Here is a 266,101-nt window from a genome sequence, read left to right on the forward strand (position 1 = left end):
CCCCCAGGCAGGACTACACTGTGAGCTGGGCCTCCGTCTCACCCTAACTGGGGCTGTTCCTGGGACCCAGGCAGAGCTGATGACCATGACCTCGAGGCCCTGCCGGCTTAGGGGAAAATCAATGTGTGTGAAGAAGGTTTCTTCCGAGACTGTCTGACAGGAGGGATGGTGAGATGCTGTGGCCCAAACCAACACCCAGACCTATTTAAAGCTCTAATGTTATAAAAGGTCTAGGGGTGCGATGGGGAAAGAGGGATAAATAATTCAGAAAGCGAATGGAGACGTCGCCAGTACCGACCGAGGTTCGTGCTGGCTGAGCTCGCAGCTGCACCCAGTCTCCTGGGAGAAAGCGCCAGCGGTGACATGGGCTGAAGGAGACAGGAGCGTGAAGCCCGTTTTGTACAACTTGGCTGGCTTTGCTTTTCAAAGCGCTTCTACAAGCCTCACCACTCCTGCCTCCCTCCCCAGGGCCCTGGGAGGTGAGGTGTTTCCCTTTGCCCATGCTAACCTGCTTGGGGCATGAAGCCCAGGACCCCTCGGACCACCAGCCAGGCCGGAACCCTTGCCTCTGCGTAGCCTTGTTCACACCTCACTAGTCTCCTCTCCCCGCCATCCTGTGTGATCCCGCGAGGGTCACAAAACGCTGTTGAATCTGGAGTAACAACAACAACAACAAAAAAAAAACCTTAGGTTTTTGTTTTGTTTTTTGTATGTATGATGTATATGTGAGTGTGTGAGTGTGTGTGCACACAGATGCCACAGCACACTTATGGAGGTCAGAGGACAATCTCCAGTGTCAGTCCTTGTCTTCTACCTTGTTTGAAACAGGGTGTCTGCTGTCCCTCACTGGGTATGCCAGCCTTGCTTGTCCAGTAGCTTCTGAGGATCCACCTGTCTCCTTTCATCTTGCCATAGGAGCCCCGGGATTTCAGATCCACGCTACTATGTCCAGGTTTTAAAATATGGGTTCTGGGGATTTGAACTCAGGTCATCATGCTTGCACAGCAAGTATATTACCCATTGAACCAAGACCTGTTTTTTCAAGGGTAGCTTTGTACAAATGTGTTGTCCTGGGGAAGTTCTATCCTCTCTCTGATCCCTCAAAGGCTTCACTTTTCTTTAGGATAAAGATGTGAGCATCAGTAGCTGGAGTGAGCCAGGTGCGATGGCACATGGCCACAATGCCAACTCCTGGGAGGCGGAGACAGCAGGATCAGGTGTTTATAGTCATCCTTGGCTACATAGTAAGTTCAAGTCCAGCCTGGGCTAAGCAAAACCACCTCTCTCTCTCTCTCTCTCTCTCTCTCTCTCTCTCTCTCTCTCTCTCTCCCTCTCTTCTTCTCTCCCTCTCTCCTCTCTTTGTCAGGGACAGGGTTTCTCTGTGTAGCCCTGGCTGTCCTGGAACTCTGTAGACCAGGGTAGCCTCAGACTCACAGAGATCCACCTACCTCTGCCTCCCGAGTGCTGGGATTAAAGGCATGCTCCACCACCACCTGGCATCCTGTCTCTTATATATACACAAAATAACAAAAATTGAAAAAAATTTAACTTATATAGCCTGATAATATCTGTTTCTAGTCTCTGATTAGGAGATAAGAAAATCAAGATTTGCCTTGTAAACGGTTTGAGTGGCAAGAAGTCCACTTCCGTGTGTTCCCTGAGGATCTGTCTTCTGCTTCCTGTCTCTTTCTTCTTTCAACTCAACCTGGGGAGCATGAGAGGGAAGTTACCCCTTGTCCTCTCTGAGTCTTAAAAACTCATTTAGAAAAGAATTCATTTTTTTCTAGCTCTTTCTCTTGTCTGGACCCAGAAGCCAGATGCTTATCGGTGTTTAATGAATCTAAGGCCTAATTATCGAATGTACTCGTGTTAAAAAGGCCTTTCAAGTCATGCAGAAAGCTAACACAGTCTGAATAAAAAGGAAAGAAACGCCTGGGCTCCTACCTGAACCGAGCCCTGTAAAGTCATCATGGGTGGTTAGGGGCTGTCTTCCAGCATAGTATACAGTCCCAATCCTGTACAGGTCATCAGAAAGGACAACTTTCAACTTTCTGCATTTAGTTCTCTTCCATCCTGCTTTTTGGGGACATCCCTGGCTGCCCCTCTGTGCCCCCACCAGTTACGGTTATCTCAGCTTCCCTTTGGTTTAGCCAGAAAAGCCACTGTGGTCTGAGTCTGCAGCTGGTTTTTCTAGAAGTCTTACTTAAAGGCTTTTCCTGCTTTCTCATTCAACTTACTCTAAGCCGATGGCTGCTTCTCTAGGATAAAATGGAGATGGGAGAATGTCAGGTTAGATTTGCTCAGGGGTGAATGGGGAAGGGGATAACGAGGAGGCCGAAGACTCTAGGATGATCCAAGGGATTTTAGCTGAGCAGCTGGGTGGACGGTGGTAACATTTATTAAGATAAAGAAGATAGGTAGGCATGGTGGCCCACACCTGCAGTCTCAGCACTTGGGAGTCAGAGGCAGGGGGATTGCTGCAAAATCAGACCAGCCAGGACTACATAGGAAGACCGTGCCTCAAACAGAAGAGGGCTGGAGAGATGGCTGAGAAGAACACTGACTGCTCTTTCAGAGAGCCCAATACCCACGTGATGGTTCACAACCGTCTGTAAGTCCAGGTGCAAGGGATCTGACATCCTTTTCTGGCCTTCTACCAGGCCTGCAGCAGAGCACAGACATACATGCATGTAGGCAAGACAATTATACACAGAAGACAGAAATAAATCACACACACACACACACACACACACAGAGAGAGAGAGAAAGGGAGAGAAGGGGAGAGAAGGGGAGAGAAGGGGAGAGAAGGGGACAAAAGAAGTCCGTTTCGAAGAAGAAAAAACATTTAGGAAATTACACATTTGTCATGGTAAGTTCCAGATAACTTGGCAGACCCAAACACCTAACACTTCAGGTCAGGAACTCAGGGATTGGTCAGCTCTAGAGGCGTATACAACTGCCCGGAAGCACTTCTGGAGACTGTGCACAGAGGAACGACAGGTCTGAAGACCTAAGCCCTGGTCCAGAGCTATCACCAACTGCTGGACTGACCTGCTGTGCCCTGTGTGGGACGATCTTCCAGGAGCCGGAAACAAAGAGGAGACCTGAATTGGCTCTTCCCTCTCCAGCCTTCTGGTCTTCCCGTATTGGTAAAACCTAACAGACTGCTAATAACAGAAATGTGTCTGTGGAAGTCGTTTCCCAGCATCACTGGCCTAGCGGAGAAGGATGGGCTGGGAGTTGAGAGACACCAGTTGAGCAATAGGCACATATACTGAGGTGTCTGCGTAGTGCCTAAGGCCAGTCAGAGTGCTGAGGCTTTCTCCCATACTCCTCCTGGGCTTTGGACTGCTAAGGGGCTACATATGGCAAACCTCAGGGGGCTCGGACTGGCATCCGCAGAGAGAGGTGCATGGTGAGGAAGCAGATCAACCCACCAGGTCTGAAACTGAAATGGAGCTGGTATTGTCAGGGAAAGAAGCTCACAGGGCAGACGCTGAATAATCTCAGTGGACCAAAGGATGATGAGAGGGAGTGAGGTCAGCGCTCCCCAGGAGGAGGCAGAGAAAGAGCTGGGATTCTGCAGGGCTCAGAGGGCTAATTCTCCTTCAAGCCTCTTGTTTTCAGTGTCTGGCTCAGTAAAGAGGGAACGTGGGGAAGTCTTTGTGCAATTAAATAACCCTGCCCTTGTTCTCAAGTCCGGTCAGGTTAGGTCTTAGTGAACCCCATCTGCGGTAAGGGAGGGTGGGAGGCAAGATCAAGGAAGTGTGTGGGCAGGGACAAGGGAAGCAAGGCAGCTCTTCATACCGATGCTCCCTTGTTAATGCAACAGTCTAAAAAGATCAGCACATCCCAAGGGCAGGGAAGCAGTTCTCCCCTGGTGGGCACAGTGTCACCTGCTTCTGCTAGCTCACCCTTCAGATTCTGTTCACCCTCAGTGCCTCCCAGTCAAGACTACAGCTCCCAAGCATGACTTCTAGACTGTCTGTTATTTCTCTATCAACAGGCTATCTAAACTCAGCTTTCTTCCCTGCATTGACAGAAGTTTCTGGCTAAGTCACACTTGCTTAGTCATTTGAGAATTGCTTTCCGTCTCTACGGTCTGAGATCCCTTTCTTTGCAAGGTTCCAAACACTTTAAATTCTCACCATTGGGGAAGGCATCCCATTATATCCAAACCTGCTCTTTTGTGACAAGATGAGCCCAGTGTACTGGGAACAGGACCCAGGGATCCTTGACCCTAAGCCAGGACTGGCCGCTCAGCTCACCGTTTATCCCCACATGGCATAACCCCCCACCTGGTCCGTCTTCCTGGAACTTCCAGCCTGCACTCTGCCTCTGATATAAACAAGGAAACAAAGATAACAGAACCAACACTCACCACAGATTTGGACAAAAGCTGTGATGACAGCTTAAGGCAAAATGCATTAACGTCTCTGAATATTTCATGCCAGGTACATTAGAGCAGGGACATGATTTATTCAAGGCTGATCCCCCATCATGGGTATTTAGTCAGTGGGAAGCTGGCTTCAAGGGTGCAGTGTGGGAAGGTTTTGGTTTCCTAGGTACTTTTCCCTAGGAGTTATAAATAAATCTTGTGTGGATGGAGGGTGTGGCCCAATGTCATCATCCTGTCTCACTCGGACCTCTTCAAACGTCATCCCTTTCTATGTGCAAGTGGCAGGGCTGGGGGAGGGGAGACCCATCCAACTTGAGTGTGTGGAGGGCAGAAGACAACTTTGGGCAGCCAGTTCTCTCCTTCGACCGGGTGGGTCCTGGGGTTGAACTCAGGCAAGTGTCCTTACCAGTTAAACCATCTTGCTGGCTTGTACTTTGGCATCTAACAAACCCGCTCATGACCATCAAGTTCTCGGAGTCCCACTGTCTCGTACCCTAACACAACAGGCCAGATGTGGCAGTCTTCTCCAGCAGCCAGTAATCCTCCAGCTTCTGTTGGAGGAGACTGCTTGTTGGTTCCCAGCTGCTCAGCCCTGAAATAATCACACAGAAACTGTATTAATTAAATCACTGCTTGGCCTATTAGGTCCAACTTCTTATTGGTCAGCTCTTACATTTTAATTTAACCTATTTCTAGTAATCTGTGTATTGCCACGTGGCTGTGGCTTACCCGGTACAGTTCCGTCTGGCTCTGGTGAGGCTACATGGCTTCTCTCTGCCTCTGCCTCCTCTTTCCCAGCATTCAGTTTAGTTTTTCCTGCCTACCTGAGTTCTGCCCTATCAACAGGCCAAGGCAATTTCTTTATTAACCAATGGTATTTACAGCATACAGAGGGAAATCCCACATGAAGCTTCTGCGGAGGGGGTGACAGAGTGAGCTGGCTTACTGGACAAGGAGAGGACTTGATTGACAGGAAAGAGAAATTCACAGCGGTGAGCAGCCCCGTGTCTCTTGCTAGCATGATGTGCTCATCACTGAGAGTCTGACATTGTTTATTCCCTTTGGCCAAGGTGTGCAAATTCATTTATCAGACACTGTATGTTCAGGAAACAAATGCCCCTACACAGGGACATGGGGGGATAGCTCAGTGATGGAGCACCTGACTAATACATGCAAAGACCTTGGTTCAATTCCCAGCATAAAAAAGCCCAAACAAAAGCCTGAGAGAGGTTACAACTGGTAAAGGTGCTTGCCCTCAGGCCTGATGGCCTGAGTTTGATTCCTGAGACCCACATGGTGAAGAGGGAGAACTGACCCCCACAAACTGTCTCTTTTTTTTTCAATATTTATTTATTTATTATGCATACAATATTCTGTCTGTGTGTATGTCTGCAGGCCAGAAGAGGGCACCAGACCTCATTACAGATGGTTGTGAGCCACCATGTGGTTGCTGGGAATTGAACTCAGGACCTTTGGAAGAGCAGGCAGTGCTCTTAACCGCTGAGCCATCTCTCCAGCCCCAAACTGTCTCTTTGTTTCCACACATAAGCCATGACTTATATCATCTACCTGTAAAAAGAGAAGGAAGGAAAGAAGGAAAGAAGGAAGGAAGGAAAGAAGGAAGAAGAACATCTTGAAATACCCAAATAATAAAAATAATCAAAGACAAAATTCACAAGAGGATTGAGCCCTTAAAAACCATTTGGCAGGGTTGGAGTTGGAGGAGTCACTTCTTGGTAATTCATGGTACTTTGTAGAACTGATTCAGCAAAGCTATGGGTCTACTTTTTAGTTTTAATTGCTGGTGTTAATTTACTATGAAGGGGGCTGGAGAGATGGCTCAGCGATTAAGAGCATTGACTGCTCTTCCAAAGGTCCCGAGTTAAATTCCCGGCAACCACATGGTGGCTCACAACCATCTGTAATGAGGTCTGGTGCCCTCTTCTGGCCTGCAGACATACACACAGACAGAATATTGTATACATAATAAATAAATAAATATTTTTAAAAAATTTACTATGAAGGATATTAGGAATCTACTTAAGGAGGAAGGCAAGATGGCTCAGTGGATAAAGGTGTGGCTAGCAAGTCTGTCAGGGTCCTGTGCTAGCCCAGACCATAAATTATTTCTCTGGACCAGACCCCAACATAAACTATCTCTCTCCGGACTGGCATGAAAGCACAGGAATAAAAACACAACTCACATGGTTTTATTGGGAGGGAGATTCTCAGTGATGCCTCATGAAGTCCTGAGTTCACATCCTGAAGAATTCCTCTCGCTTTATTCTCTAAACAGCTTTTATACCAAAACATAAACTGAGGGGTAAATACATTAGCATTCTGTCTCCTAGGTAACTAGGTGAATGGCTTTTATCACGTCCACAACTACCTGTGTGCTCTGTATGCTAGCTGTCATGTAGGCTTGAATTAGCATCTCTATCAGGCATCCTCCAAATTACAAAGAAAGGAACAAAACAACATCCTGACCTTTTGTTAGGTTAGCAACAGCCTGTCTGGAAGGTTACATGACCACCTCAGGTATGGCCTATGGCTTGAGAGCCTGGCTGCCACACCATATAGAAATATGAGCCTACACAAGTCCAATGACCTGAGTTACACAACTCAGGGATAGCCCTGGAACCCACATGACAGGAAGAAAGAACTGGCTCTGAAAAGTTGTCATCTGACCTCCACACTCTTATGGAACATGCCCTGCCCCTCACTTTGACCTCTACACACATGCTGTGATGTGCACTTGCTAACACTCATACAACAAACAAATTAACATAATAATAAATGTTAACCAAAACCCCCAAACCAACTCTAAGTAGAAAACAGGCAGGGAGCTGGGACTATAGTTCAGTTGGTAGAGTTCTTCTCTTCCGAGTCTGAAGCTCTGGTTCAATCCTAAGCACCATAAATCAGATGTAATGGCAAGTTCAGAAGTCATTTCTCTGTGGGTCCTGCATGCCCAATTCACACAACATACCATCAAACAGTCCAGGCAAGAGCAGTTTCTTGCCCAAATGGCTAGCAAACTCCATGAGGAGCCTCTTTGATGCCCACCATTCTTTTGAAGTAGCTTGGTGCTGCCAGGAACAGATGTGTCTCACTGTCATGAAAAGTCCTAAGTTCTTAAAACGTTTTAAAGGCCATATTCTGAAGGTCTCTGTAAGATTTGAAGAATACCTATCTAACTGAAATATATATCTATATATCTAGAAAACCTAACTAACATGGCTAGAAGCTTGACTATTACAGATGACTCTCTATTAACTTATATTTCATTATACATTACATTTTAAAATGAGCTAGACAATCACATTACCTTAATCAAGATCAGAAATACATATGCACAGTGTTAGGAATATTTCCTAACAAAAGCTCCCTGCCAACACAAAATTCTCAATCAAGCCAAATCAAAACAAGCCGAATTAAGAACTATCCAGGTTTGGGTTGGAGAGATGGCTCAGCAGTTAAGAGCACTGGCTGTTCTTCCAGAGGACCTGAGTTCAATTCCCAGCAACCACATGGTGACTCACAACCATCTGTAATGAGATCTGGTGCCCTCTTCTGCCTGCAGGTATACATGCAGACGGAACACTGTGTAGATAATAAAAAATCTTAAAAAAAAAAAAAAAAGAAAGAAAGAAATATTCAGGTTTAATGGAAGTTCTGCATTCTTGGGTGGCCCAGAGGGGGAAACCGGGAAGCCCTGCAAACGCAACTCCCCGGAGGAAGGAAAAGGAACCACATGTTCCTCTTTTGGGAACTTTGGAGTCCAGACCAGGCCTGAGGGTTGGGATAGATATGAGGGGCTGGGGCCTATGCTCCCAACTTGACACACAGTATAACAAAATTGACCTTAAATTTGTATCAATAAACCAAGATCCATACCAATGCAAACGATTCATATCAATATCATATCCCCCTTTAAATGTAAACAAACATTTATAAACAATCATTTAGGGAATTTGGGCATAGTTCTCTCTAAACTGCTTCCTGATTTTTATTAGGAGAAGTAATTTTTTGAGGGGTGTTCAAGGAAACCTTTCAGGGGGTCTTGGTCCTTCAAACCACATTAACTGGAAGGATTCCACAGGCTCCCATCTTCTGTGGAAACAAAAGTAGAATCTCTTTTTCAAAGCAACATAAATTCTTAGACTCAAATTCTGAAGTCAAGATACCTTTATGTTGGTTTAACTTAGCAGCCCATACAATAAAATATCACTCTGTATTTAGTTCCTTCACAGTCAAAAAATTCAAAGAAAACACAATAATATACATAATCCAGATGCTCTTTGCATATTCCATCTTTATGTGGCTTATTTGCTTTTATTCTATTACATTTTAATATTTATTTTATTATCTTTATCCCTTTACTCTCTTTAAAGATTTTGGTTTTTTTTAACCAATTTATTTTTATAACTCTCTATACTTTTTCTTCTCTCTCCCAAGCCTATCTACATTTATCCAACACTGTGACTCATTTAGAGGTCTTTTCCATCCGGATTTGTCTTTATTGCATATCTGTAATCTTTTCTGACTAGAACGGCTTCTTAAAATGCTAAACACTTTTTAAAAAACTAAGTGACAGTCTTGTTGGGCAAACAAGGCCCTGCATGCTTGTTCCTCCCAGTTCAGCATGGCAGAACTCTTTGCTGCCTCTGAGAGCCATGCTCACAGTCCTATTTTTAGGCATACAGTCATTCTATGTTGTCATTAAGCAAGTTGTAGCACTCTGTTCACAAACCCCATTTAAATGCTCCATAGCCAGACCTCCAAAAAAATGCAGCTAAACTTTTTTTTTTGTGTGTGTGTGTGTGTGTGTGTGTGTGTGTCTAGAGTTCCCTTCTAAGCTTTCTCAGCTTCAATGTGGATATAGTCGACCATGTTGGGTGCCAATTTGTTGTAAGGAGGCTGTTTGTTCATTTCCCAGCTGCCCACACTCCCAAAATAACCACACAGAAATTGTATTAATTAAGTCACTGCTTGGCCAGTTTCTTAAGTGTATTGCTAGCTAGCTCTTACATATAGAATTAACCCATCTCCATTATTTTACATTTTATCATGAGGCTCATGGCCTACTGGCAAGGTTTCAACATGTCTGTCTCTGGCTGCAGCTCCATGGCTTCTCTCCGACTCTCCCTCCTTTCTCCCAGCATTCAGTTTAGTTTTCCCTGCCTAGCTCTGTTCTACCTATCAGGCCAAGCCAGTTTCTTTATTAACCAATGATATTCACAGCATTCAGAGGTAAATCCCACCCACATCAGTAAGAGATGTTTTTTTGCATTGATAGTCGAAAGCAGGAAGGTCTCTGTTCACAAAGACAGATGTCCTGCACCACAGGGAAGAATGTCACAGAAGGATGCCAAAATACAAAACCACTAGAATTTAAATCCCTAGTGCCGTGGTTCTCTCAGTGGTCATGACCCCTTGGGGTGTCAAATGACCCTTTTACAGGGGTCCCCTAAGACCATCTGCATATCAGATATTTACATTATGACTTACAACAGTAGCAAAATTATAGTTATAAAGTAGTAACAAAAATAATTTTATGGTTGGGGGTCACTACAACATGAAAAGCTGTGTTAATAAGTCACAGCATTAGGGTGTTGGGGGTTGCAGACCCCTGGCCCCTTGACCTTCTTTGCCTGCCTCAGACCCTTTGCCTGCAGGAGTGAGACAACCTGCTTTCCTGTGCCTGCAGCTGCTCTGAGCATGAGACCCTCATGGGTTCCTGGTGGCAGGGGAGTGGTTTCTGGTGGGTTTTATAGCTGAAAATCCCAGGAGCTGGGGTGTGGCTATCAGTTAAGGATAAGCTTCCCTGGAGCACAATAAGGTTGGCATTCTTGTTTCAAGGATGATCCATGTTCCTGTGTCTCCTGTGTCTGTCTGTCTGTGTGTGTTTTTAAATCTCCAGCCTAGTTCCCGACTTGCATACTGTCCTGTAGAACAGGCTCTACATTAGGGAGGCTGAGAACCACTGCCCCAGTGTGTCACTTCTATTTCTCATTTTGTCCTCACACACACAGCAACTGGCCCTGAAGACACAGTTCCCTCTGGGACTCTGGGGTTTCGCTTTTCTTAGTTCGACCAGGTCACCCAGAGAAACTCAACCTCTGCTTTTTCTTTCAACACCACTGAAGGAAGTTGACTTTCCCTCAGAAGAAGTTGATTTACCTGCTCTGTATGCCCCAGTGCAACCCGTGGCATCACCTGGTAAGGGGGAAATAGTTCCTCCACAGGTCTGGGTGTATGTGGTGGTTTTGAAGGGAGAAGGCAAAAGCACTTTGGCCTGAGAACTGCCATTTTGACTGCAGACTCCATTTTACCTGTAGTGTGAAATGAAGTTACAGTTCCCAAGCCCTAGGGAAGCTGAGAACTTTCCAATGGCTGACCAACCTACTCCCTAAACCATAGAAACCGTCATTATGCGTCTTTAATTCTCTAGAAACATTATGTCTGTTTTTAACAACAGAAAGAACAAATAAGTCTGACTGGTTGAACTGGAAAGTTTGCATTGTATGTCGGTTGACAGTGATGGAACACACAAGGAAAGTTCCTAATCTTTGATTCCTGATTGGTGAAAAATTTTAACCATGACTTAGAAACAAATGTTTATGATTTTTGTGCTTTTTTTATTTTATTTTTGAGACAGGTTTTCTCTGTAGCTTTTGGTTCCTGTCCTGGAACTAGCTCTTCTAGACCAGGTTGGCCTCGAACTCACAGAGATCCACCTGCCTCTGCCTCCCGAGTGCCCGGCAATTTTTGTGCTTATTAACCCCACTTCTGCCCCTGCTTGGGGCTGTCAGGAGAGTCAAGGTTCCTGAGTCCTTGTCCTGCAGCCCTGATCCATCAGGGCTTATGCAGTGATTTATTAGAATCTTTGGAACCCATAAGTGTTGTCTCTCTCCTTCCTAGCGGTCATAACAGGCTACATGTAACACTTAGAGTAAGAATGATCCCCACAGGTGCATATATATGAGTGCTTAGTCACCAGGGAGTGGAACTTTTTGATAGGACAAGAAAGATTAGAAGGTGTGGCTCTGTTGAGGAATTGTCACTAGCAGTGGGCTTTAGGGTTTCAAGGCCACCCCAAGGCCCAGTCTCTCCCTCTGCCCACTGTCTGTGAATCTGAATGTAAGATTTGCTGTAGTGGAATATCTAACTGCTTCCTGCCATAACAATCATAAACTAACCCCCTAAGACTGTAAGCAGTCCCCCAATTAAATGTCTTCTTTTATAAGGCAGGAGAAAATCAACTCCAAAAAGTTATTCTATGATCTCCACACAAACACTGTGGCTCTTGCATTCTCTCTCTCTCTCTCTCTCTCTCTCTCTCTCTCTCTCTCTCTCTCTCTCTCTCTCTCTTTCTCTCTAATAAATAGCATTAGTTTTAAAAATGGTGACTGGGGATGTAGTTTAGTGGTAGACTGTTTACCCAGAGTGTTTGGGGCCCTACACTGAACTGTGTAACATTACATTACACATAAACAGATTAATGTCATGGGGCTGAGAGAGCCCCAAGACTTTAGGATCCTGTACAGGCAAAATGAAACCTAACCCAGTATAAAAGGAAAACCAAAAATTTGATTTTTTTTTCTTTTTATTATGTATACAATATTCTATCTATATGTATGCCTGAAGAGGCCACCAGATCTCATTACAGATGGTTGTGAGCCACCATGTGGTTGCTGGGAATTGAACTCAGGACCTTTGGAGGAGCAGGCAATGCTCTCAACCACTGAGCCATCTCTCCAACCCCTAAATTTTTTAATTTTTTTCTTTTTATTATGTATACAATATTCTATCTATATGTATGCCTGAAGAGGCCACCAGATCTCATTACAGATCCAAAAATTTGTTTAACTTATTAGGCACTGTTCTCAAACACTCATTAGACACTTCCTTCCCATTTAGCCAATCAAATGCTTCCTTTTTTCTGGCTTCCTGGGCCTTTAGCAAAGGCATCCTCTGGCACCTCTCCATCTCTGTACTGCTGGTGGTTTGATGTTGCCTGACCGATGAATTGTTTTGCTCAAACAAACTCCCTAAAATTTTACTATACTTAATTAACTTTATTATAATTGCTGGTATTATTGTTGTTATTGTTGTTGTTATTTAATTTGAGACAGGCTCTTGTATAGCCCAGGCTAGCCTTGAACTTGCTATGTAGGTGAGGATGACTGAACTCTTGATTCTCCTTCCTGTACAGCTCAAGAACTGGGATTATAAGCATCATGTCTTGCTTTTAACAACTTTTATGTATCCTTTGAATAATAATCCTTAAACTTGCCTTTCTCCTACATCTCAGATAGGCCTTGAACCTGATCTTTATGCCTCTGCTTCTTGAGAGGCTGGGATTACAGGTATGTGCCACAAGGCTGCGAAAAATTATCGTTCTTGTAGACCAATTATGAGCCAGATCAATCAGAAAGGATGTGGAGTAACTACCTTAAGAGATTCTTTCTTGCCAGCTCAGGCTACTCTCAGGCCTGTATACCACAGAGACCCCATTGGAGGCCTGAAGTAAGGCCTCAGGGAAGACCCACAAGCCAGTGCACCTCTTTATGCATAAAACCATACCTTTCTCCAGCCCCTTGCAGCTCCTTCTCGTCCTAAGAGGCTGTCTGTCAAGATGTAGGAAGCATCTACAGACTATGTTGAAATTACATGTAAGCCTGGTTATCCTCACGGTGAACTAAATGACAGTCCATTCTTTCTCCGAGATGAGAATTAGGTAATTTACTGAACTTCTTGTAGGTTGTCATGGCTGGTAAGGGGGAAACAAAATAGAATGTTCCTCCTTCTTAATCCTGTCCCATTCCACTCTGAAATTTGTAGATCTCCAAGAGAGAGAGTCTGAAATTGCACATGCCACCATTCAACCGTCCACCCCTCATGGGACACAGCTTCACCTGTCACTGACTACAGTGTGCCTGGACATCCTTCTTACGGAGTGATAAACAGCCCTTCACGACCCCAGCAGCTTAGCTTCCTGGGCAGTTCCGGTCCACTGCAGAGAAATAATTGAATCTAAAATTGGAGCTAGCAGGAAAGTGACGTCTCCTTTCCTGTGGTCTAGGCATGAATTCAGTATGAGCTGACCTGTAATTGGTTCAGCTTGAGGCAGTAGTGCCTCCAGCATTACCCAACTTAATCAAGATCTAAATGTAATCAAGATCAAAATCTAAAGCCCTCTCCCCTTGGAGTCAACCTGTCTGACTTCTTCTTTGGTGCCTGATCTCTAAACCTCCCTCTAACATGCCAGGACATGGAGATGTCATTAGCCCACCATGCCAGGACATGGAGATGTCATTAGCCCACCATGCCAGGACATGGAGTTAGTTGTCCCTAGTCCTAATTGTTAATGGCCATCACCCCCTGGACTTTGCCATATGTATTAGCAATTTTTCTTGTTGCTGTCAGAAAGTCCCTGAAGAGAGGCAGCCTAAGGCAAAAGGCTTATTGTGACCCAAAGTTTGAGAGGTTGCAGCCTGCCATGGCCGGGAAAGCATGGAAGCAGGAGCTAGAGGCTGCTGATCCCATTGCATCTGCAGTCAGGAATCAGAGAGAATGAATAGGAAAGGGGGGCAGCTATAAAATTTCAAATCCCCACCTCCAACCTACCCACCCACTGACCCACTTCCTCCAATGAGGTTCCACCTGTTGAGGACAAGTGTCCAAATACATGAGCCTATGGGGGACATTTCACACTAAAAAAGAACACTCCCCTCCCAAATCTATCTCTTTAGAATCATGTGCTAAAATAAACCTTTTCTTTTTAAGCAGCTTTTGGTCATGGTATTTTATTGCAACAGAAAGCTAATGAATACTCTCTGCTACCATGTGGAATATTCTGTTACACTGTGTAAATGATGATGTGATTGGTTTAATAAAGAAGATGACTGACCAATAGCTGGACAGGATAAGGTTAGTCAGAAAAACCAGACTAAGGACACTAGGAAGAAGGACAGAGTCAGAGGATCGCCAGCCAGACACGGAGAGGAACCAGGAGATGCAAGGTGAAAGGGAGGTAATACCACATGACAGAATGTAGAGTAATATAAATGAGTTCATTTAAGTTGTAAGAGTTAGATAGTAATAAGCCTGAGCTGTTGGCTGACCATTTATAACTAATGTTGAGTCTCCGTGTAGATTATTTGGGAACTGGCAGGTAGAAAAGAAAAGTCTGCCTGCACTACCATAAATACCATTACAGATGTCGAATTCATAAACATTCATCTTTTTGACCACACCAGGGACCAGATGGGGAGATAGATGGTTAGCAAGATGAAGACAAACTCAAAAGTAACACACCAGTCTGGTGAGACCTCAGGGCCCCTGCCTAACACAACTCAGTGGGACTATAGGTTGAGGGTTCTCAAATACTATTAATATTAATTTCAAATGTTTTTAGTGTAAAAAAATACAGCTGCTCAAATGTCACCTGATAGAGCCTATTTATTTATTTATTTATTTATTTATTTATTTATTTATTTATTATGTATACAATATTCTGTTTGTGTGTATCCCTGCAGGCCAGAAGAGGGCACCAGAGCTCATTACAGATGGTTGTGAGCCACCATGTGGTTGCTGGGAATTGAACTCATAACCTTTGGAAGAGCAGGCAATGCTCTTAACCACTGAGCCATCTCTCCAGCCCCTAGACCCTTCATTTTTGCCTCCCTGTCTGCCAAGCAGCCCCTTCTTCAATAACCACCCAGCTGTTTTGAACGCTCAGTGGTCACACAAAGGAAACTCTGCTCCAGTAGAAAGGACACCTGAACTCATAGCTGCTACTGATGCTATAGCTCCTACATCAGGAGGCCTCACTCCAGTCAGAACCTCTCTCGGCAGCTTGTAGCAGCTTAGGAAGACTCTTCCAGGCAAGAACTCACTGCTCCGCAGCTATTCTTACTTAAGGCTGGAGGAAAATGCTTCCCCAGAGACTCAGCAAAAAGCCTGTGATTTATGCAATGCAAGGCGATGGTTGGTTCATATGTTTCTGGTTGTTGCATAAGTGACACTTGTTGACTGATGAAAACCGTGAACACTCAAGACTGATCTGGTAGAGTTACAATCAGAGCAGGAGCGTACAATTCCCCTCCTTCCAGGCTGCTTCTCAGTCTCATCAGGTCGGTGGTCTTTATCATGGACACAGCGAGTAAGCTCGTTGTCCAAAGAACAAAGGGTTCTATGGATACTGGCGCAGGCCCACCCAGCAGCACTGAGAAAGCAGCCTTGTGGCACAGACCTGTAATCCCAGCCCCTCAAGAGGCTGAGGCATGAAGATCAGGTTGAAGGGCGATCTGAGCTGTAGGAGAAAGGCAATTCCAAGGGTTATTATTCAAAAGGATGCATAGATGTTGTCAAAAGCTAAGCATGATGGTGCAAACCTATAATCTCAGTGTTGTTTCCCAAGACATTGACATCGCAGTCAAGTTTATTGGTGCCGGAGCTGCCACAGTTGGGGTGGCTGCATCAGGGTCTGGCATTAGAACAGTGTTTGGTCATCTGATTACTAGCTGTGCCAGGAACCTGCCTCTCAAGCAACAGCTCTTCTATGCCATTCTGGGCTTTGTCTTCTATCTTAGTTGGGGTTATTATTGCTGTAAAGAGACACCATGGCCACAGCAGCTCTTCACAATGGGGGCGGGCATAGTGGCACACAGGCAGATGTGGAACTACATCTTGCAGGCAACAGGAAGTTGACTGAGACACTGGGTGGTATCCTAAGCATTGGAAATCTCAAAGCTTGCCCCACAATGGCTTTCTTCCTTCAAGAAGGCCATATGCTCTCCAATAAAGCTATATCTCCTAATAGAGTTACTCCCTATGAGATTATGGAGGTCAATTACATTCAAGCTACTACATTCCACTCCGGCAAAGCTAAACCTCCTAATGTGTCATTCCCTATGAGATTATGGGGGTCAATTACATTCAAACTACCACATTCCACTCCCTGGCCCCCATAAGCCTGTAACAATATCATAGTGCAAAATTTATTTGGTACAACTTCAAAAGTCCCCACAGTCTCAACAATGTTTTAAAGCCCAAAGTTCAAAGTCTCTTCTGAAATTCATGCAATCTCTAAATTGTAAATCCCTACAAAATAATTTAAAAATATATCAGATACATCCAACATATGATGGCATGGGATGTACATTACCATTATAAAACATGAAGAAAGGAGGAATAATGAGAAAATACCTGACCACAGCAAGACCAAAAACCAGCTGGGCAAACTCCAAACTCTGCATCTTCATATCTGATGCCAAAATATTCTTCAGATCTCCAACTGTGTTCAGCTTTGTTGACTGCAACACCCTTCTTTCTCTTGGGTTGGTTCCACTCCCTGTTAGTAGCTCTCTTCACCAGGTAATCATGACTCAAGCCTTTTTGAAATCTCAGGTTCTCCAAGGCAACCCAGGCTTCAACTTGGTATTCAAAATTTTAATATTTATAAAGAAAGGCTACTAGAAGATGTTGGTCCTGAGTTACACAGCCGTGATTTTTCACCCATCTTGTATTCTGTTTGCATTGCATTATAAACAATAAACCAAATTAGTTGATATGTGTTAATAAAATGTGATTAAAATAAAACTTCACAGCTTCACGCACTGGCCTCTCTACAAGGCCTCCATTCAGAGACACTTGTGACAAATACCTGGCCTCAGTGGCTTTATTCCATAATTCCTTTCTTCTATCCTTAACTCTAAACCCAGAACCACATGGCTTAAGCCAAGTTCTGCTGCTTTCTGGGACTAGAGAGGACTCTTTTGTTCAATTACATCTTTATCAGCTTTCTGTCTTTCACTGCCTAAGCTTAGATGTCCTGAAACTTGCTCTATAAAACAGGGTAGTCTCGGGCTCAGAGATGCACCAGCCTTTGCCTTCCCACTGCTGAAATTAAAGGTACACCCTACCACACCCAGTTCTAAGCTTTTCTTTAGTTTCTTTCCAAGGGTTGGAAATTTAGTTAGGTGGAATCTTGCCCTGAGGTCACTGTTCCCTTTATTCTATTTCTTAATCTGTTTATTTCCTTGAACACATTTATGATCTGTGTAAAGGAGGGCTACTGATTTTTTTTGAGTTAATCTTGTATCCTGCTACATTACTGAAAGTGTTTATGAGTTGTAGAAGTTCTTTGGTAGAATTTTTGGGATCACTTATATAAACTATCATATCATCAGCAAATAGTGAGAGTTTGACTTCTTCTTTTCCAATTTGTCTCCCCTTGATCTCCTTTTGTTGTCTTATTGCTCTAGCTAGGATCTCAAGTACTATATTGGATAGATATGAAGAGTGCAGATAACCTTGTCTTGTTCCTGATTTCAGTGGGATTGCTTTGAGTTTTTCTCTGTTTAGTTTGATGTTGCTTGTTGACTTGCTGTATATTGCCTTTACTATGTTTAGGTATGTTGCTTGTATCCCTACTCTCTCCAAGACCTTTATCATGAAGGGATGTTGTATTTTGTTGAAGGCTTTTTCAGAATCTAATGAGATGTTCATGTAGTTTTTTTTTTCAGTTTGTTTTTATAGTGGATTACATTGGTAGATTTTTTTTTCTGTATGTTGAACCATCCCTGCACCTCTGGGATGAAGCCTACTTGGTCACGGTGGATGATTTTTCTGATGTGTTCTTGTATTAGGTTTGCCAGTATTTTATTGAGTATTTTTGCATCATTGTTAATGAGTGAGATTGGTCTATAATTCTCTTTACTAGTAAGATCTTTGTGTGGTTTGGGTATCGGGGTAATTGTAGCCTCATAGAAAGAGTTTGGCAACATTCCTTCTGTTTCTATTGTGTGGAACAATTTGAGGAGTATTGGTATTAGTTCTTCTTTGAAAATCTTGTAGAATTCTGCGCTGAAAACATCTGGTCCTGGGCTGTTTTGGTTGGGAGACTTTTGATGACTGTTTCTATTTCTTTAGCAGTTATAGGTCTACTTAATTTGCTTATCTGGTGTTGATTTAATTTTGGTAACTGATTTAGTTAGGGTTTTTATTGCTGTGAAAAGACACCATGACCGCAGCAACTCTTAAAAAGAAAACTCTTACAGCTTCAGAGGTTCTGTCTGCTATCATCATAATGGGGAGCATGCTCCCCTCCATGGCCTCTGCATCCGTTCCTGCCTCCAGGTTCCAGCCCTGCTTGAGTTCCTGTTTGAAGACCTCCAATGATGGACTATGACCTGGAAGTGAAAGCCAAATAAACCTTTCCTCCACAGCATATCTCACAGTGTCTTAGAAAATTGCTCAGCACGATGACGCTCCAGTTGCTCACAGTGGAGGGTTAATTGCATCCTGGGAGAAAGCTCAGTCGGTAAAATGCCTACCACATGGGCATGAGGACTGGAGTTAAATCCCCACCCCAGGACCCATGTTAAAAAAAAAAATCTGAATTAGTGATCGTCCTTGGCTGAAAACATGAGGTGGATGGTGTCCGAGGAACACCTGAGCTTCACTAAAGTAAGGCCTCCTTAGGATTACTTCCCCCAAATCCTCTTTGTAATCACACTCATCTCTCTGTCTTTCTCTCTGATCTGTTCAGGGAACACAAACCAAGACAAGATACCTTTATTTCTGGTATTCCAACTTCTCACCCTGCAGTGGGCTGCCAGCTGGATCCACACAGTGGTTTCAGAGCTAACACTGTTCCCTCACCATGGAGTGCCACTCTTGCCCTGGGCAAAGTCTCGGATCACAGAGGCCCTTACCGAGCCTTGCTGAGGATTTGAGAAGCTGAGCAGTCAAACGCCACAGCCCACAGCTGGCACTCCCACTATTTGCCTGGGGAGGCAGGGATTCTTCAGTGCAGGGGGGGTGACACACTCCCCCTCAGCAACAAGGCTGAAGGAAATCTTACTGGGGTAGGAATTGCTCTGGCTGGAAATGACAGGTCTGGAGGCTGAAGGACCAGCAGTTCCATTCTGCAATGGGCACTCATGAGACAACGATGCGGCAGACCCTTGTTGATGGTACTCAGAGAAAACCTGAACCCACGGGCATTTATTCAACTTTTTTCACGATTCTTTCTGTTGACGATCCTGATGAGTGATGGTAGACAAACCATTTAGGTGCAGGCTTTCTCTCTCTCTCTCTCTCTCTCTCTCTCTCTCTCTCTCTCTCTCTCTCTCCATCTCCTTTCTCTCTTCTCCTCCTCCTCTTCCTCCTCCTTTCTCTCCCCACCTCTTGTGGTACTGGTGATTGAAACAGGATCTTGTGTATTTCAGGCGAGTGCTCTACCATTGGCCTACACTGCCAGGCCTTATCAGACATCTTACTTGTTTGCTTGCTTGCTTATTATTCAGCATGTGTATTCCACGGTCCACATGCAGAGGTCAGAGGATAAGTTGCAGGAGTCAGTTCTCTCCATCCACCGGGTGGATCCTGGGACTCATACTCAGGTCATCAGACTCAGTGGCATGTGCTTTTATCGCTGGACTGTCTTGCTGGCTCCCAGGCATTTATACTCTCAAAGCTGAGAAAGCCGGGAAAGGGTTCATGGGTATTTGCCAGCCAAGATGAGTCTTGAATTGCCAGTTGGCAAAGGGAACACATCTTCAGCAGCAGGAACAATATATGAATAGGTAGGGATGGAAGAGAGCCCACGGCTGGGTCTGCGGCTTCTTCTACACTGGGGCTCTCTGAGCAGCTTGTTGCTCTGTGCTGGCCCTTGACTCCTGCACTTGCCTTGCCTTCTGCAGCGACTGGCACTAAACTAGATGAGATAGTAAACCTGAGTGTGTGGTGGATGAAACGCTAGAAATAGGAGAACTTAGAGAGTGAGCAAGGCAACCGTACCCCACCCATCCCTAGGGAAGAAGACGGTGCAGGAGAGAGGTGCATGGAGCTGGTCTTCATTTTTACTGAAGCAGCCAGTGTGGTTGGAAAGATTCTATTAGACTAAACAGTGGTAAACACGGGGTTGGGTTATGGGACAGTTGATGAGACTTTATGTTTGCTTTTTTCTTTTTTAGACAGGGTTTTACTGTGTAGCCCTGACTGTCCTGGAACTCAGCTATGTAGATCATACTGGCCTTGAACTGACAAAGATCCAGCTGCCTCTGCCTCCTGAAGGCTGGGATTAAAGATGTGTGTCACCATACCTGGCCCTGACGAAATATCTTTAAAGTTGTTTTGAGACAGGACATTATGTATTGCAGCAGCCTGGCCTTGAACTTGATTCCTACTCCTGATCCTTTGGCCTCTGCCTCTTGGTGGTTCATTTGACAGACGTAGGAAGAGGGAACCTCAATTAAGGAGTCGCCTCCATCAGATTGACTTGTGGACATGTCTGTGGGGCATTTTCTTTATTGCTAATTGATGCAGGAAGGCCCTAGACCACTGTGGATGTGCCGTCCCTGGGCAGGTGGGCCTTGACCATATAAGAAAGGGGGCTGAGCAAGCCAGAGAAAGCAGGCCAGTAGGCAGTGTTCCTTCATGGCCTGTTTCACTTCCTGTCCTGACTTCCTTCAACGATTGTGAGGGAAGTGTAAAATTGTGACCTAAAGGTGTAAAATGAAATAAACCTTCCCTTCTCCGAGTTGCTTTCGGTCACGGTGTGCATCGCACTAACAGAAGCCAAAGCAGAGCAGCCTCCTGCCTCCTGATTGCCCTGCCACACCCAGCTTTCCTGAGTGGCTTGTTCAGCATGGCTTTAGGAGGTCCCTTCGTACCAGGCACTTTCTTTGGTCCTGGGAACACAGTGCAGAGTGGGAAAGGCAGCCTGGGCAGGGCTAATGGGACTAGCCCGTCTCTATCATCCCATGCCTCATTCACAGCAGCCGCAGGGAGTGGACCGACACAAGATCCCCACCTTCTGATTTATTAATTAAGGAAACTGAGGCCCAGAGATGGGAAGACTCTTAGTTGGGTACAAAGTCACAACTACGTAATAATAGAACGAGGATCCATGCTAAAGCTCACTCTGACTCCCTTCCTGTCATGGTCTGTCTAAATTTTTTTTTATTATTTATTTAACTTGTGTAGGTATTTTGTCTGCATGTGTGTGCACTACTTGCATGCCTGATGCCTGAAGAAGGCATTGGATTCCCCTGGAGCTGGAGTTACAGGAAGTTATGATCCACCATGTGGGTGCTAAGAATGTAAGCCAGGTCATCTGGAAAAACTACCAGTACTCTTAACCACTGAGCTACCTCTCCAGTCATGGTCCTTCTAATACATACATACACATATGTATATATATATATATATATATATATATATATATACACACACACATACATATGCACACATATACATATGTATTTATGCACATATATACATACATGCATGCATACATAAACACATATATGTTAGGTAGGGTTTTTATTGCTGTGACAAAATACTATGACTAAAAAGCAGGTTGGGGAGGGAAGGGTTTATTTGGTATACACTTCCACATTGCTGTTCACCACTGAAGGAAGTCAGGACAGGATCTCAAACAGGGCGGGATCTCGGAAGAAGGAGCTAATGCAAGCCATGGAGGGTGCTGCTTACTGACTTGCTTCCCTTGGCTTGCTCAGCCAACCTTCTTATAGAACCCAGGACCAACAGCCCAGGGATGGCCCCATCCACCATGGGCTGGGCCCTCCCCCATTAATCACTAATTGAGAAAATGTCTTCCAGCTGGATCTCATCGAGGCATTTCCTCGACTGAGGCTCCTTCCTCTGATGACTTTAAGTTATGTCAAGTTGACACACAAAACCAGTCAGCACAGTAAACACATACATATTGTTTTTCACATATGCGTCTGGCGGTCAGAGGGCAACTTTCAGGAGGTGGTCCTCTCCTTCCACTGTGGGATCCAGGAATCAAACTCAGATCATCTGGCTTGAGCACCAAGCACTTTTAACCTCTCACCAAGAACCGCCAAAGTCTTTCTGTAGAGACCAACGGTATGCAAATCCCCAGGTTCCCCAGGGTCAGAGTAAAGGACATCAGTGGCCCTCTGAAGGTTTAGATGGAGGAGAACAGTGGTCCTCTGCCTACCCCTGTGGCAGTCTCAAGCCGCAGAGGCAGGAGGGACAGAGAGCTAGGCTGAGATGTTTGCAATGATTTGCCACGTCAGCTCCCACCTCCTGTGTCGTGGTCCAGCTTCATTGTCAACTTGAATAAATTAAACAAATCACCATGGAAACATACCTCTACCTGTGTCTGTGAGGCTGTTTCTGTAAAGGTTTTACTGAGGAGGGAAGACACCTTGAATGCTCCAGACATAGAAATAGAAATAGATACAAATAGAAAGAGGGTTGCGAAGCAGCGTTCATCTTTCTCTCTGCTTCCTGACTGTGGTGGATGCAATGTGATCAGCTGCCTCAAGCACCTGGTGCCATGCTGTTCCCTCAAACTGTAGGACCCTGAAACCGTGAGCCAAAGCCGCCCCTTTCTTCCTTAAGATATTTTGTTATATATTTCATCTCAGTGATGAAAACAGCAACTCATACGTATCACCTCCATGAAATCCAGCTTTTTCTCAGACACTAATAATTTATTCCAAAAGGAGAGAATGCATCTGTGGGGTCCTAGGCTGCCTAATTCCCTTCATGGCTCTCATCTACTTCCTCCGTGCCTGGAAATTAGAAGATGGTTGGACAAACAGAAGTTCCAGACAGACTGCTGCTGGTCTGAAAGTTGTTCCTTGAAATCCTCCTTCTAGCTGTGGGCTTTGGGGGCTGGGGAGAAAGGTTGCCAAGGGCTCTGATGAAATTCAAACAGCTGTGGGCAGTGGCTTTAACGGGCACTGAAGGGAATCAGTAATCCATCGTTTCATCAGACCGAGCCAGATGTTGGGTCATGGGGTAGAGGCTTTGCTAGGCGGGTGGACTGGCAAGAGATTAGCAGCCCCTTTTCCAGGGGTGGGAAGCATAAGAGTCCATGCACTGTGGGAGGAGTCTATGCCAGGACCCGGGTGATGGCTGTGGTATACTGGATACCCTGTCTGAATATCCAGACCCTTTTTTAGGAACCTTGCTACCTTGCTTATTCACTAGCTAAGCCCTGACCAAGAGCTAGATGCTGTATGTACTCTGTGCTAAGAAACAGAGTCAGTGAGACAGTATTTGGGATCCGGGGTCTTCAGGACCCCAGGAGGAGAAAGACAGACAGGTGACTAAGGAGCTGACTCTTCCCCAAAAGGCTGTGTTATGCATGTAGAAACAATGGTCTATTCTAATCTAGGATGTCTGGAGAGACTTGATGGTAGGAAGGTGAGATGCCTAGCCCTGATAGATGCCTGGGGTTTGCTAGGTGAAGAAAGGGAAGCCCATCCCCACCTCAGTTACAGTGAGACTGTCAGTTTTCCAGAATGTGTCAACACTGCAGGTGTTGTCACAAGGCTTTGCAGAAGCATCCTTTCATTTGCTGCTTGCATGGCCCTATGTAGAAAGGTTTCATTTACAAACGAGGAATTATGGGGTCCAGGGTAGTTAAGCCTTGGGGAACTGAAGTGATTTGGAGGTGGGGTGGGCCTGGATGATGAGGACAGAAAGGCAGGCAGGTGCTGAGACCTGAGGGAGGCCTAAACACTGAGCAGTGTGGAGTTCATGTCATGGTGCAGAGTGGTTTGATTGACTTCTGCTTCTGAAGATCACTATGGTAGTGATAAAGAGGTGGGGCTGGAGGCAGCAAGGCAAGGAGGCCGTTACCAGGAAAACTTTGCCATCCGGGGAAGGGTAATGCCTTATGACATTAGCAGTGGAGGAAACCTGACCATGGGAAGAGAAAATGGGCAGGAACTTCTGGCCACCCAAAGGGGAAAACTACGCAGTCTCACAGCCTTGAATTGGAACCCTAGTCATATCATTTATCATGGTCTCGACAGGACAGAGAGAGTGAGGCAAGAAGCGGCCTGTCCCATTGTGTTGCTCAACTTACAACTTTTTACTTGAATATGAGCTCCTGGGGGGTAGCATGAACGGGAGGGTTCCCTGCCTAGGTGACAGCAGGCAGTCCTTCCCTGGATGGCCTTTGCTGCTACTTCACGTAGAGGTGAGCTTCGGGATAGGACTCAGTGGGAAAGATGAAGCACCGTACCATGTGTGGGCAGTGTCCCACGGCTCGCTGCTGAGGTCAGAGGGCAACCTTAAGTGTCGGTCCTTGCCATTCATTTTGTTTTGAGCCAGGCCTCTCCTGCAGTTCACTTCTGCCTAGCCAGTATAGCCCGTGCATGAGCTTCTGGTGATGCTCGTCTCTCCCTCTGATGCACCAGTACGTCACTGGAACGAACTGGGATTGTAGACACTCATGCACTGTGTCCAGCTTTTAAAAATTACTACTGTTAAATGTATTTCTTCCACCACGTGGATTCTGGGGCTTGAACTCTGGTCCTCGGGCTCAGCAGCAAATGCTTCACCCTTAGCCTTCTTGCCGGCCCCACTTCCAGCTTTTTACATGTTTCTGTGGGTCCAAGCACAGATGCTCAGGCTCACACAGCAAGTGCTTTGTGCACCGAACCCTCTCCTTGGCCCACAATTATGCTTCTTTAAAGAAGGAAAACGCCTCGGTTTTTCAGTTTTGGAAGTTTCTGGGATAAGAAACCGTTTTTCTAAAAATTAGAAGAAAAATAAAAGACTACCACGATGCATTTATGCGGTTGTGTGTGAGGACATTTCCTCCTCATTTCTGATTTGTCCAGAGTACAGGTGCGTATGATTCACAGCAAGAGAAAAAATTAAAAAGCCCCCTGGCAGCAAAAGCCACATTTGGTATATAGAGTTGAGGGCCAAGAGGATGGGAGAGGCACCAGCAGGTCTAACCAACCGGATGCAATAGAATAAATGTTGGCTACACCAGGAGGCTCTCACCTGGCGAAGCCAGACTGAGACATACAACCTGACAGGTGAGTGCGTCGCCTTCACGGGGTAATAGCTGAGACTAAAGGTGCTCTGTAAGGATGCTGTACAGGGGTGGGACGACAGAGATTTCTCAGCCACAGGCAGGATGTGAACTTCTGAGCTTTGATTTAACTATAAGAACTGTGTTCTAGCCGGGCGCTGGTGGCACACACATTTAATCCCAGCACTCGGGAGGTAGAGGCAAGCGGATCTATGAGTTCTAGGCCAGCCTGGTCTACACAGTGAGTTCTGGAACAGCCGGGGTTACACAGTGAAAGCCTGTCTCAGAAAAATCAAAAACAAAAGCAAAATAAATAAAAATAAAATAAAATAAAAATAAGCATGTATATTGTATGATGTTTTACACTTTTGGCTTTTCGGGGGGCCCGCCACCCAGCTCCCAAATAAATCACACATGAAAGCTTATTCTTAGTTATGAATGCCCGGCCTTAGCTTGGCATGCTTCTAGCCAGCTGTTCTTAGGTTACATTATCCTGACTACCTTTTGCCTTTGGGTTTTTATCTTTCTCTATCTCTGTACACCTTTCTTTACTTCTTTCTCCGTGATAGCTGAGTGGCTGGCCCCTGACGTCCTCCTCTCCTTGTTCTCTTGCTCCTCGTTCTCTCTCCTCCCAGAGTTCTCCTTCTATTTATCCTCTCTGCCTGCCAGCCCCACCTATCCTTGCTCCTGACTCACTATTGGCTGTTTATCTCTTTATTAGGACCATCAGGCGTTTTAGACAGGCACAGTAACACAGCTGCTCAGAGTTAAACAAATGCCGCGTAAACAAAAGTCACACACCTGAAAATATTTCCCAACACACGGACTGGGTGTAGATGCGCTGGTTTCCATCCCCAGGGTTCATGTTTTGAATGCATAGTCCCCAGCTGTGGTGCTAGTTGGACGACTTGGAGGAAGTCTTTAGGAGGAAGAATCTGGTTAGTGGGAGGTAGGCCACTCTGTGTGGCCTTTGAAGGTTCTAGTCACTAATTCTGATCTAGTTTTCTCTGCTTCCTGGTCACACTGAGTGAAGAAACTCCTGCAGATAGGTTGTCTCCTGCCCACATACCTTCACTCCACAACCAATCAAAATTCTTCAGAAACCAGGCATGGTGGCACATGTCTTTAGTCCCCCAGCACTGGGGAGGCAGAGGCAGAAGCAGGCAGATCTCTGTGAGTTCAAGGCCAGCCTGGTCTACAGAGAAAGTTCCAGGACAGTCAGAGTTACTGTCCTGAAAAAACCAAAGGAAGGAAGGAAGGAAAGAAAAAATATCAAAATCCTTTTGAGACCATGGGTCAAAATAAACCCTCTTCCCCTTATATATATTCATTTCTGCCAAAGATTTTGGTCACAGCTATGCAAAAATAGCTAACATAGAAAACTGGCACCAGAGAGTCAGGCGGTTGGTGTAGCAGACCTGGTTGAAGAGTTCTTTGGCCTCTGGAGCTGGTTTCTAGAAGGAATGAGGAAGTGATTACAGATGGGGGCCAGAGAAGCCCTGGGATACTATAAGCTCTACTTGATAGGTGATTCTGGGGGGAGATGGGAAGGACAGAACTCAGGCGGGAAAGACTGTGTGTCCCAGGTGTGAGGCTGCACAGCTGCCATGCTAGCACATCGGAAGCTGAGGTCGAAGGGCTTCTGGGAACTGAAAGTCAATTTGGACTGTATAATGGATGCCAGGCCAGTCAGGACTACGAAGCAAAGATGCTGTTTCAGAAGAAAAAGACATGCGGTGAGGGAAGGGGCCTGCTTGTGAGGTTTCAGATGGAAGCAAGGACCCTAGGGAGCAAGGGAATCGGGTTACGGGCCATTGGGGGTACATTCTGGCAAAGAAACTGATTACAGTTGCCCATGTTTTGAAATCTGAAGCGAGGCTGAAAAATCAAGGACTCATTTGTTTGGCAGAGGATATTAATCGACACCACAGCATCCGCGCTGTTGGGTGGCTGTCGCTTGCTGCTTTTAGAAAGATTTACAGTGAGAATCAGGAGACAAAAAGCCGAGCTGTCTTGTATTTGTTAAAGTCGTTCTCATCACTAAGGAGAAGCTGCACACCTCGCAGTGTGCTGGCAACACTACACCCACACACTGGAGAAACAGTTAAGCTGTTAGGAACACTTGCTGCTCTTCCAAAGGACCCCAGTTCGAGTCTCAGCATTCGCTGGCGGCTCCAGTTCCGGGGAATCCAATAACCTCTTCTGACCTCCAAGAGGAAGTGGTGTTCGCAAGTGGTCAACAGAATACATGCATATACAATAAAATAAAAAATAAATGACTTCAAAGAGTGATTCAGGCACCCCACAAGAGGTGGGGACAGGTGGAGCAGGAGAGGGTGACCGGGAGCCAGCCTGAGAGTTATCAGTGACGAAGCGGGTGTGTGACTGTGGATATGTTCTTGAGCTCTTTCTGACACACGGGCTCCAAAGCTCTGTGCCAGGGAGCATCGTGGGTAGTGCACACGCACTTCTCAGTGACCCTCTAATGGGCACTGCCCGCGACTAGATGAAGCAAATATCTGTAAATGGACCGACCTGGCATCTAATGGCTCTCTCCTGGAAGAAGGATCGCGTGTGAATTCCAAAGAGCTCCGAGGACTGACGATAGAACTTCCTGTCTCAATCCCCTAAAGTAAGGGACGCATTAATGCCCCACCCTGGAAAAGAGGCTTCGCTTCATTTGCTCTTCAGCAACCCCCAGACACTTAGCAAAGCCAGGCTAGGCTGTGTTCACAGGGCCCCTTTAGGAGTATTTCCAAGTCCTTTTCCTCTCTGGTCCCGGCAGGGTGGAACTCCCTAAGGATTCGCGCATCCTGAGTAGGGTACGGACCCTCAGTTTATATTCCCTAAACAGCTGCTGGGCCTCCAGGCTCACAAAGCTGCCTCTGTCACTGATGTTTTGGCGGCTCTTACTGTCCACCTGAAGGGACCATCTTTGTTCCTGGCTTGTCTGCTCTTAGAGTGGGAGTCAGCGCTGGCATGCACACTCCCAGGAGTTCAAAGGACGGGAATGCATAGCAGCCTGGTACATCAAATACATTTTGTAAGTTAGTATTTCTAATAGTAACATCTTAAGGGCAATAGTTGCAATATAAAGAAGTAGTTTTCATGGAGCTAGGTGTGGTGATGTATTCCTGAAATCCCCATACTTGGGAGGTGAAGATAAGAGTAGAAGCTGAGGCTGGAGAGATGGCTCAGTGGTTTGCCTCTGACTACCCCAGCCAGCTATGGGGTTTTCTGGGACGTGGTTTCTCAAAGACTAGGTGGGTAAGGATTCTGCAGTGACAAACAGAAACAAACACAGAGGCAGTTTGAATCTGAGTGTATTTTGCTGCTCTCAAGCAGGGATTTTTGTACAAGAAAAACCGGTATTACAATTCTAAAAGATGTGTCCAGTGAAGCAGACACAAAAAACAATTATCATAATCATCTGGCACAAGAAAACACAAAATCAGTCAGGTATTATATTTCCTAAACAGAGAATTTAAAGAACCAATTGCGAATGAAACAGATAACATCATAATCACTAAACAGAACAAAATACAAAAAAAAAAAAAAACTTATAGTTAATGGCAAACTTTTAGGAGCGAGCTTAAAAAGTCTTTAAGGGTACTTAGTTATGACTCCTAGGTCATAACTTGATCAAGTTAATAAATTTCCATGAATAATTCTTATCTAACATCTAGCTTCTGTCTTATTAAAAATCCTCAAAGTTCAACTTTAAACTATACTTAAACAATGTTTTCTATTCCACAATGTCAGAGCCAACCTCACCTATACACACACAGTCATACAAATTCATATATAGTACGAGGATATTCTATCAAAGTATTATTTTGTAATTATGTAAATGATTATGAAGCAAAGCATTAAATCTCTCAGAAAAGAAGTCATGGCCAGTGACCCCATTTCTAGGGGTGGCTTCTTATCCAATTTTCTCGCTTAAAATCTCGGCCCAGGCTATCAGGAACATCTTGTAAATATAGAAGAGGAATAGAAGAAGATAAAGCAGACAAACTGTCATGAGAACTACGGCTCAATATTTTTCTCCGGCTAGAGCGTTCCATAACCAGTTCCAGGAGACCTCCTCCCTTCGGAGTCTAGCCCCTCAGTCTGTGAAACTTGTCACACAAAATCTTCTAGGGTTGGTGTGACAGTGGTCAAGAGCACTAACTGCTCTTCCAGAGGACCCAGTTAGATTCCCAGCACCTACTTGGCAGTTCACAACTGTGTGCAATTCCAGCTCTGGGGGATTAGATACCCTTTCCAACCTCCTTGGACACACTTGAGCATGTGGTGCACATACATACACACAGACAACGCACTCGTACACATAAACTAAACTAAAATATTTTAAAAGTAATATCGGGAGTTCCTGGCTGGAGAGATGGCTCTGGAGTTAAGAGCAGTCCTTGTTCCTGCAGAGGACAAGGGGTTCAGGTCCCAAAACCCATGGCTGGCCAACCCATTCTTAACTTCAATTCTAAGGGATCTAAGATCCGTTCTGGCCTCTGTGGAACTGCACGCATGTGGTGCATATAAGCAAAACAGTCATACACATAAAATAAGAATAAATCTCAGATTTTCAGGGGGCTGTGGAGATGGCTCAGCAGTTAAGAGAACTGCTTTGCAAAATGACCAGGATTCCACTCCCAGCATCCACATGGTGGCTCACAACCATCTCTTAACTCCTGTTCCATGTGGTCCAACTCCCCCTTCTGGTCTCTGGAGGCACTGCACACACATGGTACACAGACAGACATGTAGGCCGGCAAAGCACTCATATGCATAAAATAAGAACAAATATAAAAAATTTCAAAAATAGCTCAAATTCTCTCTTACAAGGTTACAGCACTGTGACCAAAATATCTGGCAAACAAAGGAGGAATGGTTTGTTTGGCTCAGTGTTGTAATGGATTAAAAATTGCTGCAGATCCCTGAGTAGCTGCAGTAGCAGAAACACTGCAGGTCTCTGGAGCAGCAGAGGCAGGCAGCGGGTCATGTGGTGGCAGGCAGGAGGCAGCAGGTCCCGAGAGCAGGAACTGCACACAAGACCAGGTCTCTGAAGGCGGCTGGCTGGTCTTGGCCAGAGAGCCTCGTGGTGGCAGAGGGTGCGAGACATATGGATAGGCATGTCATGCAGAGTGAGGTTGGATATTTATTTAGTGGTTATGGAAGGGAGGGGAGAAGGGGAGAAGAGCAGAGAGGGAGAGGGAGGAAGAGAGAGAGAGGAGAGAGAAGGGAGAGAGTGAGATAGAAAAGAGAACTCAGGCTGGGAGCTGAAGATCTGCCTGTCTCAGCAGATGGGGGAGGGAGTGGGCATGACTTGTCTCTTAAAGAGACAGAACAATCATTACAAGAGGCTCTCAGTGTGTGGCCAGCATGGTGGAATCATGTGACTGGAGGCGTTTCCTAACACAGCTGGCCAGGAAGCAGACCATTCCAGAACTAGAGGCCTTGCTTTAATCTTCAAAGACCTGCCTGCAGAGCCATTAATGTGGCTCAGGGGATAAATGTGTTTGCAGAACTCTGCCAACCTTAGTGCAAACCTAGGACCTATGCTAAGGAAGGAGAGAATCAGTTCTTTCAAGTTGTCCTTTGACCTCCAAATTGTGGGCCTAACTATGCTGTCTGGACTGGGGGTGGGGGTGGAGATTGTTGTGTTGGGGGACACTTTCCAACCCTTTACAGTAGTGGTTCTCAACCTGTGGGTAGCAACCCCCATAGGAGTCACAGATCAGATGTTACATTATGATTCAGCACACACCTTTAATTCCAGCCCTCAGAAAACAGAGGCAGGTGGATCGTTGAGTTTGAGGCCAGCCTGGTCTGTAGAGTGAGTTCCAGGACAGACAGTGCTAGACAGAGAAACCCTGTCTCAAAAAAGCAGAAAAATGGGAGGAGGGGGGCTCTTATTTTGCTGTCCACATCAGTGTTGAACTTTTAGCTCAAGGCATCCTTTTCCCTTAGTGTTCCATAACTGAGACTGTAGGCACACACCGCATTCAGCTTGAGAATCCAGATCTGTGAACCCACAGAGAAACCATATCTCATAGACCCTCAGAGCTCCATTTACACAGTCACTCCATACATTTGTCCTCCCACACCAGGCACCTGTCCTTTCCTTGTGATGTGGGGTTCCCCTCTGTACGCTGTGAATATGTTTTACTACCAATGGTGAATAAAGAAGCTGCTTTGGGCCTATGGCAGTGCAGAATAGAACACAGAGGGATTCTAAGAGAGATAAAGGAGGAAAGAAGGCAGAATCAGAAAGACGCCATGTAGCTGCCAAAGGAGTAACATGCCAGCATCCCTAATCCACAGCCTAGTGGAGATACACAGAATAACAGAAATGGGTTAATTTAGGATGTAAGAGTTAGTTAACAAGAAGCCTGAGCTAATAAAATGAGCAGTGTTTCATTAATCCAGTTACCCTGTGACTATTTCTGGTCTGGGTGGTCGGGAAACAAAAGAGCAGTCTCCTCCTACACCCTCATACACAGATATAATTCTGCTCCTCACACTCAGAAACAAGTTCATTTCACAAACCAGAGCAGCGAGAACCTAATCCAGAAAAAGATCTGCTGTGTGAGGAATGGGAGGAGACCAGCTGCAATCTGAGACACCAAACTGACAAAAGAGGTGAGGGGACTGGAGCTAGCCCCCAGAATGACCAGCCACGAGCCACGGGAGAAGCTAGCCCCCAGAATGACCAGCCACGAGCCACGGGAGAAGCTAGACCCCAGAATGACCAGCCACGAGCCACGGGAGAAGCTAGACCCCAGAATGACCAGGAGGAGCTAGCCCCCAGAATGACCAGGAGGAGCTAGCCCCCAGAATGACCAGCCACGAGCCACGGGAGAAGCTAGACCCCAGAATGACCAGCCACGAGCCACGGGAGAAGCTAGCCCCCAGAATGATCAGGAGAAGCTAGCCCCCAGAATGACCAGCCATGGGCTGCAGGAGGAGCTAGCCCCAAGAATGACCAGCCACAAGCTGTGGGAGGAGCTAGCTCTCAGAATGACCAGGAGGAGCTAGCCCCAAGAATGACCAGCCATGAGCCACGGGAGGAGCTAGCACCCAGGGGACTCTAGAAACTGGGATCAGAGAAAGAGCCACATGGGGATATCTGAAATTCCCCATCAGTGGGGACCCCATGATCAGGTCTGTGGTTCTCCTGGATTCAAGTCTGAGCTCTCCTGAGGCTCCCTAGCTCAGCAGCAGACACTTCATAGTGTCTCCGTTGTTAGAACAGCACAAAGACCACAAAGGAAGTCATGTCCTGACACATCTGGCAACACACTAACTTGGCAGGTCTCTTGGCCTCCTTCCAGGTCAGGCCCCTCTTGTCCTCTTTATTCTACTTGTCCATCAGCTAAGACTCAGAGGTCATTCTTCCCCAGCCCGTCCTCCCTCCTACTCACTGTAGAGGCTGCAGGAGACAAAATGTACAGAGGTGCTCCATCAATGGCCTGGTGTGGAAGTCCTTCTGTATATGTGTTGCTTTTATTGGTTAATAAAGAAACTGCTTTCAGCCAATGGTTTAACAGAATATAGCCAGGCTGAAAGAGATATATATAGAGAGAAAGTAGGCAGAGTCAGGGAGCAGCCATGTAGCTGCCTGCAGGAGACAGACCGTGAGCCCGCTGAATCTTTGCCAGTCGGTCATGACCTCCTGGTGATGCACAGATAAATGGAGATGGGTTACTTTAGGATATAAGAGCTAGCTAGAAAATATGCTTAAGCTATTGGCCAAAGAGTATTTCAAATAATATAGTTTCTGCATGATTACTTCAGGTCTGAGCAGCTGGGAACAAATGAACAACCTCCACCAACAACGGCCAAATGTTTTACTAGTGTTAAACACACACTAGAGACCTGTACAAAGCCGTTTCTTCAGGCAGTGTCAGAACATCAGAGTTCTCAAGTCTTGTTGCAACAGGTAGAGTCAGGACGTCAAAGAGTTCGCAAGCCTTTGCCAGAGGCAGACAGAGTTTCCCTGGAGACAATCAACCTGACCCAGGCTGTTTGGTGCGCCATTCACTCCAGACTCTACCTGTTAACCCATCAGAATAAAGAAGTCCCCAGTCCCCTGCCCTGGATGAGCTGGTCATCTTAGACCCAGTTAGTAATTAATGCGTGAAACAATTAGACCCAGTTAGTAATTAATGCGCAAAACAATCCCACACCAGTTTGGATTTAAAGGGATATTTATTTTAGGGGTAAAACTTACAAAACACCAACCGTCAGGAAAGGAGTCTCTAGTCGCTGGAGCAAGAGCCGGAACCAAGAGCCGGAACCAAGAGAGCGGGCCGAGACTTGCCGCTCTTTTTTAAAGAGAAATACACCACGTCCCAGTGGGCTGGTATTTCAGTGGCTATTGGCTGAAGGAGTGGAAGGTGCTCCCACAGCAAGTAATAGAGCACAGACTTCTGCTTCCTCCATGAAGGATTAACTGCTATGGCCATTACCCCCATGCTAAAAATAACCGGAAGAACAGACACAATAAATGAAAGAACGTATTTTCAGACCCTGGGCAATAGTCAGTGCAGGGCACCTGTGCAGAGCTTGGTGCATCTTTTGCTCTTTGACTGCGGACAGCTTCAGGCCATCCCTACCTGACTAATGTTGATAGTGAGCTTATGAAATGGTGGATTTCACCGTTTCCTTTCACACGTGAATATCAGTGCACTTTACTCTTACTCACCCCCACTACCTCTCAGATCTCCCCAATAGTCTTCCTTCTGTTTTCATGCCATACAAACACGTATATTTCATGTCACATAAATATATAGATTTCAGGGGGCTGGAGAGATGGCTCAGCGGTTAAAAGCATTGCCCGCTCTTTCAAAGGTCTTGAGTTTAATTCCCAGCAACCACATGGTGGCTCACAACCATCTGTAATGAGGTCTGGTACCCTCTTCTGGCTAACTGTATAAATATTAAATATATATATATATATATTTCATCTAGAATTTGCATATGAGAAAAAATGTGACAAATGACTGAGATACCTCATTTAACATATCAGATTGTACCTGGCCCCCAGGTTCTCCCAGCATCCCTCAGTCCCTACCTGTTACAGGATCCTTCCTGCTGGCCTGGGCTGCCCATTCTCCAGATGCTCTTTCCCAATCATTGCTGTTACCTCTCCTCCTCTGGGCCTCTCAGTCTCCAGGGCCAGTCTCTAACCTGTCTGTCTCCCTCACATGGCCAGGCCCAGGGTCATGACCACTGTGCACTCTTCCAGATACTCCTGTTTTTGGCTACGCTCTTCCTTCTCCACCACCATACCTAGGAGCAAGCATATCCTTTCCTTTTTATTTCTTTTTTTCCATTCATTTGCTGTTGAACCAGTCATGTCGTTCCTTTTTTATCTCTTTTTTTCACTCAGTATTTATTTAACGTGTTTTGTTGTGCTGTGGCGGGAGCAGCAATCCTGTAACACAGCAGCCTGTGGAGGCCCAAGGACACCTGCAGGAATCAGCTCCATCTGCCCACCATGTGGATTCTGGGAAATCAGGTTGTCAGGTCTGGTGGCAGCAAGCACCCTTACCTGCTGAGGCATCTCCCTGCCTCCACCCTTACAATTACAAGTGGAACATTAGTGATAGAAATCAGGTTTTGCTGTTTTTCTATCTTCATGTGTATCTGAATTTTTAATATAAATGCAGGGAGGTAAAGCTTCAGCACAAACCAAAGCTCCGATGAACGAGTTGGAGCGGTTCAGCTTTGTAACAATTAAACGTTAATCTGGGGTCTGGAGAGACGGCTCAGCGGTTAAGAGCTCCGGTGCCCTTCTGGAGGACCAAGCTAGATTCTCAGGACCCACGGGGCGGCTCACAACATCTGTAACTCCAGTTCCAGGAGGATCGGATGCCTTCTCCAGATGTGCATATGACACACAGACACTTGTGCAGGCAAACAAACAAATAAAAAAAACAAAACAAACCATATACATAAAATATATGATAAAAATCTTAAAAGAAAACATGGGACTGGAGAGATAGCCCAGTGGTATTTACTGCTCTCCAAGAGGGTCGTTGTTTGACTGACAGCACCCACGTGGAGGCTCACAGTCATCTGATTCCAAGGGATTCTACACACTCTTGTCCTACAAGGGTACCGGCTATGCATGTGGTGTGTTTAGACGCGCACGCACACACACACAAATATTTTTGTAAAAAATTAAGGACATAAAAGTCAGATGGCATCAAAAGTTAATTCTACCACAACTGAACAACCGAAGAAAGAAACAGTACACTTTACACATCCCTTCCAGCGCACAGAAATGGAGTAAACGCTTTTCTACTTTTCCTTAGGCCAACATTATCCTAAACAAACACAGACGTTTGTGATAGTGTTAATGTCGACTTAACGTAACCTAGCATCATCTAGGAGACAGCCTCTGGGCATGCCTGTGGACAGTTATCTTGACTGCCTTCCTAGGCATGAGAAGAGCATCATTCTAATGGTTGCCTGGTAACCAGGTAGGCAAGGCTGGTAATTCTTGAGGAGATGGAGAAAACTTTTTAAAAATTTTTTTGAGACAAGATCACAACATAGCGGAGGATGACCCTGAACTTCTGATCTTCAAATCTCTGCCTCCCGATCGCTGGGCTGGCAAACATTCACCAATATACCAGCTAGGCTTCTGCTGTGGAATTGAACTCGCAGCTTCATGCCTGGTAAGCAAGCACTCTCTCCGCCATCAGAGTAAAGTCCCCAGCTCCAACATGAAATCCCAATCACGCAAGTACTGCACAAGCGTGTGCAAACTCAACTAAATATCCACTTCAAATAAGGGTATTTTGTTGCACGCAAGATGCGCTTCAACATTGGTTAGAATGAAAATAAAATCAAGGAGGTAAAAATCTTTCCACTGTGCATCAACAGACATTATCCGTACCCTTATATCTCTCCATTTTGCCCACAGAGGCCTACGCCTTCCCTCCTGAAGACTTTCTCTTCAACCCCAAGACTCTGCATTGAGAGGAGACAAAGGTTAACCTCTTCCGCAGGGAGAACTCGGAGCTGCGGGTTGAGCGCTACCCTCACCCCTCGTACTCCTCCTGCCGCAGGATTTTTGTGATCGCAGCACCAGGTCGGTCTCGCCGCCAGGGGGCGCTGTGCGCCCAGATGCCAGGGTCGGGAGCCCCCTCACAGAACCACATAGGGACGCTCGCTCAGCCAAAGTCTGTGCTCCCACAGCAACCCTCCACCATCCATTCCCCATAGGTTACCCAGCCCGTCCTATGGGAAAACAAAGTGAGAGGGTCCCAGGGAGTAAATGTCTAACCCCACAGGCTAGGGGGAAGGAGGGCACTGAAGGCTTCACAAAACTTGTCCTGAGACAGATGTGCCCTCTTAACCAGAGGCTAATCTCGCTCTCCAAATCTTCCGCACATATCTCAACCACCCATCCTGCTTCTTTATCCATCCCATCCTAGGCCCTGCTTCTTCTCTGACATCTGTAATTGACTAAAGTCTACAACTGCAACCAATTGTTTCTGTGTAAACGTAATTAAAAGACTTTCTCTCTCTCTCTGGAAAGATTATTGATGGGCAATCAGCTTAGCAGCAGCTTATTCTTCAACAATCACAACTAAAGCAGATCCCACTGGCAAGTCGATGGCTAACCAGACGGCAGTGTTCTTTAGGGGAGGAGGCAAGGACACCCCCGCCCCCAGGACCAATGGAGTAAAACCTCGACCCTCTAGCCTTGAAGACTGTCCTGGGTCACTCCAGCGATTATAACTCAGTTCACAGGCTGGGGGAGATGGTCCAGTAGCTAACGTGCTCATCGCACAACCATGGGAACCTAAATTTGAATCTCCAGCACACACATTAAAAAAACAAACGAACAAACAAACCAGACTGCCCCTGTCATCCTAGTGATGGAGAGGCAGAGAGAGATCCCTGGAACTCAGAGGCCATATAATCTTGAGGTGTCCATGAGCTCCTGACTGAGCAAGAGAGCCCCTGTCACTAAAAAATAGGGCGGAGAGCTGATAGAAGACTCTTGACATAGTGCACACAGGAACATGTACAAAAGCATAAACCACACATATCCCCCGGCTCCTCACCTCAAAACAACGGTAAAACCCCTCAGTATGCTCATCCTCTTGGTAACTGATGCCTGTCCTTGGTAAGCCCTGTGGCACTCTGTGTGGTGGGATTTAGGGGTTTAGGAGCCCACCCACCTCAGTATCCCTGAGTCTAGGATAGGTTCCACTGTCTAAGTGGCCACCTTCTGAACATCTGGCTCTCCATTCTTGTGGAGATCCCAGAAGAGATTCTCTGTGTAGCACAGTCTCCAGCTCGGCTGGCTTTGGCTGGAGCGAAGCTACATGGCTTGGGAATCCACGTGCACAGTTGAAGTTAAAGAGAAACTCAGTACCGCACCCGAAGGAAAATGATCCCCAAATTCCTGGAAACCGAAGGATTGAAATTGTGACCAAGGACCCTCTGTCAACTATAGCAACCCAGTGCCCCTCAGCAGGATGTCTCCCTTCCTGCCTCAGAAATTCCAGATCATCGAAGGCCTCTAGAACTGATGGCCCACCAGTATACTCTTCTTCCGGTCTAAGGTGTGAATTACGGCTTCTGCAAAAGTTGCTAACCAAAGCATCTGCCTACTCAATTTTCTTTAGTGTGCAGACCGCTGTGCAAGGGGCTTTAGTGGGAAGGCTACGCGATCTGGGGAAGGCTGTTGGAACATTGACCTCCAGTGTTGCTCAGACGGAGCACAGACCTAGTGCACAGGGTCAAGGTGCCTCTGCAGTTGTGGGAGAAGATAAGGGCTGCCTTGACTAGCAATGAAAAGAAAGCCGGAAACTGGGAAGTACTGTCATTTCCTTCCTCCTCACCTGCCACACCCCAGGCAGCCAAGCACTCCTTTAGGTCGGAGAGCTTATGTCTTACCTGGATTATTGCCAGTTCTTCCTCCTTCGCTCACTTCTTCTCTTCACCCCCTCCCTTCTCTTTCCTTCCTCCCTCCTCCTCTTCTCCCTTCTTTTCCATCTCTCTCTCCCTCCTCCTTTTCTCCCTCCTCCTCTTCTCCCTTCTTTCCCTCTCCCTCCTTCCCCCTCCTCTTTTTCTTCCTCCTTCTTTTTTGACAAGGGTCCCAACACGGCATCCTGCCAAGTCCTAGATCATAGCTATGTAATCACACCTAGCTTATGTCAGAACTTTCGAATGGAAGACTGCCCACCTCCCCTGTTCTCTCTCTACACGCATTACCGTGTTCTAGATGCCCAGGCAGGGTGGCAGCCAGGGAAGGAAGGCCCATGGCTTCTTTTTCCTCTCTGAGCAGAAGTGCCTGTAAGAGGGTGTTAATAACTCTTGCTTCACAGGTTCCCATGGGGGCAAAATGACCAAGGGACGTGCAGCTGGCTCACAATTACCGTGACTCTTCAGGGCTCAAGGGGGTGGCACTGCTGTTCTTAGCCCCCTTCGCTTTATGCCTGATTGTTGCTCATTTTTGTGGTTCTGAGTGAAATTCTGTGTAGTTTTGTTTGTTTGTCTGTCATTGTTGTTTTCAGGTAAGAAAATGCTCTGGTTGCTTTCATGAGTGGAAAAGAGGAAGACAAAAAAAACCAAAAAAACTCTGTGTGTGTGCATGTGGTTTTTTTTTTGTTTTGTTTTGTTTTTTGTTTTTTGTTTTTTTCGAGACAGGGTTTCTCTGTGGCTTTGGAGCCTGTCCTGGAACTAGCTCTTGTAGACCAGGCTGGTCTCGAACTCACAGAGATCTGCCTGCCTCTGCCTCCCAAGTGCTGGGATTAAAGGTGTGCGCCACCACCGCCCGGCCTGTGCATGTGTATTTTTAAAAGTGTATGTATAGAGGCGGTCAGGGGAGATGGCTCATCAGCAGAGTTTGTACTGGAGCAGCTCTCTCCAGTTTAGACTCTGAATTTAGTTCCCAGCACCCACACTGGGAGGCTCACAACTGCCTATAACTTCAGCTCCTGGGGACCTGATGTTTCTGGCCTCCTTACACACACACACACACACACACACACACACACACACAAACACAAATAATAAAAGAAAAAAGTAAAAATATTTTTAAGACGTACATGTAAGTACTTAAGGGAAGCTGGGGAGGTGACTCGGTGGTGAAATGCTTCCTGTGTAGACAGGAAGGCTGAGTTTGTATCTCTAGCCACTACTTAGGTTTTTTTTAAAAAAAGGTCATAGTGGCACCCTCATAATCCCATCACAGAAGACGGAGACAGGAGGATCCTAGAGACTCCCCGGCCAGGCAGTCTAGACAGTTTGTATGCCCTGGGTTCAGAGACCCTGCCTCAAGCAAACAAAGGAGAAGACCAGCAGAGAAAGATATTCAATGTCGACCTGTGGCCTGCATATGCGCACATTCCACACACAAAACAATGAACTGGGAAATGCAGTCAAATAAAGCACGTGTAGGTATCTCCAGCCTCTCCTTCCAGGCAAAACTGGCAATAGGTGTCTCATCCTCACTTTGATACAGCTGAGGTTATCCTTTAGGAATCCACCTGAGACAGCAGTGATGCAGCTGTTTCCCTTCAGGTAATACAAAAAAAAAAAAAAAAAAATCAAACTATGCAGAAACATTCAGCAACTAGATCGAGATTATTATATTGTTTTTAACTTAAAAAGGTTTACTTTTTAGATTTTATTTATTTTATGTGTATGAGTGCTTTGCCTCGATGTATGTGTGTGCACCACCCGCGTACCTCGTTAGAGGACAGAAGAGGGCATCAGATCCCCTGGAACTAGAGTTATAGATGTTCGTGGACTCCTTGTCAGCGCTGAGAATTGAACCTCCGCAAGAGCCACTCGTACTCTCCATTCCTGCGCCAGCTCTTCCGCTTTGCTTTGCTTGTTTTGTTTTGTTCTGAGACAAGCTGGATTGAAACTCGATACATAACCCAGGCTAGTCTTCAATTTGTAGAAATCGTTCTGCCCGACCCTTTCCCTGTGCCCAGCCCCACTGTTAGGCTCACAGTGGTAAACCAGCACACTCATCTTAGGTCAGAGTTCTCTCATTTCTCAGTCAACTGGTTGTAGAATAGTGGTGGATATTGTAACTATGGAGGGAAAGCACAGGGAAATGGAGCAGGAATAGGAAACACAGGAATCGGAGCATTCCCTCTAAGAGTCTCTTCTGCTCTCAGGAGCTCAGCCAGTTCTACTGTGTGTGTGGAGACCTCGTGCATCTGATGAGAAGAAGCTTCTGGAAATGTCCACCGTTAGGGATTCATGACTAAATATCATTGACCTGGGGTTTCTGAGGCAGGAGGATTGCCACGAGTTCAAGGTCAGCCTGGGCTACGTAATAAGATCCTGTCTCTAAAAAATAAACAGAATAAGCAGGTTGGTGGTGGCTCACAGCTTTAATCCCAGCACTTGGGAGTTCGAGGCCAGCCCTGTCTATAGCACGGGTTCCAGGACAGCTAGGGCTACACAGAGAAACCTGTCTCAAGAAACAACAAAAGAAAAGAAAAGAAACAAAAACCCAGGATCAGTAACAACAAATGAACAACTCAGAGTTGGACTGTCTGCCAGTCTGTGCTTAAGACAGACCAGGATGCTTGGCTGGTGTGTTGTGTGTGTCATGTCAGACAACAAGAGCAGTTTTCATGGTAACGGCTTTGATGCTGTGCGGGAGGATAAAGGGAATCTCTGCCCTCAGGAGTGGTCCTCTGTGTGCTCAGCTCACGTATCTCTTCCAACTACATTTACAGCCACACGAGTCCCATAGCTGCTGGCCTGTGCCCATCCCACACTCACACTTGGTGACAAATCACATCCCAAGGACTGACTTCAAGGACCAGCTAGCTACTCACACTCGCCCATCTCAGCCACACGGGTGGAGTGGGAGTGTACACTGTGTGCTGGGCTGTGAACAGCCTGTGTGCCCTAGCCCAGTCACCTGCCTCCGTCAGTGTTGAGGCTGAGCTCGTTTCTATACATTCTGAGCATCATGCTCAATTGAAGGCATGGAGATGCCAAACTTCACAGATGTAGAAATGCCATCTGCACACATGTCTGCACAACCCCATCTTTACACAAGGGTGCATGTGCAGTTATCTTGCTGAAGTTCAAATATAGTAGTTGCATGAACTGGGGAAGGAGCAACTGAACTGATGTGGGCCGTGATGCATCTGAGTGACGTATTCTGCCCCAGGCCTCTCCCTTAGACTGCCTTAGGCTTTATGTCTCTGGGTTTTGTTGTTGTTAGATATCACAAGAGACACTGAAAAGGATTGAAGGGTATGTGGGCACAGGATCAAAAGAGAAAACAAAGCTCCCTGATGTGGGAGTCCCCTCTGTGTGCTGTGATTAGCATTAATGAATAAAGAAACTGCCTTGGCCTGTTGATAGGGCAGAACCTAGGTAGGCAGAGAAGACGAACTGAATGCTGGGAGGAAGAAGGGTGGAGTCAGGGAGATGCCATGGAAACTCTGCCTGAGACAGACGCCAATTAGAATCTTTGCCGGTAAGCCACTGCCATGTTGCAATACACAAATTAATAGAAATGGGTTAAGTTAATATAAGAGTTAGCCAATAAGAAGCTAGAGCTAATGGGCCAAGCCGTGATTTAATTAATACAGTATCTGTGTGGTTTTTTTGGTTCTGGGCAGCCGTACTGAACAAGCGGCCCCCTCCTACAGCTCCCCAAATACAGTACTCAAATGCAGTCATCAGTTTCTAGATTGCAAGGGTGCACTTTCAGAAGGCTACAGTAAAACACATTGCAAAGATGACAAAAATTTTCCATGGAATTTATTTTCATTTTGAGAGTCATGTGGTCTCTTCCCAATGACTCAAATATGCTGTCATAGCACAAAGATAGTCATAGCCAGTAGTAAGCAAATAAACCTAGCCTGTAGCCTATGTTTCAATAACATTTATTTGCAAAAAAAAAAAAAAAAAACAAAACAAAAAACCCCGTGTGTTTAGTTTGCACAAGACATAAAGAACCTGGGGGCGAGCCGGGCGGTGGTGGCGCACGCCTTTAATCCCAGCACTTGGGAGGCAGAGGCAGGCGGATCTCTGTGAGTTCGAGGCCAGCCTGGTCTACAAGAGCTAGTTCCAGGACAGGCACCAAAGCTACAGAGAAACCAAAAAAAAAAAAAAAAAAAAAAAAAAAAAGAACCTGGGGGCGCCAAGATGGCGTCACAGTTCCGCAGGCTTTCCATTCTTTTTCTGTTATTGTTGTTTTTCTTTTGACAGGGTCCCTGTGTGGTCCAGACTGGCCTCTATCTCCCCATCCTCCTGTTTCGGCTTCCTAAGTGCTAGGGTTGTAGGTATGCACCACCATGCCCAGTTTGCCAAGGACTGACGGGGCTGCATGCTGCCTCAACCAGAAAGAACAAAGTTCTCCAGGCAACATCAGTCTTGTCCAGTTTTGTTCTGTGGTTTGAAGTCCTGAAGTGGTGATGCTCACCCCGCCCCCTTCCTTCCCTCTGTGAATGTCCTCTACCAGCTCCCATTCCTCTTCCCTTTCCTCTCCCCTCTATTGCTTGCCCTTACAGCTTTGGGTGATTCTAGAGAGGGACTCTCACCCTGTCTTCCTTCTGAGTCCCCATCTATTCCAGGGTACAAAATGAGATACATAATGGTGGAAAGAATTCCGTGTTGCTTCACTGGGCAGGGCATGCCATCAGCTTGTTGTGTGACTGCGTGTGACCGAATTACTTAACCTTTCTGAACTACTCTCTCCTCGGCTGGCAAATGAAAGGGTTGGCTAGCTGGCTTCTCAAACGCCTTGCAACTGTAATTCTGCGGTTTTAGGGAGCTGTAGTCTCAGTGCTGTGGAGCCGTCTGGGGTTATTAAGCAGAATGTCACTCACAGACTTTAATGAAACTGCCAGGAGGCCAGCAGTCATCAGTCACGTGATTTAAAGTTGTCAACTTCCCTAAGGCCTGTGGAGCTGAGGGTCTGGGGGTTCCCGGCGAACTTCAGAGGTTCTGAGGTGCCCTCACCAAAGAGGGAGAAAATTGACTCTAGGAACCTCATGGGTCGAGAACACTCATTTATTTCTAGACTGTCATTTGGATAGCTACAAGACACAGACAGATTTGGACTTGGTTGGATACAGAATTCTGGGAAGCTCGAGGTGGGGGTGGGCAGAACAGTTTCTCTTTTTTGCCAGACCTTCTTATGGGGTGCTCTCCTGGCACCCCTCAGGGTTTACCCAATAAACTCAACCTCATGGCCAGGTCAGGAGCGGGGAAGGCCTGGAGGACTTTACACAATGAATTGGGGGGCCAAGGGAGGTACAGAATTGGGACACTGAGGCAGGTGGGGGCTGTGGGAGGCTGGTAGCTCTCAGGAGTTTGTGGGCATCACCTCCATGCTTCCCACTCCAACCCCAGCTCACGTGGATGGCACAGCTGGTGTTGAGGGGGGAGCTGAAGCAAGACCGTGACAGTGTCCAGGAAGGAGGGAGAAAAGAGCCCCCCTTTTCTTCCAGCGTTCCTTCACTGGGCTTCACAGCAGCCTGCAGAACCTGCCTTCCGACCTCCAGGAAAGCAGGCTTTCCTGTCTGCTCCGCCAAAGCTGTCTCATTTGTAACCTGAATAATTCACTCACCCATCTCTCCCTGAGCATTAGGAGAAAAACAAAGCCAGCCCTCGCCCTGTGCTCAGGTTTCCAGGGCCCAGAGGGCAAGCCAGGAGGCTGAGAGGCTGTCCCAGGCCTTCAGCTGTCCCTTGGGTGTCAGGGGTGACAAACACTTGAAATGGGTCACAAGATGTTTCTTCTACTCTAGAGCTAAAGGTGGCATTGACAGTTCTGAAATGTTTTTAAAACACAACGAGACAAAACAAAGGCTATGTCACAGAGACTCAATGTGGTCCGCAGAATATAGCAGATTCATTTTCTGGCTCTTTCCAGAAAATATTTGCCAACCCCTCCACCTATCCTCTGACCTCCATTCTTCAGTGTGGAAGAAGGCCGTGACAGCCTTTGGCCTCTCCATGGGCACCGTAGCCTATGGCCCTGCTGTATGCAGAGACTGTTAGAGGCCTGCCTTACTGCTCATCACATTTAGCAAAAACAAAAATAAGGCCCGAGATGGGGTGATATCAGAGTCTTAGTCAAATGCTTAGGGAGATAGGGGAAGCTAAGACTCCATCCTAAACTATCCCTCATTTGCCTTCTCAGGGATGGGGCATCGTCCAGGCTGGTCTCTAACACACCCTACTCCCTAAGGCCTTGATGAGGAGTGTAAGCCAGGATGCTACTCCCAAGCCATCTATCAGGCCAACCTGAAGACCTTCAACTTTGAGCTGTACTCTGCCTAACTCTCTGCCTTCCAGGTACCTATCTAGGGAGATGGCTGAGGCTCTCAGAAGAGAAATGCCAGAGGGGCAACGGGGTGCCAGCTCACAGTGGTCCAGCTGCAACTGGGCCGAGTGACCTCTGGGCTATCGTGGGAACTTTTTGGATCTGGGGGACTGAGATGTAACCCCACTCTGCAGTGTGTAGGGGTTCTGGATTTTTGTAGATGGGAGATCAGTGGCCTCACTCAAAGTTCCATCTCCCAGGAAACATGCTGCTGCTGTCTAGACAGTGTTTGCAGGGTTCTGCTCTCTACATTAAATTACCATGAAGACAGCCTGGAATCTCAGCATCTGAGTTTTGGAAGCTCAAACTGTGAGATCTTGGACAAACCATCACATCCCTCTGTGACTCAGTTTCCTCATCCACTAAAACAAGCAAAAACAAAAACCACATGAAGTTCAGGTCCCGAGGACCTGTCCATCCCTTGGACAGCAAAGGGTGTGAGCCACACACCCTGCCTCACAGAGCTGGGCTAAGGAGTTGTTGGACCTCATCTCTACTTTCCAGCACTGTCAAAAGAGATTTCCTTGGCTTGGCATCAGAGGACAATGTCTCCTTTAACATCTTAGCATCTTGCCGGGCATGCAAGACTTTGTGACTTTGTGTCTTGTGATCAGGAGACAGTCAAAAATCAATGAGACTCTCATCCACCCATCCCCACCACACCCCTGGCAGGTAGCTCAGAGGCCATGGTACCACACACTTTAAACTGCTTGATGTCTGTCATCCACTCCCGAACTTGACAAGATATTCCTTAAGGACAGGATTACGGGTGTCGACCTTTGTTCATAAGAGAGCACATATCTCAAGTATGTGACTGAAGATACAGCATTTCTGCTAAGCAGCATGACTAACTTGCCAGTCTGATGTTGCATTTGACATGGGCACATGGGACTACATGTCTGGGTAAGTGAGTCCTCACATCTGCTGGCTGGTGTGACCAGAAGCCATTCTTCAATCCAGACAATCAAGACAATCCAGACTGTCCTGTCTAAGCCATGACCCCGAGGGTTATCGTGTGACCTAGAAAGCAAGTGGTTAGAAGGTTAGAGAAATCAACAGGGAGTCAGCCTTTGTAGCATGCCAGAGAGCACTGGGTCATGCAAATCACTTAGAGGTCACTGCTGCTGGTCTCCTAAAGCCATCCAAGCTGGACACGGTGGCCTGGTGGTCCATGCTGACGTCAGTCAGACAAGCGTCACCACTGTTTGCTTCTGAGCCACTACACAAATTGCAAAGGTTGTGATCTACCTTTTAGGCCACAAACCCTACCCTGTAACAGTATGGCAAATGTCCCAAGCTCTGTGATGGGTCCCACTTTGCAAGTCTTGATAAACATCTCAGAATGTCTGTCTCCCTTTGCTGCCTACAGACAGGCTTTCCAGCCTTCTAATCAACCAAACCCTCTTCTTTCCTTTCTTTCTTTCTTTCTTTCTTTCTTTCTTTCTTTCTTTCTTTCTTTCTTTCTTTCTTTCTTTCCTTCTTCCTTCCTTCCTTCCTTTCTTTCTCTCTTTATTTATTCATTTACTTTTAATTAAAAAAATCTTTTTTTGTATGCCAGTGCTCTGTCTGCTTGTATGTCAGAAGAGGGCATCAGACACAACTTTATAGATGGCCGTGAGTCATCATGTGGTTGCTGGGAACTGAACTTAGAAACTGTGGAAGAATAACCAGTTCTTTTAACCACTGAGCCAGCTCTCCAGCCCCCCTTTCTTTTTTTTTTTTTTTAAGTTTTGTGTTATGGGTATTGTATCTGAATGAATGTCTGTGCACCACATGTGTGCCTGGTGCCTAGGGAGGCCACATAAGGGTATTGGATCCTTTAGAATTGAGTTATAGATAGTTGTGAGCTGCTGTGTGGGTGCTAGGAATTAACTTTGGTCCGCTGCAAGAGTGTTCTTAACCACTGAGCCATCTCTCCAGCCCCCAAACTATCTCCTGCTGTAGCTAGCTACCAGTGTTGTGTGTTCTATGATAACCCCCACTTTTCTTAGGATCCTAGAACCTGTGTTTGCTCCTGTTTGTTAACCTTCTTACTGTGCGCAATGGGGGCCGGGTCAGAGACATCGCCTTGGCCTGTCAGTCATTTGCACAGACAACGATGACAACGGCATGCAGCTGATTAGCCAAGGCACACACGGAACTGCTAAAGAGTTTGATTAAATTTTTAATTGCCCCCTGTTTTGTGGGGCAGGCAGCGAGCCATGGTGATAATAATCTTCTTGGGTGCTGTCACTGAGGACAGATCAATTTGACTAGAGGAGGGCAGGCAGGAACTGCAGGGAGTTAATGGCTGTAAGAGTAGAGTAAGTAACAGGGGACAGTCTGTGGCAGAGGTGGTAGGCAGAGTGGTTACTGGGTCTGGAATTCAGATATTAGGAAAACTTCCTCCCTGAGTGGCCTAGGTAATTTCCTAGTTCTCTACTTTTTCCTCCCTTAGGCTTTCTTTTTTCCTTTCTTCCTTCCTTCCTTCCTTCCTTCCTTCCTTCCTTCCTTCCTTCCTTCCTTCCTTCCTTCCTTCCTTCCTTTCTTTGTTTTTTAAGACAGGTATATGTAGCCCAGGCTAGCCTTGAACCCCTGACCTTCCTGCTGAGTGCTAAGATTACAGATGTGTGCCACTAGGGCCTGCTCTACTTTCTTTTTAAAGGCCTGATATTTTCTAGTAGTAAACCCATGCTAAGCAAAGAGGAGAAAACCAAGGCAGGCAGAACGTCAGCTTTGCCAATAAGGGCAAACCACACCCTTGGTAGCAGTGCCTAGAGTGGAGATAGACTCAGGAGACTGTCTGGGGCGCGTTCTTATGGGTCACATGCCCATCTTATGGTGCTGCCGTCCTGGCCCTCCAGGGCTTGGCCCCGTGCTACCCCGGGTGAAAGGGGAACAAGAGGAGAGGATGAAGCACCCACTTCAATACCTTGGTGGTTTTGACCTTGTGTCCACTGCTGCAGCTCCACCCTGACAGGTCCGGGAGCACCTTGCACTCCTCCCCCAGCAGGCAGGGCTCCATCTGACACCACCACTTCTGCAAGACGATGGCGGCTGTGGGGTGGGAGGCAGGTGAGGCTCTAAGCTTTGGGAGCACAGCACAGCTGGCCCGGGAATGGGGCGTACCTGACCACATAGCTTGAGCTTTGATGGCCACCTTTCCTTCTCTTCTCCCTAATCTGGACTGTCCAAGGGGACAGCATTGTTCTTAGGCTGAGGGCCGGGGACTATCCCAATCAACTTCATCACTGCCTCATACCCAAAAGGCAGAAGGACACCATGCTGGGAGGCAGGTGATGCTGACTCTGAGGCAGCTGTCCTTAGCAGAGAGGTACCCCCGTCAGTGCTTTCCTTAGTATATACAAACTGCTGTCCAAGCCACATCCAGGAGTGTAGAAGCTGGCATGCGGGCTAGCGAGGGTAAGCATGGTGATCCAGATGCTGCCAGAGCGTGGGAACGCAGGTGTGGGCAGAAAGGAGGGAACATGGGTGTACAATGTGAGGGATCACATGTGACCCCAAGGAGAAGGCAAAGGTAGGCTAGGAATAAGAGGGGGCTTGTAGAAGAGGGCCTCTCTGGAGGAAGATGTGGGCCAAGGAACTAGTGTGCGGGAATGCATCCCTGTGCGTGTGAACCAGGTGGCAGGTGTGTGTGGCCTGTAACCAGAGCTTTCTTCCTCTAGGACACAGGGCGGGTCACGTCTGCCCTCTCCTCCAAGATGATCTCCATTACTTGAGACTGATAAGGTAAACCCCAAGATGGCTATGAAACTGGATCCTCAGCAGATGGGGAGGCCTAAACAGACATTCTTATCTCTGCTCTGGGCCTCCTTACCCACCTGGCTGCGCAGGGCCTGGCCATTCACTCACCGTCCACACAGGAGGGCTTTGCCCTTGTAGTGCCCGCCACCTGGCCAGAGAGGCAGGCACACTTGACGGTCTGGGAGCGCTCCTCGATGCGGTTCCGGTTGCAGCAGCGATGCGCGGAGATCACCTCACAGGTGCCCTGCTTTACTAGGACTGAATGGGCCAGCAGGGGAAGAAAGGTCAGGAGATCCAGGCCTCCAACCTGCTCTCCTCCCTCCCACCAGGCTGCAGGTTCCCAATTCCTCTTCCTAGGTCATTTAAGAGATACCCAGAGCTGGGGCTGCCACTCAGTGGTAGTGTTTCCTAGCATAGAGGCACGGGCTCAGTTCATAAATTCAACATGCACACATACATAGCGACAGAGAGAGACAGACGAGAGAGAGAGAGAGAGAGAGAGAGAGAGAGAGAGAGAGAGAGTTATCTAAAGGTAAGGGAGAGAAGAGAAGATGAAACCTTCCTGTTACCTCCCTACCCCACCCCACCCCGCTGAGGTCACACTCAGTACTCTTTGAAAGCTGGAGTTACACGCCAGCCCCCACCTTCCACTTTCTCAGGGTGAGGGCAAGGGCCCCAGGGCTTACAATGCGTGGGGGAGGATCATCCGCTTACAGAGGCTTTAGCCATCCCAGAAGGAAAACCCCAGAATTAGGCCAGGAGACTAGACTTAAGCCTCCACCGAGGGCCTCTCACTGTAGAGCACCTTCCGTCTGGAAAGGATAGTACCAATGTGTCTACCCAGGCCTTCTCTGGACCGGGCCATAGAAGAGGGCAGTTTCCTGGGCGATGGCCAGAGGAGTCACCTCTGCAAAGTTTACTCTGCCCCAGAGATCTGCCTGCTTTGTGGGGTGGGTTGGAGTGCCTTCTAGCTCTCCAGATGTCCTAGCAAAATCCTCTCTAGTCTCTCACCACCTTCCCCAAACCTGTGGCTGTGGGAGGCTGCAAGGAAGCAGAGGCCAGCCATGTCCACAGCCAGGCCAGGTAAAGTGCTAGCACCCAGCTGCCTGGGCTCCAGTTGCTCGTGGTCCGCTCACTCATCCTGTGGAGAGAAATACATACTCCGCTTAGCTCAGGGCAGACGGTCCCCTGTACTCAGGTTCAGCCCCTTCTCTGTGCTGTGCTCTAGAAGCCCCAAGGTTAAACAGAATGCATACCTTGTCCCCAGGCAACTTGCAGCCAAGCACGATGCCACTGTCAGAAGCAATGAGTCATACAGAAGGACCAGGGGATAGGAAGGCAGAGCCTGTGGAGGAGACATTTAAGAGATTTTGCAGAGCGAACTAAAAGGCTGTGCCATGTGGGAGACAATGATGCTGACTCCCACTTTTTGAGCTCTCCATCCAGACACCTCACTTGTGTGCTCTTGACTGCATTCCACTGCACAAAGGATTACCATTGCCCGTTTTACAAATAAAGCTCAAAAAGTTTGGCTATAATTCCCACAGGCATCAACAGAGGAGCAGAGGACACTGTGGAGAATCTGAAAATGTGTTCCCTCCAAATTTCTGGGACTACAGAACAGAACACAACACAACCAAAACCATCCAAGAACTTTGCAATGATGTGTACAGTAGACTCCAGTGAGAATCCAGTCTTATGGGGGGGAGGGAGCAACAAGCAGGAGGTGTGTACACACAAGACAGGGCGTGTTTTACTTAATACGTACACACCATGTCCGGAAAGTGTACATTCTTTGCCATTAAAAAGGGAAATTTGTTTCTTGTCTAGAAGATGGAAGTAGGAGGAAGAATTATTTTTTCCCACCGATTTCTTTCTTTTTATGTATTTGAGTTTCAAATCGTGCGACTGTAGCAGCAGTGCAATTCAATCTGAACATAATTTAAATTTTTTTTTAAATATTTATTTATTGTGTATACAATATTCTGTCTGCGTGTATGCCCGAAGGCCAGAAGAGGGCACCAGACCCCATTACAGATGGTTGTGAGCCATCATGTGGTTGCTGGGAATTGAACTCAGGACCTTTGGAAGAACAGGCAGTGCTCTTAACCTCTGAGCCATCTCTCCAGCCCCCATAATTTAAATTTTTGAGAGAGAGAGATGCTTGTAATCTTAGCACTTCAGAGGTAGCAGCAAAGGGGGATCATTGGTACTGTGAGGCCAGCCTGCTTTACACAGTGAGCTCCAAGCTAGCCAGGGCTAAATAGGAAGATCCCATCTCAAACAAACAAAAGCAAAACACAGGGCTGAGGGGGGTGGCTCAGTGAGTAAGAGGACTTGCTGAGCAAATATGAGAATAACAACACAGATGTAAAAATCTAGACGATGTAAAAAGATCCCTGGATCACCGGACAGCCTAGTGATGGATTCAGGGAAAGACCCTGTCTGAAGGGAGTAAGGTGGAGAGTAACAGGGCAGGAGGTTTCTGCTAGACGGCTTCCCCTGGCCTTCCCATGGGTACACCATGTACACACACTAAACTAAATAAAGGAAAGAAGGAAGAGACAAACCTAGGCTAGAAGTTAAATGTCTTGCCCAAGGTTGATGGCATGAGAACTCAGGACCCAGAAGTCTACCCTAGGCCCACTGCTCTCTTCCTCCTTTCTCCTGTGAACCAAACAGGGCCTCAGACATCTATACCAGAGGGTGGGTAAGAACCAGAGAGAAACCAGCGAAACGGAAGCACAAAGGCGCTGGGAGAAACTAGCCACAGATGAGGCAGGAAGAACCCCAGGAGGAGGTCAGGGTTGGCCTAGATCACTGGCCCCAGCAAGTGCCAGCTCAGACGAGGAATACCAGGAGCCAGACCAAGAGATACAGCTGCTCCCTTGGAGGGGATGTCCTCTCCTCGAGTCCCATCTCCAGCTGTCTCACTTACCGTTCCTGGAGTCTTCAGGCTTCTGTCTGTGCATCTGCTGGTCTCAGACTCATTTCACCTGGATAAGTAGGGAGCAATTTGGAGGTAAATTCAGAACAGAGAGAGGCCAGGCCACTGCAGAAGCTAAGAGAAAGCTTGGACTTAGATGAGAATAAGGGAATGGGATGGACAGCTTTGGCTGTTCCTGTGACAAAGGCGGTCATTTCTGCTCTGGGGATCTGTCCCTAGTCCCCTGCCCTCCTCCCCCAGACTATGGGAACCTGAGGGGGAGGTGACCCTGAAACGAGAGGCTGGGTTTTCTTTTTCCCAGGAGTGAAGCAGACAGAGGTGAGAGGCTATAAGGATCAGGGCTGTAGTCTCTCTGGTCTTGGGACAGAGATAGGTCAGAAATGCATACAGACTCTGACAGCTTTGTTCCCCCTGGGGGAGAATCCCGAGGTCTCCAAATTCCCCTTGCCTCCACCTCCAACCCATCATGAGCCTGGCTTCCTGGACTCTTCTGGAGCTGGCTTAATTCTACAGCTGTCCTTTCAGAGAGCTAGCCTCGCGGCGCGACAGGTCTCAGCGTCAGTGCACAGCCCACACGAGCTTCTCCATTCTCCCCCAAGGCCCTGCCTTCACTCAGTCTCCACTGAGAAGTAATACTGAAACACACAAGCTGCGGAGCTCTGGAAAGGCCTAGAGAGGGGAACGAGGGTGGTGGAGGGGGTGGGTGTGTTTCCACCCTTCTAGATTTGCTTCTTTTCCGAGTGGGTCTCCTCTTACAGTCTGTGCCAGGTGGCAGGGAGGGGGCTCATTTTGACCATTGCAAACGCCATTCTTCTCTTGGCGACATCCTATTTCTGTCTGAGCGTTCCCAGAGTCCCATCCAACTCAGGCATTTCTCCTAGGTACTCCAATGCTCAGAGAACTTAGGGGAGATGGGGACTCAGGATTTCAGGCATTCTATTCTCTCTTCCTTCAGTGCTGGAGGAGGAGGCTTCTGGGATTTGTTCTTCAGCGGCTACCTCAGTTTCCTGGGGCTGTTTTCCTCATTCTCCAATTCAGGCTAAGGTGATGCTGAAAGAGCAGCCTGCAAGGGGTCAACAACAACCTTTGACCTTGCTTTGCTTGCTCCTGTCCCCTTTCAGCGCCCATTCTTAATACTGGTACCCACCTGCTCCAGAGCAGTGGTCCCGGTTCAACCTTCTGGCCTGAGGTCCTTGATGCCTCTGAGCTTGTGATCGAGACTCACAAAGGCGGGCTCTCCCCCGGAGTTGCCAGGTCGGGTGTTGTCTAGTCCCGAGCTCTGTCTGTGATGGATCAATCGTTATCAAGTTGCTGTGCCCCGAGGAGAGCAGGGCAATGGCTAAGTCGGCATCCCAGTAAACTCGGCCCTGAGCACCGGGATGCTCCGGGCCTGGACCCACCAGCCCTGGGGGTGGGGTGGTCAGCCGGGTCCTCCAGAGCTTGCGGCCTTCAGGCTGGGGAGCGCGCGGCCGCTTGGCTTGGGAGTCGTCCCTGCTGCCTCAACCCTTGCGGGTACCGCCGCCTCCTTCGAGACAGCGTGGGGCGCTCTGAGGGGGGGATGAGAGCAACTGGTACGCAGCGGCCTCTGGTGGCGCAGGGCGAGATCAGGGGTAGAAGCCCACCGGCTCTGTATTCATGGACGCGACAATTAGAAACAGGTCCCTGAAACCTCCATTCAGGAATGCGGCCCCCAGCCCTGTTGTTCAAGAGAGTTAGGTGGTGTTCTGGTAGGGATGTGGGTGGGCGTTGGGGCTAGGAGTCGTCTTCACCTACAGCATCTGTAGGTTAACATTTAAATCTGAGCTCCTTAAATCTTAAAATCCAGTTCTTCAGACCTCGCAGAGCAGCTCACACATATAATCCGAGAACTTGGGAGACTGAGGCAGAAGAATTGTCACGAATTCTGGCCCAGCCTGGGCTGTAGTGTGTGAGACCCTATCCAAAGGGAGAAAAAAAGCAGAGATAGGGACAGAGGAGGGGCAGGAGGTTGCCTGTAAGTTTAAGGACAGCTTTGTCTATACGGTTTACACAGGGTTCCGTTCCAGCTAGGGCTGCTTAGTCAGACCATATCTCAAAATGAAGGAAAGAGAGAGTGAAGGGGAGCAAATCCATTTCTTTGTTAGGACATTGGGGTGTTTTTTGAGGTGTTTTCCAGGCTAGGAAGCTAGGACCACTGTTTTGGAAGATTCCGATTTTGCACCAAGTTCTTTACCACAGGGTTTCCCATCTGATATCAAAGGGAATTACAGTAAATTCTTCCAGCACAGAAGTTCTGCCCTTCTACCCAGGAGGACTAGGGGCAGTACCAGGATGGAGAACCAGACTGGAGGGCATCAAGAGGCTGGCAAATGGCCCTGTGAATACCAAATATGACTTTCATCTTGGGAACCACATCCGAGGTTCCTAGTGCCTTCATCAGAAGAATGGTAAGTAATCCTAATTACAAAATTTTAATAGGTTCATATTTTGGGTTCATTAAACACTTGAGGGCAGAGGTGTTTTGTGAATCTGTCTCCTTACAGGAAGGAGGTGTTCACCTGTTATTGTAAGGAAGATTTGGGGAGGTGGTAAAGTGTCAGTGAGAAACAAAGAATAAGCCTGGTTCCGGGTCCTGAGCACACAGGCTGGGACAGGGGGTGGGATCTCCCCTCTCTTTCACTCTCTCTCTTTCCACTGTGATCGATGCTGGTGATCGAACCGGGGTCATCAGGCTTGGCACCGTTACCTGCTATATCATTGCCCTCACCTCTTTAAGACAAAGTCTCATTATGTAGCCGTGGCTGGCCTTGAATTTACCATGTAGCCCGGGCTAGCTATTAACTTCTGATCCTCCTGCCTCTGCCTCCTGGGATTGCAGATGTATGCTACCATGCCTGACTAAGAGGGCTTGTTCTGAGAATGCTCTGTTCCCCTCTGTGGCTCAGGCCTGGTTCTCCTCTGCCACTGAGGGATGTCTCTCAGCTCCCAGGAGAGAACACAACTCATAAATGTGCGTATCCTGCTCTGCTCCCCCCACACACACCCCCCTTTCCTCTCACCCTCTACTGCCTCAGGGAGAGGACCTCTCACCAGGTGTGGAGAAGTCAGGATGGAAGAGGTGTGATGGCCCAGGAATAGTGGAAACTTCAGAGGTCTGAGAACCCTCTAATTTGATTATGGGTGGGAGCCAGAATGGTTCCAGGGAACAGAGGAGCAACTGACCTCAGGGGTCAAAAGGCCCTAGCTCTATGGCCCATTTTGGTGGCCATATCACGGATGCTGTGAAGAGCCAGGAAGCTGGATGGTACTGGAAAGTGATAGGTAAGCTGTCCCAGAAACACTGAATAATAAAACCAAAGGTTATTTTTTCTTCCTCCAGTCTTTGGCTTCCCACCGAGACTATGGAATTTATCAAACAGTTGGCTTCAGTTTTTCTCAGACACGAAGAAAACACCCATAGTGGCAGTCTGTTCTTTGTCCCTGGATGCCTTTGCTGCTGGTTTTGAGTTCGGATTGTAACCAGTGCACCCCAGCTCCACCCCGGTGACCTCATCTTTCTCCCCAAAACTCGGGCATAATTTCAGCAGGTCTGTGTACTTCGTTTGAATGACCACTGCGGAATTTTTATTTAGAAGTGGTCAAGACGACCACCTCTTTGGGGGAGGTGCAGGCTATCCCAGGGTATGATCAGGAAGCGCCAACTGGGAGCCTGCGGGTCGAATCACAGCTATGAATTGTGGTTCCTTCCCTCAAGGGCCTTGACTCCTGTGGAGCATATGTTGGGGATAGACGGGGACGTGATCGACTCTCTAATCCAAAGTGTAAGGGCAGACCGCTTTCCGAGGCAGGACAGTAATCCTCTCCCACCGGGAAGGCAGAAAAACAGCCCACCTGAGCTGGGTCCAGCTCTGTTCTAACAGTGGGCTTGCCTGCAACCCAGACAAGCTTTAAAACTGGCTTTTGTCTCCCCCTGGCGGTAGCCAGAGACCTTGCTCAGCGCCCGGGTTCTGCTGGAGCCTCTGAGGGTGGGAATTTAGGATTCCCGCTCCCTTCTGCGCCTTTCTTCCTAATCTAGAGAAACCAGCATCAGAAACAGGTTTTGACATGTGCATGGCTCTCTAAGTGGCGGTGTGATTCTTGGGCAAGTCTAATAAAATAACAGGAGATTGTCCACTCCCGCCTCATCTGTAAAATGGGTGTAACCCACATTGTGGTGTTTGTGCAGCAAGTCCTCAATAATTGCAGTTATTTATTATGCCGTTAGCCTTTGAACTAACTGGCCAGCAGAAGTCTAAATATGGAGGAAACGTTCTAGGAAAGTGGGATGGGGATGACAATCCTTCTCTAGAATGTGAAGGTGACCTTTGACAGAACAGTGCCCAGGATTTTGTCCAAGGACTCCCGATCTGGAGAGGTCAGCCGCCGGGCTTGTATTTGTATAGCGCTCTCTCTCTCTCTCTCTCTCTCTCTCTCTCTCTCTCTCTCTCTCTCTCTCTCTCTCTCTCTCTCCTCTCTCTCCCTCCCCTCCCTACCCCCTCTCTCTCTCCCCTCCTCTCCCTCCCTCCCTTACCCTCCCATCTTCTCCTCTCCTCTCCTCACCTCTCCTCTCCTCTCCCCTCCCCTCCCTAACCCTCCCCTTCCTTCCCCTCCCATCCTCTCCTCTCCTCTCCCTCTCCTCGATTCATCAGCTACAGCCTGAGGTGTTGTCACAGCAAGTGCTTCACACCCAAGTGGATGTTTCGCTCTGAAGTCATCAGCTTCAAAGCTTTCCATGCTGGCTGGCCACCCCAAACGGAACGCGAGGAGGCTGCCTTGCCCACCCCTGTCACAATGGGTAAATTCTAACGGATTAGATTTAGCGGGTGTCTAACCTACAGAACGACTGAAATATTTCCTTCTCTCCGCTTCCTTCCCACAACAGACCCCTTCCCCTGTGACACTCTGGCCGAACGACTGCGGGATGCGGATAAGAGGCGGGGAGTTGGTGGGGGCAGTTCCCGCAAGATTTAGAGCCTGGGGAAGTTTGGCCTGAATCAAGAGAGGGCACCACCCACTTGGAGTCTTAGGGGCGGGGCCTCTTAGGGGGCGGGGCCAAGGCCAAGGGCGGGGCAGGGAGGCAGCATGCTAAACCGGGTGCGCTCGGCTGTGGCGCACCTGGTGAGCTCGGGTGGCACTCCGTCCCAGCGCCCTAAGTCTCCCGATCTGCCCAACGAGAGCTCCACGCCGCCTGCCGCCTCAGAAAAGCCTAAGAGCCCCCCGGCGAGGCCTGGGAGCGAGGTCAGGGCACCCCTGAAGACCGCAGAGACTCGGGCGAGCTTCTCCAGACCCACCTTTCTTCAGCTGAGCCCCGGGGGGCTGCGACGCGCGGACGACCACACAGGCCGGGCTGTGCAAAGCCCCCCGGACACCGGTCGCCGCCTGCCCTGGAGCACAGGCTATGCCGAGTGAGCACCCCTGGGCTCCCAGCTGAGGATGGGACTCCCACCCTCCCAGGAGACGCGTCCCGGCCACTGGGATGCGTCCCCCGCACGACTTTCCGGGGACCTTCCCAGGAGTCTTCACCCTTCCAGCCCTCTCTCGGACGGGGTGCAACCTCAATAGGCTTCTTCAGGACCTTGCCCACCCTCCTCGCCGGTTCAGGACAGTCCCCTCCTAGGGAGAAGGCATGGCGCACCGAGGATGAGTTGGCCGGTTCACAGTCGCCACTTGCGGTTCACAGGCTAAGGGAGGGGAGGTTCGAGAAGGAGCAGTTCCTTTTCCCAGGGAGATCACGGGTGGAAAGACTAGTTCACTCGCTTCCTGGCCCCAACGCCCCAGTTCCCTGTCCTTCTTACCGGTCCCCTCCCCCTCCACACCCAGAAATAGCCCGCGACACCAGAAGGCCGCGGGCTTCCCGGGGCGGGGGAGGGGTCCGCCTTCGGCCCGTGATGGTTCCCTTTGGATGCCGGTCTGCAGACAGACAGATGCTGGTAGAGCAAGGAAATAGACCCATTTGGTTCGCACCGGCCGAGCGTCAGCGTGCACCCAAAACATGTATATTTTCATCTTCGGGGAAAAAACGAGCCAAGCCACCAGGGACATGGGGGCACTGAGGTTGTGGAGGGAAATAGTGGGTGGCCCCTTACCCTCACCTCCTCACTCGGCTTCCCACGTGGAAGGAGTCTATAGCTAAGAGACTCTTGCCCAGTCCAGGTAGACCTTCTTTTCCTCTTAACCTCACTTGGGCTGGAGCGCTTCCACACTACAAAAGAGACCGGAACTTTCACTGGGTGGTTTTAGGGTGAGGGTGGATGTGCTCAAGAATCATTGGCAGAGTTGGTTGAGACTAGAGGTAGGAATGTAAATTTTTGATTGGTAGGGAAGTAAAACTTACTGCTTCTGTCTGGCCACACCCCCCAGCACCACCTTCCAGAAAGCCTCCTTTGCCCAAGGATGAAGGAACTGAGACAGGCAGTTTCTATGAGGTGGTACATTCTGCCACCCAGACATTACTTCTTGCTGGCCCTGCCTTCTCCTCTTCCCTCTGGCTTGAAGCCCAGGCAGCTGTGACCTTTTTCAGCTTGGCCAGCAGGCAGGAGAGGATGTGTGTGTGTCTAAGGTGGGGTTATTCCAGGACCTAGGCTGATGTCTAACCTGATGTGGGACCCTCTCTGGCCTGCCAGGGTTATCAATGCTGGCAAGAGCAGGCACAATGAGGACCAGGCGTGCTGTGAAGTCGTGTATGTGGAAAGCCGGAGGGGCGTTTCCGGGGCCCCCAGGGAGCCTCCCCGGAACCAGGTAATATTTTATCCTCTTTCCTAACCTCCAGGGATTTCCGGCCCTGGTTCTAAATCCAAGAGGTGCAGAGGTTCTATCTCTACCACAGAAGCTCTAAGTGGCTTCAGTTAGATTAGTTCCGCATGAATGTTTGCTATTCCATTTAAAACATAGCTGCTCATGTATTTATGGATGATTTAACTAATCATCAGTGCTGATCTTTGGATCCTTCATATTTTAAATTTGCCTTTTCTTTCTCTTGACACAGTAGGCCTTGCATGAATAAGTGAATAAATCTTTTACCTTAACTATTTCACTCAGATCTCCTATGTGATTTTTATATGGGTGCTTACTGGTTTGTTCTGCCCTGTCACCCTCCTCCCCGACTGACTTCCGACTTTTCCTTCATCAGGGACTCTGCTTCTACTACTGGGGCCTGTTTGACGGGCATGCTGGTGGCGGAGCCGCTGAAATGGCTTCCCGGCTCCTGCATCGCCACATCCGGGAGCAGCTGAAGGATCTAGTAGAAATACTTCAGGACCCCTTGCCACCTCCCCTCTGTCTCCCATCCACTCCAGGAACCCCAGGTTTCTCAGATCCGTCACACGTGGTCAGCTCTCAGTCCTGCTGGTCTCCACAGAAGGAAGTAACCCACGAGAGCCTGGTAGTAGGGGCCATCGAGAATGCCTTCCAGCTCATGGTGAGTGGGTGGGTGGCCTGTGCCCATCACTTACTGTCAACACTGTGGGGGGGGATGTCAGTGAATGGGTGGCCCCCAGAATCCACACCACCTTTGAAAGCCTGAGCAGAACCTGGTCCTGTTACCCTCTGTGGTTCTTCTCTCGCCCACTCTGACCTACAGAGGCAGGTAGGGCAGGTGACCCCTTTGACCCTTCCTCACCTGGCAGGATGAGCAGATGGCTCGGGAGCGGCGTGGCCACCAAGTGGAGGGGGGCTGCTGCGCGCTGGTCGTGATGTACCTGCTAGGCAAGATGTATGTGGCCAATGCAGGTGACAGCAGGTGAGTGGGGAGAGGGGTTTGGCAGTGGCCATGTCAGGGGCTCTCCAGGATGATGGGAAAGCAGACAGTCAGGTGGCAGAGGGTCAGGTATAAAAAATTCGAGGGGTGGGGTGGGGGTGGGGCGGTGACAGCACTAAGGCAAGGTTGGAACTATCTACAAGGGAAGAAAAGGTGAGGGCCCGAGTGAAGCCCCATCAGGTTCATTATGGGGAGGGTCTGATCCTTCTGGAATTCTCCACGAAGGGGTCTGAGAAAGTCAGATCCAAACTTTGTCTGTCTCTGGGCAGGGCCATCATTATCCGGAATGGTGAAATCATTCCAATGTCCCGGGAGTTCACACCAGAGACGGAGCGCCAGCGTCTTCAGCTGCTTGTAAGTAGGGGCCAGGCTTTATTCTTACACCTCTCCCTATCAGAAAGCTTCCTACTGGGACTGTCCCGGGAAGGGAGTGGGCTGTGAGTGCTGGGTGAGCTGGAGGGGTGATGCAACAGGAAGAGGCCTGAGCTGCCATTGCTGGCTCTGCTGAGGAAGGAAGTAGAGCCAGAGGTGGAGGGTGAGAACAACAAAGGCTCCAGCAAGGGCATTATCTTCTAGCGTCCTCTTGTGGGCTCTATCTGCATTGCCTGGGTCTGAATCCTGCTTTGTGTACTTTGCTAATTGTGTGACAATGGTTCCCGCCTCACAGGCCTTTGTGAGGGGTGAATGGGTTACCTTATTTAATATTAGAGGAGCGGGTAGTATGCAGTACAATGGAAGGATCGGCTATAGTTTAACAGCTCTGTCTTGTATCAGAGTGTGATATGAGTGTAATGCCCTCTCTCCTGTCTGGCCCCTCCTAACCTCAGGGCTTCCTGAAGCCAGAACTGCTAGGCAGTGAGTTCACCCACCTGGAGTTCCCCCGAAGAGTTCAGCCCAAGGAGCTGGGGCAGAGGATGTTGTACAGAGATCAGAATATGACTGGCTGGTAACACTTCCCTCAGGGCTGGGGCCGTTCCCATGGCAATGCAGCCAGTCCTTCACCAGCAGCTAGGTGGAAGCTGCAGGCTGGGGCAGGCTGGGAGTCGGGGACGGCCATTCCTTGGAAGGCCTTGTGTGTGTGGGGGGATGCTGTTCAGAGGGGTTAGGGGCTTTGCCACCTGGGTGATGCCTCCTCTGCTCCTCCCTTCCCAGGGCCTACAAAAAGATTGAGCTGGAGGATCTCAGGTTTCCTCTGGTCTGTGGGGAGGGCAAAAAGGTAAACTCTGTGGTGGAGGTGGGAGAGGGCAGGAAGCCCCACCACAGCTTGTCCAGGGAGGTGGAGGTTTCACCGAAGAGTAGGTGTGGGAGGGGTCTATGGTTTCAGTGAGTCCGAGAGAGGAACTAAAGAGCAGCCATCTTTCTCATTTCCCTCAGGCCCGGGTCATGGCCACCATCGGGGTGACCCGAGGCCTGGGAGACCACAACCTTAAGGTCTGCAGCTCCACTCTGCCCATCAAGCCTTTTCTCTCCTGCTTCCCCGAGGTGAGCACACCTTCCCTTCAGGAGGCCCAGGCTGGCTTTGTCTCCGACCTCCCCGTGGAGCAATCCTCACACCTCACACATCTCCCCCCTCCCCTCCAGGTACGCGTGTACGACCTGACGCAGTATGAGCACTGTCCAGATGATGTGTTAGTGCTGGGCACGGATGGCCTATGGGATGTGACCAGTGACTGTGAGGTAGCCGCCACTGTGGACAGGGTGCTGTCGGCCTATGAGCCCAATGATCCCAGCAGGTAGGGGGTTGCCTGGAAGGGACAAAGGGGAACAGAGCCTGGAGACCCACATATGGGCCTGTCTCTGTCTTCTCGTACACGTGTCGGTACATGAATGTGCACATGTGCTCCTGGCAGGTATACAGCTCTGGCCCAAGCTCTGGTCCTGGGGGCCCGGGGTATCCCCCGGGACCGTGGCTGGCGTCTCCCCAACAACAAGCTGGGTTCCGGGGATGACATCTCGGTCTTCGTCATCCCCCTGGGGGGGCCAGGCAGTTACTCCTGATGGGCTCAGCCCCATCCTTCTCTCACTGCTACCCCAGCCTTTCCATACGTCTCCCAGCCCCAGAAATGAAGTTGTGTTCCTGCCCCTCGAGTGGTCATTTAATTGACAAAGGAACGCCCACTAGGTCCAGAATTCTAGCAACTGAAAAATAAACCGGATGGATAAAGGTGTGTGTCATTATTTGCTTTGACTGGAACCTGCAAAGTGAGTGATGGAAAGAACCAACAGCCCATTCCTAAAAATGTGACTACCCAGATTCTCCTACTGCTCTCTTTGCCCACTCGGTGTGCTTGCCGCGAGTGGCTGCATTTGCCTCATCCAGCTGCGGCTTCTTCCATCGGCCGATACCCACCAAGTCCGTGTGTCTGGCCCAAACCTTTGCCGAGCTTTAAGACCCATGCATCCAGCCATCTTCTAACCACCTCCTCTGTGGTACTCTGGTGCTTCCGAGCAGTGCACCTCAAACTGAAGTCACCATTTCCCTCATAAATAACGGTTCTCCTGCTTCATCCTTTTATGGCCACCCGTCATGGCTGCTCAAGTTAGTAATCCCCCAGTTGGCCATACCTGGCTTGTGTATCTTCATTACAATTCTCAACTGCTTCAATCATGCGGGCCATGTAACGTTTCAGGAAATCAGCTGCCTGTATGATGGTATATGCAGTGTAGCCCAGCTGTGTCCTAGGCTGCGCCAGCTCAGTTTGTGTAAGTGTACTTACTGCTCTTCACACAGGATGGAATTCCTCAGCAACACTTTCTCATAACATGTCTAATATTAAGGGATGTGTGACTCTGCTGTTGACTATTTTAAAAATCTTTCATATTTGCCTTTATTCCTGCCTCCCTCGTCACATTAGCTCTTTATGACACCAACTCCCTAACTTCAGAGGCTCCCTATTGTGCCCAGAACAGACTTGAAGTTGGTTCTGAGCAGGATTGGGTTGCTATTTCCTTCTCTGGCTGCACTGTCTTCCTCCAAACTCTGTGGGCTTGTCAGAGCTCCAACTTGCTTTAAATCTCACATTACCATTCTTGCCTATTTCACCTGTCCTCCCGGTCTGCATATCCCCCATCCCCTGCACGCTGCAAAGGCAGTTCACCCTCCAGGATTATAACTGCCCATAGGGGGAGCCAAGTCCGACTGTTTTGCCCCAACACCCCTGTAACTTCTGTGAGCCTCCATGTCTCAGTAAAGTGTAGATAACAGTACTACCTCATAAGAACTGTGCGTAGTGTGGGCAGGGTGAGCAAGGTTCATGTAATGACGCTACAATAAATGTTAGCTACGTTAGGTTGTCTGTGTTCTTCATTTAGGCTGTATGTTATGTGAAGGCAGAAACGTGTGGTTAGTAACAGCTCTCTGTTCACAGCCAACCAGTGCTTACTGAATGAATTAAAAGGCTCAGGCGCCAAACTGCCTTTCACCACCTCAGTTACCTGATTTGCCAAGCGTGTGGTTTGTGCTTTGGATCCCGAGCAAGTGACTGTGTATGTATCTGCCTGTGTTTGAGACAGCTTTGGCAACCCTGCTCCCTCAGGAGTTCTGGGTTACAGGTGTAAGCCCCAAGCCCAGCTGCACCTGCAGTAGACGCCATGTGACTTCTAACATGCGTTTATTCGGCAAGTCTTTGTTGAAAGCTGTGATGAGCAGAAGATTAGTTAGACGGTGCAGAGGGCAGGTTGGAGGAGGAGCATGGGGGGCAGCAGGGAGCCAGCACCTAGGTCTAGGTGCCCTGTAGGCCTGACTGTAAATATGATTTTTTAAAAAAGATTTATTATGTATAGTGTTCTCTCTGCATGCATGCCTGCAGGCCAGCAGAGAGCATCAGATCTCATTCTAGATGGTTGTGAGCCACCATGTGGTTGCTGGGAATTGAACTCAGGACCTCTGGAAGTCTTGACCAGTGTCCTTAAGCCCTGAGCCCTATTGATTGATTTTTGAGACAGGGTCTCATGTAACCAAGGTTGTCTGGAACTAACTCATAGAGATCCACCTGCCTCTGCTCCCTAGGACCTATCATGGTCCACCTCACTGTAAATTCTTGCTCTCACAAATCGTTTGCCAAACCACTTCCCTGGGCCTCAGTTTCTTTACAGGCAAAACAGAATGGGTGAGCTTATTCCTGAGACCTTAGTGTTTAAAGTATCCAGCATTTGCAAATAAAATACTGATAGACTTCCTCTAACACCCACCTCCTGGGCCCTTTATAAGGAAGGGCATACAGGGTCAGGTAAGTAACTGTGAAACACATCAGACTGGGCTCAACAGCACAATACAATAGGAGTATGAGCTCAGTTCCTAGTTGGTGATGCGGAAGCACTTCCAGGAGTGTGCTCTTAACAGGATATAGGGAAATTCCCGGCGAAGGAAGGAAGGGCCTTGTAAGGCGACAACGGTAGCTGGGGACTGCACATCGCAAAAGGCCTCCAAAGCTCAGGATAGCGTCGTGTTTCACTTAGCGCAGTGATTCCTGGAGCAGAGAGTGGGCAGTTTCGGCATAGCCGGTCCCCTCGGTCACGGCTAGGGCGAAGGAGGGCTGCTTGGCCACGCGAGGGCAGCAGCGGCCCTGGCTGACCCCACCCTGGGAGCCGCTCAACTTTCCCGACTCGGGTCCGCCCCCCACGGTAGGAGGGTTGGAAGTAAAAGGGCCGAGGCCGAGTCCTCCGGGGTCCCACCGCCCAACAATTCAGACGTCTCCCCGGCACGGTCCCTCTAGCTCCAGCCCCACGCCCGATCCTCGGTCAGCAGCGGGGGTGACCTGCGGCGGCCCGGGGCGGGGAGCAGAGGCGGGCCGAGCCAAGGGCCGCCCCCGTCGACCCCCCCCCACTGGCCCGCCCCGGAGCGGTGTTGGAGAGTGGGGCGGGGTTCGGGTCAGTCTCAGCCTCCGGCACCGGCCGCGCAGCTGGAGGCGGCGGAGCGGAAGGTACCCGGGCCCAAGCTGGGGGGTGGCAAGGCGTCGTGGGAACTCGGTTCCGAGGAAAGCACTTTCCCGGTTTTCGGATCACTCGGGAAACGGCCCGGGAGGGGGCTCCGGGCTGGCCATGGAGCAGGGCAGGCGCTCTAGCCTCCTGGGTTAGAGCGTTCTCGAACCAGAGCCTCTTTCCTTTCTGAGCCTCCCTAGCCGGGCCAGGGATCCACTTGGATCTCTGTGAGCGACACTGCCCAGACGCTCTAGTTCCAGGAGGGGCGTAAGGAACAGGGCCTTGGGCCGACTAGGGGAGTTCTGGCCTGGGAAGGGGAATGGCGGGAATAGGGGCGGGGTGTTACTATTGGGGGCTGCCACTGCCTGGCGGGTCTGGACGCCGCCCTAGATGGTTTTTGGAGCTAATCTGAACTAAGAGGTTGAGACGACAAGAAAAGATTCCACTCCCGTGTTGTGTATGAGCGTCTGAGAATGAGAAAAAACCAGAACACCAAATCCCAGACTCTGCCTCCTACCCTGTTGGGAGGTTTGGGAGTGTTAGGGGATTGGGCTGAAAGCTGGGATCCATTTCTTCCTTCTCTTCTGGCTTTAAAGTTAAGGAAGAGGTATCGCCTGAAGAGTGGTTCTTTGCCTAGATCTCAATAGAGCAGAGTACAAAGGCCTGTTGGATCACCTGGGAAACCAAGAGAACAAGAAGAGCTAGTGTTTTGACCCGGGGAAGGCCCCACAAGTTCTAGACGCCTCTTCAGGCCCTGCCTGAGGTTTCCTGGTCTCTTAGGGTCAGTGGGGCAGTTCCTCTGGGACCGCGCTTCACAGGAGTGTGTTAGTTAGCCTTGCCGGTTTGGCCTTGGGCCTCAGGTCCTGACTTGGCCTGGGTCTCCAACTCTTCTGGGCCAAGAAGAGGCTGGATGCAAACATTTCTGAGCTGGGGGCTCTAAAGCTCGTGCCCTGAAGTTCTGGCCTCTGCCTCCTACCGTGTGGTGCCAACCATGTTGCCGTGGGACAGCAAGTGGCGCATGCATGCGGAAGTGACTAGCGTGTAGTAGTCATCACCGACCGTCAGCACTGCCCACCTTAGGCTGGGGCTGTCTCATCCAGCCTGTAGACAGCTGGACTTGGTTGAATTAAATGGGAGTGGGTGGGGGAGTTGGAAGAAGTCCTGTGGGTTACCTGGATATACTTCTCAGACCTCGCCTTTAAAGGAGATAGCAGCCGCAGAGTGAATGCCTTCTCCGTCTTTTGGGGGTATCAGGGAGAACAATCCCCTGTGGTAGGGGATGCTAAGTGGGGCTGTGCGTACTCAAGTCCTATAAATTCCCTGTGACTCATGTCCTCTTCCCTCGCATCCCAGTTGTGTGTGTGTGTGTGTGTGTGTGTGTGTGTGTGTGTGTGTCTAGGTCTAGGAGGTAGGAGGAGGAACCACCCAGAAGCCTGATACTGAAAAGATTCAGCCTGGGGCTAGAGTATTCTGCTTCCGAAAAGGCAGGCACAGGCCAGGGTCTGAGCTGGTGGTGTGTAAAGGAGCCCAGCTGAGCCAGACAGGATATGGGATTGAAAGGAAAAGCCAAGTTTGGGGCTGGGATCGGGTTACTGTCCCCTACTTAACTGCTCCCTGCCTGGTCCAAGTTTAGGCTGATCCTCATTAGTCTTTTCTTTTGGGCTCCTCCCAGCCTGGGCTCTAGCTCCCTCCCTCTCACCAACAGCCTGGACTCCATCTCTAGCCCCAAGCTGGCTGGTACTCTACCTCCCTGTCTGTCTGGTAGGCCTGGGGACCTCAGTAGCCTGGTCAGCCCCCTTCAGCTGAGAAGAAAGAAGCTGTGAAGGTGTGAACTGCTTGTTCATGTGTGCTGGGGTGCGGGACACATGCAGACCGAGAAGTCACAGGGAGGTGTCTGCCGGCCTAAGGGTCAGCTGGTCTCCAGGAGGAAGGGGCTGTTCCAGAGAGTGGGTGGAGGTGATTCCCAAGTGAATTAGCTCCATACCGGCAGTGCTGTGGTAGATGTGTGGCTCCTCACAGTGTGGTCATTGTCCCCTGTCAGGGGCTGAGTGACCCAATGTTGCTGCCAGGCCTGGGGAGTGGGGGGGCAGCCTGCCTGACCGTGAGCTGCCAGGACTGAGCCTTCTTTGTGTGACTTGAGATTTTGGGGAAGGGGTGGGGTGGGCCAGGGAGCCAGCTGGCTGCTTCTACTGTCCCGGGGCTGTTCCCACTGTACCCCGGCTTACTTCCTCTGCTTCTGTTCTCACTTATGGGGTGCTGTGTAGGCCAGACAGACTGGATCACTCGCCTTGCTTTGAGAGCCAGCCATGCACCCACCGTATGTGTCAGACTCGAAATAACGTGCCCAAACCTCGCTGAACCTCAGTTTCTCACTTTTGTCAAAGTAGGATGGCCTGGGGTCAGATGGCTCAGCAGGCAGAGGGGCCTGCCAAGCAAGCATGATCTCCCGAGTTCGAGCCCAGGAACCTACTGGGAGGGAGAAGGCGAGAACTGGCTCTGGGTTGTCCTTTGACTTCCACATCCACCTACTAGGCAACTGGAGACCTGAAGATTCTTCTCAAAATACCCAACAAAACGTGTGTGTCCAGGAGATAGGAACGCCTAGAGGCTCTACCTGTGTTCCTTGCTCACCCCTACCACCTGTAGCTGATGTCTTTGTGACCAGGCATGCATGATTTCTATGGAGGGACAGTCTATTCTAGCTTGCATTTTAGTGGTTATTAATGAGTCAAAATCCTGGCCAAAAAAAAAAAAAAAAAAAAAGCTGATAGGCAAGGCAGATAAATCTAGGTCTCTTGGGAGCATTTGCATGTGGACAGGATTTAAGCCAGTATTCCTGGCTCCCAAGTGTCCTCTTCTTCCTTCTCCTGATCAGTTCTAACCCACCCAGAAAGACCTATCGTGACCAGCATTTCAAGGTCTTTTGCCTGCAGGATTGGTTCTTGGTGAGAACAGACCTTGGCAAGCCCCCTTCTCTTCCTTTGCTGGATGCTGTGGTTTTCATGGAAGCTTGGGGGCCTCAGAGCAGTGCTAGTGGCCTCACTGGGTTCTCTTTTTTCTCCCAAATCCCCTGCCTCTTGACTGCCAGTTTAAACCATGGCTGCAATACGGAAGAAGCTGGTGATCGTGGGCGACGGGGCCTGTGGGAAGACCTGCCTTCTCATTGTCTTCAGCAAGGATCAGTTCCCGGAGGTCTATGTCCCTACAGTCTTCGAGAACTACATCGCAGACATTGAAGTGGATGGCAAGCAGGTGAAGGCCAAGACTTTCCTGCCTGGGAACCCTGCCCCCATTCCTATAGGGCCCTAGTGTGTCCTTTCTTAGCACCCACGTACGTCTTTGCTTCATTTCCCTGCTGGAAGTTAGGAAGTGAAACTGGAGCCCCAGAAAACCTGGATGTACTATCTGGTTCGACCACATACTGGCTCTGGAATCTGAGCCAAGCCCCTTTGCCTCTGGGCTCAACCTAACTCCACTGCAAAATGTGAATGAGGGCAAGACCTACCCCCAAAGGGTTGCCGTAAGAATTACATTGTACTTCCAATGGCAGCTCATACTACACAAAGATCAAGCCCGCCTTAGATTGTTGGTTTTGTGACTGGTCAGTACGGCTCAGCACATACTGAGTGCTGCAAAGATGATCCCTAAATTTATGGGACCAGTGACTTCAGAGGACCTTGGGGTGTTAGGTTTGGGATCCCTGGGCTAGCTACTCAGTAGTCCTATGTGTCAGGTGGAGCTGGCTCTGTGGGACACAGCAGGGCAAGAAGACTACGATCGCCTCCGGCCTCTGTCCTACCCGGACACTGACGTCATCCTCATGTGTTTCTCCATTGACAGTCCTGACAGCCTGGGTAAGGCTTCGGAGAGGGAGTGTTGGGCCCTGCAGGTCTCCTTTGCGATGGAGACAGTAGCCCTTGGGGTGGGGGTGAGGGCTGTGCAAGGGTACCCTGTTTAGTAGTCCTGGTGACAGCTGTGGAAGGCTGGGCTTCTGCTGCTCTGTGCCCACGCCTACATCTTTTGGGGTATCTCTGCAGAAAACATTCCAGAGAAGTGGACCCCGGAGGTGAAGCACTTTTGCCCCAATGTGCCCATCATCCTGGTGGGGAATAAGAAGGATCTGAGGCAAGATGAGCACACCAGAAGGGAGCTGGCCAAGATGAAACAGGTGGGTGAGGCAGCGGCGCGGTGAGGAAGGGTCCTCGGGGGTCAAAAACTGGGATGGAAACAGCTGAGAGCCAGCCTTAGCAGGAACTGTGATGTTCACCTCCTGCCGTCCCAGGCCTGTGTGCTGGAGAAGTCACCTGTCCAAGGCGTTTTTTTTTTTTTTTTTTTTTTTTTTTTAAACTTATTCCAGCTTAAGGTCTGTCTCTTTGGCGTTGGGGCTAAGATGAAGAGCCATCCTCATCCTCAGGGGGCAGCTGTGTCAGATGAGGGTTTGGAGGCTGTGCCACTGCAGTGCCCCGAGAGGGAGGGCATTATGAATGGGGTGTGCACTCAGAGACTTGCTGAGGGACTCTAGCCAGAGCACTGTTTTATTTAGAGCAAGGTAAGGAAGGTAGGCTCTCCTGGGAGGATAATTAAGGTTTTAATTGGGCAGATGTCCAGTCTGTATGTTAGTAAAAAACATTCTGGTAGCTATGGAGGATGGACTCAAAAGAGTGGTTGTCTCAACCTTTGGGGGTTGTGTGTCAGTCACATCATGACTCATAAAAGGAACAAAATAACTTTATGTTTGGGGGTCACCAAACAGGGGGAGCTATATGAAAGTTGAGAACCAGTGGACTAGAGGAAAATGAGAACGCAGGTCAGTTGCTCAGAGTTGAAATGGGCACTGTAGGAATCAGGCTGGGCGGGAAGAGAGAATAGACAGAATTCTGAAATGGCAAACTTGGGTCTTATGGCCCCAGCCTGGAAGCTGCCTGTGGTAGCTGGGTGTTCTGCAGGGCGTATAGAGGATATTTATTTGCCTCTTCTTGTGACCCCACATCTTGTCTTTGCAGGAACCTGTTCGATCTGAGGAAGGCCGGGACATGGCAAACAGGATCAGTGCCTTTGGCTACCTTGAGTGCTCAGCCAAGACTAAGGAAGGGGTGCGGGAGGTATTTGAGATGGCCACTCGGGCTGGCCTACAGGTCCGCAAGAATAAGCGCCGGAGGGGCTGTCCCATTCTCTGAGTTTCCCAAGGTCTCTCCAATTTTCCCTCCCTCCCTCCTCATGGGTTCAAAATACCCCTACCCCTTTTCCACCCTTGTAGGGCTCCATGCTGCCAGTTTCTTTTTTGGTTCGTTCCTGCCCAGGACTGCATAAGTTTTCCCAGCCCACCTGGGGGCTGGTAGGCCCTTTCCTCCCTGCCTCTGGGAACCAGGCTCGTGCCCTGCCCTGCCTGAGCAGGGCCCCTCCGCCTGCCGCGTTGGTCCAGGGGTTGGGCCCGGGCTCCTAGTCCCTTCGGCCTTCCCTCTCTCACACACCAGCACTTTATGTATTTCTGGCTCACAGGAGGAGTCTGGGGTGGCATTTCTGCTTTGGGTAGTAGCCTCACCTCTGACTTGACTCAGTGGGAGGGCAGGACATGAATAAAGGTCAAAGGTTGCACCATGTGCGGGCAGCTTCCTGTCTTTACTGGCCTACCTTGGCTGTGAGCCTGGAGTCCCATCTTTTTCTCGAGTTGCTGGCTAGGCTGGGCCCGTCTGCCGAGGCGGGGCTGGGGGCGGAGGCAGCAGGGGACAGGGTGGAGTCTAAAGGATGAGGTCATGTTTGGCTGACTGCCTGGGTGGGTGAGGGGAGTGGTCCGTACCTTTGGCTAAACATAGAAGCCTGTGGGTGGCTTCCCTGTCCACTGGGTTTCCTGTCTTCCACGTAGTTTTAAAGGGGTGTGGCTCTGGACAGATACCCTCCTGGAGGGTCAGCTAGGGGGCACAGGAAGCAAGCAAGGCGTAAGCAAGAGGCTTTTGCATAGAACGGCATTTTGTTTTTCTTGAAGCAGCTCAGCGATAGACTGCTTGCCTAGCATATTCGCGGCTGTGGGTTCAATCCCCAGTACTGCGAAGGAGATGGAAAAAAGAAAAAGCTTTTCTTCCTCCCCCTTCCTCCAAATATTAGCAGCTTGGGTTAATTTTCCCTAGCAGAGGAAGGGGTGGAAGGGTTGGGGATGTAAACGTCCCAGCCTTCCTGTCTCTCGTGGGGACAGGTGAACTGGGTTCTGAGGAATAGGCAGCAATAAGGCTTGGCTGGTCTGAGAAGGCGGCAGCTGTGTCTTCAGAGCTCATTTCTCCACTCTGGCTCCACTTGGAAGGACAGGCCTCCTTCACCCTCCCGCTCCTGAGGGAGATTTTGGTGGCGGTGGGGCCCTAGGAAGAGAAGGAGACATACTTGGTTTTCTCTGCCGCTTCTTTCCACAGCAGCGCCTCCCCCGCCCCTCGGAACACCACGGCCCATCCATACCTGAGGTAGAGGGGCTGAGTTTGCTCAGACCTTGGAGTAAGTCCTGGCCCTGCTGCAAGTCCAGTTTAGCAGGGAAGGGGCATCCAGTATACCCCCCGTTTTCTTTACAGAACTCCAGGAATCTGTGGGGTACAGGGACATTGGCATGGGCAGCTGTGCAGGACTGACTGAAGAACAGAGGCAGAAGGCAGAGTGGCTCAACTTCACTTAACAACTCAGGGTGGGCATCGTGAACACCAAGAGATCTGAGACACACCTGTCCTAGGCTGGGACTCATGATCACCAAGAGCAATTATGGGATGGGAATGCTTACGTTTTCCAGTCCGGGTCATGGCCTAGGAGGAGGGGGTTGCCCACTACGATGAGCAAAGCCTTGGCCCGGGTCACAGCCACGTTGAACCTCTGGAAGGAAGAAGTGATGTCATGGAAGGGACAGGCCCTGAGGACACGTTCGTGCCACCCACAAGCCTGCAAACCTTGGGGTTCTTAAGGAAACCGAGGTTAAAGTCCAGATCCAGCTGCACAAAGCTCTGGCTGCTCCGGACGGTGGAGATGAGGATGACGCTTCGTTCTTGCCCTTGGAATTCTTCCACGGAGCCCACCTAGAGGGCAGAGGCAGGCCTTAAGACCTAAGAGGAGCCATGGCGACAAACCCACTCTAGGGAGCAAAGCTGCCAGGAAGGTACAGACAGGCCACTGGTTACTTGTAGATCATCTGAGGGGAGTGAGGGGCCAGGTCTGCCTGCTGTGGAGGCCTGAAGGACAGAGCCAGTTAGAGAGTGGGGCCTGGAAAGGATTCAAATCCAATCAAGTGGCAGGCACCACAAAGAAAGCCCCGAGCAGAGTTCTCTTCTCTGGAGACACAGCCACTAATTTGGTCAGAATTTCTGAGGGAGAGGCCTATACACCCTAAAGCAGTGGTTTTTCAACCCTGGCTCCACACGTCAGGATCACCTGTGGAGCTACAAAACAAAACAAAAAGCCAGGTGGTGATGGTGCTTATAATCCCAGCACTCAGGAGGCAGAGACAGGAGGATCTCTTGAGTTTGAGGTCAACCTGGTCTGCAGAGCAAGTTCCAAAACAGCCAGGGGTACCTACACTGAGAAGCCCTGTCTTGAAAGTCAACAATAAATAACAAATAACAAACAAAACAATAGCAAAAACCCATGCAGGCTTTTCCTCCAGACAGCTAATTGGCTGGGTGGGACCCAGGCAGTGGCATTATTAAAGTTCTCCATGTGATTTTTATCTGACTCAGTGTTGAGCTGCCCCTTCAGACCAAGAGTTAAGCGACAGAGGGAGCGAGGAGACATCACATGACAGGCAGGGCTGGTCTAGAGAGTTTGGACTTCATCCTTAGGGCAGAGGCCACACACCTGACTGATAAGAAAAGACGTGGTGCTTGCTCTCAGAACTACCTGGGGAAACAGGGTGGGACGGGACACAATACAGTCTGACGTCAGAGGCACATGGAAGGCTGGGAGAGAACACAGGACGCATGTCACCTTTAACTCCTTGATGTCATCCAGTCCTCGAAGCTCCCGGTCAAGTTTGGTGATGCAGTAACGGATTTTTTCTACCTGGAGGGAGGGGAGAGCTGCCTTTCTCTCAGGCCCTCACCCTCACAGAGAGGGAGGCAGAGGCCAGCAGTTGGCTAGGGTGCCTGCGGGCAAAGAGAGTCCTAGTCTTGGACTGAGGGCCTAACCTGCTTCCGGTATGGGGAGATGACGCCCACGCTCCGGGGGCTCAGGCGGGCTTTCCCCTTCTTGGAGGAAGGGGCCAGCAGCTGTTTCAGGTATGACGTCACTGTGGCGGCCTCTTCGGGGTTGAAGAAGGATGGGCTATTGCCCTCTCGCTCATCTTTGCCCATTACACCGTGGAAGATGATGGGAAAGCCCTGGACATGACGAAGCGAGAGGAAACCCCTCAGGCTGATCTCCCTCCTCCCCAGCTAGGGACTCAAGGGTTCCAGGCTAGAGTAACAAACAAAGGGAGGGTTCGGTGCCTTCCGGAGGAGGGCGACAGAGGTCCAGGGTCGGAGCCCTGCCCTGTTAGGCCTCACCTGCCGAGGCAGCCCCTCCCAGCGGCAGAACCTTTCTCGATCCAACACGTCTGCACAGGCCTGCAGCTCCCCATCGTAGTACAGCTGGTTAGGGATGTCCAGGATGGTGGGGTGAGACCTAGGACGCAGGAGGGGAAAGAACAAGATCCAGGCCCCTCGGGGGAGCCCTGCTCCACCTGCTCCCCTCCCCTAGTCTCTGGTCCACCAGCCATGCCCAGGACACATTCATCGGTGTCGGCTGTAAGGACCAGCCAGGGCTCCCACTGACCAGTCAAATTCCAAGAATTTAGTACCCATTCTCAAGTTTTAGTTTGCCAAACGAGGACAGTCCAAAATCAAATGATCAACACTATTAGGTTAAAGCCCCCAAATGAAAGCATGGTCACAAAAGCGTTTACAGATGTTTCCAGTCATCACTGTGTGGTGTGGGCCACGCCATGCCATACGTGTGGAGGTCAGAGGACCTTGAGGAGTCAGTTTGCTCCTTCCACCCATAAGTAGGATCACGGGGTTCGGGAAATTCCACTTGGCTTGCTAGGTATGTGTACAGCAAGTACTTTTACCCACTGAGCCATCTCAACCCTGCCGTTTTGAGACTATGTCTGACTGTAGCCAAGACTAGCCTGTAAACTCTGAATCCTCTGTCTCACCCAACCTCCAAATGCTGGGAATTAAGGCGTTTACGATGGCCCATCTTATTTTTACTCAACCCCATTTTTTTTGTGTTTTTTTGTTTTGTTGTTTTTCGAGACAGGGTTTCTCTATGTAACAGCACTAGCTATCCTGGATCTAGCTCTCGTAGACCAGGCTGGCCCCCTGGAGTTACAGTTAGAGGTGGCTATGAGCCACTTGACATGGGTGCTGAACACAGGTCCTCTGCAGCACTTAACTGCTGAGGCAATTGTCCAGTCCCAGACTTATCAAGCTCTTATTGACAGTCTAGAACTCACCTAAGCACTGGCGTTACATAAAGAAGTACATAAAATTGTGAGGGTGGTGTGCACCTAAAATCCTAACTACTCAGGAAGTTGAGGCAGCATTGCTCAAGCCAAGGGTTAAGATCAGCCTAGGCAACACTGGCAGACCTCGTCTCAAAGGGGAGAGGAGAGCTAGGGATGCGCATTAGTGGTAAAAACACTTGAAAGCAATGTGCCAGGTCCTGGGCTCAAGTCCCAGGACCCAACAAAAAAGAAAAACCACAAGTATATAGGCCTGAGTTGAATATGCAATTCAACTAACAATGGTTCTATGGAAAAACTTATGCTCCCTGCCTTTCTTTTTTTCTTGCTGGGTTGCCTAGAAACTTAGACCCATCCAGACACATTCTGGTCTGGCGACCTCCGGTATGCAGATAAACCATTGGTCCAAGAAGCAGTGGGCTTGATCAGTCACAAGGCAGGTAGCTGTAAGAGGGCTGCCAAAGGGCCGGGCGATGGTGGCGCACGCCTTTAATCCCAGCACTCGGGAGGCAGAGGCAGGCGGATCTCTGTGAGTTCGAGACCAGCCTGGTCTACAACAGGGCTGCCAAAGAGAGCCCCTTTCACCTGACAAGCAGCAGAGGCGCGGGCAGGGATACCTGTAGTTGCGGAGCAGTTTGGTGATGAACTGGGGGTCATAGCCGTTGGGGCCCTTCTTGTACAAGGAGTTGTAGGTGAGCAGGCGCTCTAGCAGAGAGTAGCCAAGTCCGTGCTTCTGTGCCAGCGGCGAACGGAGCACAGGCCCCAGCTGCCGAGGGTCTCCTGCCAGCACCAGCTGCCCTCCTGGATTGCCCGTTTCCTTGACATCCATCAGCCCTGAGAGGCCCGGGAGAAAGGTTAAATGGTGGGACTCACCCAGCTGGTGTGGGGTGGTGTACCTACTGCCCATGCTGAGCCCCCTCACCTGCTATGGCCACCAGACTCTCAGGCTCCATGCAGTGGCCAGCCTCATCGATGAAGATGTGTGTGAAGTGATCGATGGGAAACTGAGCTGACACCAACCTGGGAGTGTCAGGCCAAGCAGGGGTCATTCCCAGGCACCCAGCTACCAATCCTGAACCCTGGCCCTTCATTTCACCCTGCCCTCAGGAACCCTTCCTCTTTCCCTAGCCCTATATACCCTTTTACTTTTTACTAACAAGTGAGAAACAGATCCTGTCCATCCCTTACCTGCTGGCCGTGATGAGGGTGGTGATTAAGACCCGATATTGTTGGAGATGCTTCTTGGCGGGATATACATACTCCCCTTTCTTAGCATCCCAGTTACAGCAGGTCTGTGGGGTATGGAAGGACGGGACATCATCAGCTTGGCTCTTTCCTTTCTCACCCTCACCCTGGCTCTGGACCTCCAATACTTATGACCTGCCTCCCTCCCTATGCAAAAAAGGAAACTTAAGTCCCCAGAGGAGCCCTGACCAACCCGAAGCCACGCAGCAAGTCTTAGGTGCTCTGAGAACCTCCCAGGCATCCACTGTCCCTTGGCCCTCTTCTTTCTATATACCTTAATGTCCTCAGGTACCATTCGGATGTCCCTGCTGGGGGCCAGGAGACGGTAGATGGAGCTGGGCAGGTGGAGCCGGAGGCGCTGACAGAGGAGGTCAGCCCCTGAGTTGGATGGCGTACAGGCCAGGATGTGGGCTTTGGGCAGGAGCTTCACTACCTGAGACGAAGAAAAGGATAGTATGGGCAGAAGCTTCCTAGGCCACGAGACTTGGGCTGCATCTGCCTCCTAGATGCCTGCTTGTCTAAATGACACTTTGGTATTGGAGATTGGTAGATTCACATCTGTATGTTTACAAGTCAACACTCAACAGTCATGATGACCCTAAGTCCCTACCTCCTCTTTGGGTGACTGTTGAGGTGTGGGAACATTCAGGGTGACTGGAGGGAATCAAAACTGCAGACAAATGTTGGGGGGGAGGGATGCATAATTCAGTATAGGCCTTGGATTATGCTTCAGCCTCACCTGCTTGATGGCCTCCACTAACGTGACAGTCTTGCCGGTACCTGGAGGCCCAAAGATGATGTAGGGGGCAGGCCGGGTGGTGCCCCTCACAATGTGCTTCATGGCCTGAAGCTGCTCCGGGTTCGACTCCAGACTCCGGTCATACAGCCTGCACAGGGGTCCAGGAATATGAGCTTGAAGTCATCCAGTATCCCAGAGGCTTCTGGGCCCCCACTCCCGATATCCATATCCCAAAGAGCCCCCAGAACCCCTGCCCACAGTCTCACTTGAATTTCACATCTGAGGGCAGCAGCGAGACCCCACGGGAGGCCACGGGAAAAAGCATGGGCCATAGTAGCCATCGCTCTGTCAACTCCAAGGCCCGGTGCTGGACCCGAAGGGGCTGCCGGTTGAAGGTAAAGTTCACCTTGAAGGTCAGCCCATCCACAAATCGGCTCAGGAGGCTTTGGGCAGAGAATTAGGTGGGAGAATTCTCGTTAGGTGGAGTGGGCAGTAAAAAGCTAGGACCCTGTCCAACTCCTACCATTCTGCTCCCAAGAGGTCCTTACAAAGCTCTCTGGGAGGTGAAGTCACACAGCCTGGGGTCTCCCTGCCCTGTGTTCAGGGTCCTAGTCATCTCTGGAGGCAAGACCTCCTAACTCCAGGCCTTAGAAGTCTGAAGGTTGCTTTTGGTTATGTGGTCCTCCCAACACTCACCTTGTGGAAAAGCTCAGCTTGACACGGTCCAGTTCTACCTTGTGTACAAAACCCTTGTAGGTGACAGGGTCCTCCTGGTGGGTCTCAGAGGACAAGAGGGCAAAGAGGTGGTCACCCCGTAGCACTGAGGGACGGCTCTCGGTCACACCAGGAACCTATAGGATATGAACATAAGCAAGTTTTCTTTCTTTCTTTCTTTCTTTCTTTCTTTCTTTCTTTCTTTCTTTCTTTCTTTCTTTCTTTCCTTCCTTCCTTCCTTCATTCCTTCCTTCCTTCCTTCCTTCCTTTTCCTTTCTCTTCTCTCTCTCTCTCTCTCTCTCTCTCTTTCTTTTTTTCTTCAGTTTTTGGGACGGTTTCTCTGTGTATAGCACTGGCTGTCCTGGAACTCTCTGTAGATAGACCAGGCTAGCCTCGAACTCACAGCAATCTGCCTGTCTACGTTTCTATCCCATGGATGACCATGGGAGGGTCTTAGCCCAGGTTCTGGCTTCATAGCTGCCACTCACGCAGCTTTTCTCTCCTACAAGACAAAGCAAGAAGCAGGCAGGAGAGAAAGGACCACAGGCTGCTAGAGGTGCCTAGCCTGGGAATCCCAAAAACGCCACGGTAGATTTTAAGATGTGGTGGCCAATATCCCCAGTCTGGCTAGCTGCCTTCTTGGCCAACCCAGCTCCAGCTTTGCCTTTGGCACCGTGGTTCAACCTCGCTTCCTGTAACAACCTTTCCCTGATCATCTTACGTCTCTCCCTTCCCACCTGCATGTTCTTTTGTGCATTAATCCATTCTCATGGGCACGTCTGAGTTTGTGTGTATACACTCAAAGTGTGAGGGCTGGTGAGATGGCTCAGCGGGTAAAGGTGCCCGCAGCTATGCCTGACAATCTGAATTCAATCCCTGGCACCTACATGGTGGAAAGAGAAAATAGATTCCTGCCAATTGTCCTCTGACCTCCACATGGATGCTACTCATGTTGCATACACACAAAATAACACATATTATATATACATATATACCACGCACACATACATATCTAATTTTAAAAACCAAAATATGAACATTTGAAAGAGCTCTCAGAATCATCCATAAAGCTGAGAAAACAAAGGACTCACCAATACCACATAGCTGGCGGCAAAACTTATATTAAAATCCCACTACCCATGTGAACTAGCTGTGGTGGGCCATGCCTATAATCCCAGCTACTGGGACAGCAGACACAGGAGGATTAGAAATTCAAGATCACCCTTAGCTACACAGTAAGTCTGAAGCTAGCCTGGGCTGCATGGGACCCTGCCTAAAATAAATAAAGTAGAAACAAAATCACGGTCCTGTTTTGGCACATTTTGGGAGACAGGAAGCTCACCTTGCTTTGTCCATACCCTCAGAAACAGGAACCATTTCATCCTTTTGGTATGTTTGCCCTGCTGTCAGGGATCACGGCCTGTTAACCTCCCTCAAGCTGACTGTCATGGGCCCCCTTTCCCCACGAGGTTAGATCTGAGCCCTAACCTCCAGTGTGAGCAGCCTGGGATTCTGGTCCGCAGGGTCCCAGGTCATGGGTACCGACTCTAGGTCATAGTGCCGGATGTCATGCTCCATCTGCAGCTCCTCCAGGTGTAGCAGCAGCCGGAACTTCACCTCATAGTTCCTGGATTTCAGGGTTGTCTCCAACTGGGCCCTGGTAGGGATGGTTGAGTCGGGGCAGGAACAGGGAGGGTCGGACGATGACCCCTGTACTGGGGCTCTACCCTTCCCGTTCACTCATGCCCCACACTGAACATGCTGTGGGCACCGAGCACTGCTGAGCTGAACCAGTGCAATGAACACAGAGAGGAAGAAGCCAGTAGAGAGAAGACGACAAGGGAGCACCTGGCGCATAGTGCCGGGGCTTACTTGATCTCAGCAACCTCCTTTGGAGACGTGAAGATACTTGGTCCCTGAAGAAGGGTAGGGAGCAGTTGCCTGAGGCGAAGGGGTGGGTAGTAGGTCCCCAGGGCCAAACTTAGCTCCAGTTCATAGCCCCTGGCACTGTGGGAGGGCAGAAAACTCGTCACAAACACAGAAACCCCTTACCTTCAAAGACTGGAAAAGTCCCTGTGGAGCGCGCAGGAAACACTCCTCTGTAATTCCACTCTTTTGGTATATGTGCTGCTGAATCGCGCACACGGAAGACATTTCTACAGTGACTCCTGTGGTGTGATTCAGTGCACCCTAGCTCATGCAGCTGCTTGGTCCAAGGTTAGACCATTCTCATTTCTGTAAAACCTAATATTCGAACTATTCAAAAACACGTATTTTGTGAACTGGGTGTGGTGGTACAGGCCTATGATCCCAGCACTTAGCACTGGAAATGAGTATAACTGATTTATGAATTACAGGCTAGCCTGGGCTATACGGCCTAGCTCTTCCAAAAATAAACAACAAATACAAACAATATATGCTCTTTTGAAGAAACAACAACAAAGCAATATGTTTTAAATAATAACCAAGTAACATTCCTATCATTCAGGAACAGTCAATCTTATTTTTTTCATTTTTTGAGATAGGGGCTTCTCTGTGTAACAGCCCTAGCTGTCCTGGAATTCCCTTTGTAGACCAGGCTGGCCTTGAACTCACAGAAATCCATCTACCTGTCTTTGCCTCCCAAATTCTAGAATTAAAGGCATGCCTGGTGGAACAGTCAATCTTAATACTGTTTTTCCTCCTTCCCTCCCTTCCTCTCTCTATTCTCCTTTGGTGTTCCAAGACAAGGTTTCTCAATATAAATAACAGTTCTGACTGTCCTAGAGCTCACTCTGTAGACCAGGCTGGCCTCAAATCGACAGAGATCCACCTGCCTCTGCCTCCCGAGTGTTAGGATTAAAGGCCTGCTCACCACGGTCCAGCTACATATATATTGTTAATAAGAGGAATATATAACTATAAAGATCTAATTGCATGGTTTGCATTTATTACTGATTATTTTAAAATGTTTATCTTTCTACGGATTTGTGTGTGTGAAGAGAGCACCAGGTCCCCTGGAGCTGGAGTTAGACAGTTGTGAGCCACCCAACCTGGGTGATGGGAACTGAATTCAGGTGCTCTTAAGCAGAGCCAGCCCTCCAGCCCCTACACTTTGTTTTTAGACAGTCTTCCTCTGAAGTCCAGGCTAGCCTAAAACTAGAGCACAGGCTGAACCGAAACTCACAGCAGTTCTGCCTCAGGCTCCAAGGTGTTAGGATTACAATGTTTCGAGCCACCATGCCTTGCTCTCAGACTTGTTTATTAGACAAGGTTTCACTATGTATCCCTGGATGCGTAGACCACACTGGTCTTAAGCTTATAGAGACCTGCCTGCCTTTGCCTCTTGCCTCCTGAGTGCTGGGATGAAAGGCATGGGCCACCACAATTTCACATACGGTTCTGTGATTTGTTTAATGGATACACACATATGCGTGGCCATCATTATTGCCAGTATTTGAATACTTTCGACAAGCTTAGCTGCTGCCCTTCTGTTCTGCCACCTCCCTCAGAAATGTAGATATGCAACAGTGAGTGTCAGGCGTGGTAGTACAATGGTGGTACACGCCTTTAATCCCAGCACTTGGGAGGCAGAGGGAGGCCATCTCTCTGCATAGTGAGCTCCAGGTCAGGTTGGGTGGCTCACAACTGTCTTTAACTCTAGCTCTAGGGAACCTGGGGCGCCCTCTTCACACACGCAAATCTATAGAAAGAGAAACATTTTAAAATAATCAGTAATAGGCCGGGCGGTGGTGGCGCACGCCTTTAATCCCAGCACTTGGGAGGCAGAGGCAGGCGGATCTCTGTGAGTTCGAGACCAGCCTGGTCTACAAGAGCTAGTTCCAGGACAGGCTCCAAAGCCACAGAGAAACCCTGTCTCGAAAAACCAAAAAAAAAAAAAAAAAAAAAAAAAAAATCAGTAATAAATACAAACCATGTAATAAGATCTTTATAGTTATAACATATGTTCCTCTTATTAACAATATATATGTAACCAGACAGTGGTGGTGCACACCTTTAATCCTCAGGAGGCAGAGGCAGGTCTACATAGAGAGTTCCAGGACAGCCAGAGCTGCTACACAGAGAAACCCTGTCTCGAAAAATCAAAATAAGTAAATAAACAAACAAATAAATAAAATAAAAATAATGAAAAGATAGCTCAGCACTCACTATTCTTTTTTTTAAACAAAGGTTTTAAATATTTATTTATTTATTTATTTATTTATTTATTTATTTATTATGTATGCAATATTATGTCTGCAGGCCAGAAGAGGGCACCAGACCTCATTATAGATGGTTGTGAGCCACCATGTGGTTGCTGGGATTTGAACTCAGGACCTTTGGAAGAACAGGCAATGCTCTTAACCGCTGAGCCATCTCTCCAGCCCCAGCACTCACTATTCTTGCATAGGACCAGAGTTTAGTTCCCACCACAGATCAGGTGGCTCACAACAGACTGTAACTCCAGCCCCAGGTGATCTGGCGCCCTGTTCCGGCCTCCTCTGACATCTCTCTCTCTCTCCCTCTCCTTCTCACCCCCCCCCCCCAATTAAAAATAACATAGAATCTTTAAGAACAAATGGAGTGGGATTAGGTGATGTAGTTTGGGGGTAAACCATTACCTGGCATGCACCAAGGCCTGAGTTCAATCCCCAGCACGGTGAAAAAAAGATGGGGTACATGGGGAAGTGGGAAAGTGGAGGGAGGAAGGGAAAAGAAAGGTCTACAGCACACTGCCATTTCTCTACACAGTGTAAACACTTCAGAATTTCCATACTGCCCTTAGATCTGCTAATCTCCTGCAGCTCGCATCTCTGATGCAAAAGGGATCTGAAACCCAGGGGAGAGAATTAACTGCAGTTCAGGAAGGGGGCTCTGTCTCCTAGGTCAGGGGTCTCCCCAAGTGCCCACACTGTTATTATCCAGTTACCGGTCAGGTCTCTCTCCTTCCTCTATCCGGTTGGTCAACACAGGGTTTCTAGTGAGCCGAGGGGTGCGCTTGAAGGGGGTTGTGGGCTTCAGCTGTGCGGCCAGGGGGCTGTGGGCGACGGCAGCCAAGAAGCGAGCAATGTAGAAAGTTTCTGCTCCTTCTGCCCCTGAATCCCCAGGTCCCAGCAGCTCCCAGAGGACGGTGGCTGGGAAGTAGCCCACTATGCTGGTCTTACAGTAGACATGCAGCTCATAGCTTTCACCTGCAAGAAGGTGAGCTGAGTGAGGCTCAGCTAGCCTAGCCACGACACCCCCATCCCAAGGCAGGAGCCCACTGGACGGAGAAGCTCAGACCACCCGAGGGCTACTTCACCTTACAAGGCCACTCACCTGGGCCCAGGGGGCAGGGCAGGTCCTGTTCACCATGGTAGAAGGCAAACTGGGGTGTCCAGCAGAGTGGAAAGAGATGAGTGAGGGTAACAGGCTTGGTCCCTCCGTTTCGGAGCCTTAGGGTCAGCACCTCCTTGCGGTTCAAATCCAGGCGGATAAGGAGCTGCCCATCTCGGATTTCATGGGGCCCCTGGACTTCCACGTCCACCCCATGCTTCCCATGAAGATACTCATCCCTGGGGAGAGTGGGGAGTCAAGGGGCTATGGGGTGTGAGGACCCTGGACTGGGAACTGCCCAGGGGAAGGTTTCAGGCTTGCTTGGGAACCCACCTCCTCCCAGGATTAATTCCCTGCCTCTCTTCTTTGGGGGTGGGTAGGGTGGGAGGTGGAGCTTACCAGAGCTCAAGGAAAGCCAGATAGCCTTTGCTCTTGCCCTCCCCGGCCCACTCACAGGGCATGCACTCACACACCTATCATGAAAGATCCTGGCCAACAGTGATCTGTGTTGTTTGCTGATATTCGAGCCTGGTTTTATTCGCCTCTTTTCTGGTAGCTGCACATCAGCCCAGCGGTCTAGTTTGAAGAACCTGACCCGAGTCTTGGTGACGAAGGCCAGATTTGCAATCTTCATTCCATACAGCATGGAGGAGAAGCCAGGGGCAGGGGTCCCATAGCTGCCAGAAGCAGAGGACACTGGGAAGTGAGGGAAGGCAGGCTGGCTATGAAGAGAGGGTGCTGGGGAAGGTCCAAGGGCTGGCTGTTTATTCTCTGCAGGGATACACCAACCCTGCTCAAGGCAGGACGGGGCTCAGAGGCAGAGATTCCGGCTAGGGATGGTAGGAATTTTCAACAACGTAAAAGCAAGGCATTTGGGCTTTCCAACACAAAAGAACTGCCTTAAACAGCACTGTGGAGAAAAGTCCAATATTGGGCTGTTGGCTGGGAAGACAAAGAGAGAGAGAAACAGATTTTTTCAAAAGGGGAACTATTTGGGAACATTTTTTAAAAAAGGGCAGAGGGAAGAGCTAAGGTTAAGGGGAAGTTCAAAAAGATGGTTCATAGGAGTGGACAGGTCCCAGGCTATAGGGAGGGCTGAGAAAGGGGTCATAGAGAGCAGAGATGTCCAGAGTGTGGGCAAGGTGGCGGATCGGACAGCAGTTTCCACCGGAAGTCAAAGGGTGCAGGTGGAACCCAAGCAGGAAGGGAAAGGATCCTTCTCCCGAGATCAAATAGCCTGGCTTTGTGCCTAGAGAGGTGAAGACAGGAAAGTGGTCAGCAGTGCGGCCTCGGGCTCAGTGCCCGGTGTTGAGCGCAGTCTACTCCACATATACACTCACAGAGGCATGGTAGGTGCCAGGCACTGCACCTGAGGCTGGTTCCGAACTGCCAGACTTAGATCCAGCCTTGAGGACCACTCAGAGAGAACCCATGCATGCCAGCGTGGTGTGATAGGGCAAAGTCGCTGAGACTGTCCAGAGCAGCTCACGGGACCAAGCCAGGCCTCTAAGGACTGTCTGGGGCAGGGGCGGGTGAGGGAGAGGAAGCACTAGACGAGCAAACTGATGGGTATGGGTGACGGGGCTGTCCATTTCAGCTGTTTCAGCTGGGCTACCCTATCCTACCAGCATCTTGCTTTCCTCCTCTTTTGAACGACTGGGGTCTATGGAGCTCAGAGGTTAAGAATGCTACCTAGCATTTGTGAGGCCTGAGGTTCAATGCCTAGCACCAAAAAACAAAAACGACCCCCCCCCAAATATCCCAAAAACAAAAAAATAAGGTGGGGATTGAAGTCCTGCCTTAAAAAGTCACCATAGGGCTTACTTGAGATACTGACATTGTAGGGAACCATTAGCCCAGTGCTTGGCACGAAGCAGACCTCAGTAAGGGAGCGTGATGGTTAGTGTCACATACAGCTGGTTTGTAGTACAGTGAAAGGTTCAAAGAAAGGGATGACAGGAGATGGCAGAGACGGGTAGATCCAGGAGTCTGGACTTGACCCTGACTTTCAGCAGTCCTTCACTTCCCTTTTCTGGTACCCAGGAGCCTGAGGATGCTCCCAAACACATGACATATTTGATGAACAAAGTCAAGATCTGGAGGAGTGCTATCCTCCCTCAGGGCTTGCTGGGACCGTTGGTGTTATTACAGCATATTCTAGCAACTGTTTGGTGATTTTTAGGAACCCATGACTAGGGATAAATCAGAGTGGTTGCTTAAAAGAGCACACAGTAAAGTCCTTTGTGCCTCTGAACATCTCCCCGTGTCCCACACCTGTAACTCTGCCTCTCTCCTTCATCCCAAGAAAGGAGAGCAGTATGATTCAGACAACATTGAAGAGGCTGTGATCTCTTTTAAAAGGATGGTTAAGTCATTTGAAAGCATAGTGAGAAACGCCTGGTCGACATTAGCTGCTAGCGTTAGTATTTGTATTAGTAGGAAGCGGTCTAATCACAGCAGGGGTAGGAGTAGTAACGAGACTTACTTTCAGCCCTCGTCAGAGGCTACCCTGTAGTTACAGAACCACTGCAGTTGGTGGGTTTTAAGCAGGGGAGTGGCAAGATCATATTTGCATTTCAGATCACTCTGGCATCAGGATTGGAAGATGGATTTGCTGGAGGCAAGACTGTAGGCAGGGAGACCAGTTAGAAGAAGGCCACTGCAGTTGTTTGGTTAAAAGATACCGAAGGCCTGAATGAGGCAGTGGGAGAAACAGAGCAGGGGTCAGATCTGATCACATTTAGAATGCAAATGAGCAGAATCCGGTGACAGACAGGAAGGAGAATAAAGAGTGGCAAGGGAAGTATCCGGAATACCCAAAGGACTTTGGTTCTGGGACTGTCCCAGAGGAAGGAGAAGACAAGTAGCTAGAAGGATCATCACGTTTGCATTGACCATGCTGGGTTTGAGATGTCTGAGGTCCAAAGGCAGCCCTGGCTATGTGAGGCAGGAGCTGGGAGCTCGAACCAAGGTCAAGGCCAGAATCTAATAATATTGTTAACTGTGGTAGTTAACAAAAGACTCGTGCTTGGGACCTCCCTAGAACAGTCAAGGCCAACACAGGCCAGGGAGGAAGAGAAAACAGACGAAACAGAGAGAGAGAGAGAGACAGAGACAGAGACAGAGAGAGGAATCAGAAGAGAACATGGTAGGACCAGGCAAGCTGACTCACACCCAGCACTTGGAAGGCAGAGGCTGAAGACCACCCCGAATCCAATGTTAACCTAGTCTACATAGTAGGGTGCAGATTTTCCAGGGCTACACAGTAAGACACTGTCTCTAAAACAAACCGAGCTGAGCATGGTGGCACACACCTTTAATCCCAGCACTCAGGAGGCAGAGGCAGGTGGATCTCTGTGAGTTTGAAGCCAGCCTGGGCTACCTAGTGAGTTCCATGCCAGCTAAAGCTACACGTTAAGACTCTGCCTCAAAAACAAACAACAAACAAAAACCCCCAAAGGAATAGAAGGCTGGTGAGATAACGGGTAAAGGAGTTTGCCACCCTTCCTGACAACCTGAGCTCACCCCTGAGGGCTACATATATATGGTGGGAAGAGCTGACTCCCAAATTTGTCCTCTGACTTTTATACAAGCACACATTAAATAAATACAATTTTAAAAGGAACAAAATTGGGATGTGGATATGGAGGAGTCTACAGTAGAAAGAACAATAGAAAATGACAGTTGGGCGGTGGTGGTGCACGCCTTTAATCCCAGCAGTCAGGAGGTAGAGGAAGGGGGATATCTGAGTTGGAGGTCAGCCTGGTGTACTGAGGGAGTTTCAGGACAGCCAGGACTACACAGGGAAACCCTGTCTCAAAAAACAAACAAACAAATAAACAACAACAAAAAACCCAACAAGGAAAAAAAGGACAGAAGCTATGTAGGTAAACTTACCTAGGTTTAAGTACGCATGCATAAGGAGAAATGAGAAAGGTATTCAATGAGAGAGTTAAGCATGTAAGTCAGACAGCACTGCACATGCAGTGTAAAGGGCCTTTATTCCAAACCCGTGCTGAAGGGGGTACACACCAACCTGTTACTTGAGAAGCACCCCTCTTGACTATACACACACAAACACAGTTCTGGGACAATGTTTTACGGTGCCATCTTTCTCCTCTGAACAGTAGCAGAAAGTACCACACCTTTAATTTAAACGGGGAAGTCAATTCTTCAAGGACAGAGGCAGGCTGCCCACATCTTTGGGTGGTATAATAATCGCAGGCATGGACAAACCTGTCCTTTAAACAATTCCAGTGAGACACAGTCTCGGAAGTAGGATTTCTGGGCGGGCCAAAGAGAAAGAACGAACTTTCACAACTTTAGTAGGAAGGTAATTTTCTTTTGGTGCTAGAAGCTGGTCTCCAGCTCAAGCTCCCACCGTCTCAGCCTTTGAAATGCTGGGTTTATAGGCTTCTGCCACCACACCCAGCACAACTGGTCATTTCTACAAAATTGCCTCCTAGACCAGCATTACACATTTATGTTCTCATTAGTAAGAGCTTCAGAATGTCCGCTTTCCAGTCCCCAATAGCAGAAAGTTTCAATTGTTTAATTTTTTTTTTTTTTTTTAAAGTTTTTCAAGATAGGGTTTCTCTGTGTAACAGTCCTAGCTGGAAAGATCCGCAGACCAGGCTGGCCTTAAACTCACAGAGATCCGCCTTCCTCGGCCTCCTCAGTGCTGGATCAAAGGTCTGTGTCAAGTGCCCCCGCCACCCAGCTAATTGTTGACATTTTTTACATTCTTTTTTTAAAACATTATTTTGAGACAAGGTCTCTTGTAGCTCAGGCTGGCCTCAACTCCCGATCCTCCTGCCTCCACGAGGCACATGACACTTGCCTAGCTAGCTTTTGCCACCATCTGTTAAATATTTTTTAAAGTATCTTATTTAAATCCTTACCTTCTTGGTCAGTCACACAGCTGATGGGGTCTCACTATGTAGCTCTGACTCACCTCCAGCTTGCATAGACTGTCCTGCCGCTACCTCCCAAGAGACGAAATTACATCTTCCACGGACCTTGCATAACACGTCTTTTGTGTTGCCTCTGAAAGTGGCCTCGTCCTATCTGTCGTCATTTTATCTAGGCTCTGTTAACTGCTTCTGACCTTGCCATCTTTCCTCCCATGCCTGGTCTATCCCGTACATAGGCAGGGGCACCGAACACAGACCCAGGCACATGCCCACTAACAACTCCACAGCACACAAACCCACTTCCCCCTTTGGTACGCCACACTGATCATAGTTACAATGACATGCAGCAGAACACTTTGCTGAGTCCTTACTGGGTGGTGTGCTAAGTACCCAAATGCACGACTTCGCTGTTTCTCACAACTCTTTCCAACACAGAAGCCATTATTGCAGGGAAAAGGGGCCAGCCAAAGAAACCCACCCTGGCCTTTAAACCAGAGCTAGTGAAAGAAACACTTTTAGCCCTGAACCGAGAACCTAAGAAACATGCCCTGACCCTGAAACCTGACTTCTCCTTCCTCAATAAATCTCTCTCCCTCTCTTGATAGGGTTTCTCTGTGTAGCCCTTGCTGCTCTTGAACTTGCCCTGTAGACCAGGCTGGCCTTGACTTCAGAGATCCAGCTGCCTCTGCCTCCCAAGTGCTGGGATTAAAGGCTTGTGACACCATCACCAGGCATAAATATAAATCTCTTTCTCCAAAGAGTCTTGGGTGAAGATCTTCATTTGTTGGCACAGAATAGAAGAACCTTGCTAAGACGTTCCCTTGGGAGAAGGAGCAAGGCAAAGGAGAAAAAGTAACAACTTTTGGCCGAGAGAGACTGCTACACTTCCGCAAGGGCTTCCCCTGTAGCAGGGTGTAGCAGAAGGAACTTCTTGGGCCTCAGGAGATAGCTGTGCTAGGATGTTGCCTTAGGGGCTCTCTCCAGAACCATCCAGGGCACCCCGGAGTTAGGAATCACCTGACTTCCCCACAAATCAGGATACTTCTTGCTCCAGGGCTCTGTCCCACAGCGACTCTAGGTCGCCGGGAACACGTCAGGACATGTCTCCCTCCAGGGCTGAGCTGTGGTCCTCCGGCAGCTCCAGCCTCCAGAGCTGTCCTGTTGTGGCTCTAGGTATATCCTGGCTTCCTGACAGGCCAGGACATCTTTGCAGCTCCAGGGCTGTAACACTCACACTCTTAGGATTATCACCACCTGTGCTGACTCTAGTCACTTACCCATAGGCACTTTAGCCACTCCCAGCCACTGTCACTGCTCCTCAGCAGGCTTTCCTGTCTTTACAGAGGTCCTTAGAGCCCGCTGCCCCACTACTGGCCTCTGTTGTTTGTTGCTCAAATGGCGGCCAATCAAAAACAAACAAGCAAAACAACAAACAGCAACAACAATAAAACCAAATCAGAATCTAATGTCAGATTTGGAAGTGATCTTAAAGCGACGTCGAGTCTTACAAACTCAGGGCGCAGTTCTCATTAGTGGGTCAAAATCAGGTTTGGATTTATTTTGGGAGGATTTTTGAGACAAATCCTAGCTATGTAGCCAAGGCTAGCCTTAAACCTGTGGTGTGCTCTCTCTGCCTCTACCTCTCTATCACTGCAATTACAGACATGAGCCATCATGCCTGCCATCCCAGTACTTAGGAAGTCGAGGCAGGAGGATTGTGGCCAGTTTGAACCCAACCTAGTTAACACAGACCTAGTCTCTCTCCCTCTCTCCCCACCCCCAACACAGAGTCAAGAGTCAACAAGTCAACAGTAGGACAGAATGTACGGCTATTGCTGTTGCAGGCAGACACAGTTTTACGAAGGCTGTGTAAACTACTGGGCTACTAAGAACAGTGCAGTTTTCACCGAGGATGACAGGGAAAAGACACCAAAACACCCTCAATGTAAAAAGCCAAGAATATTTCTAAAACCTTGACTACATCAGTCTATTTTATCTTATTGGTTTGCTTTTGATTTTTTTTTAAAAATAGATTTTTATTTTATATGAAGAAGTGTTTTTGCTATATGTACATCTGTACACTGCCTGTGGTGTGTTTGGTACCTGCAGAGGCCAGAAGGTGTCATAATGTCCTGGAACTGAAGTGACAGACAGCTGTGAGCTGCCACGTGGGCTCTGGGAATCGAAACCTGGCCTTCTGTGACAGCATCAAGTGCTCTTAAACCCTGAGCCATCGCTCCAGCTCCTATTTTTGGTTAACATTTTATTTATTTTTTGAGAACTTCAAACATACCATATGTTTTGATCATATTCACCTTCCATCCAACCTCCAACTCCCTGACTTTTTTATCCTCACATCTATCTTCCTTTTAATTTCATGTCCTCTGTACTTAAAACTTTTTTTTTTTTTTGAGACAGGGTTTCTCTGTGGTTTTGGAGCCTGTCCTGGAACTAGCTCTTGTAGACCACGCTGGTCTCGAACTCACAGAGATCCGCCTGTCTCTGCCTCCCGAGTGCTGGGATTAAAGGCGTGCGCCACCACCGCCCGGCTTAAAACTTTTTAAACATTCACTTTTCTTTACTGTGTGTGTGTGTGGGGGGGGGGGGGCGGCGAGGAGACAACTTGTGGGAGCTGGTTCTCTCTTGAGACCAAATAGGTCCTGGGGCTTGAAGTCAAGCTGTCCTATCATGCTAGGCAGGAAGTACCTTTACCAGCTGAGCCATCTCCTCAGACCGCTCCCCGCCTTAAAAGCAGAACCCACTGAATCCCGTATTGTCACAACCGTGGTGCCACCCACCGGAGCATGGGCAACCGACCAGATGCCATTGCCCCAAAGAGAAGAATGATCCTCCCCTCTCCCTCTCCAGAGGTCCTCAGCTAAGGGTGGGGTCTTGTGAACTCCTTCCCCGCCAACGCTGAAATTCTGTGGTGACCACAGCCTCTGTGAGTTCAAGGTCTCGTCACGTCCCGGTGACAGCTCCTCACACAGCAGCCCCCCTTTCTGCTCTCATACTTTCTTCACCCTTCTTCTAAGATGCTCCCTGTACGTTGGGTAGGAGGTGCTTTTGATTTTGGGGGGTTTTGTTGTTATTGTTGTTTTCTGAGACAGGGTTTCTCTATATAACCACCCTAGCAGTCCTGGAACTAGCTCTGTAGACCAGGCTGGCCTATATCTCACAGAGATCCGCCTGCTTCTGCCTCCCGAGTGCTGGGATTAAAGGTGTGCGCCACCACCGCCTAGCACTTTTGATTTTTCTGTGACATTGTATTACTTAGCCCAGGATGACTTCAAACTTGCTATATGCCAAGGGCACCACTGTTAAGCTTCTGATCGTTCTGCCCCCTACCTGTCAAATGCTGGTATTACAGGCATGTGCCACTAAGATTTTGGCCAGCCTAGCAGGATCCTGCTTCACTGCTCTCCCCCACCAAAAAAGGTTGATAACAAAACAGCTGGAATAAGTAGCTCAATTGGAGAGCTTACTTACCTGCCCTATGCAAGGTCCTGGGTTTCATCCCCAAGTACCAAAAAAAAAAAAAAAAAAAAGTAAGACTAACAAAGCGAAACTACCTCCTTTCATTACCTCCTGTGGGCTCCAGCTCCTGCCTCTTTCTTGTTCACTCAATATAAAGTCACCTCCCTGGGAAGCAGCTATTCCTCTGAGTGTGAGGTCCCCAGAACTCCTGGGAAGGCTGACTTGCTATGTTCATGAGAGCCCATTCTCTTGGTCAACTGGAATCCAATTGGACTCTGCAAGCATTTTCTGGGCGTCTACTACATACAAACGCTATGTTGAGGACTGAGGGCTGAGACACAGAAGTAAAGGCAGGGGACTTGTAAGCGTGCCGGGGAAGGCAGCAAGGAGCTCTAACGAGAAGCAGTGCAATCCGGTTGTGAATAGACTATGGGCAGTGTGGAAAGAGTAAGCCGTGAGACTCTAGAGGAAGAAGCCATCAATCACGGTCTGGTGTTAAAGAACACATAGCAGGGCTGACGAGATGGCTGAAGGGGAGTGGTGCTTTGCCATCAAATCTGACGACCCAAGTTCAATCCACACACACATACTCACTGCATAGGAGGGGCTGGGGATGGAATTCAACTGGTAGTGGAGTGTTTGCCTAGCTCACGCAAAGCCCTCTGAGGTAGACTCCCCAGTACAGAAGGGAAAGCAGCTCAAAGCCATCAAGAAGACACTATTAAAAAGGGGTGGGGGATACACAGAAAGCTTAGCCTCTATCCACGTAGAACTCTTCACCAGCTGGGAGAGAGGGGCATTCAATAAAACCCACTGCGACTTCTGCTTTCTCGAGTGACTTGGGGAACATACTACGCACCACGAGCGTCTCTAAAATACCCAAGTCAAACATTCCTGTTTTGTTGAGTAGGTCTCATGACAGGATATAAACCCACATTCAGGGCTTTCTTCCTCCTCTGCTGCACTAAAACTTTATCTTTCCTTCAAGGCCAAGGTCAGTCTCCCAGTTTTATTTGGGTGAAACACAAGTGCATACAGTAAAAATTACCTTAGGGCTACAGATGCCGTTCAGTGGTGGAGGGTTTGCTTGCCTAGCAAATGCAAAGGCCCTGGGTTCAATCTCCAGCACTGCAAAATAAATCGGAAAAAAAAAATAGGAGCAAACCCCAGCTATGGTGGGGCGTGCCTATAGTTCTAGCACACAAGAGGTGGAGAAAGGAGAAATCAGAAAGTCAAGGTCAGCCTTGGCTACATAATAATTTAGAGTCTAGCCTGGGGTACATGAAATTCTGTCTCAAAAGCCAAACAGGGGATTGGAGAGATGGCTCAGTGACTGAAGTTAGAGTCTCAAGCACCCGCGGTGAACAGCTCATAACTGCCTATATATATATATATACCCAGCTCCAGGGAATCTGATGCCCTCTTTAGGCCTCCTGGGCATTTGAATACATATAGTGTGCACATGCACACATAAGTAAAAAAAAAAAAATCTTAAAACAAAACATCAAACCCCAACAACAAAAGATTTAAAATTCAACACATTATAGCATCCAGAAATGGCGCTTTAAGTCAAATCTGCTATTTCAGGATTTGGGAACCTGAGGCTGGAGAAGTTCAAAAGTTTGAGGCTAGTCTAGGTGGTAATAAACTTGACTGAAATAAACAGATCAATCCCTCTATCTATTGCACATAGCTTTTTTTTGTCTTTTTTTTTTTTTTTTTTGTTTTTTGAGACAGGGTTTCTCTGTGGTTTTGGAGCCTGTCCTGGAACTAGCTCTTGTAGACCAGGCTGGTCTCGAACTCACAGAGATCCGCCTGCCTCTGCCTCCCGAGTGCTGGGATTAAAGGCGTGCGCCACCACCGCCCGGCTTTTTTTTTTTTTTTTGGTATGCAACCCACCGTAGTCGCCTTCTGCCAGGAACTGAAAAGTTTATCAGTTTTGGAGTTGACAAAGACTGCCAGGTTAAACTTAAAGTCTGAGCCTTCTTGACTGGGCCTTGAATTTGGCTCCCTCCACCCTTAGCTTTAGGTCTGTCCATCTCTGTTGTACTAAGAAGCCTAAATTAGTCTAGTGAGAAACTCCCCTGCTCTGGTGACCCGATCAATTCTCATCCTCGTCTGCCTATAGCAAGAATTGCTCTTGGTGTGCAATGTTTTCATTCAGTAAACAAGGCACTGATGTCTCCAACTGCTACTGCTACGGATCCCTAGCAATCCGGTGTGTTTGGAGTTATGCTCTCTCTCCCCTCCTGCCAGAGTACCTGACTTGTGTTCAGAGCCCCTGCGCTTAACAGGCACAGGCGAACCTACACGGGCGGGTGTTGACTATCCCGTGGCAAGGGCTCTTTCCTTCCAACGTTGTCCTTACTGTCTCTACCACCACCACTTTACCCTGTCGTACAGTACAGGGTACACTACAGACTACACGCTGTATGCCTATCATAGCCTTCGATGTTCACTGAAGTGTTCATCTGTGTGTTCCCACAGTGCCCAGCAGAATGTGGAGCATAAAACAGGTCAGCATTATCTCTTCGCCTCTTTTTCAGAAGCTGCTCAACCCTCTTAATACTCCTTCAAGACATACGTTCATTAGTAACTAATATTCTGGTCAACATAGACAATCCCTATGTTCTCCCTAGCCTCAAGCCACGCTGCCATTACTAATTCCGTCTAAGTCTTGCCCCCAAATACAGAGTCCATATCTCGCCCATTCAAGCATTTTAGTTAGTTGCAACTCAAAGTCTCTCAAAAATCTGTTAAGTCCCAATCCCATTTCCCTATTTTTTAGTGCAACTCTTTATACCCATCCCAGTTAAATTGCTTCTTCGTCCTCCATCCAAGACAGCAGCCTGTTGATAGAGGTGTTTCGAAGCACGCGTCTACGGTTTGACAGAAGTCTCTTTGATTTTTCATTTGGGTGGTAACAGGAAAAGGAAACCAAATATCTTCAGCCATGGGGAAAAGGGGCCTCCAGGAGGCTGTCCCTGGCCCTGGGTCTCCATGGAGAAGCCACAGGTGCTAATGGAGGTTTGACTGCCTACGCAGTTTGTGCTCTTTTTCTCCCAGAGGCTCCCGGAGAGTCTCCCGCCTACCATGGGCCTCTTCAGCTCTCCCGTAGCGTGGACCCTGGGGGCAGTGGCCCCTCAACGAGGGGGCGGGGGATCCATCCCCGCTTAGCCCGCGCCTGCAGCGCCTTCCCTGTGGGGCTCCCCTCCCCCACCACTGAGCCCCGGTTGCTGCGAGCCACGCGTGGGCACCGACCCCTCCCCGCCCGGCCGGGCTGTGCAGAGCGGGCGGGCTCGGGGTGGCGCTGGCTGGGCGTGGGCAGGCGCGGAAGGAGGTCTGCCAGGACCGGACCGGCCCGATCGGCCCGGGGCTGCATCCCTGTGCACCCGCGGCGGGAAGGTGGCCCCACCACCCCGGCGCTGGCCCGGAGCCTTGGGGCCCATAGTGGGCCGGTCCGTACCTGGGCTTGAAGTCGCGGTTGTAAATCGCCCGCAGCCGCTCGCGATCTGTCTCCAGGTCCAGTCCCCGTTCGGCCAGGAAACTCTCGAACCTCTGGCCAGCCTCCCGGAGCTTTCGGCAGCTGAACTTGCTGGGCATCGCGGCGGCGGCTGCGGCCCAGGCAGGAGGGTCCGTGGAAATGAAACTGAAAGTCGCCGCCGCGGTTTAGAGTTGGCTGCTCTGGGGTGAGGGTGCAAAGGGGAAAAGCCCCCTACCTCTGACGTCTGCTCCTGCCAGCCACAGTTTCCCCGCCAGCCACCCCTCCTCCGTCCTTCTCCTACCTGAGCCTTCCTTTCGGGCTCTTCGTCCTATCCCCTCCCCCTCTTCGCATTAACTCTTTCCTAAGGAGTCTGACCCCTCCCTCAGGGCCCTCCCCTTACCCCAAGCTCCCTCCCCTGGCTGGTAGCCAGGATCCGAACGTGGCTATCGCCTGGGGCCCCCTAAACAGCCGGGAGGACCTTGGAGTCTTAACTAGGGCTACTCCCACGCCCACTCTCCAGAGCCTCGGAACTTAGTGAAGAGCAGCAGAGCAAAGGGCAGGGCCCCGGACACGGGTCGGCTGCAGCTGGACTGGGGCCGCTCGTCCAGCACCTCCCCCAGACTGCCAGGGACATAAGCCAGTGAGGAAGCGAGCGGCACGCCCCCTCCCCCATTTCCCTGCTCTGGCTTTCCGACACAGAGAGGAAGGCTGGAGTCAAAGTTGAGGGGTGAAGGGCGAGCAAGTGTCTCTCTAGATAAAGGTGTGTGCGTGTGGGAGAGAAGGACAAGAGCTGCTGCCAAGAACTAGTCCTTACTTTTCTGGGCCACACAGGCTTCAATATTTCAAGGCTGGAGATTCATGCCCTTGAGCCATGTATTTGGGCTCCTAATTGCACTTCGGTTAGTGTTACTCATTGCTACTTGTTAGCGGTAAATCAGGGTTGTTCAGTAGTCAAAATATAATTAGCACCCCGAGAACAAGGTACAGTTATGTTTGGCAAAAAATGGTTAACAGCGGCTGCATTAGAAAAAAGAATTAAGACCAATGTGCTTAGACAAACTAAAGGGGGTGGGGCTACCACAAAACAACAAGCCTCTGCACCTATTTATCCCGGGAATGAAATAGATAGCAAGAAAGATTGAATGTACCAGAGTTCCAGACGTACCAAAGCTTCTGCTGTTCTCCAAAGTGGTTCCCCACAGGAGGCCACACAGTCTAACTTACTGTAGGGAATGCCCCAAACAGGGTCAAGCTCCTGCTGGGTTAACTCTGTACCTCCCGGCCAACCACCAAGAAGGCCAGGAAAAACAGGCCTTAGCAACAGGAAGTGCCATGTGAGCAAGAATCAAGGCTACAGGGGTGGGGAAATGGAGCAAGGGAAAATTTCACGTCCTAGAAATCGATTATGTGAACTAGAGAAAAAAACCAGGAGAGTAGCCAGACGATGCCACTGTCACACCTCCCCTGTCCCTTTTTACTTAGGAAGCCCCAGAGGAAGAAAGATAACAGACTCCTAAAAATTGTTGCTAGTTGAGGGGGGAGGGGAGCATGGTGGCCCAAGCCTGTAAGCCTACTTCTTGGGAGGCTGACGCAGGGCAGCTATGAATTTTCACAACTTTGGGCTACATAGGAGGATGCTCTCAAAAACAAAATCCAAACTGCAGTTGCTTACTAATTCAAAATCCTAGTGTCTATCCTTGATGACTACAATAAATATGCCTTTTAGGCATATAGAAATAGCTTAGGAAAAAGCTGTCTGGCTATTTTCTTACAATAGCTTAAGTAGTTAGGAACTCCAATTCATCCAAGGTTCCACCTGATAACCAGAATCCCGTGGCATCATTTACTCAAGATAACCAGACCCAGGCTCCAGAGAGATAGTTCAGCGGTTAAGAGCACTGGCTGCTCTTCTAGAGGTACTAAGTTCAATTCCTAGCAACCATATGGTGGCTCACAACCATCTCATAATGAGATCTGGTGCCCTCTTCTGGCCTGCAGAACACTGTATACATAATATATAATAAATAAATCTTAAAAAAAAAAGACAACCAGACACATGACTGAGTAAGCAGATACCCCCACAATTCCTAACTAAGTCATTTCTCTACCAACGTCTTAAAACTGTGCTCATCACATTACCAAGTCTGACTGGCCAATTTGGCCACCCGAGGATCTCAGCCCTTTCTCTGCTCAGGCCCATCTCCTGAACACAGGTAGTTGTCTATGTAAAAAACGCGGGTAAGCATTTGATGGGGAGTGGCTCTGGTTTCAATGGGGCCACTCTACACGTCTCTGGAAGGCTCTGCTTTGAAAGTTGCTGTTTTCATGGGCACAGTTCTAGATGTCTTGAATGGCTCGTCCGCACCCATCGAAAATCAGCTCAGCAATTTCCAGAAGCTTTCATTGCATCTCATCTCAGCTTCCAAGTAGGAAGGTTGATTGCACAGAGTCAGACCCACAACAGCAGCATGCTGGAAGTCACAGCTTCTCAGGGCAGCTTTGTATTTTCTTAACTTTTTTTTTTGTAGATCAGACTGGCCTTGAACTCAGAGATCCTGCCTGCCTCTGTTGGGACTAAAGGCTTGCACCACCATTGTAAGCTGTTTGCTTAATACTCAGTTCTTTAGGTTCTAGAAATCATCATTTGAATAGTCTCTATCCTTTGTGTTCAAATTAGATTATACTCCCTAAGGCTACTGGAAACTTGTCTGAAACTAAAGTACTGAAATTGATTAGTCTACCACAGACCAAGGGAAAGGCCATACCAGATGCAGTTGGTCTTCATAAGAGCATAGGTTTGCAAGTTTAAAGGGAATCCACAGAGCAGCAGGAAAGAGGTGTCTGTGTCCATGTCCCCAGCTGAGACAAAGCACTGTGACACTGCCTCCTTGCTTTAGCATGTCACGGCTTTTGCCCTTCTGTGCTTTTTTTCACCATTTTACTGCTTAAAAATGGCTCCCATGGGTAACGTTGAAATGTGGTTTAATATTCTTAAGCACAGAAAGCTTTATAGAGAATGTTGTTACATAGCTTCATTCATCTCAACTATGACAGGATTGTTAAGTTAGATTGTCTCAAAAGAAACAAAAGTTTCATTGACTAATTCAACGTTCACAGTGACTTTATACCAACAGCACTGCCCTGAATGGTGAGAGGTGCATATTTTTACGCGTAACTCCCCCATCCACCCCCCAGGACGGGGCGACAGTGATGTTATGCTCCAGGACCACCAGTCTCGGAATGCTTTGTGATACCTTGGATTTGAAGAGGTATGCAACTGGTTCCTGTCCTCGGAAGGGATGTGCTATTATATACACCATGTTAATAGGTGGATTTAACAACAGCTACCGTCCAGTTTTATTCTGTATTTACTAATCTTTTCTTTCTTTGCTTTTCATTGGTGGACTGTTGAGAAACAAGAAGCTGGTCATAGGCAGGCGGTGGTGGCGTACGCCTTTAAACTCGGGAGGCAGAGGCAGGCAGATCTCTGTGAGTTCGAGGCCAGCCTGGTCTACAAGGGCTAATTCCGGGATAGGAACCAAAAAGCTATGGAGAAATCCTGTCTCGAAAAAAAAAAAAAAAAAAAGAAGCTGGTCATGGTCATCAGGTCTACTAGGACTGGGCTTGGTGATATAAACAGAAGAGCGAAACAGATGTCAAGCTGAAGGCAGCCTAGGCTACACAGCAAGACCGTCTCTTACAAACACAACACAAGGCCCCATCTGTAAATTATAAGATGGCACTCAGATGTATAAATCTGGAGAGAATATGTCAAATATCCCATGAATAAATAAGTCTAGCACCAAAATTCCAGAAACAAGGCACTAGGTTCGGGCAATGAAGGGAGGGACAACCAGAGGTTCGGGGCCAAACAGGAGAGGTTTCACAGAAAACCCGTCCTCTGTCTACAACAGCACAGGCTGATCTCTACAGCACGATAAAATGAAGCAACTACCCTGTTGGAAGTCAGGTTTACTGAGGACCTGGCAAGGTGTTGACTTCCTCTTGTTTATCAAGTAACAGAACTGTTAAGTATAAAGACCAGAGGACAACTTTTGGAAGTTGGCTCTTTTCTTCAATCATGTGGGTCCTGGGAACAAACTCGGGCCATGGACTCACGGCAGGGACGACTTGCTGAACCAAGGTGGTAACCTTGCCAACTCCCAAGCTCTGTTTCCTAAGTCTTCCTGGAATAAAGAAATCAATGGAAAGAACTTGGGAAGGCTAATAGGGGCAACACATTAAGGTCAAGAATATTTTAATGTTCACAACAATAGAGCACAGTTAAATGCCCCCCACGGAAGGGATCTCAGTGGGTGCAGCGGAATGAATCAAGATAAAAATCAGCAGCTAAGACAGACTTGGAGGAGAGGAAAACATTTAAGGTGAAGCCAATGTAAAAGAGTACTCAGGCTTAAGCTGCAGGAATCCTTCTAATCTGACCTCCTGCCTAGTGACTGCAATCATATTCAGGCCCTGTTCTTTCATAACCAGATTTTTTTTGACATTGATGGAAGTCCCAAACAAAATCTTTGAGTCATTGGTAGCTTCTGAGTGGAGAGTGGTAAAACTTAGACTTTTGTTTTTTTAATACAACTCCTAGCATTTATTTTCATTTGTGCTTTTTCCTTTTTCTGTGTTTTTTTTTTTTTTCTTTTTTTTGGACAGGGTTTTTCCGTGTAGTCCTGGGACTCAGTCTTAGACCAGGCTGGCTTTGAACTCAGAAATCTGCCTGTCTCTGCATCCCAAATGCTGGGATCAAAGGTATGTACCACCAAGCCCGGACTCCCTAGGAGCTATTTTTATTTTATTTTTTTTTAAATTTACTTATTATGTATATAGTGTTCTGGGCACCAGATCTTATTACAGACGGCTGTGAGCCACCATGTGGTTGCTGGGAATTGAACTCAGGACCTCCGGAACAGCAGTCAGTTCTCTTAACCTCTGAGCCATCTCTCCAGCCCTAAGAGCTATTTTAAAAAAATGTTTGTGTATATGCACATGTGTGCGATTGCCCAGAAGCCAGAAAAGGGTGTTACAAGTGGTTGAGTGCTGGAAACAGGACTTGGGTCTTCTGGAGGTCAGAATTGTAACAGCTGAGTCCTCTCTCTGCAACCCCTCCATGCTCCACCCCCACCTTTTTTCTTGGAAATGGCCCTGTCCAGTCGTTTAGACTGACCTGAAACTCACTGTGTAGCCCTGTCTGGCTTCAAGCTCCCAGCAGTCTTCCTGTCTCAGAGACTTTACTCACACCTAAAAAGGCTGCTCTTTACAAGTCTTTGCATATTTACTGAGTCCATAGTAGTTGGAAATAGGACACAATTTAAGAAACCCTGAAGATTCTCAACAAATTAATTGATTATAGTTGAATATCTTACTTTGAGAACAAAGCCTTGATAGGACAGAAAGGACAAACACAATTTTAGAATAAAACAGGTGTATTTCTATTGGACTACCTGATACAGAAGATAGTGTGGCATGGATGGATAGTATCAATGACAAATAATACAAATATATTTTATTTGAAATAAACAAAAATGCTTACACAGCTTTCATCCGCAAACAAACTCCTGCTTGACTGTATTACTAAGCAAAAAACAAAGCTGAAGCAAACACCCTTCTGTTTTGACTTGTGTTTGGAGACAGGTAGGAAGACACTACTTGGTTTTTTAAAAAATTGACCTTCCCCTAAGGCATGGTCATAGAAATGTAAACAATGTAAATGAGTCCACCATTACCAGTTGTCATAGGTCACATCACATTACCTGTGTGTTCTGAAATCACACATGCATACCTCCAACATACCTGGGAAGATAGCTATATCACAGTTACAGGATGATGGAGAAAGAGTAATTTGGAATGAGTTTTACATCTCGTTTAGTAGGAGAAAGCACTAGCATTCTCTGAAATCCAGGTGATGGCAGACAGACACTGCCTAGGAGTTCACTTTGACTTTGGTTCATTCCAGCTTTGTGGGTAACATAGCCGTTTGATCCTCTGCTTACAGAACAAGCCTGCCAGAGAACATTGAAATACAGCTACCCACTATCCCTTCAGCACCTGTGGTTTTCAAGTTTTATACTCTACTACATCCACAGTATGTCACCAGTTCTTGAATATTAAACAGAAATACAAATGGGCAAAACTCGTCTAAAAAAGCTGACATCTGTTGAGGCATTCCTGCAGGTATTGCCACTGACAGGAAAGTGGACCGAGGAGAGACAGAATGAAAACTTGGTGCAGCCAGACTTGGTCAGACAGAATCAAGACTTCTACAATCTGATCCTGTGTTTTAATTTTTTCACACATTTAAACATAGTAGAACTTTGGAAAAAAAGTCTCCACATGACAATTCTCAAAACAATGCTTCAGGGCTTGCTACATCAAAATTCCCTTGCCAAATAGTAAAGCACCTGTGTCTTTACAATAAGAATGAGTTTTAGTGACTGACAAACATAGGGCTGAGGCCTAGAAAGGAAGGATATGTAATAGACATAAGTTCTACTCACTGAGAGACAAGCCCAGGACTAGGGCCTAAACAATGTTCAGACTATTGTGTGTGGGAAGGGGTGGGGCTTCAGTTGGAGGTTGGTCCCTAATAGAATAGCAAAGGATCACCAGGTTGTTTGATCCTGTCATTCCATCATTCCAGGTGATCAGGCATTTCTTTCCATTAAAGAAAATAGGCCCATGTGATTGACTGACAATCCTGGTTTTCGCCAATGCATTCTCTAAGCTGCACTTCCCGCAGACATCTATGGCTACAATGGGAGTATATGGGAGGAGACGAGAGAATGAAAATTAACGTTCATGTGCAGGGGATGTGGTTCAAGTCTTTGGATTTAAAAATAAGTTCCCAGAGAAGCTGCTGCCATGGAATATTCAAGAAACTTCCTTTGCCTCCCAACATGGATCCAAAAAGCCCCAATCCAAATGTATGAAAACTATAATTGTGAGATGCTATAAACAATCAAAGCAGTCAGACAGAGGAGTGTGTCGTCCACTTAGTTACAGTTCATAACATAGCCTCTTTAGCAACTGGTGGATCAGTAAAAGCCACCGAAGCACTGGAATTGCTTTAAAGCATGGGGTAAAAAGTACTGACCAAATACTCTGTAAAAACCAGCAACAGGACGTCATGGCTGGGAAATTTTCTAAACAGTAAAATGACTTCAGGATAGATCTCTTTGACATTAAATGTAGCAGAATTAAAAAAAAAAAGATTTACAAGTAGATATAGTGATAACAGAAAATTACAAGGCAGAGAACACACACACACACAAAAGAATCAAGACAGTGCTGTAGGCTCAACAGTATTCCATGAGGCTAGAAGATCTGTTAACTTTGTTAACTAGCAAAATATCACTCTTGTTTGTTTATAAATCACTTATTGATCATATAACCACACCATGTTGAATCCTTTTCTTTCTTTGTACTGGAGACTCCTACAGTTGGCCTTTAAGCATTTTGCATTTCTTTGCCAATCTTGTAACTGAGTATCTTGTTCCAGTCGATTTTGGTGCGGGTAACTGGAAGCTGCCGGCGCAAGGCCTTGAACGTGGTGTCTGACATTGTCTGATAGTTTTCACTAATTGCTGTCTGCAATAGATAATTGATGATGAGTTGTTTGTAAACAGGAAGGTAATCAGACAAAGGGCATGCTAGAAAGGACACAGGAAAACATGTATGCTGAGCTCCACTTCAATCTTTTTATTTTTTATTTTTTGGTTTTTCGAGACAGGGTTTCTCTGTGGTTTTGGAGCCTATCCTGGAACTAGCTCTTGTAGACCAGGCTGGTCTCGAACTCACAGAGATCCGCCTGCCTCTGCCTCCCAAGTACTGGGATTTCCACTTCAATCTTAAAAGCAAATCAAACTCATCTGTAGTCCTGGTACATGGCTGCAGTCTCCTAATTGTAAGCAGAATGACAAACTGCAGGGTCTGTAGTCTCACACGTAGCAGTGCCCAACAGTGCATGTTCTTACGTTAAAGGATACAAAGGATTGAACAAAATCACAGAAAAAAATCACTTCCAAATCTTCTTACCTGATACTCATTTTCTGCACTCTCTATGATTTTAATAAACTCCTTGGCAGTTTGGACTTCATTCTAATGAAATAAAAGAGGGGAATAATATTTTCTAAAAATGGGTAAGCGATAAAAAGACACAGAAAAGCCCACCCCATGAACTGACACTTGTACAATGATCCTAGCTTGTGCACATTCTCTCTTCTTAATCCTAAGACAACACTGTGAAGTGGATATGCTATTATCAGCATGTTCATTTGGCAGATGACAAAACAGAACCTTAAGTGACCTGACCAAAATTAGACAGCTTATGAATAATAATGAAAGGACCTAGGGTTTGGTGGCTCAGCAGGAAAAGATGCTTGCCCTCAAGTCTGACAACCCGAGTTCAACAACTAGAACCTTCACAGTGGTAGAAAAACTCTGACTTCCAAAGGCTGACCTCTGTATAAATGGCATGGCACACCACCCTCAAAGAAATTACTGTATCAATAATAGAAAAAAGGACATGACTAAATCTAGGACTTTGCCATAAGAATCAATGTTCTCTCCATTTTACTATTAAATAATCCCCAAACATAGCATCCTATCTTGAAATTATTTGCATGTGCAGTACTTCAGACTGAACCTTATGCATATTAGGCAAACACTCTACTGCTGAGCTGTATCCTCAGCCTTCTTTTCCTGTTTTGTCTCACCCCTCCCCGAGACAGGGTTTCACTGTATAGCCTTGACTGGCCTGGCTGTCCTGGAACTCACTCTGTAGATCACGCTAGCCACCAACTCATAGAGATCCTCTTGCCTCTGCCTCCTGGGTGCTGGGATTAAACGTGTGTACCACCACAACCCGGGATGTTTTCTTTTTTTGACATAAGGTCTTTTGTATTGCAACAGGCACTGACTTGCTGTGTGGCCGAGGATAACTTTAATGTCCAATTCTCTTGCCTTCGTCTTTCAAGTACTAACTAGTACTACAGGTATACACCACCACACTCAGCTTCTCAGCCCCCTTTCCAGATTTATTTTTTTATTTATGTGTATATGCGTGTGTGCATATTTGCTCTCAGAGGCCAAATGAAGAGGTCTCTGGAGCTGGAGTTACAGGTGGCTGCAAACCACTACTATGGATGCTGGGAACTAAACTGTGATCCTCTTTTAGAGTCATCTTTCCCTACCCCATCTCCTCTCAGAAAGTCCTTTAAAAAGTTTAAGACAGGACCTCATTGCAAACTTCTACGCTGAGGCAGGCCTTGAACTTATTTTTTTCTAAAGACTTATTTTATTTTTAATTATGTACAGATGTCTGTATCTGTATGTAGGCTTATACATAGCTGAGTGCAGGTTCCTGCAGAATCGTGTTGGGTCCCTTGGAGCCAGAATTACAGGGACCCTAACCATTGAACTATCTATCCAGCCTGGCCTTGAACTTTTCTGTCTTCTTGCTTTAGGTTTATTAATAGCTGGGCTTACAGGTACAGATATGGCTAACATACCTGGCTTCTGCCTTGAAACCTTTTTCTTTTGTTACAAGGACAGTCTCACATATCTTGGGCTAGCCTCGAACTCGAGTTATATTTTGAGAGATCCTCACTAAGTTGCCAAGGCTGACCTTGAAGTTCTTCTATAGTTCAGGATGACCTGTTAAAATGTTTTGAGACAAGGTCTCCTATTGCCAAGGCTAGCCTTGAACTTCTGATATTCCTGCTTCTACTTCCCAAATGCTGAAATTATAGAACTGTGCCAACATGCCAGACAGCTGTTGCGCACGCTTTAATCCCAGCACCTGGGAGGCAGAGGCAGGTGGACCTTTGTGAGTTTGAGGCCAGCTTGGTCTACAGAGCTAGCTCCAGGGCAGCTAGGGCTGTTACACTGAAAAACCCTGTCTTGAAAAACCAAAAAAGTAAGAACTATGTCAAGATGATTTTTAATTAAATATTTTAACTTTACTGAATTTTCATTATTTTATCAGAGATAATATCTCATGTTGTAGTCTGTACCAGTCTTGAACTAACAACAATCTTTCTGCCTCAGTCTTTGAGTGTGAAGATTACAGGTATTCCCTGCCATGCCGACTAGCTTTTTATCTCTCCATCCATCCATCCATCCATCCATCCATCCATCCATCCATCCATCCATCCATCCATCCACCCACCCACCCACCCACACACCTATCCACCTATTGGGTTTTCAAGGCAGGGTTTCTCTGTAGCTTTGGAGCCTGTCCTGGAGTTTGCTCTGATCCACCTATAAATGCGGTTAACTCAGCAGTAGAGAGGTAGAGGCAGGAGAAATAGAAGTTAAGGTCATCAATGGCTACAAACAAGTTCAGAGACAAACTAGGATACACAAGAACCTGTCTCAAACAAAACATCCCCCCAAAACAAAAAGGTTGTTTGAGAACATGACAACTATGTTTTTAGTCAAAGACTTTAACCAGTAAAGATCCCTGGTAATAAGAGGCACTGACATAAATTGTTCAAATCTGCACAGATGTCTGTCAGGTGCAAAGCCAGTTTTCTAAAAAAGACAAGCAAGGTTGATATCCCAGACTGCATACTCACAGAAACAGTGACTGAATCCTGTACATCTTTATGACTGACCAACTGAACATTGCCATCTTCATAGTAATGAACCTGTGAGAGATAATATTTGAGAAGGGTTATGCATAGTTCATGCAGAAATGTATGTAGTGCTGAGGGAACAATTTTTAACAACTCCGAATAAATAATATGATCAATGACAATTCACAATGGTATGAAAATTCATGAAAATAGTATCAAAAATATTTTGAAGAGATTTCTAAGTTTAACAAACATGCTTGCTCCATTATAGGCACTGGACTATACATGACGATACAAATGCAACACTGACATTCTATTTCTTTTGAAACAGAGTCCGGCTGGTCTGGAATTTGAGGCAATCATACAAATCACACAGCATCTCCCAAGTGCTGGGATTATAAGTGGTGAGCCACAAGTGACAAGATCCCATTCTAACAGTATCAAAATAATTAAAATGAAAATCACTGAGCACCAGATTTTATCCATGAAAATCAAGAACTCGTAATGAACCCTAGTACCTAACTGAGATATTTTCCCTTTTGCATAATTACTAATATTGGCAAGTAAACCACACTGTGTTCAGGAAAAGCTTAAAGGCTAAAGAGAGGACTGAAAACCAAAAGTTTATTCGTAAGTCACAAAAATGAGGAGCTGAGGAGATGGTGCAGTGGCTAAGAACATTTGCTGCTCTTGTAGACGACCCAGGTTCCATTCCCAGCATCCACATGGCAGGTCAGAACCACTCATAAATTTATTTATAGGCAATCTGATATCCTCTTCTGACCTCCTTGGACACCAGGAACACAACAAGGTACAGAGACACACATGCTGGTAAAATACCCATACACACAAAGTAAAAATAATATTTTATTTTATTTTTTTTTGGTTTTTCGAGACAGGGTTTCTCTGTGGTTTTGGAGCCTGTCCTGGAACTAGCTCTTGTAGACCAGGCTGGTCTCGAACTCACAGAGATCCACCTGCCTCTGCCTCCCAAGTGCTGGGATTAAAGGTGTGCGCCACCACCGCCCGGCCCTAAAAATAATATTTTAAAAATTACAAAAATAAGTGTTGGGTTATTGAGATGGTTCAGTGGGTAAAAACTCTTGCTTTAAGCCTGATGACTTGAGGTCAATCCCTGGAACTACATGGTGGAAGGAGAGAACCAGCTCCCTCGTGTTGTTCTCTGGCTTCCTTGGATGCACTATGACACATCTCCCACCCCTTCCCTATAAATACATGTAAAAAGTTGTATGATGGAAGCATTTTTGTAGCTACAGATGTAGCTTAGTGGTAGAGCGTTTGCCTCCCAGATTTGCTCTCTAGCCCCACAACACAAAACAGCAACACAGTCTGAATATGTAAGGTAAAGTGATAAGCTACAATCAAAAATCAGTTTTCAAGAGGGAAGAATATAAGTCATACCAGTAGATCTAAGACTTGCAAGGCTCGGAGATTTGGGCAAGTTACAAGATTCATTTAACTCTCTTAAAAGGACTACAAACTGGCCATGCAGAACAGGATTAGGGAACCTACTTGTAAAATGGAAAACAAAACCCCAAAACTGAAGAAGGTCTTGAACATAAGAGTGGTGCCCTCAGTAGACAAGATGGAGTCACCCAGCAAGGGGCTAAGCATCAGAATGGAGCATACTGGTTTAGTTGAGGGAAGGACAAAGACCTCACTATATGAACAGATGTGAAACAAATGTATCAACAGACTCAACTACCAAGTTGAAGCTAAATGGTAAAGAGGGCAAAGACCTTAAGAGCCAAATCAAGAATTCAAACTTTATCTTATTAGAGGTGATGAGAAGTGTCCAGATGTCTTTTTCTTCACTTAGTGCTATGGACTGAATGCTGGAGTCCTCCCCAAATCCAACAATAGCATTAGATAGAAAACACATCATCAGGGGTGGGCGGGCTCTGAGTTCAGTCTCATCCTACTTTCAGTTTGCTCTTTTGCTTTTTGCCTGAGGTTGAGAATGTGATCTCTAAGCTTCCTGCTCCAGCGGCCATGTCACTTGCTACTCTGCCTCTCTGTTATGACTCTTCCCCCTCAGGACCATAGGCTTTCTTCTGTAAACTGCCTATGGTCATAGTGTTTTACTGTGTCAAAAGAAAAACACCTTATACAAGTGGGAACTATTAACTTGCTGTTTATAAATTACCCAATCAGAAGGATTTTGTTACAGCTATCTAAATAGAATCTTTACTCCTGCACACACTTGAGCAAAAAGGCATCTTTGCTTATTTCCTTTTCAAGCCCATCATTGCTGCTTCTGCCTGCCTTGGTCTGCCTGCAGCTGAAGATCAACAATTGTTTTTTTCTTATCTAGTCCTAAGGATTAAACATAGGACTTCCCACATGTTAAGTAAGCACCCTGTCAAAGACCTACAATGCAAGGTCAGACATGTTTTCAGAGCTAAAGTAGAAAAGGCAGGTATGGTGGTAACGTGTATGAATGAGCTGAAGCAAAAGGACTGCTGCCAAGACGGACTAGACAGTGAATTCGGGGTCAACATGGGCTACAGAGTGAAATTCTACCCCAAAACAACAACAAAAAAGAATATGTAAGCCGGGCGGTGGTGGCGCACGCCTTTAATCCCAGCACTCGGGAGGCAGAGGCAGGCGGATCTCTGTGAGTTCGAGACCAGCCTGGTCTACAAGAGCTAGTTCCAGGACAGGCTCCAAAACCACAGAGAAACCCTGTCTCGAAAAACCAAAAAAAAAAAAAAAAAAGAATATGTAACTAGTTTGAACTTCTGTCACAGTTCTTTTAAATTTTAATTTCTTTTTTCTTTTGACAAAGTCTCACTCTATACTTCCTACCTCAGCCTCCTAAATAGGTAGAATTATAGGTCTGGGCCATGATAATCTGTTATGCTTCTTAAGAATTACAACATGGGGGGCTGGAGAGATGGCTAGCCTGGTCTACAGAGCAAGTTCTAAAATGGCCAGGGACACATAGGGAAACCCTGTCTTGAAAAACAAAAACAGAAACAACAACAAGAATGGAAAAGAAGGGCAGTGAGCTTCAATGTTACAAACTCAAATGAAAATCTGAAAAACACCAATTTTATGAACATGTTATACCATGTTATACCAACGACATGACTTTAGATTCAACTTAAAGTCTACTTGCTCTAAAGCCGAACCATCTCCACAATTCAGTTACTAACGAAACAAAACTAAAACACAACAAAGTCACACTGACTATATAAACTTCAATGTGCCTGCTATTAATTTAAGTCTTTAAAAATGATTACTTCTCAGAATGACACTTTTATCTATAGAATAACAAATTTGACAATGGAAAATATAAAAGGTAAGTATCCAGATAACTTTTCCAAATAATGTTCAACATATATGACTTTCACCTTATTTTAAATCAAATCATTTATTGAGTGCATATGTGTTCATGTATGGAGGTCAAAGGACAGCTTGCAGTAGTCAGTTCTCGTTCCCATCATCTGGGAACTGGGTAGTAAATGCAGGCCATCAGACTGGAGAGCAGATGCCTTTATCTGCGGACCATCTTGCTAGTCCTTATTTTGACTATTGAGAGGAAAGTAAATGGCAGGCCCAGCTCCTAGAACTTGGGAGGACAAGGCAGGAGATTGGGTATATGTGACACTCTGTCTCAAGTTAGAAAGAAAAACAAGCCATGTAGTGGCACAGGCCAGTTATTCTCAGCATTTTGGAAGTGGAAGCAGGAGGACAGGTATTCAAGGCTCACAATTGCTCTTAGAAGAAAACAAGACACTTGGGAGGCAGAGGCAGGCGGATCTCTGTGAGTTCGAGACCAGCCTGGTCTACAAGAGCTAGTTCCAGGACAGGCTCCAAAACCACAGAGAAACCCTGTCTCGAAAAACCAAAAAAAAAAAAAAAAAAAAAAAAAAAAAAAAAAAAAAAAAAAAAAAAAAAGAAAAGAAAGAAAACAAGAGACCCTGTCTTAAAACCAAAACAATCCCAAAACTCAGTGCTGAAAATTTTGCTTAGTGGCAGAGAGCTTTTTTAGCACCCAGAGTTTCATCCCAAGCATACAAATAAATCCTAGTTGGTGGTCAATGCCTACATCCCAAGAGGATGAGGCAGGAGGATCACTTCAAAGTTATCTTAAGCTATAAAAGAGCAAGTTCGGTGGTGGCGCACGCCTTTAATCCCAGCACTTGGGAGGCAGAGGCAGGCGGATCTCTGTGAGTTTGAGACCAGCCTGGTCTACAAGAGCTAGTTCCAGGACAGGCTCCAAAACCACAGAGAAACCCTGTCTCGAAAAACCAAAAAAGAGCAAGTTCAAGGCCAGCCCGGGTGCTACAAGTAACCCTGTCTCAAAAAGACAGCAAACAAAAACATAAGCATAAACAAAGAGGTGTTAGACCTTTATATAAAATTTTGTCAGGAATCGTCACTCTGTGCATGTTCTAACTATAGGTTTGCACTGGAAAAGACAGACCACAAATTACTATTTCTGTCTGAAAAAGAAATATATTTACATAAATATATAGCAATTTGCCTGGTTAAAGATAGTTATAAAAAGTCTGAAGTATTAGGCCACATTGTGGATTTGATTGTCAAAACCAGAAAGATAGCTTTGTTATTTTTAGTTGGGCTCTCCATGAAGAAGGCCCCAGGAAAAAGATGTGAGGGGAAGTAGCTAGCATATTTGTGAGGTAATCTCTTAGGAAGCACTAGCAAGAAACTAGTGAAACTAGAGGAAGTTTTGCAAGGATACTGCTGGGCCGGCTGCAGCTGTGGGCACCAATCTCTGCTGCCAGAACATGCCCAGTATTATTCTATTGTAGGGTACAGATTACCATATTTATCTATCAGCTCATAGAGTTCACTGAAGGTTATTCTCAGAGAAAAGACTCAGCATTTCTATCCTGTCTGTTTGAGCTGGAGTATGTTCCTGAGGTCAGAAAAGTAAAAATGTAGATAATAACATACATGTAGTAAAGATGAATGTCGTCAGCAACTGCATGTATGTAGTAGGCTTTACATGCTCCTTTTTTTGGTGCTGGGGACAGATCCTTGGCTAGTCCATGTTAGGTTAGCCCTCTACCAGTAGACTATGTACCTCTCCCGCAGGCATGCTTTTGTTTAAATCATACTTTGAAAATGTAACTCTTGCTAGTTTTTTTTATTAAAGGCAACACCAATATAGGTATGGTTAGATACTGATAGTATAATTTATCAGACTTATTTAGTCTGACCTCAGTTAGCAGGACTGAAAATAAACAACCTGAATTAGAGTGTCACATCTCTTCAAAGATACCAGGATAACCCACACAAATAGCAACCATCCAGCTTCCTCTGTCCTGACATCAGCATTAAAAATCTGCTCCACTTGACTACTGATACTCCAGGAGATGACAGGATCAGGATGTTCTCTAGAACCTCTCTGCTTTAGTTTAAATTTAATCAAAACCTTTTCTGTTCTCTGTAAGTTCAAGGTCAGCCTGGACTACAGAACAAGTTCCAGGACAGCCAGGGCCACACACAGAGAAACCCTGTCTCAAACAAAACAAAACAAAACAAAACAATCTACTTTTTGTGTCAAAAAATAAAAGTTCAATAATAAAACTTTTTTTTTAATTATTTAACTTTATTTTATATGCATTGGTGTGAAGGTGTCAGATCCCCTGCAACTGGATTTTCAAACAGTTGTGAGCTGCCATGTGGGTGCTGGGAATTGAACCTGGGTCCTCTGGAAGAGCAGTCAGTGCTCTTAACCACCGAGCCATCACTCCAGCCCCAAAACTCTTTTTTTTTTTAAATATTTATTTATTTATTATGTATACAATATTCTGTCTGTGTGTATGCCTGCAGGCCAGAAGAGGGCACCAGACCCCATTACAGATGGTTGTGAGCCACCATGTGGTTGCTGGGAATTGAACTCAGGACCTTTGGAAGAGCAGACAATGCTCTTAACCTCTGAGCCATCTCTCCAGCCCCAAAACTCTTTTTTTTTTTTTGAAGATTTATTTATTATGTATACAGTGTTCTGCCTGCATGTATGCCTGCAGGCCTAAAAATCTTCTTAATTAAAAAAAAAAAAAAGGCCGGGCAGTGGTGGCGCACGCCTTTAATCCCAGGCAGAGGCAGGCGGATCTCTGTGAGTTCGAGACCAGCCTGGTCTACAAGAGCTAGTTCCAGGACAGGCTCCAAAACCACAGAGAAACTCTGTCTCGAAAAACCAAAAAAAAAAAAAAAAAAGGTAGTCTCTCTACATAGCCCTGGCTGGATGTCCTAGAACTCACTATGTAGACCAGGCTGGTCTGGAACTCACTGAGCACCACCACCCACCCAAACCCCTGATTAAAGGTGTGTGCCACCATGCCCGGTACCCAGTTCCCTCCTAACGTCTTAATACTCACTTACTTTATTCATTCCAAAAACTACTGTTTGATTATTCCTAAAAGACCTTGTTGTCCGTGAAGGAAAACAGTAACCCAGCAGTATGTGCTATACAGTCCTCCTCTGTCAACCCAGAAGAGCTCTCTTCTCAAGTAGCTCCCGGGAAGGAGGCTCCTACTTCCATTCCCTGCTACTGGCCTCTTTTTCACATCAATATATACTTTAGCGCTCTCTCCCCTCCTTGTGGTACTGGAATCAAACCCAGGGCCTTGCTCATCGTATGGAAGTGCTCTATTAGTCTTTATTTCTAATACCAGAATGAAGAGCAAATGACACCTTTATTTTAACCATCATCTATACATACATTGCCCTCTTACCTGAATCTTGAGCACTCCAACCACCTGGGCTGTAGGTGGTGTGATGGTGAACTTCCACTCTGACCTCCAACGACCATTCCTATAAAACACAGCATACACATGATGCTGCAGGATTAGCAGCAGGCACAAGAAAGAGGTGCTCTGACACAGAAGTTTGTGTGGTGGAGCTATTTTCAATGTGACAGACTCAATATTGTCAACAGAGGCAGAAACACCTGTTCTGATCATAGAAGGGTCTTCTCAAGTCAGGAGAGCCTGCTTCAGGTGCACTAAGTTGTACAATCAGCCCCGGGTATGGACAACCCCAACTCAAGGAAAACCGAACACTTTCAACTGCATACTTTGTGAATTACATACTTGCTGTGGGAATTAATTCAGCTAATAGCGTTTGGGGTACTGGCCCTTAGGGCATGGTGCTATGTGTGGACTGATACGCAGGGTAAAGAAATGTGCTTGCTTTCTTGGGAGGTCAAAGCAGAAGCAAGTTTATGTTGTTGTTTATATTTCCCTGGGGAGAGCGGCAACACACAGGAGCTGGTCCAGTGTTCTGTGTGTTTGTGGTTTTCCTTTGAATCCCATTTCCTTTGTATCTCCATAATAAAGGCAATTTGTAACTCTTGCAATAGCACTCATATTATCAGGCACCCAACATTTAACATTCCCTGTGGGAGGAATATCTCTTGACTGGCTGAGAATTATTCTAAGTAGGCACTGTGAAGGCAAATTTTTCCCTATCATTTTCTTATAAAGGTATAGTGAAGTCAGGCGGTGGTGGCGCATGCCTTTAATCCCAGCACTCGGGAGGCAGAGGCAGGCGGATCTCTGTGAGTTCGAGACCAGCCTGGTCTACAAGAGCTAGTTCTAGGACAGGCTCCAAAACCACAGAGAAACCCTGTCTCGAAAAACCAATAAATAAATAAATAAATAAATAAACAAATAAATAAAACAGCAACAATAAAGGTATAGTGAAGAAATTGTCTTTTAAGTCAATAACTATAATAGCCCATTCTTTAGATAACTGAGAAGGCAAAGGTATTCCAGGCTGTAGAGAGCCTGCAGGCTGAAATACTTTATTTATGGCTCTTAGGTCTGTCAGCATTCTCCATTTTCCAGATTTCTTTTTAATAACAAAAATAGAAGAATTACAAGGGCTAGTAGATTCTTTAATATGCCCAGCATTTAGCTGCTCCTGAACCAGCTGTTCTAAAGCCTGTAGCCACTTGAATTACATATTCTCACTCAGTATAATAAACAGTATTTTTCTTTTGTTTTTTTTTGTTTTGTTTTGTTTTTTGTTTTTTCAAGACAGGGTTTCTCTGGAACTCTGGTGCCTGTCCTGGAACTAGCTCTTGTAGATCAGGGTGACCTCAAACTCATAGTGATCTGCCTGCCTCTGCCTCCCAAGTGCTGGGATTAAAGGTATGCGTCAATACCACCCAGCTAGCAAACAGCATTTTTCAAAAAGAAACAATTATAAAAGTCTTAGAAATGAAGCCAGGACTGTTTGTTACAAAGAGAAACCCTGTCTTGAAAAAAAAAAAAAAAGTAAATAAAACTAAAACAACACACACACACACACACACACACACACACACACACGAGAAAAACAGTCTTAGAAATGGAAGGATTAAATCCTTAATTTTAAAGATGGAGAAATAAAGACTCTAAATCAAATAATCTATCCCAAGATAGTTTGAAAATAAAACCTCAGTCACTATTTTTTTTCCAATATAAATTATATACAAAAAGAACAGAACATCTATTTCTTACCAGAAGTTTTTGGGCTGAAACTGGTGGCTTTCAATACATGCAATAATGGTCTGTTGCCCATCTATAGTTTTAGCATAAACCTATTGGTGGGGGAAAAAAAGTTAAAAATGAAAAACATATTCACTCTATAATAAACTGTACAAAAGCAGAATGCTAAACTGAAATCTTTGAAGGGAGCAGAGTGAGAACATGCTTATAACACAGGCCTTCCTGGGATATGAACACAGTAAATCCTAGGAGGCTACTGCTTCTGACTTATCACTCTGTAAGATACCATTTAGGCTGGGCCTCACAAAATATGTGCATTTCTGACAGGCAGAGAACAAGGCTAAAGACAAGTCAACAGTTCAGTCAGGAAACCAAGAACATGCAAACTGGCAACCGGTCCTGCAGGTTAGCAGAGCTGTGTGAGATGTACTAGCGGGAGAAGAAAACAGAAAAAGGGAGATTAAATAGAAGGTAAAAAGTTTACACTGTATTCTACAAACAAGAGACAACAAAACAAGACCAGAATCATTATTTTGGGAGAAATATCAATACTGGTGCAGAAGATAAAAAGCTTAAGGTCAGTTAGGAAGCCACAAATTAACCTAGGCAATAAATAATCTAGGACACTGTGGATGAGAAGGGAAAGAAAGGGTATTACACAGAATGCAAATGCAATGATACAGTCAGAAGTTGTGCCGGCTAGTTTTATGTCAACTTGACACAAGCTGAAGTCATCTGTGAGGATAGAACTCCAATAAAGAAAATGTCTCCAGCCAGGCGGTGGTGGCGCACGCCTTTAATCCCAGCACTCGGGGGGCAGAGGCAGGCGGATCTCTGTGAGTTCGAGGTCAGCCTGGTCTGCAAGAGCTAGTTCCAGGACAGGAACCAAAAGCTACGGAGAAACCCTGTCTCGAAAAATCTGGAAAAAAAAAAAGTCTCCATAAGATTGGGCTGTAGGCAGGCTTTAGGGCATTTTCTTAATTAGTGATTGATGGAAGAGGGCCCTACCCATTGTGGGTGTTGCCATCCCTGAGCGGGTGGTTCTGATTTCTACAAGAAAGCCGGCTGAGCAAGTCATGGGAACAAGCAAGTAAGCAGCGCCCCTCCATGGCCTTTGTATCAGCTCCTTCCTCCAGGTTCTTGCCCTGCAGAGTTCCTGCCTTGACTTCCTCCAATGACAGACTATGATGCGGAAGGATAAACCAAACAAAGCCTTCCCTACTAAACTTGCTTTTAGTCATTGTGTTTCATCATAGCAGTGCTAATCCTAACTAAAACAGAAGTCTAGCTGTATGTTGTAATCAAAGGGCAAAGGGAAAAAGAAGTATTTCTACATCTCAATGATGTGGACCAATGTGGTGCCATCAGCAGATTGGGAAACCCAGATGAGAGTTTTAACTAGCATTTAGAAATATCAACTCTTAGAGTGGAAGTGATAGGGATGTGAATAGAAATGCAACCAACTATAATATGCAGATATTTTATATTATTGTGTACTGAGGTTTTTAAAATTTTTTTTCTACAGCTGGAGAAATGGTTCATGAGAGCATGTACTACTTCAGTAGAGGACCCAGGTTCAGTCTCCAGTATCCATATCAGGTGGCTCACAAACACTTGTAACTACAGGGGGTCAAATGCTTCAGGCTTGGGCTGGAGAGATGGCTCAGCAGTTAAGAACACTGACTGCTCTTCCGGAAGTCCTGAGTTCAATTCCCAGCAACCACATGGTGGCTCACCACCACCTGTAATGAGATCTGGTGCCCTCTTCTGGCCTGCAGGCATACATGCAGACAGAACACTGTATATATAATAAATAAATAATTTAAAAAAATACCTCTGGCTTCCAAGGGCACTTGTACTCACATACAACCTCTACCCTCATTTACATATATAATTAGAAATAATAAAAGGAAATCTTTTTAAAAGAACTTTTCATAAACTTATATTCCTTTAGAAATGATTTAGGGAAGTGACCATTACCACAAGAAAAGAAGTGATGTCTGGTGGCCAAAGCTTCAGAAGGATAAGATAAATGTAAGAAAAATGAGTCCCCAAAGCCGGGGAGGACCAGGTAGATACTTAACAGTAGAGAAGCCGTTGGAATAATGCTCTTTCACATAGGCTCTTAAAGCACTGTCACAGGATTCTCTCCAAGACTTCAAGCCTCCGTCCACATCTTCTGGCTGGGGGTCACTCGCTTCTTTCCGTAAATGATCAAACTTAAAGGAAATTTTGTGTCTTGGATCTAAAAATCTGCTATTACCAAGGTCACCGTGCTCTGTAATTAAGACCTTTCAGAGAAGAATTAAAATATGAGTAACTATAAAAAAAAGACAATTCTTGTCATGTTTTGCAAAAATATCCTAGGAAAGTTAACTTTTCATTTCTTTTCTTTTCCACATTGACTTTTAAATTATCATTTTTATTCTCATAAAAACACATTTATAGACAAACTTCTCCTCCTCCCAACAATACTCTATTTTTTTATTTCTATCTAATGTATTTTCCATGTGTTTATTTATTCCTAGCTACAATACCAACTTTAACGTATTCATTTTCACATATTTATGAAACTTTTCAGGGCCACTGTATTATTGTGAGCACTTAAGAAATACAGCTACATAGTTCATAAATGTATTAAATGAAATCTTTTTCTCATACCTATCTCCTAACTAGCAAATTCCTCAAATAACTTAAACTAGTACAAATTTAATGTCTCCTGGTATTTTTGCTAGATTTTCTTTCTTGGTAGCTCTCTGGAACCCAGGGGTTGTATATGCACAGCTTATAACTGAGTTACATATCAAGTCAATGGCATTCTTTTCTCTATTAAAAAACTACCTAGTTGTACCAGAAAGAGAAAGAATCTCTTAATATACAGACTACTTTAAAATCTAAGACATAAATATATTTGGCACCCAGTTTACTATCTGTTGATGATGTCTACATCTCTATCACCTGCCAACCACAGACTATCAGATTATTTAACTGTCTTAAGGAGCAGTTATTATTACCTGGTCATCATAGCCTTCTATCTTCACAGGTGTGAACTGATCCATGTTATACTGAGCAAATGCACTATTTAAAAAAAAAAGAATAGAAAAATTAAATAATATCTCCTGTTTATCAGTTTCTTAATCCAAAAACTTTGGATTTATCCTTAGCTTTTCTTGCTCTGACACTTGACATTCAATCCATCAGTTCTATGGTAAGTATGATCAAAGTCTGACCCCCCCATGTCTACTGTTTCTGCTCTAAATTACATCTATCTCTCAACTATTGTCTTGCTTCATCAGCCTCTACCCTTGCAGTTATCAGAATACATAGCTGGTGATCACTGTAAACCTTAAGTCTTACCATGTCGTTCTCTGCTTGATACTCTTAACAGTGCCATCTCACTCAAATGAAATTCCCTCTTCAATGTGATCTATAACACCCTACTTATACCAGAAAAGCTGGGCACCATCAGGGAATGGTTCTGTGGTTAGAAGCATTGGCGTCAAAATAATAGGAAAGAAGGTAAATCCTAGGCCAATCTAATGCATTATCTATGCATTATCTATATATTATGCATTATCTATTATATATGTATTTGGTTTTTCGAGACAGGGTTTCTCTGTAGCTTTGGTGCCCGTCCCAGAACTAGCTCTTGTAGACCAGGCAGGCCGCGAACTCCCAGAGATCCACCTGCCTCTGCCTCCCGAGTGCTGGGATTAAAGGCGTGCGCCACCACCGCCTGGCTATTTATGTATATTTTATACCCAGCTATAATAAGTCTCCTTCACTTTATAAAGGAAGCAATAATGATGGAGAGGATTACTGAAACACCATGTACTAGACACCAGAAAGAGTCTGACAAAAAGACTATAGCATTTCATTCCAGAAATAAGGTGAACTTTTCTTACCCATAAGAAAAAAAAATCAAATTATTTGGGCACAGGAAAATTCTCCTTTAACAAGTAGGTTCTCCAAAACCCTGAAATCTCTAAGAATTTGAACACACACACACACACACACACACACACACACACACACACACACACACACAGCTTTAGTGTCTGTCAGTATAATTAAACCAGCAGACACATCTGAACTATGTATCGATATAACTAGTACTGATTAGAAATAAGGACAACTACTGTGTTTGTTTTGAGTTAGAGCACCGTTCCTCGACCTATAGGAGGGGTGGGAGGAGGATCACCTTTGCACAAGGGTCACCTAAGACTATCTGCATATCAGATACACTATGTTTCATAATAGCAGCAAAATTAAAGTTATGAAGGAGTAATGAAAATAATTTTATGGTTGGGGACCACAACGTGAAGAACTGTATTAAAAGGTCACAGCATTAGGAAGGTTGAGAACCACTGAGTTAAGAGTTTCAATCTGTAGCCCAGGCTAGCCTTGAACACATGTCAATCCTCCTTTTCTCACCTACCAAATTCTGAAATTGCTTGCACTAGCATGGTTGCCTTCAAGCACTTCTGAGTGACATTCTACCCTAGTATCAGAAGTAACATGTTGAGAGTTATACGGAGTTTCTTCAATGTGGACCTTAGTTTCCTAAGTAAACTATATCTAGGGTATCAGCCATGAAGAGAATTACAGTGATGGTCTTGAAATCCTAGATCATCAGAATCTAGTCCCAAAAGCATCATGGACAGGGCAAACGATTGTTTACTAGGTAACAAATTCAAACAGATTATATAGCATACCCAAATAACTTTGTGATAGTTGTATGCTTTGCATCAACATGTTCTTGTACGCCTCCCCCTTCCCCAGTCTACCTCTTTCCAGCAATATTCAATTCAGGTTTCCTCTTTACAAAGAGACTTTGGGCCAGTTGGGTAGACAGTAACTGAAAGGGAATTTTGGGAAGAACAGAGCAGAGTATTGATAAAGCCAGATAACATGGGCCCTTGAAAGTCATTGTTTGTATATGACTCCAAAAGAAGAATCAACAAGCAAAACAAAAATCCCAAACCAAACAAGCCCTACCACTATGTTTTTGAAGACAAAGAAGACTGAAAATACTATTCTTTTGTGCATGACATCTCACTTGCTTGTCTAGAACTTGCTGTGTAGCTGAGGTTGGTCTTGAGTTCCTAACTCTCTTGCCTCTGCCTTCTAAGTGTGGGGATTACAGACATGCACCATTCAACCTGGCTGGAACTGGTATTTCAGTAAGATTAGTTCACCTGTCAGCAATTGGGATTCAGTGACCAGGGAGAAAAATCATGACTTTATCCTGTAATTAGTTATTATTTGTGAAGCTTTATCAATATTTATTAGCAGGCTAACTTTTCTATAAGTAGCAGTTTAAAAAGATTCCACATTATGTCTAGGCATGGTAGCACATACCTGCAATCTCAGCATTACAGAGGCAGAGGGGCACAGAGTCAGAGAGACAGAGGGGCAGGGGCAGAAGGGCAGAGAGGCAGAGGGGCAAAGAGACAGGGGGCAGAGGCACGACTGCTTTGAGGCCAAGTATTAGGCCGGTCTGGTCTATATAGCAAGTTCAGATCAGCCTCAGCTACATAGTGAAACCTTGCCTCCCAAAACTAAAAACACAAACAAAACAAAACAAAACCCGTATGAACTAGGAAAATTTTGCTTCAGTGAGAAAAATCTAGGCAAAACCAAAAATTAGCAATTTCATACAGTAAGTTTTAAGAAAACAAAAGTTTTAGGGGGAACATGTTTCCTCTACCAATTTGAGAGAGAGAGAAAGAAAAGTAAACAAGACATGGTTTGGCTATGAAGCATTATCACATGGTTCTCAATTGTTTCCTAGGTAATAGCTCTTAGAACAGTTTTCTATAGTGAAAGAGACTGTTTTGGCTTGGTTTGGAAGGTCTAGTCCCCGTCAGAAATAATTTTAGGAGGTTCCAGAAACACAAGGAGGTAGGCCCTAGCTGAAAAAGATGGGATGATGTCCTCGGGGTTGTATCTTGTGCCTGTCTGTGCTTTCTGTCTGCCATTAAGTAAGAAATCTCTCTCACATGTTTGCGACATCATGATGGTCTATCTAACCCTGGGCCAGAATCAATAAGGCCATAGACTATGGACTAATAAAACTTGTTAGTCTAAACAAACAAACAAATAAGAAGATAGTGAACTTCATTTAGGACTCACACAAAGATTAACTGCTTTAGTTTGAAGTGTCTCAAACTAGGTTTGCAAAGTACTAGTTTACTGTCACCACAGATCATCCAGTGGATGAACGAGATTGTTGGTTTGCAGTGCTGACCTGTACTGAGGGCCACACACACACACAGGCTGGTCAAGCTCTCTGTCAGAGCTGCACTCCCAATCGTGGGCTTAAGAGGTACTTACTATGCTGCCCCTTCCCTGAGGAGATTGTCATTATTAAGTAGTAGCCGGACATCTGAGGAAGAAAGCATTGGAATACATTGAGTACAGAACAAACTAAAGAAATTTTGGTCCATTTCTAGAATATATTTTTAAAATTCAGGGAGTCTTTTGTATACTCCACGTATGGAAATGTTAAACATGCTAATGAGTAATGGACACTAATGTCCATAGGTCCCTATGGAATTATGCCTAAGGTTGAGTCTGAACTCTTTTTTTTTTTGTCGTCCTTGCGCAGAGGCCGTGCTAATCTTCTCTGTAGCGTTCCAATTTTAGTGTACGCGCTGCCGCAGCAAGCACAAGTCTGAACTCTCAATCCTCCTGCCTCCATCTCCAGAGTGCTAGGATTACAGGTGTACACAACCATACCTAGCAAAGAACTATGGGAAACCAAGACCTCTTTTTATGTTTTGAGTTTGGTCTCACGCTGTAGTTCGGGTTTCCCTGAATTTGTAATCATCCTCTGTCTGCATCCTAAGGGGCTGGGGTTACAGGTGTGCACCACCACATCCACCTAGTGTCTAATAGATGCAAATCTGGATGAGATGATAAAGGCGGATCTATAAATTTATTTAATAATTTTTCTGGTTTTTGTTCTGGAAACAAAGGCTCATTCTGTACCTTAAGCTAGCCTGAAACCAAAGTAATTCTCCTGCTTTAGCCTCTTGGGTATTGGAATTACAAGCAGGGGTCATCATTTCTGGCTGAATCTGATCTTTTTCTTTTTTCTTTCTTTTTTTGTTTTTGAAACAGGGTTTCTTTCTGTAGCCCTGACCATAGTAGAACTTGCTCTGTAGATCAGGCTGGCCGTGAACTCAGAGCTCTGCCTGATTCTATTCCAAAGTGTTGGAATTAAAGTGTGCCACCACTGCCTGGATGAATCTGAAATGTTAATAAACTTCAGATAGAATCCGTACAGGCACAATAGCACTGAGAAATGCCCTTTAGTATGGGACTTTGTGAGGAAAGGCAGTGAGAATTGAAGTTTTCACTTATGATAAAACTAAAGGCATAGGAGGAATCAAAAAGTAAAAATTTAAAAAGTCAATTTACTGTCATTTTTTAAAAACATGAAGCTATTTAAAAATTCTATTCACTTATTTTTAGTTTTAAGACAGTCTTTAGTCCAGGTTGTACTGGAACTTGCAGCAATCCTTCAGCATCCTTAGTGCTGGGATTGCAGGTGCGAGGCACTAAGACAGTCAGTTTCCTTAAGTCTTTGCTTATTTGGGACTGGCATCCTAATTAATGGAGGAGGCAAATTAAGTATTTGATTCAAAGCTAGAGCTAAATCCTAACTTTTATATTTAGTAGCTGAGTGGCCTTGAACAAATTATTTCAATGTTTCTAAATGCTGATTTCTAGCAAAGCTGTAACAGGTCATTAAGAATCAGGAGACAACAAGCACTCACAGCTAGGCATATTGGTGTACACCCATGTTCTAGCACTCAAGAGTTCAAGGCCAGTCTGGGCCACAAAAGACCAAAATTTAAAAGGAGAAAGGGCTGGTGAGATGCCTCGGCAAATAAAGGAGTTTGCTTCTAGGCTTGAGGACTTGAGTTCAGTCCTCAGGACCCACGTGGTAGAAGAAGAGACCAACTCTCACAATTTGTCTCCCCGCCCCCCACCAAAACAAATAAATGGAATAAAACTTTAAAAAGAAAAGGGGGAAAGCTAAATAATGACAATAATTAAGGAAGGCTTAGAACACCCCAATATTAATCTTTACTTACCATTGAATACTTCATTAAACTCCCCAGGGGGTGCATGAGTGATAAATTTAGTGGCTATGCGTACCTAAAAAAAATAAAATTTATTGTAAGTTTATTGTGAAGAGAAACAAACAGCTGGGTATAGCTGGGCACTGTCTAATCCTCGCACTTAAAGAGATACAACTCGGAGGATCTTGGGTTGAAGGTCAGCGGGACGATATAGATATAGTAATACTGTATTTACCTCCCCCAATCTCCCCCACAAAAGTCCAACGAGACAAACAATTTAAAAAAAAAACAAACAAACCAGAAACATGTAAATTCCCTTAACAAATCATAAGAATTTTGTGTTATTTTAAAAAAAAAATCCCCTTCACACACACGTAGTGTCCATAGAGGCCAGAATAGGATGTCATATCCCCTAGAACTGGAGTTATAGACAGCTGTGAGCTGGCATGTGGGTGCTTGGAATAAAATCCCAGTCCTCTGGAAGAGCAGCCAGTGTTCCTAACCACTGATCCATCTTTCCAGCACCATTGTTTGTTTAAAGATTTATTTATTTAGCCGGGCGGTGCTGGCGCACGCCTTTAATCCCAGCACTTGGGAGGCAGAGGCAGGTGAATCTCTATGAGTTCGAGACCAGCCTGGTCTACAAGAGCTAGTTCCAGGACAGGCTCCAAAGCCACAGAGAAACCCTGTCTCGAAAAACCAAAAAAAAAAAAAAAAAAAGAGAGAGAGAGAGATTTATTTATTTTTATTAATATGTTCATGTGTCTGTATATGTGCCTGTATGTTCTGGTGGTACCCAGAAGCCAGAACACTGGAGCTGGAGTTACAGGCAACTATAAGTCATCCATTACCAGCAATGCATCTCGACCATCTGCAAGAGCAGCAAAGACTTCCCTGCTGGACCATCTCTCCAGCTGCTCTCTAGTTGCTTTTTGCAACAAGATATCTTGTAGCTCAGGCTGGCTCAAACTTGCTGCATAGTTGCTCTGACTATCCTTCCCTCTACAAGGATTATAGGTGTGCACAGCCAGTTCTATGTGATGCTAAGATATAATTCAGGGCTTTATGCATACTAAGCAAATACTCTACCAACTGAGCTACTTTCCCTGCCTACAATATCTCTTGAAATAAAAATTTATTTAAAGCTTTACTGTTTAGAAGCCTTTAAATTTTCTTTCTACAAAACACCCTAAAGCTGTTTCTATCAATATAGATATACGTTTTAATATATGTACTATATTTTTTAAAACATTTATTTTTAAATGTGTGTGTTTGTGTGTGTGTGTGTGTGTGTGTGTGTGAGAGAGAGAGAGAGAGAGAGAGAGAGAGAGAGAGAGAGAGAGAGAGAGAGAGAGAGAGAGGATTATGGGAACCACATATGTGCAGGAGGCTGAAGAGTCCAGAAGAAGGCAACCGATCTGACAGGGGGTTGTGAATAGCCTTATGGGTGCTGAAAAATGAATCCCCAAGTGGGTCTTCTGTAAGAACAGTAAACACTCTTAACCACTGAGCTATATCTCCAACTCTTTGAATTTTTGTTTAAATATTAATAATCAGCTTTGGTCAAAATCTTAAAAGAATTACAAATAAATCAAGCTATAATCTCTCAGAAACATTTTAAGCAAAATTAAACATTCCAAACAAAGTAAATACCAATATCAAATTGCAATTATCTAAATGCAAGGTTTAGTACTAAGGATGTGATTTATAAATTAAAAGGAGGGAAGTCATATGATCATCCCAAATCTTATTGGAAAAAAAAAAAAACCAAAACATAGTATCTTAGAATCCAACAAATTACTCGTTTTGGAAACAACACAGGAAGTTTCCTTGACCTGGTAACTGGCTAGAATTCTAAGGTAACCTACATATTAAAGAAAATTAGCACTGTCACCAATTTTGAAATCTAGACAAAGCTGACTTCTATCACTTTTACTACTCAGCTCTATATAACAGGCATAAAGCATTACGGGGAAACTTTCTTCTATTACTCATGTGGCCTCCCTCTTCTGTCCTCTATCTAAGGCTATCCTCCCCATTGTGATCAGTTACTAGAAATGGATGTTAGAATGGTAGGATCTATTCTGCAGCTCATTTCTTCTTCAATACTTAACTTTCATTTTATGCTCTGGGCAGTTCCATTTCTCAGTTCACTAACATGCTTTTCAGCTATGCCCAGTTTGCTATTCAGATAACTACTTTAACTCTCCAAGTTTCCACTGTTCTGATTTTTAGTAATTTCCCTTTATGTATACAATTATCCCCATGAGGGCATTAGTCATTCTTGTTTGGTGCTCCTTTAGCTTTCCTGTTCATTTTACCTAGAGCCTGTCTCTAGTTCTTTGAAGGGCAAGGCTAGGCGTGTTGCTTCCGATCAAGGTACAAACACTTTACCTTTTCTGGGGGGGGGGAGAGGGGAGCAGGGTTTCTCTTGGTACAGGACTGGCTGTCCTAGAATTCACTCTGTAGCCCCGGCTGGTCTCGCTCACAGAAATCCATCTGCCCCTACCCCTCAAGTGCTGGGATAAAATACAGGTATGAGTCACAATATCTAGCATGAACACCTTATCTTTTGAGTAAGCCTAAAGGTTACCTTTAGTGCTGCAGGCCTCTCTTTTTTTTTGGAGATTTGGAAGGGGTTGAGATGGGACCTCAGATAGCCCAGTCTAAACTCAAACTCGGTATGTAGCTCAGGCTGGCCTTGAGTTCCTGCTTCAGCCAGTTCTGGAATTGCAGGTGTTAGACACTGTGACTAGCTCATTGTTCATTCTCAATGCTATATTCTGAGAATAAACACTGGTTTTGGTATAGCGTACCCTAAATGGAAGAAAGCTCAGCTAGTATGTTTTAAGACTGTCTGGGTCCTTTCCTCCTTATTCTGGAGTTCCTCTAGATGTGTTTCTATTTGCCATTTGACAATATCTTCATATAGATATCCAATAGTTATAAAATCAGCTCTCTCTGACTCTCCTGGAACTAGCTTTTTAGACCAGGCTGGCCTTGAACTCACAGAGATCCACCTGCCTCTGCCTCCAGAGTACTGGGATTAAAGGCATATGCCAAGGCTGCCCGGCTGTTCCCCAATGCTTAATGTGCCAGACAGAAAGATGTTAAAATCACAGAGGTAGAGCAAAAAACAATTATCTAATAGATAAGGCAGTTCCTATTTCTAGATTAGCACACTTCATACAATTTTAAGTTCTTTATGGTCACATCAAAATCCAGCCATTTTCTGTGTGTATATACACAGGTATGCATCTGCCATGGTAGATATGTGGAGGGAGGTCAGAAGACAACTCTTCAAAGTTGGTTCTTTCCTCCACCTTGTGGCATCCAGGGAAGAACTCAAGTTCTCAGGCCTGTACACAAGTACAAGATGATCCACTGGGTCATCTCACAGGCCTCTAAGCCATTCTTAAGCAGAGAAACCTGTCTCACAAGCCCCTTGAAAACGAGCTGGACACTGGTACACTAAAGCCTAAATGGGAGGCAGCAAGATGGTTCAGTGAGTAGAAGCACTTGATGCCAATCTGTGCTTTATGCATTCAGAATCTACACAGTGGAAGCTGAGAACTGACTCTCTCAAACTGTCTGCTAACTTCTACATGTGCAAGTAAACATTCATGCAAATCCACCCTGAACAAGTAAATGTTTAAAATTATAGCATCAACATGAAAACTTAAAAAAAAAAAAGACAAAACAAAGTCTAAATGTAGCTGTGAATGTAGTGGCTCACTCATGATTGTCCTATAATCCCAGGACAGACAGGGCTATGTAAAGAAACTGTATCTTGAAAAACAAACAAAACAAAAACAAAGACCATAAAATAAAAACAAATAAATCTAAAATAAAAAATTCAAGGATGGAAAAAGAACGAATTGAGGCATTGTCAAATTGCTGACGGCAGCAAGGAAGGATCTTAACAGTCATTCCTCTAAAGAGAGGAGCTCAAGTATGTAACAGTGAGGGAAGAACACCAAGCAGCAGTATTACATTCTGGTTCAAGTGCTAGAAAAAAAGCAACCTCCCTGCATTTGAGACCATCAAGAACATTGACAGCCTTTCAAGTGCTAAACTGATTTTTCACTCGTTGAACACAATGCCTAAAACCAGGTCAAAGTAGTAAAAACTTATATACCCAGTCTAAATTAAATACTAAAGTCAGATCCATAGCCCACCAGGCTCCCCCATCTCAACTCTCTTTCCTACTACTTAGCTTCTGGATCTGTGTGCCTTAGAACTACTGAAGTTTTTCCTACTTTTTGTCAAAAATAAGCTACTAGAGCAGTGGTTCTCAACCTGGAGGTGGACTGGTCTTTTCACAGGGGTCGCCTAAGACCATCTGCATGTCAGATATTTACATTATGATTCACAACAATAGCAAAATTACATCTCATTTCTAGGCTTTACTTGTGTTTCTTCTTCAAGGAAATTGTCATTACTAAATATTTAACTGTTTATTGCCCAGTTCCTTCAAAAGAATTTGCAGAGCACAGAGCAGGGATCAGCAAACAGCTAACGCAGAGGGCAGAGGTAAGCCACATGTTTTCTGTTCCATAAAATAAACTAATATGATGGTGACCAAGAAACCTTTGCATGCTAAAACTTATATTTCATGAAAATTTTACACCACCAGATATTCTTTTGGTATCGTTCAGGCTTTGTAAAAGCAAATAGAGAACTGGATTTGTCCCATGGGGTAACAATATACAAACCTCGCTGGGTGGTGGTGGCGCACACCTTAAATCCCAGCACTCGGGAGTCAGAGGCAGGCACATCTCTGTGAGTTTGAGGCCAGCCTGATGTACAGAGCTAGTTCCAGGACTGGTAGGGCTGTTACAGAGAGAAACCTGGTCTCGAAAAAACCAACCAACCAACCAACCAAACAAACAAACAAACACAAACAAAAACAAAACCACGAACCTTTAGCACAAAGCTTAAGAACCTGTCGTATTGGTTCACTGTTGTGATGGAGGAGTTAATTTTATTGGTTAAATAAAGAAACTGTCTTAGCCCTTTAATAGGACAGAAAATTAGGTAGGCGGGGTAGACAGAACAGGATGCTGGGAGAAAGAAGCCGAGTCAGTGAGTCGCCATGATTCTCCCACTCCAGACGCAGGTTAAGATCTTTTCTGGTAAGCCAACTCATGGGCTACACAGAATATTAAAAATGGGTTAGATCAATATGTAAGAGCTAGCCAATAAGAGGCTGGAACTAATGGGCCAGGCAGTGATTAAAAAAATACAGTTTCCGTGTAATTATTTCGGGTGTAAAGCTAGCCGGGTGGTGGGACACAGCCCGCTGCTCCTATTACAACAGAGTGGCGCCTTTACATTGGTGTGGATTTAAAGGTCAATTTTGTTATATGTATATGCATATTTCTAATCTTGATTAAGGTATTGTAATTGTATAGTTCATTTAAAAATGTAATGTATATAGGTTGTTAATGGATAATCATCGATAATTGTCAAGCTTTTAGTCATGTTAGTTAGATTTTCTAGATGTACATAGATATATTTCAGATAGGCATTCTTCATATCTTTCAAAGGCTACAAAATATGGCATTTAAGTGTTTTAATAATTTAGGGCTTTTAATGACAATGAGACACATCTGCTCCTGACAACACCAATCTACTTCAAGAGAAAGATGGGCACCAAAGAGGCTCCTTAAGGAGTTTGATAGCCATTTGGGCAAAAAACTGCTCTTGCCTGGACCATTACATAAACTGGACACAGAGAACCTGCAAAAAGAGGACTGCTGAACTTGCCTAAAGGTGAGATGGTTTTTCGGGGTTCCTGATTCATAAAAGAGTCTGCAAGACATTCTACAGGACACAGCAGAAAGTGACTAAACTGTCTTTGAAATTTCCTGCTTAATAAAAATGTCTGCTAGATATTATGGGCCTGAAGGCCAAAGATGGATGCCCCAACGGTACAGAGGAACTTTGGGTGACTGTACAGGCAGCGAGATGTCTCTGTCATTTCTAGAGTTTTCTTATTTCTTGTTTACTTAGGTAATATTATATCCTTCTGGAGTCTTTAATGAAGTTAAAAAATAAATAGATAGTTATAGTTTTCCTTAGTTATGATAAAAAATAGATATAAATATTGTAACTGTAATTCTTGCTTGAAAACTGTTTTGTTATATGTAATCTTACTATGTTAAAGTGAAAGCCTTTCTTTTTTGTTTAAACAGAAAAAGGGGAAATGATGGAGGAGTTAATTTCATTGGTTAAATAAAGAAACTGTCTTAGCCCTTTAATAGGACAGAAAATTAGGTAGGCGGGGTAGACAGAACAGGATGCTGGGAGAAAGAAGCCGAGTCAGTGAGTCGCCATGATTCTCCCACTCCAGACGCAGGTTAAGATCTTTTCTGGTAAGCCAACTCATGGGCTACACAGAATATTAAAAATGGGTTAGATCAATATGTAAGAGCTAGCCAATAAGAGGCTGGAACTAATGGGCCAGGCAGTGATTAAAAAAATACAGTTTCCGTGTAATTATTTCGGGTGTAAAGCTAGCCAGGTGGTGGGACGCAGCCCGCCACTCCTATTACAACACTGTTGTACAACCCAAACTACGACCTGGTGAGTGCCTTATACTAACTTTAAAGCAATGAGCACTACTCTACTGTGCACAACTTTCATTCAAGCTTCTCTTTTGATCTTTATTAAGGTAAGCAGAAAAGTCACCATGACCCAAGAGTAGCCTAACCTGAGGGGTGGAGAGGAAACTACAATCTAGGCAATTTACTATAATAAGTATCAACAGAGAGTAAAATTCCAGAGTATTTGGTGTCAAAGATTTAGCTTTATCATTTTAATTTTTCATGTGGTATGTGTGAAAGAGGGAGGGAGAGAAAGGTAGAAGTGGGGGGGGGGGGAGAAAAGGAGATTTTAAATTGCTTTTTGGTTGTTTTGTTGAGACAAGCTCTTGCTCCGCAGCACAGGGTGAATCTGTGGCAATCTTCCGGGATTAGAGTGGATGTGCCAGTCCTGGCTCTAGATTTTTTTTTTTTTAAAAAGCAAGAATTGACTCAAAGCTTTGCTTTTGAAATCTGTATCTCTAACAAAATTGAGAAACAGGAATAGGTAAAATAATAAAGAGAAAATTTTAAAGTCAAAACATTATCTTTTTTCAAAACTTGAGTGGTAGATGGCTCAGTGGATAAGAATTCTTTTTTTTTTTTTTTTTTTTTTTGATTTTTCGAGACAGGGTTTCTCCGTAGCTTTTGGTTCCTGTCCTGGAACTAGCTCTTGTAGACCAGGCTGGCCTCGAACTCACAGAGATCCACCTGTCTCTGCCTCCCGAGTGCTGGGATTAAAGGCGTGCGCCACCACCGCCCGGCAAGAATTCTTTTTCCAAGCCTGATGATCAAAGTTCAATATCCAGGACACACATAGTGGGAGAAGCGATTCCTACAAGTTGTCTTCTATTAAACTTCATCCTTGTTTAGACCTACTTAAAAAAATTATTTATGTGGCTGGTGTAGTGGCACACAGCTTTAATCCCAGCACTTGGGAGGCAGAGGCAGGGTATCTTTGTGAGTTCGAGGCCAGCCTGATCTACAAAATGAGGTCCAGGACAGCCAGGATTGTCACACAAAGAAAACCCATCCTGAAAAACAAACAAACAAATAAATAATATAATTTATTATTACTGCCTATTAAGTACTGAGCTTTCAAAATTTATTATCACTGCCTATTAAGTACTGGGCTTTCAATTTATTTATTTTTGTGTACGTATGTTTGCCACTGGCTATAAATCCCAGCTGTCCTTACTGTATTAGTATTTGAGTATAATCTCATCTTTATCACAACAATCTTGCATAGTATCTTACCATTTTAACACATACCAAATAATTTTTCCTTACTAGGAGTTACCATTGTATTTTATAACAACTTATATCATGCTGTCTAAAAATGGTGTACTTAAGCAGAAAGTTTACTACACGGGGAAAAAAGAAACTGGGCTTGGTGGCACATGCCTTTAATCCTAGCTCTCGGGAGGCAAAGACTGAGGGATCTCCAAGTTTGAGGCTAGCCTACATATCGACCACACAGTAAGCTCCAGAGGCTAGGACTTCAAATAAGAATCCTTCTCAAAGCCGGGCGGTGGTGGCGCATGCCTCTAATCCCAGCACTTGGGAGGCAGAGGCAGGCGGATCTCTGTGAGTTCGAGACCAGCCTGGTCTACAAGAGCTAGTTCCAGGACAGGCTCCAAAACCTGTCTCGAAAAACCAAAAAAAAAAAAAAAAAAAAAAAAAAAATCCTTCTCAAACAAAACAGTTTTTTTTATAGTTTTATAGTTATTTTATAGTTACCATTTCCATGTAATTCCATGCAATTTAAGCACCAAGTTAGAAGGAAATTATCCCTTAATTCTCATTTTGGGTTCTAAACCATGCAGAATTTTGATAAGGTTTCTGAACATGTATCCTAAGTGTTCATTTAGTCATTTAAAGTGAATGCTATGACTTGTTTGAGTAAATAAAATTTAAAGTATTTGGTCAATCTCAGTAGAGATTAAGCCAAGTCTTATCATAAATGCAGCATGTATGTAGAAAGGGATGGAAAGGACCCTAGTGTTTTACTTAGAAGATCTATCTGAATATTTAAGAACTAAGACAGGACAGAAAGACAAGAAAACTGTGGGAACATGAAGGCAAAATACTCACATACATAAAATTAAATAAATCTTCATAAAACATTTTAACTATTAAAAATGTTAGAGAGAGAGAGAAGGGTCTGACCTAGACAGAATCAGTATTTTCCGAGAAACATAACTAAGTTAACAAGAGCAAAAGCACAGCAACACCTGAGATTAAAGTGTCCTAGAGTAATGGTGTGGTTTCCAAATTCAGAGGGTAGAGCTAGCAGTACAGGCTTGTGCTGGATGGTAACAAAACAGTGGGAAGCAGCATTTGCCTTCAGGATCTGGTGCGTATGTTTATGACATTCTAACAGAAAGGTATATCCTCCTCCCCGTAAACCAATTTTACTTTTTCTTTTTTAGTTACTGGGAATCAAACTATTTCCCAAGACATCTTTCCCATTCAACCGCTTGAATTTAGTTTCTTCATTTTTAAGTATAATTCCTGTGTACATTGAGGACTACTTTAACTATCCAATTGATGTAACATAAAATACACTTAGACACAGTACTTAATTTTTTCTCTTAAGCAAATGGCCAAGCATTATCAAAATTTGAGTGATGTGTCCTCTTTAAAGGTCCAAACCTTTGTGTTTAGTAATGTGTTAATTTACAAAGAAAACAAATAAACAAAAACAATTCTTAGATCCCAGGCACTGAGGTGATACTAAAGAAGAGGTTAAAAAAGAACATGAAAAGAAACACTCCATTTGCTTCTAACATTGAAATCACTGGGGGATTTAAATGAGCAGATGCCTGGGTTCGACCTGCAGAGATTTTGATGTGACAGCTCTCTTGACAGGCAGCAGTGTAAGAATTAGTAGGGGTTGGCTTTTACAAAACTTCCTCAGCAGCCAAGGCTGTATGTCAAGTCACTACCTTCAGCTAATATGAAGTGCAAATAATGGTGGATACAAATAACACAAGATAAACCACATTAAGTACTTCACCCTTCCAATCTTTGTATATTTTATCAGGTTAGCAAATAAATTTACATGAGCAATAATAGCCTTTAATAAGGGACGTTTAAAAACAACTACTTATTTATCTTCAAAGATGCATTTTAACTTTTGTGTAAATGTGTGTGGCCATGTGCTCATGGGTGCTTGTGTCCACACAGTCCAGAAAAAAAGACACTCTGTAGCTAGAATTATAGGCAGTTGTGAGCAACTCAACGTGAGTGCTGGAACACACACTCAGGTCCTTTGTAATAAATAGTACATGCTCTTAACCACTGAGTTGTCTCTCCAACTCTAAAAAGGTCTAAAATAACTACAAATCAGAACTGGCAAATCAAAAGTATAAAGATTATAGGGCATAGATCTTAAGAGGAAGGAGATGGATATATGGGTTAGGTTGGTAAAAAAAAAAATCTACAAGGAAGAGAAAGGTGGGATTTTAAAGTTGGACTCTGCAAAAATACTTCAGATACTTTTACAGGGAAATTACAAGCGGAAGGATAGAGGAGGGTGTGTTGATACACGCCTACAATCAGAAGAAAGGAGAGAAACAGGAATCTGAGGCCAGTCTGGGCTACTAGTGAGTGTGTCTTCAAAAAAAATTTAAAAAGGTATGAATTACTGAAGAAGGAACTATAAGGTTCACAATTTTGAGATATAGGGGCTTCCTTGGAGCCCTGTAAAAGCTCCCCTAGTAATGTAATAACAAATTAGCCTAAAAAGAAAAAAAAATTCCCACTCATTTCTATTACACAAAACTTCACCTGATCTTAGTGGTGTACCTTACTGTATATATACCTGTTATGGAAGAAGATGCCATCAAAATTTCTGGATCACATAGATAATGTCCCTGGTTCCAACTTCAGATTCAAAAAGTACCGAGAGGCCAGGTTCAATACTAGCTACTTAGGAGGTAGACAGAAAGACCATAAATTCAGGTCATCCTGGACAATTCTTAGTTTTGCACTGAGGTAACATATTAAATGCTTAATGATGTCTCAAAAAAAAAAAAAAAGTAAAGAATAAGAGCTGGAGTGATGGCTCAGTGGGTGAGAGAACTTGCCAAAACCCGCATGGTAGTGCACGACCTCTACTCGCAGGAGACTGCTTGTTCCTTTATGACCTCTGCAGGTACTAGGCACTCATGTGGTGCACATACATACATGCAGGCAAACCACACAAAGTCAAAATAAAATTTAAAAAAAGGGTTGCATGGGCTGGAGAGATGGCTCAGAGGTTGAGAGCACTGACTGCTCTTCCAGATGTCCTGAGTTCAATTCATGGTGGCTCACAACCATCTGTAATGGGGTCTGGTGCCCTCTCCTGGCCTACAGGGATACACACAGAATATTGCATAGATAATAAATAAATAAATCTTTAAAAAAAAAAAAAGGGTTGCACCAGGCAGTGGTGGCGCACACCTTTAATCCCAGCACTCGGGAGGCAGAGGCAGGCGGATCTCTGTGAGTTCAAGGCCAGCCTGGTCTACAAAGGGAGTTCCAGGACAGGCTCCAAAGCTACAGAGAAACCCTGTCTCGAAAAACAAAAAACAAAACAAAACAAAAAAAGGGTTGCATATACAGGCCAGTGGCAGAGCACTTCTACAGCATGGACATGGGTCTAGGTTTAATACTAAGTACTACAGGGATGGATGGAATATATGTATATATTATATAATAAATATAAAAATGTGCTAAAATTATAATTTCCATGTGACTACAATAGCTAGAAAAAATAGCCTCTTTTGTATCTATTAAATTGTGTTATTCCATTTTTACAATTTGTTTGTTCAACTTAGTCAATATAAGTCCCTGAAAGAGATAGATTTAGTATCCTGATAAATCAAACTATTTAGCATATTAGGCAGAGAATTTAGATTTTGAAACATTGCAAGTTCAGTTTTTGGATGCTATAAAAAATTATCAGAATACTTACTAAGAATAAATTCCTGACCACTGATTCCAGAAATTCTGATTCGGTAGGTCTAGGACAGAACCTAGAAATTTGCTTTTAAAAGAAACTCACCAGAAATGATACTGTAGGCAAGAACTGTTCTAATCAAACCCACGATTCTCAAAGTGCTTTTTAGCACATTTTATGCAAGAATTTCTGGTGGCATACTTAAAGAAGCTGAAAAGACCACTACCTTGATTTAACAACAATTATGATGCCATCAGAGCATCTGGATATCTCAACAGCTATGAAGGTATTTATGTTGCCATGGTACCAACCTGTTCTGTTGTTTAGGGTTATGCTCAGCATCTCTACTCACTTTCTACCACCCGTGCAAAGGAGTCAAGGTCCTAAGGAGGAAACAAGCTCAAAGGCAGATTGCCAACTGTAGTGGCATTCAATTATACTTTAATAAAGACTGCCTGAAAATCTGAAAGTAAAAAAGTCCCACTGGTCAGCCTTATAAATCAGATTATGATAACACAAACCTTTAATCTCAGTAGCCACAATGTCACACACCTCTAATCCCAGTAGCCACTCTCGCTGCCATAAAAATTGGGTGGTGCATGCCTTTGATCCCATCCCTAGAGAGGAATATAAAACGGGGCGAGACAGCTTTCAGATACACTCTCATTCTGAGATTCTAGGAGACAGAATAGCCATTTCAGACTGAGGTTGAGTTAAGTGCCAGTGACTGGCTGTTTTACTTTTCAGATCTTCAGGTTGAATCCGTTTCTGACCCTGAGTTTTTATTAATCGTAAACCAGACAACATTGTATGAACTCTACTAATTATTAGTTCTGGACACTTGGTCCTTTGTTGTTGTTGTTGTTCTTTGTCTTTTTAAGCTTCACTTTATTCCTAGGGATGTTTTGACAGGAATGCATATTTATAAAGAACCTAACACATAGTAAGTACTTAAAAGGTTATCTTAATGCAAAAACAATTCACAAGGAAAAGTCCCTCCATTTCAAAAGCCCACCACCTATCTCTGATGCAGCCTTCTTGCTATTATGCTACACCATGTCTGACATAGCAACACATGGTTCACTCAGATGAATATTTCACCTCACAATGACTTAGAACATGCAATAAATTTTACATACTGCTCAAAACTGAGTAACAGAGCTGTGAAGAATTTCTAGTAACCCTGGAAAGGAAGGAAAGGCTAGTGGCAGAGAGAACAATTACACATGCTTAAGCATAGTGTGAAAGGAGTCTGGAGAAATGTCTCAGAGCTGAGAGTACATGCTGCTCTTGCAGATCTGAGTTTAGTTCCCAGCTCCCACGGGAACTGGGGCAGGCCTCCAGCTACATGGAATCATGGGATCCAACTCCTGGACTTTCAGGGCACCTACACTCATGACGACATATCTCCCCTCCCAAGCCCTCGCATATACCACAATTTGAAAAAAACAATAATGAAAATATCCAAAAATCTTGTTAAAGAGTCAGGAGTGGGGATGTATTCCTTTTTTCCCAGCAATTGTGAGGCAGGCAGAGGCAGGAGGATCTCTGAATTTGAGGCCAGCCTGGTTTATGTAGCAAGTTCCAGGACACATAACAGAGGGAACCTGTCTCAAAAAAACAAAATAAACAAGTAGCTCTCTTGGAGGCAGATAGATTTTTTTTGAGTTCAAAGACAGCCTGGGCTACAACATACAAACAAAAGGGCACGTGGGGAGGGGGGTGGCTCAGTGGGGAAAGGGCACTTGAGCAAAGAACTACAAAAAAAAAAAAAAAAAGAGGGGATATAGCTCAGTGGTGGAGTGTTTACCAAACATACAGGGATATACAAACAATGAAAAGTAAAAGCTCCCACCCCCAAAGAAAACAATGGTAGAAGGAATGTGGACAGATCAAGTGGAAATTAGAGACAGGATGTGGCAGTAAATGTTTACAATCGCAGCATTTGTGAAGTGGAGGCAGGAGGATCATCCTTTTATACAAGTTCCAAGCCAGCCTGGGCTACATGAGACCTCAGTGGTTAAGAACACTGGGTGTTCTTCCAGAGGACCTGGATTCAATTCCCGGCACCCACATGGCAGCTTACAACTGTGCGTAACTCCAGTTCTAGTGGATTCAACACCAATGCATATTAAACAAACAAACAAACAAAAACAAAACAAACAAGACAAAAAACAACAAAGGAAAAAGGGTCTTTTGGGCTGGAGATAGAGTTCGGTGGAAAGATGCTTCCTTAGCACTAACAGGGCACCATGTTCAATCTCCAGCACCGAAAAGTAGAAAAATGGAGGGATGAATAGAAAGGTGAAGTTGCAGAGCTTTGACGAAGATGAAACAGTCAAACATAAGGAATAGCTCTGCAACCTGGAACTCCATTTGGCTTGAACTATACAAGTGTGTGTGTGTTGTTTTATTTGAAAGAGGGTCTCACTATGTAGCCATTGGGGCCAACTGGTTTGGTCTTGAACTTTCAAAGATCTCCCTGCCTCTGCCTCAAAAGTGCTGGGATTAAAGGCATACCTGGCCTACATACAATCCTTTTGTATCAATGTACTTGACAACCTAAGGCCCTCAACCAGAATTTACTAGGTACACACACACATATCCCTCTTCTAACAGCCCACCTAGCAACCTGTTGGCCAACTAGGATTTCCACTCATTCCAAATAAGTTTCTTCTCCCCTAGACAAATCAGCAAAAACTCCTCTTTCAGAACATCTCGGGAAGGGAAGACATGAAGCTGACTGATATCCAACCTAATTAGTTTTGGATGCACGTTTCCAATAAGGTAAACTGTGACTTCTAAGTGAACTTTTGGGGAAAATCTACCACCTTATGACTATGAATAATTGGGGATGTGAATAAAATCAAATCAAACATATCATGGGATGGGACAAACACACTGATGTGCAAAGACTAATATAACCCAACATTGTCAATCAAAAAAGGGAACCAATTAGATCCATCCTCTAGTACCCAAACTCCTTCCTACTTTAGAAACCATAAAAGCAGCCCTAGGGCCCCTGAGTATTCTCACTCATGTGGCAGCTCTAAGATTGACCGTATTTCTTTCTGATTTGTGTGATGGCTTCATTCTTCAATTACATTTTCTTCCATTGCAAATCTTCATGTGTTTATTTTAATTCCTGGAAAATAAGATGCCAAGAACCTGGAAACACCAGGTGCAGACACTGACCACATGCAGTAGGTAACGAAAGGAGAAAAGGCATAGTACATGGATATTGAAATCTAGTTAAAAAAAATACCCAAAAGCCGGGCGATGGTGGTGCACGCCTTTAATCCCAGCACTCGGGAGGCAGAGGCAGGCGGATCTCTGTGAGTTCGAGGCCAGCCTGGTCTACAAGAGCTAGTTCCAGGACAGGCTCCAAAACCACAGAGAAACCCTGTCTCGAAAAACCAAAAAAAAAAAAAAAAAAACAAACAAACAAAAAAAAAAAACCAAGTAGTCTTTTGTCTTTGCTATTATGACTAATTTCCTCTATCTACAGTTTTTAATTTCACGATCCATATAAGGACTTTATTTATTTTTGGCTAGGAGATGTAAGAAATTTGTACATGGGACATAGGAAAGCACAAATAATGCTTACTTGTATGAACTCTTTTCTTTCTTTCTTTTTTAACCTCTAAAGGAGAGGACTAATAGTCAACAAAGGAAATACTTCTCTCAGGGTCTCCGCAAGGCTCCTTGCAGGTACACCTACATAGCCACAGTGGCATCTACAAGGTGTTGCAGCTTTACAGAGATCTACTAGGAAAATGTTGCCCGGCTGTGTATAGAGAGGGGGTGTGAACGTTCCCAGCAGTGGCATGGCAGAGCACCGTAATGGCAGCAAATGCTCAGACATAACGACACACAAAAAGGCACTCAAACCATAGAGACATTTTTGGAGGTGACATTGGAGACTGTCAGAAATACTTAGGGAAAAGTGTACTTCATAAGAGGAAAGGGAGAAATTAACGAAGCTGGATTCTTCATACAATCAAGACTATAACTGCACTGTGTTCTTGGTGCTGTGCTAAGCACTAGATAAAAAGGCACGATTCCAGTTACCAAGGAACTAACTCTGCCATTATCAGAGCAAACAAAGGAATGCAGACAATCTAAGAACCTCTGGAACACTTTAATGTTTCAATTTTTTCAAGAGAACTTTCTTTATTAGACTGAGAAAGCTCAGGAAACCTTGTTGGAGAACTCTGACCTAATTCTCCCCAGTTTAGAAGGAAACATGCGCACCAACAGTCTCCTAACACTTGGAATCACTCTGTTCCGCCATACCACAATACTTTATTTATAGTTCCTTAAGTGGTCCCCTCTGGGTTTTCACTCACACTTCATGGAAAACAGTGTAGTACAAAAGGGATGGCCAAGACACAGACAAACGCGGGGTCTACATTTTATGACTAATTATACTACCCCATTTAGCACCAAGGCTGGCTCCAATAAAAGAGTTAAATGTTCTAGAAGAAATCATAATACACCTATAGTCACATGAATTATAGCTGTTTAGGTTTTGTTTTCTGGTTCAGGATTTTGTAATGAACTATAAGATTACTACTAACAGCAGAGCTAAGGGGAAAGAAGGATGAAAGTGATAAAATGAATGTTAACTGATGAGTTCTCAGAGACTCCTGGCAAATAAGGCTCAGAGCTTACTTCATCCTACAAAGATTTAGCTCATCCTGAAAAGTATATAATTGAGGATATCCAGCTTAAAAGTAGATTTTCCTGAGCTCTAACAAAGCTCTTAAATCCTAGTTTCTATTTACAAGATTTAAAAACTGTTGCTATTATTAAAGTAGGGGGTGTGTGTGCATGTGTCAAAGCCTATGAGTGGATGTCAGGGGACAACTCTGTGAGGTCATTTCTTTCCCTTCACCTTTACATGTGTTCCGGATACTGAACTTAGGTTGCCAAGTTTGCCCAACAAGCACCTTTACCCACTGAGCCATCTCTCACTGGCCCTCTTTATGCTTTTTTACATCTCTACTAAACAGTTGATAAAACTGTTTCTAGAGGAGAGGAGGAGGAAGCAGCAGCAGATAGTTGGGCACAATGGTTTATGCTTTTAATCCCAGCATTCTGGAGGCTGAGACAGTTCAAGGCCAGCCTTGGTCACATATCCAATTCCAGGCTAGCATGAGCTACATACTAATATCTTGCTTTAAAAGCAAAACAAAGCAAATGGACAAAAAGCTTTAAAAAACAAATGCCTTAAACCAGATGTGATGCGCAATAATCTTGGGCCTGTAATCCCAGCACCCCAGAAAGCTGAAAGAGGAGTACCCAGAGAATGTGAGGACAACCTGAGCTACAGAATGAGACTATTTCAAAACCCAAACATCCAATGGAACAAACAAAAACCAAACAAATTCTTACAAAGGACACCAAAGTCTAGATTAAAAGCACACAGATGCCCTTCTGAGTATTTTTAAGGTGTATGCACATATTTTACTCATTAGGAAGACACACTAATCAAATTCTCTTCATTGTTGGTGGGCTGGGCAGAGGAAGAACATTAAAAAAAAAAAACCAACAAACCAATGCTGAATCATGAATAAAGAAAACAGATAAGGCAGAGAACTCAAAAAAGTCATTCACGGCACACCTCAAACTTCCTAATTGGGGCATCTGGTCTTGGTAAGCTTTTAAAACTAAGCTAACTGAAGAGCAAAAGCACTTAGACTAGTCTCCAGATACTCAACGGCAGCAAGACTAGCGCATTTCTCTGCCCATTACTGCACCTCTCACTTCCTGCTTTCTTTAGGCAGCTCATTCTGACCATTTCAGGTAACAACGCAGAAGTGAAAAAACCAACTTCCTCTTTAAAAGTGATAAGAGTTTTGGCAGCTGGTTGAAAAGTGATTTTACTTGCTTTTTAAAGAAAATCAGAGACCCCAAAATGCCAAAGTTATGGAAAGCTTTACTGCTTTCAGAAAACATAACGAAAATAAAAGTATTTCTTTTGACACCACAACAGACATAGTTAAAACAAAAAGAACAACAAAACACTACCCATTCCAAATGAAAGGCACTTGAAGTCTTCAACAAGAAAGAAGAAAATGGAAATCCTAGATTTTCTTAGAGAAGGGATTGGTCCTAGGGGCCGGGCAAGTGCTCGACCACTGACCTCTATATTCAGCCCATCTCCCATTCCTTTTTCTTTTTTTCACTTCATTTTTGAGACAGTCTCATCAAGTTTTCAAAGTTGTACTTCAACTTGCTTTGTAGCCTGAACAGACCTTAAATTATTCTATCCTCTTGCCTCAGCTTCTGAAGCAGTTGGGTTAGAGGTCTAAGCCACCAGGCCAGGAACGATTAAGAATATCTTTTATATTGATTTTAAAATTAGTCTGTACCGCTGTATATGGCGGTTCATGACTCTAAGCTTAACACTGAGGATACCAAGACAGAGGTAAGTTTAAAGCCTGGGCCGTAAGTGAGTTCCAGATTAGTGTGGGCTACAGAATCTGGACTGTTTCAAGAAAAAAAAAAAAATCTAAGTAAACAAACTGAAAATTAATGCAAAAATTTCTGCAAGGGTACTTGCTTATGAATTCCAAGGCATTCAAATCAGTAAATATCTTGGAAAAAAAAATCTTTTCTCAAAATGCACCCCCCCTTTTTTGTGAAAGGGTCTCATTCATATAGGCTGGTCTTAAACTCCCTGTTACCAAGGATAAACCTGTATTCCTAATCCTCTTTGTCTTTACCTCCCAAGAGCTGGGATTGTTACAGACAGACACCATCGGATCCAGCCTTTCTCCCTACCTTTTCTCAAGTTTTGAATTCAGATAAAATCAATCTGAAGGTTATAAGAAGCAGACCAAGGTAAGAAGCCCAGACCAGGAAGTCTTCCAAAGCCCTTTCTTTCTGCCATAGATTTCAAGAGGGATGACTGTGTCTGTCTGGGGAAAGGAATCTAATAGAACTCAACTCTTAAGGGGCTCTGTACTGTAGTCCTAGAACTCACAGGTAGACGAAGCTGGCCTTGAACTTGCCTTCCTCTGCCTCCTGAGTGCTGAGATTAAAGGTGTGCACCACCATGCCTGGCTCAAACCATAAGAATTTTTACTGTATCATTACGCTTGATTATCTACACCAATAAATGTAGTTAATTAGAAAAAAAAAAGAACTCTATTAAACCCAGCATTGTGGGGGTTTGGCTAAAATCCCAGCACATGGAAGGCAGAAGCCAGAAGACAAATTGGAGCCCACTCCAGTCTACACAGCAAGTTTCAGACCATCTAGGGTTACATAGCAAGACTCTGTCCTAAAAATACAAAACAAAAAACAAGTTCTTTACTACAACAGGAATAAAACTCATGGTTACTTCTGGGGTGGATTTACTAGTTAGTAAATATATTTGAAACTATATTTTTGAAACTATGACTTGCTTTTTCTATCATTATTCAAATAAACACCAAATCTACATGTGGTGCATATGCCTATAAGAGCAACAGAGCACTACTTAAGAGGTGGAGGTAAGCGGCGACGGGTGGGGGTCATCCTTCGCTATATAGTGAGCTGGAGGCTCACATAAGCCACACAAGACCCAGCCTTAAGAAACACAATAAAATTTCACTCTAGCTTGATGTTGTGTGAACCCGAAGTCCTCGCCTTAGAATAAACATTTGTTATAGTTTTCATTCGACTATTAATTGAGATATGTCTTTCTGTTTCCTAAGTCTTAAACATTTATGATGCTCAATCTCCAAATAAGATTTGTTATTTGTGGGTTTTTATTTTTTGTGATGCTGATGCTGAAGTTCAAACACAGGACACTGCATGTGTTATGTGCTCTACTAACAAACTGCCACCCTCAAACCTGTGAAGAGGTTTGTAAAGGTGCTATGCACCTTTTTCAGCATTTAAAAATACATACAGAGATATATGTCAAATTATTCTTTACGGAATATGTTCCCCTCAACAATCGCCAATGTTTTCACTACTATAAGAACCCGGGCAGATTTTATAGAACACTTTGTAACAGTCGTTGCAGGAAACAGAAGACAGATTCTTGTCCCATAAGGAGTTATCTTTTGAGACCATCTAACTTCTACCAACCCTGAAGTGCTGTGCTTACTGAAGAGCCAGACACTTCTTTCTTTTTCCGACAAGCTGTTTAGTAAACGTATGCTGTTGTCAGAAAAAGTTATTCCATGTGACTTATAAGGCATCCTTGTATTTAAGCCACCTCTAAAGACCTGAGTACACAAACTGCATTCTGGCAAACCTAGCCACCAGACACCACACACAGTAGGTCATCCAAAAGGCTGGGTATTGGGCCGGGCGGTGCACGCCTTTGATCCCAGCACTCGGGAGGCAGAGGCAGGGGGATCTCTGTGAGTTCGAGGCCAGCCTGGTCTGCAAGAGCTAGTTCCAGGAAAGGCTCCAAAGCTACAGAAAAACCCTGTCTTGTAACACCAAAAAAGGGCTGGGTATTTCGCTTAACCTGAACATGTTAATGTAAGGTTTATTTACTACCAAACTTTTCTGGAGTTGAAAAAAAGTCGATTGGCTATTCCTCACTATTTAAGAGGAAGCCAAAAACTACTCTGAAAACAATTATAGTTAAGATTAAAAGAGAAGGGATGGAGTCACCTTGGGGACGTACGTGCACACAAGACATCAGCAGCAGGCACAGAGGTGCTGGTCAAACTCTTAAGCAAATGTCCTGAGCTTTACAGATTTATTTTTATCGAATTAATTCAATCGTCACTAGCCGAGAAAAGACCAGGGTGTGTAGTTAGGTGGATAGACAACACCAGAGAACCTCTCCCTGTCAAGGAGTCCTGACAGCAAAATCACTTCCTGAGGAAGGAGGAGCAAAAGGGAAGTTAAGGAGGCTACTCTGATCAGGAAGTGACTCGTCCCAAACTAACCCCAATCATACCTATAAATGGGGGGATGGGGTGAGCCCCAACAGCCAAAGGCGGCAAAATAACTGCTGTATGACACGTCCCAACATCACCTTCTCTTCCTCTCTTAGGATTACAAGAAGGGTGTACAGATAAAAGTCAATCAGCTGAAGTTGTCTTCTCTTTTTAGAGGAAGGCTGTGATCGGTCCGGAATGAAAAGAAGAGTTGAGGAATGGGGAACTGGGGCCACCGTGAGGCAAAGGAAAGCCCCTTGAAGGAAGAAAGCGTCCCGGGTGCAGAGGGAGTATGCCAACACCGGGAAACGACTTTCTTTTTCCTGCGGATACCGCCAGGCTTTCCATTGCTGCCAGCTCGGACCCCTGGGCCCCGTCGGGGGAGGAGGTAAAAGAGAGAGGCGGACCCCTTACCTTCTCCTCATCCGACACCCGAACCTCGAAGTCGGCCATCTTGGCTGCTCTGGCCCAGCCCGGCGACCGGCGCGAGGCAGGCCGGGAAGGAAGCTGAGTGGTGGAATCACCAAGGGGGCCGTCGGAAGGACCCGCCCGGAAGCTCCGGCCAAGAGGGCGCCATGTCAGTTCCGCGCGGGCGTGACAGCCCGGAGTGGGAACGCTCTGGGAAGCCGGCGTTGCCCTCAAAGCCTTGGAGTCTGAACTTCTTTCTCACTGAGTTTCAGTCCTTTGCCCATTCATCCTGGAAGCTCGGTGGCGTGTCTCGACTGACCTTGGCGCCTGGGCTCCCTCTGGTCAAGTAGCAATGGCTACACCTCTGAGTTTTCCGGGTCCCGATGGTCTCCGAGGCCTCCGAGTCCAGCGCGCTAAGAGCTGCTCGGCTCTAGGAAACACCAGTACTTTTTCAGCCCCGCAGCGGGGCGAAAGGTGACCCTCAACCTCGTATGGAACCCAAAGCACATCCCTCCCGCGCCACATTGAGTCCGCTTCCTGCAGAATCAGTGCCGCCATCGGCTCCGCCCTCCTAGAGGACTAGGCAGCCCCTCAGTCTGAGGACGCGCTCCGTCTCCTTCCAGATCTCGATCCCGTTCCCCAGGAGTCAGCCTTGACAGAGGCCGGCTTCCAGTCCGCCACTATCCCAGGATTCCCAACTCCGGTTTCCTGCCCTTCTCCCCTCCCAGGTCCCGGCGCCTGCCGGAGCCGCAAGATGGCGGACGGGGAATGCTTCGCGGAAGCCGCGCGGGCTGTGGGGTGTCCCCATGCACCTGCTCCCGGCTTGGGCCTGGGCCCGCCGCTGGGCTGGAAAGAGCGGCTGAAGGCCGGACTGGCGAACTCGGGCTCCACGCTGTGGTTCCTGGCGGGGCTGGGGCTGCTTTACGCTTTGAGGGTCCCCCTGAGGCTGTGTGACAACGTGACAGCGGGTGAGAGGCCCCAAACCTCCTGGACGGTCGGGGACTAGCACCAAAGATCTGAGATTCTCGGGGAGTCATGGAGGGCTTTGGAGAAGGAATCGGTGTTGCATGCTCCAGTGGGTTATTATTATTTCCTTTCGGGCCACACCAACCGGGCAGCTGATTGTCAAACCTGCCCTGCAGTTTGCCGGCCCCTCCCTAGAGTTCTGAAGGCTCGCCCTCTCTATTACCGCTGGAAAAGCTACCTGACAAGCTGCAAGCTTCAGGTAGTAAGCCAGAAGAGAGCGTTCCCAGACACGGACACACAGTTTATATACGTTCTTAGCATTTGCAGGGCCCCTTTAAAATCGTGCCTTTGAGTCTCCAGCTGCCAAACTTAGAGAACGAACCCACACCCAGAAAATCAACACATCTGTAATGCAAGATAGAAAGTACTACGATTTTAATGGACCATACTTTTATTGTAAGAGGGTTCTGTTAAGAAACGTTTTTCGTGATATTTTTTAGCCTTCAGACTTTATCATGAATAATAAAATAGTACAGGAAAGGGAGAGGGAAGAAGCGCAAACAGTGGGTTTGTTTAGTATGTTCTTTCAGCATTTGTACAATGTTTGGTATGTAGCCTGGGCTAAAGGTAAAGACTCGTAAGCAGTGTTGATCATGCAGATTCTGCAGATGCTATTCCTTAGCCATAAGCAAGATAAGAGCATGGGGTCTTGGGCCTTTTGTGGTGTTACTGCAGTATTTCTGCAGCCTCGGAAGAAGATCAAGTATTTCTGTTAGATGGTGACTCTTATTAATTTTTCTGTCCTGTGAGAAGGCACTGGTTTCCCTTTTCTACTCCATGAGATGACATGAAACACTGTGGGATAATGTCTTGAAATGCTTTGAACATTTTAGAGGATATCTAATTTGTCTGTAATAGGTGGATGAAGTGCTTAATGGTAGTTTGTGTGCTCATTAAATGCTATTCATTGAGTTTGTTGTTTATTTTCCTACTTAGGATTATTATTGTTGTTGCTTTGAGGCAGGATGTAGCCAGACTGGCCTTGAACTCCTGGTCCTTTGAGCACCACTATAAAAGTGGTGGAATTAGAAGTTTATATTACCTAGCCTGGCTTTTCTTTTTCTTTTCTTTCTTTTTCTTTTTCTTTTTTTTCTTTTTTGACAGAGTTTCTCTTTGTAACAGTCCTGGCTGTCCTGGAACTCATCATGTAGACTAGGCTGGCCTGGAACTCACTGAGATCTGCTTGCCTCTGCCTCCCAAGCGCCAGGATTAAAGGCGTGCACCACAACTGGCTGGTCCATTCTGGCCTGGCTTTAAAGAAAATTATTTTATACATTGTCAATCTGTATAGTCCAGGAAATCCTCAAGCTGGAGATCTTCCTGCCTCAGCTTCCGGAATGCTAAAATTTCAGACTTGAACTCCCAAACCTGCTAACTTTGGTTTCATTGTCTATGTTTTTAAATACATTTACCATTTAGTTGAACATTGATTATTACAGATTTTTTTTGTTTCTTGTAAAATTCAAAATTGGGGCTAGAGGTGTAGCTTACTTGGTAGAGTGCTTCCCTAGCGTGCAGGAAGCTCTGCATTTAATTCCCAGCACCCCTAAACCAGGAATGCTGATGCGTGCCTGTGATCCTAGCACTTAAAGGGAGGTAAATACAGGATTATTAGTCATTCAAGGCTGTTCTCAGCTACTAATGAATTTGAGAATGGTCTGGGTTATATTAGACCACTTTTTAAATGTATGCTTAACTTTTTATCCTTATATATTTACTATAGATCTAGTGTAAATTTTTGTGACTTGTTTTTAGATTTTTAGAAAAGCAGGCTAAGTTAATCTAATTTTTGACTTTTGATTTTCTTTTTTGTTGTTGTTTAGCTTTGTTTTTCAAGACAGGGTTTCTCTGTGTTACCCTAACTGCCCTGCAGCTCACTCTGTATCCCAGACTGACTTTGAACTCACAAAGATCCGGGATTAAAGGAGTGTACCCCAGCTGACTTTTTTTCTTTTTTTGACTGCAGAGACTGATTTTAGGGTTTACATGCTAAGCCTCATTTTGATTTACTTTCTTATTTAACTAAACAGCAGTGTGTAATCCCACTTTTATATACATGCGGAGATTCCTTATTTGTTTGTTTTTGTTTCTCGAGACAGGGTTTATCTGTGTAGCTTTGAAGTCTATCCTGGGACTCGCTTTGTAGACCTCTGGCCTTGAACTCACAGAGATCTGCAGTCTCTGTCTCCTGAGTGCTGGGATTAAAGGCTTGTGCCACAATGGGGATTTAAAATCACTTTTAAAAAATGTGTGCCATTTGTTTTTCTAACTTTTTCAAATGAATTTCACTTTAGATATTAATATGGACAGTTATTGACTTAGGCTGGTCAGCTTAGAAATTTTGAGCTTTGCGGTAGTGGAAAAACTGGATGCATATAGTAGAAATTTTGAATTTTTGCCTTTTCCCATCCTAGCAACATAATCTCTGATGCTGGGCAGCGGCAGGAAGCCTCTGTTCCCACTCACCATTCATACAATGTGGAGAGTAAACAACCAATGCTGTCCAAGGTATTATGTTGCTATGCTATGGCATTTGGAAGATTAGAGATATAACCTACATTTTTTACTTGCAGTATTTTCAATTTATTGACTTATTTGGACATAGCCTTATCAAAGTCAGGATTCTGTGCTGCTCACCTCCCTCCATCTAAAGATGCTTGCATAACTATAATGCACTTTAAATTGTACTTTGTAAAAACTCTGCTGTTTCTCTTTTAACAGTGACAGGGTTTTTAAGTTCCTTGACACCCAAGTTCTATGTGGCACTTACAGGGACATCTTCTTTGATATCTGGACTAATATTTGTAAGTAGATTTCATTTTCTTCATTTCTGTTTTGATCCTCACTTAAAGTTTGTTTATGTTTTTACAAATTTATAAGTGTTTGTCAGGATTTCCAAAATGTGTTTGATATTTGGAAAAAGTTGCCTAGAGAAACAAGTTTGGGAGGTACCACATTGCCCTTTCTTCTTTTATGAGTGTGGTAGTATTAATTATATATTAGATTTCTTTTTGAGACAAGGTCTAATTATGCAGCCTAAGCTGGTCTGGAACCCAAGGTGGGTCTCCTGCCTCTGTCTCCTGAGGGCTGAGATTACAGGGGTGAGTTACCATGCCCAACTTCATTCATTGTGTATTAAAAATTTGTATACAGGGACGGCAGATGACTTAACAGGTAAAGGTGCTTGCTGCCAAGTCTGTCTGACATCCTGAGTTGTCCTTTGATCTCCACTCATGTGTGTTTGTATGCTTACACACACATACACATACACACACACACAAATGTAATTTTAAAAAGGCCTGTATAGTATAATGGGGGAGAGGGTTGGTCAAGATGGACTAGAAGTTTAATGATCAAATGTTAATGATTGTTATTAATTCAAAATGAATGAGGGTATGGAGAGATGGCTTAGTCAGTAAAATGCTTGCCATGTGAACATGAAAATCTGGGTTCAGATTCCCATCACTCACATAAAAAGTTGGGAATGCTTGCATACCTGTTATCCATCTCTGGGTGGTAGAGACTAGCAATCCTTGGGGCTTTTTGGCCAGCTATACTAACCAAAAGTGTGAGCTCTGGATTTAGTGAGAGACCTTATCTTAGACAGTAGGGTAGAGAGTGATTGAAGAGGCACCTGACCTCCACACACATGCACAAATATGTAAATATCCATCTTTCATACTGGAATTAGTGAAATGAGTTATTCTACAACTACTGTTATCAACTATTATACTGATATTTTGATTTTTCAAATGATTTCAAGAGAATCTGAGTGTCAGAATTTGTTTCCTTTAGAAATAGGATCACATTTAACCTAGTTAACTTGAACTCATTCTGTAGTCCAGAGTGGCCCTTGACCTCCTGGTCCTCTTCCTTTTGCTGTACAAGTATACACCATTATGTCCATTTTTGCAATGCTGGAGCTGGAATTTAGGGCCTGTATGTACTAGACAAGAAAGCACTTTACGACCGAACTATGCTCCAGCCCCTGAATATGCAGGTTTTATATAAAATCTTGCAATATTTTGATTTTTACCGCATTGGGCAGATTATAACTTTAAAAATGTTTATTCATTGTTATGTGTATGACTGTTTTGCCTGCTTGTATGATTGTGCACCATGTATGTGTAGCGCCTATATAGTGTAGGGTGTTGGATTCTCTAGGACCAGAGCCACAGATGGTTATAAGCCACCATGAAGGTGATGGGAATTGAACCCTGGTCCTCTGGAAGGGCAGTTGATGCCCTTAACAGGTGAAGCATCTCTCCAGCCCCTGGAGAGATATGACATATCTGGAATTTAACCTTCACTTTTCTAAGCCCCAGCTGCCTCTCTGTAGATAGGAAAATAATAGTACTCATTTCACAAGACTATAGGAGCTAAATGAGGTAACACACGTGAATATTTGTAATGTGGAATTGGCTCAGGGAGCACTTACTGTTATCTGAGAAATTGCACAGTAAGGGATGCCATTTGACTTTAACTCATTTTTTGCTCCAGTAAGATATTGCTTTTAATTTAAAAAATATTGTAAAATATTTTGTTTATTAACATCTCTAAGGTCTAGGGTTTCTTAATGTATGCTTTGGGAAAGTTCTGCCACAGATAAAAGTATTAAATATTTATTATGCTATTTTTCTGTTCTTTTTTCTCATCTGTAGGTGGTGCTCTACAGCTTTAGTAAAAATCAGTATTTCTTTGATCTTTTTTTAAATCTTTGAGATAAGGTCTCGAAACAGAGTTTGTATTTATAAATGATAAGCCACAGAAATAAAATAAAGTAAATATCCTGATTTGTAAATAGTTCACCCCGAGGAAGAACTTGTCTCAACCCATAATAGTAGTATTGCTAAATATTAGACCAATACTTTTTGGGTCAGAAAGCACTTTCTTACGATTCTTGTTAGTTAATTTCCTAGATGAGGAAACTGAGGCTCTGAGATGTTAGAGATTAATTGATTTGTTTAATATGCAGTTAATAAATAGTGGACTTGGTGTGCAACTTGGATATTTAATCCTAGCTTAATACTAATTGCTTTAAAGTGGTTTTTAATTATGCTGCAGATAAAATCAAATGACAGCAACACATGAAGAGTTACATTGTAGATTAGATACTCTTTTTTCTTTACTGAAACTTTCCATTGTCTGTTCTCTACTGGTCTGGTATTTATGGTCCTCCTGCCTCTGTCTTCTAAGAGTTGGGATTAAAGACATGTACTATCACACCTGATTCACTATTATTATTCTTTAATGTCTTTTAACAATGCCTTTTAACTGCCTAAGCTTGTCTGAGCATCCTGGTAAATCCATAAGAAAGATATTTTACTTTTATGTGGCATATATGCTTAGGGAATCTTGGGTTTGGGTTTTTTCTTCTGCTTGCTCCCTCACCCACTCAAGGAGAGATTGTGCATTTAAAGTCTGAATTGAATGGGAACATATCTTTAGTTTCTATTTATGAATTGCATTTTAAGTGAAAGCTGTTTCTCTTGGTTGTAGATATTTGAATGGTGGTACTTCCATAAGCATGGCACATCTTTTATTGAGCAAGTGTCTATAAGCCACTTACGACCACTGATAGGAGGAACAGAGAGTAGCATTTCAGAGCCAGGTTCTCCTGCCAGCAACAGAGAAAGTGAAACCATGAGACACCACCATGTATCAGGTAATTTCCCTTTTGGTGTTTTCAGAGCTGTGTAATCAAGCTTAAGTTCACTTACAGAGGATCAGTCTCAAAACAACAGAAGGTATTAGTTTGTGTGCTTATGTCCCTTTCACATGTAATGATGTTAGCAGATAGGGCTTGGGAGGTGATCACATCATGAAGGTAGAACTCTCATGGATAGAATTAGTGTCCTAAGGAAAGAGACCACAGAGAGCTATTGACTCCTATCACTTTATGAGTTCATAACAAGAGTGCCATTCACAAACCAGAAAGTGAATATTTACCAGGCACTAAATCTTCCAACACCTTGAGCATGGGTTTGCTAGCCTCCAAAACTATAAGGAATTAAATTAATGTTGTTGTTATGATACTCAGTTTGTGGTATTTTGTCATAGTAATCCAAGTAGATAAAACACAGAGACAAACTTGTCTTTTCCTGTTAATGTAGGTAAGCCATTCTGGTATAGAGAGTAGTTATCATCAGACTCTCAGACCCCTTCTCTTGTAGCCTGTCATCTCCAGAAGTGCCTAGCATGCACAAAGCCATGGTTCAATTCCCAGCTCCACCAAACAGAAAGTGTCAAACCCTCATAATTCTAGCATGTAAGACATTGAGGCAGAAGGTCAGGAGTTGAAAACTTTCTTAGCTAAGTTTTAAGGAACTCTGTGCTACATACAGGAGGGTAAAGGTAAAATGACATCATTTTTTAGATTTACTTATCTTGTTTTATGTGTATGAGTGTTTTGCCTGCTTATATGTCTATGTATCACGTGTGTACCTGGTGCCCAAGGAGATGATAAGAAGTCATTAGATCCCCTGGAAATGGAATTATGAATGGTTGTCAGTCACCACATGGGTTTTTGGGAACCAAACTAGGGGTCTCTGAAAAAGCAACAAGTGCCAAGTCATCTTTCCAGCATTATTTTTGAGACAGGGTCTCATGATGTACCTGGAGCTCATCATTTTGCTACCAAGCCCCCAGGATCTGCCTGTCTTCACTTTGCTAACATAGGATTCCAGAAGTGCACTACCTTATCTGACTTTTATTGGGCCCTAGGGATCCACTCGGGTCCTCATGCTTGTGCAGCAAACACTTACACACTGAGCCATCTCTCCAAAGTATAGCTCTGTGCTTCCTCAGCTTGGACGTTCTGTGTGGAAGACACACACACAAAAAAAAAAAAAAAAAAAAGCCCCTTGGAGGTTTTTAATGTTAGTTCAAATGTCAGTGCCTTTGTAAAATCTTCTGTGATTGACCACTTTTTTTTGGTCTTGGATTAAAACATCTCTGCTATAGTACATGTCACATAGTTCAGATGGTTGTTTATATGACTAATTCTCATGCTGTGCAAGTCAGTTCCACAAGCTGTGATAGGATCTAGGAATGCAAGAGTGGATGAAGTTTAGTAGATCCTATTTTAGAGAGGAAGCTGAAAAGCAGCTGGTAATCACATACAGTAAGGGTTGTAGCTGAATTATGAACAAAATGTCATTGAAACAGAAATACAGCAATAACTAGATTTGATACTGTGCTTCCCGAGAGCAAGGGTGACTTGTACCTCTTTCATGTTTGTGCTGTATGTGCCTGGCACTGTATTAATGTTGGTTGGTGAAAGTTTACCTGCATTTGATCAAACTAAGTTTTACTCTTGTTTTTCAGAATGCAAGGTCTGGAGAAACCCTTTAAACCTCTTTAGAGGAGCAGAATATAGGAGGTAAGACATTTTGCTTTTCAGGGTAAATATGGTGTTGGTCTTAGAGTAAAAGTGCTGTGGGATACTTATCTTTCTAAATATTCTACAGCCTCTTCTAATTGGAAATACTGACAATATTAAAGTGAGTGATTTGCTCAAGAGTAGGTATTATCCTGACTGTTTACTTTTTTTTTTTTTTTTTTTTTGGTTTTTCGAGACAGGGTTTCTCTGTAGCTTTCGAGCCTGTCCTGGAACTAGCTCTTGTAGCCCAGGCTGGCCTCGAATTCACAAGGATTCGCCTGCCTCTGTCTCCCGAGTGCTGTTTACTTTTTTTTTTATAAAAGGAAGTAACAGCTCTTTAAATTTTATTCTTCGGCATTTTCATACGTGTATATGATATATTCTGGTCACACCCATCCCTTCATTTTCTCTTAGCCTCTTCCCACTCCACCACTTCTCAGTTCCTCTTCCACATGTTTTTCTTTTGTGACCCACTGGATTTAACCACTGGAGCATAAGGAAGTCACCAGTGGCTATCACGGAAGACAATGGCTTCCGCTCCTTCTAGGGCCATTGATCACCAAGCTCCCGGGACAGGAAAGACCCAGGAGCCCCTCTCCCATCAATGACTGAATGTTTACTGGCTCAGTCTTGTGCAGACAGCTGTAGTTGTGAATTCATGAGTGTCATGGCCTCGTCACACCCTAAGACAGCATTTCCTAGTCCCCTCCCCATCGCTCAGATGCCGCTTGTTTTTCTGCTCTCTTCTATGATAGAGGAAAACTAGGAAACAATCTTCCTCAAGGTTGTTTGACCAAGCAATTGGTATTGACCCAGCAATACCACTTTTGGATATATATCCAAAGGATGCTCAATCGTGCCACAAGGACATGTGCTCAACTTTGTTCATAACAGCTTTGTTTGTCATAGCCAGAACCTGGAAACAACCTAAATGCCCCTCTACCAAAGAGTGGATAAGAAAAATGTGGTACATTTACACAATGGAGTACTACACAGCAGAAAAAAATGACATCTTGAATTTTGCAGGAAAATGGATGAAGCTAGAAAACATTATTTTGAGTGAGGTAACCCAGACACAGAAAGATAATTATCACATGTACTCACTCATAAGTGGTTTTTAAACATACAGCAAAGAAAACCAGCCTGCAAATCACAATTCCAGAGAACTTAGACAACAATGAGGACACTAAGAGAGACTTACATAGAACTAATCTACATGGGAGGTAGAAAAAGGCAAGATCTCCTGAGTAAATTGGGAGCATGGGGACCTTGGGAGAGAGTTGAAGGGGAGGGGAGATGCAGGGAGGGGAGCAGAGAAAAATGTAGAGCTCAATAAAAATCAATTAAAAAAATAAAAAAACAAGGTCTCCTGTAGCCTTGTTATATAGTATCCATTTCATGTAAATCTTTATGAGGAATTCCTTACTCTTGGAAACATATATGGTTAGTATCTAGTTTTTAGAACATTTTACTGAATAATGTATTGGTTTGTTTTGTTTTTGAGACAGGTTCCATTCTGTAACTGAGGCTATCTTGCTGTGCGGCTCAAACTTAGAGGCATGAGCCACCAAGCCAGGATGAGCAATTTATTTTTTTTAATGTTTTATTATTGAACCATAGAGTAGTACTTTTTTTTTAACCTCTTACTGATATAATAAGTTTTAAAAACACCCTGAAATAGAACTTATAGTCACTTATTTTTTGGAACTTAAGTGTCTGTTGTAGCAACTGAAACATCTTGTGTTCGCTACAGATACACTTGGGTGACGGGTAAAGAGCCACTTACTTACTATGACATGAACTTGTCTGCCCAGGATCACCAGACCTTCTTCACCTGTGAAACAGACTTTTTACGTCCTTCAGACACAGGTATGTATTGTATCTGTTCATGCTATAAACAGTCACTATGAAAATTATTTCATGTGTTTTCTAAAACTATTTATTATAATAACAGTTACTTGACTTGGGGTTATTTACATTTTAAATAGAAAATTCAGATTAAATTAAAGTGAATTATGATTATAAACTAAGCTAATGTACTATTCCTATAAGAATTTTAAATGTTTTATGCTTTTTATTACTTAAAACACTTTCAAAGTCGGGTGGTAATGGTACATACATGTCTTTAGTCCCAGTGCTTGGGAGGCAGAGACAGGCGAATCTCTGTTTCAAGGCCAGCCTGGTCTACAGAGCTAGTTCCAGGACGTGCAGAGCTACACACAGAGAAACCCTATCTTGAAAAACGAAGAAAATCAATAAATAGATAGGTAGGTATGTAAGTAGATAGATAGATAGATAGATAGATAGATAGATAGATAGATAGATAGATAAATAGATAGATAAATAGATAGATAAACCAAAAATTTTTCAGATCAGATATAGGAGAAAATAATATATATTGCTTTGGTCGGGGAAACAGTTACCTGACAAGAGAGCAGGAACTAGTGAGATAGTCCGGTGGGTAAAGTGCTCACCGTGCAAGTCTCACAACAGGAGTTCGAATCTCTAGAACCTGTGCAAAGCTATACACAATACTACACATGCCTGTAATCCCTGTGCCTCTATGAGGAGATGAGAGACAAGGATAGGAGACTCCACAGACGTTCAAGAGCCACCTAAAACAGCTAGCTCCTATCACAAACAATGTGGAGGGTGAGGACAGCATCCGAGTTTATCCTCTGCCTCTGCACGTGCACTCATGCACACGCTCATGGAGAGAGAAAGAGAAGTTATGAACTTTGGGGAATGACATGTAGAAGAAACATAGGGCATATTTTTTTCTAGTCAAAGATGGAGATTCATGTAAAGTGGTAGTTTATAGAAATGTCCATGTTTTAGGGCCCTCTAAGCTTTTCCCTACAGAGCAGAGTATTATAAGGGCTGGGGATACAACTTAGTGGTAGGGGCTTTTCCTGTCATTTATGAAGCCCTGGGTCTGAGAGCACCAGGAAGTGGCTGAAGGAGTATATAACCTAAAGATAGGGCCATTTTCCCGTTGTCTGCTTTGAATACTTTTGCTTTATCTGTGTGATGACTCACCAGTCACATTCTTTAAGACACCTTCTCTGGAAGCTTCTACACTATATATATGTTATATATTTTTGATGCAATTTTGAGTGAATGGATGGATGGCATTGTTATTACACATATAAGTAATTTCATTAATAATAATTAATACATGGACAACATGTGTACTAATTTGATAATCCCAGTCACTCTATGAGATAAGAACTATTGCCAGCCCCCACCCCCCCTTTTAAAAAGAAGGAGCTGGCCGGGCGGTGGTGGCACACGCCTTTAATCCCAGCACTTGGGAGGCAGAGGCAGGTGGATCTCTGTAAGTTCGAGACCAGCCTGGTCTACAGAGCTAGTTCCAGGACAGGCTCCAAAGCTACAGAGAAACCCTGTCTCGAAAAACCAAAATAAATAAATAAATAAATAAAAAGAAGGAGCTAAGCTGAGTATGGTAGTTTATGCTGTAATCCTAGCACTCTGGAGGCTTAAGCAGGAAGATTGCCTGAAGTTCAAGACCAGCCTGGTCTATATAGTTCTAGGTCAGCCTGGGCTACATACATTGTGAGATTGTCTCAAACCCAAACAAACAAGCAAATATGTTTGATTGTCTCAAACCCAAGCAAACAAGACAAAGTATGTAAGTTGGACTAATTGCAAATGTAGAAAAAAATTGCTTTATGTATGAATGCTTACTGTTAATGGTCACAGCCAATGTATGTTTGTTAAGGGAAACTGCAGTAGATCATCAGCTGTGTTAGGAGCTGAGGTGTCTTCAGAAATCAAATGCCATCTTATTTCTCCTCTCACAAGCTGCTCAGACAGTTCTGATGGCTCTTTAGAGCATTCTCAGTTTGAACAGTTCCTCAAAGAAATGTGAAAATCTGTGTGCCTTTCCACACATTTGAACTTCAAATCATAAGGTTAAATAATTGCGGAGAATATAATTTTTGTTATATTAGAAAATATAGACATTTAAAAAACAAACCATTATTGCCTTTACTTGGATGTATATCGTAAAAATCAGGTTTTACGTGTGTGTGCCTGCCAGGATAGATGGTTACATGCCAAGCACATCATGGAGCTAAGAATTTGATGATGACCATTTTGCATCAAAAACTATAATAATAGAAACAAACACTCTTTAACAGTAGTAAGCCTTATAGAAGTCTTTTTCGTTTTTATTTTTTTTTTTAAATTATTTATTTATTTATTTGTTCTGTATGCAATATTCTGTCTGTGTGTATGCTTGCAGGCCAGCAGAGGGCACCAGACTCCATTACAGATGGTTGTGAGCCACCATGTGGTTGCTGGGAATTGAACTCAGGACCTTTGGAAGAGCAGGCAATGCTCTTAACCTCTGAGCCATCTCTCCAGCCCCTCGTTTTTATTTTTGAGAATGAGTCTTAACACATAGTCCGGATCACCTCACATTTGAGAACTTCCTGCCTTAGCCTCCGTGTTCTTGAAACCACAAGTGTGCATCAGTGTAAGGTCCTTTCTTCTTGAATGCTTGTCTCTTCTGTACCTTTATATAATTTTATAACTATGTTGTGCTTGAGAGTCTTTTACTACTCTTGCAAGTCTTCCGCAATAGCCATTTTGTATGAAATTATGTCACATTTGGTGAAAAGATTCTGAATGCTGTGACGTATTTCTTCTTTTATCTACTATCTATCTATTTTGGTTTTTTGAGTCTCACTATCTTGTTCTGGCTGTCTTGGAACTCAATATATAGAACAGGCTGGCCTTGAACTCACAGAGATCCTCCTGTCTCTGCCTCTCAAGTACTGGGATTAAAGGGGTGTGTCACCACACCTCACTGTTGTGATGTATTTTAATTATGTTCTTGTCAAATCTTTAACAACTATATACTTAAATACTTAACTGTTTTTTTCTCCTCAAAATATGCCCTTTAAAGTCCTAATTGGGTATCTTTGTTGTCAATTCCGTCAAAGCATACTAACAGAGAAATCTGATCCCATTCTCCATTTTTCTGTTCAGGTAGATAGGTAAGCTTCTCCATCATAACTGTTTCTTTTATGTATCAGATTTTTGCTTGTTTTGTGAGAAAGAGTCTCTTCTGTAGCCCAGGTTGTCCATAAACTCATACTTCTCTTGCCTCAGGTGGGGTTATAGAACTGTGATACCTAGCTCTGGATTAAGATTCTGAGAAGAAAGATGAAATTTTGAGCTTTGTGTAATGCTTGTCACTTGCCAGACTGAAGCACTGTGACCTTATTTATTTCTTGCCAATGGGTCCTTTGACTTCCTTTAAGGACCTTCCCTTAGGAATAATTCACTTTTTTAAAGAACTAGGGAGGGTACTAATGGGACTGATAAAAACGGTTATCACTCCTTAATTAAGAGCATTGAGGAGCCAAATATTCTATTTCTGTTTATTTATTTAGCATTCATTTTGAAAGAGTTTCACGGAGCTCAGGCTGGTGGCTTCAAATTTCCTATAAACTGCCGGGCGGTGGTGGCGCACGCCTTTAATCCCAGCACTCGGGAGGCAGAGGCAGGCGGATCTCTGTGAGTTCGAGACCAGCCTGGTCTACAGACCTAGTTCCAGGACAGGCTCCAAAGCCACAGAGAAACCCTGTCTCGAAAAACCAAAAAAAAAAAAAAAAATTCCCTATAAACTGATGATGTCCTTGAGTTTCTGGTCTTTCTGCCATTACCTGAGTGCTAGGATTATAGCCAGTCCATGTGGTGCTGGGGTTGAATCCAGTGCTTTGCACATTCTAGGCAGGCACCCTCCCCAGTGTGGGAGAGTATTATTCTTCACTGTGAAGTTCCACTGCTCAAAGAAAGAAGAAAAAGCAGGAATCCTTATTTTCAGGGGTCTTGATTTAGTGTGACTGCCCTCAGCTAGGCTTGATGTTTCATGCCTTTAACCCTAATATTCGGAAGACTGAGGCAGGAGGATTTTAGCTTTACCTCAAAAACAAAAAGAGAAAAAAACAACCCAAAAATCCAAGTACAGCCAACTTCAAAACTGACTGCTCCAAATCTAAACTGCATTGTACTATTGACACCGAGAGGTCTTGAGCAGGATGTTAGCTGAGCTGTGTACACACTGAATCTGTGAAGATTTGGAGTGGCTAAGAGGCAAGCTTTTCTTTTGTAAGCTCAACAGGAGCATAGCTCTAAGAAGAGGGTTAGTGATTATGGTTAGGTAGGAAAGGATGAATAAACTAGTCAGAGGAGCATTCTTTAAGTAAATCAGTTATAGGAAAGAGTCATAGGAATTTTAATAAACTGAGGCTTTTGATAATTTCCTTCCCATCCGTCTGTCTGTCCTTCTGTCCGTCCGTCCGTCCTTCCTTCCTCCTTCCCTCCCTCCCTCCTTCCCTCCCTGCCTCCTCCCTCCCTCCTCCCTTCCTCCTCCTTTCTTTTCTTCTCTTCTCTCTCTCTCTCTCTCTCTCTCTCTCTCTCTCTCTCTCTCTCTCTCTCTCTCTCTCTTTCTTTCTTTCTCTTTTGGTTTTTCAAGACAGGGTTTCTCTGTGTGGCTTTGGAGCCTATCCTGGAACTCACTCTCTAGATCAACCTGGCCTCGAACTCACAGAGATCTGACTGCCTCTGACTCCTGAGTGCTGGGATTAAAGGTGTGCACCACCACCGCCCTGTGACATTGATTTTCTTAAGACCACACGCATCATTTTGGTTCTTGCAGTTTCTTGTACTTCCAGAGGTGTGTGTAATCTAGTTAAATACGAACTCACAGGTACACTTGGTTGATGAGAATTCAGAATGAACTGTCAGTTTTGTTTTATCCTTTCAGACACCCACATAAGGCAACGATTACCTCAGTACAGCTTTTTATGGTAAAAAAAGATAAACATGTACAAGTGAGATGTGGTAAATTTCCCTTCACTTATTGTCATCAGTAGTCACTATATTAGATTTTGCTCTCATCTAATTGATTTGTTGATTTAAATCTGAGAATAAGCATTCTCTCAAGAGCTAGGTAGCAGTGCACTTTGAATATGTTTTCACTTTGAAAATCTAGAAATCAGGATGTTAGCCGAGCTGTATATACCTGTGGTCCTGGCTGCTAACAAGGTCGAGGTAGGAGGATGATGGAGTATTGGACAACACTGGGTGACCCTGTCTCAGAGAACAAACAAAACACTAAACAGCCAAAACCCTCAAGAGATTTCTCATTAGTGTCCAGCTTTATACTTTAGTGGAAGTTGAAAAATATGGGAGTGGACCTGCGAGTCCACTGACTGTGGTCAGCTAGGGCTAAGCATCTATGGTTCTTGACCCACAGATAGGTGCAGTTCTTTTTTGTGCTAATAAGAATATTGCAAATATTAATTGAAAAAAATAGATAAATCTGGGTGAAATTTTTTGTGTTTTAATTATTTTAAGCATATCATGAGCTCTTAGCAGTATTGAATAATAAATCAGTATTTTGATTTAAATTATTTTTAGGCCTTGGGTTTTTTTGTTGTTTTTTTTTTTTTTAAAAAAAAAAAAAAAAAGACAGGGTTTCTCTGTATAATAGCCCTGACTGTCCTGGAACTCACTCTGTAGACTAGTCTGGCCTCAAATTTACAGAGACCCACCTGCTTCTGCCTCCTGAGTGCTGGGATTAATGGTGTTTGCCACCACCACCCAGCCTTTAATCCATTTTTAAGTTTGTATTTCCCCTTTCCCTTTAGATTTAGGAATACCTTGGTTGTAAAGAGCAATCTTGAAAGGTAGGTATGGCAGAGGATTTGAAAACACAAGAATAACAAAACATGTTTAAAGATGCATTATATAGATTCATTAGAAATGAAAAAGGATCTCTGTGAGTTCATGGCCATCCTTGTCTTCAGAGCGAGTTCCAGGACAGGTGAGGATGCACAGAGAAACCATGTCTCAAAAAAATAAAAACAAAGAAAAACAAAAGGCAAAAACAAACAAACACAGTAGAAATAAAAAATTGTCTTCATGTGTTAAATTAACCAAGATTTATAATGCAAACTGAGTAGCCCTTTTCTGAAATGCTAGGGACCAGAGTGTCCTTTAGATGTTCTTTGATATTTGAGATATTGTGTGTGCATAATGATATATCTTAAGAATGGGACTCAAATCTAAACTCAGAATTCTTGTTTCATATATGTTTTATACACATAGGTAGAAATATTTTTTGTGTGTTGTTTCGATATTGGTTTGTAGAGATAAGGGCTTATATAGCCCAGTCTAGTCTTTAACTCCTTAAGTAGCCAACACTGGCCTTGAGCGCCTGCCTGGACTGCCCACATTCTGGGATGACAGACAGGTATATGCCCCCATACCCTTCTTATTGTGCCTGTGTTTTGACTGCAGTCAGGTGCTGATTTTTCCACTTTTGGTTTTCCACTTTTATATGTTTTATATTTTGAAGTTTTGTATAGTGATGCTCAACCTGGGTTGAAGGGTAAGAAACTGGGGAAATGGTCACTTTCCTGTGCAGCCTCAAACTACAAAGTAATAATTTTATTGAATGGAATTTGAGTGTATATATCCAAACTCCTTTAAATGCTATACCTATTTAAACAAAGAAATATTTAGTCATCTATACAAAGATAGAAGCTGAAAGATTATTTTTTGTTGGTTTTGTGTTTTGTTGTTTTGTATTGCAATACTGAGGACTTAGTCTAAGATTTCAAGCATGCTGGACAATTTTTTTTATTACTGAACTTTATTCCTGGCCATTTTTGCTTATTCGTTTAAGTCAGGATATTGCTTTGTAGCCCTGGCTAACCTGGTACTTGCAGTATAGTCTTGGCTGGCCTCAGATTCATAGTGATCCTCCTGCCTCAGCTTCCAGAATGCTAGATAAGAGGTTTTCACTACCATACTGGCTGAATGATTGTTATCACAATGTGTTGGGGGGGGGTTGTTTGTTTTTTTACTATGGTTTGTTTTTGAGGCAGAATTTCATGTAGGTTGACCTCAAATTCTCTGCATAGCTCAGGACGACCTTGCACTCTGGATCCTCCTGCTTCCACCCTTCAAGATCTCTTGTGCATAGTTTATTATGTTTTAATAATGGGAAAGCACTGGAAATAACTTTTCATTGAAAGGGAATTAATTAGATAAATTATGATTATATACCAGGATATTATATAATCACCTCAAATGCTGGTAAAGATTTGGCATTAAAATTTGGCCTATAAATGCCGTACAGTTTATAGTAGAGTCCTATCATCAAAGGTTTACAAGACTATGGTATTAGTACCATAGTCTGTCTCTATGTCCTACTTTAGTGTTGTGGCAGACCGGTGCTCTTCACCTGGTCAGAATCAGGCAGTGCTGGCTTGCATCAATTTGTCAAGTTCAGGAAGCATTAGCTGTCAGCTAGCTGGTGACATGTTTGATATGAAAAATGTATTTTTGTTACACATGTGGAATATATTGTCTCATTTCTGAGCCAAAACTAATATTTTGTTTCCAAAGGAAAACTCAAACATTTTCCACATTATTCTTTCTGGACAGTTGTAGGTTTTGTTCCAAAGTCAACATTTATAAGTTCTCCATTTTTCTTATCAAATATAAAGTAAGCCAGGTATTTCCAAGAATCTACTTTGTGTGTGTGTTTGTTTAGCTTTTAGGAAACATCATGTAGCATGATATCTTCATTTTGGTTCAGTAAATGGTAGCAAAACCCATCCCATTATTCCAGAGAAATCCTAACTCAGGTTAGTTTTGAATCTTGATAAAGCTGAGGTTTTCCAAAGATGGGCTATATTCTAAATTATCCCAGCCTTCCTTCCCAGTTTTCATGAAAATGCACATCTACACATTTTTCCTATGCTGAATCATTGATTAGGTTAAACAAAGACTGTTTAGCTTTTGTGTATTCTTAGTGGTTCCAGAGGCCTTTTCAAAACAATGAACGTAGGACTGTCATGTCTATTATAATCTAGTGTCACTCAAGCTCAATTTTGACATCACTTAGATACATAAATGTCATGCGTAAATATGATGTGATTAATTCAGTTAAAGTGCTTTATGTGCTATGAAAATAGATCATAGAATATTTTTATTATATGCAAAGGTTCCAGATTTAAAATAAATTTCTCATGTAAATGTGAGTTAGTAACCCAGTTTCATATGTTTAAAAACACGGTATTTAAAGCTTTGTTTACTCTTTTAGCTCATTCTTCATACGTTTTACATAAGATTATTTATGTTTACCATCTCATCCACTCTTTGAAATATTTTTCCCACAGTTATGCAGAAGGCATGGAGGGAAAGAAATCCTCCAGCTCGAATCAAAGCAGCCTATCAAGCTTTAGAGTTAAACAATGAGTAAGTTGGAAAAATAAATTTGTTTTAAAGGAAACACAGGCAAATAATTTTGTATTTCCTCTATCTGCTCATAAGATTAGGAACACTGGCATCTCCATTCCTGTCTCGCAGACTGGAGACCAGATTCTCAGTGTTCAATGATGTCTGTATTTTGCTTTTGAAAGTGTAAATTGCACATATGGTTTTCCATAAAAGTATTTTAGAAATTCTTTTTAAAATAAAGATTACTAACAAAGAATGCTAATAATCCTTATTAGTTAAATGAGTAATTAAATATTTATGCCACTGTTTTATTTTGTTTTTCATTTAATTCATTCATTTAAAGCACTCATCAGTCCTGGGAACTTATACTCAGCAATGGACTCTGAGACATAATAAGAGGATTTAAAATTAGCAAAATAGCTGTCAGTTTTTTCCATGTTAACAGCATTTACTTACATAGCTTTTTAGATTATCTGTTTATCTTAAGAGTACAAAAATATAAAACAGCTAGTTAGTGTTTAAATGGCACAGATCAGTGACTTTTAATTGAATATATTCTAAATAAATGTCAGGTGGGACCATTCAAAGAATAGCTCCTGGCTAATATGAATCTAGAGTTTCCCTTGTTCCTTTCCTGTCAGTAAAAAGATCCTCCTGAGTGAGCAAAATAATGGCAATGCTCTCCACCTAGTGACTGGCTGACCAGGGTTTGACTGACTTATGATACTGCAAAATATCAGAGCTTGACTGAAGTAACCTGGTGATCACTCAGTCAAGTACAAAGTACATAAATACAAGGGAACTCATTCTCCACTCTCTGTCTCAGGGGCATTCTTAAAGACAAAATGCACAGCCAGACAGAGGTGTATAGTGCGGGAACAGACAGGTGTATAGTGCAGGAACAGACAGGTGTATAGTGCAGGAACAGACAGAGGTGTGTAGTGCAGGAACAGACAGGTGTGTAGTGCAGGAACAGACAGGTGTGTAGTGCAGGAACAGACGGGTGTATAGTATAGGAACAGACAGAGGTGTGTAGTGCAGGAACAGACGGGTGTATAGTACAGGAACAGACAGAGGTGTGTAGTGCAGGAACAGACAGAGGTGTGTAGTGCAGGAACAGACGGGTGTATAGTACAGGAACAGACAGGTGTGTAGTGCAGGAACAGACAGAGGTGTGTAGTGCAGGAACAGACAGGTGTATAGTGCAGGAACAGACAGAGGTGTGTGGTGTAGGAACAGACGGGTGTATAGTACAGGAACAGACAGAGGTGTGTAGTGCAGGAACAGACGGGTGTATAGTACAGGAACAGACAGGTGTGTAGTGCAGGAACAGACAGAGGTGTGTAGTGCAGGAACAGACAGGTGTATAGTACAGGAACAGACAGGTGTGTAGTGCAGGAACAGACAGAGGTGTATAGTGTGGAACAGAGCTAGAATTGTTGGTTTTTACTAGTATGATGATTCTTTGAAGCACCGGCACAAGGGGCTTGCCCTGTTTCAGTTACCTTAAGATTCTCTAAATTGAACATACAAAAAATAGAGAAAAATGTGTTGTTAGCTGTCTGATGCAAAGAATAAAACAAACATAGGGACAAGAAAATAGAGAAACCAGAAAATTTGTGAGGAAAGGTCAGGGAGTGAGACACTGGAGATCTTGGAGAGCTTCCACAGATCCCGGGAGCCTCAATTTTTCACAGAGTTGGGCACATGCTCAGAAATACTTGGTTTTCAAGGCCTTTTAAGCCCATACATTATCTTAATTCATGAAAAAAATTGACCAAATCCAACAGCATTTTATGATAAAATTACTAAAAAATGTTAGATATGTGAAGAATGCTCTATCTGGATAATATTGAGGCTGGCACAAGTGAGAAATGAAAGCTATGATAGTTGTAAAATATCTGAGTGAATGTTGAAAGTGCACCCTGGTGCACACGTGCGCACGCGCGCACACACACACACACAGAGAAAGAGAGAGAGAGAGAGAGAGAGAGAGAGAGAGAGAGAGAGAGAGAGAGAGCGCCTTCCTTGGAGACTTTGTTTTTGTACCTTTTCCCTAGATATTTAAGAAAACTTTATCTGATAATTATCGACCACTATGCTAACCAAGCACCCACCTTATTGGTCACACATGGAAGAGTACAGAATTAACAAAATCGTCAGGAAAGCCAGGAAATAAACAACTATAATGGCAGCAACAACAGAGAGGTTACAGAAAATCCCATTCTAGAGTTGCCAGAATATTAGAGTTTAAAATGACAATTTTCAACCGAAAATTATGAAGCCTGCAAAGAACATGGGTGGGGTGGCAGATGCTTCCAATCTCAGCAGTCAGGAAGCTGTAACTGAACTCTGGATTAGCGTGGGCTACAGCCAGGCCCTGTTACCAAACAAAACAACAGAAACCAGCATTCAAAGAAACAACAGAACAAATGGGAAAAGTATCCATGGAACTGTTTCCAAAGAAGTCTGGACTTTTGACTTCATAGATCTTAAATCATCTACTTTAAATTTATTCAAAAAGGTAAAAATCACAAGAAAGGTCTATGGTGATGTTTCACCATTAGAAAATTATCAATACATTTTTGAAATCCCAGTAAGTGCAGCTGGGCACATAAGGAACTAAGAGGAAATCCTAGGATTGAAAAATACAGCTGAAGTAAAAATGTACTGTAGGGAGCCCTGTACAGATCTGAGCAGACAGAAGAGTCAGCAAAGCTGTGTTAGGCCCTTTGAGCTTATGTAGTCTCAGAAGTAGGAACATGAGCCCTGTGGGGCAGTCAGTCATGCTGCCCTACATATAAGTGGAGACCCTGAAATATGGGAGAGAGGAAAACAGGGCAGAAATAATATTTGAAGAAATAATAGCCAAACCAAAATATTAATATACCAAATTCAGCAGCATTTGGAAAATATACGTGAGGACCAAGTGGGGTTTGTTACAATTGAAGAGTTTCAACACATGAAGGGAGGAATCTACATGATTGTCTCAGCTGGTACAGAAAAACCTCTGACAGTTCAGTACTGTCATGACAAAAATATGTGAAACTAATTAGTGTAACATATTACATTAATAGAGCAAAGTGCAAAGCCCACAAGTTATCTTAGTTTGTTAAAAAGGTATTTGACAAAAATCCAACATTTTATGATAAATACTAAGAAATATTGTAGATGTAAGGAATCCTGCTCAAATTAACAAGGGATCTCTGAAAAGCCAGCACCTAAGGACCCTTAGTGATGAAAGACTGCGAGTTGTTTAAACCAGGAAGGCAAGGATGCCTGCCTCCACTGCTTCTGTTTACATGTTATTAGAACTCCTAGCAAGCGCAGTTAGGCAAGGTAAGGGAAAAATGTATCCAGATTTGAAAGGAAGAAGTAAACTGTCTTTATTCACAGGTGGTGTGGCCATATGTCTAGAAAACCTTAAGAAGGTCACACAAACAGAATCCTCTCAGTACTTACGAACTAGGTTAAATACGAGTAAAAAGTTAGCAATTCCATTTACAATGGCATCTAGCATATGAAAGTGCTTAGGGGTAAGTTTGGCCAAGAAAGTGTGAGGCTTGCACACTGAGAATTAGAAAACAGCTGGGGAGACTCAGGTCTGTCTGCTGACCTGAGCGTGACCCCAGAACCTAGGAAGAAGAGAACTGACCCCCAACAGTCATCTTCTGACTTATATGAATGTGGTGGTATATGTGTGCCCACATTTATGTGCTCAAAGTAATTAAAAACAACTTGAAACCCCACAAAATTATTCAAGCAGCAAAGAATAAAAGAAAGAAAAGCTGATCTATATGTGTGTGTATATGTGTGTGTGTATATATATATATATATTCATATATGATACAAGTTCAATATTTTTAACTGAAATGTCAGTGCCCCCCTGTATCAATCTGCAGATTTAATCTATCTCCTATTAGAGTTACTACTGCTGGAGCCAGAGAGAAGGGCCAGTTGTTAAGAGCACTTTCCAGAGGACCCTGATTTCGACAGCTATGTGGCAGCTCACAATCATCTGAGGATACTTCCACTTCTGGGGGATCCAACACCCTCTTCTGGTCTCCATGGGTATTTCATGCATTGATACATACACATGCAGGCAAAACACTCATACATGTAAAATATTAAAATAAAAATAATTAAAATCTCCATTACTATTTTTGCAGAAATTGACAAGCTGGTCTTAACATTTGTGTGTAGTTGCAAAAGAATCTAAGTAGCCAAAAACAATCCTAGGATCACATTAGAAGACTCATATTTTAAAACTTTCTACCAAACCAGATGGTTAAACCATAAGATTAAATGCCTAGACTGACTTACTTAGACTTACTGGAAAGTAAGCCCATATATTTATGGTCTTTCAGTTGATTTTTGATGGAGGTGCCAAGGCTATTCAAAAAAAAAAAAAAAAAGAGAAATCTTTAAAGTTGGGCTACGGTGGCATATGTCTGTAATTCTAGCATTTGGGAGGCAGAGGCAGGTAGATCTCTATGAGTTTGAGGCAAGCCTGGTCTACAGAGAGAGTTCCAGAACAGACAAGACTATATAAAGAAACCCTGTCTTGAAAAACCAAAACCAAACTGAAGAAGAGGAAGAGGAGGAGGAGAAAAGAAGAAAAGAAGGAGGAGGAAGAAGAGGAGGAAGAGGAAGAAGAAGAAAAAGAAGAGAAAGAAGAAAGTGGTAGTAGTTTTTAACACAGTGCTGAACGATTGGATAGTTACATCTACAAGCTGGAGTTGGACCCTGATGTTACATATACATATCAATTAATTAAAAAATAAGTAACTAAAGTATAAACTCTTATAAGAGAACATGGACTGGGTTAGGGATGCAGGTCAGTGGTGGAGTTCTTGCCTAGTGTGCTTGCAACCCTGTAACTTTGCCCTATAAAAGAGAGGAGAGGACAGGAGGGATAGTCTTATGTCCCCAGGTTTCCCAGTGGTTTAACAGACACAACAACAAAGGCAGAAGCAATAGAAGAAAAAGTAAGTAAACTGCCTTATTAAAGCAAAACCTCTGTGCACCAAAGGGCACATTAAAGAGGTTCTGTGTGACTGTGGGCAGGGAGGCAGGAGAGACAGTGGAACTGCTGAAAGGGTATGGTGCTTTTGGGGGTGATGAAGATGCTTTATGTACCTGTTATAGTTGCACGACCTTGAGAATATAGTAAAAGTTTCTGAATTTTGCAGTTGAAAATGTTTTGCACTGGTGGGCCTGCAAGATGGCTCAGCTGATAAAGGTAGCAGCAGCCAAGCTGATGGCTTGACTTTGATCCCAGGACCTCCATGGTGGAAGGAGAGAACCAAATCCCATGAGTTGTCCTCTGACCTCCCCATGGGTACTGGGATGTACACACATGCACACATAATAAAAGTTAAATACCTGAAATAGAAAATGAAATTTTATACAGGCGTGTGAGTTTATCCCCAGTTTAAGACAAAAGGAAGTCATTAGGTATGCATAGGACTAATTTCTTGTAATAACATATCTAATGCAAGAATAGAAGGCAGAGTTGCCAGGAAGCACGAACTATAAGCTAGGATGTGGTTTCGTGGCGGTGGTGATGGTGGCAGTACTGGGGGTGAAACGCAGGGCCTTGCATGTGATAGACAAGTGCTCTGTCCTTGAGCCACATTTCCAGCCCCCTTTATTCACTTTTTGAGACAGTCTTGCTGATTTGCCCAGGCAGTCCTTGAATTTGTGACTTTCCTGCCTCAGCCTTCTGAGAAACTAGGATTACAGGCCTGTGCTGCCAGACCTGGCTTGTAATTTAAAGTTATATTAGGAGCTGGGGATGTATCTAATGGTAAACATTGCCTACCATGTGAGTTCCTGAGTTTTATCCCCAGCAACACAAAACTAAAATAAAATTATGTTTATATTTAGATTCTGTTTCATCAGTTTTATCAAGGTTTTTGTACAAGTGGTATTTTGTTTTGTTTTGCAGTGCTGGGATCGAACCCAGGGCCTCAAGCATGGTAGGCAGGTGATTTACCACTGCTATACCCCCAGCCCTACAGGAATATTTCTATCCTGGTTATTTAAAAGTTTTTGAAACAAAACATTAAATGCAAATATTTGATAATGGGCATTGTGACATACATCTGTAATTACCAGCACTTGAGAAGCTGAATCAGGAGAATGAGAGTTCAAGGCTAGCCTGGGCTGTGTTGCAAGATTCTATTGCAAACAACATTGAATTTGTTTTTGGAACAGCAAGCAGGATACCTAGTGTTTAAACCAGCAATATATCTAATGTTTTATCAAAGTCCAGTGTTATACATTGGAGAAATGTGTTGATTAGTAACATTTATATATAAAGTTACAGTGCTATTTGAAAAATACCATAGTGGTGTGATTTGATTCTTGTATCTGAAAGGCCCTTCTTGACCCTCATTGAGGATAGGTACCTTTTTCTTTTATTCTTTAGTAGTAGACAGGGGCCTGTCACAGAACCCAGAGTACATAGGTACTCCTATATAGTCAACGCTGTCCCCAAACTCCAGGTCCTCCTACCTCAGGGTTCTAAGTGTTGGAATTGTAAATGTGGAAATGTGGATGCTAGCTACTCACTGCCACTGTGTTTCATGCCTGCCCTTGCATTGTTGCCAATAATCTCTGTTTAATTGGAACATGTGAACCATATATGTAACTTTTTAGACTTGAAAAGTTAAAAGAAGTTAGTTTGGGTGTCTCAATTGTCTAGATTCAAAATATAAAACATTTTCACATATGATCAATATTTTAAAAGCCTTATCAATGAGGCATTTTACATTTTCTCAGTCTTTAAAATCTAATATGCACCAACATGCCATGTCAGTTTAGATTAAGCACATTTCAGGTGCTCAGAAACTCCTTGTGGCTACTAACTTGAATGTTGGACTGTGTAGGCCTGGACAAGCAGAACTAAGACATCATCTTCAGACTAAATGTACTTGTCTGGAAATACATGGAAGGGAGACTTTGTTTTTCTTTATTGCCCAAAGCCAAGAATTAGTTTATTTTATTGGCCAGCTGTTGACTTTAAAGATACAAACAAAAATCTCTGTGTTTTATCAGGGTGAAGAAAAGGAAGCTTGGAGTAAACATGGGTGTGAGTTGAGCGTAGGTGTATGAGAGGAAGGCCTGGAATGCAGCCCTGTGGAGGATAAGACACAGAGAGAACACTTGGATTTGTAGAAAAGGCTCAGGGTAGGAATGTTTCTGGTCAGATATGGAGAGCCCTCATTAGCCAAGCAAGCCTTCTCAGTGTGCACTCCCTTTGTATCCACATGGTGTGGACATTGCAGAGCAAGCAGAGCCCGAGAGCAGGCCTGACCAGTGGGTGGTGTGGTCCTTACAACTACTTCTTTAGACAACGTTTTATGTTATCTTTCTTATTCTCCCCTTCCACAAAAAGAAAACATAGGGTCAGAGAACAGAGTTAGAAATAGAAAAGACAGAAAATAGTGGAAGAAACGTTGTGGGGTTGGACATAATGAATACACTAGTGTACCCCTAGTGACTTAAAATGCTGAATGATGTTTTATTTTTCTTCTCAAAGATGGAGAGTGTAGGTACGGATGAGGGGAGCATGACATAGCAAGAGACCTGTCCAGAGAAACATGAGCTTCACCACAGCACTTAACATAGCCTTGCTTGCTTACTTTATAGCTGTGCCACTGCCTACGTTCTGCTGGCCGAAGAGGAAGCAACAACCATCGTAGATGCTGAAAAGTTATTTAAACAGGCACTCAGGGCGGGGGAGATAATTTATAGACGGTCACAGCAGTGCCAACACCAGAGTCCTCAGCATGAAGCTCAACTGAGTAAGCAAACTTGAACTGGCTATTGTTCCTCTTTTTTTTTTTCCCCTCCCTTTTGGTTTCTTGAAGTGTTAGCCTCAGATTTGCCATGTAGATGAGGATAACCCAGAGCTGATCTTCCCTCCTGTGCTGGGATTATAGTCATGTGCTACCAGGCCCACATTCTGTCTTTAGCTTCTGAACTTTGTGTTTAAAGCATGAAACAATAATAATAAAATAATATGTAAAAGTTTGATATTTTTCATGAAAGAACCGATAGATTCATATTTCTGGTCTATTAATTCTAACCCTCATTGTGTTTCCTCTTCAGTCTATGGCTCTGTATGTGGTGCCCAAGGGTGGTTCCTTCCCTTCTCCACTTTCTTCTTTTCTTCCTTTATTCCTTTCTTTTCCTGTTGTTTTTGTTTGTTTGGCTGTTTTGTTTTATTTTGCTTTAAGGCGGGGTCTTGCTATTATAGCCCAGGTTGTCTCTGAACTTGGGATCCTTTTTAGGGATTGCTCTTGTGACACCATCTGATTTTCAGTCCGTACTCCAGTCTCGTATGTGACAGTGGTTCTTTTCTGGTGGATTTTTCTCCAGCATGCTTGAGATAGGATGAAACACAGGGACTGTTTTCTTTTGGAGATGCTCTTCTGGTTAGGGTTGCGACACTTACCAAAGCTGTTAGATTCGGCAGTGTTGCTGTTTCTGGCTGAGATTTGTGGCCAGGGGGTTTTAGTTTCATGATTTTGGCAGATACTGGGCAATAAATTGAAATATGTTTACACAAGGCATTATCTCTTAGCAGCAAAGTTCCACATCTTTTGTTTATGGAAATTAAAATTTGGCTAATGTTTTCTCTCAGTTAAATACTTGTGTTTACAATATATTTCATTAAGGCATGTTATTATACAAAACTATGGGAATAGTTAATATTGCAGCCTGGAACTAATGAAACTACATCTATAAAAACCTCTTTCTGTTTCCCCTTGCATAATACCAAATGTGGTTATCTTGTAGAATTTTTAATTTTAAAAAATGATACTTATTTGTGTATGTGTATCTATATGTGTATATGTGTGCATGCACACATGCATGCATAGAAGTCAGAAAACAACTTGTGTGTCAGTTTTCTCCTTCTACCATGTGGGTCCCAGGGATCAAACTCAGTCAGCAAGGTTGACAAGCAAGCATCTTTTACCTGTTGAGCCATCTCACTGGCCCATGATAAAGCTTTTCTCTTAGTGCTTTCTAGTAATAATTTTTTGATTAATTATTAACTTAATAAAAGTTTATATTATTCATGGAATTTTGTTTAGGGCATTTAGGATCTTTGGGCCAAAATAATAGTACTAAAATTTTAGATTGTTTATACAGAAACTGAGATAGACAAATATATCTTTCTATTAATATCTACTTGTTTTCTGCCAGTATTAAACTCATCAACCAAATGAACTATATATACTACATTCAAATTGCTTACTACTAGAGGAAAAAGTAATTAAGTATATATTTTAAGTGTTTAATATTGAAAGCACACATAAAAGTAGAGAACATTTCTTATTTATTACCTAAATTTAATATTCACTAATAAAATAATAATGCATTCTAGTATAAATTAAATTTAATTTTAATAGGTTTTTCAGGATAATCAAATAAAATTAGTGGATAATATTTTTTTAGTGGATAATATTTTAATGAAATGTCAGGTCATAATCCAAAAAGTGATAGTTGTATCATTTTCTTATTTTTCTAAATAGGGCGAGATACCAATGTACTTGTATATATAAAACGAAGATTGGCAATGTGTGCAAGAAAATTGGGAAGAATAAGAGAAGCAGTGAAAATAATGAGAGATGTGAGTAAATTTGATAACAGAACCATTATTTCTATAGTCCCCAAGACTAAAAAAAATCATCAGTTATTTTAATGCAGAGTCACTGTTTTTCAGTTGCCCATTTCTATAACAGGATAGTATATTTTATTTATTTATCTATTTTATTTATTTCTTGAGACAGGGTCTCACCTTGTAGCTCTGGTTGGCCTGGAACTCTCTGTAGACCAGGCTCGCCTTAAACTTACAGAGATCCACCTGCCTCTGCCTCCTGAGTAGGATTAAAGATGTGTGCCCCCATGCCCAACGAGGATATTTTTAATGTGCATACATTTCTTAAGGTTTAGGTGTTCATAATTTTGTAAAGAAGCAAAATAATTTATACTTTAACAAACCTGGTTCAGGTCCTCTGAGTTTCTATCATGATTTGTTTTGATTTTCGTCTGTTTTCCTTCTTTAATATACAGTTGATGAAAGAATTTCCTCCTCTTACCATGTTGAACATCCATGAAAATCTCTTAGAATCACTTCTAGAACTGCAGGCCTATGCAGATGTTCAGGCAGTCCTGGCAAAATACGATGGTGAGTTTGTGTGTGTGTGTGTTAGTAGATAGCATGGTTAGTCTCTTTTCAGCTGTGTTATCGTCAGTGACTTCAGTTGCCTCTTTCCAGTCTTAGCAGTTTGGAGGTGTAGGTATAGCTGCTGGGAAGCATCTTCTGTATCTGTCCTTCCTGCTGAGCCAGAAGCCTATAACAAGGAGCTTCTCCTCTATGAGGGCGTGTTCCTTATTTCCTGAGTCTGTGTGAGGCACTTAGAATGCGATGGTGGACATGAAAACATGGATTTAACCCTCATGGCTTTGTGGCTTAGTGGCACACAGAGAGAATTGGGCAGTAGTTACACTGAAGGTAGCCTATGAAGAGAGGTGACTGTAAAAGTATAGGCGTTGTGCACATAGCAGGGTGCTCCATGAATTTTGGCATATAAAGAATACCAGTAGAAGTTACGTAATAATCTTTATAAGAATAATTCCGAATAAGAGTTTTACAATGATTTTTAGTTATATGAAGTAATTTTTATAATTTCAGTGATCCCTATAATAAACATATGAAGTGGTAGGACAAGTGTTTTCATTCTTTTCAGGCAGTAAATTAGGAAACGGGAGTTTAAGAAGGTTAAATATTGGGCAATGTCTTCCAGTGAATGAGTGGTAAACCTGAGCCATAACTCAGCCATTCCATTTCCATGTTTACTAGTCATTTGATAAGAATAGTTCCATGTATTAACTATTTGTATTATTATAACAATAACAGTTGACTACAAGTGGAGATGGGAAAATGTTAAAAACACAGACTTTTGCCTGGTGGTCGTGATGGTGCACGCCTTTAATTCCTGCACTCAGGAGGCAGAGACAGGCAAATCTCTGAGAGGCCTGCCTGGTCTACAGAGCAAGTTCCAGGATGGCCAGGGCCACACAGAGAAACCCTATTTCAAAGAAACAAAAAAACAAAACCACAGACTTTCCCCTCATTCAAAGTAAGACATCCGCTCACTTTGCCTCCCTCTTAGATCCTCCTGCCTCTGCCTCTGCCTCTGCCTCTGCTTCTGCTTCTGCTTCCCGAGTCCTGGGGTTAAATGTATATGCCACCATGACCAGCTAGGATTTTTTTAAATGTGCATACATTTCTTAAGGTTTAGGGCTTCATAAGTTTATTTTTAAAAAATCTTACTTTAATAACCCTGGCTCAGCTCTTTCGAGTTTCTCTGTCATTATTTATTCTGATTTTAGTCTTTCCCCTTTTAATATACAGTTGATAAAAGTCCATGCAGCAAACCTCCCAGCCCTGTTTCTGCTCGTGTCTTTCATTAGAACCGAACGTGGAAAGCCACTCACCTTTGTCTTGTCAGAGGTTCCTCCCACTAGTTTAGGAATCCCCACGACTTGGGAAAGTTGAAGTGTGATACATTTGGAAGGTGAAATTGCTTTCTTTTATACATCTGGAATTTTTAGGCAGATCTTCGCAATAGTTTAGACTCAAACGAAAATTTGTGAGCAACCCATTCCATATGTAACCTACTGGGTACATGGTCTGTTGTGATATTTGTAATGTGCAAGCTTAGGAACTGAGTATCCAAAGTCAGAAGGGGACCTGATTTGTTTAGAATAAAGGAAAACCCACCAAATTGATAGGGCCTGCATCATTTGGTATGCTCTGTGGGTTACTCTTTACTCGGCTCACTGACATCACTGTGCAGATCCACAGTCGTTGGAAACCAGCTTTCTCCCTGAGATCTCCACCCACTGTGTAGTCTCGAGCTCAGAGTGTCATGCACGTGCGCCACTCTCTTCTAAGGTCACTGTTTTCTGAAAAAGGATTTATTTTTTTATGATCTCAAGTTAACTTCATACTCTATAAAATGTGGTTCTTTGAGAAAATGTAGGAAAGCTAAAAACTTAGGGAAAAAGTTAAAATTAATCCAGATATAATAGCAGTTAAGTATTTTAATTTTTTCAAACCTTAGTTTTTACATTTAATTATACTGTGGATTTCTTCTGACTAGTCTTATTGTAAACAGATTATTATCGATGTTTGTAGAATATCTGTTGTCATCGTATAGAGGACTTATATCAACATAGTTTAATATCTTCTAAGAGGGGGGCTGGAGAGATGGCTCAGAGGTTAAGAGCATTGTCTGCTCTTCCAAAGGTCCTGAGTTCAATTCCCAGCAACCACATGGTGGCTCACAACCATCTGTAATGGGGTCTGGTGCCCTCTTCTGGCCTGCAGGCAGACACACAGACAGAATATTGTATATATAATAAATAAATAAATATTTTAAAAAAAATATCTTCTAAGAGGTATGGAAAGAGGTCTAGGCTGGGTTGCACCCAGGAGGTAGAGGCAGGCAGATCTTTGTGAGTTTGAGGCCAGTTTGGTCTACAAGAAACTACACTGGGAAACCCCGTCTTGAAAAACCATTAAAAAAAAAAAAAAAGTGAGAGAGAGGTAGAGAGAAAGAGAGATCAATAAAGTTACTACTAGCCCAGGGATATGCCAACTAGTAAATAGTAAAATCTAGAATCAAACTTAGGTCTTCCAACAATGTGTCCAGATACCTATGTCACTGTATTGCAGCTGATGAATTTGTACTGAGTTATCATTTTTAATCCCTACCTAAGTTGACAATATTGTTACAGATATAAGCCTTCCAAAGTCGGCAGCCATCTGCTACACAGCAGCACTGTTGAAAACAAGGACTGTTTCAGATAAGTAAGTACTTTCGAAACCACAATCATTTGGAAAGACTGCTGAACATTTAATAAGGGTTTTTCCTTTACTGACTTTTAAACAATGCACTTTCTCCTCTCTATTTCCCCTGAATAACCCTTACTCTTTTGTGACTGAGGTTTCTCACTGCATGTGGTTTGATGACAGAGCTATTTAGAGTTAAGTAAGCTGGTACTCTAATTCAAACTACACACAGTAGATGTAGCTGGGCAAGTTGTTACTTTGAGAGTAATATGGCTGAGGGGTGGCTGGAGAAATGGCTCAGCAGTTAAGAGCACTGACTGCTCTTTAGAAGACCTGGGTTCAATTCCCAGCACCCATATGGCGCTCACGATGGTCTGTGATTCCAGTTCCAGGGAACCCAACACACAGACACACATTCAGACAAAATACAAATGCACATGGAAATAAAATTATAAAAAAGGAAATAATATTGTAGGGTGGTTGTATGAGGATGATATGTGTCAAGTTACTACAGCAGGTTCAAGAAAGAGCCCACAGAGAATTGAGTGTGAAGCTTATACCTGCAACACCAGCCTTTGGAAGGAGGAATAGGAGTCAAAGCTAGTCTTGGTTACATAACAAGCTAAAGGCCATCCTGGTGTATATATGTCTCAAAAAAAAAAAAGTACACCTTTAATGTGGTAACAGTGATGCTGTTAACAACAAGGTACAGGTAGATGAGCTGGCTTCATCTTACCTTCCACTGAAGTTACTCTCCCTTCCTTACACCTTTGGCTCTCCTTAGTTCTCCTTATTTGGCAGTTGAGATATTCAAAATCTGGACAGGTCCAGTGATGAGACCCTATCTCAATAAAAAAAAATTATTATTTAATTGAGAGTCAGAGGCCAACCAAATGGTGCTCATCAAGAGTAATATATCTTGATATAAATTGGAATAAAATATTCGCAGTTTCTTGTCACCTAAAAATTTTATAAAGAGTGTGCTCAATGTGCCTCTCCAAAGGCTCTCAGAGTGTGCTCAATGTGCCTCTCCAAAGGCTCTCTGACTTCAGGCTGCGATTTTCATTCCTTCTGTGGCCTGGTGCACACGGTTGAGCCAGAGGCTTTACTTTCATTTTTATTGGTTGTATGGTTTTGCCTTTGGTCATTGCCAGAAACATCTTTGATTTGAGGAATATATTGTAATCTGAATCCATGTTTATCATTCCCAGTAGACTTTGTATACGTATTTTGTTCATTTCTTCGTCCTGTGGTTTTCTTTACAGATTCTCTCCAGAAACAGCATCCAGAAGAGGGTTAAGCACAGCAGAAATTAATGCTGTGGAAGCAATTCATAGAGCTGTGGAATTTAATCCCCATGTTCCCAAAGTAAGATATTTTATAACAAAAATACTACTTTTATTTAAATTTAACAAATTTATGATAATAGACCAAAATATATGGTTTGTGATACATTAGATCAGAATTGTTTAGTCTGCTCTATTTGCCATTCATCTTGAAAGGGATAATAATAAGGCATTTAGAAACAGTTCGAGGTCAGGGATGTAGTTCTGTTAGTAGTGCTTATGTTGCATACATGAAGCCCTGACTTTAATATGTAGTGCTGCAGAAACCAAGCCTGGTGGTGGCTCATGCTTGGAATCCTAGAATTTGGAATGTTGAGGCAAAAGGATCAAAGTTCAAGGTCACTCTCTCTCTCTACTATACAGTGAGTTCTAGGCCAGCCTAGAATACATTAGTCCCTGTTTAAAAAAAAAAAAAAAAAGAAAGAAACCTCCTTAGAAGCAATTAGTTCCCTAAGGGCTTTGTAATTGCTGGCTGAATAAAACCTGAATTCTGTTTACTTAACTTTCTCTTCCTCAATATTGGTGATGAATGCAGTTGCATTCAGACCTACTTTATTATAGTTATAGAGAAGAAACGATTAAGTGACTTGATTGCTATAGATCACTTATATTTCAGATCGCAGGATTAATTTTCCTATATTGTCAAAGGCTTTTCTAGATGCATGACTGGATTTTGAACTATGACTGAGTAGACAAAAACTGAAATCTGGGAAATTAATCAATAAAAAGTTATAGCAGATAGAGAAACTACTGAGTTGATGTCTGTTGGAACTCAGATGAATTGACCTACTCTATTTGTCTTTATATTGTACATCTTACATTTATACAAATTATTGGCTAATCTATGTAATAGTATCCAAATACCAAAACACTCAAACCCAAGATTAAAATTTGGATTTTATAAACAATTTCCCATGTTAGGACCTACAGACTATTCAGGAATAGATTCCCTTACTACTGTATGAAATTATAGCTGTGATAAGTGTATAAGTGTTAATGGAAGTTAACCCCAGGGCCTGCAAGGTGGCCAGCATAGTAAGACACGTGCTGCTAAACCCGATGGCTGGAGTTCATTCACCAGAACCCTCATGGGAAAAGGAGAGAAGCAACTCCTGCAAGATGTCCTCTGATCGCAACATAAATAATGTGTCACATGTGATTGTACATACACAAATACAGTAAATAATGTCAGAAAAAAGACATTAACCCCTAAAAGAAAGTCTTCAAGAAGTTTTAAACCTTTTAGAATAAATAAAGATATGATAAAGTAAGTTAACGACTTGAACTTAGTAGAACATACCTGTAATTCTTGTACTGCAGAGGCTGAGGCAGGAGGATTAAGAGTTTGAGGGCTACGTATTGAGACCCTGTCTCAAAAAAAAAAGAAAGAAAGAAAAGAAAGGAATGACTAGAATGACTAACATCAGACTGAGTAGTGGTGTTTTCCTGGCCTGTGTGAGCCCCTGGGTTTGTTCGCAAAAATGCGGAAGAGGGAGAAAACAGCACACACTACCGAAATCTAAGAATAATAGTCTACAGACATACAAGTTTCTTGTTAACTGACACTGGGTCCATGAATTTAAAATTTTATTACTAGCTATAATATACATACAGCAAAGAATACAGAACAGAAACATGCACTGTAATGGTTTAACATAAAGCAGACACTTGCCTGTCAGGTAAAAAGCAGGGCAGTACCACCCCCCGGATGTCCACTTGACTGCCCTTTTCCAGGCACAGCGCCTCCCTTCCCAGAGTAATGTGAGAGTTATGACAGTTTTAACATTAATTATGATTACTTCCTCCTTTCTTTACCTACTCATTCTGTAGTTTTCTTTTATTGCTGGTGTTACAAATGAATTAAGGTCAGTTCTACCCTCCATTCTGTCTACTCCAATTCTTCTCTGATTCCTCTCAATTTTATAGGGGTTCTTACTGGTTTTTATTTATTTATTTATTTATTTTTTAATTTTCGAGACAGGGTTTCTCCGTAGCTCTTTTTGGTTCCTGTCCTGGTACTACCTCTTGTAGACCAGGCTGGCCTCGAACTCACAGAGATCCGCCTGCCTCTGCCTCCCGAGTGCTGGGATTAAAGGCGTGCGCCACCATCGCCCGGCCTGGTTTTTATTTTTAAACCACAGAGTTCACTTAGTGCTGCCAGCATGTACCCAGGTGTAGAACCATGTACTAGAATATGAGTAAGCTCTTTGGGCTACATCCTGAACAAAAGCACACTCTCCCTCTCCCCTCTTCCAGCAACAGTGGTCAACTGCGCCTCAGCTAGAGGTGGGCTGCCCACCCACTGCCTGCTGGAATTTGGTCTCCTTTCACAGTTACTGACTCTGTCTGTGTAGCTGCCTGTTGTGTTGGAATACATCGCCTTATTGTAGTCAGCCATCACCTCTGGCTTGTCCTTTCTTTCTGCTTTTGTAATGATCCATGAGCCTTGAGAGGGGACATGTGATATAAATGTCCCATTTAGGGCTGGACATTCTGCATAAACTCTTATTTTTTATTCTGTGGGATAATTTATATATAATTATAATCACTTCTGCTTTAAATGATTTATAGATCTTTCTGATAAGGCTATCTGATCTGGAGTTTTCTTTTTAAGAAACTATGAACTATGAATTTCCATCCTTTAGTTTAATAATTATAATTGTTACTTCATAATTGCAAATACTATTATTGTTGTGACAGAGCCTCATTGTAGCCTAAGTTGGTCTCATCATTTAGCTGAGAATGATTTTGAACTCCTAATCCTCCTGCCTCCATCTCCCAAGTGCTGTGATTACAGTCTGTGCCCTCATGTCCGGCTTACTGTGTTTTTTCTTTCTGTTGCATCATGGTTTCTTTTGTAATTAATTTTTTTGTCTACACACCAGATACTTTGTTTGAAAAGTTGTGAAATTAGGTTGAAACTTTGGATAATACTATGTTCTTCCAGAAAATACTGTTTCACACTTAGATGACTGCAAGAAGCACTAGTAAGCCAATATTACTTTAATCACTTTATGTTTAAGGGATTGCTATTTTTTGGACCACCCAGGTGACTTAAAGCTACTTCTGGTTCACCCTTACACCTGGGATTCAGCCGTTCAGGGCCCCATCTAATCCTTAGTTTAGAAGCACTTGCACTATTGACAAGCACTGCCACCTCTTTCCCTAGCTTTATAAAACTGACAAAATGTTGAATGGCTTCTTATCCATCTCGTTCAGTTGGAAGATCCTCCACATAAAGAAAACTTAACTGTGGCTCACTTGGCTGACTCTCTGTCTTTGGACTGCGGTCTGGTAATTCTTCATGCTTTGTTAATCCTTGTATATTTACTTTTACTAGTTTCTAATTTTTCTAGGAAGATTGATCAGAATCATTACTGGAAATACAAGTCTATAAATATTTTTAAATAAAACCCTCCAGTCTCGGGGGCTGGAGAGATGACTCAGAGGTTAAGAGCACTGGCCGCTCTTCTAGATGTCCTGAGTTCAATTCCCAGCAACCACATGGTGTCTCATAACCATCTGTAGTGAGATCAGATGCCCTCTTCTGGTGTGCAGATGTACATGCAGATAGAGCACTCGTATACATAAAATAAATAAGTAAATCTTAGAAAACAAAAATCCCTCCACTCTCATGCTACAGAAGAGTTAAGAGAATGGATTCTACAACCAAACTGCTGGAGTTTGAATTCCAGCTCCACTTTCTCATAGCTATGTGGTTTTAGATGAATTACTTTCCTTTGCTTGTGCTTGAGTTTCCTTGTGCATGCATGTGTGTGTGCGTGTGTATGCATGCAAGTGTGTGTGCATGTGTGTGCGCGTGTGTGTTGAGACCAGGTCTCATGCAGCCCATGCTGGCCACTACAGCCTGATGATCTATTTTACATGCATTCTGGGGCTCATACGTAGGTTCTCGTGCTTATAGGGCAAGTGCTTTACCAACTGAGATGTCTTCCCAGTTTGTATATAAAGTTTTAAACTTAGTTCCACAATTGAGGATAAATGTAGTATTTGTCTTTCTGAATCTGGCTTATTTTATTTAACGTAATGACCAGTTGCCCCTTTTTCTGCACATGCCACGATTTCTTTTTCCTTTATGTCTGTATAAATTCCATTGTATACATGTGCTGCCCTTTCTTTATCTGTCTATGTATTGATAAATATCTAGGCTGCTCCTCTTTCCTGGGTGTTGCAAATAGTGCAGTGGATCTATCTGCAAGTGTCTCTGTTGTTGACTTAGAGTCATTTGGGTGTCTATCCAAGAATAGCACATCTGGATCAGAGGGTAGTTCTGTTTCAGTTTTTGAGGAAGCCCTGTACTGATTTCAGTAGTAGCTAGTTATGTGTATAATCCCACCAGCAGTTTATAAGGAAAGTTCCTCTTCCTTCATGGTCTCACCAGCGTTTTCTGTAATAGGTCTTCTTAATGATAACAGTTCAAACTGGGGCGAGGTGGAATCTGAAAGCAGATTTAATTTCCGTTTCCCTGATGACTAAAGATATTGAATGCTCTTTCAAATATTTATTGTTCATTTCCTTAAAAACTTTCTACTTAGTTCATTAGTCCATTTGTTTTATTAAGTTCAATTTTATGTAATATGTAGCCAAGTAGAAACTTTTTATGTGTTATATAATATAATTTGCAATTATATTTTGGGTAGATCATTTATTGATAGGGTGATTTGTGGAGTTTGGGGTATTTAAATTTTGCAGTTCTTTACATATCCAGTATATTAATTGCTAGTCTGATCTGTGGTTAGCAAACATTTTTCCTGTTGCAGAGGCTGTCTTTACTCCAGGGATTGCTCCATTGCTGTGCAGAAGCATCTTGATTTGATGTAATGCCATTTGTCAATTCTTGAGATTATCTCCTTTCCTCCTGTTTTGCTGTTGATTGTATTTTACAATAGTAAATTTTTGTCATATGTAAAATATCATTTTAGAGGACTGTTTTATAGGTTTTTTTAACTTTAGTTTTTTGATTTATAGGTAGAGATTACTTAGTTCTCCCTCAACCATCAGAGCAGTTAACACTCAGCTCTGTCAGAATACACAGCTCCTTGTGCTTGTCTGTACCTTTGTTGCTTGTAGCTGATGGTTTGTGATGAGTGCAGCAGGGTCGCTATTAAGACTTGCTAGAGGAGCTTTAAGCTCTAGCAACTTGAGAATATCCCATTTAAATAATATTGATGTCATATGAACTGGAAGAGCTATGGAATTTGTGGCTGTTTTTGCCAGGTTTTATAAGTGATGAAGTATGCACAGCTCTTTCCCCTGTTCTGGGCTCTGTCCCTGACTCTCAGCTGGAAGCAAGCAAACATAAAAGGCTTTAGGGGATTTTCCCTCAAACTTGTGGGTTCCAATAACTTGAAAAGTATCATTTCAACAAATATTTACTTTTAAATTTTCTTTTGTGTTACAAATTTATTACGCAAATTTGCCAAGCAGTTGTCTGCATCTGAGCAGTAAAATGACAGAGGATAAAAGGTTTTAAGCAGGAAATGTTTTCTGGCAACTTCCACATAATGAAATGGCTGTAGGTCTAGAGCTGTGCAATTTGTTAAAGCTGGAAGCTATTAGAATTATGATGGAAAGATGATCAAAATCTCTTTGCTATTAATTTGTTTTGAGGTATTTCATTAATATTGATTGTTTATATAGATTTTTTTTCTGCTAGATGAGTTTCACTATATGAATACTGTGATATAGTGCCATAGTAAAATAGCATGTTTTCATGTTGGGTTTTTTGTTTGTTTGTTTTGTTTTTTTGTTTTTTCGAGACAGGGTTTCTCTGTGACTTTGGAGCCTGTCCTGGAACAGTACTTGGAACTTGTAAACCAGTCTGGCCTCGAACTCACAGAGATCCGCCTGCCTCTGCCTCCCAAGTTCTAGGATTAAAGGCATGCGCCACCCGCCCAACCCTGTTTTCATGTTTTTTTTAACTTGGTCTTCATTACCTGGCTATGACTTTGGTTCAACAAAATTTTTTTTCAAGTCACTGGAAAAGAAAAATATTTTTATCTTTTAGCTACTACAGGAATAGTCAAATATTTTTATTTTCAATAGAAATTATTTTATATATTTTAGATATCCCACAACATTCTATTTATTAATTTTTAGTGTCTCATATTCTTTATTATTTATTTTTATGTGTATGGCGTTTTACTTGTATGTATGTCTGTGTACCATGTGCCTATCTGGTGGCTGTAGAGGCCAGAAGAGGGTGTTGCATCCCCTGATACTGTACTTATGACTGTTGTAAGCTGCTGTATGAGTGGTGGGAATCGAATCCTGGTCCTATGGAAGAGAAGCCTGTGCTCTTAACCCCTGAGCCATCTTTCCATCCCTGCTTCATATTCCTTATTTTCCATCCATAAAATCGTTTCATTCTTTTTATTGAGATAATTCATATAATTCACTCTTTGAAGGTGTAGAACTCAATAGCTTCTGACATATTCACATGATGTAAAATCATTACTATTATCTATTTCTAGGACATACTCACCATTGCAGAAAGAAACACTGTACTCTTAGTAGACACTTTCTATTCCTCTTATTATTCAGTCCCTGCCAGCCATTATTTTACTTTCTGTTTCTATGAATTTACTTGTTCAGTACTTCTCATATTAGTAGACTTGTACAATGTGTGGCTTCCATGCTTGACTTCTTTTACCTAGCATACTGTATTGGTACTTTGGTTCTTTTTATGGATGACAACATTTTGGTTAATCTGTCGTTAGTGGACATTAGAGTTGGTTCTGGGTGTTTTGTTTTGTTTTGTTTTTGTTTTTTGTTTGGTTTTGTTTTTTTTTTTTTTTTTTTTTTTTTTTTTGGTTTTTTGAGACAGGGTTTCTCTGTGGCTTTGGAGCCTGTCCTGGAACTAGCTCTTGTAGACCAAGCTGGTCTCGAACTCACAGAGATCCGCCTGTCTCTGCCTCCCGAGTGCTGGGATTAAAGGCGTGCGCCACCACCGCCCGGCCTTGTTTGGTTTTGTTTTGTTTGAGACAGGGTTTCTCTGTAGCTTTGGAGCCTGTCCTGGGAACTCCCTCTATAGACCAGGCTAGCCTCAAACTCACAGAGATCCGCCTGTCTCTGCCTCCCAAGAGTTGGGATTGATTAAAGGCATGCACCATCACCACCTGGCCTTTTCTGCTTTTTTGTTACTATAAACCATACTGATGTGAACATGTACAAATTTTTGTGTGGGCATCTTTTCTCTTCTCCTTAGTGGAACTGATAGCTTGTATAGTGGGTTTGTGCTTACTTTTGTAATGCATTATTTTTCTGAAATGACCTTATCAACAATGTGCGAAGGTTTTCAGCCTTTACCTGCATGCTCATGCTTACTATTGTCCGCCTTTTTATTACAGCTATCCCAAGTGGGTGTGAAATAGATTCTTATGGATTTAGTTTCCACTTCACCAGTGGCCAGTAATTTGAGCATCTTTTAATGTGCTATTTGGTATCATCTTTAAAGAGCTACCCATTTAAGTTTCTTTGTACATTTTTTTTCTTGTTTTTGGGCATTTGGGGTTAGTTTGGTTTGATTTTTAGCTGTTTTGAGAAAATTCTCTCCCCTCCAGCCCAGGTTATCTTTTTCTTGTTGTGTTTTGAGTCTTGGAGACAGGGTTTTATACTGAATCCCAGGCTATCCTAGAACCACTTAGCCCAGGCTGACCTTGAACTAAAAGTAGTTCTCCTCCTTCCTTACCCTCCCATGTGCTGGGAGGTTTCTACTTATCTTTTTAAAAATATTATTATAGAAAGTATTATATTTTTCTTTTTTACTATGGATGATAATCCTTAACATGGTAGCCTTATGTGGCCTTGCACATCTGTTATCTCAGCACTCAGGAAGAAGCAAAGGCTGGAGACTCATGAGATTGAGGCCAGCCTACATTAGGAGGTCCCCATCTTAAACAAATAATGAAGCTGGGCAATGGTGGTGCATTGGTGCATGCCTTTAATCCCAGTACTCAGCAGGTGGAGCTCTATGAGTTCGAGGCCAGCCTGGTCTGCAGAGTGTGTTCCAGTATACAGTATAGCCAGGGATACAGAGAGAAAGCCTGTCTCAAAAAAAAAAAAAAATGAACATGAATGATTATTACAGGAAGCCATTTATACCCTTAATTAATATGCCTCAAGTTATTGTGAATCTCATAATCACATGTATGTTCACCCATGAAATATAAACCCCCAAGTGAGTTTTCTGGGTGAGGTATAAATAAGAACCTTCTGAGCCTCTTTGTTAGGTAAGATACAGCTGAATACAATCCTAAAATATTTCCATCTATAAAAAGTTTTCCTTTCATATTAATTAGCCTTGCCAATCACCTGAGGCAAGCAGATTCCCATTAATGAATAAAGAAACTGCCTTGGCATGTTGATAGGGTAGAACTTAGGTAGGCGGAGAAAACTAAATGGATTCTGGAGGAAGAAGGCAGAGTCAGAGAGATGCCATGGAGCCGCCAGGGACAGATGCTGGGAATTTTACCCGGTAAGCCACTGCCACTGGCGATATACAGATTAATAAAAATGGGTTAGCCAATAAGAAGTTAGAGCTAGAGCCGGGCGGTGGTGGCGCACGCCTTTAATCCCAGCACTTGGGAGGCAGAGGCAGGCGGATCTCTGTGAGTTTGAGACCAGCCTGGTCTACAAGAGCTAGTTCCAGGACAGACTCCAAAACCACAGAGAAACCCTGTCTCGAAAAACAAAAAAATAAATAAATTAATTAATTAAAAAAAAAAAAAGAAGAAGAAGTTAGAGCTAATGGGCGAAGCAGTGTTTTAGTGAATACAATTTCTGTGTGGTTATTTTGGGGCTAAGCTAACCGGGTGGCCAGGATGAACAAGCCATAGATTACCTTGTGAAGATCAGAAAACAGGTTTAATTCTGTTTTATGTATTTGGGGGTTTCACTCAGTTAGGCATTCAGATTTGTGCACAAACCTAAAAGACAGTGCAGATATGTGTCCTGCAGCTATCATAGATCACTGGAATTGTAAATGGTGAACCCTTGAATTCAGTGATCTGTAGATGGAACTATTCTTATGATACTTTATATACTACCTAGAATAGTATAGGTCACTATATAGCTAGTATAGGGACTAGCTATATAGTGATAGAATAGTATAGGTCACTATATAGCTAGTATAGGGACTACCTATAGCTTGAGGAATTTTTTAAAGAAAATTTATTTACTATTGCTTCATGTGTTTGAGTATTTGCCTACATGTATATATGTGCACAACATGCATGCCTGGCACCTGCAGAGGCCAGAAGAGGGCATTGGATCTTGGAACTGGAGTTAAAGACTGTTACTGAGCTACCATATGGATGCTCTTGACTGCTGAGCCATCTCTCCAGTTCCAAAAGTTTTTATAAGCAAACTACTGGCATTTTTAAAAAATTTATTACTTTTATATTTAAGCTTGAAGTAATTACTTTGCAAAACCAAACCACACAGTGGGAAGTACAAGAATATACCCACATGTGTTATGTCAGATGATTTTTGTCAAAAGCACGTGTGCAATCTAATAGGAAAAAGAACTCCCTCAACAAACAGCGCTAGAGCTTCTGATTATCTGAAATGGGGGAGAACAATGGATTTTTCTCATGACAAACACTAAGATTAAATTCTGCTCATCTTTAGTATTAGGAAAATGCAAAGAACTGGGCGTTGTGGTGCACACCTTTGATCCTAGCACTTACAAGATAGAAGCAGGTTGATTTTGGGGAGTTTGAGGCCAGGATGGGTGGTCTACATTTTGAGCTCCAGGCCAGCCAAGGCTAGATCTTGTCTCAAAGCAGAGTAAAAATAAATATATTAAGGTGATGTAATGTGATAGGATGTGATATGTGTGTGATGAGGGGAGCACATTAGATGATTTAACTGTGGAGGCCAGAGGTTGAATTTATGGAATCAAGTACTCCCCTTCTACCTTTACATGGGTTCCTAGGATTGAACCCAGGCTACCAGGCTTGTGACAAGTCCCCTTTACCTGATGAGCCATTTCACTGACCCTGACAAGTTCTTTTCTATTTTATCTATCTGTCTGTCTGTCTGTCTGTCTGTCTGTCTGTCTGTCTGTTTGTTTTGAGACAGGGTTTCTCTGTGTAGCCCTGGCTGTCCTGGAACTTGCTTTGTAGACCGGGCCTTGGGGCTAGAGAGAACATTAGACAAGCTAGGAACAATGGCGCCAAGGCAGGAGGATCTTGAAGTAGAGGCTAGCCTGAGCTATGTATGGATCTTGCCTCAAAACAACATATGGATGAGAATGTAGCACAGCTGGCTGAGTGCCTAGCATGAATGTTGTCTTGGGTCTAATCCCTAGAATCAGAAGAGCTGAGCGTGTGGTGGCCCATTTCTGCAATTCCAATGATTTCCATGATGAATCAGACCCTTTTTCATTAAACTATAATTTAAAATACACAGATCACAAATTGAGAGGTCATCCACAGCTATATAGCAAGTTTGAGGTCACACAAAACCTTGTCTTGAAAAGAAAATAATAATAAAAGTAAGACAAGTAACAAAAACTAAATTGTTCTGTATTCTGAACACATATTTAGGAAGATGACATCTGTGGCTTTTAAAGATGTTGAAATGTTTAAAATGTTAAAATTTAAAAATGTTAAAAGTTATTTCTTATTTTCCAAATAAAGTTGTTCTTAGTGTTATCTTTTCAAGAAAGCAGACCATACCTGGAAACTTATGTGAATACAAGAGAAGTTTTAAAATATATTGATACACAGAAAATGAAATCCTTTTTGAGCCAGGCATGGTAGTGTATACTTGTAATCCCAGCACTTCGGAGGCAGAGGCAAGTGGGTCTCTGAATTGTAAACAGTCAGAGCTACATGGTAAGACCCTATCTTAAAAAAGACAAAAATGAAGAACAAAGTAAAATCCTTTATGGTTGATCAGAAATTGAATCCTGTAGGATGTTCTGAGTTTCATCAATTTGTATTTCAGTATGCCCATGGCTAACCTGGACATATTAACATCATATGTAAAACAAATGAGAGAAACAGTTATTTAATTAAAATTCTGGGTGGCACAGTGGAAGTAAAGGGAGAAATAGGAAAATGGTGTTGAAGTCTATTGTCCAGACTACAGCACAGTGAGAGCCTTGCCTCTCCATTATGTCGCAGTATAGCCTAACTACAGAGTTAGGCTATGGATTCCTCTCCTTTGGCTCTACAGGGTGATGCGGAAAGGGGTTTTACCTCAGTGTCTTCCCTTTCTCTTCTTTGCTCCCGAGACTGACAGGAATTATGTTTTTCTTGCTTTACTCACATCACAGTTGTGTTTACTTTCTCTCTGGGCATTGTGTTTAGACTCCCCAGTACATACTTATAGACTTTGCTTTCAGCTTGCTTGTCTAATCTCATAGAATGTGCACTGAGAACACTAATTGCAGAGATAAATTGGTTCTTCGTGTGCATGACTGATCAAGAGCAAAGGACCTTAATTTCAGATGTCTTCAGAGAGATTTTTCTTTAACCTCTGCCTTTAAGAGGAAGATTATAAAGCATTATCATTACTTCAGGTCAGAATTATATTGCTTTTGGTCAAAAGCAGTTGTAAGATCTACAGAGTAATAGAAAAGAGTAATCTAAGGATAAATTATAAAGATCAAAGCAGTTGAAAATTAAATTGAATTTAAGTGTAAGCTTGGGTATGATTTAGACTCTTAAAGAAACCATCCATGCACAAAGGCCCTGGGTTCGATCCCAAGCACTGAATAAAGGGGGAGAAGGGACAGAGAGCAAATGTTTGACCATATATCATCTTATCTTTTAATTATAGCTTCCAGAATAGCTTAATTTTAATATGTTTACTGAAAAACAAGGGACTAAAGTATGTATTTAGAAACTAGATTTGTGCCAGACATTTCTCTCATTTATTACCAATACAATAATGGGGTTATTCAGAGGTCATTTAGGAGGTCCAGCAGCACACACTAGATGCTGGCTTTGGCTTGTATCCAGCTATATTTTATTTGGTGATAATTTCCAAATCTATATCTTTTAATGCTGGTTTTCTTCTCATCTACAGACTTGTATTTTCATCCTATAAAAGTAATTCAGATATTTTATTGTTTCAAACTGAATTTTTGGATGTATTTTACTCTTATTTCTTCATTTTGATTTATGGCTTTATTAGCCCTTTCATTCGTGTGTGTGTGTGTGTGTGTGTGTGTGTGTGTGTGTGTGATAAAGGTGATGGTGGATATTAACTGTGTATACCAGGCTGACCTCAAACTCACAACAGTCTCTTTGCCTCAGCCTCCTAGTTCATATAGAATGCCACTATGCCTGGCTTCCCTACATTATTTTTTCCCTCTGCTCTTTCAAAGGACTAGCATATTATATCCTTTAAAAAGTCTTTCAGATCTAGGCATCACCATTCTCATTGACTATTGTGCACCTTCACTACCCACTTTTAAAAATACATGTTATTGTTGTTTTTATTACTGAAGCAAGGGATTTTTTTTAAAATGTTAAATATTTCAAAAGTTTCTAAAGTTAAAAAAAAAACAAGTTCATTATTTAGCCAACTTCTACTTTCCGAAATTAACTATTATTTCTGCGTATTGTAAATATTATCAGACATTTATACTCCTATCCTCTTTCCTCCCTACTCCCCTACCCCAAGACAGGATTTCACTGTGTAGTTTAAGCTGGCCTTGAATTTGCTAGAGTCTAAGGCTAGCCTCAGACTCATGGTCTTCCTGCCTCAGCTTCCCGAGTGCAGTGATTACAAGTCTTTACCACAATTGCCAAGTACTTTATATGAATTTCTAAATATCTAGACGTGTCTCAAAAATGTTACCATTTCTTGTGTGGACGACTAGACAGATTCCCCACTGATCTTCCTGCTATTAGCCCCTCTCTACTGTATTGCCAGTTTTCTCCCCAACTAGCAAATTTCACTTCGCTCTAAGACTTCTGTGAATTCTCTGCTCTTTATAGCCTGAGAACCAACCCTTTAGTATTACACTAATGGGAACTCTTCAGTCTGACTCCAGCATCTACAGTCTTCGTACCACTTGTTTTGCTTCTTATCTCAAGTCAATGTTCCTGGATTAGTCGTGTCTTATTATATCTCCCTATTGTTGTATGTATATTCAATCTCTTCTCCATCTGCCATTCTCTAAGCTTTTGATCACCCATTGCCCTATTTTTTTTTAAAGATTTATTTATTAATTATGTATACAGGGTTCTTCCTGCACATATCCCTGCAGGCCAGAAGAGGGCACCAGATCTCATTACAGATGGTTGTAAGCCACCATGTGGTTGCTGGGAATTGAACTCAGAACCTCTGGAAGAACAGTCAGTGCTCTTAACCTCTGAGCCATCTCTCCAGCCCTGTCCTATTTTTTTTAAATGGTTTTTTGAGACTGGGTTTCTCCATGTAACCTTGGCAGTCCTGAAACTCACTCTGTAGACCAAGCTGACCTTGAGGAGAAATAAGCCTGCCTCTGTCTCCCAAGGCCCCTGCAACTGCCACCACCTGGCCCATTGTCTTAAAACAGTCTATTTTAGTTTGCTAAGCTGAAGCATGTGTTCTGGCTTAAATATGGAATGTCTCATGTATTTGCATTTGAGCATTTGGTTCCTAGCTGGTGGTACTGCATTGGGAGGTTATAGGACCTTTTGGTCTAGATGGCAAATATAGGGCTTCAGGGTTCTAGGCTGTCTTTGTGTTTAGCTCAGGCTCTCTCCTTCCTGTTCCAAGATGCAACTAGTAATATCTCAATCTCCTGCCTCAACTGGACCAGCCATACCAGCCACTGCCTTCCCTACAATAATAGAGTATATATCTTATACTAGAGTCAAGATACATCTCCTCCATTAAATTGCTTCTTTTAGCAACAACCAGCAATGGAGTCGTTGCTGTGATAAACAGGACTACATGTTTACAACTAGTTTGTAGGAAAAATGTGGAAAAATTTAGAGCTGTGAACTAGAGAAGCCCTGGAGCTTAATGGGCCTCCCTGGTAGGAGTTCAGAAGATCAGAGTACTAGAAATGCATACAGTAAAGGCCAGTCTTAGGAAGTTTCAGAGGGAAATAAGGACTATTGAAAATTGGATTAGATAATTCTTGTTACATTTCAGACAAAAGGTCTGGGGTACAATCTGCCCATGTCCTGAAAACTAGAGTGAGATTGAATGAAAAAGTAATATTCTAGAACCTGCAACATGTCTCAATGGGGAAAGACACTTGCTCCCAATTTACTCAGGAGATCTGCTACTACCACTACTACTATTACTATTGCGTAATCATCATCATCATAATAATAACTACAACAATTAAGAGAGTTTTGAAGCCGGGCGGTGGTGGCGCACGCCTTTAATCCCAGCACTTGGGAGGCAGAGGCAGGCGGATCTCTGAGTTCGAGACCAGCCTGGTCTACAAGAGCTAGTTCCAGGACAGGCTCCAAAGCCACAGAGAAACCCTGTCTCTAAAAAAAAAAAGAGTTTTGGAAACCGGGAGCAATAGAAGACGACATCTAGCATTGGCGTCTAGCCTCCACAGTCTACACTGTGTATTCACATGCTCACACACACAGTTCCCTATAAAAGTGTCTAAGTAAAAACTGATGGATGAATTTGAAGACATTTTGTTGTGTATATCAGCTTATTTCAGGGACTGTTTTAGGTAGTAGAATGCGCTAGGTGCTGCAAAGAGTCTGTAGGTAGAGTCTCTAGGTCGTAGAATGTGCTAGGTGCTCCAGAGAGTCTGTAGGTAGAGTCTGTAGGTCGTAGAATGTGCTAGGTGCTGCAAAGAGTCTGTAGGTAGAGTCTGTAGGTCGTAGAATGCGCTAGGTGCTGCAGAGAGTCTGTAGGTAGAGTCTGTAGGTCGTAGAATGTGCTAGGTGCTGCAGAGAGTCTGTAGATAGAGTCTGTAGGTCGTAGAATGCGCTAGGTGCTGCAGAGAGTCTGTAGGTAGAGTTTTTATTGTGCATTAACTTAAAGTCTACACTGGTGACAGAAACTCCTGAACAGCAATTTCTGAAGGACATAAAATAAGTATTGTAATAATGTTAAATCTTATTTTAAATGCATTTTTGTGTATTTATGCTAGGGACTGAAGCCAAGGCTTGGAACGTGTTGAGGACATGCCCTATATTGAGCTGTCTCCAAGATCTATTAAGTAGATACAAAAAAGTTCTTTTTATTTTATGAGTGTTTTTCCTGTATGAATGTATGTGCATCATGTGCGTTCCTGATATCCACAAAGACTAAAACAGAGCCTTGGATCCCTTGGAACTAAAGTTATAGATGGTTGTGAGCTGCCATGTGGTGCTGAGAACCAAACCCAAGACCTCTGAAAGCAATAAGTGCTCTTACCACTGACCTAACTCTCTAGCACAGGTAGTCTTTTTAAAACTGAATTTTTTCTTATATTTTAGGACCAAATTTTACCTTCGTAGAAATTGAAAAAAATATTTTGCTTTAAAGTCAATTTGAAAAGGACATTTGGGCTAAGGATTTAGCTCAGTGGTTAAGAGTTATTATGCAATGTGCTTGGCAGCCTGAGTTCCAGTATTGACCCCAAACCAAAACAAAATACAAATCAGATTTTAAAATTATGAATTATCATTTCCTATTAAATGTGCCGTATTTATTTATGTACTGTGTGCATTGACAAACAAGTGTTTTCTGGACATTCAGTTGATGTGCTTTACCAAATATCTGCCTACATAGCCCCAAACACTAAATGTCACTTTACTTTGTGTAAAGCTTTCACATTCTAAATGAAAATGAGTGGGGCTTTCCCCTGAACCCCGCATTTCTAAATTAGAGTTTTAGTAGAAAGGACGTGATTTAAGAATTAAAGTTTTCCTCTGTATCTGCGACACTGGTCTGACGATGCTCTCCCACTGGGATAACACTGAGCTTCCTCCTGAAGAAGCTCTTAGTGCATTTGCAAGGAGCTTGAGGAATCATGTCAGAGGTCAGCCATTGGAGTCCATTTTCCCACAGCCGCCTAGTGTGAGTGATCTTTTACTGTGTTTCAAAAAAAAATGGGCCAGGATTAGAGAGGATTAGAAAGAATATTACCCGCCTGAATACAGGCCCAGGGCGCTGAGGAGAGAGAACCCAACCAGGCAGCAAATGGGCTTTGCCTGACCAGGACGCAACCTCTGCTGCGTTCCTTTTAAGAAACTGAATGGGAAGCGTTAAGTACCCAAACTGGATTAGTAAATAATCTCATAGTTTGTGACATCTGCTAAAATAAATTGATGAGCAGACTGCCTACTTACACTTTGAGGAGCCAGAAATATCAGGAGTAGGAGTAATTGAAGATAGCCAGTGATCTTGGTGATGCATGGAGAGACGCACTTCATAAACAAAGAAATATCATTCCAGATGTATTGGTACAATGAATATGTTAGATTAATTACTAAGGCTTAAGGATTTGAAATCCTTACTTTTTTATTTCTAAGATTCTCCCTTGCTCTCGTTGGGCCTGTGCTTTGACTGTATCTTCTGTTCTGACATCTGTTCACTCCCAGTGTAATTATCCACATTCTGATCCTCTTCAAATATCAACTCAGATCAACATATACTTATTGTATATCTCAGCATTACCATCCCAAGGTGTCTACTCAAGAGAAATGAAACTGATTTATAAGGCTTGTATATAAATACTTGTTAAAATTACCATTTGCTTTTGTTTCTTGCTTGCTTGCTTTTTCTGGTTTTGTTTTGTTTTGTTTTGTTTTTGAGACAGGTTCCCTGGCCTTGAACTTACAGTGTAGTCAAGGATGACCTTGAACTCTGATCCTTCTGCCTCTACCTCCTGAGTATTATTAGGACTACAGGTATGCACCACCATCTTTGTTTCACGTGCTAGGTATCAAACCCAGGGCTTCATGCATACCAGGCAAGCACTCCATGTCCCCAGCCCTGCATTATTCTTTCCAAAAGTCAAAACGTGGAAAGGGCACATGTCTAACAGCTAATGACTGGATAAGTAAACATGTTGTATTTATGAGGACTGTTATTTGACTCTAAACAGAAATGGAGGTACCACTATGTGTTGTGACTTAGATGAACCTCAAAACTGCTTAGTGAAAGAAACTAGTCACACATTTCCACAGATATCATATAATATATTATAACAGTATTATGATAATATGTTAGTACATCTGTATGAGGTGTTCAGAACAGGCAGTTAAGGAGACAGAAAGCAGGTTAGCACTTGGCTCAGAGGAATGAGACATGAGGAGTAGACCGAATGGTATCAGAGGGTCCAGAGTCCCTCAGGTGATGTAGTGTGTACACACTGACTGCGGTGGTGGATGCACTTAATATAATAAAATCCTCTGAATTCTCAAATCATCTAACTCTATGCTATGTGAATTATATCTCAACAAAGCTGTTTTAAAAACAAGACAAAATTAGTATTTCCTATTGCTTTGTAATTTTTAAGGGCCCTACCACAATCTGATTATAATTATTTACTTAAGAAATCTGTTTTTCTCATTACAGTATGAGGGTTTTTTGGTGTTTTGTAGTGAGCATACTGTCTTGTACTTAGTGAATATAAATGAATTGATTTTACCCCACAGTTAAGTTTTCTACCCATAAAATAGGAATAAAGGAAAACAGAATTGAATGATGCCACAAAGTACTTTCACTAAGTTGTATTTTATGATTTTACATTTATTTGGGGTTTTTTTGGAAAGTATTTGTCTCACATTATTTCCTCAATTTAACTTTCCATTTTATATTTTGCAAGGTCACATAAGCTGTTTGTCAATTTGTTTTTACCTATAGGAAATTCTCATTTTGGAAATTTACAAGTATAACAAGTACTTTAAGCAAGTTTTCAGTTGGAATTGCATGTTATTTTAACTAGTTTAATGTGTGTGTGCCTTTAAACCAATTTGTAACATTTACAAATGTTTGTGGATGTTTGCACTTAACACAATTTAATTTCTTAGTGTGCATGTGTTGTTTTTGCAGTACTTACTAGAGATGAAAAGTTTAATTTTACCTCCGGAACACATCCTGAAGCGAGGAGATAGTGAGGCAATTGCCTATGCTTTCTTTCATCTGCAACACTGGAAACGGATAGAAGGTGCTCTGAACCTCTTGCAGTGTACGTGGGAAGGCAGTAAGTGTTCTTGGCCAGATGTAATGCTAATCTCTCTTAATGTTCATTGCATCCACATGCAGTCTTTTCAAATGATTGTGTGAGTTTCGGGACTTGAAGTAGTTTCAAATGATTTCTGTGGCATTATATTTGGTAGAAGAAATAATTTGAAATATATTGAGGTCACATTTAGGAAAAGCAGATAGAGGAACTCTTAGGATATTTTGCTAAAGTTGAGTATTGTCGTGAGAGAAAATGAAAATGTATGCCTTTTAGCTTACAAGCTTTATTAATGTGATTAAGTTTTGGTACTTTAGTTGTTTGGTTTGTTAGTTAGTTTCGTTTAGTTTTTGTGATAAGGTAAGGAAGGTTGAAACCAGAGCCTGATTATACTAATAGCATATGTTGTATTATTGAGGTGTACACCCAGCCCTGTTCTAAAACTAAAAAACAAACAAAAAAAGAAAGGAGAGAGAGAGAGATAAAGAGAGAAAGGAAGGAAGGAAGGAAGGAAGGAAGGAAGGAAGGAAGGAAGGAAGGAAGGAAGGAAGGAAGGAAGGAAGGAAGGAAGGAAGGAAAAAAAAAGGAAGGAAGGAAGAACAAATGAATGAACGAAAAACCTGGTTTATGAACAGGAAACACGTCTCAGTCACAGCACTTGTTGCTCTTGGAGAGAACCCGAGTTTGTTTCCCAGCATCCACATGGTGACACACAACCTCCTGAACTCCAGTTCTAGGGGATTCGTTGCCCTCTTCTGACCTCCAGTGGCACCAGACACACAACGATGCACATATGTACATGCAGGCAAAGCATTCATTCACATAAAATTAAATAAATTTTACAATATAAAAATAAGAAATGGTCTGGTTTGTTGTTGTTGTTGTTTTGTTTTCAAATGTGTTACAGCAGCTGTTCTTGTTTTTTTTCTGTCACTGTGATAAACACTGTGGCCAGTAGCAACTTTCATTCTATAGTTTACAATCTGTCATTGAGGGAGCCAAAGCAGAAGCATAGAAAGAGGAACATTTTATTGGCTTGTTCAGCTTGCTGTATTAGAGAGCACAGACCCACATGCCCAGGGGTGACACCACCCACAGTGGGTTAGGCTCCCCCTACCTCAATTAGTAATTGTGACAGTGTCCTGTGGACATGCCCATTGGCCAGTCTGGTGGAGGCAATTCCTCAGTTGGAGTTCTCTCTTCTCGGGTGATCGGTTTAGATCTAGTTGACGGTCAGTGCAGCAGCTGTTCATTCTCTCTCCCCGTCAGTGTCTCATGCGGTTCAGGCAGGCCTCTAGCTCCTGTGTAGCTGAGGACGATTTTAAATTTCTGATTCCTGCTACCACCTCCCAAGTGCTAGAACTATAAGACTGGACCACCACACCTGGCTTTAGCCTGTGATTGTGATGAAACATTCATCACATAAAATTTACCATTGTAGCTGCTCTGAATCCAGTTCAGTAGTGTTGTATGTGGTCACATTATTGAGCACCTGTCATCAGCTTTCATTTCCAGAACCCTTTCATCTTCCAAACTGAAATTCACATAATAATATTTTCTTTTTAGATTTAATTTAATTTCATTTTATGTGCGTTGGTGTTTTGTCTTCATTCATGTCTGTGTAAGGGTGTTAGATCCCTGGAACCTTAGTTACGTACAGATGTGAGCTGCCATATGGGTGCTGGGAACGGAACCCGGGTCCTCTGGGAGAGCAGTCAGTACTCCTAACCACTGGGCTTTCTCTAGCCCACACATAATATTCTTCATTCTCACCTTTCTGGACCCTTTCAGTATTCATAGTTCTGACTCATGAGTTTAGGTACTTTATATAGTGTAGTTACACAGTAATTATCTTTTTGGATTTCACTTATTTAGCATAATATTGGCAATGGTCATCTGTGCTGTAGTATGTGTCAGTATTTTGCTACTTTTTGTTTGGGTTTTGCTTTGGTTTTTTTTTTTTTTTTTTTTTTGAGACAGTCTCACTCTGACTGGCTTACCATTTACAGTGTAATTGCCCTTCCCCATTCTTCTTTTCTCTGAGACGGGCTCTCACTGTTGCTCTGGCTGCTCTAGACTGTTATTTTTTATTTAAAATGTGTTTATTTGCATTATAACAAAGAGACTAGCTAATTTATTGCTGTACTTTTTGTCTTTTGACCCATGCATTGTCATTCAGTGATATCTATTAACCTTGGGTGTGCTAAAATCATGAACATTGTGCAGAGAAGACACAAGTACTTTATGAAAACTGCACATATAAACCTATGGTCATAACTTAAAACTGTCTTCTAGATGTGAAATGCTAGCAAAGACCCTTCTTCCTTTCCCTCTTTACCACGCTGATTGTTCTATGTTATTGTGTGTGTGTGTATTGGGTTTTTTGAGACAGGGTTTCTCTGTAGCTTTGGTGCCTTTCCTGGAACTAACTCTTGTAGACCAGGCTGGCCTCGAACTCACAGAGATTCACCTGTCTCTGCCTCCTGAGTGCTGGTATTAAAGGTGTGCATCACCACTGCCTGTACCATTATTATATATTTTTAATGGAAGCACTCAACATCTGTCAGATACCACTTAAATCGTTAACTCCAGGTAGAATTCAGTTTCAGCATAGGTCCATCTCTGTCTAGTGTCTTCATAATTCGGCAGTTTTGTTTTGTTAGCTGCAATGACTAAAAGAAATAACATGACAGAAATCAATGTGGGGCAGGAAATGATGAGGAAATGATGATGATGATCCAGTCCCAAGGTAGAGAAAGTGTACAGTGTCCCAAAGGTTCCTAAATATAGCTCATTCGTAAGAAATGTTTTAAGATGAATATCTTCATGTTGCCATTCAGGTCAGCACTGAATTCGAACTCATGCAATCCTCCTGCTTTGGTTTCCTGAGTAGCTAGTACTACAGGTTCAAACACAGCCTGTTGAAATTAGGTTTACTTTAAAATGAAGTAAGAATCAAACTTTTCAATTTATGTATATTTTCTCAAGTTTCTGAGTTCTTAGAACTGTTTGGACCCACTAATTAGTAAATCATATTTACTAAGGTCCCAAGGTAGAATACAAGCTTAGTGTGCTTGGGACCCTGCATTTAATAACCACTGCCACCACCATCATCAGTAAGACATGAGGACATCATTATCTGTGCACCAAGAGTTTGGAAATCTGTATAACCATTTATTAACAACAACCATTCTGTGCTTGACAATAGAGAACTAAATCAAATTGAAATTTTGTATTGAATGCTTTTGAGTAGTTAGGCTTCTTTTAGCTGATTATCAGGTGTTCAAAGCCAGGGACTTTCTCATTCATTTCACGTATGTGTCTATTACCTGGTATTCTGCTTGGCCCTGGAGGGGTTTTCACCAAGTGTATAATGTATGCTACATTCCATGCATCTTGATAAATGACTTCCTTCCTTACGTGAGCACTGATTGTTGAATGACACTGGGCAGATAATGACTTTCATGATCCCTGAAGCAGATCTGAATAGTCTTTTTTTTAATTTATTTTATTTTATGTGTGTGGGTATATGACTGTGTATTCTTGTAGAAGACTTTTGTGAACCTCATTGGTAGAGTACTAAGCCAGCAGAACTCTTTTTTTTTTTTTTTTTTTAATATTTATTTATTATGTATACAATATTCTGTCTGTGTGTATGTCTGCAGGCCAGAAGAGGGCACCAAACCTCATTACAGATGGTTGTGAGCCACCACGTGGTTGCTGGGAATTGAACTCAGGACCTTTGGAAGGGTAGGCAATACTCTTAACCACTGAGCCATCTCTCCAGCCCCCCCAGCAGAACTCTTGTAGCTTGAGAGCCACAAGTATACTCAGTACTATTTCTTGAAGATTCCTTAAGGAAGCAGGATTTATAGTAGTGGAGTTGAGGCCCTGACTGTGATGAGGAGACCGAGACAACGAGGACTCAGCCGATGTTGTTTTCTAGCATTCATTCCATTTAGGCTCACACTAGACCACTCGCTCTTCTCTTAGTAAATCTTAGTCTTTCCCCATGCGTTCATGTGCTCTTCTGCTCACTTTGTTTCGTCTAAAATGTCTCTCCAGAAAAGAAGATAAAATGCTTTGTGAAAAAGTTATAAAAATATGTCTGCAGAATAGGTTTGATTTATAGCATAGATGAGTGAGATAAAATTGAATGCTAATGTATTTTTCTTTTCAGCTTTTAGAATGATTCCATACCCATTAGAGAAGGGACATCTATTTTACCCTTATCCCAGCTGCACAGAGACCGCTGATAGAGAGCTATTGCCTAGTAAGTAAATACTTCTGTTTTCTTCAACTTACAAGTAATTGCTTAGATTATTTTTAGATCGGTTTCTGTGTTAGTCACCTTTTTGTTAGTTTCATTTGTGTGTGTGTGTTGGGATTGTTTTGTTGTTGTTGATTGTTTGTTTGCTTGTTTTCTTTAAGAGAGTGTCTCACTGTGTATCCCTGGCCTGGAAATCACTATGTAGACCACAGAAGCCTTGAGCTCACAGAGATTTCTCTGCCTCTGAGTGCTGGGATTAAAGATGGGCATGCTGTATTAGTTGCCTTTTTGTTACTAATGAAATGCATGATGCAAGGTTTGTGAAGAAAGATTATTAAACTTGCGTTTTAGAGGTTCAGAGTGTATAGAGCAAAGCTCAGGCTCTGAGTAGGGGCTGCCCCTTGGCAGATCAGCCAGTAAAGTGCATAGCAAGGGCAGAAGCATACGTGCAAATAAGCAAATGATTCTGTCTTGAATCAGAAAGAGGGAGGGAAAGGAAGGAAGGAGGAAGGGAAGGAGGGAGGAAGGGAGGGAGGGAAGGAGGCAAGCTTCCTTCCCACAATCCCTTCTATTGGCCCAAGGTCCTCCTGCTAGACCCATCTCTTAAAGGTTCCTCTTCATAATAGTGCCACCTGAGGGCCCAAATTTCTAACACATGGATTTTTGAAAGAACACACAAAAAGGGTGTTTTCTGGCCGGGCGGTGGTGGCGGACGCCTTTAATCCCAGCACTTGGGAGGCAGAGGCAGGCGGATCTCTGTGAGTTCGAGACCAGCCTGGTCTACAAGAGCTAGTTCCAGGACAGGCTCCAAAACCACAGAGAAACCCTGTCTCAAAAAACCAAAATTAAAAAAAAAAAAAAAAAAAAAAAAGGTGTTTTCTACTTTAAATTTTTTTATTATATTTTTATTTGTCTGTTGTTTGTACTCATGTGTGTGCAGATGCCCACAGAAGCTAAAAAAGGATGCTAGAGTGTATACAGGAAGTTGTGAGCTATGTGGCTGCTGTGAACTCAGGCCCTTTGCAAGAGCAGCACTCGTAACTGCTCACCCATCTCTCCAGCTTCTTTGTGTGTGTGTGGTGTGTATGTGTGTGTATGGTGTATGTGTTCACATTGTTGTATGCATGTGCATGTGGAGGTCAGAGGTCAACACTGAATGTTCTGCTTGATGGTTTCCACCTTACTTTTTCAACAAGGTCTTTCACTAAATCTGGAGCTCAGATTCACCTAAGCTGCCTGGCCAGTGGGCACCACAGATCTGCCTGACTGTGACTTGCTAACTCTAGAATTACAGGCATGTGGCATTTTTCCGTGGGTCCTGGGGCTGTGAACTCAGGTGCTCATGCTTGCACAGCAGAATTTTACTCAGTCACTGCACCAGCCCCACAGCTCTCGGAGAGCTTGTGTTTTTACCTCCGTGTTTGTGCCTAATCCAGTTAGCTAGAAACAAGGTCAGCTTATTTGAATAGAATTGACAGGGTCCCTGACATTTCTTTCTCAGTCTCACAAAAGAGACTAAGGAGTTTCATTTCTAGATAACCAAAGGAGTCCTTTACAAGGCTAAGATTACAAGGGAGTACTGTGTCGTATAGGGTAGAACCAAGAGGGCACAAAATTTTCTAAGGAGCTAATGGCAAGAAAGCAAATGAAAATCTAGTGGAGGAGTAGTCAGAGACAAGAACTAGATATCCTAGTAACTAAGGAGAAGAAACGTCTCAGTGAGGAGTCGCCGCTGAGATACCAGGACAGGCAATTACTGTTTGACTTTGGCAATTGGGAGGTCATTAGTGAGAGAAATTGCATTTGCCTACTTAAGGTGGATTAACTATTATTTTTCCTAGCTGTTATTTTTCCATTTAAAAAGGAACAGAGATTTTTAAGGTCAAGAAATCAGTTTTTAAGTCAATCAATACCTGGGCATGGCAGCACATGCCTATAATCTTATCTAGCCTTTGGGAGACCGAGGAAGAGCGAGGTCTGTGAGTTTGAGACCAGTCTAGGCTACATATAACAAGACCTTGTCTCAAAAAATACAGTGAAATAACAAAAATTTTTCATTGTATTAAGATAGTACATTTATGCTAAAAGAATTAGTATTTCTTTTTTAATGATTTATTTATTTTTATTTCGTATGCATTGGTGTTTTGCCTGTACATATATATGTATGAGGGCATCAGATCCCCTGAAACTGGAGTTACAGTCAGTTGTGAACTGCCATGTGAGTGCTGGGAATTGAACCTGGGTCCTTTTGAAAGCAGTCATTGTTCTTAACTATTGAGGCATCTCCCTAGCCTACATATTAATCAGAACCAGGAGCTACAAGATCACATAGAGTTTTTTTTAAAACATAGATTTTTAAAAGCTTAATTTATTTTTTATGTATATGGGTGTTTGGCTGTATATATGTCTTCATGCATGTCCTATTCCTGAAGAGGCCAGAAGAGGACGTCAGATCCTCTGGAAATGGAGTTACAGATGGTTGTGAGATGCAGAGTGGGTGCTGGGAATTAAACCTGGGTCCTTTGGGAGAGCAGCCAGTGCTCTTAACCACTGAATCATCTCTCCAGCCCCCAGTTAGGTTTTTTTGATGAGCCTTCATTAAGTCTTAACTCCATACAGGGTACAAAGCTCCAGGACACAGACATAGAGGGATATGCTGGAGGGTGTGCTTGATTATAGTATATGTTCTTACAGTATATTTTTCTGTTTCTGACTGGTGGAATGAACAAATTTTTAATAATGTGGAGTTCTAATACCCAGGAGTACTTAATGGTTTTTGTTTTTAATTCTCCTTCAGCCTTATATGACTTATAGCTTTCTGGAATTTGCTTATAGACTCATAAGTGGAGAGTTGAACTATTCCCCCTAGTTCATATAGCTATTTTGTCGTCTTTTATGCCTCCTGATAAATTTTTCTTTACAACCCAGTGATGAAATTTGAACTTTTGTTCCAAGGGAGTGTTTCTGTACTAGTCAGTCATCCATTATATTGATGTATTAGCCAAACATTGACTGACAAGTGAATCTACAGAACAATCCAAAAAGAAATAATTAGGTCTCTCCTACAATATAAAAGTCTCATATTTTAGGAAGTTTTGTTACTAAAGCTGTGCAGTCTTTCTATTGTAAAATGAAAACAATACTACCTATGTTCAGGTTATTTCAACAATTAAATGAGAACTTTAAAAACCATAAATGCTTTAGGGTTTAGTTAATACTAATTGTATTGTGTTATTCCCCACCTTCTGAAATTCCAGAGTTTGTTTCTCTCATTCACTCATGGATGAGGGATTGGGCAAAAGGGATTGCTGGTTCTTTGGTGCTGAAAGAGCAACACTGATAGCTTTTAGTGCTTTTAGCTTTTACCAAGTTGAGTGCTATTGTGCTTTTACATGAAGTATGGCTGGAGGCTCTGGAAATATGAATTTTTAAGATGAATTTAGTTTTTTTTATATGTACTTTCTGGGTATAGTATAAGATATATACTTATCTATACAATATTGTGGCTATTGAAAGAAACTTGGGTATAACCTTCTCTGTTAATAGTTATGTTTTTAAAAATTGAAATTTATAGCTGACCTTGGTTCAGCATGGAATTAGTCATTCCTTACTGCTGCAGGGTATTACATCAGGAATTCCTGGGTTGGTGTCCTAGCAGTCAACTTCCTGACTAATGAAGTCTTCACATAGCTCTCGTTTAAAAGGAATTTATTGAGCACCTACTGTGCACTGGGCAAGCGAATAGGTTTCACTCTAGATCATTTGTTATCCAAGTACTTTGAATAATATATAAGTACTTGAATAAAATTGATAATGAGAAATGAGACAAACATTAGAAAAATAATACTCAAATGTATAAATGTGATAAAATAAGGCAAAGAACTTCAGCTATGGCTGGAGCCTTGGCTTCTTAGTTCTGTTTCCATAGCAGTTGGTGAACTGTCACGCATGGAACATAGTAATAATTGAGTAAAATTATTAAGCAATGATTCTGGGAAATTCCCCAAGACATGTCTATCTCTTTATCTCTACATTACTTGCTGAGCTTTCAACGAGCAAGAATTAATAACAACTCACATTTATTAAGTGCTTACACTGTTCTTCATAACAGCTCCATAGCAACTTCTACAGGGTTTAGTGCAAGCTAATAAGTGACAACGTTCTTTTTCAAAACCACCTCAGCATGACTTTATAGTTCATGTTCTTTCCCACGATGCCCTCCTGTTCCCAGACCCCAATACGGTCACCTGACTATGCAGATATACTGAATAGCTTTCTCTTACCTTTGTTCTTGTTATTTTTTTAACCACATTTTAAAAATATTTTTTATTGATTTTTATTGAGCTCTACATTTTTTCTTTGCTCCCCTTCCTGCCTCTCCCCTCCCTTTCAACCTCTCCCAAGGTCCCCATGCTCCCAATTTACTCAGGAGATCTTGTCTTTTCTACTTCCCTTTAGCTACACTTTTAATTTTCAAAGCGAGGTTTAACTTAAAAATATTAAAATTAGTTTGTGCCTAAATAAAACTCACTCTTACCAATTTTCCCTTGCAGCTTTTCATCATGTTTCTGTTTATCCAAAAAAGGAGCTTCCTTTCTTCATCCACTTTACAGCAGGACTCTGTTCTTCTACAGCAATGATAGCGTTTCTCACGCACCAGTTCCCCGAAGTCATGGGTGTCTTTGCTAAAGCCGTGAGTATGATCTCAAGGACTTGTGTGGAGTATTTATAAAACAGCACGGGAAAGCCTCTCTGGTCTGTCTGTGCTGACCTACACGAACCATGAAAGATGCTCAGAAACGGCGAGAACCGCGCTGTAATGCTCCCACTATGAACATCAACTGTGAATTCTGGCCATGTGTACTACTTCTATTACTTAAAAGTTTAAGAATACAATGCTATAACATTATAAAGTTGGCCTTTGTAGTTACTTTTGGTGGTTAAGACAGCATTCCTTACCAACTAAAGAATAATCCAATTTTTCTTTTATCTTTAGTGTATTTTCTTTGGTATTTAAAACTACTAATTTTGTGAACAAACCTTTTGATTTTTCTATTTAAATGAAGCCACGAGTTCACAATATTTGCTAATTTTTAACTCCAGAGTAAAACTGTGGTAGAGAATAAGGATATAGAAGGCACACACAGGTGGGACCCTTGTTCTGCATGTAGAATATGCTTCTTTGCTCAAAGATTCTCCCAGTTTTGTATCTGCATCCTTTTATTGACTTTTTCTAGTCTTAAGTATAAAACTTTATGTCCGCCTTTATTTTAATTTTAGCCCTTTAATTTTGAATTCCATCCCTATTTCCTGACAGAGGACTTGTTTGTTTGTCTGTTTGTTTGTTTGTTTTGAGGCAGGGACTCTCTATGCAGTCCTAGCTGTTCTGGAACTCACTCTGTAGACCAGGCTGGCCTCAAATTCACAGAGGTCTGCCTGCCTCTGCCTCCCCAGTGCTGGGATTACAGGCACATGCCACCATTGTCTGGCTGATGACTGATACTAAAATGGTACCTTTTCATTCCTCTACACAGATATATTAATATCACCAAATATTTTCTTTTAATAATTTTTATTTTAAAAGTGCACATTTCTTGGGGGTTGGCAAGATGGTTCAACAGGTAAAGTACTTGTTGCTAAGCCTAATCTAAGTAACCTAAATTCAAATTCACATAAAGGTAGAAGGAGAGAACCAAGTCTACAAAGTTGTGCTCTGACCTTCGTACATGTAATGATACATGTGCCTCTCCCATTATATAAGCACAATAGTAATAAATTAAGCATAAGCAAATAAATAAAAATGCAAATCCCTTTTAATATCATATCATATTCACCAAATAATGGGTTAAAACACAAAGGAAGTATTGTTTTATTGTATTCTCAAACATAAGACATGCACTGAGAGTCATAGAAGAATCAGTTTACTTGGTAGTATATTTTCTATATCTATGTGCTTTAATTATAACTACTTGTTTTTCTCATAGTTTATTTTAGCCAACAGTGGTGGCACATACCATTAATCCTAGCACTTGGAAAGGAGAGGCAGGCAGATCTTTGGGACTTTTGAGGCCAACCTGGTCTACAGAACAAGTTCCAGGACAGCTAGGGCTACACAGAGAAACCCTGTCTTGAAAAAAACAAACAAACAAACAAACAAACAGTTTATTTTGTGCCATACAGATACATCTTATGGCACCCATGCTATGGACACTGGCTCATTCCCCATTTTCCCTGAAGGTCAACTATATAATGTGTTAAGATGCCGCTGACTGTAAGCCTAGGAGTCTGAGTGTGCATTTGAGTTTGAGGCAATCTCCAAAGCGAATGACTTCCCACTGCTGCTCTGGGAGTGTAGGTGTGTGAGGTGCAGATTGACCATTGCGTTTCCTCTTAGTGCAGGAAGGAAGCTTAGTAATAGATTTTCCTGTTGATTACAGTGGTGCTGATGGGAATGAGTGCATCTCAAACTCTCATGCCTCACTGTGTGAGGAGCATGGGGAAAATGGAACAGAAAAGGAATCCTATCCAATTAAAAGCTAGAAGAGAAGAAGAAAAAGAAGTGGGGAGGCCTTTAATTCATGTTTTTAAAATACAGACAGTTCCTGAGTTTTTCTCAAGACAGTGGTGTAGAAAGGAAGAAGACTAGAGCAGGAGAGCAGAGAGAGATCCGTAATCTAGAATAGAAATGTAGCACACCAGTGTATTTCCCTGAAGTTCTGACCAAAATGACTATGGAGTGGACTCTAGTCTCTATCCATCAGTGTTCAAATAGTAACTGCCTTCGCTGAAGAGGTCACTAGTGGCACCAGAAGAACCTTAAGGTTCTTCAGCACTCCTAGCAGAGACTTGAGAATGAAGAATTACATAGTTTAAAGTAGACTTTTCTCTTTTTATTTACCAAAAGTTACTAATATATTATTATTCTACTTGATGAACAATAAACATTTATATACTACATTTGTATAGTTCGTATATATAATATTTAAAATATTGCTAAAAGTGAACTTTTATAGTCACATTTTATCCCTAAGGCTCTTACACGTGTTTTCAATTTCTAAAAGCCACATACTTACATGGGACCTGTGGCATGCAGTTCTTCCGAAGACAGGTCCCGTGGAAAGCTAATGGAAAATGGATGTGAATAGGCAGCCTGCCCTTGTAATATGCAGTGCTTAACTGCTTTGACAGCAGACAGGCAGAAAAGAGCTGTGGCTCCTACTATAGTTCTTCACTGTAGCCAGCTTTCTTGGACCACCAGCCCTCAAATCATGACACGGAGATTTATTGTTAATTATGAATGCTTGGCCTCAGCTTAGGCTTATTTCTGCCTAGTTTTTTTTTTTTTAGCTTAAATTAACCCATTTCTATTTATTTATATGCTGCTCTGAGGCTCATTTATCTCATCTACTGTACTGTCCATTCTGCTTCCTCCATGACTGACTCCTTTCACAGAGATCCGCCTGCCTCTGCCTCCCGAGTGCTGAGATTAACACCGCCTGGCGGTTGTTCAGCTTTTTATTAGACCAGTCAGGTACTTTAGGCAGGTAAGGGAAAACAGCAGCACATCTTTGCATAGTTAAACAAATATTCTATTCTATAACACTCCACCACTTCATAAAGTATGTTCTGTACACTAGGAACACCACCCTCCTCTAGGAGTTTGTTAAATATGCACAGCTTCAGGCTTTACTGCAGACCTCCTGAATTAGAGTCTGCGCCTTCCTTATTCTACATGCATATTTAAAGCTTGAGAAGCCTTGTTCTACCCTGTATCCATATGAGGGATTTGGAACCCTAGGCTAGTGGGCTGCCTTACCAGAGTGGCTGGAGAAGGGGCAGCATTACAGAGTGGTGATGAGCAACTCTGGAGCCAGCCTGCATTGCTTTGGACCCCGCCCCGACACCTAGCTGTCCTGCAGCCTCACGTAAGTTAGGCAGTCTTCTCACTTAGCTGTAAGGTGAGAAGCAGTGCTGCATAGCTTGTGTGGGGGCAAAAGAGTTTGATATAGATCAGGTGTTTAGAGCTATGTTTTTCCACAGTAAGAAGTAAGTGGATACTGTTCCTCTCATTGTCATCACTGTCACCACTAAAGAGGGGCTACCGTGGAAAAACCTCTCTCTTTACATTTGGAGGATAATAATAAGCTCATAATGAGTTTTTCCACAGTAGTTGAGGTATAAGTGATAGATGGATGTCATTTAAATAATTAAATTATGCAGTTGATACATCATGTGTGCCTGAACCACAAAAAGAAGGAAAATGTTTCCTTTTCCTGGTACTGGCAAACTGGTTTGTAGAACAGAACATTTTGGCATGTTGTAAACTGTGTAAGGATTTTTCAGTTGGCTCAGATCTATAATGACAATATAAAGTAGAAACTGATGAAATATTCTTTTCCTACTTCTTAATAAGGCAAAGCCACTTAAGAAAACTTATCAAATTATTATTATCTCTTCATCTTCCTACCCCATTACTGCTCCCCCCTTTTGTTGTTTTTAGAGATGGGTCTCACTTTGTTGCCAGGGTGGGTCACAAACTCATGGGCTCAAGTGATCCCCAGACCTGTCTTCAGAGTATCCATGGCTGTAGGCACATGTCACCATGTGTGACCAAATATAAATATTTTGTTATTACCATTTCATCTTCTTTCTCTTGTATCTCTTTGTTTTAACTCACATGTTAAAGCAAATTCTATTTGAATTTCTTAAGATACATTTATTACAAAAATGTGTTTTTATAACGCCAGGCACTGGAGGTTAATGACTTGGGGTTTTTTATTTTTGAGGCAAGGTGTTGTGTATAGCAGGTGTTCTGGAACTCACTATGTAGTTAAGGATGACCTTGAGTTCTTAGGGCTTTGAACACGGCAAACTAGCTCTCTGCAAACTGAGTTACATTCCCAGCCCGAAGATTAATGATTTTTAAAATTCTCACTGTGTATCAAATTTAAAGAAATGGACGAGGATGAATGAGCTAGAATGATTACTGGTTTTAGCACCCTCTCCCCTTTTTCATGGTATAAAGCTATGTGGAATCAGACTTAGTTTTCAGCAAGTTAGGATATTTTTCTCCAGACTGAGATGAAAACCTCATCTGACATTATGCACAGAGCAGTGAAAAGGTTGCATAAATCCCCAAAGATGTGGAATGTACTGATACCAGAGCTGATATTCTCCAAGGCCAGGATTCCTGAAAAAGGAAAAATTGCTTTTAAGTGGTAGGTCATTTTCTCACCTGCCTTGAAGCCTGCTGGGTTAAATATGAGGGTTCAAAGAAAGGGTAGCCAGCAAGCGGCTCTGGGAATCTGACTCTCTTATCTGAAAGGAGTGTCTTTATTTAAGAACAGCGCTGCTCTCCTCAGCGAGCTAGTCTCACCCACTCTGGCCTTTCAGTTCCACGCTGCAGAAAGAGCTTGCTTCTTAGCCAGGCTTGGAGGCTGTTATCACAAAAGATTTAAAGATGCTCTGCGGGGATTTCACTAGCTTCCTGATGAATTCAGGCATGAAGCTGTGGCTCCAGTGCTCTGCATCAAGATATGTGTTTGAATGCCAAAGCTCCTCATTGAGTTTTAACTAAATAGGACAGTCACTGCAATGTTGTCAGGAAAGGTATTAGGGTTAAGGCAAGAACAACAACAACAAAAAAAGAGTACCAAATAAATTTTGATTCTGTTGAGTTTTGCAGAGCGCACACTGTAGCTGTGCTGGTGGGGGCAGACCTTGTCTCCACATACCCCACTAATCTCTATGTGGGAAAATGCTGTTGGATGTACAGAGATGAATTTCAGAGCAGCTCGTAATTGGCTGGCTCCACCATGGCCAAGTCCTTACAATCTGCTTGATTAATTCTTTAAGGACTACATTAGCCAAGTTGCATGATTTCCAAAGATATAGAAGGTCAGTTCTTACACTAACAAAGGACCTCTCCACAAAATGCCTCACTGGGGATTCTTCAGGCCCTGCCTAAAAATAATTAAAAATTTTCTTCCCAAATTAAATTTTTAAAAATAATAAGCACACACAAATGCCAAATATCTTTTACTGAATAATGAAAAAACTTTGGGGAAGGCTTATCTACTATCCCTCATTATTTTCCCCCAGGGACAAAGATCAGTTTAAGAGCTAGGAAGTTGATAAACAATTTTAACCATATTAGTATATAACATAAAAACGATATGACTATCTTGAAAAGTTCTTAGTTTTTTAAAAATCATCATAACCAATAAATATGAAAGTTGTTCATAGGTGAAAGAATATTTCTCAATTTGACCTGTTTAATGCTAAAAACCTATAATTTCTCTTTGCTTAATATATAGGATTACATTCAGAATTGTGACTGACAGCTAGGGATATGGCTCAGTTAGTCAGAGTGCTTGCCTAGAATAAACAAAATGCTGGCACTATGTAAACCAGGAATGGTGGTTGTAATTCCAGCACTTGGGAGGTAGAGGCAGAAAGACCAGAAGTTTAAGGTCATCATAAGCTGCATACCAAGTTTGATGCCAGTCTGGGCTACATGAGACCCTACCTCAAAAAAGAAATGAAACCGACAATGTAAGTTTCTTCACTTATTTGGAAATTATTTTTTAAATATTTTAAACTTATATTCCTGAAAAATAGTATTCTGCAATCATACTAACCCTGCGGTAATGCAGCTGAGGCATTCCCAGAAATTCTAAACGTAGCAGGATGATGTGCCTATGGTATGACAGGTCAGTTTTTTTTTTTTTAATTTTTTTTTTTTTTTTTTTTTTTTTTTTTTTTGCCAGTCATGTTTGGTCCTATCCTAGGTCTTTGGGCTGTCCAGTCTTAAATATTCATGAAATTTCATGTATTTTTTTCCATATTTTTCAAGTGCTGGAATCTTTCAAAGTGGGAAGAAAAGAATAGCAGAATAATGTGGTACTGCCAGATGACTTCCTCAGACCTTACTTGAAGCTTATGGAAAGCACCCTTTTTTCTCTTTATATATGCCAGAGGTTCTCAAAAGCTCTCCCTGAATATTTTTGGCAGTATATTTAATCATTTTCTCAATCAAAATGAGTCTCAGTACCAAAGTATAGTATCAGTAATGTAGTTACTGGTTAATCGGTTGTGTGTCGGTCCATGGATTGCCCAGCAGTCTCGGAAGACTTGTTATTAACATTAGATGAACTGCGTATCCCACACTCATACTGTCTGCATGGGAGTTCAGTCTAGAAGATACTTATTTGTTGCTTTTGAAATGGATTTTGTCCTGCAGATGCATTAAAGTTCTTTAAAGGGAGGAAATAGTGGGATACAAAAGAAAATTATAATGCTGAGGAATATTTTTCAGCTTTTTCTTCTTGAGTTTCATGCCCTTCCCTGTGCTGACTGAGGTGTCTTCCCACTCGGTCCTTCATTCGTTCAGTCCCAAAGGAACACACAGAGGCTACATTAATTATAAACTGGTTGGCTTAGTAGCTCAAGCTTTTCTTATTAACTAATTCTTACATCTTATATTAGCCCATTAATCTTGTCTATGTTAGCCACATGGCTCGGTACCTTATTCGGCAAGTCAGTCACATCTTGCTTCTTTTGCATCTGAGTGATGGCTGCTCTGAAACTTCCCTCTTCCCAGAATTCTCATTGCCCCACCTCTACTTCCTGTCTGGTCACCCTGCCTATACTTCCTGCATGGCTACTGGCCAACCAGCGTTTATTTAAAATGCAAGTGACAGGGTACAGACCATTGTCCCACAGCATCCCTGGTGAATCAAATGTCTAATATTCAAAAGAACTAAATTATTAAAATTATTTAAGGTTTTTAAACACTTTAATATTTAGATTTTTTATTTTTAAAAACTTTATACTTGTTATATTCTTATTAGAAGACATTAATTTACAGTGTTATATGGCTGGGAAACTTGAGTCATGAAAGCTAATTACCTAAAATTTCACAATGCATAGGACAGTCTTTTACTTTTAGTCATGATATATATTTTTGGTTTCAGTAATATATCATAGTCTATGCATAGTGTTTTACATCTATAATCTCAACCCTCAGGAGGCTGAGGCAAGAGTTGAGTTCAAGGCCAGAGTGGGTACATAGTGTAACCCTGTCTCAAACACACACACACACACAGCACCTCACAACTTACCTCAAAACCAGTAGAAAAGAATAAATTTCGTACCAAGTAGAGTACTATTGAGGGAATAGAGAATGGCAGAGTGGTACCAGCGCAGTGATGCCCACCTTTAATCCCAGCACTCAGGACACAGAGGCAGGAGAGGTTAAACTGAGGCCAGCCTGGTCTATACAGTGAGTTCCAGATCAGCCAGAGCTACACAATAAGATTCTATTAGAAAACAACAACAAAAGACAAACTGGAGATGGCCAGACGGCTTTGCTAGAGAAGTCTTCCTATGAGGGTTGAATATCAAGAAGATTTTTAAATTAAAAGGCTGATGTAGATGGCCAGAAAACCAGGAAGGAAGTTTAGATTCAAGAAATGCTTATTGTAAGTCAAAGCTGCCTGGGGAACCCTGTGAGTTTGCTCTGATGCTGTAAAGTAAAGGTTGCACACTTGCTTTTCCGGCTCTCAGACTTCAGTCCTCTTCTTGCTAATTAGCTGCTTAAGAGTGAAGAGTGCTGCTTGGGTGTTTATACCAGGTACATAACTGAATGAACAGCTTCAGTGTCTCTGCTTAAAATACACGGAAACATAAAGGAACGGTAGCCCTTGGCTTATAATACTGCAAAAGGAATCTAATGACCTCAGAGTACAAACAAATTTTGGAGCTGATAATTTTCATAGCTCAGTACTAAAGCATCTATCTGCCCAAGTGTGAGGTTCTAGTTTAGGTTGCCAGCAATCTTCCTGATTCAGCCTCTCAAATACTAGGGTCAGCCTGTGTTTAAAATGACACACACACACACACACACACACACATACACACGCTCATGCATGTCTACATGCTTGGGATCAGGACCTTGTTCATTCTAGAGGAATGTTCTATCATTGAGCTACTCAGCAACCCTAAAAAAAGTTTCACCACAAATTGTAAATAAATGCATATCTTATATTTCAATATGAAACTTCTCTCAAAATCAAATTATAAGTTTGTGTAGGATTATGGGGGTTTAATTTAGTTGAGCAGAATAAACTCTTGGTCTAAAATATCCATAACTTTCTCTTTTGCTGAAGTAGGGATTTCAGGTAGCAGTTAGACTTCTAATAGTTTTATCAGTGGATGTGCCCCTTACTTCTGATGGGGAAAGTTTGTGTTTATGAGCATTTACCAATTTAAAAGAGGAAATTATTTGTCTGTAATAATGTTAAGATTGCCTTAGGGTCTGGGTGTGGTGGCACCCACCTTTAATTCCAGCACTCAGGAGGCAGAGGCTAGAGGATCTCTGTGCATTTGAGGTTAGTCTGATCTATATAGTGAGTTCCAGGACAGCTGAGGATAAGTAGAGAAACCCTGTCACGAAAACAAACAAACGTGATTGCCTTAAGGGATTGGCAAGAGAGCTCAGCAGGTAGTGTTTGCTGCACAAGCCTGGAGACCCAAGTTCAATTCCAGGAACTTTTGTAAAAGAAGAAAGAATGGCACTGACCCCACAAAGTTGTCCCCTGACCTCTATGTGTGCACTGCTGGGGTGTACACACATGCATGCACACGTGCAATCATAAATAATTTTTAATTTAAAAATAGACATAGGGCTGGAGAGATGGCTCAGCGGTTGAGAGCATTGCCTGCTCTTCCAAAGGTCCTGAGTTCAATTCCCGGCAACCACATGGTGGCTCACAACCATCTGGAATGAGGTCTGGTGCCCTTTTCTAGCCTGCAGACATACAGACAGAATATTGTATACATAATAAATAAATAAATATTTTAAAAAATAAAAATAGACATAAATTTAAAGACTATCTTGGGTCCATCTTGGCAGTAAGGAACTTCAAGGAAATACATTATTTGGGTTTCACATGATGCTCAGCAGTTAAGGGACTTTATTATGAGAGTTCTCTTCATACTGAAACTTGATGCGTTCCAGAGGTAAAATGTGTATGGGTGTCTGTGACCAGTGTGAGAAAGAAGCCACTTGAGAAGTGAAGACACATGCAGGAGTATGCTGACCCTTGTTCTCCTCTGTTCAATGTGCTCTTGTCCTCATTTCTTTCTGAAGCCAGAATTCAATCTTTCTGTCCCAGTAGCAGCCTCATTACAACTAAATTTTAATCCTCAATGTTGTTAGACTCCTATCCAGAGTACAGCCACAGCTGCTCTTGGCGGGCAAATGCATTGCTGTTTTTCCCTCAGTCACAGCGAGTAGAAAAATGTTCTCTGGCTGGAGTGTGGATGAAGGCACTTCACTAATCTTATGCATAATTCATCCTCTGTTGCTGGGGTACTCAAAGTTGAAACTCTGCCCTCTGATAAAATTCAGCTGGATTTTTTATTTACTTGACTCTGATCCCTTTGGGGGTTTCGCCTTTGCTGGGAGACCAGAGACTCTAATTTAGCTAAACCCTGCTTGTGAAGACTATTCTTATTCATTTGCTCTTGGTCTATTTTAGCTATTGTAATACCACCTTTTAAAAACAAAACAAAAACTACACTGGAACATGCAGTTCAGAGAGTCCTGGATACCCTGAAAAAAAGCTTTCAGTATCAGCTTGTTGAATGGAAGAACTCCAAAAGGCTTATCTTAATTTGTTTTCAAAGTTTAGACTTTTTAAAAGAGCCTCAGCATTAAAAAGAATATGCTAACTATTAAGCACACTATAAATCTTTGAGTTTCAAATTCATTGCATTAAAGTATTACTACTAATGGATTTGTTTGTTCGTTTTGTTTGGTGTTTTTGTGTGTGCTTATGTGTGCAGTGAGAGTGCCTATCATGTGCATGTGAAGCCAGCTGTCAACATTTGCTGTCTTCCTTTGTCACTCTTCACCTTGGTTAGACAGCATCTCTCACTGAACCTAGAACACACTGACTGGCTGGACTCCTGTCTTTGCCCTCGCAGGACTGGGATTATAGGCACACAGTGCTGTGCCTGGCTTTTTATGTAGGTGCTAGGAATTAGAACTCAGGGCTTCTTGTTTATGCTGCAAGCACTTTATGAGCTGAGTCATTCCCCCCAGCCCTTGTTAATTCTTTATGCAATAAAAATATTTATTGGTTTCCTTTATGAAGTATAAGATACAATTCTTGTTCACAAATAGCTCATAGTCTTGAAGTGGAGGGTTGAGCAGGACATGAAGATGTGTAAGTATGAGGTAGGAACTGTTGCCACAGTAGAGACTCTTCCTTCCCTCCCTCCTTCCTTCCTTTTTTTCCTTCCTTCCTTCCTTTCTTCCTTCCTCCCTCCCTCCCTCCCTCCCTCCCTTCCTTCCTTCCTTCCTTCATTTTTTGAGACAGGGTTTCTCTTTGTACCAGCCCTGGCTGTCCTGGAACTTGCTCTGTAGACCAGACTGGTTTCAAACTCACAGAGATCCGCCTGCCTCTGCCCCCTAAGTGTGAGGTTAAAGGCCTGTGCCACCACCACCCAGCTCATTCATTCTTTCATTTTAATTTATTTTAGGTGACAAGTTATTTCAGTTGCCTCCAAAATATCTACAAAGGTCAATCTAGACTCATGGAGGGCCCTCCTTTCTGTATACATCTGGCTAGAGTCCTTAAGTCCAGCAAGATACAGAAAGAAGTATCTATTCTCTTTCAAAGATGTAACATGGAATATTTTCATCTTTATACCTCGCTGCCTAAGTTCATAGCTTTATAAGGTAATATTTAGTATAATCTCTGTATAAATAGTTTAGGACTAACACAAAGTGAAGAGCTCCTCAGTGACATTTAAGAAAGTCACCTCCTAGTCTCATAGGAACCGCCATAAAGCTCCTATCCCATATCTTTCCTCTTTTATATTACCTCATTCCTAATAGTGACAGGTTCCTAGTGGCTGAAGGACATCTCAGGTGAAAGTAAAATACTATCATGTCATGGGAGCAGACTAGAATACTGAGTTAGAAGCAGTGCCTTGGTTTCTGTGTGTGTAAGGAAAAGGACTGGAGACAATGCCCTACATCTCCCAGAGCTCACACGCTCACCGCATAGCTGTCTAACCCTGCAGCACTAGCCATAGGCATGTGTCATGCACATTTCAAAAACCAAACAGAAGGACACTGGGATACAGCAGTAAGTTCCTGTTGTGCTCTCTTCCAAGCTGAGTGTTGTTCAACTCTGAATCCTTCACAAGTCTGTCTTTCTAGGAAGGACCTCCAAGTTGTTTGCTTTACAAGTAAGTGAAAATAGTTCTTTCAAGGCAGGGTTTCTCTGTAGTTTTGGAGCCTGTCCTGGAACTTGCTCTGCAGACCAGGTTGGCTTCTAACTCACAGAAATCATCTGCCTCTGCCTCCCGAGTGCTGGAATCAAAGGCTTGCGCCACCACCGCCCAGCAAAAATAGTTTGTTTTTATTTTTTATTTCTTTGTATTTTATGTACATTGGTATTTTGCCTGCCTGTGTGTTTGTATGAGGATGCCAGATTTCCCTAGAACTGGAGTACAACTGTGAGCTGCCTGTGGGTGCTGGGAATTGAACGCAGGTCCTCTGGAAGAGCAGCCAGTGCTCTTAACTTCTGAACCATCATCTCTCCAGCTCCAAGTATTGTCTTTACTGTGCTGCCGCAGTCAACTAACATGCACTAACTGGATCCCTGAGTTTATGACCTTAGGGCGTTCATGTTTTGAAATGGGGTCTCACTGTGTAGGCCAGGCTGACCTCACATCCCAGTCCTTCTTGCCTCAGCCTTCTGAGTACTAGAATTACTTATACATATCAAACTCAACACAGAGCCTGTGCCTACTGAGTTTATACAAGTCAGGTATCAGTGAGAAAGGAAACTGGCTAAATGGTGTTTGTGGAGTAGAAGAGCAGGCCTGAAAACTGTGCTAGAGTGTTGAAGAATAAGCAATTAACTCAGGTATCGGGTCATGTGAGTCATGACTTGAAGGCAGCAGATGGAGGCTTTAGAATTCCCTGGTGACTGTTACTTCTCTGGCAATCTCTCTGAGCTTGCCAAACCTACTGAAGTAAGCAGAAGTGGTCCCTCTCTGCGTATGTTAACAGAATGTTCATTTCCAGATAGAAAGTTCGATGTATAACGGCAGCTTCTAATGCAGAGTCTAATTGGCGACCTGGTGGGAAGAAGGCACACCCATCTGGCTGTGTGGTGGGGAGCCCATCCCCAACCATCATTCACCTGCATTCCTATGACACTACTGACTGTCTGCTAGCATTTGGTCTCTAGGAAGACTTAACTCCAGCCCTTTGAACTCTGTAAAGCTACTCCCTACTCTCACAGCATTGGAACAAAGATAAGGAACATGGTTATTTAGCCTTTTCCCTGAACTTTTATCTTCTGGATGGCATTAAGAGTAACCATATCTCTGTTTCAGCCTCAAATTCCATATTGAATTTTTTAAAATTGCTTTTTGAGCAATAACTTTTCCCATGTTGCTTAACCAGTCATGCAAGCTGAGGCTTCTGTCGCTAGGCCTATTTTATAGTAGCTGTCCTGGGGGAGAGATGAAAAATAAGACAGTTAGATATTTTATGAGTATTGCAATCCCCTCCATTCAGAAATGTAAATAAAATAACCAGCACGAGCAATCAGCTTATGTCAGATTCCATGGGTTTACATTACATGGAGAAATTATAGTGCAACCTGAAACATGCTGCTTCATGAATTCATGGTGGTGTCACAAGTGAATGTAAACCCCTGAGCTTTCCTTTTGTGAAGGGTTTCAGAAATCACCTTTAATAAACTGCCTAGGAGAGGAGGGATAACAGCTGAGATGACACTAACCAACGCTGTACCTGCAGAGTCGCGGCCTCCCTTCCAGCACCCACTCACGCCAGTGAGGTGAAGCAGAAAGCTGAGATACTGCTTACCTTTGGGCTTATTCAAGGAGCATTAAAATACAAGTACTCAGCATCACACTGGGTCCAGTGCACAACCAGTGTTTATGCTGGCTCTGAAAGTGGCTTCAGGAAAGCAAATAGAGGAGCAGGATTGCCTTTGTGCTCTTTGTCCTTGTAGGTCAAATACGACAGAAGCCTGCTAAAGGCCGTTTTTACCTAACCAACTGCAAGATCCGCATGGGCTCAGAATTATCTGCCTTTAGCTGTTGGTCCAGTGCCCTGTAGTTATAACTGTCTTCTCATTTATCAGTTAACATGTTTTGTGGTCTCTAAAGTTCTTTAGAAGTTTCCCTCTGTCCACTGTGCCCTCACATATGATAAATCTGTGGCCACAAAAATCCAGTATACCAAATGAAATATGAGAGTCAAGTTTTAAGGCTCAGAGTGAGGGGAAGAAATGTATTTTCTATTGTAAATTATTTCCTTTTCCCATTCTCATTTCTTATGCATTTGATTTGATTGATGTCAGGTTTGGGGCCTAATACTGCATTAATGTATCATAGCACTGGATATTTAATATCATTTAATTAACCCAGAATTTCAAATGATAGGGATCTGTAGTTAAATCATAGCTTTTTGGTGGCTTTCACAAACACCTATCTCTTTGAGTCCTTGTATCAAATGGACTCATCCCAGTGCTCTCCCAGAGATGCCCCGAGTTCACTGCCATAGCTGCTGTGCAGCTCTTATGAGACGCTGAACCTTTTGACACAATCACCTCGTAATAAAGCTCTGTTCTCAGCATTCTGATTTCTCTGTATTCCCCAATGTATATAGTATATACTTGCTTGAAATTCCTTATATATTGCTCGTACATTCTTGCTTGTAAGCTTCAGCATACACCAGTCCCTTCAATACAGAATGCCTTCCTCTGCCTTCCGTTGTTCATGCCTTATCTTATAACATTCCAGCCCTTTGGAAATCCATCTCTAATGAATTTCATCTAAGACTTGTTTCCCGGTCTCGTAACTGTTTGTCTCTTTGTAACTGTTTCTGCATGTTGTCACCCAACAACTTGATGCTAACAATGATAATCATTCTCTAACCCCTTTGCCTTTTTTATTCTATGCAAACCTCTGAAGGCCCACAAGTGGTGGGCTTTTCAATGTGCACATTCATTCCCTTTCCTTTTACTTTATAGATGTATCCTAGAGAAGCAAGGTATCTGTTGAGGGTTTGGCCTCCATGTCAGCATGTGGGTCCTATGATCAGGAAATATTAGCCCTTAGATTTGTCCGTTTTTGCATTTTTCTCAGACACAGTCACGCTACACACACGAGACCAGGAGTAGACCCACAGACAGAAGTTGGGAAGATTCCACTTAAAGCCAACTTAGAATTTTTCTTCCTTTTTACACAAGATCTATGAAGCTGCTGTTGTCAGCAGCTCAGCAGACATACCCCTGCTCTGACTCTTTTCCAGGAGTCAGGGTTAGTTTAAGAAAAACCTCTGTAGAAGCCATGACCTCGTACTTTTATCCCCTCCATCTGGTGTGCGGCCTCACGGGGCTGTGCTGCTATGCAGGAGGTGAGCAGTGGAATTCTTCAGATGATGACTTCTGAGCCCACATGTGGAGGCAGTTGGGGGGTGGAAAGCAGGAGAGCAGTGAGAGCCAAGATGGATGGACCAAAAACCAAGGTTTGCTGCAGAAGGAATCCTAACTATAGGTAGGTGTTCTTTCCCCAGCTCAAGCAGGGACTCAGGTCAGAGAGCTGCAATGTCCCAGCCCATGATTGATGAACGCTGGGTTTCTGCAGCCTCCTTTTCTGACTTCCCAGTTGGGGTATACCAGTGGGATACATGGGGTATTGGAGGGCTTCCCTATCCATCTCTAAGCAAGTGTATACCAGTGTGGGGCCAGGAGGGGCCAGCTGAGCTAGCTACCTCTTCTCCTGTCTTCAATTAAATTGAGGCCCCCATTTTGAGTAAAGGCGGAAGGAGGAACAGAAAAAAGCACACTTTTGGTCAAATGAAATTTGCTGATTGCCTCATCTTAGAGATTTTTCTCTGCATCATAGATATCCTTTGTCTTAGGTGTATCCAGACAACAGCGCAGAAGCCACATGTATCTGCACATAGCAAACAATAACTAAATGCAGCCCAACTCAAAATTATAAGCTTACTTAAAACATGAGAGGTTTTGTGATAAAAACAAACAAACAAACAAACAAACAAAAACCTTAACTGCACAGTCCTCGAGTGAAAACTTTGTATTGTATTGTCAAAGTTAGACACAGCTGGTACTGGTAGATGAAATGCCTGTCTCAGTGAGTGGTCCAGGGATTTATACTGTTTCTTAGGTGGGCTTGGATGGGATAGTATCTTAGCTTTTCCACCACGGAGTTAGTAGTGGTTCTTTTTTGTTTGTTTGTTTCTCTAGACAGGGCTTCTCTGTATAACCACCATGGCTGTCCTGGAACTCCCTTTGTAGACCAGGATGGCCTCGAACTCATAGAGATCCGCCTGCCTCTGCCTCCTGAGAGCTGGGATTAAAGGTGTGTGCCACCACTGCTGGGTGGTAGTGATTCTTAAAAATAATGAAGTCTCAAAGGCAATTCCAATATAAGCCCAGGGTCCACTCATTTCTTCTCATGACTACTCTGACTCTGCCTATACATTTAGCACCACTGTAAAAGAATTTAGAGAAAATAAAAGAACAATTTTAATGTTAATCTGAGGGATGGAGGAGTAGGGCCTCAGAGAATGACAAGCAAAAGCTATTGAGATATGGGTCCTTTGTAGAGTGACTCTGGATAGTGATGGTAACAGTGGGAACGGACGATGTCTACAGGTTAGGGGAATGTAGTCCTCGCCTTTGTAAGCTCTGCTCAGATACTCTGCTGGCAGTATAGGATTCTTGTGTGGGTTGGGGCTGTTAACATCAATTTCTGTTCTGAAGTGCTGATAAGCTGACACCCCCAGTCCCAGCATCCTCAGGCTTTGAGGAGAGTATGTAGTATTTGAAGCTAAAAACAAACAAGCAAACAAACAAAAACTAGTTGTAGTGGTGCACACCTTTAATCCTAGCATTTGGGGGGTGGATCTCTTTAAGTTCAAGGCCAGCCTGGTCTACAAACCGTTCCAGAATAGCCAGAACTACAGAGAGAGACCCAGTCTCGAGAAGAAAAAAATAAATAAATAAATAAGCAAGGTTTGTGTTCTGGCTGGATCATTCATTGAACCTCTCTGAATGACTCCATAAAATAGAGCAATCCCCACCTCGCAACCCCTGGAGTGATTGTGAGATCTATACATACATGCCCAAGCATTTTGTGCACAAAAGGCTTTTGTGAGCATTATTGTTATTCTTGGGGAAGCCCCACTTTGGAATTTGTCAAAGGATGAAACTGTGGGCTTGGCTGCTTACAGGACAGTAGTATTGACAAAATGTTATCAGATTTTTGGCCTTCTTTGGTTAAAGAACTCCTGTGTCCTGCTTCTCTAAGTGAACAAAGAAAAGGTACTTCAGTGTCAGGGAGCAAAGCAGAGAATGTCCATCTTGCATTTTTAAAACCTGGATGACCACAGCATCCTATGTAAACAGCTACAGTGATGCTCAGAGGTAATCCAGGCTATGCATGGAAGTGGGGAAAGTAGTTTTCAGACCCCTCTATCCCTTTCAACTTTGGGGTTAAGTTCAGGTATACTACCTGTGAAACCTGTCAATCATCCAAAAAAGAAAGCTAACTCTGAGAAAGCTTAGTTCAGTCTGCAACTGTGACATCTTTACTCCAGTAAACCTACTGCTCCTGCTCTTCAGACACCTGCCTCTCTTACAGAGGTCATTCCTGGAACCAAAAGTATCCTGTTCTCTAGCCTGGTAAGTTTAAAACAACAACGGACCATAAACACCAAGCTCAGTGTCTATATGTGACTTCAGAGCGGTCACAGGCGACTGGGCAGTCAGGACACGGAGGATGCACTCCTCTCGGTCCCCCGTGCAAACCAAGTTTGAGAAGTTGCACAGGCTCAGCCACTCTGCTTGGGTGGTAATTCTCCACCCTTGATCTCTCTTCTCCATGCCCTTTCCGTGTCCTTCCTCCACCACCTCCCGGGAGAGTACCAATTCCCAAAACAAACATTGCATTGCATGTTGATAATGTAGTTTTGAAACATTCCTCGCTTGTAGCTGACCCTGTTGTTGGTATGATTTGGGGAGGGGGGATCTAGATGCTGGTTTTTAATTGTTGAAGAGGTGAGACTATGATAATTCCCACACAGCCTGAGAAAAGCTGTGTGAGCTCATTTTGCATGCACCTTCTGCATGTGCGTATGTATGTGTGTGTCCTCATGGTTGCCAGGCTGACAGGAAGGGCAAAGAGTAAAAAGGAAACGCGTCTTTCTTATTTTCCAGCATTGCTTCAAAGATGCCCAACCCCCGCAGTACAGGCAGTTCCCAAGCGGAAGGTGGGGGCAGAGGCCTCCAGCAAGGCCATCAATAACCAGGTGTGTAATGTGAGGCTCTCTGTATTTCATTTCTGCACCCAGGGCCAGCTCTGCAGGGTTGCTTACGGAGCGCTCTGTGTCTGGCACCTCTCTCCACCAGACCCAGGCGCCCAGGGCCCACCGACCTGCCCAGGAATGCACTGCATTGTTCTCTGCTGCTGTAATTTGGCTGCAGGAGCTAGGCTGAATGCCTCCCAGGGATGAGAAACATACTCTCCCTGGCGGCCTCCCTTATCCCCAGCTAGCTTGGGCTTCTGCCCTATGACCACTGAGAGCATTTAAATAAAAAGTTTAGAAAGGCGGGGGTGGGGGTGGGAAATCCTGATTATCTGTCTTCTATTAAGCCATGCAGAAACTTATGTCCTGAGTGGGGTCTAAGAATTTGGCAAGGGGCTTGGTGGTTGGCGTTCTTGATAAGGGATGTGAGAGAAAGGGGAAGAATAGTCTCCTGCAGCAAAGAGGAAGAGAAACGAGGCTGAGAGTGTTCGAAAATTAGATCTACAAAGCTTGTAGCAAACAGACCCTCAGGATAGTGTTTTCTTCTAATCTCAAGTCCCTGATTCACATTTACTCTATTTGAGAGTGTGAAGGAATGCTATGTTTTAGAGCTGAAATCAGTATGATTTGGCAGTGCTTCGTTGGGGGCTGTGGCGGGCATTCTTACTTTCCGGGTTTTGTTTGTTTGTTTGACTTTGTTCTTAGGCTAGCATGGAGCGCACTGTGTATGTAGCACAGCCTGATCACAAACACAGCAGTTTTCCTGCATCAGCCTCCCAGAGTGTCAGGATTACAAGTGTGAGCTATCACCCCAGCTCTTCTATTGAAAAGAAACTGGCTGCAGGCTGTGCGGCTGAGGTTCTTCAGCCACGTGCCTTCCCCCAAAGATCCTATTATCCCTAAAAGATAGGAACAGTATCTTTTAAGTTCACTTTATATCCAAATAACACTTACTGAAATGCACTGTACTAAATGTTTACCAAAAGATAAAAGAAATGAGGACCAACAAGAGGGAAAGGGAAACGGGGGAGAGGTTAAGACCCTGCTGGTGGAGGACACACTTCTCCCATGGAGAACAGGTGCGAGGGGCCTTCAGAACAGATGAGGGCAGAGCAGAGCTATGTGGAGCTCCAGCACCAAGAAAAGTTCTTGTTTTTTTGCTTGTTCCAAATAAATCAGTTTCTGTTTGTATAGTGTAGAATCAACGCCAGTTGTCTAAAGCCAATTGGAATGCAGAGACAAGCTAAGTTCTAAGGAAAAATTAATTGCTTGGCCATCATTCCTTCTTGGGGCCACACAGCTTCTGTAGCAGGGCTCGGATAGACATCTTTTCTCTCATATAAACACCTCACTTTACAAACTTCTCACTCCCTGAACAGCCGTTTCTCTCTCCACCATTTATAAGTGGTTGTGCATCTTTATCAGCTGGAATTTAGGGTGCAGGGAGAAACATGGAGTAACATGAACTGTCACAGAGGACTACCACTTCTTTCCATAAACTAAGAACCCCGAATCAAAGGGGAGGTGATACAGCACAGGTAGATTGAACTTAGGCTGGGTTCCTGTAGAAGGCCTATGCCATCACGGATGTAGTAACTTGGATGTCTTCACCCCTGCTCCCAAAGTTTCCCCCCTTTTAAGAGAAGTTCCTCTTCCCCTCGCATTCCCCCTCCCTAACCCTACCACCAGCTCATCCGTTATCCAGTTGACTACTCTGCAAGGAAGACATTCTCTCTGCCTGACTCATTCAGTCCCATTTCTCCAGTCATCCCCTCACCACAGACCACAAGGGCCCTGACTAGCTCATGTTTTGTGTTAATGGATGTGAAACCGGAGCAAATCCCCTCACCAAAAGAAAAACCACCCTAAACTCTCCCACACAGGTCTCAGCAGGTTACACAAATATTAGTCCTATCATCCAAATAAATCTGCCTCCGTGGCCAGAGCCACCCCCCCCCCGCCCCCCACAACCTCCTGCTGCCTGGGCAGAATGAAGTTGCTCTACAAACATCTGAGAACCCGATTGGATAAAGAGGGACCGGAGGGAAAGAGCTCAAGGCCCTATATCCAGAATTCCTTGCGAAAGCTCCTTAATCTCCAGTCTGTTATCAAGACCAGACAACCCTAAATTAGAAGTTCCTAGAGAAGTTAGGATGTACTTGATCAGTCAGAGGTCTGATGACGTATATCTGTTGGCTGATAAATCTCAGTATCTGAGCGAGGCATGCACCCTCATTTTACAGCTAAAAAAACGGGCCCGGAGGATTGAAAGAGCCTGCTGAAAGTAAAAAACACTGTGAGTGCATAAGTGACTGGCATCGAACCTCGGCCCGTCAGACTGCTGATTTCTGTAATATTGCTGTTTATCAGTAGGCAAGATGATCATTGTGTACTCATACAAAACTAGGCCATCAAGAGTTCAAAGCCCATGTCCTACCTTCTAGCTTTCCATGCCTGTTGCCTTTGAAGACTCCACTACTGCGAACCCTAGCTAGGCTAGTAGCATAGAGGGAACCCTCCCCTGTTTAAGTCCATCATGGATAGGCAGTAGTTATCAGTAGGACTTGGAGAATCACAAAATAAAGATTTGCTGAGTAAATGGGGGAAGGCTACTGTCTTCTAAGGTGTCTACCACTTTGGAACCAACTCGTTCTCTACATAGCGACATGCTTTTGCTCCTGCGTCAATGCTGAAGGTCCTCTCCTAAAGAACTGCCGAGAGGAGAGCTCGCCAGCTTCCTGGTCTACACTGATCCTCATGCAGCCCTTGAGATCAGGTTGAGCCCATGAGTTGCCTGCCCTTCACTTTTCCAAACCTACCTAATGTCCAGAATAGTTGGTGTGGGAGAAGTCCCAAGGCCTAGCCAGGCTTAATATACTATTCTCTCACAGTTCTGTCCCAGGGTTCTAATGCTCTATTGAGACTTTGAATCACTGCAAGCTACCTCACTCTAACAAGCAGCCAGTGAACAGGCTGCTGCTGACTGATGTAGCTGAAAAAGGAGACACAGAGAATGTGCATTTGTACAGTTGTGTGGTTTCTCCCCTTACAAAACCACTGGTTTATAAGCTGTGTAAGAGCATGGGATGAAGCCTTGTTCACCGTGGCTGACACATCTAGCTACCTCGGGGTCCCAGCAGAATACTATAGCCTAAGATTGTCTGCACAAACTGTCTCCTGTGAAGGGACAGGCAGTTTTATCTCTGTCCTACGTCCTTGGCTACAGTAGGATCAAAAAGGAAGCTACCTCCAGATTCCCTTCCTGTTGCATACCCAAAGAGTATCAGAAGTCAGTGCAAGCAAAGGGGACAATGAGCCTTGACTTTAGTGCAACTCAGATCACTCTGAAGAGAACTCCTACCTCTTCTACTCTCCCTTCAAACCTCCAGGTGGGATAGCAGGGAGCCACTCACTCCAATATCCATCCCCTATCAACTCCTTCCTAGGGCTAAGGAACCAGCCAGGACATTGGAGTCCCCCTGGATCACTCTCCAAGTCCATAACAGAAGCTGTAGCAGCCCAGGATTGAGGGTGGAGGAAGGTGTGCATGCAAAGATCTTGTGCTTTTGAGTTGGAGGCTTGAAGTGGAGGGATGAAAGAGGTATCTGTGTGTTCAGGTCTGGTCCAGCCACTCTGCCTTCTTAGGAGCCTTGCAAGTGTGGACGTCCACAGTGTTCCTGCACTCTTTGCACCGCACAGCACAACACCAGTGGAATTTGCACTCGCACTGGGTGACGCGGGTGACCCGAGTTGTGTCATACCCTCGGCCACAACACATGATTTCGCAACCATCTGTTCCTTTAGAGGTCTTGCTGCAGACACGGCCTGCGGTACCTAGGGAACCTGAGTTGAGGAAGAGAGGTGAGAACCAAATTACTTCTGTTTTAGCCACCATGGATATCCTTATACTCTTAAGAAGACATAAAAAAAAAATCTCTTTTTCTGAAAATGTATCCACTAACCAAAATGATCATTCTTTGTCCTCTGGCCCAGGCTCATTTGTCTCCACCATTAAAGCTTCCCAGAGGTTGCCAGTTTCACATCCTATGCCTTTATTACCAGTGCACACTACCATGTCCTCTTCAACTGTAAGTCTGGGTGAGCATCTCTCATTTTGTGGGAGTTGTGATGGCATCTGGATTTAAATCCTGGTTGGGCCACTTCATAGCTGTAGTTATTTAGCAAGTTAGTGGATGTGTCTGGGCCTCAGTGTCCATATATGAAAGCATTTGTACTAGCAGGTCTGGTAGCTCATGCCTGTAACACCATCATGCAAAACACTGAGGCGGGGAGTCACTTTTAGGCTATCCTGGGATATGTAGTGAGTTCGAGGTCAAATTGGAATGCATAGCATGATCCTGACTCAGGGAAACAAAACGATTCAACGTCTAATGTAATAAATTGTTATGGTGCACTCATCACTGCTGTTCAGCAGAAGTGGACCGGTTGCCATGACTGGTAGAGGCATATCTCTAAGAGTTCCTGTGTTGTGCCCCTTTCAGAAGGGATTCCTAAAGAGTAAGAAAGCTTTCTCCTTGCACAAGGAATGCTCAGGACCTCATTCCAATAGATGTCAGCACAAAAGATCCTGTAACCCCTTTACCCAGTAACAGGGACCCATAAGTGGAAAAGTGACTGGCCTGAGACTTCAAGAAAGAAAATGGATCAACTAACTTCAACAACAATAGTCTCCATATTCCACTAGGATATGAGGGAAAAAATACAGAACTTTTATCTTTGTGCTTTGGCTTATTGGTTTAAAATCTCTGTTTTTAACCAGAGGGCTAGGAGTATAGTTCAGTGGTAAGTACTTGCCTAGCATTTGCATGACCCTGCATTGGATCCCAGCACTATAACAATGATGACAAGAAAAACATAGGTAGCATGCATATCTTGTAATATACACAGTGCAACAGCATGAGTGGAAAGTCTAAGAACATTCTCAATTTTCTCCTTTAAAATGTTTATATGTATGTATGTAAGTAAATTATGGGCATGCATGGGCCACAGCATACATGCAGAAGTCATGAGGGAGTTGGTTCTCTCCTTCTATATTATAGCTCCAGGGAGAATCAAACTCAGGTTAATAGGGTTTGCACAAGCACCCTTACCTGCCGAGCCATCTTTCCAGCCCTCAGCTTTACTTAAGATTTTGTTTGTTTGTTTATTTATTTATTTATTTATTTATTTATTTATTTATTTATTTATTTGTGTGTGTGTGTATCTTTGTCTATGTGCATGCACACTTGTGTCTGGATGCCCTCGTAGACCAGAGGAGGGCATCAATCCCCAGGAGCTGGAGTTACAGGCAGTTCTGAGCAGCCTAATGTGGGCTCTGGGGACTGAACTCAGATCCTCTAGAGGAGTAGCAAGCACTCTTAGCCACTGTGCCATCTCTCCAGTCCCTCCATTTTTTTTTCAACAACGGGAATAATTAATCCAAAATGTTAGCAAACTACTGCTCTAGACTGTGTGCTGATTAGGTCTACTTCATATGTTATTCTGACTCCAAGGACTGGGTCTTAAACACCGAAATCCTCTTCCGCTGTCTGGAGCTATGCTATCCAGTACCGCAGCTACTAACTGCATCTGCTCTCTTAAATCAGTGAATTAAAGTGAGCTAAACTAAAACGTTCCAGTTTCGAATTGGACTAACTCTGTAGTAGTCCGTCATACTTGTTCACGGTTTTAGTCTCTGTAGTTTGTTACCCAACATCAACTGTAGTTCCAAAAGTATTAAGTGGAAGATCCAAAGATAAATGATTAAAACCTGTAAATATTTTATCATACTTTGTTATTAAAGTTATCTTGTCTGTGACTCAGTGGTAGAGCCCTTGCCCAGCATATTGCAAGGTCCTGGGTTAGATCAACAGCACCACCAGAAAATGGGTTTACTATCTTATTATTTGTCCTTGTCGTTTATCCCATCACTCCTAATCTACAAGCTAAGCTCCACCACAGGTGTATCTTTCTCAGAAGAAGCATGGGCACATAAGGGCTAAGGAGTGCCTGCACTTTCAGGAATTCACTTGTTCAGTTATCACATGTGGCTTGTTGCTTCTGCTTTGGAGAAGCAGCAATGGAGATTCGATCATTGCACGAAGTTTAGTTGGATAGAACTGCTGTGGAGGGAACACCTGGTTCTGCACTCCTGGGGTGGCTTTATACCATTTGGATTCTTTGGGTTTATGGGACCTAATTTCATGCCTCTGAGAAAAACTCATATGCATCTGACTTGTCCTTCCTCCTAACTCCAAAGATCCTTCTCCGAGGGTACATTTCAGAGATGTGAAACAGGTCTACACTTCAGGCGCTGTGGAATATTCCAGGCGTCCAGAGATCAACCCTCTGAGTTAGAACACATGGAAAAACTAACTCATGACAGTACGTCTCTAGGAGAGGCCAGAGAGCCTTCCCAACCCTTCTTACTTCTAGTACTACAAACTGCACATGTGCTTTCCACTATCCAGTGGAGCACCGCCCCCTCTGTGGGCTGAAATGATGAGAGTGAAGCCAGCCAAGGTAGGTGGCTACTGAATCTTGACTAGTGACTCTCCAGCAAAGAGCTGGGAGCCCAGTGTCAGAGACCAGAAGAGAAGCCGCTCCTCTGAGCCTCACACTATCCCTGGTTTAACTTATCTAGACCAAAAATCACGAGCCAAGATGGGAGCTTTCATTCTCACAGAAACACCTTGTCACTTTGCACTGTTCCCAAGGCCCCTTGCCCAGCATCGCACATACATAGAACCGGCTGAAAACGGCCGTAAAGCTTGTTACCAAGTATTTGCTGCTTCAGCAGCCTTTGCAGAGGTCACCTCCTGTCGTCCTCACTGCTTCTGGAATCTGCAGTGGCAGCACATCAAGAAGCAGCTTGATTCCCCATGTTCAAATAAACCTTCCTTGACTGCGTTGCTCATCTTCCTTTTGGGGGGGGGGTGGCTTTTGAGAGAGTTTCTCTATGTAGTCCTGTCTGTAGACCAGGTTGCCCTCGAACTTAGATATTCACGTGCCTCTGCCCCCAGAGTGCTGGGGTTAAAGGTGTGGTCACCATCGTCCAGCTAGTCATCTTTCTTTGTAGTCCATTTGCTTACTATGTCGCCTTTGAGGGGGGTAGTAGGGGGTGGGGTGTCAAACCCAGGACCTTGCACACACGAAGCACATGCTTTATCAGCTGAGCTCCATCCCCAGCTCCATCTTCTTTCTTTAGCTAGATCATAAAAAAGCCAGCGGCTTAGAGCTACAACTGACGCCTCTGTGTAGCTCTCCTTGCTCAGAACTGAAAACAGGTGGCTCGTTTAAATGTTCTCCAAGTAGCATCCCAGACCCTGGGGATGTAGCCGAGTGGCACGGGACCTGTTTGTGTAACCTCGGGCCTGGCAGCCTGAGGCACAAACCACCTATCTCAAGACCAGATTGTTTCCCTTCCTCAACTCCTGCACACCAGACAGACCCAGATTAAGCAGAAGTGCTGGCACTAATCACCAGGTCCCACATCTCTCTCTGCTTGCCGCTCTCTCACCTGCAGCCTTGTCCAGGACACAGTAGTCAGGGGAGTTGTCAAAGTAGACCAGATCAGTCCGGGTGGCATGGCGATAGCCTTGGCGGGCTGCTGTGAAATTGGCACCATCCTGGGTGGCGGTCACCTGCACAGCCCCATCATACCTCCGCCTCAGGTAGTCACCAGTGCGGCGGAAGTCTGAGAGTGCCCTCCAGCAGGTGCGTAGTGTGCAGGAGCCACTCACACCGTGACATTTACATTCCAGCTTCAGAAAGCGCCGCACAGCCTGCGGGAGGGAGGAAGCAGGTCAGGACACGGCTCAGTCATCCCTAGGGTCAAAAGCAGGAGTGTTCAGGGCTTTCCTGGCCCTCTGCCAGATCCCACCCCTTCTCTGACCTCTAGGACATCTTCCTGGATGATTGCCTGCTGGATTGTCAAGCTGCAGGATTCTGCTCCTGAATACAGCCTACACATCCTTTTAAAGAGCCCAGTGCCGTGCCTTCTGCTATATAGCAGGTGTTCAAATACCAGTGAACAGCCTAAAGCAATACCTGAAGGTCTTTATGCAGGAAGGTTTTCCTCTAAAAACAAACTACTTTTGGGCCAGTGATGCTGGTACAAGGAAAGGCATTTGCCATGCTGTCCTGGCAACCAGTTTGATCCCCAGAACCCACATACAAGTGAAAGGTGGGAGCCAGCTCCACAGAGTTGTCCTCTGACCTCCACACATGTACCATGCCATTCATGTCCACCTATATACATCATGCATACACACAGAACAATAATAAAGAAATTAAACTTTAAAAAATTAGAAGCTGCCGGGCGGTGGTGGTGCACGCCTTTAATCCCAGCACTCGGGAGGCAGAGACAGGCGGATCTCTGTGAGTTCGAGGCCAGCCTGGTCTACAAGAGCTAGTTCCAGGACAGGAACCAAAAAGCTACGGAGAAACCCTGTCTTGTAAATTAAAAAATAAATAAATAATTAAAAACTACTTTGGGGCTTGGGAGATGGCTCAGCACATTGGAACACTTACTGTCCCCATAAGAACCTGGGTTTAAAGCCGGGTAGTGGTGGCATAGCACTCAGGAGGCAGAGGCAAGCGGATATCTGTGAGTTCGAGGTCAGCCTGGTCTATAGAGCAAGTTCTAAGATAGGCTCCAAAGCTACAGAGAAACCCTGTCTTGAAACTCCCCCCACACTAAAAAAATTAATCTGGGTTTAACCCATGTAAAAAACCAGGCTTGGCAGCACATGGGCTACCTATAGTCCCAGTGATGCAAATGGGGACAGAAACAGAAGGATTGGAGATAGGAAGATTGCTGGGACTTGAGTTCCAGGTTCAGTGAGAGACCCTGCCTCAAGGGATAAGGTGGAGAGTGACGGAGTAGGACACCTGACACCCTCCTCTAGTCTCTGTGAGAAAGCACAGACATGTACATCCACGTATACACGTGTGCATGCACAATCATAGACAAATTACATTTTTAAAAATTGAAAATTTACTTTTTTGTTCAGCATGGTGGCACGCACATATAAATAATCCTAGCACCCAGGAGGTTGAGACAGGAGAATTTAAGATCAATCTAGACTATAGGCAGAGTGAAACTCTGTCTCAAGCAAAACAAAGCAAGGTGGGGGCATGGTGGTACATACTTTTAACCCCAGCACTAAGGAGGTAGAGGCAGGTGGATCTGTGTGAGTTCAAAGCCAGCCTGATCTATATATTGAGTTCCAGGGCAGCCAAAGCTACATAGACCCTGTCTCAAAAATAAAGAAACAAACAACATTCCCCCCCCCAAAAAAAAAAAACAAACAAAAGAAAACAAAAAGGAAGGAAATGGGAAGGGAAGGAGAAAGGAGAGGAGGGAATGAGAGGGGAAGAGAAGGGAAGGGGCAGAAAAAAGAGAAAGTTCCTTTCCTGTCTTAGGAAAACCTGGCTGAACCTGTGTATCGCAAGCTTCCTGCATTCTGTGGCAGAATGTTAGGGATTTTGGACGCCATCCAGAAGCTGTCAACCCTTCCACCTCTGATTCCAACCTGTGGTCATGCTAGCTGGTTGACCCCAGAGAATATGAACGTACAGACCCAGATGGAAGTACTGACCGTGCGACCGCAGCGGTTGTTATGCAGGTTCATGAGGGCCCGGGCATCCTTAAGCCTCTTCTCTTTGGCATCCACAAAAGCCTTGGCAAAGCGGACACCATAGTGGATGTTGTCACTACAGCCACCCCAATCAAAGTCCCCTCGCTGGTCATGGTGCCGACCGCGGGTGTATGGGTCACAGCTGCACACACTCAGTTCACCCTGGCTACAGGCCCGAGTGATAGCATGAACCACTCCTGCTGACGAGATGGCATAAACAAACGCGGCCTCCCGGCTACCTGCACGAGGGAGAGGCAGAGACATGTTACGGGAACAATCTGTGTCTTCCGTTCTTCCAACACACACACACATACACACACACGCACATACACACACGCGCGCGCGCTTTTCCAGGTGTTTTCTACAGTGTCTTATTCTAATGGTCCAGGCCTGGAATTTGTAATATAACCAGCTTTGAACCTGAGGTTTTCCTGTCTCAGCCTCCCTAATGCTAGGATTGCAGGGACAGGCCACATGCCCAACTCTGTCCAGTCAATCTACACAATTTCAGAAGTTTCCTTAGCTTTTCTGGAGCCTACTCCACTTATCAAGGTGTCCTTCTCTTATAAGAGCATTCCTCGGAGAAGCCAGCCCCCCCTGCCAGCTCTCACTAGTCACTATCATCTGACCTCTTTGGTCTGACCTCTGCTCTGTTTCCCCTAGGTCAATCTCTCTCTCTCTCTCTCTCTCTCTCTCTCTCTCTCTCTCTCTCTCTCTCTCTCTCTCACACACACACACACACACACACACACACACACACACACACACACAGAGAATGAATTAGTCCTGATGCAGTTCCACCTGCCTTGGTCAACATTCCAGGGTTTTCAGGCCCCCTCTGCTGGACAGTTCCCCTGCGATGGTGTTGACCCCTACCCAGGGGGTCAGCCTATTCAGAGAAACATTCTAACTTTAGCCTGCACTGGTCCGCTCCTTGACCTCGCACTGGTCCGCTCCTTGACCTTGGGGACTGATGTTCATCATCCCCAGTTCTCCTTCCCTTTCGGAGTCCTGTCTCATTCCTTTTCTCCTCTTTTGCTGTCCAGCTCTGCTGAACTGGAGGTGAGCCACTAGCCCTTGGAATATTTACATATGACCTTTCTGTTTATCTCTTGTTCCCATTACCATGATGCTGGGACTGTCAGGGTGAGTGGGTGACGATAGTGACCGTGGCGGTAAGAAGCAGAGGACTAGGTCCTAGTCTTTAGTTGTATAGTTCATGGATGCTTGCCTGACTTGGTTATGGGGAGGCCAGAGAAGGGAAGGAGAAAGATGGAAGTATCAGGGAATGCCGACCTTGACCCACCATCTCAAAGCACTTAGGTTGAGAGGGGGCCTGGCTTACAAATCTAGGGTAGTGAGCAGCTGTTCCTGTTCCCGGGTTTCCCACAACTGTTCCTTAGATTATGAGGTAGTGTGCAGGAAAACGAAGGGGATCATGCCTACCCTTCTAACTCACCACCCCAAGCGAAGGAAGGGAAGGGAGGGGGAACATGGAAGAGGACCCTACTTCTAAGCATGACACGGCCAAAGACAGTGTGGTCCCGGTCCAGTGTGGTGCAATTCCAGCGGTGATGGCGGAACTGGTGCTGGCACTCTCGGATCCATTCTCGGGCACCTTCACCCACTGAACGCATGATGTCCGGGTAGCGCTGGCACAGCTGCCGCTGCCGGCTCACCAAACCAGGGATGTTGTCACAGATCACTCGGGCTCCCAGTGCCCCTATGTACCTGTAAAGTGGAGTCGTTCCAAAAGGGGACGGGCATCAGCAGAGGGATAAAGAGGGAGGTTATTTGGTATCTAGACCTTAAAGACATCCCTTCCCTTCCCAAGACATTCTCTGAAGCTGATGGGGAGAACCATTACCCACAATTTCTGGAAAGAAAAATAAAAGCTCCACAGTTGCAGAAAGAGTAATTGAGTGGTCTCCCACCATTACCAGTTCCCTAGCCAAACAAAGTAACAGACACTTCTAAAACACAGACCAGGCATGTGTCATATACACAGAAGCTGTGGGCATGTCATACAAACCCACTGCCTGTTTATTTAATAAACATTAAGATCCTCGCAGAAAAATAAACTAACAAAATGAGAATCGGAGACAACTCTCTTACATGCACAAGTGGCTGGTCTAGGAGATAGCTTGGCCACAGAGGATGGAGAGAAGGGGGGCTGAGAAAGGCACCATGGGTAGTTCTGAGTAATGCTCACAGCTTTGGCCTGTGTGGCTAAACAAAAAACCCCTCACTTCCAATCCCAAGGCTACAGAACAAGACCCATTCTTTACCCCCCTCCTCACTCCCTTCACTCCCAGGCCCTAAAGCCTTTCTTCAATGAAGCTTTTAAAATCACTTTCCCCAACCTATAAGGCACAAGGTCCAGGGAAGACCTTTGTGGACAAAGAGCTGTTTGCAGCAGCGGGAAGCCCAAACAGGACAAAGTAGTAAGAGTTCAGCAGGCAGGATGCTGCACACCTGTAATCCCAGCACTCAGGACACAGAGACAAGCAGATCTTGCTGAACTCTAGGGCAGCCTAGTTTACATAGAGTTCTAGGCAAGGCTACATAGCGAGACCCTGTCTCTTTAAAGAAATAAACTGTGTGGTATAATCTCTAGTCTGAATAATTTACAAGGTCAAGGGAGATGGCCACTGAAGGATCAGTGGGCTGCCAGCATCATTCAAAACTGCTCTAGGTGCTGGGCGGTGGTGGCGCACGCCTTTAATCCCAGCACTCGGGAGGCAGAGGCAGGGGGATCTCTGTGAGTTTGAGGCCAGCCTGGTCTACAAGAGCTAGTTCCAGGACAGGCTCCAAAGCTACAGAGAAACCCTGTCTCGAAAAACCAATGGGAACAGGTGGGAGCTGTAGCAATCAGTTGCTACTGCAAACAGAAGAACTTTGGTCTGAACTGTGAATGAGCCAGTGGTTTGGGAATGTCCCCAAAGTGGGCCTAGACATGAGTAGGGAGAAGGGAAAGCAGCCAGTAGGGGAGGGGCAAGCCAACCAGCCCTGAGCCCTACCCCCACTCTACATTCCCACAGCCGGCCCTCACCCACAGACTAGATCACCACCAGTGACAGGAACTCAGGCAAACACAAGGAGGGTTGCCATTTGCCTCTTGGGGACCTCAGCGGGGGTGATGAGCCCCATCTGTCCAGGGCGGAGGGCTAGAGGGCTGTTCCTCCAAGAACAAATCCCGTGGAATCAGCATCCCCAGCACTGTCCGTCAGGGCAGCAGCTTCCAGGAACAAACAAAATAAACAGCCCAGGCTTGGCCAGGCCGGAAAGGCCTTCCTGACGCACAGCTCTGCGTCCGCCCACCGCCCTGGTGCTTTGTTTGTAGTACTGAAACCATCAGAGTTGGAGCTTGTCCCTGTCTCACCACCGGTCTGCTTCCCCAGCTCAGTCCCAGATTACTGATCTAGGCAATGGGTGTTTGTTTTTTTATCTGGGGCTTGGAGGAAGGAGGGTGGATAGGAATGGGAGACCAATGATCCAGCCCTCATAGACAGTCTGGAGTGGGGCAAGCCAAACTCTGGCAAAAGGGCCTTCCTGTGGTCTGACTTTAATCCATTCTGCTGTAGCCCACATTGATCCTTCGTATTGCATCCTCAGTGGGCATGGGACATCTGTTCAGTATCTAAGATGGGAAGGTAATTAGACTTTCCTATTACCCTGCTTACATCCCAAGTAACTACTTCAAGACCCTTCATGGGGTTTGCCTCTTGTAGTCAAGTGTGGGAACCGCCAATAATACTGAGCCTGAAGCTGAACGCATCTCCCTCAGCTTGCACGATGCCTACCATGTGCACGCTTGCACAATGTCGTCCCTCAGCTCAACACATGCTTGCACAGTGCCTACCATGTGCACGCCTGCACAATGCCTGCCATGTACACGCTTGTACAATGCCTGCTATGGGCCAGTCACTGAGCTTAGCTGTTAGGGGCACAAAGACTTCATGCCATCCCTCAGCTCATCATCTAGGGGAGGATGCCTCAGTCCTGACTTCTGTTTTCCGGTTCAGAAATTAATTCTTCACTTCCTTCCCCGCCTCTGCATCAGGGCGCTCTCTTCACCTGCTTTTGACCAATTCTTTCCCTTGACAAAGTCACTCAGACCCTACACTAGCCTCTTGCTTCTTGGGAGTCTTAGACTCTGCCTCCAGGTCAACTGAATCATAATCAGCATGTCAGCATTCCTAGTGCCGAGAAATGCCTCTAGCACATAGTAGGTGATTAGTAGCTAGTAGATAAACACCAGCTTGTTCTGATTATCCCCAGCTTCCCTCTCCCCCTAGCCAGTCACCAGCTCTTAAAATGAGTTAGTTTGGTTTCTTGTCAACACTGTCTACCCTTGCAGACGTTCTGTTTCTGTCCTTTTAATGGAGCCAGGGATCTCTGCCCCCTCCTTTTGTGTTTATCCACTAGCTAAGCCTTAGAATTTAGCTGGGAATGGCAACTCACAGCTTTAATCTCAGCACTCAGAGGGCAGAGGCTGGCAGATCTCTGTGAGTTTGGAGCTCTGTGTAGAGTTCTCCAGAGCAGCAGGGATACATAGTGAGTCGCTGTCTCAAAAACAACAGCAAACCACCAAGAGGATGCCACAGGATGTGGCATAGGGAAATCTCTACATTCTGGGTTTAGGGATATTGACGGAAATCCCACTGTCAAGGGATACTTGGGGGGAAACCAGGATGAGGGAAGCCATCTGACTTCAAACTCAAGGGGCTTTTGTAGTTGGTTGTTTTGTTTCTTTGAGACAGAGTCTCACTGTACATCCAAGGATGGCCTCAAAGTTTCAATCCCCTAGCCTCAGCCTCCCCAGTGGTGGTATTACAAAAGTGTATCATCAAACCCAGGCAAAATCCATTTTTTATTCTAGGAGTAAGAGAGGCACACATGTTTGCTTAGAAATAAAACCATAAAGCTCCAAAAATGATATAAAATTAAGCAGTTTTTCCTTATTTTTGAGATAGGGTCTCACTTTGTGGCCCTGGCTGACCTAAAATTTACTACATAGATGAAGCAGGCCTGGAACACACCAAGATCCGCCTGCCTCTGCCTCTCAAGTGCTGGGATTAAAGGTGTGCGCCACCATGCCCAGCAAGTTGGTTTTGTTTTGTTTTCTCTTTCGCCCCATCTCTCACTTTTTTTTTTTTTTTGGCTTTTTTTTTTTTTTTGGTTTTTCGAGACAGGGTTTCTCTGAAGCTTTGGATCCTGTCCTGGAACTAGTTTTGTAGACCAGGCTGGCCCCGAACTCACAGAGATCCGCCTGCCTCTGCCTCCCGAGTGTTGGAATTAAAGGTGTGCGCCACCACTGCCCGGCCTTGCCCCTATCTCCTTGGTGAAAGAGGGATTATAACAGTAGCTACCTCAGACTTATCCTGGAGAATAAAGATGATGCCTAACAAGGCAGTTGGCTATGGAGCCTGCAGTTTAGTAAAGATTCAGTGCAGGGTGTGTGTTTAGTAATGGTAGTACTAATACAACCCTGCTCTATGCGCTCTTTATGAGCCCAAGAATACACCTAGCTCTTGTGACTCTCCACATGTCTTGCCATAGACTGAGAAGAAACTATCTGTATCTTCTTCGAGTTAAGGAAAGAGACAGAGGAGTCATTGGACAGGAAAGGGGGAAATCCTAGGCTGTGAGGATCAGACTGTAAGTCACAGGGATGGATGGCCCTCTGCTCTGCTGTAAAACACGGACACTCTGAGTCAATAGATGTCCGTCTCCTCCAGGGACTGTACTTAGTACCAGCCTTGCTGAGCTTGAGATAATCATCCTGGGAGCCAGATCTGCCTTCCCAATTCAGGCGTCCTCCTCCTACAAGTGGTGGCCACTGAGACAGACGCTTTTGGCTATAGCTGTGAATAGACGAGGGCGAGGAGATGGGAATGAGCTCTGTCCCTACACTCGTCATCCTGCCCTGATGCTGTCTACAGGAACAGAAGAGCCACTCAGTCCCACTGTCACCTGCCTCCCTCTCTAGCTCTTCCATGTAGTAGCCGGTCCAGCATCTTTAACAGGAGCCACTCTAGGAGGGAAGGAGAAAGAAAATGGGAGAGGGAAAATAGTAGTCAAGAGGGGGAGGATGGGAACTAGAAGAGCTGCAGGTGCGTCTGTAGGAACCACACCAGGATGCGGAGATGTCCAGAGAGCCACCTCCTCATCTAAGCATCCACAGGTCACCAGATTGTCTCAAGTGTTTCAAAAAGCCAGTTAACATGAGAGCCAGATAAAGGTGGGCACTGGGTACTTGGTGCTTCCATGCTTTCTCCACAGGGACCCTGAAGATGTAAGGCCTCAGCCAAACTGCACCATAAAGGTAAAGGCTGGGGAGGGGTGGGGGTGATCTCGCTCTGGTCACTGAAAGGCTCCCCGCCCCATCTTCTTTCTTTCTCTTTCCTCTTCTAAAGGAATGTTTCAAGCCAGATGTAAGATATAGACCTCTCTGTTTCCCCATCCGAACCCCCCTCCTTGCCTTCCCCAACACTGCAGAGATAAAAAAGATCCAAAAGAAAGATTTTTCTTTAACAGGAAAACAGGGGTGGGGGTGGGGATGGAGAGCGCAGCATCTTGAAATGATAGGAATCTGCAGCCAGAGCCGGCTTGCCCCTCAGCCAGCTACCCCTCACCCTTCCAGCCCGGATTCCTAGTCAAGACGAGAAAAGCCACAGGGTGCAAGAGGAGAGACCTCACTTTGCGGGAGGTGGGGGTGGGGGTGGGATGGGGGTGCTTCCTTCGGGGGAGGAGCAGAGCAAGGGGGAAAGGGAGCACTGCCTGTTAGAAAGGGGCATGAGTTCAGCCCTAGAAGCCAGTTTGATCCGAGGGGTGAGGAGGCAAGAGATGAGGGGACTGAATCCTTCTGCAGTCCAATTCTACCCCCTTTCTGGAAAGAGGATGAGTGTCATTGCGGGGCTGGAGGAGTCTTGGAGCTGGGTAGGGAATTCTACAAAGAACACAGCAGGCACCAGGTGGATCCTGGACACCTTTTGCCTCATCTGCCTTTTAGAAGTGTCTGAAGATCAAGGCCAACAAGAGATCTGAAGAGAGGCTCTCAAAACTCTTGAGACTTTAGAAGCCTCCAGGGCTTGGAGGGGAGAGGTGGAAGGTTAGGTCATCTGGGGCAGGAAAGCAAAAAGGGACATCAGTGTTCAAAATTACACCCTCAAAGCCGAGGCTGATGACAAATGCCTGGGTTATGCAACCCCAAGTGTTTAATGTTTCAATTGTGGGAATTAAGGGGAAAAGGAATAGTTTGTGCCTCAATTTCACTTCTAAGCCTTGCTGTGGATACTACTGCCTCGTTGTGTGGCCTAGACTAGCAGAGGAATGTGGGTCCCAGCCAGCTGCCCCCAACTTCCACATCCCCTGGGGAAACCTTAGGTGGTCGAAGGCTTTTTGAAGGCAGCAACTGTGGACGGCGTGGAGCAGCCACTGCAGGATGTGGAGAGGAGACTGGTTCCTCGAACCAACCCTGAGAGAGAATCAGATAGTAGCTTCCGTGCTAGGGGCTTGAGGAGAAACACAGGGGGCACAATATAGCAGTCTAGGGGACGTCAACCACCAGCTACCTCGCTCCAGATGCTCAGCGCTCTTCTCTCCAGCGCCTCATTCTCTCCATCCCCTCACCAGCCACTGGAGACTTCTGGGAATGTCCTGCCCGGACCGTCCCCGGTTCCACCCAGGCAGCTACCTGGTGCTTGAGCAGCCGGTGCCTGCAGCAGGACACTCTTTCCCTGAGCCTAACCGCCCCGAGAGCCACACTCACCACCAGGATGTGTCTACACGGGCCGGCAGAGTCAGCAGCAGCAGCAGTAGCAGGCAGGCAAGACCCAGGCGGGTGGAAGACGGAGACACGTCGGGGGCCGCGGGTCTGGATGCGAGGACCAGGACGCGGGCACGCCGAGGGGCGAGCTGCGCGGCTTCCTCCGCACCCCGCGGCCTCAGCATAGCTCCGTGCAGACTCCCGCCGTGCAGCCCGCAGGGCCGTGGACGGGTACCGTCTGGGCTTCCTCAGGCGTCTCCTAGCTCGCCCCTCAGGGTGGCCATGGGGACTATGGACAACCGGGGACCGCGGGGCACGTGGAGTCCGGGAACGGGGCGCAGAGTTCCCAAGAGCTCCCGAGCTGCAGGGTTGGGAGACCGACGAGAGCTGAGCCGGGTGAAGCGGCTCGGGTGCGGTGGCAGTGGCTCCGGAGCGCGGAGTGCGGCTGGGACCAGAGCGCGCGGACAGCCCCTGCGGCCGCAGCTCTCATTGGACGGGGCGGGGCGGGGCCGGGAACACGCGCGGCCTTCAGCTCGGCTCCGCCCGCGCCAGCCGGGGTGCTCCGCGGCGCCCTAGGTGTGGCCGCTGCCTCCTCCCTCCTCCCCCTCGGCTTTACCGAGCGCCACCGTGCCGCGCCCTCACCTGCTCCGGCCACCCGCGACGGGGCTCTTCTCCGCTTGCAGCCCCCTGTCCCTACAGACGCCACGCCACGCGTCCGGGTCCTAGCGCCTTCACTCAGCAGCGCGGACCGCTGGGTTTGGTGGCAAGGCTCACCCAGTGCGTGGGGTGGGGGGAGGGTCGCGGACACTCCTCGCCCCCTAAACTACGGTGAAACCGCAGCTAAGCGCAGAAGATGCGTTTTCCTCAGGTTTTCCTATCCTTGCGCTTCTGGGAAACGGATAGACAACCGGCCAGCCAGAGTTGCCGGACCGTGGGACTCCCTTGGCCACGCTGCCTTCGGGCGCCGTGGGCAGTCGGCTTCGGGCGGGGGACTCTCTCATCAAGGGCTCATCGCCTCCCCCCCTCCCCCCCCCCCCCCCGCTTCTCCTACCCACTACACCGACACTATTCTTTCGTCCCGTACATAGTTGAGACCCAGCTCCTATCCACCTAGGTGCTTTCTCCAGTTCAGGGTCGTGAAGCTGCCCAAGAGACACACCTGCCGGCGGGATGCTGCGGTCGCTGCCCTGACGGCCGACTGGGGCTCGGCCGAGCTCGGTCTCTCCCGGTATCTCCGTCCCCCACCCCCTCGGGCGGAGCTGCGACTAGGAAAGAATCAGAAACAGCTGGGCGGCTTTCCCGCACCAGAGGCCGGGGTGGGGGTCCTGCGGAGAGAGTGGAAGCCCTGATGCCTTCTCTTCCCCTCCCTTTCCACCCTTCCTCTTCTCCGCTGCTCGCTGGTTCTCCCTCAATCCCGCAAATCCCGGGGGTGGGGGTGGGAAGTTGGGAAGAGGTAGAGAGGTGTTGTGGGCTGAAAATGACTCCTTGCTCCCTTTCTATTACCCCGCCCCCACCTCACAACGGACTCGCGCTTCCCTGGATCGGAAGAAGCCCCGTGGGGGGCACAATGATCCTTACTGAAGCATAAAAAAATTCTTTAAAACCCTGAACCTTTCAACTGAAAACTTCGTCTGGGGTCTGACCTTCAGCCTCAGTTTTTCCTGCCTAGCCTCCCATTCCCAGGTGTCTTTCGTACCTCTCCTCATGATTTTATCTAAACTATAAAGTCCTGATGTAAACATCATGCTGGTGACTGCCCACCCACCTTAACCCCAAGCTCACTGTCAGTCCTTGTTTGGTCGGGGGTGTTAGATGCTGGAGTGTGAAGGACAGGGCACAGCTGGCTGCAGACATCTCAGAGACAGAGAAGAGAGAAAAGTTCAGGGGGCGTCTGCCCTCTCTCCCACAGCTCGGTCCTTCGCCTGAAGTTTGTGTGGTAAGAGGCCAAGTATAGGCATCAATTCCACAAATATCTCCTTTTATCTGCTAGGGTTGTGCTGGGCTCGGAGAACACACACACGCACACACATGCACACACACACACACGAATACACACTGCCTTCATGGAGCTTACATTTTATTGAGTAAGATAGATAATAAGCGTTAGAAATGAAACATATGGAATGTTACAAAATGGTAAGTGCAGAGGCCGGGAATAGGGCAGGGTAAAAGGGCCTCGCCACTGTGCTAGCCATGAGAGGAAGTGAGGAGGCAGAAACTAAAGCAGGGAAGATTGTGAGGTAGAGCCTCGCAGGAGAGAGTCAGTAGACACCCCAGACAGGAGTGGGCTGGTGCAGAGGGGCCATCAAAGGGGTCAGCCAAATGGAGTGGTGTGCCCTAGAGAGGAAGACTAAAGTTCAGTAAGTAAACGGAGGGTTAGCTAAGGTGGGGAAAATGGGTTCCCACCACCATTGGGCTGTGTGTGTGTGTGTGTGTGTGTGTGTGTGTGTGTGTGTGTGTGTGAGTGGGGCTGGGCTGCCTCTGGATGGGAAAGGGTGAATTCAGAGAGCGCATGGAGCCACTAGCTGGCCAGTGTCCTTTTCCTCCCCTTCTGTCATCCCTGTTAGTCTACTATGTCTTTAGTAAGGAAAGGACTCTAAGGCCGGTTTCCCTGCAAGAAGCAGGTAAGGAGACTGCGAGTCCAGACTCTTTCCTGGCTGAAGCCCTTTCCTTGGACTCTTACCTCCTCCCAGCCCAGCTCCACCCCTGTGCAGGGTCTAAGTCTTCCAGCTTGGATGCCTCTCCCAGACTCCCCTGTGTGTTTAGACCTGGGTGTGACTCTGGCCCTGTGTTTATTTGTACGCATGAGCCTGGGGATGGGAGCTGGAGATGATCGCATCGAACTTTGGGTGGACTCACCCACATGGGCCCCAGAGTCGCTTCTGAGGCCCCTTCTTTGGCTCCAGCTATCCTCATAGCTGAGTGGGACCAAGTCTTGGCACACACAAATGCTCAATTCTTAAAGTATATTTCTGATATGAGCCCCCACCCCCAAAAACATCAGCAGCTCCAAGAAGAAGGGAGGTGACCGAAGAGACAAGACTCCTCACGGCTTACAGGCCAACTCTGCTCTAGAGTAGGAAACCCAGGATGGAACTTTGTTCCCTCCGTCTGTCCTCCTTCTCCCCCTCTACCAGACCCAGTCCCCAGATCCCCAGGCTGCAGGAGCCAGCGAGAGCACTCAACCACTTAACTAGAGAACAAATACGGAGCCAGAGAAGAGGATTTCTGGGATCTGCCACTTTGGAGCTTCAAATCTCAAAGTAAACTTCCAGTCTCGAGGTCCTAGACACTATTGGAGAGCTCAGCTCCTCACGCAAGGGCTCGTTCATTATGGGGCTCCAGAAAGAGAGGGTCAAGGGTGGAGGCTCAGCCTTGCTCCTCTAGTTTATCCCCATCCCCCACCCCTGGGAGAAGTCTCTGCTTTGAGAGTCAGACACTGGTCTGGGGGACCCTGCATAAGGTCAGGTTAAATTTAGTAAGCACTTACTCTGTGCCTACCGCTGGTGAGGGCATCCTAAAGGAAGCAGAGGAGAAGGCCTTAGGTGGTATCGAAGCTTGGTTTGGGTTCAAGGCTGTGTGCTGCAGATATAATGAGCAGTAGTAATAACAGAGACCCAAGGGATTCCAGGCTGCCCCCCTCCTACCCATCCCTTAGCGACACACACGTTCACACACAATGTCAAATTCCTCGGGACCTTCTGCAGACAGCTTCTAGGTCATCTCTCTACCTGGCAGTGCCACCATAGCCCCCTGTCCTCCTCAAAATGAGTAGCTAAGGAGGAGATTCCACTCTCGGCTTTGATAGCTCACTTGAGGCTCTGATCTCTACTGAGGCCACTTAGGGCCAAGGTTCCTCCTTTACTTTGTGCTAAGTTTTATGTGGTGCTGAATTGACTTTAAATTGCCACTGGCCTTTGGATGGGAGTGGGGATGAGCTAAGGGGAGTTGGGTTGTGGGTGAACAGCTCTGATTCCACCCTGGCTTATCTTCCAGAAAACCCCCTTTCCCTGGGCCCTGGTTGGCGATGACCTTCTCTTTCCTGGTGGGTGGGGGGGTGGTATGGATGGTAATGAACAGAGAGAGAGAGAGAGAGAGAGAGAGAGAGAGAAAGGCCAAGAAGGGGTTGCCGCGGGGGTGGGGGTGGGGGTGGGGGTTGGATGAAAGTCAAGGAATTCCTGAGCTTGCTTCTTACACAAGGGGCCCCCAGAAGCTTTTCCGGAGCTTTCTTTGCAGGTAAAAGCAGGTCCCATTTGAATTGAAGCAGGTTTACAGCAGCCCCAGTGCCCCAACTCCTGCCCTGCTACCCCGCTACAACACACAGGTATCTGGGAAGAAAAGAGGAACCTGAGAGGAACCCAAGGACTTTAAAGGGGGATGCTGTGGGGATCTAGGCTTGTTACACAGCCCCGCCGGCCTCTGTTGGGTATTTATGAGCTTCCAGGTAAGACATGAAATGTGTCTTAAAGAGGCTAGGCCAATCAGGCTTTGGTGGGACTACAAATCAGGGAACTTGGTGGCACAGCATTCATTTTCTCCCTGTTAGTAAGTGGCTGAGCAGAGCAAACATGTCCCCAGAAGACCGAGAAGTAAGCAACTAAGGGAGAAGGGACATCAGGAAAGGAGGATGAGGGAAATGGGACCCTGGGGGTAGGCGGGGTGGTCTGGAGTCTTTTCCGGCTTGAGCTGCAGTAGGCGGGCTGAGGGCCATCCTGGGCAGGTGGCCCAGGTTCTGTGAGAGAACAGTGGTGTGCTTCTGGGATCCTGGGTGGTCACTGACCAGCCTGTCCTCCAAGGAAGGTTTCCATTTTGCCTTCAACACATTCCCAATGTGCCTGTGTCATGTAAGCTAAGCACTGAGCTCTCTCTTGCTCTCTGCCTGTTCTGGGTCCTGGAGTGATCTGGATGTTAGATTTGCTCCCAGTGAGCCAAAATCCACAGAGCTATGGACACTCCTCTCACATGGCTTTGCTCGGTTCTCACGCTGCTCCCCATCTCTCCTCTGGGGTGCTGCTCTCTTGGGTTGCATTTGTCCAGTCCTATCCTCCTTGCTAGGTTTGGTTCTCTGTTTTCCTTTGCCTGTCTTTTCTTTTTCTCTTCTCTCCTCCTCCTCTTCTTCCTTGATTTTTTTTTTTTTTTTTGAGACAGGGTTTCTCTGTGTGACAGTCCTTCCTGGCTTTGTAGACCAGTCTGGCCTTGAACTCACAGAGATTCTCCTGCCTCTGCCTCCCAAGTGCTGGAATTAAAGGCATTGCTACCATGCCTGATGTGTTTGTGTTTTCTTTCTGTTCATATATTTCTCTGTCTCCCTTTCTCAACCCTGTCACTTGGTTATCTCTGGGTTGGCCTCTGTCTGTCTGTCATCTACCCCCTCCCCCCCGACCCTGTGGTGTGTGTGTGTGTGCGCACACACACGCGTGCATGAGTGCTCACAGGCGTGGGTGTTCGAGCACACCTACAACTGTAGGCCTTGCCCTTCTTTCTCCGCCCGCCCCCTTCCTCATCTATTTCTCCATGTTGGTTTTTTAAAAACCAACCAACTAATCAAACAAACAAACAGGCATAGCTCTGGGGCTTTCTAACTCTCTGGGTACCTTGCCTACCTGCCTCTAGACAGTCTCTGATACGTGATTATGATTTTATTTCTCTTTTGTCTCTCCTCTGTTCCTCATCAGCTCCCACAATACATGAGCCAGAAAAGACCAAAGGCCACTTTCTCCTTTCAACACAGTCATTGTGCGTTGTTTACGAGATGGCAAGTCACGTTCCCATTTGGGACCTTTTTCTCCACTGGTGGGACAAGGGGATGGAGAGTTAGTCTGTCCTGTGGAGCTTCCTCTGTCTTCAGCTCTTCCTTTAGCGTAGTGTGCCCTATCCTGTTATGCTCCAAGGCCTCTGCCTCTCTGCTTCCTAAATCTGACCCTGAAGTCTGGACTCTAGTGTTTTAGGGACGCCAATGTGGAGAGGACTCCGTTATTGTCAGCCAGCAAGGCCCTCAAAGCAAGATTCCTCACTTCTCCACTCCCTTAAACACCAGGGTAGACACGGTCCCTTTCTGGGGCCATGTCTGGGATACAAACCAGATTAGGTCATCTCTCTAATCCTCTCTGTGCTGGGGCCTCTGCCAGGCAGGGACACCCACAGTGCAGTGTGTGTGTGTGTGTGTGTGTGTGTGTGTGTGTGAATTCTTGGAGAGGCAGGTCACACAAGGTTCTCTCCTCTGGTACCCTCTCCTGCCTGTAAAGTCCAAATCAGCAACCGTCCCTGAGTGAAAAGCGTCCGAGGCTTGAGCCAAACTAACCTTCCACCGCCATTCCAATCTCCTTCGCAGCCCCTCCAGGACCGGATTATGCGTTTCAGCCATCCATCCCCCTGTTCCTGAATAGCTCAGAATCGACCCATCTTTAACGCATATCCCACACCCTAACTGTGTGCATTCTGCAGTCATCTCAGAAGGACTTGTCAATTCCTTCTTGAAGAGCTCCGAACTTCCAGAGGAACGTAGGGACCGTGGGGGAGGGACAGGGGAAATCAGGCTGGCCTTCCGCTTTGCCCTCTAAACTGGAAGTCTCCAGCCAGTCCCTGAAGTTTCCTTGGAGAGATCTCTCTGGACCGATAAGATCAAAGCATTCCCTCTGCCAAATCATTACCTTATTTTCGAGGCAATTACAAAACTTATTGTATCAATTAGCCAGGTCTCCAGCTGCAGCTTTTTATCGCTGGCTTTTGGTGCGCCGGCAAAGGGTCTGCCCAGCCCAGAAGGGTGGGGTCTGACCCGGGAGCGTCCCGCTGCGCTGCTGTCTGCCGGGATGGACAGCGGAGGGCAGGAGGGAGCAGAGGGGAGTCGAGCCCACCTACCACTCTGGCCACGATCGCTCCGTGCCGGGCGCCACACTGCGCGGACGTGGTCCAGAAAGACGCTACAGACCCTGGGGTGAGGCAGGTCGCCGGGTCTAGAAGGGGACAGGGCTGAGCGAGCACAGACGCCCAGCCACCCGCGACGCGAGCAGGCCGACTGGACTGCACCTTGTGGGCAGGGCGCCCCGCCGTGGCGTTTTCTGGAAGAACAGGCGGGCCGAATTTCGTTTTGGGTATCCCTGGGATTCAGATAGGGGTGGACATGGAGAAGGGAGGTGTTCCCAAAAGTGTGAGAGGGTGGTGCTGAAAGTTTCCGCCAGGACCACAGCCCCTTCTTGTTGAACCAAATGCACCTGGATCCAGGTTGGGTGAGGGATCTCTGGAGGTTCTCAGAATTTTGGTCTTAGAAACACAAATATTACGAGATTCTCCCAAAGATCTTTTGCTTACGTGGTTTGTATTCACCCATGTTAGATTAGCACAAACACAGGGACCAACTGATAAAGCTCCTGATGGACGAGGCTAGACCACGAACAACAAAATAAAAACAGTTCTGGATAGTAATCCAAAGAATAAAACAAATACCCATGGGCCTGAACTAATATAAAGAACCAACTGAACAAATAAATAAACTAACGGGGAAAGGACAGATCTCATGAAGAGAGTCTTCCAGATAATTTATGTAGACACTGTACTCTCAACCACAGGGCCTATAATAATTCTAATCCTCAAATCTGGACAGTGCATTCTGACATCTTTCCAAAGGATACAACACAGCTGTGAAGTGTGGAGGGGAAAGGGAGTTTTACCACGAAGGAAACTTAACAAATACGTCAGCGGGGGTATCAGGCTCAGCTTTACTAGTGCCTGTGATAGTTTTTGTGACAAAAATAATACACGTCCCTACAGAACAACAGTACCACATTTGCTGCTGGAAGAGGGTAAAATGGCCCAAGCCACTTGGGAAGGCAGTTTAGAAACTTCATAGACTCCTACTATGCAATTAAGCAATTGCACTCATTGGGACGTCCACACAAAAACCCGCACACAGATGTTGACAGCTGCGCTCCCCATACCGGCCAAGATTGAGACGCACCTGACACGCACCTGGAGGATGGCTACATGGGCGACGCATGCGGAGAATGGAATGTTTTTTTAGTGATGAAAGAATGAGCTATGAACAGACATGGAGGAGCAGAAAGAAATGGATCAGAAGGGCTGTGCTTCCAACTGCGCATTTCTGGCAAAAGGCGAAACTATGGAAAGGATAGCGTCAGGAGTTCCTCCTCTGTGGCCTCTTCCATAATCCTGCTGTCATGAAAAATCATGAGAAAAATATCAGACAAACTCCATTCAAGGATTTTTTTTTTTTTTTGAGACAGGTTCTTTCTTGCTGTGTGGGTTAGGCTGGCCTTGAATTCTCAAGCCTTCTGCCTCGGCCTACCACGTGCTGAGGTTGTGTATCATTACAGCCTGCTGGAAGGACATTCTTTCTTGTTTCGTTCTGGAATATGCTGGGGGATATTGTTTCCAGAATGGAGCCTGGGAAAGAATGAAGGCGTTAGGAGGAAATAGAGGAAACCTGTTTATGAGACATTGTTTTTGATTTATTTGTAATTAGTAAACTGGCAAGCTTGCTCAGCAGGTAAAGGTGTTTGCCACCAACCCATATGGTAGAAGGAGAGAACTGACTCTCAAAAGTTGTTCTTAGACTTCCATTTGCACAGGTGCAACACACACAACGGATAGATAGATGATGATTAGATAGATAGATAGATAGATAGATAGATAGATAGATAGATAGATAGAGATAAAAACAAAAGTAGCAATAATAAACCTGGCCTGAAGCTGGGTGTGTGGTGCACGCCTTCAATTCCAGCACTCAGGAGGCAGAGACAAGTGGAGCACTGTGGGTTCAAAGCCAGTCTGGTCTAATAGTGAGTTCCAGGAAAGTCAGGGCATTGCAGAAAGACCCTATCTCAAAATATAGACAAAAAATAAAAAATAAAAATAAACCTGGTTTGATGCTATTTTTGTAAAACCCTAGCACTTGAGAGGTAGAGGTGGGAGGGTGAGGTATTCAAGGTTATGTATCCTGAGCTACATAGTGATTTTAAGTCCAGCCTGAGATATATGGCTCCCTGTATAAACAAAACAAACAAAAAAATTAGCAATGATGAACTCATTAATATTAATGTCCTATTGTTATAAAAATAGATATAATTTCCAAAACAAGAGTAAGTTATCATTAGTCATTTTTGTAGTTGCCATAATTTCCCAGTTGTGCAAATATCATAATTTACTATTCTCCTATTGAAGGATGTCTACGCTGACCATTGATATTGCATACTATGTCTTTGGGGGAATAATTTAATGGAGCTCTAGAAATGAATATGCTAAGTCCAAGGGCATGCGTATCCTAAATTTTGGTACTTATTACAGAAAGATTCTTTGAAATGATTGTACCACTTTGCACTTCTAATTAGCCTATATGTCCATCACTTGTTGAATGGATAATGAAAATTACCCATTCAGCTGTACAAAGCAATTCCAGGGTCACGGCAGAACTGAGCACATATATAAATATTAGAAGCTAAGATCAAAAACAGAGAAAGAAGAAAAAGAGGAGGAGATGCAGCAGCAGCTGGATCAGCATAATCACATGAGAGGATGTGGGGCACTTGTCTTTCTGAGCCGGGGGACTTCACTCAATAGGCATCTCCTGTTCCACCCATTTTCTGATGCTTTCCGTTTTCTTTACTGTAGATACTGATGGAAATGACAAGGCAAGCATGAAAAATTAATAGAGATGGTGACTTTAAAATAAAGATCTACTTTCAACTCCTTACCCCTCTAGGAAAATCAAACAGAATGTTTTCCTTGCATTTTGGAAAAAAAGAAGAAGAAAAGAAAAAAGAAAGTTCATTTATTCTGTGTCTCTAGAGAGCACAACAGAGTGTCAAGGCTCCTTCTGTCCGTACCCAGAGTCTGTGCATTGGTTGGTGGTCCTGTCCCCTGTGGTCAGGCTCTACATCAGTTTTACAGCATAAAAACTTGTACTGCCTTAATGATAAGGAGGCACTTAGTGGACTCCTTAAAGTTCCATTTGCTAATGATTAATGTGCTGTTTGGGCTGGCCACTCATTCATGCATGTAGCTTGACAATTGAGCACAGTCAGGCATTTGTATTAAAATTTTTTTAAAAACGGGAAAACAAAGGCAAAGACTTCAGATGGGGTCGACTTGGTATAAACTGTCAATAGCCGCCTTCCTAAACACACGCAGGTTGATAAAGTGTTTCTCTCCAGACGGTGCGCAGAAGGAGTGATGGACGGACGAGTGTGTTTGTTGTTGTAGTGCTGCATGCATTGGACCAGGCGACATGAATGTCAGGCTGCCACCAGTCACACAAGGTTTTAATAAGAACTTTCCATCAAGGGAGCATCTTAGACTCTGTTTTTAGCACCTTTCTAAGTTGGCAGAATAGCCTGACCGTGGACTTCAGAAGAATCATCAACCCTGTTGCACAAGAAATTACATCCATTCCAAGTTGTAAATGCTAATCCCCCCCCCAATAAAAAGACCATTAACTTAAAAAAAAAAAAGCATCATGGTTTAAACCATCAAGGGCTGCCACTGCAGAGCACAGTCATGCTGCAGCCTCTGCCCAGGCCAATACTGTAGCTGCAGGCACTTCTGAGTCTAATAAACCAACCGCAGGGGCTACTGGCCTGTGCGAGGGGAAGAGGAAACACCCATGATCCAAGAAGTCTCGACATCCACTGGAAGGCAGAACAGATAAATCTTTTTTTTTATTTTTCAGGACCCCATTTGATCTATTCCACCTTGGGGCTGGGACCAAGCCCAGTGTCTTCAACACGACAGACAAGCACCCTACCATTGAGCTACACCCTAAACCCTATACTACTGGTTTCAATTTTTAAAAATGTTTTTTGAGACAGGATTTCTCTGTTTAGTCCTGGCTGTTCTGGAACTCACTCTGTAGACCAGGCTGGCCTAGAATTCAGATCTGCCTGCCTCTGCCTCCCGAGTGCAGAGATTAAAGGTGTATACCACTGGCCAGCTGATTTTTTATTTTTAAAAATTATTATTTTTTTAATATTTATTTATTATGTATACAATATTCTGTCTGCATGTATGCCTGTAGGCCAGAAGAGGGCACCAGACCTCATTACAGATGGTTGTGAGCCACCATGTGGTTGCTGGGACTTGAACTCAGGACCTTTGGAAGAGCAGGCAGTGCTCTTAACCACTGAGCCATCTCTCCAGCCCCCTAAAAATTATTTTTGTTTTAATTTATATGGGTGTGGGTGTGCCTGTGAAGACCCTACAAGGACCTTAGATCCTTAGAGCTAGAATTCTAGGCATGTGTGACCAATGATGAACATGGGAACTAGGAACTGAACTCTGGTCCTCTGGGAGAAATGTAGGTGCTTTTAACTTCTGGGCTGTGTTCTCTCTGGCTCCCAGTTTTTATTTATTTTTATTATCTTATGTGTATGAATGTTTTACTTACATGTATGGAAGTGTGTGTATCATGTGTGTGTCTGGTGCCCATGGAAGGCAGAGGAGGACATCGGATTCCCTGGAACTAGAGTTGTAGACAGTTGCAAGTTGCCACGTGGGTTCTAGGAACCAAACCTAGGTCCTCTGGAAGAGTGGTATGTGCTTCTGAGGTATGAGCCACCTCTCTAGGTCTCCTAAGGACGGCATACAGGAGTGGGTGTTCTCTTCCCACTATATGGATCCAGGGATTGAACTTAGAGTGTCAGGCTTAGCAGTGTGATTGCTTTTACCTATTGCACCATCTACTAGCCCAATTACTGGTTTTCCTATGGTGACTTTGGTACCCAATCCTCAGTGTAACGAGCAACATGTCCAGCATAATTCCTCACTTAAAAGTACACAACAGAGGGCTGGAGAGATGGCTCAGAGGTTAAGAGCACTGGCTGCTGGCTGCTCTTCCAGAGGTCCTGAGTTCAATTCCCAGCAACCAACCATATGGTGACTCATTTATAATGTGATCTATAATGAGATCTAATGCCATCTTCTGGTATTCAAACATATATGCAGACAAGCACTCATACCATATATATATATATTTAATAATATGCATATATTAAATATATATATATTTAAAAAGAACTTTACAGTTAAAATGAAAGAAACCCTGTCTCAAAAAACCAAATAAATAAAAATACATAAATAAATGACATGACAGGAAAATGTGTCTGTGTCTGGAATTTGTTGTATAAAAGAAGAATGCATTTATAAAAACACTAAAGAACCACAGTAACAAAACAGCATGTTACTGACCATTGTACAAACCAGGCACACAGACCATTGTAATGTAATGAAATAGTAGATCGGGAACTAAGACCTGGCAACCATTTTTTTTTTTTTTTTTTTTTTTTTTTGGAGACAGGGTTTCTCTGTGGTTTTGGAGCCTGTCCTGGAACTAGCTCTTGTAGACCAGGCTGGTCTCGAACTCACAGAGATCCACCTGCCTCTGCCTCCCGAGTGCTGGGATTAAAGGCATTCGCCACCACCGCCCGGCCCGGCTTCCTAGCAACCATTTGATTCGTGGCAAAGTTACCAAAGACAGTTGAAGAAACCTCTTAACATAAGCAATGCTAAGAAAAGGGGGTATCCACAGACAGAGCTAAAACTAGGTCTCTGTCTCACACTGTAAAATCAACTAAACGAGGGTCAAAGCCATTAGTACAAAACGTGGCACTTTGAAACTGGTAGAGAAAAATGTGGGGAGGCCCTTCAAGATCTAGGCAATGACTCTGAGCGCCACACCAATTACTCAGGAAATCAGAGTAAAAGTTGACTCACAGAACTGTATCAGATTTAAAAGCCTCAGAAAGCACAGAAAAGCAAGCAAGCAAACAATCTCTAGAGCGAAGGAAAAGCCTACAGAATGGGAAAGAATCTGCTAACTATTTAGTCCATGGTGGGTTAATGCCTAGGATAGGGTTAGTGGGATGCTCAGGGGGTAGATGTACTCGCTGAGCAAGGCTTAGGACCCAAGTTTGACCTCTTCGACAGTGGAAGAAAAGAACTGATCCCCAAAGGTGTCCTCTGGTCTTCACATATGCTCCGTGACACTTGTGCACCTGCTTTCATACACACACACACACACATAATAAATAACCAAGTAAATAAAATAACTTTTTAAATCAAGCATATAGCCAGGTGTTCATGGTGTGGGCTTTTAATCTCAGTACTTAGGAGACAGAAGCAGGAAGGTCCCTGAGTTTGGGGTCAGCCTACTCTAAAGAGTGAGTTCTAGGACAGCCAGGGCCACACAGAGAAACCCTGTCTCAAAAAACAAAAAGCAAATTAACAAACAAAGATAAAAGCAAAGCACACACAAAGAACTCAGAAAAGTTAAACAACAAAACAGCAAATCACCCAGTCAATAAAAGGGCAAATAAATCAGACAGTTCTCCAAAGAAGTACAAATGGCCAATAAGTACATTAAAATACTTTCAACGTTTGTAGCCATCTGGAAAATACAAAACAAAACTAATATAGAAGGTGTCTGTAGCTCAGTTTAGTGTTTGCCCAGCCTGTGCCAGCCCTGGGTTCAATCCCCGACACTGCAAACAACAACAACAACAAAAATATCCATTTCCCATTCCTGAATCCTACATTACTATGGCATCCTACTCCAGTCCAAATGGCTGTCATCAAGCAGAGAACAGGGACTGGAGAGACAGCTGTGGTTAAGAGCAGTGGCTGCTTTTGGAGAGAACTAGGCTCAGGTCCCATCACCCACACACCCACCTGTAACTCCAGTTCTGGGAGATGCAATGCATTCTTTTGACCACTGCGGGCATCGGTCACACACGTGGTGCACGATATACCTGCAGGCAAAACACTCATGCACATAAGATAAATCTAAAAGATCTTTTTTAAAAAAGAAAATTAATAAATGTCAGCAAGGATGTGAGGTGTGTGTGTGGGGGTGAGGAGTCCCATCATTGCTGGTGAGAAGTCACTTAGTCCAGTCACAACAGCCGTCAGCATGGAGGTGCCTCAAACTATGAAAAGCAGGGCTTCCATATGCTGATCCATACTTCTTCTGTGTACATACCACTAAAGAATAAAAGATCGTGTCCTGCAGAGATACCTACACACCCATGTTTATCACACAATGTCCTAGATAGCCAACTGACGGATTAGCTTAGGTTTCTAACAACAGACTAATGTGATATCTATTATACACCGTGGAGTTTAACTCAAACACAAACAAGAAGGAAATCTTGACATTTTAAAAATAAAATTCGCGAAACTCAAGATCGTATTAACTGAATAAAGCAGGCTTTTCCTAAATATTGTTGGTCGTCACAAAAGTTGTTAAGTGTACCAGTTAGTTTATGTCAACTTGACACAAAGTTGAGTCCCCCGGGAGGAGGGACCCTCAGCTGAGATGTCTCCATCAGACTGTTTTTATGAGTATGACTGTGGAACATTTTATAAATGAATGAATGATTGATGTGGAAGGGCCCAGCCCACTGCGAGTGATGCCACCCCTGGGCAAATGGTCCTGGGTTGTGTAAAAAACAAACAAACAAACAAACAAACAAACCAAAACACCATGCTGAGCAAACTATGGAGAACTAACCAGCATCCAGCATTACTCTATGGTTCCTCGGCTCCTGTTTGAGTTCCTGCCCCTGACTTCTCTCAGTGATGGACTGTGACCTGGCAGTGTAAATCAAGAACACTTTTTCCCCTCTTCGTTTTGCTTTTGGTCAGAGTTTAGCCCAGCAATAGGCATCGGGAGGGGGGGAAGAGAGAGGAATATTGCATATTTTTCTCTCTCTCGTGTGTATATACGTATGATGTGTGGGCTCCTATGTGTTTGAATATGTATGAAGAGGCCAGAGTCCAATGTTCAGGGTCTTCCTCAATTTCTGTCTACCTTATTTTTGGTTTTAAACCTTTTATTTATTTTTTAAAGATTTATTTACTTATTATTATGTATACAATATTCTGCCCCCATGTATGCCTGTATGGCAGACGAGGGCACCAGATCTCATTACAGACGGTTGTGAGCCACCATGTGGTTGCTGGGAATTGAACTCAGGAACTCTGGAAGAGGAGTCAGTGCTCTTAACCACTGAGCCATCTCTCCATCCCTAAACTTTTTATTTTATGTATATGAGTGTTTTGCCTGCATGTCTATGTGTGCCTGGTGAAGAGGTCAGAAGAAGGCACTGGATTTGCTGGAACTGGAGTTACAGATGTTTGTGGATACTGTGGATGCTGGGAGCTGAACCTGGTCCTCTGCAAGAACAGCCAGTGATCTTAACTGCTGGGCCTAGAGTTACAGATGTTTGTGGATACTGTGGATGCTGGGAGCTGAACCTGGTCCTCTGCGAGAACAGCCAGTGATCTTAACTGCTGGGCCATCTCTCCAGCTTCCATCATAGTTTTGGAGACAGAATCTCTGAATGAACCTGAAACTCATCTATTCTAGTCAGCAAGAGAATTTACCGTGGACGTCGGAGAGATGGCTCAGAGGTTAAGAGTTCTTATACTCTTGCAGAGGGTCTGAGTTCAGTTTCCAGTAGCCATGATGTCTGACTCACAACTACCTGTAACTCCTCTAGAGGATCTGACACTCTCGTGGAACCCCGGGGCACTTTTATATACAGTCACATGCACATAAACATGTAATTTAAAATAAAATAAATCTTAAAATAAATAAACAACAAACTTTAAAAATGAAAATTTACCATGAGTGGATTTGACTTCTGTTAAATGTTTTTTTCTGCACTTTTTTGGGTATGTGTGTGGGGGGGTCTTAGTATGTTTTTGAGGCTGGTATGGAACCTGGGCTTAAACGTTCCTCCTGCTTCAGTTTCCCAAGTAGCTGAGATTGCAGGCATGCTTAGCCGCATAGAGCTTCTGTATCTGCCAATACAATCCTGTTTTATTTTTGTCTCTAGCCTGTTTATGTATGCATGGATTTTTTTTAAAGATTTATTTATTTTTATTATGTATACAACATTCCTTCCATGTGTGCCTGCAGGCCAGAAGAGGGCACCAGATCTCATTATAGATGGCTGTGAGCCACCATGTGGTTGCTGGGAATTGAACTCAGGACCTCTGGAAGAACAGTCAGTGCTCTTAACCGCTGAGCCATCTCTCCAGCCCCATGGATTTTTTTTTTTTTTTAAAAATCTTATGTGCACTGGTGTGAAGGTGTCAGATCCCCTGGAACTAGAGTTACAGACAGTTGTGAGCTGCCATGTGGATGCTGAGAATTGAACCCAACTCCTCTGGAAGAGCAGCCAATGTTCTTGACCACTGAGTCATCTCTCTAGCCCACTAACCTTTGTTTCTTAGTTGTTTTTCTTTTTCTTTTTCCTTTTTTGCTTGTTTTTTCGATACAGGTTTCTCTGTGTAGCCCCGGCTGTCCTGGAACTGCTCTGTAGAACAAGCTGACTTCCAACTCACAGAGCTCTGCCTGCCTCTACCTTTGGAGTGCTAGGAATAAAGGCTGAGTCACCACCACCCAGCTGTTTTATTTGTTTGTTTTACTTTGTTTTCTGAGATAGGGTTTTTCTGTGTAGTCCTGACTGTCCTGGAACTCACTCTGTAGACCAGGCTGGCCTCAAACTCAAAGAGATGCACCTGCCTCTGCCTCCCAAGTACTGGGATTGAAGGTGTGTGCCACTAGTACCCAAATGTGTGTAGATCTTTTAAAAATAATTTTTTCACTAGTTTAAGAGATAGCAGATTGAGCCGGGCGGTGGTGGCGCACGCCTTTAATCCCAGCACTCGGGAGGCAGAGGCAGGCGGATCTCTGTGAGTTCGAGACCAGCCTGGTCTACAAGAGCTAGTTCCAGGACAGGCTCCAAAACCACAGAGAAACCCTGTCTTGAAAAACCAAAAAAAAAAAGAGAGAGAGAGAGAGATAGCAGGTTTCCTTATGGCTTTTTCATGCATCCTTAGTGTTATTGACCCCCCTATTTCTCACCCCCACATTTCTGTTCCTTTCCCCACAGGAACATTTCCACCCTCAATATTCCCCCAATTCCACCCTCCACACCCCCCTTCCACCCTCCACATCTCCCTTCTACCCTCCACATCCCCACTCCACCTTCATACCACCCGTGTTCTACTGGATCCCACACACCTCTGATTCCCTGTCATGGTCCCATTCTACTCTCTTGTCCCCTACACATCGTCCCTTCCACAGGTTCTCATAAAGATTAGACGCTGGCATCTGCAGGAGGGAGAGCATTCAGGGTTTGTCTTTTGAGCCTGGTTACTCAATGTAACATTTTCCAAGTTCCTGGTTACTCAATGTAACATTTTCCAAGTTCCATTCATTTCTCTGCAAATTTGCATGCTTTTCTTTATGGCTAAATAAAATTCTATTATATATATAGGGTTTCTATTGCTGTAATAAAACACCATAACTAAAAAAGCAACTAAGGGGAAAGGGACTTTATTTTACAACTCTTTTTTGTTTGTTTGTTTTTGGTTTGTTTGTTTTTCAAGACAGGGTTTCTCTGTAGCTTTTGGTTCCTGTCCTGGAACTAGCTCTTGTAGACCAGGCTGGCCACAAACTCACAGAGATCCGCCTGCCTCTGCCTCCCGAGTGCTGGGATTAAAGGTGTGCGCCACCACCGCCCGGCTATTTTACAACTCTTTTTTTTTTCTTGGTTTTTTGAGACAGGGTTTCTCTGTGGTTTTGGAGCCTGTCCTGGAACTAGCTCTTGTAGACCAGGCTGGTCTCAAACTCACAGAGATCCGCCTGCCTCTGCCTCCCGAGTGCTGGGATTAAAGGCGTGCGCCACCCCAGCCCAGCTATTTTACAACTCTTAAGTCACATTTTGTCACCAGTGAAAGTCAGCGCAAGAATCTGGAGGCTGGAGCTGAAGTGGAAGCCATGGGAGAGTGCTGCTTCCTGCAGGCTCAGTCTGTTTTCTTATACAGCTCAGGGCAACCTGGCCAGGGGCGGCACTACTGTAAGTGGCTTGGGTCCTCCCATATTAATCACCATTAATCAAGAAAATGCCCTACAGACTTGCCTACAGGCCAATCTGGAGCCATTTTGGAGCCTGTCCTGGAACTTGCTCTGTAGAACAGGCTGGCATCAAACTCACAGAGATCTGCTTGTTTCTGCCTCCCGAGTGCTGGGATTAAAGGCGTGCACCACCATCACTCGGCTGGAGGCATCTTCTCTTCTCTTCTCTTCTCTTCTCTTCTCTTCTCTTCTCTTCTCTTCTCTTCTCTTCTCTTCTCTTCTCTTCTCTTCTCTTCTCTTCTCTTTCTCCCTTCCTTCCTTCCTTCCTTCCTTCCTTCCTTCCTTCCTTCCTTCCTTCCTTCCTTCCTTCCTTCCTTCCTTCCTTCCTTCCTTCCTTCCTTCTTTCCTTCCTTCCTTTCTTTCTTTCTCTTTCTTTTCCTTTTTTGGTTTTTTGAGACAGTGTTTCTCTGTGTAGCTTTGGAGCCTGTCCTGGAACTTACTCTGTAGACCAGGCTGGCCAGGGACTCACAGAGATCCGCCTGCCTTTGCCTCCCCAGTGCTGAGGTTAAAAGCATGTGCCACCACCACCCAGCTATTTTTTGCTTTTTGAGAAAGGATCTCACTTGATTAAGAGTTCTTTGTTAACACAGCACTCTGGGTTATCGTGCAGTGTGTGATGACATAATAATGCTGATAGTTCTGACCCCTCTAGCAGTACCTGAGCCTCTAAGGTGTTGGTCACTCGTGCCAGGAACTAGCTTCTTTGCCTTTTTTTGTTTGCTTTGTTTTTATCGAGATGGCTTTTCTTTGTGTAACAGCCTTGGCTGTCCTGGAACTTGCTTTGTAGACCGGGTGGCTGGCCTCGAACTCACAGCCTCCTGGGATTAAAGGCATGCACCACCACCACACCTACCTAGTTTCAGTTCTTTTTTTTTTTTCTCTTTTTTTGACGGTCCTAAATTGTTTATTGGGTATGAATTTTACAAACATTACGTGTATTAGCGGTAACGGTGGAGCTAGAGTATTGCGCCTTCTCCATGCTGAGCGGCGAGAGCCACCAATAGTGTGGTGGAACTTGTGTCCCTTTCCAAGGCCACGGCTCTTGCGGCCAGCAGAAGTCAGCCCACGCATCTCTCTGTGCTTGTGGACTGGTTTGCTGATCCACTGGGTGTCAGGGTTTCTTCTGATAGCTTTATGGAATGGATCAATAAGGATAACCTCAAAAAATTTGTATAGCTTCAGGCAAACTTTAGCTGGTTAACACCATGATGGGTTGTTGTAGGTTGTACCCTTAGGAACTGGGTGTTTGCAGTCACCACGGCGGATACGAATCCTGAATATGACATAACCTTGCATCCCAGCCTCCGCGCATCGTCAGGCCAGGCTCTCATGTAGCGCCCCTTCCTGGCCACAGACCGCGTCACTCTGGGAGGCTGAGGTTCATGCACGGCCACACCTCGTCCCAGAGAGGTTGTGCGCGTCCGAAACACCAGGGGGCGAAAGCAACTCAGCTTTTGGGAGAAGGGTGAGGCTGCCAGCCGGGAGGAGCCCGCCTGGCGTTTGAGCCCTGGAGTGGCGTCAGAACCAGCGTCCTCCCTGCCCTGGACCTCCAATGGACAAGGGCACATCACCTACGGAGTAGCTGCTGTGTGTTAGGCGGAAAATCCCCACGGGAAAAAGCTCAAGCTACCCCTACTCATGGCCAGGTTGTCACTTAAGACGGTTCCACAAGAACGACAAGGCTGTTGCTCTTAATGTCTCTTGTGGTGCAAATTTCTTCTGCACTCTCTTGCTGCATACAGAGTAGTTAGATCCCTCTCCCTTCTGTCTGTAAATTAATTTGCCTTTTCCTAAATCTCTAAGCCAGTGGTACTCAGCCTTCCTAATGCTTGACCCTTTGATACAGTATTTGCATTGTGGTGACCCCAACCATAAAATTATTCTTATTGCTATTTCCTAACTGCAATTTTGCTACTGTTAGGAATCATAACGTAAATGTTTTGGAGAGCGAGGTTTTTGCAAGGGTTGCCACCCACAGGTTGAGAACTGCCACTTTAAATCCTCTGACCCCGCTCTCCTCTCTGGGACAGCCCCCACCTATCTGAGGCACCCATGGCGTCTTGCCCTGCATTACTTTGAGATGTCACTTCTGTAGGACTCATCCCCCCCCCACTAAAATGTAAATTGCAGCTCTTAGCCCTTAATAACCACATGCTGATTAAAGAGAGACAGACACAAAGTGAGGTGTGTGTGTGTTTCTAGATCCAGCTCAGGGCTACACAAGAGCCAGTAGCAACAAGCAACTGGGTTTCATCTGTATTTACTTTAGACTGTATCTTGCTATGTAGCCCAGGCTGACCTTCAATTTAGGATTACAGACATGTGCCAGCGTACCAACAAATTCCTACTGGGTATGCAAATGAGGATTCACTAATGTATCATTTCTGCTTTGTTCTGTGTCCTATACGTCTACAGCCAGCTGGAATTACCAACTCCCAGAAAGCAAGGAGGAGGAATGTGGACTGGCGTGGGTGCTGGGGGAACGTGAGGAGGCCAGGGGCAGGGAGCAGAGTTTTCCCATGGTGAGAATAAGGCCCACATAGAGAAGGAGGGAGGAAGAGATGCCAAGATCTGAGTTATAGCAGAAGGAAGCCGAGCTCTGAATGGGAGCCTTGTGTGTGGCCCTGTGGTGCTGACTCACCAGGCTGAGGAGAGTGAAAACATTCTAGGGATGAAGAAGGGGTCTGTGTGTGCCCCGCCACCACCTCCAAACCACCCTGCCACCCCAGAGCGCTTTTAGTCAGGAGCTTCCTGAGGACACCATCTGCCCTGAGGTACACACAGTCCTGGAAGGCTGTGATTGAGCCGGACAGGCAGGGGAGAGGGAGTGGGAAGATGCACACGACAGAGAAAAGAGAAGGGAGCTTCAAAAATGCAAAGGCTGCCTGAGGGAGTGCTTCAGGCTTGAGTTCTGGTGTCCCTTCCCCACAGGCAGGTGTGACAGACAAGTCAGAGACAGAGCAGGGAGGGAACGGAGACTTACAGTTTCTGTGGCTTCCTGGCTCTACCTGAAGAGCAAGCCTGTCTTGTGAGTAAGTACTTCCCAGGACTGAGGCCAGACAGAAAGGCCCAGCTGGGAGCCAAAGTCCTACCATGCTCCTCATTCCTACCCGCTCCCGCTCCTGGCTGTCAAACCTGTTCAGAGATGCGAGGGAGGACAAGATTCTTGTGGCAATCAGGGTGGTGGGCACCCTGGGGCTGAGGCAGCCCAGGTAAGCAAGATCAAAGCCAAGCACAGTGGAGAAGTAGGTGAGAGGAGAGAGGGTGTAGCTAGGGCCAGACTGGGAGCCGCTGGCCCCAGGTCAGCCCAAAACTGAGGTCGAAGTGGTGGGTAGGGGTGGGGACACAGATTGTGTGGACTCTGCCATAGACTGGCTGTGTGAACCTGGCTGGTAACTTAATCTCTCTAGGGCTTATTCTCATTTTTAATAGAAGAGACCCACAGCAGAGGTTTCTAAGCTTCTCTCTCTCTCTTGATCCAATGTGAGTAGACAAATTGCCCTTGCCTTTCTCTTCATTAGAACCCAGTTTTGTTTTTTCTGTGTCCTGTTCTCAGCTGAAGAGCTTAAAAGAAACATAACCAGCAGACTCGAATATAACTGGTGACCCACAGTGTCCTAACTCCCCACATGCATTGCTGGGTTTGCTGGTTTTTTTTTTGTTGTTGTTGTTTTGTTTTTGTTTTGTTTTGTTTTGTTTTGGTGATGGGGATTTAATCTCTTAAAGCCGAGTATGTTCTATCTTTGAGCTTCGGCCCTTCGACCTATTTGGAAATGGTGGTGTGGCCTGTGGAAGCCTTACAAAGCAAATGGGTCTGGGCTTGAATGCCACTCGCAGGGCTATGCTCAGGGCTGGAACCACTGCTTGATATGTGCTGTGTCGGGCTTGGGCACGTGTTGGTCCGAGCATCTCCCAAGCCCACACAACAGACATCGAGCAATGGTTAGCTGTATTTCTCAACCCTCACCCCCCCCCCCAAGGCCTTGACTTGCAGCTGTGACTTTTCATCTCAAGCCTGGCTCTGCTGTAGGACCTCTGGGCAATTAATTTGTTTCTTAGTCACTGTATCTGTTAGGTAGGGAGATCACTTTCATTAGCTACATAGATGAAAGGAAGCAGCACAGTTGCCGACTTGACAAACCTCAAAACTATGTCCCCCTCAGTTACAGGAAGAACTTAATCAGGAAGCTCAATCAAGGAAGACTGAAGGCTGGCGGGAGGCTAATCACACCCAGGAAGTGGGAATGGAAGTGCTGCAGGGTAGATAGAGGGAGACACTAAGTTGCTACATAATGTACCAGAAAAGCTACAGTCAAGGGTCTTCAACAGTCGCACTATTTGAATGTGTACTAAGGAAGGAATCCAGCGCCTCATAAATGCTAGGCAAAGCATTGACCACTGAGCTATACTCCCAGCTCTCACGTGGTTTTAAAGCCAGGATGACCCTTCAGAGTTCTCCCTATTTGGGACAAAGAGACAAATAGTAAACTTGAGGCAGCATGGCCGTGATCCCATCACTTGGGAGGCTGAAGCAGGGAGACTGGTAGTTTGACTATAAAGTATGCATGTACATACAGTATGTGTGTGTATGCATGTAAACGCACATGTGCATGCACGCGTGCACATGCACACAGACACACAGAGTCTTTGGAATGACTTGAGCATAAGAGAATAACCTTGGCCATTTGTTTTGTCTTCCCACCCTAGTAAATACAGCTCCTGTGAGGGGCACTAGCCAAGCTAAGATTCCCTGGATCTGGGGAAGGAGGACCCGGGCAGGACCTTACACATCACATCGAGTTAGTAGAGCTCCAAGCCTAGTCTTCCAGACTACGTGGGTGGCTCCCCAGGATAACAGCTATCTTAAAACTTCCAGGGGACTGCAGAGATGGCTCAGCCATTAAGAATGCTTGCCGCTCTCTCAGGGGACCCCAGGGCAGCACTCATATCGGGTGGCTTACCATTACCTATATCTTCAGCTCCAGGGGATCCAACAGCCTCTGTGGACACCTCCACAGCTACGACATACACATCAAAGAAAAATTAAAATCTTTTAAAATTTTGCTGGGTGGTGGTGGCATACATCTTTAATCCCAGCACTTGGGAGGCAGAAATAGTCGGATCTATGAGTTTGAGGTCAGCCTGGTCTTCAGAGTGAGTTCCAAGATAGCCAGAGCTACACAGAGAAATCCTGTCTCAAAAAACAAAGCCAAACAACAACAAAAAAGAACAAAAATTCAGTAGCTTTGCGGTGTCAGTCATTTCGCAGGGATGTGGAGGGGCCCGTGGTTCCTCCTCCACCCTCCTCCAGTCTCAGCAACATGGAGAGTGGCACAGAAGGGCAGACTTCACTTTTTCATCCTCCCAGCCACTTGCAAGGTCCCAGAGGGCTCGTTTGATTCTTTACAAAGCCCATTCCCCACTGCCCTCTTTCTTAGAGATTTACAGAGTAAGGAGGGGAATGGGCAAAGAGAACACTTCTGGGAGATGCACTTGGCGAAACACAGCCCTTTCTACCCTGTCTTCTGTACAAACCCTACAAGCCGCAGGACAGTGCTGTGGATTTGAGTTCCTTAAACCAGTCCCGACCCTTGCAGAAATGACACACAGGGGCCTGTTGTTCCTCCTCAAGTGAGACTGGGCTCTTGGGGCTTTGTGCCACTATCTGCTTCATCCTTGGATCAAGGCAGTGAAACCTAAATCAAACACTGGGAGACAGGCAGAACCCCAGGCAACTGCATTGAAGACAGGAGACTTTACTGACCTCCTCTGCCCTCTGAAGGACCACAAAGCTTTTGCTACAGGGACTACACTAGGGGAACAGTCCTACAGTACTTTCAGTGACTATATGCCTTTTCTCTTCTGTTTGAAAGGCAGATTCAAGATCCTCTTAGAATCTAGTAAATTTTGTGTGTGTTTCTTTCAGCTAAATTGAGAGTACCCTGAGGGTGGGAAACAGGTTTAAACTTGTGCCCTTAATAGCTACCTTGGTTTCTGGTTCTCCTTGGCTCCTTCAGAAACCTGTTGTTTGAGGGGAATTAATTAAGGTCTTTGTTTTCGTTTCCTTTATCTGGAAGTCTCCAGGCTCTGGTTAGGTCTGATAAGACACTAGAGTGGAGCCCAACAGGGTTTTCTAACCGTGTTCCCTCTGAGTCACCCAGTTAGGGCCTCATCCTAGCCGACAGAATCGGTACCTGGGAGCGTGTCCGTTTCTTACGTGATGATGGTGATGTTTGGTTTTGTTGAGACAGAATCCACACTGGCTTTGAATTTGTGGCAATCCTCCTGGCCCCAGCTAAGCTAACAGGCCACTACAGCCTTGTTTGGAAACATAGGTACTTTAGGAGCGAAGCATTTTGATAACTATTACAAGTGGCTGTTTTGGACTAGACTCCTAAACCAGGTCCCAAGAGACCAGATTAGAAACCCGAGGCGCTCCCAGAGCAGTTGGCCATCGGGTTAACCTTACCTGACCCCAGAGAAGCCTGTTGGTTTGAACCTAGCAGAGCAGCTCCATCTTTCGGCTTTAGGCAGATTTGATTTTCTTTTGCCTTAGTCCCCCTTACGAGGAAAGTAACTTTGAAACGACCAATCTACTTCTTGTCCCCTTCAGCGCTGTAACCTCAACAAAGTCTTTGCTCAGTTCACACCATTCTACAACCACAAAGAGGGCCAATGAAGGTCTGGAAGCTGTAATTTTGACTTTGAAGTTTTTTTTTGGGGGGGGGGCATGGTGCTGGGAACTGGAACTAAGAGTTCATGAATCATAAGCATACTGCTTGCCACCGAGCTACATTTCCAACCTTTTTTTTTTTTTTTTAATGTTTTAGTTTATGGGCATGTTATTTTGCCTGCATGTGTGGGGGTGTCGGATCGCCTGGAACTGAGGTTCTGAGGTTACAGACAGCTGTGAGCTGCCATGTGGGTTCTGGGAACTGAACCCAGGATCTCTGGAAGAGCAGCCAGTGCTTTTAACTTCCAGCCATTTCTCCATTCCATCTCCACTCCCCCCTTAAAGACAGGGTCTCGTCCTGTAGCTCTGGTTGACCTGGAACTCGCTATGTTGACCAGTGAGGGCCTTTGACAGAGTTAAACCCAAACTCATGGGATCGAGCAAGCGATACAATAAGCGGGTTTACTAAGCTACTACAGATGCTGGCGGGAAAATAAAGAACCAGAGTCTGGGATAAGTTCCCACAGCCATCAGCAGCGGGACTCCAGAGCAACAGGAAAGGGCCCATCAGACCCAGGGCTGAGGAATTTTAGAGTATTCTTTTCATTACTTTGGGGGGGGGGCATTCTCATTTGTTAGTGTATGTGTGCTCATGCTCGCAAGCATATGTGTGTGTGTGTGCTCATGCTCGCAAGCATATGTGTGTATGTGTGTGTGCTCATGCTCACAAGCATATGTGTGTGTGTGTGCATGCTCATGCTCGCAAGCGTGTACGGGTGTCCTCAGAGGTCATTGGATCCCTCGGAACTGGAGTTACAGGAAGATCTGGGCCTCTCACTGTAGGAACAGCACACACTCATTACCATTTTTTTTTCCAGACAAGGTCTCAAAAATCCCAGGCTAGCCTCAAACTCTTTAACTAGCTGAGGTGACCTGGAAATCTGGCTCCTTCTACATCCACCTCCCAAGTGCCAGGATGACAGGTATGTTCCACCATGCACAGATAAAGAACACTTTCATGAACAGTGTTTCCGTTGCACTGTAGGGAGGAAGATCATAGATGAAACTGTTGGCTCTGGATTGTACTTAATAGTTCTGTAGTCTATGGAGAACAGGGAGCCATCGTCCTGGTGGTGAGCCATGAGACTTTAACACACCTTCAAAGATTTTTTTGTTTTTTGTTTTTCGAGACAGGGTTTCTCTGTGGTTTGGAGCCTGTCCTGGAACTAGCTCTTGTAGACCAGGCTGGTCTCGAACTCACAGAGATCCGCCTGCCTCTGCCTCCCGAGTGCTGGGATTAAAGGCGTGCGCCACCACCGCCCAAAGATATAAGAGTCTGAGATCGGCACAGTCCTTACAGAAAGCACTAGGTTAGCTAAGTCTGTGCTGTGAGACCCTGTTTTCAGCCTGTAGCATTTTTTGTTTTTTGTTTTGTTTCTGGAGACAGGGTTTCTCTGTGTAACCGTTCTGGCTGTCCTGGAACTCACTCTGTAGACCTGGTTAACCCCAAACTCAGAGATTCACCTGCCTCTATCTCCTGAGTGCTGGGATTAAAGGCGGGCGCCACCACTGCCCGGTGCCTGTAGAGATTTTTAAGATTCTTTTTATGTGTACAAATGTTTTGCCTGCAGATACGTAAGCGCGCCATATGCATGCAGCACCTGCACAGGCCAGGAGAGGGCACTGGATCCTTTGGAAATGGTTAGCCACACTGTGGTTGCTGGTAATTGAACCTGAGTTCCTGTAAGAGCAGTTCCTGTAAGAGCACGAGTGCTCTTAACCATGAGCCATTTCTCCAGGCACAAGCTCACGGGTGTGTGTGTGTTGGGTTTAATCTCGTCCCTTCTTCCTGCCCATCATCTACACTTGATCATCACACTCAGCACATCTATGGTTTCTAGTAACGGGTTTGAGAGCCTGGTTGCCACTCAACCAAGAGTCTTTGTACAACAGCCCTCTTGTTCTCCACCACCCAGCCAGCTCACTGGAGACAACAGGCTCACAGGAGGATCTGCAGAGCTAGGCATGCATGTCAAAGCATTAACATGGGGCTTGGTACCCAAACAGGCACTCTTGGCATTGCTGACATTCTGGCGGGACTTCCAGACGCTAAGATGTCTTCTTACACAACAGGCAAATAAGTTTCAAAAGAACAAGGGAGGAATGTGAAGCATTACTTGACCAAAATGCAGTCCTTAGACTACCCAGACATCATTTCAGTAGGCTGCCCAGGGCATACGCAAGCACAGTAAATTTGAGGCGCCCATCCCAGGCTGTACCCTACTTCAGTAATGACTTATCTGTTGACAGGTGAACAGATAGATGGAAAGACTCAGATTTTCTCAACTAGTTTAAATACTAAATTGTAAAAACGACTCCCATGGAATATGGCTCATTGCCTGACTCTTTCCTGTTTTGAAAATGTATCTCATCTCACCCCAGAGCTGTGGATGGTACCCAGAGCCTAACATGTGCTAGGTAGGCAAGCATGCTACCACAGAGCCACCCCTAGCCCCGAACCCCCTATTCTGAAGCCAGCCCTATTCTGAAGCCAGCATCTCAAGACGCTGGAAGTTGTGTTTCAAGGACTACTTACCCATCAGAAATGGCCCACCGTCTGTCTGTCTGTCTGTCTGTCTGTCTCTCTCTCTCTCTCTCACACACACACACACACTGACAAGGCAGCAGTCATGGGAAACTGGATACAGCTAGCGTTTGTTGAATGGTCACTAATGAGCTTACTTAAGATACGTAAACATCCACACTGTTTGAACATCTTTTATTTTTTTTTGGTTTTTTTTTCGAGACAGGGTTTCTCTGTGGTTTTGGAGCCTGTCCTGGAACTAGCTCTGTAGACCAGGCTGGTCTCGAACTCACAGAGATCCGCCTGCCTCTGCCTCCCAAGTGCTGGGATTAAAGGCGTGCGCCACCACCGCCCGGCTTGAACATCTTTTGTACATCAAAAGGGACTCAAGTGCTTTCGTCTGGCTACAACTTACAACTGCATACACGGAGAAACACAAAGCACGGACTAGTAAACTTCCAGGGAAGCATTAGTCATTTGTGAAATGAGAGGGCAGGACGGGATCAGGCATTGAAGTTGGAACACATGAGTCACTGGTGGCTTCTGGTCTGGTTCCACTGAAACTGTCAACCGAAATTTGCATACGGACACAGCCATCTTTCTGGGAATACAATGCATGGTTTTTCTAAGATTCTCAAAAGGCCCAGAGCCCTAAAAGGGTTGGAAAGTTGCTAGTAACTAACTGGTCTGGCAAGAGGTGCCCATGGTACATATACAATATGTACAATCGTGGCAAAAATCGACAGCGGCCACTACTGCTTTCTGATTGGATTTAAGACTCAGCTGGGTGGTGGCGGTATATGCCTTTAAATCCCAGCACTCGGGAGGCATAGGCAGGTGATCTCTGTGAATTAGAGGCCAGCTTGGTCTGCAGCTCCATAGCTGTCCCACAGGAGGAAATGTGAGCAAGGTACTGTAAATCTGGCCAAGAACCTACAGGTTCTAAGAGTGAACTTCCTGTTGCTTTGCTAAGAGTATCGACCTGCTTTCAGACACGCATCTTTTTACACACCAGTTAGTGCAGCGCTGTCTTTATCAGAGAAGCTCCTTTGTGACGGCCCAGTGGTTATCACAGAAAGTCACAGCTGGTCAAAGTACAGAGAATAAATCCAACTGGAGTGCTCACCCACAAACGGCTCATCTGTATCACACCGTCTCCCAAGGCCCAGGGGATATCATGGAAAAAATAAGGATGAGGACCTGGCTTCTGGGCACGCCATGTCCTCATGAACTCACAGTAGCTGTGGTTGCCCGGACAAGACTGAGCCAATCCAGCACAGCTCTCCTGTTCCCACCCCGGCTTGAGTAGTTAATGGCGGCTGTGGGTACTAGGGAGGGAGTGACAGTTTTTCTTAGGGGTGTGGCCTTTGGCAGGCAGACCATGCTCCAGTGGGTGGCCCTACACCTGCGCATATATGGATAGCATAAATTTGAACCACGGGTTGTTAAAACAAAAAGGGGTGGGGTGGATCTGGGAGTAGTTAGGAGCAAGGCTGGGGTAAAGATATCAAAATACATTATATGCATGTACGAGATTCTCAATGAATAAAAATATTGCATTAAAAGTTATTAAAGACTAGATTACTGGGAAGTTATTCCCCCCAGCTCTATGCTTCACAAGAGAACTAATGTCTAATTTTTTGGAGTTCTTTTTGGTTTTTTTGAGAAATGCTTTCTCTGTGTAAGAGCTCTGTCTATCCCACAACTCACTCTGTAGACCAGGCTGGCCTTGAACTCAAGAGATCCACCTGCCTCTGCCTCTGGGCAAGGATAATTGCTGCTACGGCTGTCAATTTTTTGTGAATTCTAACCGGGATGCACCCACTGAATCATCTGGTTGTTTAAACACATGATCAAGTGTTCCTTACAGCACCCGCTCCCCTTCCTAACAAAAGAGGCCCGGACTGTACAACACTTTTCGTTTTGTAGACAAGACTTTTCTCTCCAGACAGTATGATTTAATTTGTTTTAATGTAGTCTGCTATAAAAATGAAGACTTCTGCACGGTACATTTGGCTTTACAAATGTTAATAACTAGTTAATGCTCGTGTTACACCTTGCACATCATTAGGATTTATTGACCAATAACAGTTTTTCTGACATGGGTTAATACCCAAATTGTGAATCATGGAACTTTTACTTAGCACACACACAACTATTGCAAACTTAAATACTAATCTATAATATCTAACTGAATTATTGGATCCATTTCAGGATTGTGCTTATTATCTCGGAAGATAGGCAACTAGCAAAAATACACATTTCTCTTGCATATCCCACCCCCATATTACACTGTTAAAGAAATATTGTTCAGTGCACTTCCTAAGAATAAACTTCCTTATAGCATTTCTCTCTATATAGATCTCTATCTCCAGACAGAGGGAGAGCACAATGCAACCTTTAAGATTACCATTTAAAGCAAGAGAGGTAAGAATGTTCTAGCACTGGAGTCTCTCCTCCCGGTTAGGAGGGTCAGCTTTTGACCGGCAC

At 44.6% G+C, this 266,101-nt stretch overlaps 7 protein-coding genes and 1 non-coding gene across 14 annotated transcripts; 3 read left to right on the forward strand and 5 right to left on the reverse strand.

The window, feature by feature from the left end:
- Nucleotides 1-264: 264 nt before the first annotated feature.
- Tafa3 (TAFA chemokine like family member 3) lies at nucleotides 265-49,473 on the reverse strand. Its single transcript, XM_057793941.1, has 6 exons — nucleotides 49,359-49,473; nucleotides 48,442-48,591; nucleotides 47,493-47,625; nucleotides 45,509-45,609; nucleotides 509-652; nucleotides 265-368 (listed from the first exon to the last, which is right to left on the reverse strand). Exons 1-6 carry the CDS (start codon nucleotides 49,471-49,473, stop codon nucleotides 265-267), a joined length of 747 nt encoding a protein of 248 aa, XP_057649924.1.
- A 6,904-nt stretch (nucleotides 49,474-56,377) lies between these two features.
- Ppm1j (protein phosphatase, Mg2+/Mn2+ dependent 1J) lies at nucleotides 56,378-61,203 on the forward strand. The gene is made up of 10 exons (XM_057793551.1): nucleotides 56,378-56,703; nucleotides 57,922-58,036; nucleotides 58,428-58,715; nucleotides 58,924-59,036; nucleotides 59,324-59,408; nucleotides 59,882-60,000; nucleotides 60,207-60,270; nucleotides 60,429-60,536; nucleotides 60,636-60,787; nucleotides 60,905-61,203. Exons 1-10 carry the CDS (start codon nucleotides 56,381-56,383, stop codon nucleotides 61,050-61,052), a joined length of 1,515 nt encoding a protein of 504 aa, XP_057649534.1. The 5' UTR covers nucleotides 56,378-56,380; the 3' UTR covers nucleotides 61,053-61,203.
- Nucleotides 61,204-63,655: 2,452 nt separating this feature from the next.
- On the forward strand, nucleotides 63,656-69,151 carry Rhoc (ras homolog family member C). Of its 2 annotated transcripts, none has more exons than XM_057793246.1 (5): nucleotides 63,656-63,976; nucleotides 67,063-67,226; nucleotides 67,708-67,828; nucleotides 68,012-68,142; nucleotides 68,978-69,151. In XM_057793246.1, exons 2-5 carry the CDS (start codon nucleotides 67,071-67,073, stop codon nucleotides 69,149-69,151), a joined length of 582 nt encoding a protein of 193 aa, XP_057649229.1. In that variant the 5' UTR covers nucleotides 63,656-63,976; nucleotides 67,063-67,070. The 2 variants fall into 2 exon arrangements, with proteins under 2 accessions (XP_057649229.1, XP_057649230.1); XM_057793247.1 differs by lacking the exon at nucleotides 63,656-63,976 and adding an exon at nucleotides 65,670-65,799.
- A 432-nt stretch (nucleotides 69,152-69,583) lies between these two features.
- Nucleotides 69,584-93,850, reverse strand: Mov10 (Mov10 RISC complex RNA helicase). Of its 4 annotated transcripts, none has more exons than XM_057793245.1 (21): nucleotides 93,708-93,850; nucleotides 93,290-93,472; nucleotides 81,907-82,110; nucleotides 81,437-81,672; nucleotides 81,048-81,309; nucleotides 78,011-78,145; nucleotides 77,627-77,795; nucleotides 76,121-76,275; nucleotides 75,691-75,867; nucleotides 75,425-75,572; nucleotides 74,960-75,118; nucleotides 74,629-74,732; nucleotides 74,363-74,460; nucleotides 74,058-74,274; nucleotides 72,482-72,599; nucleotides 72,125-72,316; nucleotides 71,925-71,999; nucleotides 70,895-71,020; nucleotides 70,732-70,820; nucleotides 70,419-70,540; nucleotides 69,584-70,324 (listed from the first exon to the last, which is right to left on the reverse strand). In XM_057793245.1, the coding sequence occupies exons 2-21, from the start codon at nucleotides 93,424-93,426 to the stop codon at nucleotides 70,233-70,235; spliced, it is 3,015 nt and encodes a 1,004-aa protein (XP_057649228.1). In that variant the 5' UTR covers nucleotides 93,427-93,472; nucleotides 93,708-93,850; the 3' UTR covers nucleotides 69,584-70,232. The 4 variants fall into 4 exon arrangements, with proteins under 4 accessions (XP_057649228.1, XP_057649225.1, XP_057649226.1 ...); XM_057793242.1 differs by lacking the exon at nucleotides 93,708-93,850 and adding an exon at nucleotides 93,609-93,654 and having other exon boundaries at nucleotides 93,290-93,507; XM_057793243.1 differs by lacking the exon at nucleotides 93,708-93,850 and adding an exon at nucleotides 93,609-93,640.
- Nucleotides 93,851-98,714: 4,864 nt separating this feature from the next.
- On the reverse strand, nucleotides 98,715-141,460 carry Capza1 (capping actin protein of muscle Z-line subunit alpha 1). Its single transcript, XM_057793215.1, has 10 exons — nucleotides 141,322-141,460; nucleotides 120,494-120,557; nucleotides 118,725-118,776; nucleotides 115,403-115,466; nucleotides 114,473-114,679; nucleotides 112,401-112,480; nucleotides 110,631-110,709; nucleotides 103,897-103,968; nucleotides 101,354-101,416; nucleotides 98,715-100,906 (listed from the first exon to the last, which is right to left on the reverse strand). Exons 1-10 carry the CDS (start codon nucleotides 141,358-141,360, stop codon nucleotides 100,766-100,768), a joined length of 861 nt encoding a protein of 286 aa, XP_057649198.1. The 5' UTR covers nucleotides 141,361-141,460; the 3' UTR covers nucleotides 98,715-100,765.
- LOC130890299 (U6 spliceosomal RNA) lies at nucleotides 118,955-119,060 on the reverse strand. Its single transcript, XR_009058734.1, has one exon. It is a non-coding gene; the product is annotated as a U6 spliceosomal RNA (small nuclear RNA).
- Nucleotides 141,461-141,559: 99 nt separating the features above from the next.
- On the forward strand, nucleotides 141,560-201,932 carry St7l (suppression of tumorigenicity 7 like). 2 transcript variants are annotated; one of them, XM_057793214.1, is made up of 14 exons: nucleotides 141,560-142,283; nucleotides 145,063-145,145; nucleotides 147,841-148,006; nucleotides 149,668-149,722; nucleotides 151,476-151,591; nucleotides 159,949-160,027; nucleotides 167,666-167,820; nucleotides 169,558-169,655; nucleotides 170,099-170,213; nucleotides 172,832-172,904; nucleotides 174,152-174,254; nucleotides 192,218-192,353; nucleotides 196,528-196,620; nucleotides 201,171-201,932. In XM_057793214.1, exons 1-14 carry the CDS (start codon nucleotides 142,070-142,072, stop codon nucleotides 201,347-201,349), a joined length of 1,665 nt encoding a protein of 554 aa, XP_057649197.1. In that variant the 5' UTR covers nucleotides 141,560-142,069; the 3' UTR covers nucleotides 201,350-201,932. The 2 variants fall into 2 exon arrangements, with proteins under 2 accessions (XP_057649197.1, XP_057649196.1); XM_057793213.1 differs by having other exon boundaries at nucleotides 192,218-192,368; nucleotides 201,171-201,931.
- Nucleotides 201,933-212,004: 10,072 nt separating this feature from the next.
- Nucleotides 212,005-237,458, reverse strand: Wnt2b (Wnt family member 2B). Of its 2 annotated transcripts, XM_057793133.1 has the most exons (6): nucleotides 237,062-237,458; nucleotides 236,423-236,780; nucleotides 230,159-230,379; nucleotides 228,610-228,887; nucleotides 226,527-226,791; nucleotides 212,005-222,850 (listed from the first exon to the last, which is right to left on the reverse strand). In XM_057793133.1, the coding sequence occupies exons 2-6, from the start codon at nucleotides 236,602-236,604 to the stop codon at nucleotides 222,621-222,623; spliced, it is 1,176 nt and encodes a 391-aa protein (XP_057649116.1). In that variant the 5' UTR covers nucleotides 236,605-236,780; nucleotides 237,062-237,458; the 3' UTR covers nucleotides 212,005-222,620. The 2 variants fall into 2 exon arrangements, with proteins under 2 accessions (XP_057649116.1, XP_057649118.1); XM_057793135.1 differs by lacking the exons at nucleotides 236,423-236,780; nucleotides 237,062-237,458 and adding an exon at nucleotides 236,033-236,076.
- Between the last annotated feature and the right edge of the window lie 28,643 nt (nucleotides 237,459-266,101).

This window comes from Chionomys nivalis, chromosome 18, assembly GCF_950005125.1.
Source record: "Chionomys nivalis chromosome 18, mChiNiv1.1, whole genome shotgun sequence".
Taxonomy (NCBI): Eukaryota; Metazoa; Chordata; class Mammalia; order Rodentia; family Cricetidae; genus Chionomys; species Chionomys nivalis.

Bases quoted from the DNA above. Each gene is read 5' to 3' on its own strand.
- Mov10 (XM_057793245.1), bottom strand. From the start codon at position 93,426: ATGCCCAGCAAGTTCAGCTGCCGAAAGCTCCGGGAGGCTGGCCAGAGG. The intron at 74,275-74,362 runs GTGAGGGGGCTC...CGGGCCTCTCAG, and splicing joins GAGTCTGGTGGCCATAGCAG to GGCTGATGGATGTCAAGGAA. The intron at 72,000-72,124 runs GTTAGGCCCTCA...CCCTCCCTCCAG, and splicing joins TCTCCCCATACCGGAAGCAG to GTAGAAAAAATCCGTTACTG.
- Rhoc (XM_057793246.1), top strand. From the start codon at position 67,071: ATGGCTGCAATACGGAAGAAGCTGGTGATCGTGGGCGACGGGGCCTGT. The intron at 67,829-68,011 runs GTAAGGCTTCGG...GTATCTCTGCAG, and splicing joins TGACAGTCCTGACAGCCTGG to AAAACATTCCAGAGAAGTGG. The intron at 68,143-68,977 runs GTGGGTGAGGCA...TTGTCTTTGCAG, and splicing joins AGCTGGCCAAGATGAAACAG to GAACCTGTTCGATCTGAGGA.
- Wnt2b (XM_057793133.1), bottom strand. From the start codon at position 236,604: ATGCTGAGGCCGCGGGGTGCGGAGGAAGCCGCGCAGCTCGCCCCTCGG. The intron at 228,888-230,158 runs GTAGGGTCCTCT...TCCCTCGTGCAG, and splicing joins TGGCCGTGTCATGCTTAGAA to GTAGCCGGGAGGCCGCGTTT. The intron at 222,851-226,526 runs GTGAGAGAGCGG...TCCTCAACTCAG, and splicing joins TGTCCTGGACAAGGCTGCAG to GTTCCCTAGGTACCGCAGGC.
- Tafa3 (XM_057793941.1), bottom strand. From the start codon at position 49,473: ATGAGTGAGCGGACCACGAGCAACTGGAGCCCAGGCAGCTGGGTGCTA. The intron at 48,592-49,358 runs GTTTGGGGAAGG...TGGCCCATTCAG, and splicing joins GCAGCCTCCCACAGCCACAG to TCCTAGTAAAGCAGGGCACC. The intron at 369-508 runs GTTAGCATGGGC...TGTCTCCTTCAG, and splicing joins GGGCTTCATGCCCCAAGCAG to CCCATGTCACCGCTGGCGCT.
- St7l (XM_057793213.1), top strand. From the start codon at position 142,070: ATGGCGGACGGGGAATGCTTCGCGGAAGCCGCGCGGGCTGTGGGGTGT. The intron at 160,028-167,665 runs GTAAGTTGGAAA...CTTACTTTATAG, and splicing joins GCTTTAGAGTTAAACAATGA to CTGTGCCACTGCCTACGTTC. The intron at 172,905-174,151 runs GTAAGTACTTTC...TTTTCTTTACAG, and splicing joins ACAAGGACTGTTTCAGATAA to ATTCTCTCCAGAAACAGCAT.
- Capza1 (XM_057793215.1), bottom strand. From the start codon at position 141,360: ATGGCCGACTTCGAGGTTCGGGTGTCGGATGAGGAGAAG. The intron at 103,969-110,630 runs GTAAGAGGGCAA...TATCTCTCACAG, and splicing joins TTGGAGTGCTCAAGATTCAG to GTTCATTACTATGAAGATGG. The intron at 101,417-103,896 runs GTGAGTATGCAG...TTATTTCATTAG, and splicing joins AGGATTCAGTCACTGTTTCT to AATGAAGTCCAAACTGCCAA.
- Ppm1j (XM_057793551.1), top strand. From the start codon at position 56,381: ATGCTAAACCGGGTGCGCTCGGCTGTGGCGCACCTGGTGAGCTCGGGT. The intron at 58,037-58,427 runs GTAATATTTTAT...TTCCTTCATCAG, and splicing joins GGGAGCCTCCCCGGAACCAG to GGACTCTGCTTCTACTACTG. The intron at 60,537-60,635 runs GTGAGCACACCT...CCTCCCCTCCAG, and splicing joins TTCTCTCCTGCTTCCCCGAG to GTACGCGTGTACGACCTGAC.